Here is a 236,860-nt window from a genome sequence, read left to right as displayed (position 1 = left end):
CGGGGCTAGGAAGCCACCACTGAAAAGCGGGGTTCAGGACCACTTGGGTGCCCGGTAATAAATGAGAAAGAAAGTGGAGCCAAATGGGAGAATTCATGCATGGTTCAGCGCTGCCTGTCCCAGTGATGTGTAATCTCAAATCTTCTACTACCACGTTTAGGAACATAAAGAGAAAGGTGAAATGAGTTGTAATAGTAGATTTTATTTTACCCAGCATATAAAAAATATTATCATTTTACATGTAATTAATAAAATTATTAATGGAATGTTTTACTTTTTTGTTGTTGTTGGATTAAGTCTTTGAAATCTGGTGTGTATTTTACATTTGCAGTATATTTCAATCTGGGAGCTGAACTGAAATCGGAAATACTTGTTCTGTGTTTAGATTTCATCAAATGTATACATAAAATGTATGGTTAAAAAGCAGATTCTCATACTCAAACTGTGCCAATCATACTAAGTTTTCAAATAACCTAAAGGAATAATCAGTTTTCAAATTTAAATTTATGTTAAAGTTAAACGAAGTTAAACATTTCATTCTTCAGTAGCATAAGCTACATTTCTAGCACTCAGTAGCCTCATAGGTAGTGGCTGCCACCATATTGGATAGTACAGGTCCAAAGGCTAAGAAATGTCCTGCCTACTTATGAAGGTTCTCACCCCTCTCTCCTTTGTTAAGCAATTACTGAGTTGGTCTTGAGGGACATATTGCAGAGGTCAAACTAACCCATACCACTCCTCAATAAATCTGAATTCCTAGGTCTTCACATCTAACTGCCCTGGATCCCAAGGCTCCACAGGGATGCTCGGCAGCCCGCTGCCCAGACTTGTGGGCCAGGCATGGAAGGAGGAGAGCAGATGGCTGAGGAAGTAGGTAAGCCCATAAGAATGATCTCCCAGGGCATGTGGGTGGCTCAGTCCATTGAGTATCAGACTCTTGGTTTCCACTCAGGTCATGATGTCACCATTCTTTGGGCTCCATGCTGACAGCACAGAGCCTGCTTGGGATTCTCTCTCTCCCTCTCTCTATGCCCTTACCCCATTCACACTCTCTCTCAAAATAAACAAATAAACTTAAAAAAAAAAGAAAAAGAAGGGTTTCTTTCCCTAGATCCAAGCTTATCTCCAGGCATTGTTTCCAAAAACCTCAACAATACAGGTGAGTGTAAACACACATGCAATAGTTCCTGGAGCATGCAAACTCATATCCACAGGTTCTATAAATGCACTAGGAGGGCAGAATATGAGCTCATGATCTCAGCTACTGTCTGCCAGGCATTTAAACGGGGCCATATTTTAGAGGCAATTTCCTATCAGGAAAACCTAATGCACCATTTTAAATGACTGATAAAGGATCATTTTTAGGAAAGGTAAAATTTGATTTTCAAATAAATGTAAGATGAGCACATGACAAAGATTTTAATTCACTAATTGATGAAAGAAACAGTAAGTTGTTACAACCACTTTAAAGGAGAATTTAAAGTGCACAAGGCAATCAGGAAGATGTAAAACTGGTTGATACCCACAGAGTGGTAGTCTACTGCATCTTCTGGACACACATAGTGCACTTCTGTTTCTGTGGACTAGAGTCATTGTCTTTACTATCAGTTTTCTGCAGCTTACAGAGTTAACCTTGGAAGGGTGTACCAAACAACTAGTCATCTTGTGTGTGTGTGTGTGTGTGTGTGTGTGTGTGTGTGTGTGTGTGTGATTTAACACTGCACTGAAACTAAAGAGATGACAGACTACTGTAGAAATATGGGTACTTAAAGGTTTCCTTTAAAGCTTAAGACTTTGTAAACATCGTTACTTCATTGTTTTCTGGTGTTTAAAGTTTCTGGGGGAAAAAGAGTAGGCCAGCATGATTTTTGTTTTCCCTTTTGTGGGTGACTTAGTTTATGTTGGAGTGTCATTAGTCATAACACTTCCAGAAATAAAACATTCTTTTTTTTTAATATTTTTATTTATTTTTGAGACAGAGAGAGCAGAGCATGAGCAGGGGAGGGGCAGAGAGAGAGGGAGTCACAGAATTTGAAGCAGGCTCCAGGCTCTGATCTGTCAGCACAGAGCCCAACATGGGGCTCAAACTCACGGACTGTGAGATCATGACCTGAGCTGAAGTCAGACGCTTAACCAACTGAGCCACCCAGGCACCCCCAGAAATAAAACATTCTTAACGGCACATACATTTTAAACCTAGTGAATCTCTGTAGTGCATGTCCTAATGCATTTTAGCAGTTTAAACGCTGAAATTTACAACAACCACCAAAAAAATCAAAGCTGGATCACTCCCACATAGCCAGTGGGAATGTAAAATGGTGCAGCTTCTCTGGAAAACAGTTTGGTGATTTCTTTAAAACCTAAATATGCAACTACCATTTAACCTGGCAATTGCACTCCTGGGTACTTATCCCAGAGAGATGAAAACTTATATTCACAAAAAAACCTGTATACAATTGTTGAAGCCAGAGTCAAAATTCTGTGTGCTGTGTGATTCAATTTATGTGACATTCTGGAAAAGGCAGAATTATAGAAACAGAAAACAGATCAGTGGTTGCCAGGGGCTGGGGTTGGGGGAGCAGAAGGGAATTATTGGAGAGTTTCATGGGATTGATCATTACTGAGTGTTTCTGTCAAAATTCATAGAACATACACTAAAGAGAGTGAAAATTTACTGTATGTAAGTTATATCTTAGTAAACATGACTTTAAAAAAATAAAATCAATAGTTCTTACATTATTGTCCCCACCATTTCAATTAAAAGCATGAACTACTTTAAACCCTATCAAGTCTTACAGTTTTGGGGGGGCTTCTAGGACATGCTGTTATTGATTTCTGTTTCAATTTTATTTTTAACATGCAGGAAAAACACTGTTTCTCCCCACATTAAAGATGACTCATAGACCTTTTTATTTATTATTTTACATTGTGTAATTCCTTTTACTGCTTAGTTAGAAAAAAAAAAACTACAAGCTTTTACCACATTTTATCACAAAACATTTTCCTGCTCATTGAAACAAAACACCATGTGCTCTTCTGTAAACAGTGCTGACCCAGGTTCACATCCACCATGGCAGAATTCCACATTTAAACAAGCAAATAGCTTGGTGTTTCATCTGTTGTTGTTCCGTTTCTTTTCCTTCAGATCATGTGAAAAGGACAAAAGCACAGTACATATATATATTTTGACAAATCCTAGGCAATGTGCTTGACAATAAAGGAACTTGGGTGGGTGGTTGCCTTCAGATAACAAATTTATTTTTTATAAAATAATAACTGAGCAGGGTAGATGCATTGACTCTGACCATCAGTGTAATTATGTTCGGTTTTGCTAAGCAAGTTTTACGGGTGCGCTCACCGTTCATACTAAGAGGTGACTGCAGGGTTCCATTTAAGCAAGGGACACTGCATACATCTACTCCTTACCAATACCTCACTAAAAGAATTAAAAAATTTTTTTTCAAGATATACATCCATAAGAACAAAGAGAATGAAGGAAGAGACAATAGCCAGCGAGAACTGGCAACAAAATTATGGATGCTAATAAACTAATTTAGCAGATAGAATAAAGCCAAAAGGTCAGTGACTGCAGGAGGAAAGGCCAAGAGGCAAGGCAATTAATTCATGGGGCAGAATCTGGGGAAGCTTGGGGAAATAGACAAGTCAGGTATGAGAAAGGGAGAAGATGAGACCCTTTCTCCCTGGAGAGGCACAAGAAGTTGTGTGCCTGAGTTCAGAACACAAGCATGAAGGGTGAGGGTAAGACATCCTACTGACAGTGAGGATTATTTGAAAGCTGGCATCCTGAATAATGACCCCCTGCAAACCTTTTGCCTGCTTTTCCCCCCAAATGCTGGGAGCTAAATTGACCCCAGTCGGACATTAGGGAATTTTTTTTGTGGGGAAGCTGCCTGACCCAGGAGAAAAGTCCCAAAGATATTCACGTTTTCTCAGTCCTCTGACAAAAGGGACAGACTGCCACATAGGTACTCTAGGCCACCAATTCACAAACTCTCCTCCATATACATGATTTCCAACAAGCTTTGTGGTGCTTTATATTTAATTATGAATAGCTAAAAATCACTGAGCATTTGAAGAGAGACTCTAACCCAAAAGACAGAGATCAAAACAATCAAACGAAAATAGAACTGGATGAACAGAAAAACGCTAAACCAGATCATCTTATAATGAGGTATGAAGATACTGCATCCACAGAAAGAAAGAACAAATTGTTATAAAAATTACATCCCGAGACAAAAAAAATTCTGGGAAATTGCAAATATGTTATTATAAATAAAAAATCAATAATTGAAGCAATGCCCCAAGTGTAAGAAATATAGACAAAGAGACAGTAAGGATCAAAGGTAAAGAAAAAGAGAGAGAGAGAGAGAGAGGCAGCTCAATCTAATAGGTCCAATATCCAAATAATAGGAATTCAAGAAAGTGAAAAAGAAAATGGGGAGGAAGAAATGGTCATTTTAAAAATATAAGAAATGTCTTCAGAATTTAAAAATATGAATTTCCAGAGTGAAAGAGACCATGGAGTCTCTTCCAATTGATTAAAAATAATCCACAGCAAGGTACATCACTGACAATTCCAAACAGTATGGATAAAGATACAATTCTAAAAGTTTCTAAAAAGATCTGGAAAATGTAAGGAAGGTGTATTAGTTCACTTTCGCTAATTAGCAAACCACTCAAACTTAGTGACTTAAAAATAATTTGTGGGTTGGTTGGGTAATTGTTCAGGTCTGAACTGGATGCATAGCCTTAGACTGCCTCACTCACATGTCTGAGACTTCCTGGAATGGTGATCTCTTGTCTTCCAGAAAACAAGTCTGTATTTGTTCACAAGGGTGATGAGAGGACTCTCAGCAGCAAAACAGGGCTAGCCCAATGCACTTTTCAAACATTTACTTGCCTCGTGTTTTTGACCAAGGTAGGTCATATGGCTGGGCCCTTGGTCAAAGTGGAAAGAGATTATCCAATGTTATAGATAAAGTGAAATACGATTCTTTGGGGGCCATTATATCAACTATGTAAGATACACACAAGGTATACGTTGATAGAAGCAAGGATTAGAAATCAAATGGTATCAGACTTCTCAACGGCATCTCTGAAAGCCAGAAGTCAAATGAAGGAAAATGATTTCTAACCTGCAAAATTCTAAGAGACCATTTCTAACATAGAATCCTCTATCCAGCCAAACTATCAAGCACCAGTAAGGATAGAAAAGTCAGAAGAATATGTAAGGCCTCAAATATTTCACCTTTAATTCTTCCTAATGGTGTGCTTCAAGAAGACAAAGAGGTAAGTGAAGAAACTAAGCAAAAAAAGGTGGCGGGCACACAGGCTATAGGAAATAGGATATTTAACTCTGTAGAATGGTAAGGAGAATTCCCAGGATGACATTTCACCTCAAATATTTCACCTTCAATTCTTCTGATCCTTTCCCTTGGCAATCGGCTGGCAAGGCCAAGGGAGCCCACTCTCTTCCATTTTGAACAATTCACTCCTTGGTCACCAAAAACACTTAAATATATCTTCCACATTTTTCAAAATTGATGAGTAAAATGGCCCTCTGATGAATGCATCCTCAGGGAAGAAAATGTCTTTAAAAGAATGTTGTCTGTCCTTTCAGATAATAAAAAAGCTCATGAACTTCCTACATCATGTGCAGTGTGACTAATTAATTCTCCAGACTACATGATGATGTCTGCGTGCACGCACACACACACACACACACACACACACACACAAACACACACGTCTGTGAGCAGCTGGCCCAGACAGAAAGAAACCTTTCCAGTTTTTGTTCACTCTCACACAGTAAGAGGTAAAAGAAGACAACACCCAACAAAACGAGCAAAACCCACCTCATTTCCAGGCTTTCCCCACACCCTTCAGGTCTCCTCTCTTTCCTACAGAAGCAAGAACATAACATAAAACCTTGAGGTAAATCCTTATTTCCCGATACCTGTATTTTAAACCTTCTGTGATAATGCAGGTGGTTTTAAGTGAGGTTATCCACCCCCCTTTTTTTAAGTAAGGCTCGAAGCCATTTTCTTCTCCTTTCTCCAGTCTTATAACAGCAGCACACCTACATTTGTGTAACTGTATTGGCTGCACAAATGCCGTTACCCCACGTATGTCTGAAACTGATACTTCTCAATCAAAGTGCAACAGATAATCTGCAGATTCTGCCAAAACGTAGTCTCTGATTCAGCAGGTCTGGGAGGGGCTCAAGATTCACACCAAGGAGATGTAACTCTTGGCCCGGGGACTGTATTTTGCAGCCGAATGTCCAACTATCTGTGTAATGAGATTTTGCAGTTTGCCAGGTATCATGCTGGTAAAAAACCAACCTTTCCAATGTCCTAGCAAGTTCACATATATATTTACTTTTGATTGGTTAAAGAGTCTTTGTGACTTTATTGCTCTTGGCAGGTTTTCATCTTTCTGTTCAGGGTAGATGCATGTCTACTGACCGCAAAGGTGAAAGCAAGTGAGGAAGATAAAATTAACTCAGAGTGCAATCTGATAAATGAGTCCATTTTCTGATAATCTGTAGAACTGGCAAGACATGAGAATTGTGGCCAGCAGAGATAAAGAAGATCACATCAAACACCTTTTTCTTTTGAGTAAAGCATCATGCTTTTCAGCGCAATCCTGTTAAATAATTATGCATGCTTCTATAAATATCTATATCTAAATACACAAGGGAATATAATAAACACAATAAAAAGTGGAAAAGCTGTTGAAACAATTGCTGACCAGAGTCACACTTCTACTTAAGTAATAATTTCTTTCTGGGAAGGTTTACAGCAGACTCCATGGTTGCAGAGATGGTTCCTCTCAGGATCTCACTCAGACCATGACTGGGGAGCAGACAAAACTTGTCCTTGCAACCTCCCTTCCTCCCCTCTCCCTTCTTGGCAAAAGTCCCCACTGGCTATGGGCCCTGTCGATACTCTTGGCCTGTAGGGAACACTGAGAAAATACTGCCAATTCATACACAGACACACACACACACACACAGACACACACGGCCACCACCACCACGCTCATCAGCAAAGACAAAGTTACAGGATGGCATTCACTCTAGTTTTAATCCTCCCACACTGGGCATCCCACCCCAGTATATTTTGCTTAAACCTTCAATACCTGTTACTGCCTTTCTTCTATTTCATAAGAAACTTGCCAGTGGGTAATAACAGAAGCAGATAAGTATGAATAAACAGTAGTGGAAAAATTTCGAAGAAGTTGCTTATCTAATGATAATAGCAACTAATATTTAATATGCTCGTGGGGTGCTGGACACGGTTCTGACTTTGCGCGGATAAATTCCTGCAGGCCCAGTGGCACTCTTGTGAGCCAAAATGCTGTTATGACCTCGGCCAGTGAGAAGTATGTGTTTGACAGTGTGTATATGTGTTTTTTAATGGATGTAAGTGGTGGATGCTTTTTAAATTTTATATATACATATAGTCATTTTTAGCTTTCTAAATTATTCTCAGTTAATATGCTAGGACTGCACTGTCCAACAGGGTAGCCACTAGCCACGTGTAGCTTTTGAACATTTGTGAAATGAACTGTGAACTGTGGAATGAGTGCAAAAGACACACAAGATTTTGAAGACAGTGTAAAAATAAAATGCATCTTTAATATTGAAGTTAATTGTTAATTGTTGAGGTATGATACTTGGGATATCATGAGCTAAAATATATCACAAATCTGTTACTTAAATAAATTAGGAGTATGGTCATATATTACTATTAATTTTACCTATTTCTTTTTCCTTTTTTTATGTGGCTACTAGAAAATTTAACATTACCTATGTGGTTTGCTTCATATTTCTATAGGATGACGCCATACTAGAAGTACCCTGTTCCATGGTCTTCTGCCGGCTGAAGAAGATCGAGAACCTGCACTTGGTTAGGTGTTAGTGGCTGTAGACAAGGTCTTCATTCTCCTGGGTGTGTTTGTATCTTCAGACCTGTGTCTTGACCTAAACTGGTGTTTATCAGGCCCAACTTCACAGTACAGTCACCTTGGAAGTTTTAGTGAGAATGGCTGTCTGGACCCCATCTGCAGAGACTCATGGTCTGGGAAGCCAGGGCATTAAGAGTTTTAAAGGCCTGCAGGTGATTTGAAGAAGCAGCCAAAGCTGGGAACCTGATCCAAATAGGACCAGTGGACCCTGAGTCCCGGTGACAGATGGGGTGGGAGGACAGCGTTTGCACTGGGGCCTCGTTCACACTCTGAGTCTCTGGTAGGAAGTAGGGAAGAAGCTGAGGAAAGGACATGCCCAGTCAGAGCCCGCCTGTTGGCAAAGAGCCTTGTAAATGGCCCTCATTGAAACCTACTGGAGAGAAGCCCCGCCTTCCAGAGCCGTGGTGGGGGCAGTGGGAGGAAAGAATAGGAACAGAGCTAAATGAGAGGAATTGCCTTCACTTGTGGGAGGTGAAGCTTCCCAGGGAGCTGATTACAGAGGTATAGGCCCTCCTCATCTCCATTGTACACCCCTGAGGAAAACCGTAGCCCTGAGCAGAGTCTGGCTCAGGCTCGACCACCCTGGGCTGTGGGCTCTGGACTCCTTCCCCTCCAGACTGGCGAGAGAGAGAGGGGGGCTGTGTTTGGTCAAGGGAAATTCTCAGATTCATTTCTGTAATGCAATTATAAAGGTCTGTTATGTGGAGTGTCTCAGAATTCGGGCATATTCCACTGTGGAAGAGTTTCTTACAATCCAGACAAGAAGCTGCCCCCATTCCCTGCTCAACTGCCTCACTTCTATCAAACCTGATTTTCCTGCTGGGTTAGGGGTTTGAGGGCAGACCTCGGGTACTGCTCCATTAAATCTCTAACAGATCTTTCTGAATCATTTTAAAACTTCCCGTGTCCATCTTCCTGGAAAAGCCAGTGTTTGTGTGGGAAAAGTTTGGGCCATCAGCCACCCATCCTTTGAGACAAATAGATCTTTTTCAAATAAATCCTGTTATCTGACACAACTACCAGATATTGGCCTCCTCCCTCCCAACACCTCTTCCGTTTTTCTTTCTTGTCTGCTTATGAATCTACAATGTTATATAAATTTTTCACATCTCCAACTTGATTTGGGTTAAATAACCAATAACACTTTTGGTTTGAAATTCACCATCGCAAACATGGTCTGAAAAATGATTTTTGGGAGTTTACTATCAGATATGGCCAGGTGATTAAAATAACCGTGGCCCATGTACTGTGCCATCTCTCTCTGACTTTTGAGGGGTAACCAGGCAGTGCTGTTAACAACCAGGATGCTCTCATTTCTAGTCTCTTTAAGAAGATGAAGGTAAGAGATGCCCAATGGAGGCAAAGCCACATTTATGAATGAACGCATTCATGGTTAGGGTTCCTGCCTTTTGTTTTCTTATACATCTAAAGTTGTAACTTCCACATGATACTGAACCACTTTATTAAGCTTCTATTTCTATTCTGTGTCCCTGAGGGGGGAATATTTGGCAGTGCCTACAACATTAAAAAAAAAAAAAAGAAATCTTTTCCTCTGGCCGGCATTCAACTTTTATAACATAATTTTAGATTTGGAAATACATTATTTTCTCCCTCCACCCATCATGTATATTTTTACTCTCCCCTTATTCCTTCCAAACTTCGCCAAAATCTGTTTCCTGGCAATTTGAGAAGTGAGAATGTCTGCGTGGGGGGAAAAAAGTCAAGACACATGTTATGTTGTAATTTTAGCAGGGAAACATTGCCCAATGACAAAACCAGGGGCTGTCTTGTGATGTTTTCTTCTGCTCACACGGAACTTTTCCTGTTTTGATCTCTCTCTCATCTCACTGAAGGCTGCCTCCCATTCAGACGTTAGGGCTTGCTTTAAATCACTGTGTACTGACTTCTAAGGACAAGGAAGATGACCTGAATTTGGAGGGTGAGGAGGAGGGCTATATGGATTGAACTGGCCCCATGTTTAGTTCATTGTGAATATAAAAAGCAGGCAGCTCATCTAGCTGTAGTTCTGATCCTTAAGTATCCATCTAACTGATGGGTTAGAAAGTTCATTCGGTCAACAAGGACTGGTCAAGGACTTGCTATCTGCCAGGCACAGCTCCAAGCACCAGGAATATGGACGCAAAAAAGAGTGCCCCCCCTGTTGGTTTTGAAAGAGTGTTCAACTTTTGGACAGGGCACTTCAGAGGTCACAGTAGAATGGTGGGAGGTGTCTTCAGGGCCCTTCTGATTAACAGTGATTTTTCTCTATGTTCAACAAAGTCGTGTTCTGTCCTAGATAACACTGGAAATCCTTTCAGATCAGAACACTATCTTTTCCTTCTACTCCTGGATTTTTGCCTCTTATGTGTGTATGGTCTTCTGAAAAAATGCAAACTTTGCCATTTCCTCTCCATGGATTATCTAACCACAAACACTGGTGTGCATTTCAGATTTGCATAACGTGGTGTGGTGCATAATTGTACTCTGCTCCTTGAAGAAAAAAAGGACAACTCGATATTTCAAAACTCTTCACACATGATTATCATACAGTATTACAATGTATTATGTGCAAAATTCCATTTAAAAAATCATTTACAAAAGGAAGTACAACACAGTATGTGATGAGGGTTCTAGATGGACAGCAAAAGCTAAAAAAAGGTACAAGGTACAAAGCCAACCAAATTAGATGACTACGCATCTCTACACAGTACAATCACATGTTCTGGTAACTACCTGTGTCACATGGATACAAGACCCTCATACTTTGTGCACCCCCAAAAAAGGTTTCATAAAACATGAAGTTAACTTCACCATACATTCTTATAACACAGAAGGGCTTTTTGGTGGCATTGCAAACTCTTTTCCAAACAGCATCTTATTTAACTCAACGAAAGTCACATTACACATACATGGTTTCTGCCCGCAAATAATTTGATGCTCTTAGTTTTGATTTATGTGGAAAGGGGGTAGTATTATCCTTATTTTTTTTCTCCTCATGGGGGTTTCCAAAATTATTTCCAAAAGCAAATAACATTGGATATATTTTTGCCTAATGTCACTGTGTATTTACAGTATTTTCAGCGTAAGTGGATCCTTCCATTCCCTTTTACCACTTCCTTCAAGGAGTCTGAACCAGCAGACTACATTCCTTAGTCCTTTGTCAGAGTCTGTTTTTCTCTCTCGACCTCTCTCTACATTCATTTCTCTCCTGATCCTCAGCATCACTTGGTTAAAACACAAAAGAGCACAATACCACTAAGCATGAACAAGGTAACAACAGTACATCAGATTTCCAAGGCATTCTGTGGCCAGTGTCAATAATGCATCACTTTAAGAACTCTAGCAGTCTTTCCCCACAAAAGTTGCCGAAACATCCAGTTATAGAAGAGAGACATTTTAAAAGTGAGATACTCTCAAATCCAGCAAGAGATTTCTTTTTGAAAATATTAAACGTTAAAATCACATGCATAATTATAGAATATTTTAAAGTTACAAAAATATTTTAAAAACCAATCCTGACAGTTTACCTGCAACTGCTATAAAAATTTCTATGAAATATATAAAAACACAAAGGCTCTTTGAAAGAAAGAAACAAAGGGAGAGAGAGAGAAAGGGAGAAAGAGAGAACAAAAGAGAGAAAAGGAAAGGATGGAGCCATCCACAGAACAGAGAAGCACCTGACGCACTGCATCGGACAGTCTTGTCAAATACCTGCTGTCGAATTCAAGAGAAGAGCTTATACCCTAAATGTTTATTCAGGACATATACGTACATGTGAGCCAACCTAGAACCTGGCTGGGGGTAGGTAGCAAACAAACAGTCTCAGGACACCTAAACTATCAAATGAAATTCTCCCATCTCTGAAGGAGAATCCTACCGTTTCATGAACCTCAGCTACCTTGCTTGGGCAATGTGGCTGAAGATGCCCTTGCCCAAGTCAGCCTGTGGATGGCTTAGTCACTGAACCGAGGGGTCCCCAAGGAGGTGACTGCTTTTCAAGCACAAGCACGTGGAAGCCAGAAGGCAAGGTTCCTAAACCCCCCTTTGGATGCACCACTGGGAAGTCTCACGTCTTCTATGAGGTGGTAAGATCTTCTTCCCCATTCTGGAAAATGACACCATAAGGATCATTCTTGATGCGCTTGTAGACAAAGTGGAAGATGTGGGGTTGTGGCCGGCTGTGCAGCTCAGCCTTGATTTTTTGAGGGTAAGTGTCCTCTGCCAGCTGCTGCCATGTTTCGTCAACAAAGAGGAAGAGGCTGTACTCCTCAGGGTCCCCCACCTTAAACTTCTCGGCACAGAGCTGGCACACATCCTCGGTGGTAACGTAAGGTCTCACGAGGAGGGTCTTTCCCGTGCAGCCACTGTTGACCTCCTGGAATGCAACTCGGAGGTAATTCTGCAGGTGGGAAAGAGAGATGATGGAGACAAATCAGAAGAGGAAACGAGACAGAGCAATAAGCAAGCACAGTAATACTAAGGAGAGGTCTAACCTGTGAGCCGTTCCAGGCACTGGCCCATCAGGATGGTGCTGTCAGGACCTGAGGCCTCAAGTGTGAGGAGAGAGGCTGATCTGAATTTGGACAGTGGAGAGAACAACTATATGGACCGATGCACCACAAGTATAAGAAGCAGGAGGTCCAGTCAGCCCTGCTCTGATCTTTCAGTGTCCCTCATGAAGCCTGGTTAAGGAATCCCCGCTGGGTTTATTCTCAGCTTAAAGAGTACACCAAACAGCAGAAGAGGCTGCACCAGGAGTTGGCAGGAAGAGACATTTAAAATTTGTAGACACAAGAGCAGGTACTGTACTCACTTTGGACTACTTAAAAAAATTTTTTTAAGAATTTTTTTTAAGTTTATTTAATTTTTAGAGAGAGAGAGGGAGAGAGAGAGAGAGAGAGAGAGAGAGAGAGAGAGAGAGAGAGAGAGCGCATGAGCAGGACAGGGGCAGAGAGAGAGGAGACAGAGAATCCCAAGCAGGCTCCTCCGCACTTGCACTGTCAGTGCAGAGCCTGATGCAGGCCTTGAGCTCACGAACCTCGAAATCATGAGCCCAAATCAAGAGTCAAACGCTTAACCGACTGAGCCACCCAGGTGTCCCTGGACTACTTTTAATGAAGCCTAAGCAAAGGCAAGAATGTTACAAGGGACCACAAGATACTGCTGATGTTTAACCATTTTGCACGTCCCCAAGTGACAGTTAATTTCATGTGGTTCAACCTGATCCAAGGTTCCCAGTGGCTCTGAGAACAATGTGGAAAGGGTCAGCAGGAGGAGAATGTTCATTCTGCCACAAGGCCTTGAGGATGGCGCTGGTTAAGTGCAGGGTGCGGCTTCAGGGAAATAGAAGGGCACGCTTGCAGGCTTGGGTCTGCGAATGGCGCCAGGCACATGCCATCATGAAGTACAGTAATCCTGTGACCTCACACAAAGCCCAGACAGGCTGTAGAGACTCCCGTGCTCATATCAGGCTCTTTGGGATCTTTCTTCAATTTTCCACTTCAGCAGGAATGAGGTTACCAGATAAAACAGAGCATGCCCAGATGGAAAACAAATGTTTCCCTTTTCTAAATCTGGCACCCCTGCTCAGGAGCAAAGGGAAGTGGGCTCTCGGCCCAGGGCCCCACATGGCTACCTTGAGGGCTTACTGGGCTGATGGAAGGAAAGGCCCTTGGGAAGGACAGGAGCTCTGCATATGGAAGATAAGTCTTGAATGTGAATACCTGAGACAACACACATGTTCCATTTTACCAACCCTCTCCTCTCCCATCCTACTGCCAACACTTGGCTCACACTCTTGGTATGCATTAACCCATGACTCCTGAAGAGAACATTTTTTTTGAAGTTTATTTATTTTTGAGAGACACAGAGACTGTGCAAGTGGGGGAGGGGCAGAGAGAGAGGAGAGAAAGAGAATCCCAAGCAGGCCCTGCAGTCAGCACAGAGACTGATGTGGGGCTCGAATTCACAACCCCAGGATCATGACCTGAGCTGAAACCAAGAGTTGGAGGCTTAACTGACTGAGGACCCATGTGCCCCTGATGAGAACTATGTAAGGAAGTCTACACCATGCCCACTGGACCAGTGAAGAAACTGAAGCACAGAAACGCTAAGTAACTTGCCTAAGGCCACACAGCTTGTGAGTGGGAGAGCCAGTGTTCTAGCACCTTCACCACTGTGGTGTGCCATCTCTCCAATGTGAGGAGACCATTGTGTGTGTTTGTGACCCCTGATTTAGGAGTACCAAGTGGAGCTTTGCTTCTGAGCTTTTACTTTTACCACCAAGCCAACCACTGACAATTCCTCTCTTGGATTGTATTCTAAGAAGGTGTGCTTCTCCAAGATAAGAGAGGCCAGTGGGGAAGGGCTCTGCAGAATCTGGGGATCTCCGGGTTAGAAGCTTCAGATGGAGGGAGGAGCTGGTGGCAGGCGGGGAGATGGAAACATGAGCTTTTCTCATTTCCTCTGTTCTCCTCTTCAGAGGCTGTAGGACTGACCTTTGGAATCCTCTCAGCACCCAGCCAATATCACAGTATCCAAGAGCCTGCGTATGCTAAATCACTTAACACTAGATAGTTCTTCAACAACCCAAAAGAGTCGGGGAAGGGGACATAGTAGGCATTCTTGTTTTTTTTAGATTTGTGCACTTGGGAACCTATTTCTGAGAATATTGCTATCTTGAAGAAAAACTTGCTGATCTTGCCTTTCCACAATGGGCTGACTTTGAACCAGACATACCTCCAAGTATTTTCAGAGCATAGAAAAGACAAAAAGGCAGGAAAGGTGAATCTGGACACAGAGACTAATATACCCTGCTTGGAAATTCACCATGTGACACACAGAAACAAAACACAGGTTTTAGAATTCGGTTTGAAACTTTGAAAATACTACTCAGGGGCGCCTGGGTGGCTCAGTCGGTTGAGCGTCCAACTTCAGCTCGGGTCATGATCTCACAGTCTGTGAGTTCGAGCCCCGTGTCGGGCTCTGTGCTGACAGCTCAGAGACTGGGGCCTGTTTCAGATTCTGTGTCTCCCTCTCTCTCTGACCCTCCCCGTTCATGCTCTGTCTCTCTCTGTCTCAAAAATAAAATAAAACGTTAAAAAAAAAATTAAAAAAAAAAAAAAAGAAAATACTACTCAAAGACGGTTGCAAACTTATTCATGTCATGGACTGTGAGCAAATCAAGAGGTGTTGTATTGGGTAAAGATGTCTACAGCCTTAAGCTGCCTTTCCTCCCTGAGAAACTAGCAATTTGGGAACCCCACACTTCTGGACACCTGCTCATGGCCACAGAAAACTCTGGATGGGGATCTGGGCAGGATTGGATTCAGATGCTGACTCTGAAACTCTGGCCCCGACCGGCTGCCAATGAGGCTGTGGTGTCTTCTGTTTTCAGGTGGTGGGGAGAGAAAAAGAAAGGAGAGTGGAGAAGACATCACTGCACCTCTCCCTCTTCTCAGGGACACCAGGTCAACCGTAGTGCCTAACACTGCTACTCCCAGTAGGCCAGTCTCCAGATGAAATACAGTACCCACTGCCTGTGCCAAGAGGCACAGGTCCTGTCTGCTCAGGTGCTCCACATCCATGCTGAATATTCTTGGAGAATTCTCCACTTTACCTGACTTTGTTTTCTAAAGGGCAGCAAAGCTTGGGCCAAACCCATATATAATTATTATATATATATATATACACATATATATATATAATTGTATATATATATAACAATTATATATTATATATGTATATTTTTTAATTCAAAGAAACCAAACCCATATATAATTATTATATATATATATACACACACATATATATATAATTGTATATATATATAACAATTATATATTATATATGTATATTTTTTTAATTCAAAGAAAACAGAGAAGCGAAACAACAAGGTCAGACGGTGGTTTAAAATATCCCTTTTCCACTGGATGACCTGACAAAGGGGGGAACCTCAGGCACCCCAAGCTGTGTGGGCAGTGTGAGCCAGCGCTGCCTCCCTGGAGGGCAAAGCAGCACGTGGCCCCAAGTTGCCACGGCCAGCCACATACCTGAAAGTCATCCACCGAGGGGACGGACCGGTTGGCGGTTCTCCGTTTGTGCCACTGCCTCAGGGTGTCCCTGGTCTCTGAGCTGAGCAGTCTTGCGGCTTGTTCTTCTTGGAAATTCTTGATCAGAGAAAGTGCCCCATAGGCGCTTGTCAAGTAATAACCTCCTGGAAAGGGGCAGAAAGAATGAGTTCTCCAGGGGTTTATACTCTAGTGATAACAAGTGGGGACAATGGAATCAGAGGTCATGCTTCCTATTTTCTCCATAGGCATTTCCTTGTGGGACCAGAAGCTCGCGTCCAAGAACGTGTCCTTCCCACCTTTCTCCTACCATTTATGCATTCATCCTATGGATGCACTGAGTGACCCCGGCCTGTGCCGGCGCTAGGGGGCGCCGTCGGGCCAGGCTGACAGCGCCCCGGTTTCATTGATGGAATTTCCATTCTAATGGGTGAAACGTATAAAATCTCTAAATTATTTCAGTGCAATTGTGAAACTGCTTTGCTGGGAAAGGTCAGGGCACTGAGTCCTGATGGAGTCAGGGAGACATATGAGGGTTAGTGGGGTCGACCACTCCCAGCCAGAATCATTTACTTCACGACTAGGGGTCCACACATCTCTTGGGAATACTTACTTTTAGGCTTTTCTTTTAGGAATTAGTATTCTCTAAATTTTGAGTAAACTACACACTTTGAAAGAAGTGCACAGTCTACACGTATGTTCACGATAACACGGATTCTTCACAGTAACTTTTTCTTTCCTCATTCCCCTTTTTACTTTTACTCGGGGACTAATGTAACACGACACTTAGGAAGAAATAACTCACAAGGAAAAGCAAGTGATGTCTCTTTAATGGTGCATTTACGAACGATTTCTTACATTTGAGGATTGTTAAAAGACTTGCAACACCGTGAGATGCCTAGAAGTGGGTTCATAGCTTTGTCCTAAACTAGGATTAGGTGCTTTTGGTGGAACTTGTAAGCTCCTTGCTAGCAGACCACTAGTGGGTGCCCCATATGTGTATAAAAATTCCGTAATTAGGGATGGGTAATAAGGAGGGCACTTGTGATGAGCACTGGGTGATGCATATCAGTGATGAATCAATAAATCCCATACTTGAAGCTAATATCACACTGTATGTTAACTAACTGGAATTTAAATTAAAATTCCCTAGCTGGGCATAGCATTAAAAAAAATTTTTTTTTAACGTTTATTCATTATTGAGGGAGAGAGAGAGACAGAGCATGAGCAGGGGAAGGGCAGAGAGAGGGGGAGACACAGAATCTGAAGCAGGCTCCAGGCTCTGAGCTGTCAGCACAGAGCCCCACGCAGGGCTCGAATTCACAAACCGTGAGATCATGACCTGAGCCGAAGTTGGATGCCCAACCAACTGAACCACCCAGGTGCCCCTGGGCACAGCATATTTTAACTTGAGAGATAGTCTTGTCAAAATACCTATTGAATTTCTACTGTGAGCCCAAGGAAGTATATAGCAGGGGCTAGATTTGTAAGAAATGATATCTGAGTCCCTGCTTTATAGAAGTTTATGAATTTATTAAAGAAAACAGGTATTGGCAGGTTTATTCATGCAGGACTAGAAGTTAGTTGTGGTCAAATGAGTTTTGTTCATGGTCCAAAGTCAGGGTGTCTGAAGAACTCTAATGCAAGACTCTGAAGAACTCTCTCTCTCTGGTCAACAAGTGACAACATTCGAAATGGCAGCTGGTCCACCATCTGAGAAAGGAGCACAGTCCCCTGAAAACTGCATTGGACATGTAACTTACAAAGAAACACACCTTTGTGGTTTTCAGGTCACTGACCGAGATATGGGGAGTTATGTTTCACTGTAGCATCCATCATCTAGCCCCCTCTGGGTAATACAGGTCCTATGCACACAACAGGATTTTTGCTTAGGGCCCCACCACCTGAGTTTAAACTCCCTATGGAATCTCCCACATGTTGGTACAGAGTTCTGAGTAGCTGATTTTTACTAAACATTTTCCCCATGAACAAATCAGCACATGGCTGTGTGTGAAACTCAGTGGTACAGAATTCAAATGCCGCACAGAGGATTTCAACAGCAATCAGCAGGGACTTAAGCATTCGAGAAAGGCTGTGTGGAGGTGTCAGTACTGGAGCTGGGACTTGGAGGCACAGTTTTAGGCAAATTTGGGAGGGCGGGGTTTTCCTTTGGATGTCATATTTTAGACTCCACAGCTCTGAAATGTTTAGGGCACTGAGGAGAAAAGTCAAAATGCTAGAAGCACCAAGTTGACCACACTTTGAAACATGTGGATGCAATTAGAGAACGGGTTACATTTCAGCAAAACTATAACTTTGCCACAAGAGCTGTGCACTCAAGAGGGATTCTATGACGCCTTTTCTGTAAATGAAACTACCTGCTTAAACAGCAGAAAAGAGTTGTGGGATGCTGCCCCCAAAACCAAAGAGGGCTTTGGGCAGGCCACAGAGGGCTGGATTGGTAAGGTATGTCTTCTCCTCAGTCTGCAAAGCTTCAGCTCCCTGATGTGTAGGCCTGGTCTGTATCCACAGCCAACCCGACTGGGCCAGCCTGCTTTCCCAAGGAAAGAAGCCAACAAGCCCGAGACAGCTAACCAGAGGCAGGCTCTAGTTTAAGTACAAGCTCACCAGTTGCCCTATACTTTATCTGGATCCTTGGCTTTCTCTGACATATGATTCCTGGAGGTGAGGATAGCCACCTGCCCATCTGTCACCAACACGGTGCCCAGGGCAGTGCCTTGCTCTGGGGAAACACTGGGAAAGGTGGCAGGAAGTGGCTGTCTCAATCCCCAGGCCACACGATGTAAGCATATGTTTGTCCTAAGTATACATTGTCAGCAACAGAATGGTAATTTTCTGAGAGGGACTGACATGCCCTTTCCCTAAAAGCCCCAAGAGTCTGACATAGTCATTTCTAGAATTAAGCAGGATTAGAGCTCAAAACAACTAAAACTAGAAGAAAGCTCGGATATCTATGAAATTATAATGATAATGCAGAGAAGAAAAGAAAGCAGGGCATGGAGACTAATGTGTGCTCCTGTTGGTCCTCGGACAAAACCACACACTTTCCCCTCTCCCGTTAAATCCAAGGGCAGAGCAAATGAAGAAAGTTTCAGGCGGGATCTTGGTGGCTCATCATGGGATGTCTGGTTGCAGGGTAGTGAATACTAGTGGGGGGGGGCAGGGTAAATGAGGGAGAGGTTGAAAGGGATGAAAGGAGGGGCGCCTGGGTGGCTCAGTCGGTTAGGCGTCCGACTTCGGCTCAGGTCACGATCTCGCGGTCCGTGAGTTCGAGCCTGGCGTCGGGCTCTGTGCTGACAGCTCAGAGCCTGGAGCCTGTTTCAGATTCTGTGTCTCCCTCTCTCTCTGACCCTCCCCCGTTCATGCTCTGTCTCTCTTTGTCTCAAAAATAAATAAACGTTAAAAAAAAAAATTGAAAGGGATGAAAGGGGCTCATTCATACCTCTCTGGGTGCAGGGACAGGATGAAAAGATATCCATCACTAATCCTGAGTCAGCACTATCCCTCGAGGGGTGGGAAAGTGTACCCCAAGGTATGAGGCACACCTTGGCTTTCTTTTCAGGGAGGACAGACGCTCTGCAAATGCCAGTATGGCACATTCCCTGCAGAATCCTATCAGCACGTGGACCTTCCTACTGAAGGCCAGACTAAAACTCAGTGGAGAAAAGACTTAAAAAAATTCAGTGCAACAATTCACTACTCAGGGTCTATCTGGACTCTCACCGGGACACATGGAAATGGATTAATGGGATTCACAATGCACAGGCCCTGATTTATTCTCTTTTAAAAAAACAAACTCACATAAGAGTCCCAGTTATTTCTGCCCTTCAAGGCTAGGCACCACAATGACAAACATCCCAATTATTTCCAGGATAAAATACCTAACTGATGTGTAAGGAGAAGGAATTTCTGCGAAGACATGTTGGGGTCAGGCAGTCGCAAGAAAGAGACTGAACTGACAAGGTAAGTTGAAAGCAAACTGCCCAGTTTTACTCCACTGCATTTTATGGTAACAGCGTGCCAATATAATTTGTTATAGAGAAAATAAAATCAATGCTGTTTTCATCTTGAGAACAAAATTTTTTAAAAAGATGAAAAACAAAAGGCCAGCCTTCATCCGTCTTACTGATAGAACAGCAGGATATTTTTCTGGTGGTGAAAATATTCCCTGACAAAAGTTTATACCTTCCTTCTTCCTCAAGGAAACCACTTCTTTTTAAAAATGGCATCTTTTCCTATTGAATGATATTTTTTTTAATTGCAATTAACCAATCTCGGCAAAGTATAATTATGGCCGGGTTACATTTTTAGTGGTTTTCTGACTTTTCCATATTTTCTACAATGAATATGCATTACTTTTCTAATCAGGAAAAAGTTAGCACATTCTTTTAAATCAACAAAGAAATTAAAACTATACTTAACCCTTAAGAATGCAAAAAAGCTCTCACATGACTGCCAAGTGTGTATGGGGTTTTATCTTGGGGTGATAAAAAAACGTTTGGGGCTAAATAGTGGTGGTAGATGGCACAAGACTGTGAAGGTACTAAATGCTGATGAACCATTCACAAAACTGCTAATCTGTGGCACCTGGGTGGCTCAGTCGGTTAAGAATCCAACTTTGGCTCAGGTCATGATCTCGAGGTTCGTGGGTTCAAGCCCCAAGGCAGGCACTGTGTTGACACCTTGGAGCCTGGAGCCCGGATCCTGCTTGGGACTCTGTGTCTCCTTCTCTCTCTGCCCCTCCCCTGCTCTCTCTCTCTCTCTCTCTCTCTCTCTCACTCAAAAAAAAAAAAAAATTAAAAAATTTTAAAACAGCTAATCTAATGTTATGTGAATTTCACCTCAAGAAAAACATGAAAACAAAACTGAAAAAAGACACCCCATTTCCTCCCACATCTTCAAGCAATTGTTACCTTCTCCATGTAACAGTGATGGGTCTAAGAGCTCCATCATGTACTCAATTTCAGTGTCCAGTTCCAACATGTCACACTGAGCTATGACGTAGGTCAGGACTGGCAAAAAGTCATCAGCTCCATACATCCTCCCTGGAATCAGAAGAAAGGGGAAGATGGGAATATTTTTACCAACACTTCTTTCTTTCATATCCTACGCAGACTGCTTTTTTTAGATAGCCAAGAGTCATCTGGGGAAAAGTGCTATTCATAAACAGAGGTGGGTGTTTCTGGAATCCTGTGCAGCCTGTGACCCTCCTGGCTGCTCATGTTAGAGACCAATCCTAACACACAATTTCAGAATGAAATATCTATGAGTCAAGGAACACAAGAAAGATTTCCTCCATGCTTTCACGATATGCATCAGGTTATACAATAGAACAGAGTACCTGTAAACAGTTTAACTTTCAGCAAGTAATGTTATAAAACATTTACTAAGTATCTACTCTGTTTAATCCTTTGTGAATTCTACTGTGTTCCCTGTTATTTTCTGTGCAAATCAATCATCAACATAATGACAGGACCAAACTCGGACCAGGAACAAGCTTTGCTCTGCATTCAACATGAGCACACAGTTAATTTATTTAAATGTAAAAATTCAGTATATGTCGAATAGATACATATGATTAATATATAGCAAAAAAAAAATGCAGTCCTTATTGCTACTTTTCATTACAAAAGTGAGTCTCAACTCAGGGTGATTGTGCCGACACCACCCAGGGGGACTTGGCATTGTCTGGAGACATTCTTCATTGTCATGAATAGAGGGTGGGGTGCAAATGACATCCGGGATGCTGAAGAACTCCATACAGGAAGCAGCCCCCACAACAGAGAATTATCCATTTTAAATGTCATTAGTGCTAAGGTTGAGACACTGTGCTTTGGAAGAACATAATCCTGTGAAGACACTATTTTTGAACTTACATAAGTGATTGTCTGAACTACAGAAAATATACTTCCTGTATGTGAACTATGTTTGCAAATTTCAGAGGTCATGTTCATATGCTATCATGACCAGCTCAGGGGCTCACATTTTAATGCCTCTGCCCAATAATGTGCAAAGCACACACACATTCCTATCTACCCAAGCAGTGGTTAATACATCCTGTGTGTTCTCTCTGCTGCTTCTCCATGAAGCAATTTTACTTAGAGGAAAAGTTGATAATCATCCATGGAATTACAACAAGCTCACTGAAGCCCTGGAACTATGCAGGGTCCAGTCACTAGCCATGAATATGGCTACTTCTGCATCTCGAAGAAGTAAACTGACGAAATCTGAGGGCTTACTTTCGAACTATGTAATTCTTTTGTGAATTCAATTACATTATGTCAACTTGTAGCAAAGAAGGAAGAACCAATGAAACAGCTGTAATGAAACCACATGGTTACTGAATACTCTATGTTTGACACATGCTGGATGTAGATCATGGACACAAACCCTCATTGGCCTAAATGTAGTAATGATAAATAATTGCTAATATTTCCATCATGCTTGGGGCTACATGTGCATTGCCTCATCTAACCCCCATCTTATGAAGGACAGGGTCATATTCAGTGACAGGTATAGAAACTGCATCTTAGAAGTAGATTAAGGTAGCCAAAGCCCATAGTTAATTAACTCATTCACAGGGTGAGGACGTGAATTCAGTCACCAGAGACTGAATCTGCATCCACTGCCTTGAACTAAACCTTTAACAAATTGGTATCATACAAGAATCTTGTCTCCTCAACCGCTTACTTTTCTTGGTGTTACCAATCTATTGCAAGTGATCAATTTGCCAGATACCAGCCTAATACTGTGGGCTGTTTGGTGAAATCAAGAGGTTGAAAGAAAGAGAAATTGGGAATCAGAAAGCCTGATGTGTCACTGGCCACATCGTCAGCCACGTCACTGGCCGTGGTGGGGAGTACAAGAAGCCTGGACTTTGGGTAGCCTCACCTGAGTTGTTCTCCATGACAGTGTAAATAAGCTTGCAGACCCTCAACAGCAGCATGACTTTCTTTTCCGGCGAATACATCTTCTGCATAGTCATGAATTTGACTTTGATTTTCTCCACATCCACAAAATCAGGGGTTGGGGCGAACACCCCCAGCTCCTGTGGGTTCCTCTGCCGCACAAGCTGCAGATTCTCCTTGAGCTGTTTCCACGAGCCGTCGGCCATATGGAAGTCCCTCAGCATGGCCTCCACGTGCCCCTTCAGGGGCTTTAAGATGCACTTGTGCATGGCTTTTTCCAGCACCACATCTGCCAAAGAAAGTGCAGCTACTGTAACCATTGTCTGAAGGAAGAAGAAATGCAAGGTCTGCTTTCTCGGAATGGACACCTGGAACTCTGCATTGGTTATAGGGCAGACAAGTTATAACTTCATACCTGCCCACCAACAAAGCTTAGCAGTGCTACTGCCCCCCACACTCCAACGTGTTTTCTGTAAAGCCAGGGAAAACGAATCTTCCCTAATAAAGTCTTACAGTTCCTTTTGCAGGCAGTCAATACAACAAAACATATTTGTTTTAACCACTTTTACACTCCTCCTCCATGAGCACAGGTGGATATTCAAGAAGACATTCTTTTGACCCAGTCCTCCACTGATAATCCAGTTGACAGGTTAGTAAATACGTTATTTTAAAGGACAGATTTGCTAATAGGGAAGCTTCAAGGGGCGCTTGAGTGGCTCAGTTGGTTGAGCGTCTGACTCTTGATTTTGGCTCAGGTCATGATCCCAGGATCGTGGGATCGAGCCCCACATCAGGCTCCATGCTGAACATGGAACCTGCTTAAGATTCTCTCTCGTTCCCTCTGCCCCTCTCCCCCACTTGCTCTCTCTCGCAAATAAAAATAAAATAAAATAAAAATACAATACAATACAATACAATACAATACAATAAAAGGAAAGATTCAAGATTTCTCAAAATATTTCCTGAGGAAATAAATTCACCTAAATACATGTGTAATCTTAGATTGAATTCTGGACCAAAAATTCTTTAAATTATTTTCAGTGTTTATCTTTATCTTTGAGACAGAGAGAGACAGAGCATGAGCGGGGGAGAGGCAGGGAGACACAGAATCAGAAGTAGGCTCCAGGCTCTGAGCTGTCAGCACAGAGCCCGACTCGGGGCTCTAACTCGTCAGCTGCAAGATCATGACCCAAGCCAAAGTCAGACGCTCAGCCAACTGAGCCACCCAGGCACCCCTGGACCAAAAATTCTTTGTCTGCTATAAAGAGCATTGGTGGGACACCAGATGAGATCTGAATAAAATCTGCAGGTTAGGTAATACTGTGAACACTCAATCTGTGTTAATTTTACTGTATTTTTGTAACAAGATGTCTCTGCTTTTAGGAGATATGCACTGAGCATTCAGGGGTAAAGGGACACCATGTCTGCAACTAACTCTGAAATGGTTCAGCGGGGGAAGGGAGGGTGTATGTGTGTGCCTGCATGTGCGTGTAAGCAAAGAGAAAGGAGAGCAAACATGTGACAAGGCGCTAACGTGCAGGGTATTAAAGGGTAGACATGATTTCTTTGCATTATTTTTGCAACTTTTCTGTATGTCTGACATGATTTCAAAATAAAAATTTTAAAAACGCTGAAATGTGTTTCTGGTCAGAGTTTGGAAATACCATTAGGTGTGGAAGGCGTTATTTTCCCCCTCTTTGAATGGTTGCCCAATGAAGTCGCTTTCTTGGCTGACAGTAAAATGACCATAAATCTGGAGATCCAGCCTAAAGATGATTTATACAGTAATAATCTCTCTGCTTTTGCAACATCAGTTTTCCAATCTCAAATGTTTGTACATTCTCATCAAAGCCACCTGGGTAGCCAGACTTCATTTATGAGACTTTAAGGTGATTCCATTTTGGAAGCCCAATTTCCTTATGAAATTGGAAACCATTATCTCTCTGGCGTTGGGGATTCCTGACACTGGATCAAATCACACTGCATCCAAATTATCACCTATTATTAGAAATCTAGGCCGGATGCACAAACACCAAAAACAATTTTCCCATACAGAATTAGAGCTCATGATAAAGTTAATGAGCTGCTTCCCGAGCCCAAGTTTGTTGTTGTTGTTGTTCTTCCAAGTCCATATCCTATCCAGGAGATCTTTGTTTATTTTATTTTATTTTTAAAGTTTATTTATTTTGAGAGAGAGAGAGAGAGAGACAGCACAAGCAGGGGAGGGACAGAGAGAGGGAGAGAGAATCTCAAACAGGCTCCGCACTGTCAGTGCACAGCCTGATGTGGGGCTCAAACTCACAAACTGTGAGATCATGACCTGAGCTCAGATCAAGAGTCGGATGCTTAACCAACTGCACCACCCAGGCGCCCCAGGAGATCTTTGTTTAAATGTAGAGCTTTATATATCTATAGGAATCAAGATTGAAACAAAAGAGTTTATAAAGTAAGAAGAAAAACAGAACGTTTTTACTTGACATCTGGCATTGAAACAAATTACTTGGTCTTCATTGGTTATTCTGTGTTAATAAACTTGTGTGACCTAATAGCATCTTTGACTTTACCCTAAATGACCATTACGTTGAAAAGCCGATAATAGCAATTCACACCAAGCATTCAGTTGGGCTAGGCTCTAAGTGCTTTATTTTATTAGCTCATCTAATTCTTACAACAACTCTCTTATTTTTGCATAATACTAATGTTATTTTACAAATGAGGAAGCAGAGATTTGGAGATGTCTAATGGCTTGCTTGAGGCTGCACAACTGTTTTCAACAATCACATTGCTTTCCAAAGTAAATGGCCTCTTAATTCTAAAGTTCAAGGTGCTTTATAAACATTCACCAGTTTAATCCTCTCTGTCTAAAGGTTACACAAGCTCCATTCATGGTTATAGGTGACCACCACTTTGTTAGAATGAGGTCACCAACGGGGGCAGAAGTCCTGCCAATCATTAATTGGGACGGTACATGAATATGGATAGAGGTATGATTCATAACAGCCTCAAACTGGAGACCATCCAAAGGCCCATCCCAACGGAATGGAGACCAGGATATATTCATACAGTGGAATCCAGAAAATGGAATTCAGAAGATTTCACTCCATGAAAAAGAGCACACTGCAGCTCCAGACACAACTGGATGAATCTCATAGATACGATGCTGTGTGAAAGAAGCCAGGCATAAAACAGTATCTCCTTTGGCATTTCTCTTATACAAAGTTAAAAAGCAGGCACAATGCATCTATGATGACAGAAGTCAGGATGGCAATTACTCCTAGGAATAAATGAAGCTGTGGGGGGACCCTCTAGGGGAATGGAAATGTTCTGTTTCTGGATCTGGGTGGAGACTACATGTATGAGCTCATACGTAAAAATCTGTTGAGCTGAGCATGTAAAATTTACACATTTTATGAACGTAAGTTACAGTAACCATGTTTAAGTCAAGCCAATGGAAAACAACTGGAGACCAGCCTGAGATTTTCACCTTGAACCCCAAGGGCAACTTCTAACTTCAGGGTGAGCCTGGTCATCTCTGAGGCAGAGCATTAACATGAATCATCTACACAAGATTCTGTGCTGTTCCTGGGGGACAACAGCAGAAATACCATTACCAGTGAGCTGAGAGGGACCCTTATGCAACTCATCTTTGCCACCAAGGAAAGACACTGGTCTTTGTGCCACAGACTCCCATCCTTAGGAATAAATGGTGCTGCAGAAATCTTTTGTTAGGAGGCTTGAAACCTGGGATTCATTGCCAAGTGCCCATTCTCTTAAAATCCAAAATGAAAAGATAAAAAAAAAAAAAGACCAATGTTAGTTTTTTTTTAAGCACATTTTTTAGCGGCCATAGTTTAGAAATCAGACTGGTCTCTTTGCATTCTTTTCCAGGAATTTACTCCTAACTCCCACCATCCTGAAATCCTTAACAAGCATAAAGAATAGAAAAAATAAAGTCCAAATGAGACTTGGAACCCACTGGCGTCCAACGGGGAACAGGTTCTGTTCACAGAACAAGAGGGAAAAATGATTTGGGGAAACAAAAGGAACAGAAAATCTTATAGAATATGGTTAGCTCAAAAATAAAAAAAAATTAAAAAAGGAAAAACAGATTGGTAACATCTCTCATAAATTACTACTATCTGTTGTTTTCTACTGTCTGTGGTTAAGATCCAAGAAAACAAAATCTCTTAAACCATAAGAACAAATGATACTATTCTAGATACCTCATATGCACCGTCTTTTCAAATGTTCAAACAAACCTCATGGAGGCAGGACTATTATTTGTTCATTTTATACATCAGGAAACAAACCCAAAGAGCTCAATCCCACATAGCTAGCAAGAAAGGGAGCCAAGAGTTGAACCCAAGGGATCTGGTTATGTCAATTGCATGTATCCACAAGCGAAGAAACGAGCATATAAACAACAATACTAGAGAACTGTTTGAGCTACAATGTTTTGAATATTCAAAACCAATTGTTAGGTGAATGATCAAAACTGGAAGCAAATTTTTGGAAAATATTTATAGACAGATCCTTTCAATTGTTCCCAAAGCTCAGGCACAAGCGGGAAATGGTAAAGAGAATGGCAGGGGCTTAGATACTCCTTGCCTTAGGGTGAGCTGATGCAGTCATTTATAGGAAGCATTCAATGTGTTAGCCTCTAGTGCTATGAAGCGATCACTCCTTATTACGAATGGAAGACAGAAGCCCTGTCTCTGTTGCTTCACTCTGACCAACAGCACAGATTCCAGAGAAGGCCAGAGATCAGACAGGGAACCATCACAAGACTGGCTCATGCATCAGCTTGGTTTGAGTACTTTCTGCTTACCCACTGCTGCCTAAGGGGAAGTGAGAGTCTGGGAGGTTAAGGTAAAGTCCAGAGAAGGCACATGTCTTAGAAAGAACACTAGGAACATGAAGCCTGGCAGCCAGCCCGGCTCTATCTTTCTAAGCAACTTTGACCAAATTGGTTCACCTCTCTGCCATTGACTCGAACTTCTGAATTGCCATCCAAATCACTGCCCATGGGAGGCAAGACGGAACTAGCACCCTGAGTCATGGCCAAAACAAAACAAAATAATAACTGACATTCTCCGGGGGATTCTAACAGTACCCAGAATCTAAACAAAATAGGTTGCAACCTATAGTTAGTTGACAAAGATAGAAGATGAGGTCACATGGCCTCTTGGTTTACTTGGTTTCTAGGATTCTGATTATTTATTTCTTTAAAAGGAAAGTGACAGAAAGAGAAGCTAATGTTTGAAATCTCAAATTGTGAAGTTACACATACATAATTGCCAAAGTGTGCCGAGTTTCCTCTGTGCTGTTCTTATTCCCAGGGGGCTCTATGTGTGTCCCTGTTGTAATGTTAACCCCCATCCCAGCCCCAAGAATCAGGAGCCAGTGACACCCTCATCGTGCAGATGCACAGGTGGCTTAGAAGTCAAATGACTCTCCCAGAGTCGTGGGGATGAAATGCAAGCCTGTCGCTGTTGCCAACAAGCCAGGTGGCACAACGGGCCTCCCTCCATCCAGAACGGCAAGACGAGTTTGATATTTTCTTTATGTGCTAACATATCTTCCTTTGACTGTTTAATTGGATTAAAGATTAGAGCTGACATTGACCGGGTGCTGGAGTGTTCCAAGCACTGTTACGTACTTCCTATGGATTTAAACAACTGTTTGGCTGAAATGAGTATAGAATCCGTATTTGTTTTAGCTTGGGTTCTCCCAGAAGCCAACCTTGAGACAAGGACTCAAGTATGAGTGGTTCATCTGGGACGTGAGCCCAGGAAGCACTGGCAGCAGACAAGGGGAATGAGATGGGAGAGGAGGCAGCCAACATTATGTGCTTTATTAGTAATTGTAATCCAGTTATTACTGGGGGCAGCTGGAGCTCCACCAGCTCAACCCTGCTGGAAGTCCAAGGCATGGTGTAGAGCAAGCCTCAGGGCTGTCCCACCAGAGGGGAGGCAGCTGGGGTGTTTATACACCTGTTCCTATCAGGCTCCTGGACAGCAGAGAGGGCATTAATTTCCCAGTCTTTCCAACTGCCCTGGACAAGGGCTCTGGTGGCATGAGAAAGTGTCAGGCAAAATGTCACAGGCACCAGGAGTTGGAAATCAAACAGGTAAGTGAGTGTCAGTGGGGCAGGCAGAGTGATGTCTGGTTCGTGTTACATATGAAGAAACAGAGGCACAGAGATGTTAAGACATATGATCAAGTATGCACAGCTCAGCAGCAGCAGAGCTGGGACTTCAAACCCAATAGTCCAGCCTGAGCATGTGCTCTGAAACACCACATGCCTTCTGCCTTTCAGCTGAGAAATTTATCCATCCTGTCTTAGCAGAGCTGGGATGTGATGCCCCATAGCCACAAGAGAACTTTGCTAATCCTCTGTACAAACTACTCATAAAAAGCAGACCACCTGGTGTTCAAGTGTCTCTTGGGTTACATGTGAAGTCCAAATGAGCCATTTCTACTTTGTGACCTTGAGAGAAGAAGGTGACCTTTCAGGGCCTCAGCTTCCTCATCTGCAAAATGGGATCACTCACAGCCTCCCAGTGGGATTGTTGTGAGGATAAAGTGAGATCCCACTCGGTGAGGTGTCACCTGTCACCTCATAAATGGGCAAGAATCATTGGCTCCCTCTTTCCTTTTGAATGTGGCCTTGGAATAGGGACACCAGGTTTAGCGATTCATGCCCATTTGGGTTTGTTTTCTTCTGTGTTAACTGTGGTTTACTTGGTTTGAAATGAGAACCAAAAGTGCTTTGATAAATTAATTGAGAAGCTGCCTGGTTTCCTGTACATCTTTCTCTCTCTTGTGCCTTCTTACTTTTCCTCACACCCTCCCACCCATAGGTACAAAGGCAGAAGATCTGAAGCCCCTGGGTTTTCCTGCCCCGAATTTGCTGGTGTTTTGTCACAGCCCCACTGTGTCCCCACCTAACAGCTCAAACTCACAGATAAGCTGAACATCTTGGGCAGTGGTATGTCTTTCGGAGCAAGAGGAAGTGAGAGGTGGAGAGCCCCCACAGCCCCATTTCAGATGAGGAATCATGAGGGATGAAGGGTGGATTCGGTTCATTGCTGACAGGTTCTGGTCTACTAATTGTGAAGGCCTGTGTCACACTGCTGTCCCTACTCTGTGTCTGTCTATCCAGGTCTCTGACATCCTAGCTTGTCACACTGGCCTACAGGTGTTTATGGACAGGTCTGATTCGATTGGTTGGTACTTGGGCTCCAGAGATCGTTAAAGAGTTTGACTCTTACCCTGCTTGGGATGAGTTTTCTAAAATGCTTTTCACCACCTTAAAGACTCAGGCAGCTTCCGTGGGAGCGCCCCTGCTTTGCCCTCTCTTCTTCGTTCCATGTTCTCACTGAAGACAACAGTATTGCAGCCCTCTGTGCCTCTGTGCCTCTCCACATGCTGTTCCCTGTGGCCGGTGGGCTCCTCACCTTTCCCAACATGGATGGATTCCTGTGCAGCCTTGCCTGTCCACCTCCTCCCCACACCCTGGGTCCTTGGAGTTCTCTGTTGCCTCTACTGTGGCATAGAGCAAACTAGACCTCTCTCCTATGAACACCAGACCTGACGGTTGGTTGTCAGGTGAGCCAGCTGCAGTCCCTAGCTAGAGGCTCACAGGTAGCAGGTACTCCAAAAGTGACTTCTGAATTGAATTGAATTCACTGAATTGAATTGAATTCACCCTTCCTTTGGGTGGTTACATGAAAATTATGCTTCTTTTCTCCTTAGCCCTGCAGAATATAGGAAGCGTGACTCTGGCAGTGAAGCCATCCCCCAGGTGTGGGGCAGCCAGCCCCATCCCTGCAGGGGTCTCCTCTTGCCCTGCAGGGGTGTTCTCTAATCTGGGTTTGCTTTACATATGTGAGCAATGCATGCTTCAGCCCATAAACAATAAATAATAAAGGATGTTTTATCATTTACAGGAAGGTCCCCCCAGCCCAGCAGAGACGGCACCAAAATAAAGATGGCAAGCTGTGGGGTGGTGATTCACTTAGGTTTTTGTTCATTTTTAAAAAAAATTTTTTTTCTTTATTTATTCTTGAGAGAGAGACAGGGTGTGAGCAGGGGAGGAGCATAGAGAGGAGACACAGAATCCGAAGCAGGCTCCAGGCTCTGAGCTGTCAGCACAGAGACGGATGTGGGGCTCAAACTCACGAACCACGAGATCATGACCTGAGCCGAAGTTGGACGCTCAACCGACTGAGCCACCCAGGTGCCCCAGGTGTTTGTTCATTTTGATAGGCTTCAAGGAAAGGCATTATGCAAAAATATAGGTAATGGTTTATGCATAGAATGTGTCCGACTGATTTCGGTACCTTCTAGTAAAGGGCCAGCAAAAACAAAAGCAGTGGAGAAGAGCCCAATCTTCCTTACTAAAAAATTCTAAATAATTGATGCAGCTCCTCTGGCCTTGGGGAGGTAGAGCTGAATTCTAACCTCATCCCTTGGGTGTGGACAGTGCTTAGTGTCCTGCTCCTGCAGAATAGAGTAGGGAGGGAAGGGAAGGGCTGGCATTTAATTTTACAGAGCAGAACTTGATCTAGGGTAAGTTTTGTGGAGAGCAGGCACCCCCTGGTAGGGTGACTTCACCACTGTGGTCTTCTTCTCTCCTCATAAAATGGCCCCAAAAGGCAGTGTAGCCACCCTGGGTGGTGTGAAAAGCTCTCCAGATGAGTTGGTTCACTCCCACTTGTATCCCCGCTTGACCTTGCTAAGCTTTTGTTTCCTCATCTCTAAAAATGAGGTTAATAAATGGGACCCCAAGGCATTAAGGGGATTTAAGGGGATTCTCTGCATAAAAGTGCTCCATAAACCCTCAAGAACCACACACCGGCGAGGGATTAGGGGGACTTTCACTTGCTTCTATTAAAAACATAGTATGCATTTAACACATACTCTTGGCCTTGACAAAAGGAGGCAGGCTATGAGTTCTGGTTTCTAAAAAGAAGCCCCAGGGCTTGGACGGTAAGTAAGAGTCTCCAAAGTGGACACTGTCCTCTGAGAGGTAAGGCGGAGCGTGCTACTGTACTGGCCTGTTCCCTGTAGACAGACTGGGTAAGCGAGGCTAGCCTGGGGGTGGGTCCCCGTATGGTGAGGGCTCAGTCTACATAGTAAGACAGCCAATCAGGACATCCTGTTGGTGGGAGTGGAGTAGTGGAAGACATGTCCAAGCTTCAAAGATTCTGATGCCTCCATTTCAATCAATGTAGCCTCTCAAGTGTCCCCTTGTTCATGCACTCAATTACTGTAAGATTCTTTTGCCTGGTGATGTTTCCTGCCTGGGAAGTACTGATCTCTCTCTGGAAGATTCTCAGGACATAGTCAGAAAACACTCCAGCACAGACATCTCCATGAACCTTATTTTGTGATGCCATCTCAGTTCCCATGTTGCTAACGGTGGGAATTACTGAGCTATCAGTACCCCTGCACAGAGTATTATGGAGTTGGAGACTCCTGACACAGATCCTTAACTCCAGAGTTGTGACCCTTCTTTTAGTTGATATAATTAACCCAATTTTCAATGCCCTAAGTAAAAATGTACAACAAAATATGCCCCATGGAAAAAAAAAGGTACTTCCTGCTGGGGTCTTACATTTAAACTAATTTTCAAAAACTAATACATTCTTTTTACATGTTGCAAGAGGTCAATCTTTCTCCTTTCTCTCTACCCTTTGCTAACTGTGTAAGGACATTCACTCCATGCAGGAGATATGGTCACATGTTCTAGATCAGAAGTCAGACTTGAGGTTCTAATCAACTTGGCATCAATATGCCACTCTGGTGGCTCTTCAACTGAAAAAGAGGGGCACCTGGGTGGCTCCGTCAGTTGAGCATCTGGTTCTTGATTTTGACTCAGGTCATGATCCCAGGGTCGTGGGATTGAGCATCGCGTCTGGCTCCATGATAAGGGGGAGCCTGCTTAGGATTCTCTCTCTCTTCCTTTGCCCCTCTCCCTCACTTGTGCTTTCCCTCTCTAAAATAAAAGCATAAGAATTAAAATTAAAAAATTAAAAAGAGCAGATAATAACTCAAGGGCTTGAACCAAACTGTGAATTAAAAATTAAAAAAACAAGAGGCACCTGGGTGGCTCAGTTGGTTAAGCATCCAACTCTTGGTTTCAGCTCAGGTCATAACCTCATGGTTCATGAGTTCAAGTCTCACATCAGGCTCTGCACTGACAGTGTGGAGCCTGCTTGGGATTCTCTCTCTCTCTCTCTCTCTCTCTCTCTCTCTCTCTGCCCCTCCCCATTCACTATCTCTGTCTCTCTCAAAATAAATAATTAAACAAAATAAAAATTAAAAAACAAATCACACTAGATATTGAAGCTTGAGACAGATTCATGAAGCAAAGTAGTTGTAATTGTTTAACTCCTAGAGAGTTACTTCAAACCCCCTTTCTTATTCTGCTATGCTCACTTTTCAGTATTGTTTCTCTATTTAAAAAAAATCACATGAATATAAATTGAATTTAAAGATACTTTTTCTTCAAACAATTAAAATTCTCTTTAGAGAAAATACATGTTTTACTATATAGCAATTAAATAAAGCATAACCATTATTGTCCTGTTTTTTTTTGTTTGTTTGTTTGTTTTGTTTTTTGTTATTGACTTAGGAATACAAACACCTGGGGTGTTTTTGTTGTTGACAGTTGGTGGTGGGTTGTTTGAATGAAATAACAAATTTGGGATTACTGAGATTTTTGGAGTTGGACACACTTTGTTTTTCTTGACACAAAACTTGAAAACAGAGGGCTTTCCCAAGATTAACGTCAAATCAGATATAAAAGTTCTTCTACTTGAATAAAATCAAAATGCTAACCACAAAAATGCACCAAGTTCTGCAGAGTGGAGACTTCACGATCAGAAATTCTGAACTAATCTCTCCCATTGGTTGAAAACGACTGAAGCAAGAGTGGTACCATGTGGGAGCTCACCAATGAGGAACACATGTTGGAGTAATGAGTAATGTCATACCCTATCTACACTTGACACACCAGTAATGAATATATCTCACTGTCAATGAAGTTACTGATCCCAGGGCTTTCTAGTAAGACCTGAAACTATGTGCACTTTTTGTTAAAGCATCTGTTTGTCCTTTCATGTACTGCTTTGTGGGGGTGGGGGAGTGAGGGTGAGTGGAGAGCTATCCAGAAGGGAAACCATATGTGGCCCTGGAATGAACAGAGACCTGACTTCCCTGGGAGCCCACCACGTCTCCCCCTCATTGGCTTCGTTCTCCAACCAGGAGAGCGAAGCTGATGTCAATCAACCAATATTTATCAAAGAACCTCTAAAAGTCAGGGCTTTTGGGTGAGAGTACTTTAAAGAGTAGTCTAAACAGGATGCAACTTTTCCATAATAGGACACAAGCATTTAGAGTGGCAGGTTGTGTGTGTGTGTGTGTGTGTTTTGAGACTGACTTATTTATCATTTTATCCTTATCTAGAAAGTGCTGACTTAAAGGGTTGGGACAAGAATATATGGATAAAGTGGCACTGGGTGAGAGCTACTTAGTGTCTTCCTTGGCTTTTCTCTAGGCAACTGAAGAACCACTCTCTGAAGAAGAGAGATTAGCAACATCTCCATATACTACGTGCATACATGCATGCATTCGTATGGCCATTTTTCACATATGAACGACAGCTCTAATTCTACATGGGTTAAGCCAGTGAAATGCCTCCTCCAGCTTCCTTGATTCTGGGATGGTCATTCTGTAAATGCAGGTTTTAAATGTAAATTCTCACCTCCTAGTTCAGAGCTATCATCTTCAGAAGTTGTGGGAAAGGAGGACAGGACAAGACTGGCATTCTTGAAAAGCCTTAGGAGTGTTAGTAGACACCTGTTCAGAACAATCTTGAGGCTTGGTATTCCAGAGATGGCATTCAGAGTGAATCCATTTGGAGTGAATACATTAAAAGTGAATTACTTCCCTCCAGAAAGTGAGATATGGTGGGAATAAGCAAACAATGGAGGAAAGATCTGGGTTGAATCTAAGCTACCCTACTTACCAGCAGTCACTACAAGTCACTTTTTACATCATGGCCTCTGCTCTTGAATTTGCAAAACATGAACAATATCTACATAAATGTACCAACCTTGATTTGGTTACAAGGCTCAAAGGAGTGATTATATTAACAAGTCTATAGTAAACCAATGAGCACTTCCTTTATGACTATGTAAAACAGACAATTAGATAAGTCCACTTTTTTGTCAGAGTCCTAAACTAGTAACTTACACATTTAAAGGGATCAGTTTTCTGATCCTTAGGGTCACCTCTTTCTCTGCATTTGAACTAGTGTTGAGTTTCTCAGGTTAACCTCTGCTCTGGTTTACCTTTCTCTTAATTTTAAAAGCCCAACAACACATTTATTGTACTTTCAAAACTGAATGATGCTTTCATTGGGGAAGCAACATGTGATGAAGTTCCTGCTTTAATGCAAAAGTTTAAAAAACCAAAACAAACAAGCCAATAAAAAAGTGGGGCAATGCTTAGTTGGCCACACCCACACCTCCATACAAAATTTTAGTCTGAGCTGCCTCAACAAAGGGCTAGCCTACTCTTCCAAATGCTGCACCTGCTGGTTACTAGCTGGTGTGGCCCCTGGGACAAAGGGCTCCACCTGGCAAAGTCCTGCATTCTCCACTCCACAGGGGATGCTGGTGCCTGTTTCACTAGGGCGAGGTCAGGACACGCTTACATCACTTGGACAGAATCCTGGCTCCTATTAGAGCCTCCATAGATGTCAACATCCCTTCTTGTCATGACTTTAGATTTTAAATTAAAAGCTGCATCTGTCCAGAGCAGCAAAGTGTATGTTTGTTTTTGGAGAAAATGAACGCTTGTGCTCTGGGAGCAAATATCATATCCGAACTTCACTTCAAAAGAAGCCACTGGGGACCAGTACTTTGGTTGGTGCTTACAATCTCAGCGGGGAAGGAAAGAGAGGAAGGGAAGGAAGGGATGGCCCTTGTTCCCTGGGGAGCCTTGTCTCTGTGGGCTGGTTGGCGCTGGGGCCACATAACTCAGGGCTGACATCAGCGCCTGCCTGGCTCCCCCCACCGGACACCCCCAGAGGAAGCTTCTCATGAAGGTTCAGAGTCCCTGTTAATATTGCATCTGAACTGGTCTCCCCTGAGAGGTGGGCTCTGGTGGGATGGGACAGGATGGCCTGGGTGGCTATTCTGCCTTCCCCTAGAAACCTTTTTCAGTTCCAAGCACACCACAAGGGCACATTCCTTCCAGACTCTCTCCTCAGCAACACCCAGCTCTAACCCCGCCCCATCAACCAGGCTCAAACCCCGAGAAAACAAACAAGGCTTTGATTCCTTTGTGAGAAAATCAAAGAGCTGCTGAAACTCACTTAAAGGAGAAAGAGACAGAGACAGAGACAGAGACAGAGACAGAGACAGAGTCCACTCTCTACCACATACTGTTTACTACTTTCAACAAACAGACCCAATCAGAAAGAAGAAATCTGGGTTTAGCTTTATGAACTGCCTGGAAATAATTTGGTAGCTCTTTCAGCTGTGGCTGCCCAGTGAACAAGCCACACTGAAATTAGCCCTTTAGAAAGAATCTTCTGAAATTAATAAAGAAAAAAAAAATCCTTGCAACACTCTTACCCTGGAAAAAAGATGCCTTGCCAAATTCAAATTTTTCTTGGCCAAAGTAACTATTAACAATTCAGCCCTTCGATGAGGTTATAAAGAAAATATTTCCCCTTGACTTCGGAGAAAACACCTTTCATGTGACCTCCAAATATGTTACTTATTTGAAAGGTACACAAACTTGTCTTTTTTTTTTTTTTTTTAAGTTACTCCCAAACCATGCCACTTAAGGAATTCGCTGGCATCAGAAGCCAGCAAGGCGGTTACCCTTTTGGGAGAAGGGTGACAGGGTGGTGGTCCCAGGGGGGCTTCTGGTTGTGGGTTCTGTCGTGCTTACTGAGCTCTCACTTGTCACAAGGTGTGTTCACTGTGGACACTCCTCCAGCTGCACACCCATGATGTCTGCACTCTTCTGAACATACACTGTACCTCAATGAAAAGTGTACTACCCAAACAAAGCAGAAGAAAACACTCTGTCAGAAGACAGCACACATACCTTTCCAGGCATGCACTGCCTGCAGAGATGCCCTTTCAGGAAACACTCAGCACACACAGCACAAGACCAGGTGGGCAATTGGACCCTCGGAAGGCAAATTCTACCCCTGAGCAGAACCGCTCTGAGGTTCCCATCAGGGGCTCCTTGAAAACTAGCAGGCAGGTAGCAGGAGTCAGGTATAAGGTGAGGTCTGCTTTGAGAAGCTCAGGTCCCATTCAAATGGGTGGACGGGGTGGAGTGTGTTGTTTTGAACTCCAGAGAAAACTTCATCCAAGATCACTGCCATCGGATACAGTGTCCTGTGAGGTTACAGTAGTTTTTATGTTTAAAAAGAAAAAAAAAAAGGCAAAGTGGGGACTTACCGATTTGGTCTTCGGGGATCAGCGACTCGATGGGGGGGTCCAGCTCTGAGCTCTGAGACAGATAGTTCTTCACCTGGGTCATGAACTGCCGGATGGTCTGCAGCATGTCCGTGCTGGACACGTGGCACTCCTTGTTCTCCTGCAGAAAGCTCACGTAGTCCTGCACCAGGCAGCCGAAATAGGTGCACTTGTCCCGGGACAGCTCGGCGATCCTCCTGACCATGCGCTTCTCGGGGGTCATGAAGGAGCTGAACACCCCGCTCATCTTGCGCAGCTGGGACTTGACGAGCTTGGGCAGCACGAAGGAGCTGTTCCTCTTCTTTTTGGACTTGACAGGGGGGGCCATGGTCTCCTGGTCGCTCTCCTCTTCGCAGTCCTCCAGGCTGCTGTTGGTGTCCGCCTCATAGCCAAACAGGGGCATGCTGCGGTCGAACTCCAGCGAGTCGGAGGAGGAAGTGGAAATGCTCATGTCGCTCAGCCTCTGTCTGCCTCCATGCCACGGGGGCCGTGATTCAGGGCCGGCGGCCCTTGTGCAATCCTCCGGAGGCTCCGCAGGCGGGGCCCCACCTGGCCCGCCAGCTGTGCCCGGCCCCGGCTCCTCCGGCTCCCGCTCCTGGCCAGGACGAGGCCGGCCGCCGGTCAAGGTCTTTGCGCTGCCTTCTGCCTCGAGAAAAGAAGCCTGCTTCTTCAGCCGGGGTGGAGGGATGGGGGTTGGTTTCGTTCCAAGCAGAGCTACGTTCCCATGTTTGTTATGGTTGACTGTTTCTGGCATGCTCGCCTGGGTTTCAGTCCTGGACAGCTGAGGGCTTGTGTGGAGACTATTAATAGCGGGTGGCGGGGGCCTGGGTGGGGGGGACCGAGGCCTCTCGGTGCCATTCGCGTTGGGAGTCCTTGTGCAGGGCCGTTTCAGGCCTCCACTGAGGTCCTGGCTGTGCACTTTCAAGAAAAGAGGATTAATAAAACACAGGGCTCCGTTGGTCTGGCTGCACTCCAGCTCTGAAGGCGTCCTGGTTTTTATAGAATGCACTCCATTTATAAGGCAGAGCTGACGAGAGGCAGGACAAACACCGTCTGAGGAGAGAGGCCTATGGGGAGGTGGAGGGTTTGGGGGTTTGTTGTCAGCTGGAGAGCTCCAAAAATCTGAAAGTCATTATCAGTGAACACAAGAATGTAAATACAGTACTCTTGGGCCATTCCTTCACAAATTAAAAAAAGCACACTTGCATGACAACACACGTCTTTCAAGGGGGAGGTGCCACACTTGAGTGTTTTTTTTCTTTTTCTTTTTTGCTTGGACTGTATTCCCTTTACTGGAAAGGGTGGAAATGCTGCCAGGCCCAGCTGTGGGCTCACAGGAAGGCTCAAGGGGCTTTTCACCTTCAAAGCCCTTGAGAAATGGCTTGGCCAACATACAAAGCCAGCCCAGCCTTTGCACAGGTAAGGAAAGAAAGAATTGGAATTGTTACAGTGTAAGCCTGGAAAGGACCACGGAGCTCCCGGACACGCTTAACAAAAACTGAGTCTCCTCGCAAAGCAAGCCACCCTTCCCAATCTACTTCTCCTGGAGGTGCCCTCCATGGAGGACCTGGCAGTTCCCCTTTAATGGGCAGGACCAGCAGCTGGGCCTGGGGGATGTTACACAATCTGCTTAGGGTTTTACACGTTCAGCATTAAAACCCCAAACAGAGGAAAAATACACTCATGGAACCCATCAGCAGAAAAAAAAAGGACAGCAGGCCAATGCAAATGCTAAGTGCAAGTTCAACCGTTTATCTTAGCGGTTAGCTGCCCGTACTCTGCAAATCCTAGCCCTTCTCACCGTGGCTTACACACCCAACACTCTTTGGCACAGCGCACATGGCTTACTGCAGCTGTCTGTATGGCCCATGTCACCTACACACGGGGCTCAGTTTTCCGCATGAATCCAGGGAGGCAGTGGTGGTGATAAATGTTATCTACTGCTAATTTCCATTTGGAACAGGTTTATTCTCTCTCTATAGCTCTGCCTTGTGGTGTTTGCCTAAAATGTATTCTTTTTTCCCTATGGGCCCAGAATGGCTGATCATGGCGGACAGCGAGGAGGCTGACGTTGGGAGCCTTTGCCCTGCCCTCTCTGTTATAAACATGCTTGATATTGTGGCCCAGTCACCTGCCCTTCCTCTCCTCTTTGCTCTGTGTCATCCAGCGCAAGAGCCAACGGTCACCTGTGGCTAGTGAGCCAACGTGACAGAGGACTTCAATTTTAAATCACGTCAGTCCATTTAAGTTTAAAAACAGACATGCAATTCAATCACTGGAAAACTGTTCAATCGTTTTGGAACTTGGGTATGTGAATGCAGTTTCTCAACTATAAATTTAATCAGCTCTAAATACAGATTGTGTGTTTCTGATGAAAATTTAATGCCCCAAAAGATATAAGGATAACACAGGCTGGATTCAAACATTTAGTATGAAAAAAAGGAATGTAAAATATCTCATTAATACTTGTAAAGTATATTGATTCTATGTTGAAGTGACATTTCATATATATTACATTAACTAAAATAAATTATAAAAATTAATTTTCACCTGTGTCTTTTTCATTGTCTTTAACAGAGCTACTAGAAATTTTTAAATTACTCATTGGCTCACCTTATATGCACTTCTATTGCCCAGTTTGGGTCTTGGTGGAATGGTTTCCACCACCTTTGGGTCCTTCTTAGGCTTCTACTGACACCACTGGTAGACTTTATAAGGCATAGTACACTTAGCTTCCACATGGACTATAAACCTGGGTAGTGGGGAAGGGCAGCTATGGACACTATTAACCTTTGGCCCCTCAGTGTGGAGCCTGGCCTGCCACATAGCAGATCCTCCAGAAACATTTGTTGGAAGAACAAATAAATGAGGCACAGAGTTTTACAAAGTGCTGTCTCTTCCCAAAATGAATAATGTATACATTGGCCGTTACGAATTGAGTATATATTAATTGGACATCATTTGCTTCTATGGTCAGTGGCCATGGAACAAGGTGTTCTTAAATTTGTCTGTGCAGGAAGCTGACCAGGATACTTCAGTCCTTCAGGCCTGCCACAAAGTATACTCTGCACACTGACCACAGCACCAGGAGTTAAGTGGGTGGAGGTCACCAGCGAAAACTGACACCTGGTACAGGTCTTCAAGAGGCTTACAGTCTAGCTGGTTATATTAACTGAAATTCGGGAAAAGTTTTAAACCCTCTCCAAAAGGTGTGTGAAACACCATTGCAAGAGATGGTGTAACTTTTCAGAAGGGACACATCAGACAGGCCTCAGACACATGTAGCAATTCTTTCAAAAGAATCTAAGTTTGAGAAGGGAATCTGAATCTCCCTCCAGGCTCCTCATAGGCTCCAGGAGTCCCAGGAGTTGCATTTCGGAATCTCAAATTTCCATTCAAATATTATGGCCTGGTTGTCAATCTTTTGGAAGACTGAAGCCCTAAAATCTTAAGAGAATTTCCCCTTCCAATCTAGGGGGGAAACTTTTTTTTTTTTTTTTTTTTTTTTGGCAAAAGTTAAACCCACACAAATTCCTCATGGCAATGGGATGAGGAAGTGAAACTGGGTGAACTGTACATCCTGATCCATCATCAACCACTGTCCAGAAGCACGGTATTGTGTTCAGGGGCATTGGCAAAGGGGCAGGAGGGGGAAGCAAGTGTCCAGCTGGCCAGGGCAAGGATGCATGGCAGGATAAGGGACATGGCCCAGAACACCAGGACCAAAATTGAACAAGAGAGGAAGTGAGACAGATGTTAGTCTAGATGTCTGCACGGTCAAATTCCTCAAAGCACAGACGTGCCGTCAATGCCCGTGTGTTTCTCCGGAACAAAACTCATGCACGTGAGATGTACTGTGCTATTTCCTTTTCTGTCAAGCACAGCCTTTCCCCAGCAAGATGCCACAGAAAGGAAAGACATGGCCCATTTGAGAAGTTTATGTTCCATTAGGACTGGGACACTTAGGGTAGCTGAAACTCATTGATGGGAGCTGCTGGGGAGGTGTGGGGGTTACCCAGATAAACTGAGCGCTCCCCTCTGAGAGTCAGTAAAATGTCTGACTTAGAAAAAAGAATCTCAGCAGGTGTGATTCAGGGCCAAGTTTTGCCATGGAGATAGGGATTATTTTTCAACAATGTATCATCAGCCAGCCTAATACTGACTGTGTTTCATAGATTCATTCCAAGAGAGACCTGGGCAGGGGGACCCACTTACTTAGTCCCAGTTGGGCTAGTTCTTCAAGTTGAGCCTCCGTCTTGGCTGTTGAAATGGCGTAAGGCAACTTCAAGGTGAACGGCAAAACGTCCCTGGTTTTTCAAAAAGAGAGTATTTGTAATTACATGTCTGCTTTCTATCTCCAGCATTTCCATCCTAGAGATGTTTTGGCTTAGACTGAAACGTCCTAAGTAGACGCTACATCATACCTCATACCTAACCAGAACTTGTCTTTACTGGTGACAGGACTGCAAGATGACTATTCTTTCCTGTAGTAACAGTCAGGACAGGCTGAGAGATAAGGCTGCCTGGTTTCAGTATCTGTAGCGAGGACCAAATTTCCTTCCTGGGTGGCTGAAATGTATCTAGTGTTAATATCAGAATCACTACACTGGTGGATCTTACATACATACATGTAAAACATTATACACTAACTTGTTACATGTTCTGAATACTGGGCCCCAATTCATTGGGCAGGAATGTGTCATCCTAAACCATGATTTATTATTCCAAGTCCTTACACAGGGCAGGTTTTCAACCACCATTGGTTGGTTTTACTTTGACATCTTCTAGCTAGAGTCCATGCAACCTGCTTTCTGTGCTGAAGACAAAACTTCCTCTTGTGTTTTAAGGTAGTGCTTCCCTATCTGTAACATGCACACGTGAATCCCTCGGAGTCTCGTTTGACTGCATACTCTGATTCAGGAGGTCTGGGTGAGGCCAGAAGTTCGGCATTTCCACCATGCTCCCAGGCAATGTTGCTGCTGCTGCCCCTGCACCAAGCGTTGAGTAGGGAAGCAAATCTAAAGGACTTCATGGAACAACCCTGCCCTCAAGCAGCACGGCACCGTGTGTAGACCACGCATTCAACATCACAGACTAACAGGCCCAACAGGAAGGAGCTGAAAGAACTTTCCAGGCCCTGGGAGAGGGTCTGGCATGCGTGAAGAATAGCAAGGAGGCCATGATGCCTAGGGTGGAGTAAGTGAGGGACAAAACCTGGAGCTTCTGCCTGTATTTTGTCTACTCAAGATGCTGTGAAAATCTCCATTGAAGAGAATAACTATCCCAAACAACAAGTTGTTTACCGTAAGATTAGGCAACTTTCTAACTGAATCAGATTAAATCTGGATGACTTGAGAATTTTGGAAACCCCTGAAGCTGTTGACAATGAATAACAAATTAGTAAGGTCAATGAAAAGAGCAAAATATGAATAGAATGTGATTCTTGGCATGGGCTGTAATATACTGCTCACATAAATACTAGTAATTGGCAGTCAGGAGGCTGCTCTTTCCCGAGGTGTCAAGGATGGGTCACCCCCTGCTTCCAAGGACCCTACCGTCTGCCTCCAAATGTTGCGAGTACCTTCTTCTACTTGTTCACTTGCATCTGTCGTGGATGAAGCAGGCAGAGCCTCAGGGGATGGCAGTGTTTGTTATAGCTGCTGCCTGACCCCGGAGAGGTGATGACTCAGATTATAATCTTAAATGAAGATTAATGGGAAGCAGAACTTTGTAATGTCAAAGCAGCATATAAATATATGTTTCTACGGCTATACAAACTTATTAAAATCTTCTTTCTTGAGACAATTTGGGGAAAGACACATATGACGAAACCAACCTATGTTTACCTTAAGCATTTCACCTTACCCAATCCAGTACCTGGAGCCTAAACATCACATGGCTGGTTTTGGTTTTTCTTAATGGCATCTATGACAGGAAACCACACCTGTCATTGCCTAATGGGTAGTCTTAGACTTTGATCTCCTGGAAAATTAGAGCCCTCTTCCACTGCACCAGCTAAGGGTATAACATAGCATCTCACCACCATCCCCCCTCCCCACAGGGTCACTTCCCTCTCATTAAGGAAAGGAACCCTAATTCTAAAACTTGTATAACAGAGAAAATAAAGCCATCTTAGGTATAAATGTTTCACCCAAGAGTTTTAGTACACACGTAATCTACTTTTGACCCTTGCTCTATATGTTGTATTTCTAAATGGCAGGAGACTAACTTTATTGAGCACCTCCAGTGCACCAAGCACTGTAACTCATGTGGGACCCACACAGGCCATTGGAAGAAGCTCTGATATCCCCCATTCCATGGATCAGGAGCACAGGAGAGCACAGAGGGGGAGGTCCCTGCACCCACTCACAGAGCTAATGTGGAATTAAGCAACCCGGGTGCACTGGATCCCAAAGTCTGTGGAGCTGTGCCATACAGTGGCAAAATATGGGCTCTAGCATCAAGGCAGGCCTGGGTTCAAATCCAATATTTGCTACATATTTATTGAATGACTGATTGTAGACAAGTATCTCACTCTCTGAGCCATGGTGTCTTCATGATCCTAATTTCAGGGTTGCCATGAGGATTAGAAATAATGTATATATGGTCCCTAGCACAGATATAGAAAGCCCCTGAAATTATAATCGTACTTAATAAGTAATAATTAATAATTATTATTTCCTCTAGCTCTTTGCTACTCAAAATGCAGTTGTAGGACCAGCAGCATTGGTCTCACCACCTAGAGACAGTTGGAAACACAGACCATCAGGTGCTGCCCCAGACCCCCCAAATCAGAGTCTGCATTCTAATAAGATTCCAGGTGATTCCAGTGTGCATGAAAGTTTACAAGGAAGTGCTCTCCACGACACTGATTATGACAAACTGACAGGGAGCTACTAGACATTGGTGACCAAGGTTTGCTCTCATTTATATCCGCAGCTCTAGTCTTCAGTGTGTCCCTCTGATGTGGCAAACCACATGCTGATTGATTCACGAATTCTCTAGTCTAGTGCACCTGTGCAGATGCATTCTGGGTGAATACCAGGGCTGACAATCCAACCACTTTCTCTACATGAATATACTCATGTACTAATAACCAACTAGAACATTTCAAAAACATTTGGTTAAGACTGGGTCAAATCAATTACTGATTACTAAGAACATTGACTTGGGTAAACCGAGTAACATAGAACATTAAAAGAGAAACAGAAACACCAAGAACCTTTGCATTTTGAGGGAAAAAAATAGAGAAATGAATCTCAGGTCACCCTGATCATAAAATGTCAATGTTGGGATTTTTCCATAAGCACCTTATATCGGTATCATGCTTTGTAGATTAAAGAAGGTTTTCATGTGCTTTATCTCCTTCAACCATCAAATGGCCCTGGACAGCAGGTATTCCAGCCTATTATGAACACTGAGAAGAGAGATGGTATCTTTTGTGTGCCGATGCCAAATACTGTTTTATAGGTGTAATGATCTTTCATGACAGGAAAATCAACAAGCTAACTATGAAGAGTAAGCATTGGCCAACTTCACCTCTGACTAACATGTTAGTGTTGAAATTCACTTTCGGGAACTAGATGGCCTCAAACCAGTTCAGGTGTGGGTCCCTGGGGAAGGTGGGGACATCTGCACCGTCCTCTTCTTTTCTTTGGGCAAAAGATCTCCATCCTTGCACAGGCCAAGGGCTGTTGGTGGTGTCCCCTCATAGAGCTGTGTCCAATTCTAGATGAAATCCCCTGGTTTCTTCCTCCTGGCAATCAACCCCTGAAAGTGCTTCCCCACCTCAGGCCATTAATTACGTGGTGTTGCCAACCTGGTGACTTCTAGGGGTCAATAGCTCAGTGCCATCCCCCGCGAGGGTCTAGTCCAACAGATACAATAAATGTCTCACGTGAGAAATAACTTTACCCTTAAATTAACATAAAGGAAATGAACCCCAAATAAGCCTCTCAGTCTCAAAGTGTGATGGCTCTAAGACATGATCTTTGGAAACAACCTAGTCATGCATGCCTGTCTGTGCTCTATTGGCTGCAACAGACATACAGAGAAGGCATAGAGGCCAACTGAGCTCCACTGCCTACATGGGGGCAGTGTCAATCTCTGCAGATGAAGAGTATGGATTCTTAATCACCAAAAGAATACTCAATTTGAGGACACCTGGTTGGCTCAGTCAGTTAAGTGTCGGACTCTTGATTTCAGCTCAGGTCATGATCTCACAGTTCGTAAGTGTCCATGCTGACAGCAAAGAGCCTGCTTAGGATTCTCTCTCTCCCCCTCTCTCTGCCCCTCCCCCATTCATGTGTGCATGCATATACCCTCTCTCAAAATTAAATAAATAACCATTAAAAAGAAAAGAATAGTCAGTTTGAAAAACTATTATGGCTAGGAAGAAAAAAGAGAGAAAGACTTCAACAACTCACACACTCCCCACACTTATCAACATGGTGATTTTTGGCTTCATTACTTGTAGTCTAACACAGTTGCTTTAGTTATGAAAAGGACATGAGCACCAAGTGGGCCTGTAGGACAGTGATGCAAGGTTTATGAGCTGGTTTAAGGAGCCCGTATTTCTAGAATGAACTACATCCCTTGAGGGTTTTCAGAAACGGTATCAGGGACATTTATTTATTTTTATTTTTTTCAGAGAGAGAGAGAGAGAGAAGAGGGCACGAGTGGAGACAGACAGAGAGAATCCCATGAGGGGCAGAGTCAGGGCGGGGGGAGGGAGAGAAAGACAGAGAGAAGCAGGGTTCACCTGATGCAGGGCTCGTGCTCACTCGATGCAGGATTGGAACTCATGAACTGTGAGCTCATGACCTGAGCCAAAGATGTTTAACTGACTGAACCACCCAGGCACCACACATTATCAGGGACCAGGTTTGCACCATGGGTCCCTTTCTGTGTGTGCATGTTTGCATGTATGTACATGTATGTGTATGTGTGTTTGTTTCCCCTGCTTGCTGGGTCGAGGTGAAACGAACCATAGGGACAGTTTGAAGACACAGACATATTAATTTGGAGGGACTGGCGTAGTTATTTTGATCAGTAACTAATCCTTCCAGGGACATCTAGTCAGCGGCAAGCCTCCCAGACCCCTCCACCCTGCTTTAATCCAGAAACCCCAGGGCTGTTTATATTTCACACACCAAGCAGGCACTTGAACTCCTAAGAGGAAAGGAGGCCTTACCTGCTGATGCAGTAGAAAGCAATGAGCCGGAATAAATCTGCAAAACTGATTCCTGAGCCTTCCAGGGAAAAGGCTGGAAAAGAGAGAGTTTGGAAACCAGCTGAGTGTCCTGGAGCACTGTTCTGGGAAAGGAAAGGCCCTCTGGTGTTATCTGCTGCGTGCATAGGACCATCTCTGAGCTCTCAAACCAACTACCGTGTGGCTTATCAGATCCAGCTGTGAGGAGGATGTGTGTCAGCCAGAAACAGGCCAGTAGAGTCCACGGCCTAGAAGTTCAGCCCCTGACTCACTGGGAGCACGTGCTCCAGTGCTTGGTAAACAGACTGGCGCAGGCTCAAAGTGTACAACTATCTTTTTTCTTTTTTAAATTCAAACACAAAGTTGGTCAGCGGGCAGGGGGCAGTGAGGCTGGAGGGAGAGGCCATTGGCACACAACAGAGCTTGGTAAACACCCAAGCCCCCACCACCCTTGACCTTCCTAGGTTGGCCCTCCTGGGACACACTCCTCTTTGCCAAAACAGGCCATCTCTGGTTAAGACACAAGGCAGCTTGGAGGAAAACAGAAGGTTCCAGTAAATTAGTTTTTAAATTCAATGTGAAAGTTTCAAAAACTCACTTACTTAGAACGCCCCCACCCACTACCACTGTCACCACCAAGGGCACAAGCCTCCTAGGGAAGATGTTCTGGCAAGATGGTGTACCATATTGCACATCTTCCAAATGTCAGGGCAGTGAGTGGATAACTTCAAATACTTGTGTATTTGCCAACCACTCCTCATGCCAGGCTGGCTGAAATGCCATTCAGACAGTCTTTCAGAAATATTCCAAACATCCTCAGCTTTGTGAAGATTTCCTCATTTCCTCAATCAGATGAGTTTTTCTCCCAATTGCCACACTTCATGTCCTCATTTATGTTGCTTGCTATTTGCTTATGTTGTATTATTTTGATTGTTTAGTATTTCTACAGCACCCCCAAAATATACCTATGCCTCTACACACATACCATGACATAGACAGAAACAAAAAAATACACACATGTGCACTACAATTTAGCAAGTTAAGTAGGAAGAAACCAATTTGGGGTAGGTTAACTTCTCTGAGCCTTGGTTTTCTCCTCTGTACAGTGGACAATAATAGTACTTTCCCTGTCTCCCCAAAGGGTAGGAGTGGAAAGGGAAATTTAAAAAAATGGAGTAATTCATGTGAAAGCAGTCTATACAAATATGAGCTGGTATTTGTTATTAAACCATATTGTCCAGATGTTATGACAAAATATCTATGTTTTCAGAGCAAGTCCTTCCTTTCTCAATCTACCTCCATTCATAGAGAAGCAAGGCCCTGGCCAGAAAGGGGCCATCATGGTGAGACCAAGACCTGTGGTAATTAGTTACAGTCAGGTTAATGCTTTGCTCCGACTAGCTCTTTCAACCACTTTAAGTCCCCCAGATAGGAATAGGGAATTGATCCGAGTCTTGACACAGTAGAGAAGAAAAATCTTCAGCCAGGAGGAATCTAAGATGAACACCCAGAAAGCGGGAAAGTACAAACATTAACTGTACTTACTGTAGGGAAGCAAAGAAGGGGCTTCCAGGCTAACTTATCATGTTTCACTTTGGATATTAGACGGGATTTAAAAACCAGTTAGATCTGGGGCGCCTGAGTGGCTCAGTTGGTTAAGCGTTTGACCCCTGGTTTCTGCTCAGGTCATGATTTCACGGTTCATGAGTTTGAGCCCTGTATTGGGATGTGTGCTGACAGTGCAGAGCCTACTTGGAATTCTCTCTCTCTCTGCCCCTATCTCGCTTGCACACACACCTTCTCTCTCTCTCAAAATAAATAAACTTAAAAAAAATTTAAAGGGCCCCTGGGTGGCTCAGTTGGTTAAGTGTCCAACTTTGGCTCAGGTCATGATCTCCTGGTTTGTGGGTTTGAACCCCGCGTCAGGCTCTGTGCTGACAGCTTAGAGCCTGGAGCCTGCTTCAGATTCTGTGTCTCCCTCTCTTTCTGCCCCTCCCCTGCTCACGCTTTGTCTCTCTCTCAAAAAAAAATTAATAATCATTAAAAAAGATTTTTTTAAATTAAAAAAAACCAGATCTATCACTTGTTGGCAAGCTGACTTTCAAAAGCCACCTCAGCATGGCATATCTTTACTTAATATTTAATCGTCTTTAAAATGGAGGGCTTGAAATCTATCTTGTGATTACCTCCTAATGCAAATAAACTGGTATGAACTATGCACAGGTCACTGACTGTGGAAATCTTTCGTGGCATCAGTGCCCTTGTGAAGCCTAGAGGAAAGACATTACCAGGCCCAGGTTTACAGAAGAACCTGAGGTTGACCACAAAGAGGCTGACAGGTTTCACTTCTGCTAGAAATGTGTCCTCTAGACTTCCATTAAGGCCATTTGGCTCAGTGAGACTATGAACTCCAGGCTGAGTATAATCCCTTATTTGCCCTTAAAATGACCTCAGTACCTTTGGTTTTTCAAATGCAGAGACTGAGGCTTGCTTAGGTGTAAATCAAGAAGCAAGCAAAAATCCTAGTCTCAGTCTTAACGTTTATTTATTTTTGAGAGAGAGACAGAAAATGAGTGGGAGAGGGACAGAGAGAGAGACACACACACAGAATCTGATGCAGGCTTCAGAGCCTGAGCTGACAGCACAGATCCCGAAGCAGGGCTTGAACCCATGAGCCGTGAGATCATGACCTGAGCCGAAGTCAGGAGACTTAACCAACTGAGCCACCCAGGCACCACCACCCCATCACCCCCAAACCAGTTTCAGTCTAACTATTGAGAGAGTCAACAGGCTTCCAAACTTATTTCTCCTGGCCTTCACTCCTCAACTTGCTAACCTGTGATTTCAATGAAACCTTCCCCTTTGGAGCACAGATTCACTATGGATCCTTCCTTGGAAGTTGGCAATACATCAGCATTGTGTGTTCCCTTTTATATTTAAAATGTGTCCAGGGGCACCTGGGTGGCTCAGTTGGTTAAGTGTCTGACTTCAGCTCAGGTCATGATCTCACAGTTTATGGGTTCAAGCCCTGTGTCAGGCTCTGTGCCGACAGTGTGAAGCCTGCTTGGAATTCTCTCTTTCTCCCTCTGTCTCTCTGCCACTACCCACCCCCTCCCGACTTGTGCTTTCTCTCTTTCTCAGGATTAAATAAATAAATAAATAAATAAATAAATAAATAAATAAATAACTAAAGTGAAACGTGTCTTCCCAAGACTTCACATTTTCAATGATTGCAGAATAGCAAAAAGAAAACCAATTCTATTGAACACCACTCTCCCTTCAAAACTTCTGCCAGTTGATTTTTTCGGAGGGCTGGATTCTGCCTCTGATTAGCTGCATTTCATAGACGACTGAACAGTGATCATCTGGAGGGAACACATCCACTCAAGGATTATTCACAAGATGTGCAGACACGTGCTGTAGCATGAGAACCCATAAAAAGGCCGAATCGCTGCAGCCTGTCCTACAGGTTAATCATCAGCAAACCTAGGAATCAAATCCATGCTCTACTTAACTGGAAGGGGGCCAAGAAAGACAACCTGCCATATGCCAACCAGTAGGCTGCATAATTTGTACATAGGTTGTTTAATTAAACTGTTAATAGCTCTCTGATGTTATGATCACCCCAATATACTGATAAGAAAACCAAGGCTCCTAAGGTAGGCTACCTGCCCAGTCATCGAGTGAGTAAGTAACAGCACCAGGATGCAGACTCATGTCTGTCTGTCTCAAAGGGTAATCTCCTTCCACTTCCACTTGTTGGGGAGACCTGAGGCCCTCCCATCAACCAGGACTTAGCCATCAGGTGACTACTCACTGTATGTGCTTTCCTTTATGGCAAATTCCTTGAGTGGGGCTCCAAATTCACAGGGCAGGCGAAGTGAGAGGACTTTCTTCTGCATTTTGGTAGATTTACGAACCAGGAAGATCTAGCAGAGGGAAAAGAAATTCAAGCTTAGGAAATATCTGGAAGGTCAGAACCTGGACATATGATTTCCTGCACACCTAATGTCCATGACTAGAATGCCCTTCATAATGAACATGTCCTGCAAGATTCAACCCGGAACGCTCTACTGACAACAAAAGGGACTATCAAAGAGCATGCCCTGGATGACTTCCTTTGATAACTGGCTTCAAAAGAATCCTACTTTCCCTTTGACAGAACCTTCTCCATGAGGCTATGAGCCCCCTTGGTCTACAGAAGCATTTTCAGTTTGGTGATTGTTTTATAGCACATGTTAAGTGTTCTCTAGCCCGTGTCTTATTTGGGCATCATGGTTGATGACACCCAGATTCTAAACACAGGTAACATGACTAAACCACAGGTGGTGAACTGGGAGTTCACTGACTAATTTGGCTCGTGGGTGTGTTCGTGATAGAAAATTAAATTTGTTTCTAAGAGTGAAAAAGCAGTTTTGGTTGTTTTTCACATTAAAACCAGAATTTCTAGCTTCTCTTGGAAAACAGGATGATATGGCAAGGCCAGGTATGGTGACAATTGCTGGAGATTAAAACGGCTGCCCCATTAGGGAGCAGGAAGGTGTGCTCGAGCGTCACTACAGCCAACACTGGAGCTGCAGGCCTGTTTACTCCTGACTCACCCCATTTTGTGACAGTCTCGCTCCTGGTTCTAATACTGCCTTCGGATGCATGCTTTATTTTATTTATTTATTTTTAATATAATTTATTGTCAAATTGGCTAACATACAATGTGTACAGTGTGCTCTTGGTTTTGGTGGTAGATTCCCGTGATTCATCACTTACATACAACACCCAGTGCTCATCCCAACAAGTGTCCTCCTCAATGCCCATCATCCATTTCCACCCCCCCATCAACCCTCAGTTTGTTCTCTGTATTCAAGAGTCTTTTATGGTTTGCCTCCCTCCCTTTCTGTAACTATTTTTTCCCCTTTCCTCCCCCCCCATGGTTTTCTGTTAAGTTTCTCAAGTTCCATATATGAGTGAAAACATGATATCTGTCTTTCTCTGACTTATTTCACTTAGCATAATACCCACCAGTTCCATCCACGTTGCTGCAAATGGCATGATTTCGTTCTTTCTGATTGCCAAGTAGTATTCTATTGTGTATATAAGCCACATCTTCTTTATCCATTCATCAGTTGATGGACATTTAGGCTCTTTCCATAATTTGGCCATTGTTGAAACTACTGCTATAAACATTGGGGTACAAGTGCCCCTGTACATCAGCACTGCTCTATCCCTTGCGTAAATTCCTAGCAGTGCTATTGCTAGGTCATAGGGTGGATCTATTTTTGATTTTTTGAAGCACCTCCACACTGTTTTCCAGAGTGGCTGCACCAGTTAGCATTCCCACCAAAAGTTTCAGATGCGTGCTTTAAACCAGCCCAAATCCCAGTGCTGATCTTGGGCCACCATCTTGGCTTCCAACACTGCAGAGGCAAGTACGCCATGTACTTCTATGCACTGCACAACTCCAGGGGGCACTGATTACCTAGGCTACAAATCAAATAGTGCTCCCTGGAGCATGCAGTGGGGCAGCCGGCTGAGTTCTGGTTCCCTTCTGTAGTACACGGTACTTCTCCAAGGATTCTATCCTGTCTTATTTCTTTAGCCACTTCTTCCTCTGCATTTGGACACCATGGTCTCTGTTCCCTATTATTATTATTATTATTATTATTATTATTATTATTTAACCTTATCTTCGCTTCCTTCTGTATATCTAGTCAATAGCTCCTAAGAAACTTTATCTGGGTGGGGGGTGGGGGGTGGGGGTTGAGAGGGTGGCTATGGGGATTGGGTGTCTTTTAAGGAGGGAGTTGGGAAGACCTTTGAGTTCTCTCTGGTCCCCCAGCACCCATGGGGAGGCAGTCATAGAATAGAATACATGTAATAGTCACTTCTGGGAGTCAATGTTTCTGGGACACCCTAAAACTGAAACAGATATTTCCTAAACATTAGGGGGATTAAAAAAAGCCCAAAGCATGGCTGGGAGGGCGCTGATCATTGGTGGAATCGAAGTATTATTCTCTTGTGCAGCTGGGAATCTCCTTGAGCCTTGGGGTTCAGGGAGAGTACAACCTTATTTCCTGAATGTCTGCAGCTTTAGAGCAGGGGTTGGTAAAGTTGGCCTGTAGATCCAATCTATCCTGCCATCTGTTTTTGTAGATAAAGTTTTATTGAAACAAAATCCCAGTCATTCATTTATATGCTGTCGATGGGCGTGTCTGCACTACAAGGCAGGGGTTGCGAGAGATTGTGAGAGGTTGTGACAGACAGTATGGCCCACAAAGCCAAAAATATTTATACTCTGGCCCTTTACAGAAACTTTGCTAATTTCTATCATAGGAATAAGGGTGGCAGCACCCCAAGGACCCATGCCTCCATGGACAGACTTTCAAATGTCCTTTCCTCTCACACCTGCTTTTCCTTCTCTTCAGCATTCTTGCTCCTGGTGCACTGTGGCCTCTCCTAATCTGTGTTTCTCCTGTCCTCAGCCTGTCATCAGCCTGCCCCATCTCATCAGGCAGGTCCTGTCCAGGGATCAAGTAGGTGGACAGATAGAACATCCTGCCTGACTTGTTCCCCACAAAGTCTCAGCAGGAATGGACGTGCCCAACACTGGGAGGGAAGCTGGGCAGAGTAGGGAATTGTTGCCTAACAACAGGGCAACCTCCCTCTCCAGAATTTCTGTGCAGAAATGCAGGAGCAGACAACTCAACCTCCAAAAGAGGGGGCCCCACAGACGTAGGTCTGATCATACAGACCCAGATTACAGGCAACAACCTGGTGTGCTGGCCAAGGAATTTTCCACAAAGATGATCAACTATTGCGCCTAGTCACCCTGAGCATGTTCCAACAGTCCCGTCTGTTTCTGTCTGTTGAAACAAAGACTCACTTAGAGGTCAAAAAATGGTAACAGACAGGCTCTTGCTGATAGGAAACTCAAAAGTTTGTTTTTGTGCTCAATTGCTACAATATTGTCAACCAGCTACCATGGAGTTTCTTTTTCTTGCTTCTCCATATATTTCTTAGTTTCTATCTCTTGTCATGAGTTGTTCCAAGTCTTACTTTATCTGTGACTTATTGTATTTACCCTTTTTTGGGAAGTAGACATTGTACACAGGTGACCTCCAATATAATCTCTGTGATGGTGGAAACATCCTATATTCTGCACCATCCTATATGGTAGCCTCCAGCCATCTGTGGCTAGTGAGCACTTAAAATGTGGCTAGTGCAACTGAGCAACTGAGTTTTTAAATTTAATTTTATTTTATTAATGTAAAGTTAAACAGCCACATGGGGCAAGTGGCAACCACATTGAACAGCACCAGATACACCAATCACCAAGTGACATTTTGGGGGGAACCACTATAGAGTCATGGAGTGGTCTTGATTAAGAGATTGGTATTGGGTAGGAAGTAGCAGAAGAAACATAATTGTACAGTGAGCCCCATGAGAAGCCACCGAGGAAGCCCAAAGAGAAAGAGAATTACACATCAGTAGCCAGAGTAGGCAAGTCTACGGACACAGAACTTTTGAACTTTGTGTCCCAAGTTGGATGGCTAGGTCCTGGCAGGGTTCCCAGGCTCAGAATGAAAACAGCAGGGGCAACTGAAGACCCTATAACCAGGCTCATTCTCAGTGTTGAGGCCCAAGAAGTCAGCCCAGATGCCCTGTTATCCTGCTGAGTCCTAGACCTCCCTGGGTAACTGAGCTGATGAAGACAGAAAGACAAACCATGAAGGGGCTCTTTTCCTTGGAGCTGCCTCCATACTTTCTACAATCTCCTTGCATTGCAACCCAGGTATGCACCAGACACCATGCTCCATAAAGCCTGGGAAAGAACTTTCTGGAACTCCAAGTCTTTCTCTTTAAGAAAGCAGCAGCCCTCCTTGTCTCAAACTGTTTCCTTGAGATTCTGAGTCTTACCCCTGGAGGTTGGGACCGAAGGACTTCGGCTGCCCCCTCCTCACTCAGACTCAGCTGCAGCCATATTGGGTGGGTGTGGAGAAGCCGGTCCAAAATGCTGAGTCTGTTGGAGAGGCTGTCATAGCCAGAGTCCCAGGGACAAGTCTTCACATCCTTTTCTTCAGAATAGCCATCGTCCTTGTGTCTTACCATGCTAGGAGAAAGAGAATTGGCAGGTGTCAAATGGCTGCTGCCCTGTCTCTCTGCCAAGGAGACCATTGTGCAGTCTCTAGGCTACGCCTGTCACAGCACATACCCCATCTTTTCATCTCCACCTCATGTGTCTTCCTTCCAGCCTGAAAGCTTTCTGAGGGCAGATGCCATATTAGTTTTCACTCCGTATCTACAGTATTAAACAGAATACTCAACAGATCCAACAGACCTTCTATTTCTAACACAGTTTTCAAAAGCTTCTAAACATCCTGAATGCTGTTGGGTCTGTCTTCTGGCATAAACCATTTCACAATTCGAGCACAGAACCCTCAATGCTAAATTTCATATGGTAGCATGAGGTCCTAAAGCCCCAAAAGATTTATCATAAGCACAAGCATGACATGCTCTAAAAGCACAGACAAAAATGGGGTGCCTGGGCAGCTCAGTTGATTAAGCATCCAACTTTGGTTCAGATCATGATCTCATGGTTTGTGAGTTTGAGTCCCTCATTGGGCTCTGTGCTGACACCTTGGAACCTGGAGCCTGCTTTGAATTCTGTGTCTCCCTCTCTCTCTGCCCCTCCCCTGTTTGTGCGCTCTCTCTCTCTCTCTCTCAAAAATAAATAAACATTAAAAAAATTTAAAAGCAAAGATAAAACATTCACACTCACTCATGCACACTCATTTTCCACCCGAATGAATTGGATTTCATTTCTTTTCACACATCTAGGCATTTTTATTACTAATATTATTTGTAATAAAACTTCACAGTTGACGAATGCTGTGCTATTCATAAAATTATTCATACTAACATTATTCATAATTGCCATAAAGTGGAAACGGACCAAATTTCCATCAACTAATGAATGGAGAAATAAAATGTGGTATATCCATACAATGGAACTTTATTCAGCCATAATATTCATTCTTTTTTATGAATGGAGTACTGATCCGCGCTCCAAAATGGAATGAACTGTGAAGACTTCATGCTAAGTGAAAGAAGCTAGACACAAATACGGTACGATTCCATTTATACAAAATATCTAGACTAGACAAAAATAGAGAAACGGAAAGATTATTGTTGCCTGGGATTGGGGGCAGGGATGGGATGGGTAGTGATTGCTAATAGGTATGGAGTTTCTTTTTGAAGTAAAGAAAATGTTCTGGACCAAGATGTATGGATGGCTGTACAACTTTGTGAATATGCTGAAAACCACTGAATTATACACTTTAAAGTATGATATGTGAATGAAATCTCAATAAAAAGATGTCATATTGATTTCCATAGTTGCCTTGAGCCCCAACACTAATCCTGTGACTGAGTGTTTAATCCCCATGTTATGAATGAGAAAACAGAGGCCCATCCAAGAAAGTATTGGGCTGTCCAGAGTTATAAACTGCCATGAAATGGCAGAGCCAGAAATTCAAGAGGTCTGGTGTTCCTCCAACTTTGCAGGTAACAAGTAAGATCATGAACACAGGAGAGCTTTATCTATGTGGTTTCTACTGTCTACCATCCCTTTATAAAAATTCTCTCATTGCCTGTAAAACAGCCCCAAAAGGCAGGTACCAGGGATCCAGTGTTTTTAAATAAAGGGGACAGGGAAGCCCAGACAGCTTGAGTAAGTTGTACAAGGCAAGGATATGCCTCTGAGAGTGAGAAGGTAGAAATTCCAATCCAAGGGTGCTTGGCTCTGGGCTCTCTTTCCCTCTATCACGCCCTGCCTCTCAATGAGCTGGTCATCAACACCAGTCTAGGAGTGGCCAGTGGAAAATATCAGAGCTGATCACTCACATTTGAAGGGCCAAATTCAGGTTGGGGTTCAAATGGTCTTCAAACATCTAAACCCCAAGAAACCTAAATGTGTGGCCTGAATGAAGTCTTCAACATTGCGAATGATGGAGATAAAGCCACATTGTAGGCAAGAGTGAAAAAAAGTTTTAAAAACTGTGCTTTTTTGGGCATACCACTCCTAAGAGGCAGGATTGAATATAGAAGAAGCCAACCTAAGGCAATCATTTTGGGGTGAGCAGGCTCAGTAACATACCCACAAGGACAGCGTGTGGGCTGGCCAGAGACTGCCATCCTAATGTCTTCTCTGCACATTCTTGACTTTGTACAGATCTAAAGAATATCATACTTCCATTCAAGATTTACATTTTGTTTCCCCAGAAAGTTTTCCTATACCTTTGCTACAACTTTCCAGATGGGAGAGTATGGGCCAAAAAAGAGCAATTTCCCATTCTGCAAATGCCATTTCAGGGCCTCCAGGTATTTTGAAGTGAATCTTTGCAGCTATAAGAACACCCTCTTCAAAATGAAGCTGGTGTTAAAATTCCTTTCACATGAGGTAAATGAGGCCACTTTAGAGCAGAGATTCTCAACGCTGGCTGACTATTAAAATCGCCTGGGGAGCTTCAACATGTTTTGATGGCCAGACTGCACCCCAGATCAAATAAATCAGACCTTTTGGGGTGGGACCCAGGAATCATAATTTAAAAAATTTCCCCAGGCAAACCCAACTTGCAGGCAAGTTTACAACCACAGCATTGGATTGGCACTGGAGCCTAAGAGAGAAATCTCCTAGGGTTTGTAAAGCTACAGATTCCTGGTTCCAGCCCCAGAGGGTCTGATTCTGTAGCTTGGGGGCTGGAGCTCTGCATTTCTAACAAGTTCCAGGAGACACTGATGCTGCAGTCTGAGGAACACTTGCTTGAGACCTAAGAGCAAAATGTGCACTTGAACCCAGATCCAATTAGGTGGGGTGGGTTTTTGGGGGAGGGGGGACTGGGGTTTGGAGGAGGGTGGTAACATGCCACTGAAAGAATTCTCCAAACCCAAATAAACCCTACATCCCTGCCATCTTGGGTTGGCAATATTTTACCAAGAGCAAATTTCTACAGTCTCTAGCACGGCAATCCTAATGCTCACATGTGCTGTGAGTAAATATGTTGGTGCTTCTATCTTCCTTAGAAGGGCACATCCTGTGATACCTCAGCTGTTCAATAAGCTAAAGAGTCTTTGTTTTGCAACCAACCTCAGCCTAAAAATCTAGGGCCCAGTCAGGAAGACAGTGAATAAGATTCATGGGGCTTCATAAAGGAGCAACCATTAATTAGATCTTGTCTTTGCCTATGACTAAGCTAACACTTTTCTTTAACAGCCTTTTGAGATTTATAGTATATTATTATAAAACAGGTTGAAAGAGGGGCACCTGGGTGGCTCAGTTGGTTAAGTGTCCAACTCCTGATTTCCTCTTACGGTTCATGGGTTCAAGCCCCACGTTGGGTTCTACATTGACAGCACAGAGCCTGCTTGGAATGTTCTCTCTGCCCCTCCCCTGCTCTCTTTCTCTCTCAAAATAAAAATAAACTTAAAAAAATAAGAGAGATTAAAAGAAAGAAAGAAAAAAAGACATTAGTTTTTATCAGAGACAACATTTAGGGAAGAACTAATGTGGGAAATGTTGAATCTGCACTGCACGCTGTTGGTGTCCTGCCCAGTCCCCCTTTACAAGACCAGGTACCCATGTCCCTGCTGCCATGAGCACTGGCTGCCGAAAGCTCACAGCTTTCTCCCTTCTTCTGGGCATACCCAGAAAGTCACTTCCTCCTCAGGGAGAGACGCTCTGCTAATGACATGCTGATGCAGGTCATAGAGGAATGGCCTTCTTGCCTGTAGGCGGGACAACTCTGGGGTTGCTATTCATGTTGCAGAACTCCCTGTGGGATCAGGCTGAGGCTAGACTCCAGCTACCCCTATATCTTTGCCTGGTTTCCCGCTCGTCCCAGACTGCACCCCTCACTCCTTCACAGGCTGCTCCTGAAACCCTGTCTCAATAAATCACAACACAAGAATCTGCATCTCAGGCTCTGCTTTTAGGGAATTCAGTCTGAAACAGAAACTGAAGATATGAATAGAAACTACTGATTCCTAAAACAGATGTCTGCCTGCATGTATCAGGGGTGGGGGTAGGGGTAAGGGGTGGGTGGGGAGGTGGCAAAGAATGAGCGGTTTATAAAAGATAAACCAGTATGATATAATCCAGGAGATTCTCATATGGCATGGTCACGATGGGATGGCCAGCAAACAAGACCCATCTCCTCTTTTGAGCTTTGTCTTTCTAATCTGCAAGTGGTAAATAACCTCTCCATCACAGTATAGGTGTAAAACTGATGCTAACATCAGTAAGTGAAAGATTATTAGGGGACAGAACATTCACAGTCCTAAAATATCACCCCACAGATTACTTATCATGAAGAGGAAAGGTACTCTGACAATAGAGAAATCTGGGAGACACTATCTTTAAAAAAATTTTTTTTTAACTTTTATTTATTTTTTGAGACACACAGAGAGACAGAGCATGAGCTGGGGAGGGGCAGAGAGAGAGGGAGTCACAGAATCTGATGCAGGCTCCAGGCTCTGAGTTGTTAGCACAGAGCCTGATGCGGGGCTCAAATTTACGGACCACAAGATCATGACCTGAGCCGAAATTGGACGCTTAACCGACTGAGTCACCCAGGCACCCCTGGGAGACACCATCTTAATCAAGTGATCAGCATGAACACCTCCAACAATGAGACACCTGACATCATGTGCCTCAGATGTGATACTCTGAGAAGGTACAGTACCCCCTGGGTCATCTCCCTGCCCCCAAATGTGTTCAGAATCTACACAAGAGAAAACTATCAGACAAATCCAAAGTCAGGGACTTTCTTCAAAACCACTGGCCTAAACTCCTCAAAATATCAATGTCACAAAAAAAATTTTTTTAAAGACTGTGGGATTATTATAAATAAAAGGAGAATAAAGGGACATGATAACTATTGAGTACACAGAATTGATCACATATGGCATCAATAAAAAACAGCTATAAAGAACAACTGGAGATATTTGAATAAGGGTATATAACAGATAATATTGTATTAATGTCTAATTTCCTGACTGTGGTAATTTTATTTATGTAGGAAAATGTTCTTGCTCTTAAGAGATGCAAACTGCAGAATTTAGGGTCAAAGCATGAAAATTTTGGAAAGTAAGTGTCAAATGGTCAGCACCCCATTCCCCTCCAAAAAAGGGGGGGGATATAGAAATAAGGAAATTGTGGCAAAATTTCAATAATTGGTGCATTCAGGTGAACAATACTATTCTTGCCTATAATGTTTGAAATTTCTCAAAATAATAGATTAGGGAAAATATCTACCATCTCCCTGGGATTTTGAGTATAAAATTCATGTATTCAACTCTTACTACTATTTCCAAGCATCTAGGCTTGCTTTCACGGGGAGAGAGATCTCAGGTATGGATTCAGTGAGACCCACAGCCACGTGTGAAAATACTGGGCAAACCCCAGAATGCCCCACAAACGTAAGGTGCCTCTGGCGGCAGAGAACAAACTCTGGGAAACTCCTATACTATATCTGCCCTCAATCCAACTGACTGGGACCTCATGGTTCTGAAGCAGCCCAGTGGATATTACACCCACTTGGGAGACAGGACTCTCCAGCACTAGCTACATTGTGGTCACACCCAATTTAAAGCTCTTCTGAGTGTGGGATGAGAGTGCCTTTCTACTTGGCTGTATTCCCTTCATTCCCAGGGCCAAGTGTTAGTAACCTAGACAGGAGCAAGAATAAATGACTCCAGAAAGCACACTCTAATGTAGGACAGGCAGAAAGACACTACGTGTAGTTTTATTAAGTTGCACAGATCTCAGATTCACCTAAGGGAAACCAATAATTTGCAGCAGAATTTCCAAATGATGTCCTTTCCTGTCTCAATCCAGAACTCCAGAGGGTGGCATAACCTATCAATGCAGCTTCTAATGACCAGGCTCCCAACCATCACATAGGAGGTGTGTTTACTTTGACTTTACAGTCCAGTCTCTTTTCAAGTAAATGACATAGAGAACAAAGCAATATATAAAGTACATAAGATTTTGATGTAGGTTGTCTCTGTGGAAAAAAATACTGGTGCAGTAGATATAGTTAACAACCTTCTATACATAAGAATCCTAATTCAGCTGTTGAATAGCAAAAATGAAGCCTAAAGGGACTAGGTACAAGGCATAATGTCAAGTTATTACTATCAACAAGGTGGTACATTCCATTTGACTAGAGGGTCTCAGCACAGATGCAGTGTCCTCCTGGATGGCTCTGTCCTCAGGATATGGGGACAAAACAAATATACACAAAAACCAAAAAGCTGGGGTGCCTGGGTGGCTCAGTTGTTTAAGCATCCGACTTCAGCTCAGGTCATGATCTTACAGTTTGTGAGTTCGAGCCCCGCATCAGGCTCTATGCTGACAGCTCAGAGCCTGGAGCCTGCTTCGGATTCTGTGTCTCATTCTCTCTCTGCCCCTCCCCAACTTGTGCTCTGTCTCTCAAAGATAAATAAAAATGTAAAAAAAAAAAAAAGAAAAGCCAAACCCCCTCTGTGTGCGTTGAAAACACACCTTCATTAAGCTAAACAATTATATTTTTGAAATGGACAATTTACATCAACATCTGTTGTAAGCTATCCTTGATTATTTTTTAAAGACAAAAGCTGTTACAATTAAATACTTAAAAATGTGCTATGAATTTTTCTTTCTAAAGCAGACTGGTAGATCATAATTCAACTAAAAAGGGGATGGCTTTAGTGAATTAACAACTTCTAAAAACATCTCATAGAATCAATGGCAAGTCCTCTAGAATTAAGTAAAGCAGGCAGTGACTCTAATCGAGCAAGGCTGTCATACACCACTTCTTATGGTTCTCTCTGGCTCCCTTCTGCATTTTTGCATGTGTGAGAATGCATGCCTCTGCACAAACACTGTCCCATCTGCCATGGAATTTGGTACGGGTGAGATCTACCTGCGTGGAAAAGCCACTTTTATATTTTATCTAGGTACTCTGTTTTGCTTCCACTTACAGAATTAATGGGCCCTCTAAACTGGGACATCTGGAGGCATTAGATGACCAAGTCAGCAGGAGAGGTTGAAGGAAGGACTATCAGGACCTTCTAGAATACAGCTTGGCCTTTGGCTTTTGCCTGCTTCTTCTCTACTCCCCAATTCCTGGACCCAGATTCCACCCCTGGTCTCCTATATCAGGCTTTACAAAGGTATGGAAGGTGATTCTCTCTTGGCAGAGGACTCACTGCTTGCTTCCATGCCAATCCTGGTCATGCACTTAGAGCTAAGTAACCCACAAGGGCCACCTCAGGTTTGGATCTGAAGTGGTGAGTGGCAGGCTCCATCCAGGTCTTACCTGGATTTCCAGCAAAGTGCTCCCTGATAACTCAAACTTTAGGAAGACTCAATGCTCTTTCTGAAGCCTGAGCTTTGGTGGACCTTCCCAGCTTTTAAGAAAACTAATAGTTTTTCCTTGTTTACATGATGTCTAATAAACAGTCATAGAATGAATCATGACAAGTCGATGGAGTTAATTATAATAACAGGATGCTGATCCCATCAATAAAACACAAGAAAATGAAAATAAACAGCAAAAGCAGAGCCTTGGCTTCCAAAGATGCTTTTGTCCAGGACTTAATTATGGCTTAAGAGTCATACTGCCTGTTTCCCTAACAAAGAGCTGTAGTCCTGCTACAAAGCAAAGAACTCAAAAACAAAACAAAACCATACTTGATGGGATAGTGTAGATTAATTCTGATACTTTATAAATTCTCTATGGCTTATTAAAATTGACAACATTTCCCAAAGAATGTTGGGTATACCAAGGCAGTCCATGGAGGCATAATTTTGAATGCCCAGTTCTTATTTTAATAGCTACATCTATTTAGTGTAGTTCCCAATTATGGCAGAGATATTAAGTTTACTTTTTTTCCCCCAATTCTTCTTATTGTGGTAAAATATACACAGCATAAAATTCACCATCTTAACCATTTTTAAATGTACAGTTCAATGGTGTTATGTAAATCCATATTGTACAACCATCACTACCATCCATCTCCAGAACTCTTTTCCTCTTGCAAAACTGAAATCTATCCCTAGTATAAAGTAACTCCCCTGACCCTGGGAAACCACCATTCTACTTTCTGTCTCTATGATTTTGGCTCCTCTAAGTACCTTACATAAGTGGAGTCATACACTATTTGTCTTTTCATGACTGACTTACTAAGTTTACTTTTTAATATATATGTAAAAGATCAGTAAATTTAAAGAAAAAGTGTTAGATAAATCAAGAATAGGCAAGATGGTGCAAGAATAAGAGAAAAAAAAATGTGGCCGCAGCAGGTGGGATTTGGGCTGAGACAATATGGACTAAAACATAAGGATATTTCCCCCATATTAATGTTTATACACCTTGCTCTTGGACTCAAGGGAAAATATGATCCCCAAAAAAGCATCTATTTGCCATTACTAGCTCTCTCCTTGCCTGGGATCAAGCTACTCTGGAGTGCCCATTGGACACTGGCTCCAACCCCCATGTCAAAACCAAGGTCACATCCTGTCCCTACCCCTACATCCTGCAGCTGCAAGTAATCTTTCAGCACACTCAATTCCTTAGCCCACTGTGTATGCATCTCTGGGGCACTTAGCCCATTTGACTCTGCATTATACTTATTTCTCTTACTAGCCTAGCTCTACCCCAGGCAGGCATTGACCTCATGCCTGCTGTATGCATGATGGGGGACTGGGTAGGAGGTCATCTGCAAACAACATGTCTAATCCTTGTGAGTGAGGAAGAGGAAAAGCTCAGTGGGCAACAAGAAACATCATAGACACTGGGGTCTCTCCATTAGCTTCTTTCTGGGTCCTCCGTGTGTAACCTCTGATCCAGGCCTTTCCTCAGCCAGGCCCAACAATAGAATCTGGCTGCTCAGCTCCAGTTTAGGAGACAAAAGGTTCTTGTCTCTGTGTTTATCGGGAAATGGGTGGCAAAAATCACCACAGCTACCAAGATCCCTCTGGCCTTTGGCCATCTTAAGGCCTGGGTAAGAAAAGGAAGCAGCCCAAATTCTTCCAGAACAACAAATCCAAAGTGTTAGCAGCTCCTTCCTCACTGCTCATGAATTTCCTTCATTGGACAGCCCCTCCAACCTCCCACCAGCTGGCAAGGGGTGGGCTTTGGATATAAAAGCCAACACTGAGTTTTAGCTGACACCCACTGATGCAGGGCATTAGTGATACATGCTCCATTCAAGGTTCTCAAATACAGAAAGCCTTATTCCAACATGGGGAATGAGATTTAATTCCAACAAAAGAGGTTGACATGTACTAGCTGTTTGAGCACAGCTCAACAGATGGTCCCTGGCAGGTCCTCGTGGCTGGAATGTTCTCCATCGACCATTAGGGCCTAGTCCCAACCTGGACTCTGGTGCTTGCCATCCTCCACTTACAGATAGGAAAAAGAAAGGATGAAAAGCTTCTGCTCTTGACATTTCTGTATTGGCCTTTCCGTGTGTATGCTGTCTCTCAAGGGTCCTCCCTTCCTCATTCTGCCCATGTGAAGACTTCAGCCTTAACAAAGCCTCTTCACATGATGTTGCTTCAATGGGCCTCAATGGCAAGAAATGTGCAACCTGGGGCATGGCACTGCCCAAAGGCTCAGGCTTCTAGCTACATGAGGCCAATGCAGGAATCATCTGAAGAATCAAGGACCATGGGGGCACCTGGGTGGCTCAGGTGGTAGAGCATCTGACTCTTGGTTATGGCTTAGATCATGATTTCATGCTCGTGAGATCAAGCCCCACACTCTGAGTGTGGAGCCTGCTTGGGATTCTCTCTCTCCCTCTCTCTCTCTCTGCTCCTCCCCCTGCTTGTGCTCTCTCTCTCTCTCTCTCTTTCTCTCTCTCTCAAAATAAATAAATAAACATTAAAAAAAAAAGAGTTAAGGACCAGACTGAAGTCAGAGTCCTGCATCTACATGGTCTTTCTCTTGGAGCATTAGATCCTTGTGTATATATCAAAAGGGAAGCAAATACACCCCAAAAGCCACACCGTGGCCAACATGCCAAGCTTGGTGGGAACTGAATCAAGGGCTTCCTTAATCTTTGGTGAAGAGAAGTGAGGAGTCTGTCATCAATGGTTTCTGAAAATATATTAGTAGAAGAGGCCTCTTATGTGGAGAGACAGAAAAAACAATTGCTTGTACTAAAAAGATCCATCTGATAAAACTTGTTGGCACAGGAACCAATTTCTGTTATACACACAGATACACACACACATATATATATACACACACATACATGTACACACACACACATATATACACACACAACCCACATAGAGCAAGTGAAAAATTCCCAGAAAAATCTATTTCAAAAATACCTAGTAGTTGATGTCCAATGATATCTTACTTTCAATCATTTGAAATCTAAAACATTTCTTTAGAGTCTGTGAAGCTGAATTAAACCCCTCCTCTGTAATATTTAAATCTGGAGAGAAAGGGAGGTTCAAATTGATTCTGGTTCCACACAGGGCCCTGGCTAATCTCTCAGTTGATAGAAAAATTGCCAGGGGAGCTGAGGAAATTTTACCCACCATTCAAGATGGTAAAAGTATGGGGGAGGCCTGGAGGAAGGGATATCCCTGTAAGGATCACTGTGTGTTTACCTGAGTCCAAGGGGTATTAGAGACTGTCTAGCTTAGCTCCCCACTTGAGGGAAAACACTAGAAACTGATAGAACTGGGTCCAGCTCTCTGAATCATGCCATCTCCCTAAGCATACAAGTTGATATTTTAATACCTCGAGGCCTCTTTTTGTCCCCTAAAACTCCAAAAGGAAAAAGGCTAATATATTTTGGGTTCTGGGTTTTGTTCCCTCACACGAAGAAGGGCTGCTGCTCTCTGAGCGAGGGGGCCTGAGCTTCCTCAAAAGGATTTCTAAAAGCACATCCACAGAGGATTTTTGTGAAAAACTTCCAGGGCCTTTCGGTGATTTTTCCACTCTATCTACTGAGGACTAGGAGGAAAGAATGAACAAGGCAGAAACAGGAACAAAAACACACATCTGCCTCCGGGGAGGAGGAGGGATTGCCATTTTCATAGAGGAGAAAGATCTGGTGACTTCTGTGGCCTACGAACTTCCTGTCATTGAGTCTCCAACTAGAGATGAAAAGGGCAGATATGGAGACAATACTGGCAGGGGCCTTTATTGAGTCCTGTAAAACTAAGAAACAGAAACAAAGAAACTGTTGTCCTGGCTGCTCTTGGAGTTGAAAACAGGAGAAGGAGCCAGGCAGGCTCTAAGTCTTGGCCCACTGACCTTTGACCCTGAGCAGTAGCATGCACGAGTCTTCACAGAAAGGCAAGCATTTCATGGATTTGCTGTTCTTAGTGTTTAAGTGCTTTTGGTTACACTAGTGCTATTTCATGGACTAAATCACAACTGCATTGTGACCAATAAGATATTTTGTGGTCGAATCAACTATTACCAATGTAATAGTGAGGCAAGGTCTGTAAAGGGTAAAGCATATCTAACTCTAGAGTATGCCGTTGATAAAATTATGTGCCCAAGGGTACCATGGATTGGGAAGCCAGCCACTAAATTGGAAGGCACTGTCCCTCAACAAAAATGGAATCAATATCTAGGACACACTGTGCATTTTCAGGATGATCAGAAACCCCTTGTAAGTCTGTGAAAATCATGCATGATCTGCCATTTAAATGCACAGAAAAACATTGGAGGGATACATACCAAGGAAAAGAAATACACTAGTTAACAAACAATCAAAACCAGTTCTATCTCTAGGAGTGGGTTCATGGTAATATTTTTATATTTTGCATTGTGTTTTTTTCCACAACGTACATCAAAAAAATAACTCTTACATGTTTTTTTTAAAAAAACCTTCCTCAATATAATAGATATCACCAGTCTAAACAGACTAAACAGCTGTTTGGGGAATTTTTGATCTGGAGGCTTAGCTAATTTTTTAAGGTTAATGTGGGAGCTCATCTTTCCTAAAACCACATCCTATCTGGAGTTACCTGCTTCCTCCTTCAGGTCCTGGAACATCTAGTATACTCCACTATTATATTCTCATTCCATTATATGATACTCGTTTATAATTTGTGCTCCTTGCAGGCTCTACTGTCCAGGTATTTCAAATAACTAAATTATTTCAACAATAAATTTCAAGAAATTGTCTTGAAGTTGGATTTAAGTGTTGCTACACCGATAACAGTACAAGTAAAGAGTTGGTCAATCCTCATAGAATTCCTTGAAACCATATTCCAAAGACCTGGAAGTGGCTTCAAATCAAGAAACAGTTTAAGGGATTAGCAGAGGAAATGAATCAAGCTAGTCATAGCAGAATGTCTTCAATGGGCATGATAGGAAAATGTCTTACTGCAAAAACTATTATCACTATGTGATCTCCTCTAACTATGAACAAAGCCATGACCCCAAAGCACTCCACCTGGCCTGCCTCCACTGAAGGAAAGAGTAGCTATGTCTATGGTATCACTTGGGAGTTTCAGATGAAAGGATTCTTGACTTTCAGAATGCAATCTAAACTCAAGTCAAAGAGCTTCTCTTTCCTATCTCCCATCAGATATTCTTAATGCTTATTTATTTTTAAGAGAGAGACTGAGCTCAAGTGGGGGAGGGGCAGAGAGAGAGGGACACACCAAATCCGAAGCAGGCTCCAGGCTCTGAGCTGTCAACACAGAGTCCAACATAGGGCTTGAACTCACAAACCATGAGATCATGACCTGAGCCAAAGTTAGATGCTCAACTGACTGAGCCACCTAGGCACCCCTGCCATCAGATATTCTTTAAGAATGTGAAAGGTAGGGGCACCTGGGTAGATCAGTCAGGTAAGCATCTGACTGATGCTTGATTTCTGGTCAGGTCAGTTCATGAGATGGAGACACATGTCAGGCTCCATACTGACAGTGCAGAACCTGCTTGGGATTCTCTCTCCCTCTCTCTTTGACCCTCCCCGGCTTGTGCACATGTGTACATGCATACTCTCTCTCTCAAAAAAAAAAAAAAAAACCATTAAAAAAGAAAAGAATGTGAAAGGTAGGCACTGAAATATCCAAGAGTTAGTGGAAATGTGTGTTTACAATCCTTAGAAATAGATAATGTGTGAGAAGAAACTATAAACTTTTAAAAAATATTTATGTATGTAAGTATGTATGTTTGTAATCTCTACACCCAACATGGGGCTCAAACTCATGACCTCAAGATCAAGATTCACGCGTTCTTCAGACCAAGCCAGCCAGGCAACCCAAAGAATTTGATAACACCAAACACTCTTTTCATGGTACCTAAGATACTGTAAGATATACCCAATATTCTGTAGCCAAAGATTATTGTGAGCTCCCCATGTTCTGCTGAACCAGACAGGAGCTCACGGGAAAGGAGGAAAACCAACCTTTGTGACACATGTGTTCTAGAAGAGTGGCCTGTTCTCAGAGGCTGTGGAACCTAAAGATGAGCCCCCAACCCTGAACTAATGGCCTATGGTACAAGGAGCATTCTAATATGGCAAAGGAGGAAACATGTAGGTACTGAACAAAGTAAAGCATAAAGCAAAAGAATCCAAGACACAGGGAGAAATTCATTGGCAGTTTTTTCTGCTACAGGTTTATGATCTAAGATTATATGCAAAAATATAAATAATAAAAGGTGCGTACATATTTACACTTTTCTCATAATTTCTGGATTGTCTTCTGTTTTTATCTCCTTCCTCCAAATAATCCTTTCCATAGATATCATCCAATGAACTCACTGTGGGCTCAGAATGCCCCATGACTTTACCCTTGAGCTTAAACCTGTAAGAATTATAAAATGATGCCCTGCTAAAACTAAGGAGTTCCCATTCCTGACTCCCACAGAATTAACATCAGTACTTGAGTCACGGCACACAGGTATCCTTACCTGTCTTCATCCATCATGTTTCCAGAAGCTCTAAAGCCACACACCCATCCAAATGGCTAAAATAAAAAAGCACTCAATACCAAGTGTAGACCAGGAGAATAGAGAATTCAGAAATCTCATATACTGTTGGTGGAAGTGTGAATGAATAGGAGGACTGGAAAATTTGGGGGCACCACTTACTGGTTTTGAATTATTTAACCATCCTACAACCCAACAATTCCACTCCTATAATCCTAACTGAGGCATGTCCCCAAAAAATATGCACAAGAATGTATAGCAGCATTATTCAAAATAGCCCCAAACTGGAAACAACTCAAATATCCATCAACAGTAGAATTGATAAGCCAATTGTGTTGGGTTCGTGCAATGGAATACTATACAAAATGTCGAACAAAAGAAGTCAGGGTTAAAAGAGCATATGCTGTATGATTCCAGTTATATGAATTTCAAAAACAGGCAAAGCTAATCTATGGCAACAGAAGTCAAGAGAGTAGTTATCCTCAGGGTGCACAGCACTTCGGGGGTGCTGAGAATGTTCTGTTTCTTGATCTGGGTGCTCCTATGTAGTATGTTTACCACTGAAAATTCATCAGCTGTGTTCTTATTTCTTTTTCTTAATCATGTTTTATTTCAGCGGAAAGGTTTTTTGATAAAGCAGCACTGAGCGAAAATAGGTTGCTCCGGATGGCCACAGAGCAGCTAGCTATGGTCACTGTTGTCAGGGGAGTTAATGCAGTGAAACATTGGGCATGTCTTCCCCACCCTGTAAGCCACCGAGCTTCTCTTCTGACCTCGTGTTCTAACATTGGTCAAGTGGAAAAAGTGAAGGGTTGTACCAGGGACTGGCAGTCTGAACTTCTTTTGGTTTTGGTATCAATGCCACTGCATAGCGCTGGGAAGCTCAGAACTTCCTGGGGCACTTAGCCCCTTCCAGAAGAAGTCAGTGGAGGTGACCAACTGCTACACTACAATATTGGGCAGAGCTGGCCAAGGAATTTTTGAGTTCTGTGTGTTTGGTTCTGGGGTGGGGTGGGGTTGGGGGTAGAGTTTCAAGACCCAGTGATCCCCAGTGATCCATTTAGTCTGGAGTGTACCTGCAAGGTGACAATAGGAGTGAGGGAGGGAAAGGAGAGGAAGAGAGAAAACAAAGGCAACAACTGCCTTCATTGACCTGGTCCAGCCAGAACCCTCGGTATCCTGCAAAGCCAGCCTGAGCCTCATCTCATAAAGTTGCTTTGTTTGATCCCTTTATTCTACTTGAAGACAAAGGAAACTTTAGAGACTTATCTTAGCCTAAAGGTGATGGGTCCAGATGGCAATGAGGGTGGAGCACTGGCCTACATCAGGCCTGATGTACTTGCCCCCAACTGAAAATGGACTATGAACTCATAGGGAAGGGAGAGGAAAGTACAAGGCCTTCATTTCCCCACACTCTGGTCTCTGGGCAATGAAGTGGAGAAAAAGAGGAAATAAGAAATAGCATTTAGAGAGTGCAGGAACAAGAAATCCTTGATCTCTTTCCTGGCTTCCTAGCTTCTTTTTTGGTAAAAAGCTAGCAGAGGGCACAGAGTTGATTTAATCAGATGCTCCTCTACTGGCAGACATTTACAACAGCCCATAACCCAGATATGATGGAGGAAGCATGGCTGGCACATAGTGGGAAGGTGCCCTGGTCCCTCTTCTTTGCTAGGGAGCCAGCTTAAGGCTCATCACACATTTTCAACTTCATATTTTTTTATGTACCAGCTGGGGTCCGCTAACTGCTTTACAGGGTAATGTCTTGTTTCTGCAAGAGGCTTCTGATACTTTAATACCTATAGAATATCCAAAAGCCTGGCATTTTTCATTAATTCATTCAAATGTTTACTGAGTGTATGCTACATGCCAGACACTATTCTAGGGCACTGAAAAAAAAAAACAATGAACACAGACCAAACCTCTGTTCTCAATGAGCTTCCCTCCTCATACTGGGAGGCACAATTTAAGCAAGTGGACATATATGTCAAGTCTGTACAAGTACTATGAAAAAAAAATAAAGTCAGCTAAGGTGACAGAAGAAATGAGGGTCCAAAGGTGAATGCTTCCTGGAGGAAGGGCATTCCAGGCAGAGGGAATAGTAAGTGCAAAGGCCAAGAGGTAGGAACCTTCTAGGCAAGGAGCTGGTGGGTCTGGAGCAGAGGGATGAAGAGGGCAGAGGTCGTAAGAGAAGACGGTGAGGGGATGTGAGGAGTCAGAGCCTGGAGCATCTCAAAAGACATGGCGATGATTTTGGTTTTAAATGAAAAATACTGGGGGCACCTGGGTGGCTCAGTCGGTTAAGCATCAGACTCTTGGTTTTGGCTTAGGCCGTGATCTCATGGTTTGTGACTTCGAGTCCCACATTGGGCTCTGCACTGAGCAGAGCCTGCTTGGGATTCTCTCTCTCTCATCCCTCTCTCTCTGCCCCTCCTGCATGCTCTTTTTCTCTTTCAAAAATAAATAAATAAACTTTAAATGAAAAATACTGAAGGGCTTTGAACAGAAGTGACATGACTTGGATCTAGATTGACAAAAGTCAGATCCTTCTCTATGCTGCTTAGAAAACAGCCCAGGGAAGGCAGGACAGGTAAAAGCCGAGGCACCGGGAAGGTGTGTCCTGCAGTGGTGCTAAGAACAAGTAGTCCGATTGGGATTCTTACAGGTAGGGCTGCCAGGGTTTGGAGAAGGATGGGAGCACAGAGATAAGAGACGGACAGGCATGAGGGATGGCTGTGAGGCCCAAGCACCTGCAGGCATGGTCACTGGGATGGGGGAGACCAGGGAGGAAGCAGATTTATGAAAGGAAACCAAGGGCTCAGTGTTGGTCTTTGTGAGTCTGAGATGCCAGAAGTTGGGCTGAATGGACAGTCGGATGCAAATATCTGGATTTAAAAGAAGACCAATCTAGGGATCTAGGCTGGGAATCATCAGTATATGCAGGGCATCAAAGCTACAAAACTGAATGGGATTAACTATGAAATTACACTAGAGATCTCTTTTTAATAAATAAACAACATATTGTGTTCACCTGCTGCCGACATGGTACAAAGTCCTTTTACAGCTATTAACTCACTAAATCTTTCCAGCCACCCTGAAGTCAATCTCTATTATTATCCTCATTTCACTGATGTGCACACCAAGGCACAGTGACTTTTTTTAAAAAAATATTTTTAATGTTTATTCTTGTGAGAGAGAGAGAGAGAGACAGAGAGAGACAGAGCATGAACAGGGGAGGGGCAGAGAGAGAGGGAGATACAGAATCCAAAGCAGGCTCCAGGCTCTGAGCTGTCAGCAGAGCCCAATGTAGGGCTTGAACTCATGAACCATGAGATCGTGACCTGAGCTGAAGTCAGACACTTAACTGACTGAGCCACCCAGGTGCTCCAAGGTGCAGAGATTTTTAAGCATCTTGCTCAAGGTTAGTGGGAAAGAGAAGGGTGTGGGGAGGAGAAGAGAGGCTGAAGGCTTGAGCTCTGGGTGCTCTGGAGTTAGGAGGTGAGGGAGATGAGGAGAAACCAGCTAGGCGATCAGAAGCAGCAGCAGGCTAGATGAGAGGAAACGAGGGAGTATGGTGTCCCCAAAGCCAAGCTAAGCAAGTGTCCCTGGAAGGGAAGATAGATCAACCATGTCAGATGATGCTGATAGGTCAGGAGGTGAGAACATACCACTGGATAGGAAAATGACATCTTTACTTTCACTAACCTGGTTTTGAAATTAACCTCCTCCCATTTCGAATGCAGGCAACAAATGCCAGTGGTTCCCACAGTAGCTGAGACTCTGTCACCAACAGAAACCCCGAAACATTTTCATTGCTGGTACCTAAGTACTATTTCTGCTTATCTTGGCTTCTAGATGAAAATAGTTCCTAGACCTTGCTATTTATTTTTATTTATTTTTTTAATGTTTAGTTATTTTTAAGAGAGAGAGAGAGAGAGACATAAAACAAGCAGGGGAGCGGCAGAGAGAGAGGGAGACACAGAATCTGAAGCAGGCTCCAGGCTCTGAGCTGTCAGCATAGAGGTCGACATGGGGCTCGAACCCATGAGCCGTGAGATCATGATCTGAGCTGAAGTCAGATGCTTAACTGACTGAGCCACCCAGGTGCCCGATGGACCTTGTTATTTAATGTGTTAATAAAGAAGTACCTGTGTTATGAAAGCATGCATTTTAAGAATTCTGATCATTCTACTGCGATAGAATTGTTTTCCCTATGTCATCCTACATATTTTATTTTATTTTGTGCATTTAAAATATGATTCTGAGAAGGGGACCCATGACACACAAAAAAGTTAAAGATTTCAAGCTCACTTCAATATTAACCACAAAGGAGCAACCAAAAGCCAACACAAGTAGAGGAACAGCATTCCTCACCTAGCGCACCAGCTTGGCACTTAACCCGCCATCCAACAAACTAAGAGACCATAGACACTTCATGGTGATTGTGGCTGGGGTAGATGAGGCTATTATCACAGCTCACACTCACCGAGGATGCCACAGAGGAAGGTGACTTCAGTACATCTGTGTAGCCACTGGGATGTGCCCAGTCAAGGCCCCTGCGGTGGGGGGTGATGCTTCTTCTCTCTACAGGGTTTTCACTTGAGGTAAGGTCCTCTTTGCCCTACCTCTCTGATATCTGACCACCTTAACATCATCGGGCAAAATAGAGGAACTAACAGCAAAGTCAACACTCCACACTTCTACAAAATCTGGGAAAGACCCCAGCGCAGAAGCCACAGCCTCATTAGTCTGGCTTTTTTCCAGATCACACAGGTCACACGTTAGTAGAATGAGGGCCATACTGGAGCTTTACCTCGTAGGGTAGTTAAGAGATTCAATGAGCCGGCAGCTGTGACGCACTTACAACAGTGGCTGGCACATGGTAAACACCGTAGGCATTGTTCACCAAAGACAATCTTGCCTTTTCTCTTTCTTTCTCACTACAAAAAGCACCAATAATAAAATGCCTCTGAAATTTCACAAATTCAGTGTTAACCAACACAGCATTCAAGAGTAAGTGACATTAATTTGTAAAACATAGCTTTTGTGGAATGCTTACAGTCATTCTCAAACTTGAAAAGAAAAACATAGAGATGTTAAAGAGTAAATGGCAGCCCAGCTCTCCCACCCCGATACCTACTGCAGTCAGACATCAAGATTCTGATGGCACCTGACATACTATCATGTCTTCTAGCTAACCTAACATCCCTGTGCCTTACACATGGAGGGCTGGTTTCTGCCGTTGGTGTCTGTCATCTGCAGAGTTTGGGACTATCTTGCAGTACTGCGTTTCCTGGATGTAGGACAAGTCAGCTCCTCAACCTCTCTTCTTTGCCTTTCTGTCACCAACCTGGACTTCCAAGTTAATTTTTGCTCAATAATGCAAAGGGTAAAGAGAAATCCCTGGCTAAAGTTCCACAGAGTTTGGCACTATTCTGACTGTGAGGTGGAGAGTTTAATTAAAAGTCACTGTGCATTTGTTTAGTTTATGGGGGAAAAAATTAGCCACCAAGGTCAAGGATAATCATGGAATGCCAGGGTGCTGCGCAAGTAGCTTGGGCAAGTAGCTGTGGTCTACTCCCCACATTTTGTAGAGAAGGAAAGGAAATGGAGGGCATGTAGCATTTCCACAGCTATGAGGCAATACAGTTCCTCCAGAGACACAGGAGAGTTAAAGCACCCCCTTCCAGCTGCAAAGTGCCTCTTTGCAAATTGCCTGCTCTCCCTGCAGTCTATGGCAGGGAACAAGTTGGGCTGGTTTGAAACTTGCCTGGGCAACCAGCACCACCTGGTTCGCCTGCTGTTGCAGGATTCCTGCCTGTCTCATGACTTGTAAGTAAAGCCTACCCCGGGGAATCTCACCCCTACACTACACCAGGCTGCCTCAACCCATTTCCTGGGAAAGAGGGGAAACCTAATAGTCTGGGCTCCAAGGCACCAAGTGTCTGTGTCATTTTGTAGTGACTATATTCTGTTACCTTTGCTAGCAATGAATGACAGCATCCAAGAGCTAAGATGAGGTTTTAGTGACCTCCTCCAACCTGCCACTGCAACCCTGGCCTCTGTACTCCTATTCTCCTGATAAAGACCACTCCCTTACAAATTACTCAGATCAGGTGCGATACGTGCACAACACATCACGATTAACCAGCATAGCAAAATGCCCCCCCTTTCCTTAATCATTTACAACCACATCCGCACTACAGTACACTGGGTCACATTTTAGGTTAATAGCTATGACAAGTGCTAGGGTTTTTTTTCTGACCTGAGAACGCAAAACGAGTCCATCCTCTTTAGGGCTCCCCTTTAAACCTTCTGGAGACTGACACCGGCTACACTGAATTCTATTTTGCACGCGGAGGATCCTGCTGCGTTATTGTTTCCATCACTGTGAGTAGGTGGATAGGGCAGCTAGAACTTTAGGTTTCCGGGTTCTGGTGCCAGCAGGCATTGAGAGGTTGTAAAGTTCAAGTGCCTTCGAAGTGATTAAAATAAACACACAAGTGGTTCCTAGGCCACTCCCACCTCCTACAGGGAGCTTCATCTGGAGAGGCCACCACACTCCCAGTTCCCAAACTTCTGACGAGCCGAGATGGCAGTCCTCCTAGCCGCTAGGGTTCGCTTAGCCCCCATCTGATGCCCGGCACCTGATCGTCTTGGTCACCTGTGGGCTTCGCTGGGTTCCAGGCCATTTTCCAGGCTGACATCTGTCTGCACCATCTCCTGTTTCAGTTCTCCGATCTCCGAGGCGATTGTGTCAATGAGCTATTCAAAGACAAAAATAGTGTGACGTCAACAGTGGAAGAGGCGTGCCCAGAGCCAGAGGAGCCTCTGCCACTTCAATAGCACAGAGACCACCTTTTTTTTTTTTTTTTTTTTAAATCCTGGCTGTGTGAATTTCCTCTAGCCAGAGGAAAAAAATAAAGAGGGTGGGAGCAGATTTTTCTAAAATAAAAAAAAGAGGAAGAACTTAGGTTTCGGTACAGCCCTAAGAAAAAGGATATGACACCCAGTTTGGTTTCTCAACATGAATACAAAAAGGAATAAACAAATCCTGTAAAACCAGGCTTCCACATTCATTTTGTCAAAATCAAAACTCAAGAGGAATTCCCTGCATTAAAATTTATAGAATCATGGTTCTGATTACAGAAATAAGCATATTTAAAGGACCTGTATAGTTTGTAATCAATTTCCAGACCTTAAGTTTACTACTCATCCTATTCTTTGCTTTTTATTTATTCTTTTTAATAAAGTAGACTGGGAAAAAGGAAGAGAGAGAGCTGCATGGAGTGTGCAGCGGGGGACTGGAGAGGGAAAAGTACCTTCTTCTTGCAGAAGGCTTATGCGGGCTTAGATCCTCTACCCATACACCTGGGAAGAGGCTCCAGCTGAAACTGAAGGCTGGTCTAAACTCTTGAGGCCACCTAATCAGTTATCTAACAGAATCCTTCCTGGTGCTAACTAGGCATTATATGTGTAGAGCAGCTGTTCTCACTTATTTTTAAAAATATATAGTTGTTTTTATATAAACATTATTTATGTCATAACATAATAGATTTATCCTTGTTTTGAAATAAGTGTTTTAGGGGCGCCTGGGTGGCTCGGTCGGTTAAGCGTCTGACTTCGGCTCAGGTCATGATCTCACGGTCCGTGAGTTTGAGCCCCGCGTCGGGCTCTGTGCTGACGGCTCAGAGCCTGGAGCCTGTTTCCGATTCTGTGTCTCCCTCTCTCTCTGCCCCTCCCTGTTCATGCTCTGTCTCTCTCTGTCTCAAAAATAAATAAACGTTAAAAAAATTAAAAAAAAAAAAGAAATAAGTATTTTAAAAATGTCTCCATTTTAACTCCTAATACAGCAAGTATCTGTACATATAATCCACATGAACACTAGTTCTTTGGGGTTCTCCATAATTTTTAATAGTATACAGGGAACTAAGGACTAAAAAGTTTGACAATTGCTGTTATAGCCAAAGACAGGTATTGTCTTGCCTCAAGCAGTTGTTATCCCACCCAGACTCTGGGAGAAACTTCTTTTGAGTTTATAGGCTGTTCTAAAATGTTGACCTCATCTGTTCATTCATTAATTCAACAAACTTTTATGGGCACCCACTTCATGCCAGGTTATACAAGCACAGAATAAGGTTGGCAGTTCTGATGGAGATGATACTCTGGTGGAGCACAGACCACAGCCCTGAGCACTGAGAAGTTCCAGGATGAAAATGGAACAGGGTGATGCCATAGGGGGCAGCTAAGTGGCCACTACTCTAGCTAGGGTGGGATGGTGAGGGTAGATCTTGAGGAAGTGATGGAGACCTGAATGAGATGGGAACCATGAAAAGATCATGGGAAGACCCCTCCATACAAAGAAAGTCCCAGAGGCTTGTGGCATGTGGGAAGGCATGTGGCAGAGAGGCAGGCAGGGACCAGGTCTACTGGCATTCTAGATCATGTATCCATAAATTTGAGATTTCTACACTAAGAACCATCAAAGGGCTTTAGGATGGAAAGACATTTTCTTTGTTTTATGTTCTAAAAAGATCACTTTGGCTGCTGGCTAAAGATGGTTTGTAAGGACAAGAGGAGAAGCAGCAAGACCAGTTTTGAGGCAACTACAGTGATCCAGGCAAGAGTGGTCCAGCTGGCTTACAGCAAGGTGCTAGCAGTGGAATTAGAAACAAGGTGGGTGGGGGGGAACAATTTAATACAGCAATTGAGAGAAGTTGACAGACTCAATGTAGGAGGGGTAAGAAGAGAAGAATCAAGGACAACTCCTATGTTTTTGGCTTGAAGAATCAGACAGATGGCAGTGCCCTTGACTGACATGGGGACGGGTTAGGTTTGAGGAAAAAATCGAGTTGGATATTGGGTAGGTTAAGCCTTAGTTGATTTTCTTATTGGCCATCAACAAATTTGTAAGTGGCTTTTGACTGTCAGTATGGAGAGATCTACACATTTGGAAGTCATTGGCATATGTGTTAGCATTCTAAAGCCCTGTGACAGGGAAAGATTACCTGAGGGGAAAGTGGAGATAGAGAAGGGGTCCCTGCAAATAGGGACACTCTGTACACTCCCAGTATCTGGTCAGAAGAAGGGAGCCAGCCAGGTCCTCCATGCTTGATCCATCCCTATTGTGTGTTCTGGGATGCAAGCGGTAGGTGAACATTCTAGAAGCACTGGGGACTTGGGAGAGAAAATGACTAGGAGATAGATCCCTTTTACACATATCCCAGTGGCAAAAATTTAAAAGTCTGACAATCCCGGGGCACCTGGGTGGCTCAGTCAGTTAAGTTTCTGAATTCAGCTCAGGTCATGATCTCATGGTTCGTGGGTTCAAGCCCCACATTGGGCTCTGTGCTGACAGCTCAGAGCTTGGAGCCCACTTCAGATTCTGCCTCTCTCTCTGTCTCTCTGTCTCTGTCTCTGTCTCTCTCTCTCTCTCTCTCTCTCTCTCTGCCCTTCCCCCACTCACACTCTTTCTCTCAAAAATAAGTAAACATTAAAATAAATAAATACAAGTCTGATAATCCCAAATATTTGAGAATGTGGGAAAACAGTAATTCCCCAAATGCTGTTAGAGGAGTGGGATTTGTAGAGCCACTTTGAATAGCAATTTGGGAATGTCTGGTAGAGTCAAAGACACCCAGATTCCTAGGTATGTGCTCTAGAGAAATTCATGCCCATGGGTGCAAGGAGACCTTTATAAAAATATTTGCTGCATCATTATTTGTAAGAATACCAAATTACAAGGACTTAAATGTCCATTAATAAGAGAATGGGTAGAATGAGGTATAGAATACTACATAGCAGTTAACGTTAATGAACCAGAGTTATCAGTATTAACGCATATACAAACACAAATGCTCAAATTTTTTTCATAAAAGCAAGAAAAAAAAGTTGAAAAGGGTTATATCCAGTATAAAAAGTTTAAAATCATTCAAAACTGTACTATACTATAGTGTTTATAAATACACACATAGATAGACTACTCCAATGTGTAATATGGGGGTTATAATCTTAATCCAGGATAGTGGTCACCTTTGGAAGAGAAATGGATGGAGATGTTCACAGGTCAGGGTTTCAACCATCTGTGAGATTTTCTTTCTTTCCTTCCCCCCCACCCCACCCAGAGAGAGTAAGCGGGGGAAGGGGGCAGAGGGAGAGAGGGAATCTTAATCAGGCTCCATGCTCAGCTTGGAACCAGATGTAGGGCTGGATCCCACAACCCTGGGATCATGACCTGAGCCAAAATCAAGAGGCAGATGCTCAACCCATGAGCCACCCAGCTGCCCCGAGATTTTATTTCTTAAAATGAAATGGCAAAATGGTAAGATTGACAGAGCTGAATGCTATGTGTTTAGCAGGATGTGTGATTTTCAGTATGTTTATTCATAATCAAAATTATTAGGAAAATAAAAAGGGTGGATGTGTATGAAAATGGAGGGAGATGGAAGATCAGAGAAGGTGGGAGTGAGTGGGGTGATGAAGGCAGTCTGAGTGTCTGTCCTGAAGCTCCTCAATCTGGGCTGGGTCAGTGTCCCATTCTGGGCCATGGCTATGGTCCTGGACAAGAGAGTCACACACAGGAGGGTCACCCACAGTCTCAGGCAAACCTAGGAGACAGAATTCCCATCCCTAGCAAAGAGGCAGGTCACTAGGCACAACCACTGTCTCCACCCTCAGTCACCTTCACAGCCACCATATTAATTTGAACGTAAAAATAGCCTTCCCCAGGAGAAGCCCTTGATCTTCTCCGACCAGATTGTTCCTCCTGATACTGGTCTTGCTGACACCTTTGGTAGCATCTCCAGACCTCCACATGCCACACTTGTTTCCTTCTCTGTCCCTGACCAAACACAAAGAACGTAGAATTTGTGGTTCTCACTTAGTAGCACTCAGATTTATCTGTAATGCAGAAGTGCAGTGACCCTAAGACACAAAGGTGGACAAGGACATAGGGTGCACTTGGCTGGGTGGCTATGGTACCCTTCCCAGCTGCATGAGGGTTTTCTCAGCCTCCACCTCTCCCCTCACCCTCGTTTCTGCCCTAGCTCATGCATCTGATGTCACAGGGGGTTGTACCTGACAAAGGGACCAGAGTTTAGCATTCCAGAGTCAAGCCTGACTCATTGAATGATCTATTTTTACACCCACCACGCCCCTCCCCCAGCCAAAGTCATCCCCATTCATCTGCTCCTCCCTGAGGTCTGTCCTGGTGTCAACGATTGGATTTGAGAGCTTCCCCACATTGTTCCCAGATACGTGTGTGTGTGTGTGTGTGTGTGTGTGTGTGTGTTTAATTCCTGTAGATGTTTGATCTTATCTCATCTCTTCCCAATTTAATTCTTTGAGGACAAACACAGATAACCTGCCACCCACTAAAGGGGGGCAGTTTTCAGCTAACCTTTCCCAGCTTACAGACAATAGCAGTTTCACCACATCCCTGTAACTGTCCAGAATTCCTACAAGACGGGGAAGGGGCTGCTTAAGCATCTGCCAAGCCAGCACTGCTCTTCACAACCCTATTTGTCTGCCCAGGATGTGTGTGGATACCCGGGAAGGTGGCCACAGAGCCAAGTGGCTACTATTCAGTGCAGTCAGAGAGGAAGACAGGACACTAGGTTCCAGGGCACGAAGCTAGGGAGACAGTGGTTCTACCAAAAATACAGCATCTGTCTCATTTCTAGAAAGCTTCAAGTTGTGAGGAAGGACCCAAACCCAAGAGACAGACACCAAAAAGCACTGGGCATCACAGAGTCTAACCTGATAAAGCCAGGGCATTGCCTGTGTTTGTTATCTACCGCAGGGAAAAAGAAAGGGTGGTGTGCCTACCTTCCCATACAGGGAGAGAGGGGGCTGCTGTAAAAGACAGAAGAGAGGAAGTCAAGCCAGGGCTTCTGTCTCTGGGTTCCTCCCTCATTCTACTCAGAACCCAAGGTACTCATATCTTCACACATGAGCATTCATGCATAACAAAGCACGGAAAGCCTAAACTGTTCACCTGGGTGATTTTCATGCTAACTGGCATTCAGGCCAAGGAGAAGAATTCAGGAAGGTCCAGGTTCTTTCCCTGTGAGATCATACCCAGGGCTCTGCCGGGACTAGGCTGGGCCTGTAGCACCCCAGTTTAGAGCAGGAGCCTACACTAATTTGTACCATTCTGTAATCACTCTGGTAATCTCTCCGCAGGCAGGGACCTCATTTGAGAAGGCACACTTCAAGCAGCAGCTCTGTCCAGTTTCAAGGATGTCTAGTTGTGACAACTACCTGGTAATCTGGCAGCATGGACCAGTGGTAAGTGCACCAGCTTTGGGCTCAGAAAGACCTGCCTTCAAATCCCATACTGCCCCCCTGTTGGCTATGTCCTGAACCTGTCTGAGCACACAGTTGGATCCCTGATGCTAAAGGCTTGTGCTACTGAGGGGAAACTCTCTTGGAGGGTTAAAAACAGACAATGAGATTAAAACACTGCAACAAGTATCTAAATGCTTCCCATTTCTCGTCCTATTTAAATTCTCTCTTTTTATTAACTGTGAGCATTACCATGAAGCAGAGTGATACTAAAAAACACTTCAAATAGGCATATACACCTCCTGGCCTGGAAAGAGGCCATTTCATTACCAGAGGCAGACCTGGATCTACAAAAGAACAGTGTTTGTGGAGTCCAATCTTCCTTTGACGGCTGCCCAGAAGTCTCTAATCTCAAGATCTGCCCACTAGACGCCTATTTTCCCCGACTGGGGACAGAAGTCTTGATGCCATCCTTGCTCACACATGGGAGGCTGGGGGTGGGGGGAGGGAAAAGGGAGGGACTCCAAATCTTGTGTTCTTTCTTTTAGGGTTAGATAAAAGGAGAAAAAACATCTGTTGAAGGCCAAGCGGAATTAAAAGGAGAAAGTGTTTATAAAGCAAGTTCTGATACAGCGCTCTTCAAATGGCAAGTAGAACTCAGGAATGTTATCGTGGTTTGAAAAGGGATGTGTTACTGATATGGTGAAGACTTGAAACCTAGGGTGTGGGAAAAGTCAAGTGTTTAGCTCTCAGCTATGGAATTTCTATTCGCCCAGTGCATCAACTTGGCCTTGGGGTGTGATGGGCCTTTACAGTCCTATCAGCCCTGTGGGATGAGACCTACCTCCAGGTCATGAAAAACCACATGACCCAAATAATCTTTCTCCTGTCTGTTTCTGCCAAGCTGGGGGAGCCTCATGGTCTGGTGGGTACATCCCATGTTGGGGCTCTTTTAGAGTAGTCTGGGGGTACCTGAGTGGCTCAGCCGGTTGAGCGTCAGACTTCGGCTCAGGTCATGATCTCACAGTTCACGAGTTCAAGCCCTGCATCGGGCTCTGTGTTGACAGCTCAGAGCCTGAAGTCTGCTTCGGATTCTGTGTCTCCATCTCTCTCTGCCCTGTCCCTGCTCATGCTCTCTCTCTCTCAAAAGTAAATAAACATTAAAGAAAAAATTAAAAAATAAGAAATAAATAAAGTAGTCTGGAAATGGGTTCCTTATCAGCTTTCAGATGATCTTTGCCCCCAGGATCTGTCACTGTGGAAACAAACAAAATAATGAAGGGTTCTTCCTTCCATTTGCAGAGGAGTATCTAGAAAATGATGATGGAGCATCTCAAAACCCTGTCCTTTGTTTGTTTGTTTGTTTGTTTGTTTTTGTTTTCTAAACTTTATGTGTTATATCTCTCAAGGGTGTTTGCATTTATATTTTTGAAATTTAATTATAATTGCAGACATAATACATAAATAGATTCTCATTGAACAAATTATTGTAGTTAAATCTAATCTTCCCTGACCTTTAATCCTTCATCCATAATCCTTTTCACCTACCCAAAGGTAACCACTTTTATCAGTTTCTTGTGTACCATCCTTGAATGGTGTCATTCTGTGCTTTTTCTATCAAATGGAATTATACCGATGTATTGTCCTATAATTCCCTTATTTCCCACAATGAAATGTAAGATTTATCCACATTGATACATGAAGCCCTAGTTCATTCGTTTTAAGTGGCAATGGTTTTCCACCCTAGGGATATACCACATGGAGATAATACATAGGATACACCCTGTAGCCATTCTATTTTGACAGACACTTGGGTCATTTCCAGTGTTTTGTGGCATAAACAGTACTCTGTTAAACATCCTTGCGTACTGTGTGAAACCGCACAGAAAATGCTGGGCTCCATTCATATACGAAGTTCTGAGATGGTGCTACATTGCTCTTCAGGTGGCTGTGCCCAGCTGTACTCCCTCTGCCATCTTTGAAAGTCTCCCCCTCACTTGTCATTGTTTCATTTTATCAAACTTTTAAACTTTGGCCAATCTGATGAATAGAAGTGACTTTTAATTGTCTCAATGTGCTTTGCTCGGGTTATATGTTTGTTGTCCATTTGTATTTCTTCCTTTGAGGAATTGCCTGTTCATTTATCTGTTGCCTATCTTGGGATTTCTTGGTTTTTCTTATTAAATTGTATGAGTTGTGAATATGCATCTCTTGTCTCAAATATTTAAAAGATTTTCTCTCATGCTTTTTTTTGTCTTTTAATTTCCCTAAGCTTTTAATGTTGAAAGTTTTCATTATAGCTCTTGTTTATTGACCCTTGTCTAGGAAGACATTCCTTATCTTGAGGTTATAAACAGTTTCCTCTATTTTCTGCTGAGACTTACACATAGTGTTGCCAATTTCCATATAATGTACTTTTTTATTAGTAGTCCTTTCATTCATTCACACAAAATTTTATGTGTGGTATGAAATCAGGACAAGGAGGGGAGGGATAACTCTAATATGGCCGAAGCTAGGTTCCCCAAACCCCTATACCCTACACTCTGGGATGGCTATATCTGCCCCAAGGCTATATCTGCCTGCCTTCTGCAGGCCAAGGAATGTACCAGAGGGCTGCCAGTTAAAAATATGCCCAAAGGCTGGGGGTGGCCTATGAGGCAGGAGGTAGAACTCTGCCCTTGATTTTTTTTTTTATTCCAAATGGGGAGCAAATGAACTCAACAGCATTTTTGCAATGGCCCATCTTAGCCCTGCTGATTCAAAACATCCTCTAACAATAGCCAGAACCTTACCGTTTACTAAAATACAACATTTACTGTATTTTTATTCCATTTTCTATTTTGGAGTGGAAAGAAAAAAAAAATCTCCACACCACACACATAGAGAAAAAGGTAATAAGCAACCTGCCCCTGTACCCTCTTTTGAGTAAAGTGAAATGAATGGTTTGATGTGTGAATAACTTTCTGTCTTTACCTCAAAGTGGAAAAGAATGGTGTCAAAAATAGAAATAATAGGTCCCAAAAAGAATCACTTGTGCAAACCCCCATGTTGGCAAACTAGGACTTAATGCCTAACCTAATTGCAGTTCCAGCCTCTCCCAGGAGTGGCATTTTCAACCAGTCTGCAATTTCCTAATCAACACTAGTAATATAAACTGCAGGACAGACCTGGGCCCTTCCCCCAGAGGAAGGTGACCCAGTCTAACACAAATCTTTCTTTCATTTATGACTTCTTGTCCTCGCTCCCTTCTGCCTATGCAGGTCTTCCATTTTGTAACTGCTCCTTGGAGCTCCATTTTACTTGCTGGACAAGACGCTGCCCCATTCATGAATCGCTGGCCAAGTAGACCTTCAAGTTTACTGAGCTGAATTGTGCTTCCTAAATAGCAGTATTTAGAGGAAACCAACACAAGTGAACAGATCTAATATTTAAGAGCAGAATTTGGCTAAATGACCAACTTGGAATTCCTTTGGCTATGCAGCTTCAACAGTGCGTCCTTGAGTAAATGATGTGATTCCTAAATTTCCTCATCTGTGGACTGAAGATACGCTAAGGCCTGCTTCTTGGAGCTGCGTAAGGTTCCACTTTAAGTGAATGCAGGCAAAGCCTACAGCAGATGTACACTTTTAGTATTTGCTGGTGGGGAGCGTGCCCACCAATTTACATCACCTATCCATAACAAAAAAGTCAGAGGTCTGGTTCAGAGGGTGCTAGAAGTGTGGGGTGGGATTAAGATAGCAGGATACGTTGGCTAATTATATCTGTTGGGGGACATGGGTCTTTGTAACAATGCACCTGAGAGAGACTTCCACATGCTATGTCCCTATAGGGACTTGAATTCCATGGGGCTTCTTGGGGCCCAGAAGGCATGAGTGTCCTTAAAGTGGATAGAAACATTTGAAATCAGGAGATTCCCAGAAAACCCAGGACCTGGTGTCCTCTGTGTGCATCAGTACTTTTTGGGTACACCTCAAGATGCTGATGGACCAGGACTTCATAGCGCTTAGCCTCTTGGACCTTTCTCAGATCTGAAAACCCCTGCAAACATCAGGCAGCACAGTGGCCTCCCCTGAGACCAGTCCTTCCACCAGACGGGGCCTCTAATGCTTCCCAAAGTGGCCAGGAGAAGAGAACCTGGCCATACACAGCCATCCCCAACGTCCTTGTCAAAGCACAGCTTTCAAGTAGCTAGAACCAGCTTTGTCTGGTGCACCAAGACCCAGAAGCACTCTCAGGGTCTATTCCTGGCCAATGCCAGATGGGTACTGAGGTATAAATGCCCCAGCTCCCTTTTCTCTGGTAAAGACAACTCAGAAGCAAGATCTACACTGTCCCCGAGTTCCCTTTGAGATGGAGCCAAAGTTTCTTCAAGGGACTTTGCTTGAAACTGGACTCTTGTCTGACCTCCTTCCCTGTCCCACTATGAGTTTCTCTTGAGAGCACTTCCTGAAAAGCCACTTCCATAAAAGTCTTTAGCTCTGGACCTGTTTCTGGAGAACATAAGACAGCCCCCAACCTTCACTCTTGGCTCCCCTCTTTCACCATTTGAGGTTGATGGTCCTGCCTGTGGGTTATTCCTGGAGCCAGAGGCTCTCTCAAATGCCCAGACCTGGATATAAATTCCACAGGGTAGAAACTATGTTTTTTTACTCACTACCATATCTTCAGAGCTCAGGCTGTCCCTGGCACACATGAATTGTTGAATGAACAAGTGCTCTTCCTCCTCTGCCTTCCTCTTGGTAACTTCCCTGTTCATTTTCCTCCTAGATCAGGGCTAAATCAGGACATGGAGGAGGTGGAGCTCCAACCAGTCCATGCTCAGCTGGACATGGTGGGGAAGTGACTGACACAGTGGTAGCCACTAAAAGGCACTGCTCGAGATTTGTCAACTATTTACCACCAACAACCATTCATGTGGTTGCACATCCAGAATGCATGGTTAGGTTGTCATGGAGCAGAAGCCATTGGCTTTAAGACATGATCCCTTCAATGACTAAGTTGCAAACTACTTCTACTAAAAAGTAACAGAGGTCCAAGTAGGCTCTACCTTGCCAGAAAATCAACAGCAAGTATGTGCAGGCTGTGAGGGCGTGGGGGGACCAGGATGGCTAGGGGCTACCAGTTCCGTGCAACTTCTAGAAAGCAAGCCCAGAGTTTTTTGGGTTTTGTTTTTCACTATATTTGAAATGATTCTACAAACACTGATATAACTTCAAATTTAGTGTATCCTTGGTGTACAGAAAGTTTTTCAGATATACACGGTGTCTGTAGTTCAATATGTGAAATGTGGAAACAACTTGTGGGGCTGCACCTTAAAACAGTCATTCTGCTGAGGTCCCAATTTACTTGGTCAGTTGTCTGAGGCCAGTATTGTGCTCAATTCTTCAATGACCTCAGAAGTCACACATTACTACTTGTGGCTTTGTGTTTTAAGGTTAAGTAACAAGCTAAATGGTAGAAGGGCCACAAAGAACAGAGTTTCTCTTTCCAAGAGTTGGCACTGATATCTTCTGCAGCCCTGGTTAGTTTCAGCATTTGTGCTTTAAATTTGATATTGCATTTGTTTCTTTATATTTTTAAGAAATGTTTATAAAGTATGTATTAAGTATCAGGCTCTGGGTCTGCAATAGGGAAGAAAAACACAAACACAGTGAGCTCCATCAGATTTTTGATACTATAATTATAAGGCACACTCTTATTTTATATGCCACCAAAAAAAAAGAGCTACCAATTAAAATTATAACACACCACTGACTATAGGATACAAATGATTTCAGACATGATAAATTTTTGAAATCAGTAAATCTTGGAATTGAAATGCACTGATCTACATCTTCATGGAGCTCAAGTTGGAGAGGTTGCATGGATCAAGAAGCCTGAGGTTTTTGGTGGCTTGTTTTGCTGTCTGGTCAGTGGCAAATCTGCTGCGTGAGGACTAGCATCCTGGAGTTTGTAAAACAGGGAGTGGTGAGATGACCAGCAGGCTTGGTGTTGGGCTTCACCTGGCACCCTCACTAGGTGTGATGGCTCTCATGGAAAGCATTCTACCTTGACCATGACTGGAAGCCTGGCAAGAACAGATTCCTGCACCCTGAGCAGGTACTTTGGCCCCAGGTCCCTGGGAAACATGAAACCTGAAGCCCACTGCCATAGGAAATATGCACTAAGACCTGAGTATGGTGCCCTTCTGGCCTTCAAGCATTCAGAGGAATGCTAAGGCCAATGGAGCTTTGGTAGATTCACCACTGAGATCAACCTTATCCATCCATCGATCAGTTCAACCACAAGTGGTTTATTCCTACAGTTAACAAAACTATGCAAAGCTTGATGCAAAAAAAAGTTGCCTTTCAAATCATAGTTGAACACTGTATACCAAGCCTACCTAAGGGTTGTCTGGAATGTCATTTCATTTTGTTTGACTCTTGTCCTTTGATTAAAGCCCAGAGTGTATAAAGTCAGATGCAGAACATGTAGAAAACTGGTAAATGGCAAATGATACTTGTTTGGCAGAAAAGATTAGAAAAAAAAAAAAGTTTTAATTTTTTTGCCCTGGACATCTTCATCCACTTTTGTATTAGGTTTAACCATATGAAATTGCAATTGTTTGAAGGTCAAAACATTATTGAATATTAGCAGTATCAAGCTTATATCTAACCTTTCAAAGTTAGACACACAAAGCTGGCTAACAGTGGGTGTTATCACTGGTTCAACATGGGATTCTTTTGTCCAGTGACTATTAGCCAGTCTCTGACATCCAGAATTGGTTTTAACATCCTGTTGCTTTTCTCTTTAATAAGTGAAATCAATCTTTGACACACACTCACTAAGTACTTATATGAGAACTGTACAGTGGTTTTCGTTTTTGAAAATTATCTCTGAGGTTTAGGGCCATCCATCCTAAGATACTTGCCGACTGTGGGTCCTAGGACTCGTGCATGTATACGTATGTGGGTGTGTTGGGCAGGGGGTCCTTAACCTCTTTGGACTTCAGTTTTCTCAAGCATTAAATAGATCAATGGATTTCTAATGCCTCTTCTGGCTCCAACTCTTGTTGATTCCTAGCTGTCCTTCTGTGCCTTTCAGAATGCAGTGGCATGAATGTTGTTGTCACATTCACTTCCCTTTTACCAGTTCCACCTTCCTACTTAGCTTTACTGGGCTTTCTACAAGCACTGGAGGAGAAAGAATGACTCACCCTTTCTGGAAGCCAAGCTGAATGTATACCATCAATTTATATATGAAAACTATTGAATTCAGCACTTCTAATTCTAGGAACTGCCCCAAAGAAATAATTAGATATATATCAAAGAATGTTCTTGGCTGCATCGTTTATGATAGTGAACAAGAACTAAATGTCTAACAACAGTGGACTGGTTAAAATATGGTACAGCAATATACTGGACTACTACACAGCCACGAAAATAGTGATTCTGTTACTCTTAAAACACAGAAAACAAACTGATGGTTGTCAGAGGGGAGGTGGGTGGGGAGATGGGTGGCACAGGGGAAGAGGGTTAAGAGGTACAAACTTCCAGTTGTAAAATAAAGAGGTCTGGAAGATAAAAGCACAGCATAGGAAATACAGTCAATAATATTTAATAATGTGATATATGAAAAGATGGTAACTACACTTATTGTGGTAGGCACTGAGTACTGTATAGAATTGTCAAATCACTATGCTGTACACCTGAAATAACATAACATTGTTTGTCAACTATATCTCAATAATAAATTTTAAAACAGTAATCCTGTTATATATCAATTGATATGTGCAACGTACATCAATATATCAATACAGTGATAAATTAGTGAAAGAAAAGATGCAAAATGGCATGTATTCTCTGAGCCCATTTGTGCAATATATTTATCTGTGGATTTATGTACTATAAAGGAAAAACAGCAAAATTCTGGATGCCTTTGCATGTAGATACTCACAGGGCCCATTTCCAGATGGAGCATTTAGTGGTGGTAAAATATAGGTAATATTCTCTTCCTTCTTTGCATTTTGAAATTTTTCTGCAATAAGCATATTTTTTTCCATGGGAAATATAGCTATCTTAATTTTGGGAAAAATAGAAGGGAAAGAGTAATTTGAAGGGTGGAATTCACATAGAGCCTGGAGTTAACAGCACAGCAATTAGACAAGTGTTTTCTTTAACTGTTTTTAATGTTTATTATTATTTTTTTTTTGAGAGAGAGACAGAATGAGAGCAGGAAGAGGCAGAGAGAGGCAGATAAAGAATCTGAAGCAGGCTCCAGGCTCCAAGCTGTCAGCACAGAGCCTGATGTGGGGCTCGAATCCAAGAACCATGAGATCATGAACTGAGCCGAAGTGGGATGCTTAACCAACTGAGCCACACAGGTGCCCCATGTTTTATTGAGAGCACATGGACTCTGTGGTATACTACTCTGCCAATAGGTGCTGATATTTGCTAAACCTAAGTGCCCATGATATATCACCTGGCTGGTGCAAGTCTTGATAAAACAAAGGAAATAAGATGGCCTGACATTTGCCATGGTGGAGCTGTGGAATGAGGTTCCTCACTCCCTGAAGTCAGGACCTTGCCAAGTACAAGTGGCACCTCACCTATACAGTGCACCTTTTTTTTGACAGATCTACTCAGCTACATGCCAGGCATTGACCTCAATATGGAACAGAAGGCATTCCTCATTCCAAACCATCAGTTATATATAGGGAAGTGTTCTCTCTTTTCTTCTAGTTATAAAAAATGAAGTAAGCTCTGAGCTGTAATTTTCCTATGCACCACTGCTTCTACTGAACCCACTCCAGATGCCTACTGAGTTCAAAGGCACAAGCTGGGAGATGTGTTCAAATTAGCATTTCCCCAAATGTTTTTTGCCCAACAACAGCAATGTAAGATGTGAGCAGGTGGGATTTCCAAACAGGGTTACTGTCCCAGTAACACTGGAAACAGTTGATGACACTGGAATAAACATTCAATCAAACAAAGTCATCGTGTGCTCCTCAGAACCTTTAAGATGCTGGTGTGCGGGGTCGGTCCCCAGGATGATAACAGGGTGCACAGGATTCCACTACTGCCCTACGACTCTTCGCTGATGACCATTTCAGCCAAGCGGCATTCTGGAGAAACTCAAAGAAATGCTGACCTAAGGGGACACTGACATGGCCTCTGGGGACAACAACTGCTGCATGTAGAATCTCTGTCTTAATTAAAACAAAAACAAAACCAAGAAAAACCCACCAGATATGAACAGAGTATAGATTCAAAGGAAACAAACTGAAGAGGAAGCATGAATCTACAACTTGCAACATGAAAGCAAGAATTTTGAAACAGACCATTAAAATCTTATTTTCTGTAAGTTGAGTATGATAATGTCTTCTGAGCACATATATTTAGTTTAGGGAAGGAAGAAGGCAGAGGGATTATGAAAAGGGAATTTGGATTTTAAGAAAATGTGAACGTCGGTCATTTCAGTCTTGTGAAGACGATTAGTAACTCTGAGGGGATGAATCACTGAGGCTTTGAAACTTGTTAAAATGCAAAGGGTTTGCTCCTGATCAGGAACTGAATCTCTGATGCACGAGTCTTCAGAGGCATCCTGACCTCATGATTTCATATAGGATATGCGTAATATGTGTAGCAGGTGTGGGTAGTGCCTTGCCCCTAACCCATGGAGGCCACCGCACCCGTAGGCTGTAATGGCTTTCTACTGAAAGCACCTAGAAGTCTCCCCCCAAGGCTTGTGGATGCTCAGAAGAGCTCAGAGCAGGATGAGACCTGGTGCATAAATACCCCAGCTTCCTCCCCATTGGAGGGACAACATGGACACTCACTACTCAGTCTCCCAGGACCAAGAGGCTGCCTTCCCTACTTTGTCTCACTCCCCTACTCTCATACCTGAGCCCCCTGTGATCACCTATCAAACAGACTTCTGGCATTCACATCCTGTCTCTGAATCTGCTACTGGGGAACCGAACCAATGTTTTTCTTTTTTGCTATAAATTCAGAGCAAGACCTCACAGGCTATCTCCTCCAGCTCAAGCATTTAGGTGCCTTCAATACCCCTTACAGCCTTTGCTCCTCCCTAGTGTTCCCAGGTAATGGGTATATGGGGGAATCTTAGAGTATTCTCGAAACTCTGCTTTGGTTTAGGTCATGTGACCAGAATTGGGCACACTGTTCCAGTGCTAGCCTGGCCTCATTTCCTCTACACACACACACACACACACACACACACACACACACACACACACACTGTGATAAAGACGCTTACAACTCTGGGGTGCCTGGGTGGCTCTGTCAATTAAGTGTCTGACTTTGGCTCAGGTCACGATCTCTCCATCCCTGAGTTTAAGCCCCGCATCGGGCTCTGTCCTGACAGCTCAGAGAGCCTGGAGCCTGTTTCAGATTCTGTGTCTCCCTCTTGCTCTCTGCCCCTCCCCTGCTCATGCTCTGGCTCTCTCTCTCAAAAATAATAAACATTAAAAAAATATTTTTTTTTAAAAAAAGATGCTTTCAACTCTTATTATCATTAAGAATAAAACTAACAGAATAATATCCACCAGACTAATGTTTCTCAAACTGGAATGTGCCCACGCACCACCCGGGGAGCTTGTTAAAACGCAGGTTCTGACTCCTAGGTCTGGGGTAGGGCCTGAGATTCTGCATTTCTAACAAATTCCTAGGCTGATTGACAGCCCACACGTGGAGCAAGGTTCTAGTGGCCTGTAAGAGCCCAGAGGACAGGATCAATGCTTTTGATGTCAGTATATTCAGTATCTTACCCAACTGGCCACATAGTGGATGCCTAATATATATTGTTGAAGTAAACTCTTGCAATTGTTTTATTAATAATTCAGTTCACTAATTAAAAATTAAAAATTCAGCTGCCCAGCAGACAAGAAAACAACAACTGTTTAGTGCAAATTCGCAAAGAAAAATCTTTCTCGTGGTGGGAAATTACATGCTGGGACACCAGTGATGTCAATGCACAGTATGGGTAGGTAGGTAAGTAAACTTGGAATGAGAGTCACTGTCAACTCATTTATTGGAGACCTGTTCCTATTAGGGTGCTGAGCTAAATGGAAACCAAAAGAGGTGTAAGACATTGTCCCTGGCCTAGAAAAGGCTTACAATGTGATTGGAAAGGTAAGACAGGGATAAGTAACAAGGAACACATGTCTGGTGAGTGCTCACAGACAGAAGTAATACCGACAACTCGTATTTGCTCAACATAACTCACCTGACTCTCAGTAAAGCCATTTGGATCACTAAATAGGTAGCACTGTTGTCTATGGCTAGACTTCTGTTTGGGTCCAGTTAATGAGTATGTGGGGAAGACTTCTGGAGTTGAGTCTGGAATTTCAGAATCTGCTTTTAATGTTCAGCTTAATTTAATCATCAAGACACAATGTGTGGATGCCGGGGGCCACAGGCATCCAAAGGGTGAGGAAGGAAGAGCCAAAGAGAGAGCCCTGTGGGTCCTTTGATCAATGCCACTGCCAGCCCACACACCTGCCCCATGGCTGTGGCTGGCTGCACATCCATGCACTGGGTTCACATGCTGAGAATTATCTATTCTGATAACCAAGGGACTGATGTTTTTGACATCATATATAAACCACCAATTAGAATGAGTATCAAGTAGGTTGACTTTGTGAGAATTCATCAAGCTGGATACTGATGAGAGCACCTTCTGTATTGATGTTACACTTTAATAAAAAGTTAAACATAAAATAATAAAATGAATAAAATGGTGCCATTTGAAGATTCAACAATCATGACCTCTGAAATGCAGAAGTGAGCCTGGGTTGGATCTAGAATGAGGGGAGAAGAAATTACAAAAGGTCATAACTTGGGGTGATTACCAAACATTGAAGATGGACTGTGGGCTACAGCAGTGTCATAGCCAATGTTCAATTTCTTGACTTTTGTCATTTACTGTGACTATGTAGGAGGATATCCTTGCTTCTAGGAAATACACACAGAAAGGTCTAACTGGGTCTGATTTCTCCACTACATTCTCAAATATATAAGAAAATATATGCAATTGCATATAAAGAGGCAAAATTTATATATTTATGGAATAGTTACAGATTTATACAATTGCTTGTGTATGTGTGTGCGCAGAAAGAAAGAGAGCCATCAGGCAAATGGGGCAAAGTATAAACAGCTAAGGAATCTGGAAACGGGGCAATGGGTATAGACAATTATTCTTGCAACTTCTATGGAAATTTAAAATTATATAGTACATATATATACATGAAAGTCTATTATACATACATACATGAGAGTATGTAATATGAAGAACCTCTCGTGCTACTATTCTTGCAACTCTTCTGTAAAGTATATCAATAACCTCCCTCCTCTACCCCCAGCCCCAAGGGGGAAAAAGTTAAAACGATGCACACAAGAATGAAAACCCAGCTGCCAGGAACCACTTCCCTAATTTCTGTCAGCACATCTCCAAAGCTCACTATCACATTTTTACTGTTGGGAAATCTCTTTGGAAAGCTCAGTAAGCGATGTTCCTTGTCCTCAAACTCTGTATTGATGTGCCCTTGGAACACAAGCCAAAGGAAGCGCTGGCTGAGGCAGTTGGCACCTCTTCCCCCCAAAGGCTGCTGGGCTGTGACACCTGGCTGAGCCATGGCCGCTGCACCTGCTGGCCGCACCCAGCAGAGCCCCCAGCACAGCCAGCACTCAGTGTCCCACCATGGGCTGTAGTAGGCCCGCTGAGCTTACTGATGAGGCCTGGAACCACATAAGCCTGGTTGGAAGACCAGACTGTATTTCCTCATTTGTAAAAGGGGTAGGGGTAACTTGGTGGGAGGATGGTGGGGAAATAGCATAAAGAAGGTGCCGTGGGCATTAGAGCTCCAACCACAATCAGCCCACACCAGCAGTGCATGGGGCTGCCGCACATGTGCTTCGGTACCCACACCTGGCAGCACACACGTACACAAAAATGCTCATCTTTGATGGGCCCACCCAGCACTTGGCTGTCACATTTCCAGAAAGAAAACAATCTATTTTTATTTATTTTTTAAAATATTTTCTTTATTTTTTGAGAAAGAGAGCATGAGCAGGGGAGGGGCAGAGAAAGAGGGGGAGACAGAGGATCCGAAGAGGGCTCTTTGCTGACAGGCTGACAGCGGCGAGCCCCATGTGGGGTTTGAACTCATGAACCAGGAGATCATGACCTGAGCCAAAGTCAGACGTTCAGCGAACTGAGCCACGCAGGTGCCCCGGAAAGGAAACAATTTAAATTTTGTCAGAGTTAACTTATGTGTCACTTGGGAAAAATAAAAAATTATTTTTAATTATGTATAAATGGTGGTGGATCAAAACTTTTCAGTATTTAGGAAACTCTAAGTGCATTTAATATGGTCTTGGGGGTCAGGCAGGAAAGGACTGTGGGGTGAGTGGAAGGGCTAGAGGAGACAGTGAAGGGGGCCCAGAGGAGATTACTGAATGGGCTGCTCTGGTGACAGGTGTATTTGTTTTATGTCCTTTGGCAGATTCCTAACAAAAACGTGACAGCAAGCATGATGTTCCCTGTGTGTATTTTTTTCTGTCTCCCAGGCCCTAAGTCCAGCTCCTTCAAATACACTTGACCCTTGAACAACACAAGGGTGGGTGCACTGACCCCCCTGAACAATTGAAAATCCAAGTATAACTTTGGACTCCCCCAAAACTTAAACTAATTGCCTATTGTTGATCAGAAGCCTTAACATAAACAGTCAATTAACACATATTTTTATTATATACTATATTCTTACAATACAGTAAGCTAGAGAAAAGAAATGTTATTATGAAAATCATAAGGAAGAGCAAATACATTTACAGCACTATACTATATTTTTAGAAAAACATCCACATGTAAGTGGACCCATACAGTTCAAAACTGTGTTATTCAAGGGTCAACTGTAGTAGGTACTCACAAATGACTACAAATCTCTCCAAATGGAAGATGTGGTATAAATATACAATGGAGTATTACTCAACCATTAAAAAGAATAAAATCTTGCCATTTACAAAAACATAAATTGAGCTAGAATGTATTATACTAAATGAAATAAGTCAGTCAAAGAAAGACAAATACCATATGATTTCACTCATATGTCAAATTTAAGAAACAAAATAGATGAACACATGAAAGGGGAGGAAAAAAAGAGAAAAGGAAACAAACTATAAGATGCTCTTTTTTTTTAAGTTTATTCACTTACTTTGAGAGACAGCATGTGAGGGAGGGAGGGGCAGAGAGAGAGAGGGAGAGAGAGCTCACAGCATGGAGCCTGACTTGGGGCTCAATCTCACCAACCATGAGATCACAACCTGAGCTGAAGTCAAGAGTCTAACACTTAACTGACTGAGCCACCCAGGCGCCCCACCATAAGAGACTCTTAGAGAGCAAAGTGAGGGTTGATGGGGGGAAGTGAGTGAGGAATGGGCTAGATGGGTGATGGGTATTAAGGAGGGCACTTGTTATGATGAGCATTGGGTGTGGTATGCAAGCGATGAATCACTGAATTCTACTCCTGAAAACAAATACTGCACTGTATGTTAACTAACTAGAATTTAAATAAAAATTTGAGAAGAAAAAAAAAAATACACTTTGTTAGCTTTAGCCAATGATAGCTATCACATAACCAGTGGCCTTCTTTGCAGCAAGTAGGTTCCCTCATATCATTTAATCCTCACATTGTCCTGGTGCAACAGGCAGGGACTTTTAGTGACCCCATTTTGCAGATGAAGAAACTGAAGCTCTGAGAGTTTTTTCCATGTCAAGTAGTCGGTAATGGTTGCAGGGAGGGATTGGCAGCTGGGATTCTCAGACTTACAAACCCATGACCTTTCCACAGTATTTCCCTCACTTTTTTTTTTAAGTTTTTATTTTAATCACTGGGTGCTCATCATAGTAAGTGCATTCCTATTTCACCCATCCCCCCCACCTTCCCTCTGTTTTTTTCTCTATAGTTAAGACTCCATTTCTTTTTGTCCTTCCTTCTGTCCTTCCTTCCGCCCCTCCTTCCTTCCTTCAAAAAAAATTTTTTTACATTTATTTATTTTTGAGAAACAGAGTGAGACAAAGTGTGAGCGGGGGAGGGGCAGAGAGAGAAGGAGACACAGAATCTGAAGCAGACTCCAGGATGTGAGCAAGTGGTCAGCATGAAGCCCAATGAAGGGCTTGAACCCACGAACTGTGAGATCATGACCTGAGCCGAAGTCGGACGCTCAACTGACTGAGCCACCCAGGTGCCCCCCTCTTTCCATTAATGTAAGCTCTACACCCAACGTGGGGCTTGAACTGATGACCCTGAGATCAAGAGTGGCATGCTCTGCTGACTGAGTCAGCCATGTGCCTCAAGAGTCTGTTTCTTGGTTTGTCTCTCTCTCTTTTTCCCCATTTGTTTATTTGTTTTGTTTCTTAAATTCCATATATGAGTGAAACCATATGGTTGTCTTTCTCTGACTTACATCTCTTAGCATAATATACTGTAGATCCACCCATGTTTCTGCAAATGGCAAGATTTTATTCTTTTTGTGGCTGAATAATATTCCATTGTATATACATATAACACACCTTCTTTATCCATTCATCAATCAATGGACACTTGGGCTGCTCCCATATCTTGACTATTATAAGTAATGCTGCTATAAATACCCAGGAGTGCAATTGCTGGATCATAAGGCAGTTCTATTTTTAAATTTTTAATGAACTTCCATACTGTTTTCCACAGTGGCTGCACCAGTTTGCATTCCCATCAAGAGTGCAAGAGGGTTCCTTTTTCTCCACATTCTCACCAGCACCCTTTGTTTCTTGTGTTTTTGATTTTAGCCTCTCTAAAACGCATGAGGTGACATCTCATTGTAGTTTTGATTTGCATTTAGGGGCACATATCTTTGATGTACTAAAGGTAAAATTGGGCTTTATTACATCTGAAAAGGTTGACATGTGCATCCCTGGAAAGCCTCTGCTGGCTGTACCCAGGATGAACTTAGCAGCTTCCTCTCAGATCCTGGGGTTCTCCTAAAACCCGCCCCCCTCCTCTGAGAATTCAGCATTCCTGTATCTCTGTATCCTCTCTGACTCCTGGGCACTTCCTTCTCTCTGCAGATAAGTGGAGTCTGAGGCTGCTTAGTGTCCAGTTGAAGGCTTGACTGGTATGAGCTTTTCCTGGTGAGGGCACAGGAAAACTCCTTGCTGCCTCATTGAGAGCTGCAAAGAAGCTCTGATGGTCATATCCAATGTCAGATATCAGCAGTCCCTGGTGGCCTCTGGACACACTCAGTTATGTTTTGTCCAGCTTGCTTTACCTTGGCTTGTCCTATCTTTATGGTTAAAATAGTTCCAACACTTAAACATAAAGTGTATTTCGAGCAAAAATCAGGAGATTTACAAAAAAACCCAAGGTTTTTAGCTTCTTGGAAATTAGAAAAACTGTGTCATCCTGGTGATGTTGCCTTCTCCCATATAAGGAGAGCCTAGGTGATTCAGTCAGTTGAGTGTCCACTCTTTCTTGATTTCAGCTCAGGTCATGATCTCACAGTTAGTGAGTTTGAGCCCCGCATGGGCTCTGTGTGGACAGCACAGAGTCTTCCTGGAATTCTCTCTCTTTCTCTCTCTCTCTCAAAATAAATTTAAAAAAAATTAAATGGGACATCTGCTCCTCAGTTCATGACAGTCTCCACCATTCCCTATTGCTTCCCAGCAATTTGCTTCCCAAATATTGTTGCCATTTATCAACTTCTGCCTGGGTTGGCTTTCCTAGTCTACATGATCCACCTGGCCCCTGTAGGCCTCTGAGGTTGAGACCTTTGCTGTATTCATTCTAGCTGTTTCTGATGACCTATATGAGGCAGATAGTGTGATTCAGGAAAGAGAATGGGCTCTGCCCTCAGAGACCCAGCTCTTATTGGCAGTGGCGTATGTTTGTTCATTTGTAAAGCAAGTAGAGACATGGCTACCCACCCTTAAGATTGCCTTTGAAGATGCAGTGACAAAATGCAATTATTTTCCAAGTCAGCAATCACCAAACTTTTTCTATAGAGAGCCAGAAAGTAAATATTTTATGATTTGCAGGCAACTCTCTCTATAGCAACTCAGCTTCCCTGTTGTGGACGGAAAGAGCCATAGACAATACATAGATGGATAGGCATGGCTGTGTCCCAATTACAAAAACGGTGCCCGACAGGTCATGGTTTGTGGACTTTGTTCTAAGTGATTGTCTCCTTCTCTCTGCTGGTCTTCTCCAGCCCCCACCACAGATTTCAGGTACAGGGGTTATTTCCAAAAACATGGGGCAGGCCTAACAACAAATAGATAATAAGAGTTTGCAATCTTCCTTCCTCTCTCAGCTTCTAAGTGGGGAGTCAGCTCTATCCCAGTGTTCACTGTGTGGTTTTGAACTAAGGGACGGAGAAGGAAAACATAAAGCTCAGGACTCCTGACAGACCAAACACTGTGCAGGATAAAGATGAAAAGGTGGGGGTGAGGCACAGAAACCTGAAGGGGACCATGAGACTCACTGAGGAGTTTTGAGAGAGTGATGTGGGGAGAGAGCTCCTGGACATATGGACAAGTGCAGGGAAGGGCTAACAGGCTGGCCGCAAGTGGACTGGGTGGGAGGAGGCTCTGGGTCCTTTGAGGGAACCCAGGCAGGATCCGAGCTGCACTTAAGTTTTCTTGGTTGATGGAATGTAGACAGGGAGTTAAGACCAAGTGAGCTTTCTGAGGGTTGCATGTATGTTGGATCATGGTGCTCCCTTCTTCAAAACCCTTCATGGGGTCCAACAGCACTAAGAATGGAATGCCAACTCCTCACCCAGCCAGCACTCCAGTCCTCCCCGATCATCCACACAGGCAGCCCTGCCCCTCCTCCGCATCCTTCAAGCTCAGATTTCTCTAAGTATTATCTTGTTTCCCCCATCACCACACACATAGTGCCCAGGACTGGCCCTGCCACTGTAGGTGCTGGAACAATACAGGTTGAATAAATGAACAATACATGTATAATACACACACATATGCATTACATGTTTTTTTTTCATGCAGTCAGCATGTTTACTGAACACATACTATTAAACACCAGGCACTGAACTTAGTCCCACATGATACCAGTTCAGGACAGCAGCAGGTGCTAAACACACACCACACACACACAAACACACACACACACACACACACACACACACACACACACACACACACTTTTCTTGCTTTTATTTCCTTTAGTTCTGGAAGGCATGCCCCAGGGATAGTTAGGAAGACCTCAGAAATGGGTTATTTCCTAATTTACATTGCACACCAGGATTTCTCAGCCTCCACATGATGGCAATTTGGGATCAGATCATTCTTTGTTGTGGCAGCAGCCTGTGCATTGTAGGAAGCCAGCCAGTCACACCTCCAGGCACATGGTGTAACAACCAAAAATATTTCCAGAGAACCAGTGGCCTAGACTGAACTGGCTGTCCTGGACCAGAACCCCAAGTGACCTGCATCTTTGAGACATTAGCATTTCGAGAGACTCTGAAACAAGCCCAGAATCTGGAAGTAGAATGTGAAAGTAAGCAATGCTCCTGGCTGGTTCCCAAGTGAGCATCAATAAGGTACACAGAATGTCAACAAATGGATTCAACAAGGCCACTGGCCACCAGGTCTGGAACAAGGCAGAACGCAGGGTGCCCAAACCACAAAAATGACTAAACGGCCCCCTCTTCCGACACTGAGTGTCAGCTGCTTTACCACAGCTACCCTGGGCTCTCTTTCTTCCTCCTGCCTTCTAGATAAAAATTATTTAGCTACTCGGTCCCCGAATTGCCCTAGCTTCCTGAAAACACTCAAATTCTCCTCAGGGTGGCCAGATAAAACACAGAGTGTCCAGTTAAATTTCAATTTTAGATAAACAATGAATAATTTTTAGCATAAGTATGTCCCCAATATTGCATCGAATGCATTATATATTTATGCTATATCTGAAATTCACATTCAGCTGCATGTCCTGTATTTTTCTTCCCTAAATCTGCAACCCTTCTTTAGAATTAGCCAGCACAAGCCCAAATCCTATAATAAGCCCCTCCCAAGTACCTCTTACTGAGACATCCTCCAACCCCCCCCTCACCCCACCTGCCCCATGCTCCTTCTGGTGTGTTCTCTCTGGCTTCAGCAAGTTAGTAAACCCAATTCTGATGAAGTATGTATTCGGGGTGGTCTTTGAGAAGAGCAAGGCCCACTTTCAGAGGCAGAAAATCTGAGTGGTGGCTATTTGAAAGGGACAGCTATGGGTGTGGAACAGGGAAAGTCGGGTGAGCCTCACATCTCCATGAATAAGCGTCAAACACAGGGACAATGGCATGGAAAATAGGGGAAGGAGGGGAACCTGTTTCTCATTTCAGAGGTGGCCAAGGCACAGACTCAGAATTTTAAAGCCCCAAGGGTGATAGGTCCCATCTCTATGAAATTCCTTCTAAGTTAAAGCACAATCACCATGGAACCACTACAGAATCCACAAACTGTGTGACCCTGGGCAAGTTTCATAACCTCTTTTACAGTTTTCTCCTCTGTAAAATGGGCATAATGATAACATGAGGATTAAATAAGTAAACGGGTTTAAAGTGCTTAGAACAATGCCTGGAATACTGTTTCTGAAATTAAACATAAAATTTAAAAAGTCATTGAGTAAGCAGAAAGGTTGGGTTGTGCCTATGGAGTGGCACCAAAACAGTAGTTTTCACCAAAATGCTGGGCATTTAGTAAAGGACATGTTGCTTCTGCTTGTTCTTCTGTTCCTCTGGTAAATGGCAGTGCATACCAACAGTAGAGTCTGAATTCATTTCTCCCAAGCTTTTGCTGAGGAGGGGAGGGGCCCACATCTCTGATCCTTAGCACAGAGAAAGTTCCAGCACCTGAGGGTAAGTGGCAACATCAGGTGTTGCAACAACCAGGGCTCAGTGGGGCCATTTTGCTTCTGTCCATTACAAAGCTCTGAGCAGCTGAGTCATCCTGCCTCCGAGGGTCTCCACTAGTGTGTCTGTGTGCAGCCGCTCTTGAGAGAGAAAATGAAACGTGGAGGTGTCTTGAGGAAGCAACAGAAAACAAAATAGAACATCGTTTCAGACAGGGGCAATCACACCCACACCTGTAAAGCGGGTAATGACTGAAAGAATCAAAATACTACCTCTGAACAGACTGATGCTCACAACCCAGCTGGGAAGGTGATAGAATCCATTTTCCAGACAAGAACATGAAATCAGCTCTAGAACGCAGGCATTTCCATGCTTTTTGTACCATCCTGTCTATTCATTCAAATAGAGTATGGCAGTTCCCAAACATGAATCCCCTGGCGGTCTTATTAAAACACAGATGGCTGGACACCCCTGTGTGTGAATCATGAGGTCTAGGGTGGAATCCAACAATCTACATTTCTAAGAAGTTTCCAGGTGAGGCCAATGTTGGAAGCTGACACCATACCTCAAGAACTAGTAGTCGAGACTGCCTTGCTAACAAACTCTGGGCCATGCCAATGCTGCCGGTCCAGGGACCACATTTAGAGTATCAACTGCTCCCTAACCTAATACACATGCTATTAAAATAAAAACCACAGGTCCGAAATGGAGTCATTTATGTTAAGGGCCCACATCAGTAAAACCAAGACTTAACACCTAAGTTCAGTTTCAGCGACCTGTACCCCCACCCCTGGTGGAATGTAACCTTCAACTAGTCAACATGGAATTTTTCCTGGTCGGCACTAAGAAATTCACTGATGGATCCCCTGTGTTCCCCTTGGGAGGGCAACCTTGCCTGAAAAAATGGATTCTTTGCTAATAATTTCCCTTTTCCCTCCCTCTACCTTTCAAAACCTTTCCTTTGCTGCAGCTCTACAGGACCCCTTTCTATTTGCTACATGGGATGCTGCCCAATTCATGAATCATTCAATACAGCCAATTTGGTCTTTTAGATTACTCAGTTGAATTTTTATTGCTTAACAGATTTGGTGGCAGATACAGGATCCGAAGGGAATGCCCTGTGGACAATGATAAACATGGTGTGGTAGCCTTGATCTTTCAGTTCATGGTGTCTCTCATGACTTCTGAAGAAGACCATGAGTAAGTTCCTCCTCTCTTTTTGTGTGGAGCTCCTGGTCCAGTACAAGGCAGATCAGTTTGAACTGGTGAAAGCTTCTGCCCAGAGCCAAGCCCCTAGCTTTTCAGACCGCCATTCCCAGGTTTTAGAGTGGAAAGCCCCAGCCCTTTCCACTTTGGGAACTGGTGGTGGTTACCAACAGGGCTTGAAATGGGTCTAATTTAAAAACCGAACTGGGTCCAGGATCTGACTGGTTCTGATCTGAGCTGGACTGGGTCCAGCAGAAGGCATGAGGTCAATAAAATTTGCTCACATGAGATCCTTTAAAATCCAAAGAGTTACGTGTCCCACCTTCCAGCACACCTGCTGACTTTATATCTAAGAACTATAGCCCTGGAAGCTATAAATATCTATAAAAATGGTAAAATCTTACTAAGCTTGTTCTGTGTCCTAATGAACTTGGATTGGTAACTGTCAGGTTGGGAACCCCAAAATAAGACTGGACAGAAGTGTGAGTTGCACCCCCATTTGAGGTTAGATTTAGCTGGACAGAAATGTGAATTAAATCCCATTTGTGGCTAGGGTCCTACCAAACTGCTGCCAGCCCTCAGGGGAATTACAACCTAGAATTACAGTGGCCATAATGGGAAACATTCCAATTAGACTAGATCACTTAAGAAGTGCACTTAAAGCAAAACCTTCAAAATTCCAAAACTAGCTTCACTGAGTTGTTGCAAAATGCTGATAAAAAATTAAAAAGACACAAAAATTACCTAACACAAAAAGACTATAAGACTAGCTTAATTCTTACTACTTCCCTATATCCTCCTTTATTTGAGTACTCATTCTAGCTATCCTCTGTCTGAATTGCCTTTACGGGATCATAAACAAAAGTCCACCAAGGTAATGACCTTATAGATACCCCATATCTACCTTTGAAGGAAGGCCCTCTGTGAGCCCCTCCCAGAATTGATATGACTCAGATTTACTGAGAAACGGCTACATTTTCCCCGTAAATAGCTAAGAGAAACCAAAACCAAAACCAAAACCACAACAATAAAACATTCCAACATAGGTGGATAGGTATCACAGTCCTTAATGTCCAAGCTACAACCCAGTTCTCTGAGAAATTAAAAGCAACTGTCCTTCTCTTACAAATCTTTACAAAACTAGAAATGTAGCTTTAGGTAATTCAAGGTTCACCTATTCCTTTTACCAATTCCAAAACCTCTCCCTTTTTTTTTTAATCTCAAAATGTTTGTAAATTATTGGCCTTAGGAAACCAAGGTTCTTCTTGGAGGAACCTGCATCTTCCCTCTGACTTTGAGATGAAAATATTAAAAGCATAACCCTCAGTGAAGTAATTCTTATCAGAGGTGAAACAAAATGGGGAAAGGTCATTTAAAATTTAGATGAATGAAAAATCCTATATCTTGTCCATGAATATTAGCAAAAAAACAAAAAACAAAAAATAGCCACCTGAGCAGGTAACCTTAGCTTATTCCATTGACCAGAAGACAGTTTGGATCCAACTTTCCTTTTTACACTAGTGAGTTTTTAATACCATACCTGTTTCATGTCTAAACACTTTAAAACAATCACTATAAAGTCTCCCTTTATATGTTTAGGTGTGTCTATTGCAGATGTGTGACATTTTTTTACCCCTTAATGGCATTGTTAAAATTAATTTGTAAATGACTCTATTTAATTGACTTAAACACAAACGCTTATAAATAAAGCATTTCTAAATCTCAAAAATACAATAGAAACTAATACAAATGTTTTTCAAGTTCATGTGATCTAGGATGATTTTTGGTAAATAAAAGCTAGTTTAATTTTGTTAATTAATAAAGACATGTCTTAGAGTTATCGACGTTGAATATAAGGCTTTTATCTCACCTTAGGTTTCCTAAGTTCGTGTTATCCCGTTACAAAATTTGCCAGCAAAAAATAACTTGAAATAATGTTTCATGAAACATTTGTCTAATGTTTCATGAAAGGTTTTGTGGGTAATCTAAACACAATTGTTAAGAATAAGTAAATTGGATAGATGTAAATAAGATGAAGTTTTTAGGTAAGCTTTTAAAATAGTTTCCCCAAATCTTTCTGGTAACCTGGAATCTTAGTTTTGCTATGTTAAGTGATGAGTTAAGTTAAATTCATTCAATATCTACATCATTTCCAAGTAAGATAAAATAATGAAACACTAAATACCAAACAGAAGTTTATCTACTTTTGGCTTCCTTAATAGAGAGAAACTAAAAGATAAATTTGGATTCATTAGTAAACATGTTTCATGCTTTTTTTAAAAAAAAAAAATGTACTATAAAAAGCACATATTTTGGGGCACCTCAGTGGCTCAGTTGGTTAAACATCCAACTTCAGCTCAGGTCACGGTCTCACAGTCTGTGAGTTCAAGCCCTGCATTGGGCTCTGTGCTGATAGCTCAGAACCTGGAGCCTGCTTCAGATTCTGTGTCCCCTCTATCTCTGCCCCTCCCCTGCTCATGCTCTGTCTCTCTCTGTCTCAAAAATAAATTTAAAAAAAATTTAAAAAAGCACATATTTCTAAAAATCATAAAAAGTATGCATTAATTTGCCAATTTATAGAATGCTAGTTTAAAATACAGTTCACAACCATTTACTTCTTAGTTCAGGCTCCTATCCTAATTGATAGATTCCGTTAAAGCTACTAAAAATAAAGGAAACATGTCTATATGCAAGAAAAGTAGGAGGTTTGCTGTCAGTAAAAGAAAGTACAAGGAAAAAACAATCTGATTGAAAATGGGCAGACATTTCTCCAAAGACAGACAGATGGCCAACAGATACATGAAAAGATGCTCAAAATCACTCATCATCAGGAAAATGCAAATCAAAACCACAATGAGATATCACCTCACACCTATCAGAATGGCTAAAATCAAAAAGACTAGAAATAACAAGTGTTGGCAAGGATGTGGCGAAAAAGGAACCCTTTAGTTCACTGTTGGTGGGAATGTGAATTGGTGCAACCACTGTGGAAAAAAGTATGGAGGTTCCCCCCCCCAAAAAATAGAAATGCCAGATGATGCAGTAATTCCACCATTGGGTATTTACCTGCCCCCCCCAAGAAAAAATCCTCTACTAATTTAAGAAAGATAATATTCACCTTTACGTTTATTGCAGCATTATTTACAATAACCAAGATATAGAAGTAACCCAAGTGTCCATCCACAAATGTGTGTGTGTGTGTATGTGTATATATATGTGTGTGTATGTGCATATATATATGTATATGTAATGGACTATTACTCAGCCATAAAAAAGAATGAGAGCTTACTATTTGCAGCAATGTGGATGGACCTAAAGGGGTATTATGCTAAGTGAAATAAGTCAGGCAGAGAAATACAAATGTTGTATGATTTCACTTATGTGTGAAATCTAAAACAAACAAACAAACAAACAAACAAACAAATAGCAGAAACAGGCCCAGCAGAAACAGCAGAGGACAAACTGATAGCTGCCAGAAAGGAGCAGGACTGGAAAAAAAAAAAAAGAAGAAGATGATGAATAAGGAGAGGAAGGAGGAGGAGGGGGGAGGAGGTATGAGGAATGGAAATACATTTTTGTTGAGGGAAAAAAAAGTAATTTTGTCCTAAAGTGAGGCTTGTTACTTACATAGGGAAAACTTAGGACAACATCTGAATACAGAAAAAAATGTTATAGGAGTTTTGTGGAAAGGGGCGCCTGGGTGGCTCAGTCGGTTAAACATCTGACTTCGGCTCAGGTCATGATCTCATGGTTTGTGGATTCGAGCCCTGCGTCGGGCTCTGTGCTGACAGGTCAGAGCCTGGAACCTGCTTCGGACTCTGTGTCTTCCTCTCTCTGCTTCTCCCCATCTAGTGCTCTGTCTCTCAAAAATAAATAAAAATTTAAAAAATACTTAAAAAAGTTTTGTGGAAAAGGAATCTTTGAAAAGGAATTTTTAAATGTGATCAAGCTGGCTAAGATGAAAATATATCTAACAATGAGCTTTAATACCAAAAGTACTCTGGTACAAAATTAGAATTTGGTCTTTCTCTCTGTTAAAGGGACACAGTTTTCTTAGATTGTTGCTCTGCTTTTAATAAGGAATTGTAAACAAAGGTTTTCTTTACCTTTAACATAATTTGCTAGAAAAACAAAGATTCCGTTGTGTCTTTATCAGGTCTTTGATTACTTTGAAAAAAAAAAAACCTGAGTCTTTTCAATATTAAAAAAAGTTAAGGCTTTTTATGACTATTTAACTCTCTGTATTTGCCTGTGAAGTCTTTGCCATTTTGGTTAAATGGATAACTATGTATTGTTTCATGGCGACCTATGATCCTATTTGGCCAAGTGTCCAAACCTTTTAATATGTTTGACAAACTTCTCTAAAGTCAAATTCTAAATGAAGTCTTCTTGACCTTGAATTCACTTTGAAAATTTCCAGAGAGCAACTAGAATATTTCAAAGGATTTGTTCTCTCTCCTTACAAAAAGAGATGTTAAGCTAATTAGGTTTATTTCATGTGTTAAAATACAAGGGAAGCATTGTCAAATAAGTAGTGATAAACCTTCTTAGGTCACATTGTGTGGGTAAATGTTATTAATATGAATGTTCCAAAACTCTGATATGTCCTCATATGATATCACTTGTCATTCATTATTTCAAGATGTGGTATGTCACAGAAGTAATCAAATTTCCTTGTCAATTCCATTATAATGAATTCTCATCAAATATTTAATAATGGGCATGTTTAAGTTTTTGTCATTTACAGTTATTGCTATAGTCAGAGGCTTTTACAAAATTCCTGCAAATGTGTTTCATCTTCAGAGAAATTCCATGGAAAGGAATCTGACTTATACCCTAGAATACAAGATAACTTTCAGATCATACAACTAAACTGGGTAAGAATTTCCAGAATGCGTGGAAATAATTCAAGCAGAACAAGAAATAAACTGAGGATGCTGATTATGTTTTTATGATTTCTTGTTTAAAATATCACTGGTTTTCTATTGTGTTGCTCTTCCAGATTTTAGGAAATCCCTTTCTCTTTTCTCTCAAGTTATTAACAATTTCTTGAGATATACTTTTGTGAAGAAAGATGAAACATGTACTTTCTCCCTACCTGATGCCTCCAGAATTCAAAAACTCGAGTGTTTTTTTTTGTGACAAAATAATTATTTATGTAAGTTCAATGAGAACCTGTTCTTATAAAAGGACACAGTTGGAAATATTGGCTATATTACCAAGGCTCTGACTGGATTGTCACATTTGAGACAGATGTAAAAATCTTCCTGGTAACATATTTACAAGGTTCCAGCAAAGCAGTCTTTAAAAAAACTTTCTCAATCACTATTCTCTGCTACACTTATATAAATAATCAGGCAAAGTTGAATGCAACAAGTTAGTTTTACTATTAAAAATGCGGGTAATTGCAGAGAAAATAAATTATGTTTACACTGTTATCTATATTAGATTCCAAGCTTGTTAATTTTCTTGAGGCTCTGTTATAGACCTATAATTTGGACTGGATCCTGATTTCTTCTAGTTTACTCGAAAATCCGGTTACAACTCTCCAAACTAATGTCTCCAATTTACTCCCACTCTTCTGATTTGGAATCAGTAAAAACAGAGACTGCCCTTGAATCTCCTTGGAAGGAACTAAACCAGGCCCCCCTTACTACTCAGATGGCAGCCAAACTTCAGGAACTTAAACCTTGGATATGCATCTTATAGCTAAAGAAGCCTCCACCCGACATCTGGTCCTGCACAGATGATGCAAATCTCCAATTCAAACTGACAAGGAAGAGAAGAAGCTGGCATTGAGGTAGACTCTTCCTCCCAAGACCTCAGAGCAAGACCTCATATTTTAACTAAACATAAAACCCTTTGTTCTTCACTTCCTTCCCTTTACTCTGACACTGGCTTGGGAAGATAATGTCAGCATCTGTATCTCCCAGGACATTGCTAATGGGGTTGTGCTTTGCCTTTCAGACTGGCTGGATTTGTCATCAAAAACTCCCATCTGTTCATTAATGGTGCCATCTGAAGGGGAATGGTTTGTGCTTATAGGGTTTGTCTTTGTGATGGTTCTCATTCTCCTTGGGCCTCCTGACACATAGCTCTAAAACCCTTGGAATTTCCTAAATGATGGAAGTGATAGGAGCATATTTTGTTATTCACTGCAAGACCCCTTGGTTCATACCTGGGTTTATAGTAATGAGATGACTGGTGGCAGGTAGCCCCTGGATAGCTTTAGAATGGGGGCTCATAGCCAGGGTAACCAACCCTGTGATTACAGAGCTGGAAGTTTCAGCCCCACCCCTGACCCCACCACTGGGGAAGAAAGTGGGGCTGGGGATGGAGCTAATCACTAATGGCCTACGATTCAGTCAACTGTGCCTGCATAATGAGTCTCCATAAAAACTCTGAATGCAGGGGTTTGAAGAGCTTCTGATTGGTGAAGCCAAGAGAGGCACATCCCAAACTCTATGGGGACAAAAGCTCCTGTGCTCAAGACCCTTCCAGAACCTCCTCTATGTATCTCTTCATCTAGTTATTCATCTGTATCCTTTATAAGACACTGGTAATAGTAAGTGACTCGTTTCCCTGAGTTCTGGGAGCCATTCTAGGGAATTACTGTACCTAAAGAGGGGTTGTGGGAGCCACTGATTTATAGTCAGGTTGGACAGAAGTGGGGATAATCTGGGAACTCACTGCTTGCCATTGGTATCTGAAGTGGGAGCAGTCTTCTGGGAATGAGCCCTTAACCTGTGATGTCTAGGCTAATTCTGTTTATTTAGTGTCAGACTTGAATGCCCAGCTAGTGTCCACAGAGAATTGGGGAATAAATTGGTTCGTGTGGGAAAAGCTCACACATTTTGTGTCAGTGTGCTGTGAATGGAGACACTTTTCTTTTGGTGGTAAAAGATGTGTCCTAAATAAAGGGCCCATGTAGAACCACTCAGCCTCCAGGTTCAGGGCAATGGTGTTTGGAGACTATCCAAAATATATGATTATCTGTATCTCAACCTATTACTTCCTGACATCCTCTCCACTCTGGGTGACTGGTGCCCATGCTGCCTGGCCCACCCACAGTGGGTCCCTGAGGTCCATCCTTCCCCTCAGGAATCCCGATTTGCCTTATTCTATCCCCTTCTCCTCAATGCACATGAACTCAAATTTCTTCTCTAGGCTGATCTCAGCTAGTGGTTCATAAAGCCCTACTTTATACTAAGTTGTGAATGACTAATGTTATCACCTGACATTCTGCCAGTTAAGTGCTACTTATTAACTCAAAATGAGTCTCCACGTGGAATTACAGGAAGGAAGGAAGGAGAGATATTTTTGGCAAGCCATTCTCCTTTTTATAAGAGAAGACAAAGCAGAAAGAAGACTCTGTATCCCAAACTAGCTCCTCCCTTGACACCTGTAACATCTGGGATAGTGGGCTCTTGGTGCCCTGTCAGCTAAACATGAGAAGCTGCTCTTCATGGTGGGAGGAGGAGTTTGTACAACTTATGATCCCTACAGACCTTGGTGACCATGCGCTGATCCAAGGCACTGTCAAGGCCTGGAGAAACTTGCTGCCTCTTTGCCTAAGTTTCCCTCAGTCCATTCATGGATGATCCTCTGCATCTCAGGGTTCAGTCAGAACTCACAGGCTCTGTCATTGCTGGATGTGAGGTCCCCAAGAGAAATAGCAGCTGGGGCCTCTGCATCCTTTGCACACCCCCCGAGCCTCCTGGGGGGTCAAGAGTGTTAGGAGACTGAACTTTCCACATGCCTGATCTTTCTTCCAGCTAACTAAGTAGGAGTTCAAACTGATAGACCCCAGATCAGAGCCTGCCCTCAGAAGCATTTTCTTTCATCCTCACTGTACTTTTAAAGGTTCTTGGGACACCTGGCTGGCTCAGTCATAGAGCATGTGACTCTTGATCTCAGGGTTGTGAGTTTGAGCCCCATGTTGAGTGTAGAGATTACTTTAAAAACATAAAATCTTTAAAATTTGAAACAAATTGGGTTTCTCTTACATAAAAATCTAGATTTCTGGCCTCTCTTGAAAAACATCAGAGGACCCAGATTCATTCTCTTGTAACAGCATCTGGCTGGAACTGAGTTAGCAGCATCCCCCTCCTGGTAGGGTCTGGTGCCCTCCCGCCAGTTGTGTTCCCACCAAAACTACCTGCCCAACACCAGACAGGCCCACTTATTCATTTCACTCCCATCATTCTGTCTGGCCCTGTAGGTTTTTGACTTTGTAACTAAACTATTTGCCTATGTCTTTGTCTCTAAGATGGCTGGTAAACTCTAGACATCCTTGTAGTCACACCTTTGAGTAATGCCCCCTTGAGTTAGGGCTGGACTACCTGACTGGCTTCTAACAAACAGAAAACGGCAGAAGTAATGGGGCATCACTCTCAAGATCAGGTTATAAACAGACTCTAGCTTTTGTCTCTCTTGTTTTCTCCTATATGGCTTACCTTGGGGGGAAGCCATCTGCCTTGTCCTGAGGCCAGCCCTGTGGAGAGGGATAGACACCTGCCAAGTGAGTTTGAAGTAGGCTCTCCGTTTGAGCCACCTGATAAGAATACAGCCCAGCCAACAACTCGGCAGTGATCTCATAGTGACCCAGCACCAGAGGCACTCCATTAAACAAGCCTAGGTTTCTGACCTCCAGAAACAGTGAGGTACAGACACTTGTTTTAAGTCACTAAGGTGTGGGGGCAATTAGTTATATAGCAATAGATAATAGAGCTTCAAATTTGTTGTGAAAATAGGTTTTGCTTACCATGTAAAGATGTTTGAAAGAAAATCTATCCTGGGAAATTAGGCTCCACATACATTGGCACCTCAGTCCGTAAAACTTACACGCAAGGATTTTATCAGCCTCTGGTATTTGACTTTAGGTATCAGAGCAATATCCAAAATATCATTGTGAGGCTTTTCCATTATGAAAAAGAGTCCAGAAATTAATGCTATTAATATATCTTTGATTCCCCAGTGAACAGGAAGTTTCTCCTCTAAGGAGAAATCACCTCTAAATCAAAGTCAGAACAAGCTTTCCCATGGTTCTATGACCTCACTGAAGAAATGCACTCTTTAAAGGCATAATCCCTGGTTGGAGAAAGATGGGGACGAGAAAAGGGGAGGGTCATAGAAGAGGCAGGGAATAAGCCATTTCAGTGTTAATAAAGAACACTATTTAAAACTTGAAAATAAGGCCAAAAGGTGGGTGGGACATGTCTTTTTTGACATGTTTAATGCTATGAATTTTCCTCTGACCTCTGCTTTAAATATATGACATGGATTCTAACAGGTAGTGTTTTAATTACTTTTTAGAAATTATGTAATTCCATTTTGCCATAGTGTTCTGATTATTTTTTTAGAAATTCTGTAATTCTATTTTGCATTTCCCCTTTTGCCCAAGAGTTGTTTATTAGAAGGTTTTAAAGTTTCCAGGTAGAAGAGCCCTTTTGTTTTTGAGCACTGTGCTTGAGCATTATTTAACAAAATCACCTAAAGATTATTTAATTACCTAAGGGGATGTACCTATGTTTGACTTTGCTATGTGGAACTAATGAACAGCTTGGGTACTGGATGGTTACATGTCAGCCTGGAGATTTCTGTTCAAAAAAAAAAAAAGATTATCCCAAAGATTAGAGTTTTATTGCCTGTAGGACTTTAACCAGTTTTGATTTTTAACTTGGTAAACTTATTACAGAAGGACTTTTTAACAGGTATACACCACAGATATGACCCTTGTCAAAGTGTTCTTTGAACCAGATTTATGCTGGTTTCCTGGTTTCATGCATGGGGTGAATAAAGCTTTGACAGATGTTCATTCCATATTGTATGAGAGTTATGTTTTAACTTTCTGACAATTATATGTTGACATAATAGTCCTTTAATACTCCTTCAAATCTACATCTCCCTCCTTGGTATCCCACTGATAATGAAAACTCAGAGTTATACGTAATCCTGGAGAAATACGTGGTTGAGGGGAACCAAGGAAATCTATTTTACTTCTGATTTTGTTTTTTTATTATTTTTTTTAAATTTTTTTCAACGTTTATTTATTTTTGGGACAGAGAGAGACAGAGCATGAACGGGGGAGGGGCAGAGAGAGAGGGAGACACAGAATCGGAAACAGGCTCCAGGCTCCGAGCCATCAGCCCAGAGCCCGACGCGGGGCTCGAACTCACGGACCGCGAGATCGTGACCTGGCTGAAGTCGGACGCTTAACCGACTGCGCCACCCAGGCGCCCCCTGATTTTGTTTTTTTAAAAAAAAGTTCCTTAAAGCAAGTGAGAATGTGTTGCAGCCCAAAATGTAATATTTAATATCAGAAATGAATGGCCAGGGACAACTGGGTGGCTCAGTTGAGCGTCCAGCTTCAGCTCAGGTCATGATCTCATGATCTCATGGTTCATGAGCCCTGCATTGGGCTCACTGTCAGCACAGAGCCTGCTACTAATCTTCTGTCCCCCACCTCTGCCCCTCCCCCACTCACATGTCTGTGTGCTCTCTCTCTCTCTCAAAAAAATAAACATTTAAAAAAATCTTAAAAAAAAAAGAAGAAGAAAGAAATGAATGGCCAAAATGTGCTAGAAAAGCTATCCAATAAAACCATGAAATCCATCGCTTTTTGAAAACACAACTGGGAACTGCTGTCTAATAATTATAATGGCATTCCTAGAAAGTCATGCCCTGGGGGACTGATATGTGTCCTGGAGGGATCTGGAGCAGATGGTGAGAGACAAGCATGTGCATCCAAAAAAGCCAACCTCTCTTCCAAAGAGACATCACTGTCCTCATGACCTCTCTAGATGGAGTTTCCTGGGAAATCCCACTGGAAGAAGGGGAAAGGGATCAGAGTGGACCCCTTGGGTGGGCTATATAGGGTAGGGTGCCTCAGGAAAAAGTCAGGTCCAGTTCCCATCAGTCCTATAGACGAACCAGTCCTGGCACTTCAGTTTACCCTGGACCTCAGTTTACCCATCTGTAACAGGAGGTGGTTTAGACAACATAAAATGTAGCCCTCCAACTGTCCAAAACGGCAGCCACCAGCCACATGTGGCAACCGAGCACTTGAAATGTGGCTAGTCTGAATTGAGATGTGCTCAGTGTAAAGTACAAACCAGATTTCAAAGTCATGGTACAAAAAAAAAAGTATATAGAATATCTGATTCATACTTTCATATCGATTACACATTTACATGACAATATTTTAGATATACTAAGTTAAACAAAACATATTATTAAAATCAATTTCACTTTTTTTTTAAATGTGGCTACTAGAACATTTAAAATGACCCCTGTAGCTGACTTCATATTTCCAAGGGACAGCACCTCTCTAAGCCCTCTCCAGGTTTAAGCGTCTGGGAAGAATTTATTTATGGAAAACAAAAGATACACCAAATACTGATGTCAGCTATGCTTTGCAACATTATTATGAATAATTATCAATATGTCATCTGCTCTGACCAAATCTCTAATCTCTATTTTGTTCTCACTGCAGGGTGCTTAGTCCTTTCTTGAGTATAGACTGGTACATGGTGCCTCCCTGGCTGTCTGGCATGTGAGGTGATGTCCATTCACTGTCCAGGGGGCATGCTAAAAGATTAAGGGTGTGGCGCTCATACCTTTGGCTTTTAAGTGTCCACAGAGCCACGTAAGGATTTGTCCAATGAAATTACTGACTAAAATGTGATTTTGGTTCCATTCATTACTTTTCAAGCCCCTGCCATCTCTGTCCACGGTCACACAACAGTGAATTGCTGTACTGAACTGTGCCTGAAAGAAATGACTCTCCACACCAGGAATAGTCTGGAAGTTTGAATGCTGGGAATCACCCAAGGTGTGCGATTGCACCACTTCTGGATGATTGAAAATCTGCCTGCAGACAGAATTTTTGAAAACAGAATAACATTTCAAATGCTGAGGAAAGACTGATAGTTAAGGGAAGGCAGTCAGGGTGAAGTGAATCATCACCTCTGGGTTATCTATTTTGTACAGTCACATTTTAGCAATCAGGTTTCTTCAAAACTAGTCACACTCTATTCTTTATGGTGCCAGAGAGCTCTCTTCTATGGCTTCTCTGAAAGGTCTGAAACATGATGCACCTGTTATCCAAACCATTCAAAATGACCAAAAAAGGATTTCTCAAACTTAGCCTCTGCTGCTGAACTGTGCCCTCAAACTTCCCAGCTGGTTTGTGAGCCCAGGCTCAGAGCGTGTCCCCGCAGAAGGGAGCGGTTGGGAAACACAGGAGGGCAGGATCCCTGGAGTCCAAACGTATTTTTTTCCTGGTCAGTTAAGACCAACTGTTCTCCTGTCCTGGGAGCAAAGGAGGCTGGGAAGCAGTCACTGAGAAACAGAGAACTCTACCAACTTGTACATGGCACAGGGCAGGCTCACCCAGGCACTCCTGGAAGAAATTGGACTGTTAAGTGGGCAATACACACTGGTCCTCTTCTGGAATTGTTCTCTGCCATAAGAGGCTGCCCCCTCGGGGGCAAGGAAACAGCAACAAAAGGACAGAGGAAATCACTCATAGCAGAGCTAAAGTTATGTATGAATTGAAGTTTACTTCCTGGTACCATGCTGGAGCCATAGCTAGGCCATCTACCACAATTTTATCTTCAGACAAAAATAAAGGTAGATATCAGCTCAGACCATGTGAGTTCCTTTGTCAATGGATACAGTGTGTCTATGTCAGCCTGGAAGGGTAGTTAGGAGCCTGGTGGGGAGAGGTGGAAGGTGAGGGGGAAGAGGAGGGATGGGCCAAGCCTGGAATCTGGGCACCTGCAGGTTTGGACCACAGCAGCAGACCCAAGAGGGCACAGTGGTAGGACCAGTGGAGGAAGAAGCAGGGAAAGGAGAGCCAGAAGACCTCAACTGTCAAGGTAAAGAATACAGACCAGTCCTGGGCCCAGCATAAAGCCAGAGTCTGCAAGCAGGCAAAGTGGATGATGGGATGGTTTGGAAATAAACACGCCTGGTGGTAGTGCAGACACATTAAAGGCATCATCTGTAGTGCCCAGAAATGAAAGAATGAGAACAGAAATGGGAAAGTGTCTGTAGAGGAAGGAGGATGGTGGGGAGTTTGGTGACTTGAGAGGAATCTTCCAGAACTGGGCCTCTGGATGGGGAAGGGGTGTGGGTGGCTTGGAGGAAGCTTTGCTATTCAGGAAAGGAGGGATCAAAGCTAACTTTGAGTTTGTCTGCTAGTGCAGAACCACCTAGAGCTTTTCTAGCCTAGATGATGTCTTTCTTACACAAGCTCTTTCACACAATACATCCTGAAATGTATAGTAACAGGTGTTCACTTCTATATTGACGTGCAGATAACTCTGGTTGCTTTGTCCAGGGCATCACCTGCTTCCCCGTATATGTTTTAATGGACGCCTTGTAGACCAGGAAGACGCATTTCTGAAAAAATTCACGATGGTGCTTCACGATGGGAAGGACTGTGGAAAATGTGTTTGTCCAGGATAGGATTTCTGTGGCCAGGCTTCCAGGATGTGATTCCACATGAATAATAACCATGGGGCACTGTCAACCACCCCAGAATGCTCAGACAATCTTCAGTAGCCAATCAAATATTCACAATACTAAACACACTACAAGTCATAAAAGAAAATAATGTTTCATGTGAGAAGTAAATGGGGCTCTGAGAATATATACCCCAATGTGGTGTTCCTGAAAAATCTTTCCTGAAGAAGTGGACTTTGAGACCCGAGGTTGACTCCATATACCTAGGGAGGTGGGGGGAGGGCTAAATTTTGGAATGACTCTTACTGCCATGCTGTGCTTCCCAAACATCAGTGATGCCCTATAACCAGACAGGACAATTTCATGAAGTGTAAGAATACTTGGTTACATTCTTGGCTCACAGATGAATTCCATACACATTTCTCAGCTATTAGGGCTCACGTGATTTTGTGTAAAGTGTAGATAATTGAAAGACAATCACCAGGCCTCTTTTTCATCATTATCTTCCCTTATTCAATTTGTATTTTCAAAATCAGAATTGCTAACCAACTGGTAAGCTTCGGTTTGTGGTTTTCTATCTATCCTGGGTCATGGAAATGACTCAGATAAGTTGCAAGACACAAAGGTGCCTTAACCCACCTGACCTGTGTCCAAAGGGCAGTTGACTTCATCCTTGCGGATAACTACATGCCTAAATTGTGAAATCATTAATAATAACTAACAATCATATTTATTTACTTAATATTATAATAACTAATACTACTCCATCATTAATTATGGAATAGTCATTATAAAGAATAATATTATCTATGAAGAAGAGAAAAGAAAGAAAAGAAGTATAAAATGTACCATTACCTTGGAGTATGTAACTTAAACAATTTAAGCTCTGGGGAAGAAAAGAAGAAGAAAAAAAAGAAAGACGATACCAAGTTAAACAGTGCAGACCTCTTGGTCAACATTTTCTTCCAGGACATGTGACGCAGGAGAGATGAGCAAGACTTGTCTTCATTGGGGTCAGGCAGGCCTCTCACTTCTTGCCTGATTGATTCTTTCATAGGACATAGCCCAGAAATACAAGTTAACTGCTTTACCTGCTGTCCAACTGAAAAAAAAATTTTTTTTCTCCCCAGGACTTCAGGACACACTGGCTACCATGAAATCAACAGGTGGTATTGAGTCCAATATGGACCCTCCCTCAGGAATTTTCAAAGGCAATTTTGACCATACTTGATTTTCTTCTTTTGCTTTGACTATAAAGTCTAACTGCTATGTAAGATTCCACCCCCCTCCCCACCCCATATTTCCTGAGCATAAGGTGGTAATTACAGACTAACCAATAGTTAGGCTGATGTAGGCAGCGCCTTGTGTTAAGGAGGGGGGTGGGTTTGTCCCCTCTACCAGGATGAAGTAAGTATCTCCACATAACACAGGATCCAGGAACTGGAGATGAGTCAGGAGCCTGGTGGATTAGTGCCTGGTCTATAAGAGACTTGAAAAGTCCCTCATCTGCCTCAAGTGGGTGGATGTTGTACAGCTTTATTCCAAGTTGAGTAAACGAATGAAGAACAGAGCTGGCTACATCCACATCACATAACTATGAGGACGGAGAATCGAGACCATCTGTGTCAACATAACTATTTCTTCCAGGATATTCGTACCCAGGATGTTAAGGCTTTAAACCAACAAATCACTTTGCTAGTTGCTGCAGGAAATTCCTACAAGACAATTTGTCCTGGCAAACAGTTTGCTCACCTGGGAAAAGCTTGCTCATCAAACAATAATTAACTTGCCAAGATTCTATTCAAGACCATTGTCTTGCTGAATCCACCAATCCGGAACTATTATGCCACATACTCTGCTGAAATCCGATCAATTCTCTGCCTTGGAAAATACAGCTTAAGGGACCCAAGCCCAGACCTCTGAACCCTATGAAGATGTCTCCCGTCCTCCCACTTGCACACCAGTGGGACTGTGTCCTGATGATGTCCTTCCTTACTGTGGTTGGCTTGTTGAATTTAGCTTTGCTGTATCAACAAGGCTCTTCTGATAGATTTTTATGGAGTCCAAAATTGACATAGTAAATCGGTTTAGTCTTTTGCAAATGGGAAGCATATACATGCAAGTTAATACACACTTGCAACCCATCAAGATGGGAGAATTAGTAAACATTGTCCGTTTTCCTCGGTAATTAGGAGGCTCCTGTGTTATTCCTCCTTTGAGGAAAAAGATAGGATGTCTGAACACTTTCCTATGACAGATTTCAAATGCACATTTTACCTCCGTTTTTCTACTCCTTTACATGATCTTGTTTTTTATACAAAGCAAAAGCCATAAGGAAATGAATTCCCAAGTGCAAATTTGAAATGACCACCAAGTCTTAATTTACAACATACACACAGAGTATATAAAATACCCATTTAGAATCTCATTAAACTAGCAAAGTAATTTCAACCCATTAACATCTATATGCATATGGAGAGTGGCACAGTTTTAATCATGCCTTGGTTCTCTCTTGCCTGATCATAAGAGGCCTCTAAGTATTTGATAAAATACACCAGCAAATAACAATCAGTCTAGGGTGAGACCCAGGAATCTGTTTGTTGTTGTTGTTGTTGTTGTTGTTGTTCTTTAAAGAGGACCTACGTGATTCATACAGTCAAGTAAAGTGCAAAACACACTTGCCTACAGCATCGGTTGACTGGAATGCAAAATCCAGCTTCTATCATAAAATCATCCAGTTGAAAAAGGAACAGATAAAGATTGCCTCAACTGTTTTATACAGGGTTGCATCTCGCAGGCCCTAGATCCCGGGCCTGTCTGGAATCACTAGGTCACAAAAACTCCAACCTACTGTAAACCCAGTAACAGCTCGCAGCTGGGTTCAGGCAAACTTCCCCCCCCCACCCCACCCCTCCAGAGCTGGCTCAGAACAGGCTTCACTCTGCAGCTCCTCAAGCAGCCCAGCAAAGTGAGAAAGCCTGCCCATTAGAAATCCCAATCAAGGCTTCCTTTTACCTTAAAGAAACTTCCTCGCTTGTCCAGACCGCGGGCACCCATGGTCCAAGCTGACATCTCCCCCAGTGATGCTCTATTGCACGCCCGGGACTCCTGAAGGTAGAGATATTTTTAATGGTTAGTCCAGCCTGTAGGAAATTCCTTTCTAAGCCACAGAACACTCACAACAACAGTCCTGCCAAGATCTTTTTCCGTCAACAACACAGTGCCATTTATTTCCCACCAAAGCCCTTCCATCCCCTTTCAGGCTGATTTCCTGCTCCAGACAGCTCAGTTCCTAGTCTGTGCCCCACCTCACTGCCCCACCTCCTGTTTCTCCAGCTGACGCAGAAGGTCTCTGGGACTGCGGAAAGTATAATGATTGCTTTGTATGTTTGCTTGACCTCATGCTCGAGTCCTAAAGGGACCGATATTAGATGTCACCGTAATCTGCTCTGAAGCTTATGGACTTAATGTGGCTGAACACAGAGGGACAGCAGAAGAATGAGGCCCTGCATGTCCCAGGAAATCCTGCCGGAATGAGATGAGGTCATCATCAGCTCTGCTAGCCCTCTCCCCCAGGCAAGGTCAACACAAGGGCACTGGGAATAAATCCCTTTATTTTCTCCTTAGAAATCAAAGATTGAGATGAAATCCTACGTCCCTGTTTACAGAGATAAGTTTGTATAAGAAACAACACGGAAACAGCTCCATGATAACCCAAGGGGAGGGGGGCAGTGCACTTTGGAATGCAGAGAAAAATTTAAAGGCATGATATGATTCTGAATCATAACTGTGGTCATTTCAGCTTGGAATTTCCCTCACTTGAGCATCAAAACTCGATAATCTTCCCTCTTGGCTACAAAGCCTTCAGTGTCCACTCCTAAGTAAAACACACGCACACCCAGGCAGCTGGCCTTACCCCAGCCAGCGTGCAGTGCAGACCTGGAGAGGGGGGCATCCCTAAACCTTCCTTACCCAGGGAGGCTGGGCCAGGAGCAAGTATAAAACTGTTCTCCTGCTCACAATCTCTTCTGTTTGCCATAACACGCTCAAGACGAAGCTCGTCCTGACCATCACCAACATGGTATAAGGACAATAAAGTGAAAACAGGTCACGCCACATTAAGGAATATTAAAGGGGGTTGAGCTGCAGGGGTGGGGTCGGGAGGCACCAAAGCCAAAGCCACAGTAGCTGCTGCCAATTTGCAAAAGCAATTTCATTATTGCTGGGGGGGGGGGGGGGGGGATGGGCAGAGAGCCAATAGCACCAAAGGGACATTTCAACAAGTGGAAAAGCATAATTACTTAGCAGAGAGCTACATGTGCATTAGCAAAGAATACTTTTTGGCAAGAGGCTCATTTTGGCCTCAAGATTTGCCCCTATGTTCACATTCATAGGGGACTCTGTTGATCTGTAGAATCTCATCTATAGGAAGACAGTAACGCAGTGCTACCCATCCCTCCTTCGGGAACCCTCGCCAATTTATTCCTCCCTCCATGGCTCCCTCTCTGTAAAGGTTCAGAGGTGCCTTCCCTGTGTTGCTTTCCACTTGCTGGGATGGAGGCGAGCATTCCAAAACCTCCTGAGAAGACGGGAGCTCTCCTTTGCAATTCTGCTGACTCTGGATCTTCAGGTTGTCAGGCTCAGCAGCTGAACGGAACCCCAGCTCCAAGGCCTTTGAAGTTCATCACTTACTAGCAAAGTCCACAGATTGGAGTGACTCCAGAATGAAAACACAGGGCTGTGTTCGGAACTAAGAGGAGACAGGGAGCCACACCGTAACCTGAGGGAGCACATGATTAACTGTTTCCATGCAGAAGCACACACATAAAGAAAGAACACTTCCTGAAACCAAGCCTAATGTGCAATTCTTTTCCTTTCAGACGTTTTCTAGGCGAGGGATTTGACATCATGCAGCAGTTAAGGAGCTGCTGGCAAGAGCCAAGACTTCATTCCTCATGCAGATCGAAGTCTCTTTGTTCTGTTCCTAAGATTTCCATAGACAAACCCCTTCTGATGAGCCACGACAGGCAGGGCATTTCGCCTATAGCCAGGGAGCAGTCTGGATTCCAGAAGTTTACTAGTTTAATTAGCTGCCTGAAAATTGCATGCATGCACTTCAACTTCAAGTGGTCCTCAGGGAACCATCCAGTGTAGATTCCGTGCGTGCCAGGCAGGCAGACCTATCACATTTCTTCAGGAAAATGCAGGTTGCCTCTCTCCTTCTTCAAAAGGCTGTTCCAGGAGGAAGATGACAGCAGGTGATAAGAGCAGGCTGCCAAGCACGACCACGGGTCCTTCCAGTTGAATGAAATCCAAGCGGACAGCAGCACATCATAGATTATTCTCATTAAAAAAAAAAAACACCTATATATATATATATATATATATATATATATATATATATATATAGTTCTTAAGATCCCCCCCAAAAGTTCTGGTTTAAGTTCCTTACCATTGTAACAAGTTTCCTTCCCAAACCATAACCTCTAAGACTTTAACTCAATAAGGACAGATTGTAATACAATTTAAAATGGATAACTTCTTTCCATTCATGGCTCCTCACCCCTCCCTACCCCAAGGGGTTACACTAGCAGTTCCGTCCTAAAACCATTCCAGTAACATGCTGGACTGAAACAAAAAAGGTGCAGTAGTTTGAGAGGTTGTAAAATTCCTCCACATTTATACATTGAGAGCTTGCTCCTTTCCTGATTTCCCTGAAGGTAAAGCGGATTCTTGAAAAATGAGCCCATCGCAACCAGTGGATCTTTCCAGATGCTAGCTAAAAGCTAGAAAAAAATAAATTAAAAAAAAAAAAAGATAGTGGGGGGTGGGGAGGGGTGGGGGAAAAGCCCTAGTGGGACATTTGGGAGCTGCCAAGGCTTTTCAATAACACCACTAGAGGAATGTAAACGAAGCCGGCTGCTCCAGTCAGTTAAGGGACAAAGGCAGGAAGTGAGTATTCCTCTCTCACACAAACACCAGGCTCTGCCACTGGAGAGTAAACCTAGCCATGGCTTCTCAGGTGGCCCCAAGAGCCACTGCTGAGGTGAAGGTCTGTTCTGAATTTTCAGCGTAAAGGACTCACTGAGTGGTCAGTCCAGGCTCCAGGCTCACTGTCCAGCTCGTTCAACTGAGAGCCACTGAGGACAGGCACTGAGGCACCACCGCCCGGACCCTGGCTGAAGACTGGCTGCAGGGAGAGAGACACCGAGTGCCCAGCTTCCAGGCCAGTGATCAGTGGGGCTTGGTTGAGCCACTGGCACTCTCGCAGCTTTTGCTCTACTTGGCCACAGGCCAGATCTTGGCAAGATGGAGGGTCCGACCGAGATGGAGGCTCCTTCCTCCCCTTCCCGCCTACCCTGTCCCCTCTCCATTTATTTAGTCAAACTACCCTTCCTATTTGTTTGCTTCAGGTCACAAGTGCAGACCCACAAGAGAAGCAGAGGGACACTTACACGGGCACCCACTACTCACAAGTCCAATTTACAAGAGACTTCGCTTATTCAAGGCATGGTTTCTCAACACCGAGCTGCTACGACAGTTAGCCACAAAAGCCTTCTAATCACTACCTCTCTTCCTCTCCTTTCTGGCAGCTGAATGAGACAAGGCGAAGTGGACTTCAGCTCTTAGTAAACAAGATCTCGTTATTATAATTATTTTACAGCCAAACTGACTGAAGAAGGAGAAAATGACTCACCCCTGGGGACCTGTCAGGTCAAGGCCAATCCTGAGAAATGCACGTCACCTTTTTGCTGGTTCTTTAAGTGGCTCCAATGACGGCAGGTCTGTCTTTTGAATGCTTTTCCTCTTTACTAAGAGGTAAAAGCCAGTGGGGCGGCTCTGTGTCTGGATCCAGGGAAAGTCTCTGAATATTTCCATAATTATCTTTGTATTACCAGGGATTTTACAAGCTGGACAGAAAAACTCGATTCCAGGCTCTGGCTTGACAATTCAAATTACATGAATTTTTAAAATTTTTTTCTTTAAGCATTTTGTATCACTGTCCAGCACTGATTTTCCCTCAGTTGATAGTGAACCTTTTTTTTTCTCTTAAGTTTTAAGATTATGCAATTTTTTCATTGAAAAGAGAAACTAGTTCGTTGGAAGAAATGAGAAGCAAAGAACTGTATTCCCAGCCCTCTTACTAATAAGTGTAGTTTTAAATAGAATTGGAAACAACATTCAGTACCTCAATTTTCCCAGGAGTAATTTCCCAGGACCATCAAATAATTTTTTTTTTTTTTTAATCAAGGAGCATTTCTGCCACTCCTAGGACTGGCCCAACAATGGGGTTAATTGCACTGGAGGTCCACCCCTTGCATCCTTGGAAAACTGGTGCCTCCCAGAGACTCTCGCCATATCCATGCTGCATTAGCTCTGCTGGTGTGAGAGATAAGCCTAGGAATCCCCCGGGCTTACACCAATGGGTTAACAAAGCATAAAGAAATACAAAGCCATAAAATGCTCACACCCAAGTTTGGGTAAACCAGACTGGCACCCCAAGAATAGGGGGGTGCAAAGACACGCCAAGAATAGGGAGGTGCAAAGGCACTCCAAAATAGAGAGGGGGTGCAGAGCCCCCAGAATAGAGAGAGAGAGGCAAAGGCCTAAAATAGGAACAGGCGCAAAGGTGCCCAATACATAGGTATATGAAATACACAAGATTAGATATTCAGGGGGAAGCGCCCCCAATTTAGTACCGTAGCAGAAAAGCTGCTTTCACGGGAGGATAGGGCCAGGTTAGGTAAACTGGTGAATTGGACTATGGATGGCTGCGTTGCAGGCAAAACAGCCCAGAGCGGAGATGGTTAAAAAAAGAAAAGGTGCCTTGTCAACCCTCAGGTTATTTCCCCTGTCTGTCTGGTCCCTAGGCTAGCTAAGATAAACAGAGGTGCTGCCTCATGTCCACTGTAAACAACTCTCCTCCCGACTGCCTGGCGCCCAGATTTCCTTTTGTATTAACCCAAACCCCTAACCCCGAATATCCTCAAGACCCCCTTTCCCTCCCATCCACAAGTTAATGTTCACAAATTCATTGTCCCTTTGTGCACGTCCATCGCCATGTTTGTAAGCCTTCTGATCCTAATAAAAATGGGGCAAGGACCCTTATTTGGGGCTCTTGTCTTTTCCCGGACATTAGCCATCTCTCGCTTTCAATCCTGCATCCCGCTCTTTTGCTAGACAAGAGAGAACGTTAGACCCAGAGTCTACGACATGCTGGTGCCCCCATGGCAAAGGTGTGAACACTTCCACCAAGGGCAATGCACGCCACCTTGGGCAACAGGTGGGAAGCTCAGCTGTCAAGAAACTCCTCCTTTACTTGGATGGGAAACTGTCTCTGTCACCTCCCACCCATCACCCTCATTTTACTCCTTGGGCCATTCAAGGATTAGCTTCCTGCTTCTCCAGCTTGCATTTCCCTACAGACATCCCTATTTTTTCCCTAGGTAACCACTTCTCTTAAGCATGGCTCAGTCCTCAAGGCTGGTGCACTCTGCCCACCTGGAAACATGGCTGTGAAGGGAGAGAGGGTGGCTACCTCCCAGGCCAGTCTCTTTTGACATTTCAAAAGTATGTGTCTTGGGGCACCTGGGTGGCTCAGCCAGTTAAGCAACCAACTTCAGCTCAGGTCATGATCTCAAGGTTCATGGGTTCAAGCCCCACATCTGGCTCTGTGTTGACAGTTCAGCGCCTGGAGCCTGCTTCAGATTCTATGTCTCCCTCTCCCCTCTCCCCTTGTGCTCTCTCTCTCTCTCTCAAAAATAAACTTGAAAAAAAATTTTTTTAAAAAAAGTATGTGTCTTCTCAGCCTCCTTACTTGAAAAGCTCCACATGTTAAGTGGTAACACCCTGCAGTGATTTCACACCTACAATGAGGAAGCCTTGTAAGCCGCATTAGCTCCTAAGCCAAAGGAGGCCATGGACAGGGAGCCACACACTCCAGGTCTTCCTCAGGGTTTACCTGTCAACCTGTGAGCACCTGAGCTTAGACCTTTCTTTTCTAAGCCTCTCTGGCCATGATGCTAAAAAGTATATGATGGTGAATTTTGTGTAGGTGGTTAATTTTAATTTAATAACCTGACAGCTCTTGAATTGAGTCAACACTGCAGATACAATAGATTAAGTGATACACTTTTTAAAAAATTTTGAATTAACTCTTTCCAGAGATGCTGAGTCAAGAATCTATGGCCATGTCGTTTATTAAAGGTGCCTTTAAGAAACACTGGTTGGGGAGGGGAAGTGATATGGGGAAGAAGGGCAGCCAATACAAAGTGCATGACCAACTACTGGGCAACTGGACTTCAACTCTTCTGGGGAGCTCTGGAAGTCAGTATAGACCATGCCCCAGAGTAGTTCCAACAGAAGCACAAGGGAGCTGAGGAAATGTCCAACTTCCCGCAGGAAGCCTTAATTCACCAGCATTTCCATCATGCCACTAGTGTGTGTAGAATGGGCTCCAGTGGCCAAAGAGAGCCTTAGGCAAAGTTGGCAGTGGAAAATCAGGCCAGCATCCATGGAAATGTTAAGTACCCAAGGGATTTGGGAAGGGCTTGACAGTGGCTGCTACAACTGGCAACTTTTTAAAAATCAGGACATTTTGCATAAAATGTAGATATGTAGCTTCTCTGGTCACACTGAGCTATCATTCCAGCATAACCCAAACTGGTTGACTCTGAGTGTTCTCTTTAGATGAGATATAAGCTCTTCCAGTTCACCAGTGCCCATGGATCTGCTCACGTCATTCAGATACCCTGCTTGAGCCACCCACACCCCTTGTAGAATACCTGCCCTGCCCACGTTGTGCCTGATATGCAACGTGAGTGATTCTGCCCATGTCATCCCCTCAGCTGATTGGACCAGCAAAGTTAAAATTGACCGTTCTAAGACGAAGTAGAATCCTCTACTTCAAGATTTTGAGCTGAGAGTCACAAGGTAGGTGCTCATGCCTGAGAGCTGGTTTTGGAGCCATATGGGAAACTTGATAGAAATAATGAAAATAATTTATGGGAAACATACATCCTGAGTGAGCAGATACGAGGGGCTACTGGTCCACGGTGGGCCAGGAGGGGTGAATGCACATGTGTAAAGGAGCATCTTGAGTCTTGGCCTCAGACCGCTGGCCTTATAGCTTCCACCAGGCCAAGGTCCAACTCATCTTGTATCCTGACAATAAATATTCCTTTTTTTTTTTTTTTAGTAGTAGTTCGGGTGGATTTATGTTCCTTTCCATCAAATATGTTTTGACCAGAATGCTTCAGAAAGACAATCATGAGTTCTCAGAAGCAAGTATAGTTTTAAAATATTTTTTAGCATCTTACCAAATGTTTAATTCAAAGATCTTAGAATAAAGCACACACCGATAAAGACAAACTCCTGTCAAACCACAGCAGAACTTAATGATGTCACATATGATGGGGATTGATTTTTTTTAATGTTTATTTTTTTTATTTTTTGAGAGAGAGAGAGAGAGAGAGAGACAGAGCACGAGCGGGGCAGGGGCAGAGAGAGAGGGAGGCACAGAATCCAGAGCAGGCTCCAGGCTCTGAGCTGTCAGCACAGAGCCTGACGTGGGGTTCAAACCCACGAACCACGAGATCATGACCTGAGCCAAAGTCGGACACTTAACCAACGGAGCTACCCAGGTGCCCCAATGGGGATTTTTTTTGATGAATATAGGAGAGGGACACCTTTGGCCATCTAAAGGAAGATGCTTCAATTTCAGGGTGAAAAGGACAAACAAAAGGTACATTTCTACTTCTTTTATCAACACTGCAAAGTTGCATGGAAGCTTTGCTGGGTGTTTACCTCTATTTTTTTTTAATTTATGTTCCTCAGTTGAATAAAATGGAATGGATGCAGCTTTCTGCTCATGAGACAGAGTTGTAGATTGTTGTAAAGATGTTTTTACCCTGTTATTTTAATCCAGACTTTGTGTCTTCAAGGCAGTTTTAACTCAATGTTTAACACACACAAATATTTCCATTGGAATTATACCAATATTGATCATTTTCATGGAGAAAATATTTTCTGGAGCATACTTCATTAAACCATCTCAAGTCCTTGGTTAGTTTCTTACACAGTGCAGTTAAACTGTTTTCAAACTTTCTTTAGTTCTTTTTAATTTTGTACCTTTCTCTTTCCGGATATAAGAATTTAAAGCTAGTAAATATTATATGTTTTGTTCCAAAGATTTATCATCTTAGTTTTTATGCCTGGATCTATGACCCATCTCAAATTAATTTTTGTGTATGGCTTGAGGTAAGGTGTTGGGAGTCTTTATTTCTCCATACAAATACACATTTAATTTTTATTTTAAAGAAAATAGTTTTTAGAGATGAATTCTGCTCTTTGTAAACTTTACATCAAAGATGTGATTGAGCAAACAGAATTTTGTCTTCATGAAACACTACTGTGTAACATTCCTGCCCTGTAAGGTGGTCGTAATTGTTTTCATTATTTCTATCAAGTACTAAATTTTCTGTGTTAAATTTTGACTATACATTCTGCAAGATTATTCGATGAGTCTGCACATTTTTAGACAATAAAGTTTTCTTCTGCCAGTGCAATTTTTCTCAGACCAAGGTTTTTTCTTTCCACTATCAAAAATTCCAAACAAATGCAATTCACCAGTCAGGTTTGGATCAATCACAAATGATGTTCAGTGAGGCTTCACCTATTTCATTATGAATTGGTTACAATACTGATATTTTGTATTTCTTAGATAATCAGTGAGAAAAGTGGAAGCAATAATCCTCAGGGTCTCATAGAATACTCTGTTGCTCAGCAACCGACTACTGTCATTCCAAACTCAATGTTCTTTATTCTTCTAATATGTTTTGTTTTGTTCACTAGCAGCTTCTGTGGTTAGGGGACCAAAGAGAAGAACATACACACTGTCTAAATGGTTACATAATGTCCTCTTTAAGAAAGTAGTCTCGGGGGCACCTGGGTGGCTCAGTTGGTTAAGCTTCCGACTTCAGCTCAGGTCATGATCTCGCGGTTTGTGAGTTCGAAGCCTGCGTCAGGCTCTGTGCTGACAGCTCAGACCTGGAGCCTGCTTCGGATTCTGTGTCTCCCTTTCTCTCTGTCCCTCCCCAGCTCACACTCTGTCTCTCTCTCTCTCTCAAAAATAAATAAACATCATGAAAAGATGCTCAACGTCACTCCTCATCAGGGAAATACAAATCAAAACCACACTGAGATACCACCTTATGCCGGTCAGAGAAACTAAAATGAACAAATCAGAAGACTGTAGATGCTGGAGAGGATGTGGAGAAATGGGAACCCTCTCGCACTGTTGGTGGAAATGCAAACTGGTGTAGCTGCTCTGGAAAACAGTGTGGAGGTTCCTCAAAAAATTAAAACTAGATCTACCCTATGACCCAGCAATAACACTGCCAGGAATTTACGCAAGGGATACAGCAGTGCTGATGCACAGGGGCACTTGTACCCCAATGTTTATAGCAGCACTCTCAACAATAGCCAAATTATGGAAAGAGCCTAAATGTCCATCAACTGATGAATGGATAAAGAAATTGTGGTTTATATACACAATGGAATACTACTTGGCAGTGAGAAAGAATGAAATCTGGCCTTTTGTAGCAACGTGGATGGAACTGGAGAGTGTTATGCTAAGTGAAATAAGTCATACAGAGAAAGACAGATACCATATGTTTTCACTCTTATGTGGATCCTGAGAAACTTAACAGAAGACCATGGGGGAGGAGAAGGGAAAAAAAAAAGTTAGAGAGGGAGAGAGCCAAACTATAAGAGATTCTTAAAAACTGAGAACAAACTGAGGGTTGATGGGGGTGGGGGAGAGGAGAAAGTGGGTGATGGGCATTGAGGAGGGCACCTTTTGGGAAGACCACTGGGTGTGGTATGGAAACGAATTTGACAATAAATTATATTTAATATAAAAAAATTTTTAAAAGAAAGTAAGTCTCATGTTGTGTTCTTGTCACAATAAAATGAAATAGTCCTAGATTAAAACGTCATGACAACCACCTCTGAAGCACAAAAAGCAGGACACCATCCCTACAGAGATTAAACTAGCCCCTAGGGAATAATTGCCTAGAATTTCATGTACTAATTTGCTTCTTTTCCCTTCATTTTGATCCTGTATGTGTTGACATCTTTCCAAACTTTCCACTTCACCATTAGGATATCTACCTTCCCTTTAAACAGGGATGTGCTAGAAAATGCTTAACAACTGGCTTTCTGGGGAATAAAAGCCCCAAATTTTAGCAGTTGCCTATTTTATGGGATAAATACTCTCATCATGAATAATTTCAGGCTACCAACAGGACATCAACAAATTTGCAAAACTGATGAAAATCTAACTATCAGCTCTACTGAGTGAGGGTAGGGGTGACTCCAGTTCATGACTCATTTAATCTACCCATTCGAAACCCCAATGTCTATGAAGAGGTTGCTTTGATTTGATTCTTTTTACACCGAGGTAATACAAGATAGCAAAGTAAGAAACTAGATCTTTAGACTGAAAGCAATGCTTTAGACATGAAACCACATTATTTGTTCCTAGTAAGACCTGAAATATGTTTGACTATCATCTCAACCAAGTTGAGTGATCCCATCAGGAAAACCTGAAGGAAGCCATATGTTCAGTCTATTATTTGAGACTCCGTAGGTTCTATTTCTTTACAGGTTGAAGAGGAGGAGAAGAAAAGATCTTCCTTTTGCCCATCAGACATTGGGGATCCCATCTGCCTTATTCAGAGGAGTAGCTCCAATACTCAACACAGTGCCTGGCACATCTGTGCTCAATAAGTGTCTCTGGGATAAGTAAGTGCATGAGATTTTACAGAGAAGTCATCAAGGCTGAAAGGAAGGGCTTTTAAGGAATGGCTTCATCAAAAGTGTAAGATAATAGGAAGAACTATAACTTCGAGAATGACAAAATAAGATATAAACTTCAAGAATGACAAGAACTGTAACTTTGAGAATGACAAGAAAGCTTGCTGTCAATCCACATAACATGCTGGAAAAAAACACTCTTTATACCACTTTGTAACACAAGGACGTTTAATCCACATGTTCTTTCTGTTGTTGGATTTCTCCTATAGGGTCTATGATCTGGAGGCCTTTCCTCTCTATCATATAGAGACTCACTTTGTTCTCTGCAATTACCTAGCCAATCATGTTTCTTGGCTCTTTCATTTTTGCACAAATCAGAATTCTAGAGGTCTCCAGGTGTGTGTCCACACCATTGTATCTTCATTGGAGACCACAAAACAAACAAAAAATCCACCAGAACAGATGCAAAACTCCCAATGAAATATAACTGGCTGAGCAAATGGACTTCTCTGTGTTTGTGCATGTACCTACATCCATGTGTTATGGGCATTAGAGTCTGAAAATTCCCATCCTTGCTTTTAAGTGCATTGGAGAACAGTTGAGCCTCCTCTGGAGAATATTATTCTTCTATGCTTGCAGATTCCATGTGGGATGGTCAGCAGAAGCACAACATCCAATATCAAAATAAAAAAAAATACCACAACACCTCTATACATTGTGAATGCCCAATTACCATGTATGAATACCATCTTACAGCCAGTATCCAGAAATTATCAAGGATAATGCATAAAGAAACAGCTGCTCTCCAAAATAGTTAATATTTTATGTGTCTACAAAAGAGTTGTGGAAACTCACATAAGCTCTCATAGTAAGGCTGTCAATGATATCTGTTGCCATCACCAATGAGGTGGTTTGTGTCCAAAACAGTGCCTTTGCAGTTCAGGCATGTTTTAGTCTCTCTTGGTTGACCAACGACATTCATGTCTTTTGCTGGGGGAGACAAGTACATATGACTGGGGCATTTTACAAATCCAATCTCATATTACTACCAAACTACCAAGTAGTTTCCGTTAGGCTCTGCAGGCTCCCTTTGAAACACAGGGTTTTCCTCACTATGGTCTACCCAAATCCTATCCTCTTGTGCAGGTGTCTTACCCATGCTTATGGCAGCCATGGTTATTATGGGGGCCAAGAGGGGAAGGGAAGCAATTGGATTGCCCCTTTTCCATTGGGAGTATTTGAGGGTAGCACAAACACACATCTGAGGGAGACTGCTTTGGGTCATAATAATGATGATCTTGGAGTCAGACTTCTAGAAAAAGAAGATCAAAGGATGCAGGGTCAAATAAGCCTGTGGATCCACCTTAGCGGATAGTGGAGGCACTGAGCCATTGACCTTGTCTGGACTCTCATGGCTCCCAAGGGGATGCTAGGTAGGCATGAATACTTTCAGGGCCTGGGGCAAGAAGACAAATGGAGGCTGACATTATTTATGTCTGAATTTTTTTTAATTATAAATCAAGATTACAAACTGTGTTCTATTCTCTTACCAAGACAAACTGTGTTCTATTCTCTTTCCAAGGACTTGGAAGGTCAGGTTTCCATTTAAAATTTTCACTCTTGGGCCACCTGCATGGCTCAGTCAGTTAAGCATCCGACTTCAGCTCAGGTCTTGATCTCATGGTCTGTAGGCTCGAGCCCCGCATCAGACCCTGTGCAGATAGCTCAGAGCCTGGAACCTGCTTAGGATTCTGTGTCTCCTTCTCTCTCTGCCTCTCCCCTGCTCTTTCTCTGTCTCTCTTTCATTCTCTTTCTCTCTCTTTTTAAAGTGTTTATTTATTTTGAGAGAGAGAGAGTATGTGCATGCACAAGTGGAGGAGGGGTAGAGAGAGAGGGAGAGAGGAATCCCCTCTCACTCTGTCAAAAATAAATAAACATTTAAAAAATGTCTAAATATTCAGACTCTTCAGTGTTCTGCGCTGAACGGGGCACATGGGGCATCCAGAACCTACCCCATGGCTTGTCACTCTTCTCTTCTCTCTTGACAGCTCTGTGGACACCCCAGCCTTCCTGTCCAATGTCACCTCGGATTCCGTCCACAAAACTTCCAGCCTGTGTGGGCTATGCCACCAGGCCTGGGGCATGCGGGCAGGGATTCCAGAGTGCTGTGCATCTGGAACAATAAGGGAAGAGAAATGCAGGGTCCAGAATGGCATAACCCCTGCCTCCATGGACCTCTTCTTCCATGGGGAATGATGAGGCTGAGTGGGATGAAGTACATAGCCCAGGGCAGTGGCCTCTCTTGCCTAGGTCTTAGGGCAGGTTGGATCATCTTAGGGCCCATGAGAGAATAGACAAAGGTTCCACTACTGGTTTGGTTTTCTCCCATCCTCACCTGGACTTGGTTTGCAGAAGTGTAAGGTTCAGTCCCAAGTGGCCCTAGTTATACCCTGGTGGTACTGGGGAAGAGAGACAGGCTTGGATCCAACAGCCCTAAGACGTCCTAATTCCTCTCGAGCTCTTAATTCCAGTTCAAGAGGCCATGCTGTCTCCTTAAAAGCATTCTGGCTATTGTACTCCTTCCTCCACCTTCTCTCCTCCTTTGGCTCACTACAGCCCCTCACTCTGGGTCTGCCATCTTGGACTCCTCCTCCAATCCTATCTCAATCCTAAACCAGCTGCCTTTCCCCTGCCAGCATCATCATCTTAGAGGTCAAAACACACTGAGTAAGCACTGAAAAACACTTCAGCCCTGTGTGTGAGATCAAGCCCCCAAATGCATGCTTGTTTTAGGTTTGAGGATATATTATGACCTTCTCCAATCAGCTTCTACTGACCTCAAGTTACTGCAGATAATAGGAAACTGCATAACATGCCTTAGAATCACCCCAAAGCTGATTATCTTGGCAAAACAAGGTCTCCATCTTTTGGGTATCTGTAATAGGTCTCCAGCAAAAAAGGAGACTAGAGGTTAATGCTTTTATCTCCCCGAAGACCTTACCCTCTTGCTTATTACCCTTGAAGACTAAAAAGTATTTTTGTAAAAGTCAGGAAAGATAGTTTATATCTGCTTCAATGCTGGGCCAAACCATCCTTCTCATAGTCTCCATTGGCCTAACCCAAATGGTAGGGTCTGGATATAACAGAGCTAATGCCCCATGATCATGGAGATAGTGACCCAGTTGGCATATGGCACTTTGATTTTCAAAGGGCTTTTACTTGTATATCCCTAGTTTCTTTGCCTGTTAGAGCATCTTATGTTACATGGCATTTTTTTTGAAGTATTTATTTATTTATTATTTATTTTTGAAGGAGAGAGAGAGCAGGGGAGGGACAGAGAGAGAATCCCAAGCAGGCTCCACACTGTCAGTATAGAGCCAGATACAGGGCTCGAACTCACATACCATGAGACCATGACCTGAGCAGAAAAGAAGAGTCAGATGCTTAAGTGACTGAGCTACCCAGGCACCCCAAATGGCACTTCTATGTACAAATGTGAGGCTCCCCTACAGCTGGAAGTTTCTATTTTTTTAATGTTTATTTATTTTTGAGAGAGAAAGCTAGAGAGCAAGCAGGGGATGGGCAGAGAAAAAGGGAGACAGAATCCCAAGTAGGCTCCGTGCTGCCAGCACAGAACCTAATGTGGGGTTTGAACTCAAAAACCATGACATCATGACCTGAGCTGAAACCAAGAGAAGGATGCTTAAATGACTGAGCCACCCAGGTACCCCACTTCTATTTTTTTTAAGTTTATTTATTTTGAGAGAGAAAGGGAAAGAGAGGGTGAGGAGCAGAGAGAGAGAGAGAGAGAGAGAGAGAGAGAGAGAGAGAGAGAGAGAATCCCAAGCAAACACCGCACCGGGTCTCGAATCCACGAATCGTGAGATCATGACCTGAGCCAAAACCAAAGCTTTCTCCAGGAACCAAAGGCTTTGTTTTCTCATTTAGGGCTTGAGTGTTTCCTTTTCTTTCCTGCTCCCTGTTTCTGATTAATTTCTATCCCCTTTATTAGTTCAGGGAGGTGTACAAAGAGAGTAGACAGAAGTCAAATCATTCAGTTGGCAGACTTGTGCATGATTTCTGGATTGCAGCTATGCATTTCATATGGTTCCAATTTAGAAACAAAACAAAGCAAAACAAAACCCAATCTTGAGTCTTCTTCCTGCTTTCCTACCTGTTTTTCTGAATTCCGAAATACTTGTCTACAAAAAAGTAAAGACAGAATCACTCATTCTTGGTTTCTTCCTCTGAAATGCAGCTCTGAATATTGAATGCTGACTTTCCACTTAACATTCCTTTCCTCTGAAGTCCCGCTCCCCTCTGCTAATGAGGGCACCAGGCTTGAAAACTTGCTTGACTCGGCCCATCAATCACTGCACAGTTTTGCAGAGTCTTCTGGCCGAAACGGCTGTCATCTCCCTTCCCATTCTCCACAACCACTCAGACCTTGGGCGGCGGCAGCCTTAATGGTTTCAGCAGCTCCCTAATGTCTGTGCGCCCCCGCTGTCTGCGTCTGCTCCAATTCACGCGGCCCAAACATGCCACACCAAAGGGACCGTCCTTTCCCAGCTTCCTGCTTCCCTGCTTGCAGCACAGTTTTTAGAATTGAATATCCATATTCCTGGTTAGGTATTCAGGGTCCCTTTTTGATCTGTTTCCAATCCAATTTTCCAATCTCAGCAGTGACGTGTGTAGGTTGGCACTGCCCCCTCCAGAGCACAGATCTCAGAGATCCCACCCGAGTGGAGACAGAGAACATTCCTGACTAGCTTCGGCCTACCCTGGGTGAGTATTTTTCCAGGCATTCTGTCACTGCCCGCCACACTGCCCAACCTAGACCAGCGAGCTGAAAGTGGCCTAAATTGGCAATCCCAGGTAGGTAAGATTCTGAAGCCACATCATGCACGGTGCACCGATACTCACCAGCAATAGTGACTTGCCTCACTTTGACCCTGCTCCCTTATCTGTCAGGTGGGAGAACTCCGAGGTGCCCTCTCTACACTGTTTCCCAGGACTATCTCATGAGATTGGGCTTCAGGTGCTCCAGTGGGGGCTGGCTTATCAGTTAGTGGCTGCCTTTTCTTCTCACTTCCAAACCTGCCAACAGCATCCCCCTTACCTCCCAAAAAACTATTTGCACTTGAAGCCTTATCTCAGGGTCTGGGTACACACACCTAGTGTGGACAGCAGGATAATCATGGACAATCATGGATGGATGCAAACATGAACACACACACACACACACACACACCACGCAGACAAAAAAGATGCACACATTTGCTAAATAACACACTTTAAGGACTGCTTTCCCTCCCCTCTCTCCTGTCCCTACTTTCTACTGGCATTCCCTGAGATCATCTCCCAGTAAATGGTATGGAATTTCTATTTCTGAGCCTGGTTCACTGCTTGTCTAAAGAATCCTGCTCAACTAGTACTGAATTTATAATTAATGGGAACATTTTTGTCAATATAAAATCCAGGAAAAAATGCATAAACATATTTTGAATAAATGTTGTGTGTCCCTGTAAACAACCACTATCCTTTGTGAACATAACTAACATTATCCAGTTAAGAGTAATGAAAAAAAGGGGCGCCTCGGTGGCTCATTTGGTTAAGTGACCAACTTTTCAGCTCAGGTCATGAGCTCACAGTTCATGAGATTGAGCCTGCAATGGGCTCCGTGCTGATAGCATGGAGCCTGCTTGGGATTCTCTCTCTCTCTGCCCTTCTCCTGCTCATTCATTCTCATTCTCTTCTCATTCTCTCTCTCTCTTTCTCTCTCTCTCTCTCTCAAAATAAATAAATAGAACTTTAAAAATAGTAAAAAAAATGAAAGGCTTATTTTTAAATTGTTGGAAATTTCCAACAATTGAAAGACTTGTTACAGAGGGTGTGATTTTTATCGACACAAAAATCTTTCTTTCTTTTTTTTTTCCAAAATACATTCAAAGACTAAGAAGTGTCACCAAATTATTTATCTTCTCAAGATCCCCATGCACTTTGGTCTGGCTCTGCTACCACCTGACCACAATTAAAGCTTTTAAGAAACTTCTATTTTTCTCATCCTAATCCCTTGCTTGTTTCCCCGTGGTCACCAGCAATTAACCCAGCAATATAAATGGGCTCTTGAATCAGTGAGGAGCTTTCATGTTATAAGTAACAGAAAATCCAATTCAAATTGATTTAAAAATAAACAGTAATGTCTCCTTACAGATTGCTCATTAACTGCGTAAGAAATGATAGTAACTGTACAGTGGAGAAACTACATAAGACCTTGACCGGATGATCAAAGTTCAGATCCCCAGTGCAGGTAGACAGATGCTACATTCGTCCTGACCTGATGCCCCAGGGATACAATGTCAGTTATAGCGTATTCCAACAGAAGGTGTGGAACCTGAATCCAGTCATAAGGAAACATCACACACTCCCCACCAACTGAGGGACACTACATAAAAAACCCAGATTCTGCACAAATATCAATGTCATGCAAGACAAAGAAAGGCTGAAAAGTGTTCCAGGTTAAAAAGACCTGAACCTCTAAAAAAACACATGATCTTTGATTGGAGAAAGAAACAAGCTATATATAGAGGCCATTATTGGGAACATTTAAAAATTAGTATCTTAGCCTGGGTGGCTCAGTCAGCTAAGTGTCCAACTTCGGCTCTGGTCATGATCTCATGGTTTGTGGATTTGAGTCCTGTGTTGGGCTCCATGCTAAGTGTAGAGCCTGCTTGGGATTCTCTCTCTCCCCCTCTCTCTCTGCCTCTCCCCACTCACACTTTCTCTTTATCTTTCTCTCTCTCTCTCTCAAATAAGTAAAAAATTAGTATCTGTAATTTCGATCAATGACTAAGCCTCAGTCTTGGCTGATAGGACTGTGGGAATGAAGAGAACACCCCTGTTCTTAAAAACGGCATACAGAAGTAGTAAGTGGTAAAGGTGTGTGATGTATACAACCTGATCTCAGGTACTGATACAGCCAAAGGGGAGAAAAGGTACAAATTGGTGAATCTGCATGAATGGTAAACATGAGTCTTCTGAACTCTCCTTGCAACTTTTAGGAAGTTTGGCCCATTTCAAAATAAAAACTTAAAAATCACTAGGCAGTACAAGTGATTAAGGGAGGTACTGAAGTCCCGCTTCATGAGGCACAGGCCAGTCCCGTGGCCCCATGATTTTGACAAGGCCCTGTTTCCCTGGCTTTCTTCTGCTTCCGGGTTCTAGCTTCCTGGGGTCAGTGCTGTCCACACTCAGTGTGCCCCGTGGTGGAAAGACAGCAGCAGCTCCTGTCTTCACAGCCCCACACCCACATATCCAGAGATAGGTCAAGCTCCCTCGGAAGAGTGAATGAGGGTCTTCTTTCCCAGAAATGCTTCCCTCAAGTTTGAGAAGCCTTCTTGCTCTGATGCACAAAATCTAATCGGGATGAGACACCAACCCTGACATTTACGACGTGAAGTCCAAGCTCTTTGATGTAACATATACTACACAGTCTTCCCCAACCTGACTCAAACTTTTATTCCCATTTCTGGCCCCTCCCACAAGCCGACTCTCATCTGCCACACCTTTGTATGTCTGTAACAGTCTCTCTGTTTAAAACACTCTCTACCACTCAAGACTCAGCCCAAAGATCACCTCCTCTTGTGCCACCTTCTCTGGCCCCCACCATTAAGCCTTCCCTTCTCTGGGTGCCACAGGGAACAGGCTCCCATGACATTCTAATTCCATGTTTCTATTTGTCACCCAGAGGGCCCTGCATGTTCCCTAACATTTAGAGTGTGCCCAGTATATCTATAAAACACAGACAAGCACATAACAACTGCCCTGCTAACACCATGCTTCCTTGGCCTACTGAAAATCTAAGGAAAATCTATCTGTGATAGAACTTAAAATGGCACTAGACACTAAAAAGAAGTCACTAAAATAAAATGTTATTCAATAAAATACATCTTAATTAGAATATTTTACTCTGTGAAAGAAAATTACCCTGTTATTCAAGCCACATGGAACCACTGAGAAACTCATAATTTAGCCAGTACGTGGAAAGTGCATATGTTCTAATTTCCTGTTTTTCTGTGAGAGGCCACTGTTCCAGCCTGGGTCAGGCAATGCATGGTTTGTGGCCTGGCACTTCAGCAGCCCTGGCTCAGAGAAAAGACTGGATTTATCTTGCACGGGTAAGTGGGGAAAACTCAGAAAACCCACAGTGCACAAATATTACATCACCAAACAGGGGAACAACCACACTCAGCAACCATCCTGGAGGCCAAGCTTGGTGTAGGTTCCTGTCGCAGAACTTAGTTCAGCTCTTTGAGCACCAGGGTGCCTCACGCCAGACATGCAGACACTTCAGGCTGCTGATGCTGCCCTTTCCTGGGGCCACAAAAATGCTTTGCAGCTTAGAAAACAGGCTGGCTCACCCAGCTGGCTGACATTTTCAGAGCAAACTCTGGAGCTATGGTCCAGGAAGTTCTCAATAAGCCCCCCTGGATTCATCCCTCATTTTTAGTCAAATCATGGCTCTGAAAAATCTCCCACTGCAGAGAAACCTGGATGACACCGACATAACCAGCCAGCAGAGTTACCTGCCACGTGTGCCTCCTGATATCAGGCACTGGGGAGGACACATTACTTCTGTAGCATTCCCACCAAAAGCACATAACCTGAATCCATCTGTGAGGAACATCAGACATGCCAGACTGAGGGTCACTCTACAAAAACAATAGGCCTGAACTCTTCAAAAATGTCAAGGTCTTGAAAGACAAAGAAAGGCAGAGGATCCATTTCAGATTGAAAGACTCAAAAAAGAAATGACAGCTAAATGCAACGCACAATCCTGGACTGGATGCTGAGTCCAAAAAATCAAAAGTAAACTTGCTACAAATGGCATTCTTGAGATGACTGGGGAAACTGGAATATGGACTGTAGATTAAAGTATTATTAAATGTCCTGAATTTGACAACTGTACTGTGGTGACATAAGAATATGTCCTTGTTTTAAGAAGTAAACACTGAAGTATTGAGGTACCTGCGTGGCTCAGTTGGTTAAGTGTCCAATTCTTGATCTCAGGTCAGGTCTTGATCTCACGGTCATGAGTTCAAGCCCCACACTGGGCTCCATGCTGGGCATGAAGCCTACTGAAAAACAAACAAAAAACACTGAAGCACTAAGAGACATGATCCATGCAACTTCTTCTCAAACCATTTAGAAAAAGGTGTGTGTGCGTGTGTGTGTGTGTGTGTGTGTAGGGGAGAGAGAGAATGATAAAGCAAATGTGATAATATGTTAACAATTTACTAATCTGTATAAATGAATGGCATACTTGATTCTTTGAACTATTTGTAACATTTTTTTAAGTTTATTTATTTTGAGAGACACAGAGACAATGTGAGCGGGGAGGGGCAGAGAAAGAGGGAGACAGAGAATGCCAACAGGCTCTGCATGGAGCCTGATGTGGGGCTCAAACCCACAAAACCGTGACCTGATCTGAATCATGACCTGAGCTGAAACCAAGAGTCAGATGCTTAACCGACTGAGCCACCCAGGTGCCCCTGCAACATTTATTAAGTATGAAATTGCTTCAAATTTTAAAAACAGATTCCATTGTCTCATTATACAAAATAAAATAAAACAAGATTCTCAGCGACAGTTTAATGTTTTTGCACATTAAAACTCCCCATGAAACATTGGGAAATGTGTAATTACACAGAGAAGGCAAGAGAAAGCTTTATTCCATCACTTGTACAAAATAAGTTTAGTCTGGCAGCAAGTTTGACATTAGCGTTTTTTAGAGGTTTGAAATTTGATATAAAATGTATTTGTGGGTGTTGTTAATCTGTTATGCAGTATTTAAGATCTACAACAAAGTTTAAAGATAGTATGGCACACCTCTGTACTCACAACCCCTTTAAATTCCTCACCCACCATAGCCTCTTTTCTATCTCAGGAGTCACAAAAATTCTACACTCAGTGTTAATCAGTCCCACATACCTCTCTATATGTTTGCTACATGTGTATTCTTTCATTGTATTTTTTAAAATGTAACTTTGAAAAAGAAATGTATTTATTTATTTTTTAGAGAGGGAGAGAAAGCATGTGTGAGCAGAAGGGAAGGGCAGAGGGAAAAAAGAGAGAGAATCTTAAGCAGGCTCCATGCTCAGCGGAGTGCAGCTCAGTGCAGAGCCTGGGGTTCCATCCCATGACTCTGGGATCATGACCTCAGCTGAAACCAAGAGCTGAATGCTCAACCGAGCCACCCAAATGGCCCTGGAAAAGAAAATTGAATTAAAGTTTGTGTAACCTGTGAAGCACCCTGAAGGAATATCAGGGCTCCAGGGATTATAGTTTCAGCTGATCTTTCAAGCCCTTCAGAGATACTTAGTGACCACAATTCTACATTCTTAGCACGTAACTTGAACATCATGACCACAATCCATAAAAGGTAGCAGCACACACTCAATGATGTTCTGGAACTAGAGAATACTGGCTCACAATAATGACTATATGCTTCTTCTCAACTCCACCTTCAATGACATTGCATCGGTAGATGGAAATTCATGATAGCTGGAGCATTTACACCACGGAAATAAGCAGATGTTTAGGCATATAAAGGTGTTGTAAACACAGCAAACTGTTGAATGCACCTAGCTCCCAGGTGCCTTTGATGTAAAAGGGACAAGTTAATTCAAGTTCTTCAGGTAGCCTTTCAGATACTCGAAAGGAAAGTAGAACTAAAGCTTGTTAAGATTTAATAGACCATACAGAGTGGTATAGTAAACGTCAAGGTGAATCTAGATGATAATTTTTAAAAAACTCCCCAAATACTCAGATAGAATCATGCAAATATAATTCAGAAATTACATTTTCCCAGCAGAGAACAACTCCAAAGATTATGGCTTGATTATCCTGTACAGTGGTGACTAGTTTTGTACCTAAATTAGGTGAGCGTATTTCAGCAGTCTTGCTTTGAATTGATCATAAATCCATATTCGTCTCCTGTAGCCTACTTTGAACTAGCCTGACCATCCTTCTGATGCCTTCCTAATGAATGAAAATAAATCTTTAAGCCAGGCTCATTATACGCCTGCAGGAGAGCTATATTTTTAAAACCCTTTAATAATAATACTTTGGCAAAAGAAACGTGGGTGGGAATGAAGGAATTTGGTCCTTTTTTCTTCTTGCCAAATTCAGTGCTGTCAGCCAAGAGGAGAAGCTTTGGAGAAGTCAGAAGGAAAGATTCAAAGCACACCATGTTGGGTGAACCGGTCGTCTTGTTCCTGAGAGCCAAGCCTCATGGTTCTCAAAATGTAACCAAGTCTGGTTGTAATAAGAACCAGGAAAATCTTAACCACAAGCAGATGAATGTTTTGCCAAAAAGCCTGGTGCCTCCCTGGGCAAACCGAACTAAACAACTTTATTCAAGTTCAACTGCTAAATCCCCATTCCAGAAAAGAGGACATGAACCCAGCACACTAAACAGTGCCACCCAGGATGGTCCAAAGCCAGGGTAATGTCAATAGTAACTTTTTTGCCTATTATAAACCAGCGGGGTTCTTGCTCCTCTCCCAGGAGGTTTTTTCCACATTTTTTTCTTAATGACCCCCTGCATTCAATTTTAATATTATAAATATACAGTATATTTATGTATAGGTCACAGACATCTGTAATTTGAACAGGAAGATTAAGATTTGTTGTCATTCCCCAGCACCTGACCCCAAAGCAATTTTTGCTTCCTTGGGGCCATGAGAGCCCCCAATAAGAATGCGTATTATAAACTGACCATCATTAACTGGGCTCTCACGGGCTCATGATGGCCACACAGGGCCTCTCTTTGAAGCGTGAAGAAGACTGCTTTCCCACCCAGGGGCATCTTTGCTTTCTACCGGTTAAAAAAAACTTAACTAATGGCAGAAATGACAGTTCTGAGCATTTGCTAGATGCTAGGCACTAAATCAAGCAACAAAAATTTGCTGCTCACAGTTCTGGAGGCTGGAAGTGCTAGATCAGGCTGCCAGCTAGGTTGGGAAAGGGACCTCTCCTGGTTGCAGACTTCCTGTTGTATCCTCACATAGACAACAAGGTTAGGGAGCTCTGTGGGGTTTCTTTTATAAGAGCACTAATCCCAATTGCGAGGGCTCCACTCTCATGACCTAAGCAATTCCTGAAGGCCCCATCTCCTAATACCATCACCTTAAGCAACAGGATTTCAACATACGATTTTTGAGGGGACACATCCATACCATAGCACACTGTCATAGCTTGGGTTCCCCCAGAAACAAATCCTGAGACAGGGATTCCAGAGCAGGTAATTTCTGGGAGAGATGATGCCAGGAAATGCTGGTAGGTGAATGGGGAGTGACACACAGAAGGACAGGATAGATTTCAAGCCAATTTCACTGGAGTTTAATTTCATAGGGAAACTCTTGCAAACAGCATCAAACACAAACCTTAGAGTAATCCCATCTGAAAGGTGAGGGAGCTGGGGTATTTATACACCAATACTCATCAGTCATTGATTGAGGGCTGCTCCTGCTCTCTTTTGTCAGAGATGCAAGTGCTGGGAGCCAGAAGTAAGGCTGGTAAGAACTGAACAGATAAGGCCCAAGGTACCAAACTGGGCACCACATATACAGATTCATATAATTGTCACAGCATCCAGGAGAGGTTGCCATTCGAATCAGCCTGAAATGGGGTACAAAAATGTAAAATAATGTTCTCCAAGTCAACAAGGAGTAAGTGGTAGAGATAACAGAGGACTCCAAAGGCTACATGCCTAAACCATGCTATATTTTGTACTACATCCAGGCTGCTCTTCTTGGTTTTTCCTATTCAAACAGATTCAGCAAATTGGTAAGACTCATATGAGATACAGCTCCTCCTATATGAATCCACAAGTTAGCAAGAAATGGAAGGATTTAGGGAAAAGATAATGAGTTGGATTTTGGAATTGTTGAGTTTGAGTTGCCAGGACATTCAGGAGGAAAGATCAGGATAGTATAGTATAGTAGAAGTATAGTATAGGCAGGTACATCAATGGATCTGGCTTTTAAGAATGGGTAGGAACATGCTAGAGAAACAAGTGTGGGAGTTGTCAGCACACCCATGTGTTATGGACTGAATTTTGTCCCTCAGAATTCATATATTAAAGCCCTAACCCCCAAACCTCAGAATGTGACTGTATTTAAGAGATAGTGCCTTTAAAGAGGCTTAAACTAAGGCTGTTAGGTTGGGCCCTAATCCATCTGGTCTGATAAGAAGGTCCCTTGGGGCGCCAGGGTGGCTCAGTCAGTTGAACATCTGACTTCGGCTCAGGTCATGATCTCACAGTTTGTGAGTTCGAGCCCCATGTCAGGCTCTGTGCTGACAGCTCAGAGCCTGGAGCCTGCTACAGATTCTGTGTCTCCCTCTCTCTCTGCCCCTTCCCTGCTCATACTCTGTCTCTCTCTGTCTCTCAAAAATGAATAAACGTTAAAAAAAAATTAAAAAAAAAAAAGAAGGTCCTTATAGGAAGAAGAGATTAGAGCATACAGGGAGAGACAGCAGGGATGCACGCACACAGAGGAAAGACTAAGTGAAGAGGGAGCAAGAGGACGGCCATCTGCAAACCCGGGAGAGAGGCTTCAGAAGAATCCAATCTTGCCAGAATCCTGAACTTGGACTTTCAGCTTCCAGAACTGTGAGAAGATAAATTTATGTTGTTTAAACCACCCAGTCTGTGGTGTCATGTTATTGTAGGCCTAGCAGATTTATACAACATGGTAACTGTTGTCATGGAATAGGGGGGGTCTAACTGGGAGCCAAAGGAAGGTTTTGTTTCAAAATATTGTGACTGTTCAATTGGGCCAGTGCTGCAAAGTGGGCAAGAAAGACAAGGACGGAAAGCTATTCCCTGGGTGGAGCATAGGGAAGAAATAGGAGGAAAATGGGAAAATTTGCATTTTATACATTTTTATACAACCCTATTTGATCCTCTTATTGATCTCAGGATGCAGGTAATGTCTTGCCTAGTGTCCTACAGTTAATAGGCCATAGAGCCAGTATTAGAACCAGATATGTTTGAGTCCCAAGAGTCCTCTTTTTCTACTATACCGTGCGTACCTACTCTGTTCTTCAGAGTGCACGGCCGAGGGCATCTCTGCAGCCTCATCCAGCTCACCTTCTTGGATGTTGAGTGGCTACTCCCATCTTGTTCCTGCCAATTACGGTCATTTAGGAAATTCAGCTCCATTTCTGTTGTCCCAACATTTCAAGGATAAAACACTTGGAATAGCCTGGCAGGGAGGTACATTCGCAGTATACAGCTATTGTCCCTTCCCAGGAAAACCACACAGACCCATGGCCTCCAGAGCTCATCTCCTGAGCCGTCAGGTCTCAGCTCAGCTGCTGCTACATGATCCCAATCCTACTTTGTTTGGGACATAGGTTTCTGTCTCTCACAGAGTTTACAGCTGCCCACCTTCCTTCTGCATGTCCTATGCTTCCTGCTAACTCCCACTTGGCACCGGTCCCCTCTGCCTGGGCAGTGCTGTCCAGGACCTGCCAGGGTCTCATTATGACAAGCAAACCCAAACATTTACCCAGGACTGTAGGAAAACAGATGAGATCACGGAATCATTGACATTGATCTTTTTTAGGAAAACTTATAAAAAATGGGGGGAGAGTGGGAGGATTTTGGATGGATAAATGTTATTCTAAGTGGAGGTTTTACTCCCTGAATATGGCCAAAAAAGGATTATTAAGATAATGGGTTTTGAGCACTTAGAAGAAAAATGATGGCCACCAGACATTAACATGATGTCCCTAAAACAGAAATTTGTCAACTTTTCAATGTTTCTGGACAATAAATTAGAAGCTGTGAATATCAAAGAGTTTAATTTTAGGAAGGAGTCTGACAAGATTCTCCAAATACTCTTAGAGATACAATGTGGGCTGGAAGGCAATATAATTAATTATCTGCTCACCCAACCACAAAGTCTCTAGAATTCCTCTTTCCTTGGACCAAAAACCTAACTGTGTTGGGCCTCTTTCTGCTTCAATCTATTCTGCACATCTGCTGATTTCACCTTCCTAACTTAACTTCTGGCACATTTAGGGCTTCACCCAGATTTAGCCTGGACTGATTTCTATTCTCCCTATTCAAGAAAATACATTGACTCTGGCATGCAGCTGAACTGGCCTGAGAAACAGGTTATCAGACCAGGGGACTAAGGGATAGGCAAAGATTTCTTTAAATAGGACATAAAAAGCAAGAACCATCTCAACAATGACAACAAGAACATTTTAAAAGGATATACCATGCAAAAAAGACAAATCAGACTTCATTAACATTAAAAACTATTCAAGAAAACACATCATTAACAAGTGAATGGACAAGTCATAGAATGGGATAAGATATTCTAAATACATACATCCAACAAAGAACCTATGGTCAGAATATATATTTTTTAAGCCTGAAAAACAATAAGAAAAAGACAAAAGAAATGTTTAAAAGGAGCAAAAGACATGAATGAGCTCTTCACTGAAGAGAATATACACGTCTAAAGCATATGAAAAGGTGTTCAATATTGCTGTTCATCAGGAAAATGTCAACTAAAACCATAATGAGATATATCTACATAACTAGTTGAACAGATAAAATTTCAAAGACTGTCCACATCAGGTGTTGGCAAGGATGTGGGGCAACTGGAACTCTCACACACTGCCAGTGGGAGTATAATTTGGTCCAGCTACTTCTGCAAACTGGAATATTTACTAATATCTATGCCTACCCTGTCACAAGGAATGCTACTTCACGATAAATGAGTGCATGTGTCTACAAAAAGACATAAGTACAAGAATATTCATGACAATTTAGTTCCACAATAGCTCAAACTAGAAACAACTTAAATATCCATTAACAGGAAAATGGATTAAAAAATTGTGCACATTCATAGAATGGGTAAGTACCCAGGAATTAAAAGGAACAATATTGATATTGATATATATCATAACATGAGTGAATTGCAAAAACACGTTGAGCAAAAGGAGCCAGTCAAAAAAGTATATGTATTTTATGGCATAGATCAGCCAAAGTGAATTGATGATGTCAGAATAATGGCTATTCTCATTTGGGAGTGTTATTGACAAAGAAACTACCTGGGGTGATACAGATGCTTTCTGCCTTGATCTGAGTGTTAGTTATAGTGGTGGTCTGCTACAGAGCTCTGTCTGCATAAAGTCTATGGAGCTGTACATTTAAGATTTTATGTTTGCTGTATGAAAATTATATGTTAACATTTTTTTTTAAATGAGGGTGGATAGAAACTAAAATACCCCACTGTACATAAATGCTTTAAAAAGCCAAAGAGTGGTTTCTCTTCCTGTTTCTTCATTACTAGCCACCCTGCAAATCTAGAGTTACTCCATTCATAATTCTAGTTCCATTTTTGATGACCAGTCGATAGAATGCTCTAGTGGAAAAATACTAAATTTGACAGCATCTAATTCACCAATGATAGTAAAAGCACCATTATTTTACATACCATCTAGTAGGACAAGCATTGCCAATTAGGGGCACCTGGGTGGCACAGTCAGTTGAGCATCTGACTCTTGATCTCAGCTCGGGTCATGATCTCAGCTCAGGTCATGATCTCATAGTTTGTGAGTTTGAGCCCCACATCATGCTTTATGCTGATGGCTTGGCTCGGAGCCTGCTTGGGATTCTGTGTCTCCTTCTCTCTGCCTCTCCCCCAAATTCTCCCTCCCCCTCTCCATCTCTCTCTTTCAAAATAAGTAAACTTAAAAAAAAAAAGGCACGTCACCTGGGTAGCTCATGTGGCTGAGCGTCCCACTTCGGCTCAGGTCATGATCTCACAGCTCATGAGCTCAAGCCCCACATGGAGGCTCTCTGCTGACAGCCCAGAGTATTCTTTGGTTCTTGTCTCCCTCTGTCTTTGCCCCTCCTCAGCTCCTGCTTTTTCTCTGTCTCAAAAATAAATAAAACATCAAAAAAAAAAAAAAAAAAGAACTGCTTGTAACTGGACATACAGCACATGAGGCACATGTTGGATGATAAAACGTAGGTGGCAATTCCACTGATTTCAGGGTTCCCAGACCTCCTTTTGTAGCCTAAGCTGTTCTTTGCAGCTCCACTTATTTACGGGACTGCCACAAACAGAAAGTAAGGTGACCACCAAGGCCAACTGGTTTCTGAGAACTCTAGATCACATCTCCCTGGAAGTGATTTATAATGTCAGCTTATGTCCCCTGTCTAGCATCCAGCCAGAGTCCACACCAATAGAGAGGGGGACACACACTATTTCTCTTCACAAATGATCACTCTGAGGAGAGACGACAACTTCCACCAAGCCACACCTGATGCACTGAGACAGTGAGCAAACCCACCCCCTCATCTCCCAGGGTCCTCACTGTATCACTCTTTGGGTGAAAAAGAGGGATGTGCAGGTGGGAAAGAAGTTGATCATACAGTATTAACCAAATATTAATGGCCTTTGTCCTCAAAGCACATTTTTGTAGAGCTTCTGGGCTGAAAACTCATCAGGCACGAGGCTATGAACACAGCATGGACTTTTTCAGAGTACTCTGAAATTTACTTTAAAGAGAACAGTCAGCTTGTATAAAACCAAAAATAAAGGTAGGAGAAAGTTCAGGAGGAAAGAACTTGCTTCTTTCCAATAAATCACAAGGAAAAAAGAGGGAAATTTTCGATCTTTAAAACTGTATTTTCTAGCTTCGTATATTAAGCTGCACATTTTCTAGAGGCTGCTGTTTTTGAGCCATTAAGAGACTTGTATTTTAATATAAAACACAAACCCTTGCTTTTTTCTGTGCTGTGCCATTATCTGACTCTTGGCAGACTTAAAATTCTTCCTTTTAAAACTATTTCCTTTTGGAGGTCAGCTGAAGGCCCAGTTCAAGCACCACATTGATAAAACTGAACACAGGACCACTCTTAAAAGCCAGCCATTATGGGTCCCAGTAGAAAAACACTCCGTGGTGCCAGGCTTCTGAGACTTCATGCCTCAAACGTGGCTTTGTGTCAACGCAGCTGTATCCACAGGCGAAAACTTAAAAGATTTATTTAAAAATGTTTCCACTTCTGGAAGCTCTCTCTCTGTGACTTCGATGAAGCAAGGAGCAAAGCGCTAGGGGTAGAAAGACATTGTCTCAGCTACTGAACCTGTATGGAGCTCCTGTGCCCAGGCCTCAGCCCCCATCTTTTCGGCTCTCTCCTTAGATCTGAGCAGGCATGCACAAGAGCCTTGATCATTGGTCAGCATCGAGGTCCAGAAGGAAAAGTCATACTTTGCTGACTGCCTATATTTAAATGACAAAATATTAAACCCATTTATTCATTCTGCAGACAGGATGAGCTCATAGGGAAACAGAAGTTTTTGGTTTTTTGTTGTTTTTTTTTTTTAATTGGCGAAATCTGGTGGCTTAAGCATATGCAGCCCTAAAAGCTTAAGCTTTTGCAATCCAGTGAATTCTGTTCCCTTATGCCTCCCCAAATGGCCAGGGGCTTGACTATTGTCCCTATACAATTCTCCCAAAGGTAGCGACCGTGGTACAGAAGGAATGTTACAGTAAGACAGGAGTTACAGATGCTTGGGGGAAAAGCCAATTGTGTGGGACAACTTAATGGTTGACTACCAGTGGAAAACAGGAAAAATAGCATCGCTCTTAAAGTGGGAACAGGACTGTCACTGATTGACAAGAGCAGATACACATCTCTGGCTTTTTTAAAGTCAGATTTTTATTGAAGCATTATATGTACATATGGAAGAATAAACACATGACACAGAAACAGCTTGATGAACTTTCAAGAAGTTAGCATACCCATTCAACCAGCACCCAGATATGGTTTGAAGTGGGGTTCAGAGCTGATGGCCAAGAAAGAATTCTTGGGACAATCTGGTGCAAAAAGGTGATTTTATTAAAACACGGGCATAGGGGCTATGGGCAGAAAGAGCTATACTGGGGTTGTGAAGAGTGACTGATAATATACCTTCAGGTTGGGAGGGAGTTAGGGACAGCATAAGTCTCTAAGGCATTTTGGAAACAAGGTTTCCAAGACCTTGAAGGGCTGCTTTTAGGAAAAGGTCATTTATTACTGTTTAGTAAAAACTTAGTCACAAGACACTTCAGATGTATATCCGGGGGCCATAAGCTTGGAGTATGAATGCCAACATACATCTTGGAGGAGTAGAGATAAAGGAAGTTTCCAAAGGAATTTTTATATGTTAAAGAAGACTTACAGGATCCTGGAGGTCAGGATAATGTGAAACTAAGATTGCCTTTTGCCCTTAGCAAAATGTCATCATCCAGGTAGCTGAGTTCCTAGAGGAATGTCACTCTGCCTGTCTCAAGGACTTATCAATGGGCTGTAAGTTGTAAGGAAATTTAATTTTTTTCTCTGCCTTTGTTTCCCACATCAAGACCAACAAGCAGAATGCCACTAGACCCTCAGAAGCAACCCCATCTCCTCCTTCCCACTGGTTTTTATCTTCTCATCAAACAGGAGTCAGCAAATCTATACAACTGCCTCTGCCTATTTTGGTAAATTACAATTTATTGCAACACAGCCACATGTATTCACGTACACACTGTGGTTGCTTCTGCACTAGAATGGCAGAGGGGCGGTTACAAGAAAGACCTTATGGCCTGACGAACCTAAAATATTTACTACCTGGGCCTTTGCAGAAAAGGTTTGCAGACCCCTGTTCTAGGGTACCACTACCCACTAGAATACAATGAGGGTCACCGATGTCATTTACAAGATTCTAGCAGCCAGAATAAAAAATAAAAATAGAGAAGTAAAATTAATTTTAATATTCTATTTGCCTAATATATCTAGAATATTATCATGTTAACATGTAACCAATATAAAGAATGAGATATGTTCTCTTTTGTTCATACTGCTTCCAAATACAGTGTGTATTTTACACTTACAACACATCTCAATTTGTGCAAGCCACACTCCAGGTGCTCAACAGTCCCATGTAGCCAAGGGTTACAGTGTGGGACAGCACAGTTCTAGAACACCCTCAGGCTCTCCAAAGCTGGAGCTCCAGCAACTTTACCCCTGGCTGATCCTGCCGCTAGCCTGGGTTCCTCTCCCTCAAATGCAAAGGTATTTTTCTACATCAGCTTCCCTGATTCTTTAACATGTGAAATGAAAAATTGCATTCAGAAATCATGCAACTGTTGCTTGTAACTTATCCCTAGGACAGAAAGCACAGAACAAATTACCTAAACTCACAGCTTCACGAGATAGAGCAGAATAAGTTGGAAGGACTCTCTGGACTTTTGTGAGGGGGGGGAAAGTGATACTAACAAACAAGCTAAAAAACAAATGGCAAACAACACTTTAGATGAAGGAGGAAAGAAAAAAAAGAGGAATTGATGAGAATTGCCTTCAGAATATCTTGGGCAACTCAGCAATGTCATTATTCTAGTTAGCAAGAAAAGAAGGTTGGCTGCAGGGCCAAATACTAATTCTGGTCTGCCCAGTGATACAAAAACAAAGAAACAAAAGAAAAACGGAATCGTTGCCAATATCGACAAATCCGAATTTCTGGTAACTTCTGAAAAATTACAAGGGCTGGGAACACAGGTCCTACACCCCCCAAGTGACAAACAGTCAGCTGGATGGAACAGTAGACATCCCCTCCCCCACAGAAGGGGATGGATGTTCCCAGTTGGCCAGTCTCTGCCATTCCCAGTTGTCATACACCAGTTGTATACCTGTTTACATGCCTACCTGGGTTTGGAGCCTGTGCCGCCTGCAGTAGACATAACGTTAAGTCACCAAGATAACCGCGGAATTGTGACAGGCTAATGTTGAATGTCATAATTACACACCATTGGCAATAGAAAAAGAATTTAGCAGAAGTAAAACCGATTACGTTTCAGCTTGTGTTCTAGTGTTTTCAGTTCACCATTGACAGGCTTTGATCCTTTAGTGTATATCTGGTAGAATAGTTGACCCCAGATTCAGAGGCAAGCAATGTTTTTTATCCTTTAAATATCTGGGATGATGAAGTGTTTAATGGGTAGCTCCCAAGAGCACAGGACTGCAATTACAAGCTGTTTCCAGTCTTACCAGCCAAACTGGAAAAATACTCCATCGACATCACTTCTGGAGTTATTCTCTCTTAAATTATTGTGGCTTTGGAACCTGACATACTTGAGGATTTAACTCTGATTGACAATCAGGAAACTAAGTTTATTCTTTCAGCATCCCCATTTAAGCTATCTGTACCCTGAATCTTGTTAATTTACCTGAACCATGTCGTGCGGAAAATTATAAATGAGCCATGACACTCCATTGCAATGTTTTATGGCCCTAAAAAATGTATTCTTTATAAAGTCAACACCTTGGGGCACCTGGGTGGCTCAGGCGGTTGAGCATCTGACTTCGGCTCAGATCATGATCTCACAGTATGTGGGCTTGAGCCCTGCATCAGGCTCTGTGCTGACAGCTCGGAGCCTGCTTCAGATTCCGTGTCTTCCTCTCTCTGCCCCTCCCCCACTCACGCTCTGCTCTCTCTCAAAAATAAACATTAAAAAAATTTTTATGAAATCAACACCTTGTGTTTGAAAACATTTTGAAAACTGAAAGTGATTTTGTCAGAATAACTTTCTACTTCTAAGAAGACTAGTTCTTCTCAAAAGAAACTCAAAGAAAGTGATTCTCTTCTTTAATATTGCTTACCATTTCATTTTTTAACATGCCGGTGGGGTGTGGTAGTATGAGATTCTTGGATCAGTTGTAAGAGAAGCTGTCTTTGACTAGCTGGACAGCATAGAAGCTCTATTAATCGAGAAGCTGTGTTGGGTTCACTGTATAATCTAGGAAGGAGTTGCTTCCTTCCTCTGAACCTCAGTTTCCCTATATTTAAGCTATGATGAGTAGGCTGGCTTGGTGAATTCCAACCTTTTCAGTTGCAGCTCATCTCTTTTTTCAAGTGAAATTCTATGTGGAAGTTCACCAGATATGGGCAAAGCTGTCTTGGCTGAAGGGAGTGAGTGTGAGGCGCTCAGCTGGAATACCCCCTTGGTCCACTCACAAGGCAGCCCTGACTAGTCTGAACACAACTGGCCAAGTGACACACTCAATCCTTTTCCAGGTGGCAGAGTATCTGAAGCAATCATTAAACTCACCCTAGGGTATCCTGGAATGCCTTCCAGAACGATACAGACCGTGCTCACTCTCCTCACAAAAATGCTCCATATACCTCTGATGGGAGCCTCCACAGCCTTCGACTATGCTTTGTGCCACTCTCCCCAACTGCTTTCTGCTTTTTTGAACCTTGCTCAGTCAAGAGCCTTCTCCAGCCCTGCCTCCCTCCAGAAAGCTTTCCCAAACACTGTGCCATCCGATCCTATGTCTCCCTGGTACCCTTCTCCATTGCCAGCACTTACATCACAAGGACCTTATTAGCAAATCGACAAACACTCCTGACAGAACCCTCCCTCGGTGGAGGGACAGAGGAGCTCCTGACAAACACCAGCTGAGTTCCATGGCCTCCTGTCATTCTGAGACCCTCGCTTTCCATGTGAGGCGCAGGGTGTCCCCAAGATTTTCCAGTGTGGGAGGCTCCCAAATGTTCTGATCTTTCAATAGGTCATCTTCATCACACGATAAGCCACTTCACAATGAGGACAACTCGATCGTCTTCCAAAATAAATATGAACACTTACTGGTAGAGAAAAAGAAACTTCACCTTTATGGTTCAAATAATCATTTCATTTTTATTCCAGATGTCAGCAAAACCTATGGGCCAGCATCTGTGCCCCCAGATCCAGGTGAAGGGACGGAGTCAATTCATTTCAACAGAACTGAAAGAACAAAAGTCAACTCATGTTCAAGGCGGCAATGCCAAAAAACCTATTAAAGTCCTTTTGAAAAAGTCCTTGCCTGGTATGCATGAAAGCTTCAATATGGCCCATATGACCAAATGCCCCCAAAGAACAAAACTCTTAGGGAATGGGTGGAGCCAGAGAAGAAGAAAGTGGTACAAAAGTCCCATGTTTGAGATGATGGGAACTCTTTGGAATCTGACTTATGTGTCAACTCTCAACAACAAAAATACCGTAACCACATTTTAAGACTTTAAATCTGTAGGTTTCTAGAAAAAAAAAGGCATCTGCTGATGGGTTACTTTGGACCAAGCACGGTAAGGCGCCCAAGGGGACCTTGAGAAACCTGCATGGAAGGGGCTGTCTGTTGGGCCCAGGGAATGCAATTGTATGGGTCTGAGGCTTGACCACCTGCTAGCCATCCCAGATGGAGACTCTCTCCCAGCAATTCAGGGTGTGACCAGATATGGAAAAACATCTCCTTAATTTTCATAAATATTTTTGGGTTGGACTAAGGAGCACGGCAACTTAGCCTTGAAAGGAACCTATGAATGGGCTGCGTCAACAATTTTAAAACATTCCTGGAAACTGTAGGGAAGGGAAGGATGGAAAGGGAATGATGATGTGTCTTTGTATATTAACAACCTAACAAATCAGGAGTACTTATTTGCTTCATTTTGTGTCTTCCCAGACATTGCCTGCTCCCTGTTACATAGGGGAAACCCAGGCACCTTATGAAGGATGGAGAAACAACCAACTCAAAACTCATGCTCAGGTAAGCACTGCCAAGCCTGATTGCTCTCTTACAGGGGCACGGCACTAGAGGAAGAGCCATGGGGACAAAAGCCATGAGATCTGGACTCAGTCAGTTCTACTGGTAACATATCGTGTGACTTTGGACCAGGCATGTTCTCTGAGTTTCAGTGCCTTCATTTATGAAATTTGAGGTCTTGAAATTGATGGTCTTGAAATATTATATTAGCTTGTAGTATTTTTCCCCTCCCTTGATTATAGAAATAATACACATTCATTGTAACAACACGATTCATTCAGAGGATGAATGGCAAAGGGAAGTCCCATCACACCAGGAGAAGTGGGAGGCATGGGAGGGATGGGTGTCTGAAGCATGAAATGAAAGGCCTAGGAGAGAAGTCAGGTGTGAGGGTTGAACTAGATCCTCCAGCAGCTGACTGGAAGGATGAGACAGAATAGTGTCTCTTCAAACAATTCCTTATGGCACAGCAGACTCTGAGAAGGTCGACCGGAGGAAGAGCATTAGGCCAAGAGCCAGGAGACATGTCCTACTCCATCGCTGAACTGGTTTTGTGACTTTGAGCAGGTGACTGAACCTCCCTGAGTTTCCATTTCTTCATCTGTAACAGGTAAACAAAGCAGGGTTGGGACAGTAAAAGCGATCATGAAAGCTGTAGGCAAGCTCGAAAGCATGTATAAGGGCCATTATTGTCAATGTCATGAGAAAGGAGGTCCCTCCCCATCCTTGCCTTTATTGTATTTCCTTCATAAGTATTAGGGCAGTTATATACTGACAAAAGGGACTCTGCACATAGCAGCTTTCCTCACCTGTTATCTTGTTCCTCCCTTGAAAATCACATGGTGGTAAGGCATAGGTTAAAGCAGACAAGGGCATAAGAACAAATGTCAGGTACATCATGAGGTGATGGGTGTACGCACGTGCACTCAATCAGAATTGGGTCCATCCCACTGGGAAAACAATCTCATCCAACAGTTCCTGCTGGAATTCTGCTCTTAATAAACAGGTTTGTGCCACTCATGTTTAGATCAAAACTGATGGCAGAGGCCTCACAGGCCCACCAAGTTGACCAGCTTGTGTCGTCAGGTCACTGAGTGGAGTTACAGGACAAAAGAAGAAGGCTTGGGTGAGATCCCCAGGGACCTAGTTTATGGAGTGGGTGGGGTGACACCCCCAGCATCAGCCTTGAACCCAGAGCCATACCCCACCTTGGAAAAACGGATGCTGGAATGTGGGTGTGCCAAAACATGCTGGGCTATACAATCCCCCAGGCCACAAACAGTGTCAAACCTGTCTGCAATGGACTTATCCAGGCCATCACTCTACATTTTTCCATGTTTGGGAGTGTGATTTCCCCTAGTCATAAGGGGAAAGAGACTTAATGGAAACAGCCAGCTCCAGGCCCCCAGATGATGCCCAGTGGGGAAGGGAGTGGCTACAACCACAGTCCTCCCCAAAGTCCTGTGACAATTTCCCTGCTCTTCACAACATCCACTGCCCCAAAGACCCCCATTCCCTCTTCATATTCTCCCAGCACCAAATTGCCCATTAAATGCATTCCTTCCCCCAGCACTTATTTATTCATTTAATATTTTTTTCAAAACAGAAATCCCTTTAATCTAATACACAATCATTGCAGGAAAAATTTTTTTCCAAACAGATACACATAGTAACATTCTCCATCCTGTTTCCACCCATAATTCTGCTTTTCCTGCCCCCTCACTATTTATAGTTTGGAATATATCTTTCCAAAATTATTTTTTCCCTGAATTTGGGGGATTGATGTGACACATATGCACAGGTCTTAAGTGAACAGCTCTCTATAAATTTGTAAACATGTTTACGCCTGCACACCAAGATTTAAAAACTCCCTGCCTCCCAGAAGCCTCTATCTTGTCTTTTCCCAGTTACACCACCAAAGAGAACCACTATCCTGACTTCTATCCTCATATTTAGTTTTACCTGTTTGAATTGCATTTAATGCAACCATATGGTATGTACTCTTTGGGTGCCCAACTTTTCTTTTCTTTTCCTTTCCTTCTCCTTCTTTCTTTCCTCCTCTTTCTTTCTCCCTCTTCATTTTTTTTCTTTCTTAAATATACTTAAAGAGGTAGACATTATCCTTTCTATTAATTTATCCCTCTTTGCAGGATCCTTAATATATAAAATTCTCTCTCTCTCTTTCTCTCTTTCCCTCCCTCCCTGCCTCATATTTTCCCCCTAGTAGACTTGCAAGCTCTTCCATGACTCAGGGATCCTCAGGTATCTAATGTTTAAGAGCAGCCCCAGACTCTTGTCGCTACTAGGGAACATGCCCTTTCTCTGTGAAAGGTGAAGAAGTGAAAAGTAGCAAGCTCTGCTACCTCCTATCTTGTCTGTTGACCTGGATATATGATCTCATCAGAAGCCATGCAGGTCAGAAGGCAGGGGGATAACATATTCAAAGTTCCAAAAGAAAAGCTCTGTCATCCAAGAATTCTATATCCAATAACACTGTCCTTCAAGAATTAAGGAAAAGTCAAAATACTTCCAGATAGATGAAAACTGAGAGAACTTTTGCTACCAGAACTGCCCTACAAAAACTACTAAGGGGAGTCCTCTGGCTGAAATGAAAGGACACTAGATGGCCACTTGAATCCACATGAAGAAGTAATGAGCACCAGGAGAAGTAACTACATGGAAAAATGTAAAGAGCCATACAAATGTCTTTTTGTTTGAAATAGCTTTTTTCTCCTATCTGATTTAGAAGACAATTGCATAAAACACTAGTTGTAAAACTGTGTCAATGGGTTTACAGCATAAGGATGTAATATGTCTGACAATATTAACACAGAGAAAACAGAGCTATATAGAAGCAGTTTTTACATATTACTAAAATTAAGTTGGCATTAATCCAAACTAGACTATTATAAATTAATATGTTCATTGTAATTCCCAGGACAAACATTAAGAATATAACTAAAAAAGAGAACCAAGAAGGGAGTTAAACTGGTACACTAGAAAATATCTGTTTAGGGGGTGCCTGGGTGGCTCAATCAGTTAAGCGTCTGAATTCAGCACAGGTCATAATCTCACGGTTTGTGAGTTCAAGCCCCACATCGGGCTCTGTGCTGACAGCTCAGTGCCTAGAGCCTGCTTCAGATTCTGTGTCTCCCTCTCTCTCTCTGCCTTCCCTTGCTTGTGCTCTCCTTCTATCAAAAAATAAATAAATAATGAGCACTGGGTGTTGTATGGAAACCAATTTGACAAAAAATTTCATATAAAAAATAATAAAATAAATACATAAACATTAAAAAAGTTAGAAAATATCTATTTAACACAAACAAAGGAAGTAATGGAGGAAGAGAGAAACAAAAAGGCATAAGACATGTAGAAAACAAATAGCAAAATGACAGATGTAAATCCGACCTTACCAGTAATTACTTTAAATGTAAATGGACTAACTCCAATAAAATAGAGTGGCAGAAGAAATTCACAAATCCAAGTACAGTTGACCCTTGAACAGCACAGCTTTGGACTGTGTTGATCCATTTACACACAGATTTTTTAAAAAATAAATACAGTACAGTTCTGTAAATGTATTTTCCCTTCCTTATGATTTTCTTAATAACATTTTCTTTTCTCTAGCTTACTTTATTGTAAGAATGCAGTATCTAATACACATACAAAATATGTGTTAATTGACTATTTATGTTATCATTAAGGTCAACAGTAGTCTATTAGCAGTTAAGTTTTTGGAGAGTCAAAAGTTACAAGCAGATTATTAACTAGATGAGGGGTCAGCCCCCAACCCTCATTTTGTTTAAAGATCAATATATATGTTCTCTGTAATGACTAATTTTGTATGAAACTTGAGTGGGCAAATAAGTGCTCAGATAGCTGGCAAAGTATTATTTCTGGATGTGTCTGTGTATACCTCCAGAAGAGATTAGTATTGGAAACAGAAGACTGAATAAAGAAGATCACCTTCACCAATGTGGGTGGGCATCATCCAATCCACTGAGGGCTTTAATAGAACAAAAAAGTGAAGGAAGAACAAATATGCTCTTCCGGTTTAAATCAAGACATTCATCATCTTCTGCACTTAGACACTGGTACTTCTGATTCTTGGGCCTCCAGACTCAGACTTGGATTTAAACTGTTACCCCTACTCCTAGCGCCCCAGTTCTAAGGCCTTTGGACTTGGATTTACATCATTGGCTCCCCTGGTTTTCAGGCCTTCAGACTGAGACTAAATTGCACCACCAGTTTTTCTGGTTTTCTACCTTGTATAGAGAAGACTACGAGACTTCTAAGCTTCTAAAATCACATGAGCCAATTCCTAAAATAATATGTGTCTATGTCTGTCTGTCTGTCTATCTATCTATCTATATATCTATCTATCCCTTATTATTTCTGTTTCTCTCTGGAGAGCCCTGACTAATATGCTCTCTATAAGACATACCCTTTAGATCAAAAGACACAAATAGCTTGAAAGTAAAAAAATGGAAAAAAATTGTACTATGCAAGCAGTGCCCAAAAGAAAGCTGGAGGAGCTATACTGATATCAGACAAAGTGGAATTTAAGACAAAAATTACTGCTAGAAGCAAAGAAAATTTTATAAAGATAATATGGTCAATCCATCAAGAAGACATACGATATGCACCAAACAACAGAGCCCCAAAATACAAGTAGCAAAAAAACAGTTGCAGATTTCAATACCTACTTTTAATAAGTAGAAGAATTGGAAGATAAAAAAATAGAAGACTTGAACAACACTATGAACCAAGCAGACCTAACAGATAGCTATAGAACACTCCATCCAACAATAGCAGAATACACATTCTTCTTAAGTGCACAGTGAACATTCTCCAAGACAGATGATATCCTAGGCCATAAAAGAAGTCTCAACAAATTCAAAATTATTAAAATCGTACAAATATCTGTCCATAATAGATAAGTTAGAAATCAATTGCAGAAAGAGAATTGGGAAATTCCTATATATTAAATTGACAATTTAATTAAACAGTTAAACAATACACTCAACTAACCAATGGATCAAAGAAGACATCATAAAGCAAATTAGAAAATACTTTGAGATGAATGAAAAAAACCCACAACATAATAAAACTTGTGAGATGCAGCTAAGGCAGTGCTTAGCAAGACATTTATAGCTATAAAATGGCTATATTAAAATAGATAAAAGATTTCAAATCTTAAACATAATACTTCACCTTAAGCATTTTTCTTTGAAGAGAGAGTGAGAGCACACATAACTGGGGATGTGGCAGAGGGAGAGGGAGAAAGACAACCTTAAGCAGGCTCCATGCCAAGCACAGAGCCAGATGCAGGGCTTGATCTCCTGACCATGAGATCATGAGCGGAGCTGAAAGTCGGATGCCTAATGAAAAGAGCCACATGGGCACCCCAAGAATTTTTTTAATAGCAAACTAAACCCAAAACAAGTGGAAGGAAAGAAAGAAAGATTAGAATGGAAACAAATGAATTAGAGAATAGAAAAATTGAGAACAATCAACAAAAACAAAAGTTGTTTAAGAAGATAAGTAAAATTGACAAATCTTTAGTTAGACTAAACTAGGAAAAAGAAAGAAGTCTCAAATTACTAACATCAGGAATGAAAGAGGAGACTTCACCATTTACTTTACAGAAATAAAAAGAATTACAAGAGAATACTATGAACATTTACCAACAAATTAGATAACGTAGATGGAAGGACAAATTCCCAGGAAGATACAAACTACTGAAACTGACTCAAGAAGAAATAGAAAATCTGAATAGACCTATAACAAAAAGACACTGAATTAGTAAAAACAAACAACAACCCAAAACTACACACAATATAAAGCCTAGGACTTGATGACTTCGCTGATGAATTCTACTAACTTTTTAAAGAAGAATTAACACCAATCCTTCACAAACTTTTCCAAAAATAGAGGAGGAACACTCTCTAACTCATTCTAGGAGGTTGCATTATGTGATACCAATACCAGATAAAGTTATCACAAGAAAACTACAGGTCAATATCCTTTATGAATATAGCTGTAAAAATCCTCAACAAAGTAATAGCAACTATAAAACCATTTTATATTTAAAATTTTATATTTAAATATAGCAACACATAAAAGGGTTTAAATACCATGACCAAGGGGCATTCATCTCCAAAATGCAAGGTTAGTTCAACATACAAAAATCAATCAATGTACAAGTGTTGACAAGGATGTGGGAGAAAAGGGAACCCTTGTGCATTGTTGATGGCAATGTAAATTGATGCAGTCACTATGGAAAAAACTATGGATGTTCTTCAAAAAAGTGAAAAACAGAACTACCACATTATCCAGCAATCCAACTTATGGGTATATATCCAAAGGAAATGAAAACAGGATATTAAAGAGATATCTGTACTCATTGCAGAATTATTCACAATAGCCAACATAGAAACAACCTAAGTTCCATCAGTGGATGAATGGATAAAGAAGATTTTGTATGCTTATGAAAAGAAATATTAGTCATGGAAAACAGGAAATTCTGCCACTTGCAACAGCACAGACAGACCTTGAGGACATTACACTAAGTGAGATGAATGAGAAAAGGACAAATACTACATGATATCACTTATATGTGATTTCTTTAAAAAAAAAAAAAAAAGGCCAAAGTCATAGAAACAGAGAGTACAAAAGTGGTTGCCAGAGACTGGGGATTGGAGAAATTAGGGGGAAATTTGGTAAGAGAGTATAAACTTTCAGCTATAAGATGAGTAAGATCTGAGGATCTAATATATAACACGATGACTGTGGTTGATAACACTGTATTGATAGCTGAAATTTGCTAAGAGACAGAACTTAAATGTTCTCACCTCAAAAAAGAAAAATAGATAAAATTAAGGTGATGGATGTGTTAATTAAATAGGAGGAATCCTTTCAGAATGTATACATATATCCAATCACATATGTATACTTTAAATATCTTACAGTTCTACTTATCAAATATATGACAAAAATATATGATCATCTCAAGAGATGTAGAAAAAGCAACCAACAAAATTTAATCCATGATAAAAATACTCAACAAACTCGGAATAAAAGGGGATTTCCTCAACCTCATTAAGAGCATCCATAAAAAATCCACAGCTAACAGCATACTTAATAGTGGAAGACTAAAAGTTTTCCCCTTAAGACCAAAAACAAGACAAGGATGTCTGTTCTTGCAACTTCTATCCAACATTGTAGAGGAGGTTCTAGCAAGGACAATTAGGCAATAAAAGGAAATAAAAAGCATGCAGACTGGAAAGAAAGATGTAAAACTATATTCACAGAGAACATCTTGTATATAAAAAAATCCTAAGGAATCTATAAAACAGATCAGAACCAATAAAGAAGTTTAGCAAGGTTGCAGGATAGAGTATCAATATACAGAAAGTAACTGTATTTCTATATATTAACAATTGAAATGAAGAAAACAAATCCATTTAGAATAGCATCAAAGAGAATAAACTACTTAGGAATAAACTGAACAAAAGTAGTGTAAGATTCATATGGTGAAAACTGCATAACATCCTTGAAGTAAATTTAGGAAGATGGAAACAAAAGGAAAGACAGTCCATGTTCATGGGTTGTAAGACGGTAAGATGGCCCCTACACTCTAAATTGATCTACATATTCAACACAATCCCTTTCAAAACGCTTTTTGTAGAAATCACCAAAATGCAAGGGATGCAGAATAGCCAAAACAATCTTGAAAAAGAACAAATTTGGAGGACTCAACTTTGAATTTGAAACTTCCTGGTTTAAAAAATTACTGCAAAGCTACAATACAAAGTACATCTCTGATTACAGACATGTATCCAGAATTTATTTAAAAGTTTGCACAACTCTAACAATAAAAGGACAAATAAACCAATTTAAAAATGGGGAAAGGATCTGAATAAACCTTTCTCCAAAGAAGATATACAAATAGTTAATAGGCACATGAAAAGATGTTCAGTATCATTAGTCATTAGGGAAATCAAAATCCATGCCACAATGAAATACTACTTCACACCCACCAGGATGGCCACAATAAAAATGAGGTATGATAAGTGTTGCTGAGGATCTGGAGAAACTGGAACCCTCACACATTTCTGGTGGGATTGTAAAATGGTGCAAATGTTAACCAGTTTGGTAATTCCTCAAAAAATTATGCATAAAGTTCCCCTATTGATCCATCAATTCCACTCTGAGGTATATACCCAAGAGAACTGAAAACACATGGCCACACAGAAGCTGGCACAGGAATGTTGATACCAACATTATTCATAATAGCCAAAAAGAGGAAATAATCTGAATATCCATCAGTCGATGAGCGGATAAATAAAATGGGGTACAGCATCCTCCCCTCCCCCCCCCATCCTTGGTTAACTTTCTGCGGTTTCAACTAACTTAAGTCTACCATGGTCTAGAAGCAGATGATCCTCCTTGTGACTTATCATCAGGTCAACAGCAGCTTAATGCTATGACACAATGCCTATGTCATTCGCCTCATTCAGCTCATCACGAAGGCATATTATCATCTCACATCATCACAAGAAGAGTGAGTACAGTACTATAAGATATTTTAAGAGAGAGACCACATTCACATCACTTTTATTACAGTACATTTCTAGAACTGTTCAATTTTATTATTGATTATTGTCACTAATCTCTTACTGTGCCTAGTTTATAAATTAAACTTTACCATAGGTATGTATGTATAGAGAAAACGTAGTACATATAAAGTTCAGAACTATCCACAGTTTTAGGCACCCACTGGGAGTCTTGGAATGTATCGCACATAGATAAGAGAGGACTACTGTATATTCATACAACGAAATATTATTTAGCTATAAAGAAGAATGGAGCAATAATATATGCTACAACATAGATGAACCTTCAAAAAACATTACGCAAAAGAGGACAGATACCAAAAGCCACATATTATATGATTCCATTTATATAAAGTGTCCAGAATAGGTGAATCCACAGGGGAAAATAGTAGATTAATGGTTTCCAGTGGCTGGGAGAAAAGAGGAATAGGAAGTGACTGCTATGGTTATGGGGGTTCTTTCTGGGGTGATGGAAATGTTCTGTGATTAGACAGTGGTAATGTTGCAAAACTTTGTGTATATACTGAAAACCACTAAATTGTATGCTTTCAAAAGGTGAATTTTATGACATGAGGATCATATCTCAATTTTTTGAAAGGAAAAAAAAGTTATGGTCTTATTAAGGTCACTGGATTTGATTGAGGAAATGACTTACCCTTGACTGAGTAAATTAGGTAAGTAATCATAGCATCTATTCCCCCAGGGAATCCCTCTATTCTTCAAGACATAGAGCAAAGGCAGCTCCCTGTAGTATGATAAGACTAAGACTGACCATGCAGAATCTGTTATTTTAAAAATAAGTTAGAAGGTAGCTAGCAAAAGTTACTTCATATTAAAAGAAGAACAAAATAGCCTCCCAATGAGAGAAGGTGTGATTTTCTTCTTTTTTTTTTAATGTTTATTTATTTTTGAGAGAGAGACTGACAGACCATGAGGAGGGGGGGAGGGGCAGAGAAAGAGGAAGACACAGAATCTGAAGCAGGTAGGCTCCAGGCTTTGAGCTGTCAGCACAGAGCCTGACACAAGGCTCGAATTCAAGAACCATGAGATCATGACCTGAGCCAAAGTTGGACGCTTAACCAACTGAGCCACCCAGGCGCCTCGTTGTGTGATTTTATTTTCAAAAATCTCTGAAGGTTTTTTGGCAAAACAAAGCCAAACCAAAACTTGATTTTTTGTAAAGCTATTGTTTCAGTCTGCTGAATAAAGCCTTTCTTTTTCTTCCCCCAGTCCAACTCGATATACATTTCAGATATTACAGAATTAAATATATAAATAATTAAACCAGATGAAAATATAGGTATATATCTCTCTCATCTCTGAATAGGAAAGATCGCTGTCAGCATACACTCCCTTCCATGCAAAAAAAAAAAAAGAATCGAAAGGAAAAGGTTGATAAATTTAATTACACTGAAAAATTAAGTATTCGTACATCAACGCACATATAAACACAATTAAAAGGCAAAGTAAATGGATGGTTTAACATTTGCTAGGAGTTTGACAAAATACAATTAATTTATAATTAATTCAGATAAATCAATAAAAAATTCTAAAATCCCAACAGTGAAATCTGCAGAAGTTATGAACAGGAACACACACACACACACACACACACACACCTGCCACAGGATAGAAAAGATATGTGGTTAATTTGAAGCTGTTGAAATTTCCTACTAATAAAAATGCAAATTGAACTGACAGTGAAAAGCTGTTTCTCACTTATGAAATTAACAAAGGTTAGGGAAGAGATAATGCTAAAATTTGTTGATATCTCAGTGCCTCTATTTTCCCCTGAGGCATTTTAATTTTCTTTGAACAGTTCCTCATGGTTTTTGAGTTAAATTCATTCTCAAGCATTTCCTTTTTTGCTGCTGTTACATGTAAAGGCTTTGGACTCAGCAACCCCAGCTGGTTAAAACTCCAGCTCTGTAATTTACCGTTTGTGCACATGTGTTTGTGTGCATGTTTGTGTGTATGTGTGTGCACACGTAGGGTTTATGTTCAGTATTACTTAACTTCTCTAAGGCTCAGTTTCCACATCTGTAAAATGGGGACAAATAAAGCTTTAAGAAAAATATCTGCATATGACAAGCAATAAATGGTAATAATAATGGTGGGGCGGCCATGATGCCCAATATCTTTCCATTCCTCTAAAATGAATATCTATTGTTTGCATCTCAGGTAGACAGCAAGACCCTGAAGCAGAGTTCCAGTGAGAAGGACCCATACTTTTAGTGGGTATGTGATGTGGGTGGAGATATTAGCACCTACCATAAGGATGTGTGGATTAAATTGGCTGAAGTATGCAATGTACCATGCCTGCACTAATAACATGCAGGAGTTGTCATTATTATTATTATTATTACTATTATTAATTATAAACCCTAGAGACTGCCTGCCCAACTCAGAATATTCAAGACCTGCCCTAGAGTATCCTCTTCTTAGAAATAAATTACCAGAGACACAGGTCAGCATTCCACCTCAGCTGTGTGACCCTGTGCAAGTTACTTCCTTGTGTCTCAGTTTCTGCACCTGCAAAATGGAGATGATAATAGTACTGCTCATAGGACAGTATTGTGTTAGTCCAGGGCCTTTGAGATGTAGACACCAAGACAGGAGCAATTGTGTGAAGATTTTATTAGGGGATATGCCCGTGGGGGAGATGGGAAGGGAGTCTGGGGAGGCTGGGAGAGGCAAGGGGAAGGGTGGAGCATCCTTGACCACCGTGCAGTCTGAGGAGGCCGCCAGAGAATCATGGAGGGAGCGACAGCTGTCATAGGAGTTATGTGTCTCTTAGGAATGGGCCGGTCTTAATATCCCCGTGGGGCATGGTCCCTAGCTGGGAAATTCAGGGATGGATTACAAAGTACAGCAGTTGGCTCTTTGACCAATCACGCCCCCTTTAGTTGGAACTCTGCCACACAAGTATAAGGATGAAATGTATCAAAACATATGAAGCCCCTGGAACATGGCCAGGCACAAAGTGAGCACAATGTAAGTGGCTGCTATTATTATTGTTATTAATTGCTTGAAACATAACCAATTAAAACCAATTAGAACCATTAGAACCAATAAGTACATTTTAAAAGTCTATGTTAAGAATAATGTGATATAAACTATTATTATTTAACATTTTGTATGTATTTGTTTTAGCTACTGTAACAAAATTGCAGAATAAACCTTTTATATTCCTTTATCTTTCCTGGGACATCTACTGTATACACATTCTCATAGTACATGCTCAATAAATGTCTGTTGAATAAATGATGGATTCAGTTATCAGGGAAATTACACTGATAGGATCTTCAATAGTAGATAGGCTTATCCTTACTTTGGAAATAAATTCACAAAAGGTTGCCAGTCTACCCTTCCTAGGAAAACCATACCAAGTTGTTTTTCCAATACTCTATAATAAAAATTTCAAACAGAGCAAAATAGATTTTTTTTCAGTGAATACCCACAGACACACCACCTAGATTCTACCATTAACATTTTACAATGCTTGTTTTATCACCTATTTGTCCATCTATCCATCTCTCTACTCAGTCATCCATCCATCTGATTTTGGGTGCATTACAAAGAAAACTACAGACACCTATTCTTTTCCCTAAATATTTTATCATGTGTATCATTAACTAGAGCTCAAAAATTTTCCAGGTTATTTTTTCTTTTAATGTAAAATTTACACTGAGTTTTTGAATGAGTGTAACCAGTTCTGAGCACCAGGACGTCACCTGGTTGAGAGCAGTTGGCAGCTGCATATTTCTCTGGGGAATTGAATGCCCTTGGTGGGTGGAGCATTTGCTTGGCACATGGCACGTTATGTGCTTCTTGCAGATGCTAACTATTGTACATTAGGGTCCCCAGGAAACAGACTCAGAGACACATTGTGCAGGTTTATTAAGGAGCACCCATGAGATAGACGCCTGTGGAATGGAAGTGGAGGAAGCAGGAGAGGCAGAGGGAGAAGTGGAGTTGAGGGACAGATGCAGCCAGCCCCACAGGGAGCTAGAATACCGGTCAGAGTTGTCCTGAGTTGGGCTGAGGTAGCTGGGTTTTGTATTCTCCCTGCCATCAGTCACCGGATGTGGGTCCCTCCAAGAATGACAATGACCTTGGACCAGGCAGGCAGCCCTCTGCAGCTGAAGCACCAAAGGGCCGACATTTAAGGCTGCCTTAAGGCTGCCTTCAGAGACACATCATACGGCAACTGCACATGCTTTATTCCACAGGAATAGGAAATTCCATCCAAACCATGTTTAGGGTCCTGGAGACTGAATTAGTGGCCTGAATAGGTTGTGATAAACATTTGTTTGTATGTTACAGCCAATGGGAAACAATATTGCAAAGGGCTGTGATTGATGACTGATTGTTATATTATGAGGGTATTCCTCATGTGACACAGGAGAGCTCTGTATCTTGGGTAGCAGAGGGTCCTCACCAAACTGCGCAAGAATGACACGTGAGAGAGGGCGCCTGGTTGGCTCAGTTGGTTAAGCGTCCAACTCTTCATTTTGGCTCAGGTCATGATCTCACAGTCTGTGAGATAGAACCCCGGGTCAGGCTCTGCGCTGACAGTACAGAGCCTGCTTGGGAATCTCTCTCTTCCTTCCTCCTTCTTTCTGAGGCTCTCCCACAAAATAAATATATAAACTTAACAAAACAAAACAAAACAAAACAAAACAAAACAAAAAAAAAGAATGACGAGTTAGAAAGGGTCCAGGAAAGGATTCCAGGGTTTTGCCATATAAGGATGAAAGGACTTGTGACCTGGCATAAAAGTTAAGGAACTAACTTGCGTTCCGAAAACCTGGTAAAATAAAATGTGAGGCTAACTAAAGACACCAGTGGTCACAGACCTTATACACAGTCATCAGGATTGGCCTTGGCTGAAAAACCAAATGATTTCATCAAAATGATATTTTTAAATGAAAAATTCATCTCCTATGGTCTGAATATTTGTGTCCCCCTAAACTCATATATTGAAAACCTAATGCCCAAGGTGATGGTATTAGCAGGTGGGAGGTGATTAGATCATTAGAGTGGAGCCCTCATAAATGGGTTTAGTGTCCTTATAAAAGAGGCTTCACAGAACTCCCTCGTGCTTCCCACCATGTAAGGATACAACAGAAGTCGGCCACCCAGAAGAGGGCCTTACCCTACTACGCTGGCACCCGATCTCAGACTTTCAGCCTCCAGAACCGTGAGAAATGAATTTCCATTATTTATAATAACTGTGGTATTACATTACAGCAGTTTGAACAGACATCATTTTGTATGCTCTCCCTTAAAACAAAAGCAAAAACAAAAACAAAAAAACTAGTGCCTTCTCAAAGTGGACACTTGTCATTTGGGTATGCCCCAAATCTTTTGACCATATTCCCCACACTTTGATAATGTCTTACAGGATAATTCCCTCTTTTTGTAACATAGAATGTGAAGATAAAGCAAAATCTTCATTTCCTGGCCTCCTTGCGGCTGGGACGCAGTCACGTGACTTAGCTTCTGCCAAGCAGAAGGGCTTTTCTGGGAACTGAGTGAGGCAGGGACAGAGGCGGGGCCAGTGGCTGTGGCAGAGCTAGTGTGGCTCTGAGACAGCTGGGGAGGGAATCTCCCAATTCACCAGCTGACTGACACTTGGCAGGCTGACTCTGTTGTGTCACTCTGCAAGTCACTTGGGAAGCTCAGCCTAGAGCCCTTTTCTTGAACCCTTTTATGATTCTGAGAACTCTGTTCCTCAATATCCCTTCCTTCATAAGCCAGTTACAGGCGATTCAGTTGAACAATCCATTCCTATCACCCACAACAGCGCTAATTGGAACTTTCTAAGCCACAGCACACTTTCATCAAATACAATATTCTGTAGAAGCCCGGTAGACAAAGTAGACTATGAATGGAGTTGTGCTAAAATAAGTTGTGCTAATATAAGTTGGTCTTCTTGCTCCTCCCAATTCTAGATCTCTAGGGTTACAGTGAACTCAACTATAGGAGAAAGTACAAACTCCTTAGCAAGGTTATTCCAGAGGGTCCTTCATGCACTGGAACCAACATATTTTCTTCTGTTTCATCTCTCATGATTGATGCCTTCTGTTCTACAGTCCTACCTGATTGTTCCCCATTTTCTCCATAACCCATCATCTACTTGTTCCTCTTTTGAGCATGTCTGTCGTGACTGCCAGGAAAACATCCATGTGCTCTTTAAGACCCAGATCAACCATAACCTCCACGAACCTCTCACCAACGCTTCTTTTCATCCAGCAATTGGTCATTTCACTAGTCCTTACCATTCACCGGCCTACCATTTTCTGATGTAAGTAAGTATTCTCCAGTGATGACCCCAGGTGACGAGTGATTTTTGCTGCAGCACAAATCTGAATCACTAATACACCAAGGCTGGCAAATTGCCCTGGCTTTTCCCTTCTTTCCACCCATCAGGGCTTTACATTGGCCAAACCTGGTAGGAAGCCAGTTAACAAAGGGGGCCTGAGAAAGCGTAGCTGGGCCAGTCCAGGTACAATAGAGGGCAGAGTCAGGGAGAAGCAAAACTGGATCTAGAGGGAGAGGAGGAAATGGTCGGCTCAACAGAACCTCACAGGATCATGAGTGGGCCTCATTAGAACATAACAAATGAAAGACATACTTTGTCACATTTTGCTCATAAGAAGTGGATTTTGTTCATTCGTTTTGGAGAGTCAGTAAGCTAGCAAACCTATGCAGCCATGCATGAGTTTTCATGTTGGGAAATAATGGAGATGAATAAAAAAAAAAAAAAAAGAAGTGCTTCTGTAATGGCGGGATACCACAGCCCCTGGCAAACACAGGAAATGAGGGATTCATTTCTGTCACAGAATCAGGAAGAAAGATGGAAGACCGAACTGATGGGAAATTCAACTGTGCACCCACATTCTCACAGTATCGTTGTGATAGAAATTGCATATGACACACCCCTGACCTACCACGCTGGCAGACTCAACCCTAAGAAGATTGAGCAAGCAGTGAGAGGCGGTACTGTTCTCATCTTACTTCCAATCAAAAGGAGGAATTGGTTGGAGAAGGGGCAGTGATGAGCACCAAGAGCAAGAATTCTCACATCGTCCTTACATTCGCATCTGTTTGGAGTGAGACACCTAGTCTGGCCAGGAATTTTGTAGTTATGAGCAGAGAGTTTTAAAATGTTTACAGGTGAGTTGGGGTTTATAAAAAATGTCTTCCTTCTCATCAAGCAGGGTGAGACGTCCTTGGCAATGGGGTTCTGACACCACAAACACAACTACACAGCTAGAAGGAGAAGAAACACAACAAGCTGATATGTTGGCAGACAGCTCTATAGTGAGCTCACAGCCAGAAAGGACAAAATATGGGTACAGGTCCCAGAGGCCTGGTTGAGTCCCACACTGAGGTGGATCTATGTGAATACTGTCTAGAAGCCTTAAAACCCAGGAAGGGATGTCTTTCAAATAAAACACAGCTAAATAAAACCATAAAGGAACTTTTAAAAGGTATTTTTGGAACAAGGTAAGGTTGACTGGCAGCAGAATAAAAGAGGAGCAAATGTACTCAAATCCTTGTCCACTGGAGTATTTAATACCCATAATATGAACAAATAAAGAAAGAAGTAAGACTGTAAGCCTGGGGAGAGGAAGCCAGCATTAATATGCAGGACTGAATCCTCAAGGATCTGGATATTCCATAGGCATTTCCATTTCCCAATATGGTAGGATCACATGCCAGGCTACCGTTAAAAATAAAACACACGTGAGATTATTTGTGGTCATCTTCAAGCATTCATAGGAAATTGAAGAGGGGCTGGGTCAAGGCTGGTGAATAATTTTGACCCCTGGCTTCAAAAAACAGAGAAGGCAGTGGACTCTTCCAGCTATGCAGCTGTGGGCTGGAGGGCCACCTTACTCATGACTATAGTTGGGATTATTGGCAAAATGGTTTGGCAAAAAGTGTTCATCCCCAGGGGTCAGCTTGGGTTTTCAAAGGCAAGCTGTGTCAGCTTAACCACACTTGTTATGTTTTTGGCAGGGCTATTAGACTAGGAAATTAGTAAGAACCTGTTACCAATGGGGCTGAATTTCATAAAAGGAGCCAACAAATAATGACACCTTTTGAGTAAGATAGAAATTGTGCATAAGAGGAGGACAGTATGATAGTTAAATGCCCACACACATTGAGCCCTACTTGATGGATTGCAACAAGTGGAGCAGGCCCCAAGTCTCTCTCCAGGCCTTTCCTGTTCCGGATGTTTATTAGTAAGTTGAACTAGGATAAGGGTTGAGTGAAGGTGAAGTTGACAAATGGGTTAAAGTACAGAGAAATGTCAAATCTTCTAAGTAGTGTTTCCTGAACATCAGTCATTCATGTACTGCCCTCACGGTTCCCATTACCATGTACCACATGGGCTTAAGGACTTTCTTTAAGTTGACTCATTTTTAACTTAAATTTATATTAAAAGAATCCACGTATTTGATGTGCTAATTATATTTTACAGTATAAATTAAGTTCATAAGAATTAAAAGAAACAATGAAATAAAAGTTTAGAAAATGCTCATTTGAGTACCATCTAAGAATCTTCTGGGTTACCTCTAGCAGCATTTGTAACATGCTTTGGAAAAATAGGACCTGATGACACATTTGGGATACAAAATACAATTCAAGTGGCTGAGATAGTAGGCTCACAAAATGAAATTTGGCAGAAATAAATGTGAAATCCTGTGAGTAGGAGTACAAAACACATTGCTACAGCATGTACCAGGGGAAGGTATGGTCTACCAAGAACACATGGGTAAGGGTCTCTGGATCAAAGTTGAATGTGAGTGCCACGATGGATGTTGACATTGCCTGAATCACTGATGCCTATCCTATGTGGGCCCATTGAAAGCAGTTTCTCCGCTGAGGGAAGCCCTGCTATGAGTCCTCAGCTCTCAGCGAGAACATGGCAGTTCAGTTCATAGGGCTCAGTTTTGGTGAGCACCAACACTGGTACTCTGCCATGCTGGACTACAGTGAGAAGGGAAGCCAGGAAGTGAGAGAAGAACAGAAACCTGCCCACAAAAGGATTAGCTGAATGGCCTGGTAAGGTTCAGAGTAAAGAAAATAGGAAGGGGAGCTGTCTTCATAAAACTAGGCTCAACCTGCTGGGCTCAGCCTTTGACACACCTATGATCAGAGTTGCCTACAACTGAGAAGGATGTCCTGGAAAGCACAGAGCCCCTGTTTGCTGGGTAGAGCCAGGCATAGGCTGCTCAAGCATTTGGAGGGGTGGGTGAGGAAGGCTTAGTCCTAGATCAGACTCTCCAGATGCAGAGCCTGAAATGGGGATTCAGCTGCACACAGCTTATTGGGAGTGTCTTGTCAGGGAGTGAGGAAAACAGAGACAGCAAGTCTGTGTGAACACAGGTAAAGTCTAGCCCTAGTCTGACTCCACGGGGAGCTGTGGTAGCATGAACTAAACCATACTTATCCCACTTGAGGCATAGGGCCTCCCTTTTACATCTGTGTATCAGTCAATGGCTTGGGCTGCCCTACTGGGTATATCTTCCCGGGTAAGGAGGTTCCTCTCAGCCGAGAGCAGGTCTCTGGAGAAGGAGGCTACTGAGATGTAATTTGACTTCAACACACATGGCCTCCTGGAGAGGGGTGTACTAGCCTGGTGATCCTTGGTGGATAGCTTCTAGCCAGTGGTTTAAGAGGTTGGCCTTTGAGTGTTCCTTCCTATCGGGAAATGATTGATGACACCTGAGCTCTTGTACCTTATGTCTTGAGGTTGTCGTTTAAAAACTGCTCAAGACCATTTTTCTTCTTGGCTCCTATTGTGTCTCTGACAGCCAGAACTTGCAAACAACAACAACAACAACAACAACAACAACAATAAAACTCTTCCTGAAATTCTAAGAAGCTCCTACAACCATTACAAAGTCCAAGTCATGCAGGGGTAGATCCAAGTTTCACGGGGCATGAAGTTTATTCTATTTTGGAAGCCCCCTTTATATGAAAGAATACAAAATTACTAATGCAAAATGCCTGCAGGCCCCTGGAAGGGCTCTGGGCACCGGGAGGGCCTTGAAGAACACTTGAGTGTAACTAGATATACCATAAATCTATGTCTGCCTGTATTAATTTTTGCCATATACATGTAATACTGTACTGTTATTTACTTTAAAAAATCAATTCATTTAAAGACAAATCTAACTCATCCCAAGTCATAATCATGGTGATATCATAATTGGATGTGGTAGTTAATATATTTTAAATAATTTTATAATGAATCCCTATGTTCAAAAAAGATTATTTATTTTTGGTCAGTCTAAAATCAAGTTACATTCGATCAAGGGCAGACGTTCCCCACCACCCCCACCTTGATAACTGGTGGTAGGAAAGAGTCCTGAAAGCTTCCTTCTCTGCCTTAGACCTCTTCCAGGAAGGGAAGTGTCATCTGGAAGGAGGCCTAGTTCAGGGTCCCAAAGTAGGATCTTACTCAGGCCCAGCTTTTAAGGGACTTTAATAACTCTGCTAATGCTTAGACTAGTCTCCGGGTGGTTGTAGCAGGGAACAAAGAAGATGTTATTACCATTCTCTTACTTGTGTTCAGAGAAGGGCAAACAGCTACTAAATGGTGAAATTGAACTTAACTCAGCCTTCAGATTTCAGAGCATAAATATTTTCACTACCTTCTGCTTTCTTACCATGTTCATTATCAGTTAGCTTTGATTTTAAGGTAAGAAATTTCTTGGCAACATCTTCTTGCTATGGCTCTGTAACTGCTAAAACAGGGATTCACTAAGAGGCATACTTTGAGCAGTTGGTCCCCCTATCCCTTAGTTTCCTCAACTGTAAAATGAGTATTCAATGTAAAAATCTATGGAAAAGCACTTCTTAGCACAATGCCTGGAATATAGTAAGTCTTTAATGTATGCTAGCTTTCTAATGATTATTATGAACCACTAGAAATTATTTAAAAGATTTTTCTTAAGTTTGGTTGACTAAGTTGCTAGGCCAAGATAAGACGTATTTATGAAAACAGCCACCTCCTTTTACAGGACACATTGTGAAGAAATAATATGTTAAATGCATGCAAAGCACTTTTCAATTATTAAATTGAATTATTTACTTGTTGTCAAGGTTATATAACCATATTAATGTATATATTAGCATGAGCAATAAAGAGTGGCCATAAATAATTAAAAATTCATTATGCTCATCCAAATAGATGTATACAGTGCTTTAGCATTTGGGATTTATAATTGTGTGTATGTCTCTCTCTTTCTCTCTCTCATTAGTGTAATTCAGCAAGCACCTATTGTGCCTGGGAGAATAAGCATCATTAGCTGAGCCATTACTAGTGCTCTAAGTTAATGTAACTCTTTTTTTTAAGTCTTTATTTAAATTCCAGTTAGTTAACATACAGTGTAATATTAGTTTCAGCTGTACAATACAGGGATTCAGCAATTCCATACATCACCCTGTGCTCATCACAGTAAATTAATATAATTTTAACACCTGACAGAATACAGGTACTTAGTGAGGATCAGGATAGGAGTAAGGATAGGACTTGAACAATAGAGTTTGAAAGATGAAATTAGGATATCAGTTTAGAATCTATTGGAGGCTTTTAGAGTTCCTTACTTCATACAGATATGGGCTCTTCCATTTATTCCACTGGTCCAGCCCCTAAAAATTCTTCCCATTCTTTGGATTCATGATAGGAAATTATCTAAAAGCTCTGATAAAATGCAAGAAGGAAAAATGAGTGCTGCCACTTCTACTGATCAGGTCTAGGCAGTTCTCATCCTCTTTGTCAGTCCTGGAGAACTGGCCAGTCTGTCCCACACCTGTCCTGCAGCATTTCTAGCCTGCAAAGCTTCCAGGAAGCTCAGACCTCTGGGCCACATAGGTATAAAATACACTTAGGTCCACCTTAAAGGATGGAACACAGACAAGAATGGACTTTGTGGGCCTGAAGGTTCTGGAGACCATGTTCCTGGGTAGTGCAGAAACATCCTCCAAAAACATGTGGGAGAAGGATGAGCCAGCTCTAATCCTGATTTTCATCTTTCCAGGTCTCACTTTCCCAACCTAGGCACTGAGAATGGGTGTATGTTGGCCCACAAGTCATTCAACCATTCTATTTAACCAGCATGAGTGGGCATCTACAATGTACCAGGCAGATAGCAGATGTATTAAAATGCTGCCCTCTGCATCAAGACACTCACAAGACCACTGCTAAAATTGAGATTTGTGACCCATGCAATAGGAACATTTGGTAAGAAGTGTAGGTTCTTCCGAGGGAGACCAGAAGAACTTTACGAGGAAGGCAATCTGAGCTGAGCCTGGAAGGAGAAGTAGGCAGTGGAACGGGTTCCAGGCAGAGAGAAAAACACGAGAAATGCCATATATAAGTGAGAGGTGATGTGCTTTGGAGAAACTGCAAATCCAGTACTGCTATTTCTAGAGAGGGAGTATCCTGGGGAAAAGGAAGTATCCTGGGTAAGGGAAATTGAGGTTGGACAGAACAGATTATCTTGTAGGCCATGCAAACAAATTTAGGTTTGACTCTATGGGTCATGTTGAGGTACCACTGAATATTTCTTAATAGGAGAGTGACAATGTGGTGGGCCAATCAGGTGGGGGGTGGGGCTAGTACATATGTGAGACAAATATAAAGGGTGGAAGATATATACATGTGAGATCTATTTAAAGGGTACAGGATTTGATACATGTAATGAGGTAGGAAGAGGAAAAAGTATCTGAGACAACATTCAGATTTCAGCTATGGGAAACTTGGGTAGAGGTGGTAAAATTTACCAAAATACAGCATCTAGAAAAATAGCAGGTGTAGTAGGAGAAACAAAACAGCTCACCTTTGGACGATCTGAGTTTGAGAAGTGGGTCCCCAAAGCTGAGATGACCAAGAGAGAGTTAGAGATACGAGTTTGGAGCTCAGACACACAGTCAGGAAGTAGAGACACTGTAGTGAGTGTGCAGCATGGCCAATGGATGAAATGGATGAAATCTGAGGTATAAAGCCAGAAGATTCCTCTAGACGAGCACTGCCCATAACGCCTGCAGCAACATTCTGGGACCAGCTCACACCGTGTCCAATTAGTCCCCGAAATTAAGTTCTATGAAATGTGTAAAATGTGAAATAAATAAAAGGCTAGAGAGAATACACATTATTTGACTCACATGGAAACAAATTCTTCCTCATCGTAAGAGCCAGAAGGGACAAGACAATTAAAACTAAACACTGCAGCAGGAATGGAAACAGAAACAAAAAGGGTTTATGAATATCATTTTATCAGAGCTGCCCTGGATTGCTTGGTTGTTGGTGGAGGGGACCTGTCAGGTCCCCACTACCTCCAACTGCAGAATAGTGATCCATGGGGATCACCACTGAAACCACTCAATTTCTTTCTAGCTCTAGGCTCATCAAAGGCACCTTTTGAAAAAGTAGTGTATTTTCCTTGGCCTTCACATTCCAAAACAGCAGGGAGTATTCCAGGTTCCCCACCAGGCACCAGCTCCCAGGGTGGAGCAGTATCCGGGCACCGTGGTTTACAGGAAACCACGCTCTGAATCCAATTAGGAGAAACAACCTATGGCCTGGGCCTCCCCTTGTGGCTGACTGAGTTTTTGTGCCTGTGAAAGATCAGGCTAGCTAGTTTATCCATGACATTAGCAACAAATAGGCTCTCCGGACCAACAAATATGGCTCTCTGGACTTGTCGTAAGTCGCAACATCTCAGAGTGCTGTTAGTATGAGGGGGAAGTGAAGAAAGAGATCACTGTGTGGATGGCACATGGCAGACTTCCTCTCTCCCTGACATCACAGACACTGATGATCAGGTGTGGTGATATATCCCAATGGGGTACCTCAGAACCCTTTCCAACGCAGCACCCCAAGCCTTCAGGTAGAGGTTACTCCAAACTGATTCTGTCAGTGAAAAAAGTGAGGATTTTCAAAGGCTAAGTAACCTCTCCAAGGTCTTGCAGCTGGCCAGTGTCAGAGCTGGTGTTGAACATGGCTCTCCTTGACTGTCTCAACAGCATGTCAACACTCACCTTCTAATTCCAAGTTGGAAGGTCACTATGTTCTGTATTCTCCCAGAGCTTCCAGATGGTCAACATGACAGGGAAGAGTGGAATATCCAAACAAGAACTCTGTTGTCTCAGTGAGATAAAACTGGCAATACTTTTTTATAGCAAAGGTCAAGGAGTTATAGTTCTCTGTGTTCATCTAATATTTGGTCAGGATTTTTGTTTGTGTGACCCAGTTCTGATTACAGGTCAACCATGTCTAACCCTTATGTGGGTGCACTGTTTTCTGCTGTATGTCCACTTCTACTTCTCCATGCTAACAGACTTATAAGAAGCCTAAGTCCTAGCAAGGCAAAAGTAGTTTCCCAGTGCTACCCAGGGCTCAGCCCAGAAATTGACTTTCTGACACCTTGCTCAGCCTATCTACCTGGTTAACCATTTGTCCCTGCTCTTCAACTGGTCTAGTTCCTTAAACTTGAAGAGGCTACTCTGATTAAAAAAAGTTAAAGAGTTCTTCTGACTGCATAGATAGCAAGCTAAGCACCCTAAGGTTAGGTGGTATTCAGATGGAGGTAAGATCACAACTGTATTTTACGGATAGGTGATTACAAGCTGTCAATCAGCAATGCTAAATGCAAGTTGAAACCTAAAGACCATAATTGATATGATTAAGGTAGGACTTTAGAAATGTCTTTGTAAGTCTGACCTATGAAGAAAAATCTTTTGGCTTGAAACTTTCTGCCATTAGACCCAAGTGGGTTAGACAAGAATATATTTGAGATAAATGAATCGGTTCCAACTTTTTCAAAACTGCATCAATATATTAAGATTCAACCCATCCACAAACACTATATGTGTGCCACAGTGCAAGGGGCTGTGACCAACTCTTAATGGCTGTTTCCTGAGACAGAAGTGTGCCTGATAATTTTCTGAACCTAATGAGGCATCTGTCTTTTGTAATATCCAACTTGCTTGTATATTACATTGTAAAAATGAAACCACAGACCCGCAAACTGACGCCCTATTACTTCCCCAAAGGAAGATGCTACAGAAACTTTAATCTTCCTCCATATGACACAGTTGTTGGAGTAGATGCTGACCACGGGCACGCAAGGTGCCTTGCTCGATGGTGACTAATCAATTTCCCAGAGGACTCTGTGGGGTAGTGAGCTCCGGAGGAAATAGATGGCAATGAATCACAGTGCTCAGGAGTGGAAAATGTAATGTGATTCCCATTAACTAAAAGAAAAGGTTGAGGGAGAAAAAAACAACTAAAAATTAAAACCACACACACACTCACACATCAGCAAATACCACGCTGAGCATGTCAGTATAACTTCTGCTTTTTCAAAGTCCAAAGAAGGCAGAAGAGGGCACATTTTCAAAACAAAGCCCAATACATCTACTTGGGGAAAAACGGAACTAGTATAGTGCATAAAGTACTTACATGAAAATAAATGGATTATTTTTAGTGAAGTTGGTATTTGTTATAAGAAAAAAGGAGCCAGTATATTATTTTTTATTCCATCACAAATAGTCCTTTAGACACCTTCTTTATTTTTTGTTGAATACTATAAAACTCTAAAATGTGAACTTTCGCTTAGAGCATACTTTATCTCTGTCTATGCATCTATCTAAGCATTCTCTGGAGTAGCATCATTCAATTTTTCAGTAATGAGTTACCTAGGAATACAAAATAAGGGAGTAGAAGTTGGGCTCCTTAAGAATCCAATCAATAAGGAAGTAAAAAAATAAACAAACAAAAAACAAGCCTTGAAGCTGTTGAAATCAATCACTTTGAAACAATGGAAATTATTAGAAACAATGAGTAGGGCCATAGAGCTTTGATTTAACATACAAGCCAATGACTAATCCATGCGGGCACAAATTTTGAGTTTCTTTGTCGGTGCTTAACTGGATAAGAATGTATCTGAATTGGTTAGTTACAAGAAAACATGACCAAGTTTACAAAACATAAAATGGAGATCATATTTGGATAAGATTTGGTTTATTCCAGCACCAGAGATGGCCAAATAGATTTTGAAATCAGTATGAGCCAGAAACTGAACAACTTGACAGTATGAGGCAGGAAGATTTGGGGTAAGGGTCTTGAGTGGGGGTGTTGTGTGACCCCACTAGTTATTTGTTATGATCTAAGTGGTGGTATTACGAAATAAAATGTCACCTCTTTCGGAAAGTGGCACCAATCAGTGAAAAGGAGCACCGAGGTGGGAGAAGGGCAGAGGGCAGGAAGGATCACCCCTCACATACCATACACACAGGCATCTGTTCTGGGAAGCTGGGCCTCCAGGAAATAGCCCGGGTCATGCCTTCAAATGCGTTATCGTTGTCTGAATTTTCCAAGTTTGGGAGTTTTCTTGGGCCAAGCTAACTAAGTGGCTAAAATCTCCACTTTATGTTTTGTTGTGTGAACTCCTAGAAACACCTTTGTGCTCCCATTTGCCAGTAAAAACAAAACAAAACAAGGTCAGAAACAGCATTTTGGGCTCAGATGTTTTGGTCCCTGCATCTTTCATTTAATGCTATCATTGTTTACTTTGATCTAACTAGTAGCAAAATTTACAATTTACCAAGACTCGAAGGGATTATTAATCATTTCAAATTACCAATCAGGAAAGCATTTTATAAACACTCCTGGTTTTTTGTAATTTGTTTATCTTGTATTTCCAAATATCAAAATTCCTAACATATTAAGAAACCACGCCCCCAGATAATAAAGACTATGTTTTATTTTCCAGTTGATTTTTTTCAATATTTTTGGTTAAAAACTAGGATACAACCAAGTGATCCGATTAACCAAGTAAACATTCAAATCTACTATTTTACTGTAAATTTAGAATAACCTTTTTATTACAAAAGCAATACAAGTTTGTTATAGGAAAATTTGAAAATAAATTCTAAAATGAATAAATAAATAGATTTAAACAATTAGACCTATTAATCCTCTGTAGTCCATCCTTCCAGAATTTTCATGACTCCATCCGTCTCTACCTCCTCACTGTATTTTGTTTCATTTTGTAATGTTTAGTATAACCTGGAATATGTTGTGTATTTACTTGCTTATATATTGTCTAATTCTCCCAGGAGTGTGAGAATCTCAGAGCGGAGGACTTTGTCACACTGGTTCACTACCAACACCCACTGGCCTCACAAAGTGTCTGATGCATTGTAGGATTTCCTAAAGATTCGATGAATGAATGAAAGAATGAATAATTGGTACGCATTAAATATTTGAAAACCTGAAAGCCATTAAGTCAAGGAGATGGCATGCGGACTGCAGCATCTCTGTTCCATCTCATTGTTCTTTATACTCCATCTGCTATTAGGTAACTAGCCTATTCATTTCTGCTTGAACTTTGTAAATTTAGCTACAGGCATATATTTAGTTCACTTTCGTTATATGAGAAAATGTAGAAGAAGTAGCAGATTTGGCAGGAAGTGAAAGAGAGGCAACTCCACAGACCCGCTGGCTGTGCACAGTGTCAACGCGGAGAAGATGTGAATGGGGGCGCCACTGGGGAACACGCTGGCGCCCTGAAGCAAGTGCCTGTGCCCATGGGCGAACCAGCTCGGCTCACTCCTCTGCTCCCCAGGTCTGAATCTATCTACATTGGCAGTAGGACACACAGCAAGTGCCTGACCTTACCATATGCGGAGGGAAAAGGCTGAGGAAGATGACCTCTGCAGGGACTGAAAAAAGAAAGATTATAACGAGCCCTTTCAGGTTTTGCTTTATCCAACATCTGGACATTTTTTAAATCACCAATTTCCCATTCACAGAGAAGGTAGTTGAGGAAGTATATTTTGATTTAATAAAGATCCACTGTGTCCTAGGGGCGCCTGGGTGGCTCAGTCAGTTAAGCGTCGGACTTGGCCTGAGGTCATGATCTAGGGGTCGGTGAGTTCGAGCCCCGCGTCGGGCTGACAGCTCAGAGCCTGAAGCCTGTTTCAGATTCTGTGTCTCCCTCTCTCTGACCCTCCCCCGTTCATGCTCTGTCTCTCTCTGTCTCAAAAAAAATAAACATTTAAACAAATTTTCAAAAATAAAAAATAAAAAAAATAAAGATCCACTGTGTCCTTACCAGACAATGACACTTCTTGGCAAAAGATCAAAAATCTGATCTCGCCCTTCCTTTTATTTCTTTTACTGAGGATGTAACACCACGAGACAATTCCTGAGTGTACCATTCTGACGGGGCATGGGGACAATGATGGGGGGCAGGGATTTTTTTTTTTAACTTTCTCTTTGGAAATAATTTTGACCTTACAGCAAAAAATTACAACAGTCCAGAACCCTTCTTAATCAATAAGAAAACAAAGAAAAATGAGAAAAGATTTGAATAGACATTTCCCCAGAGAAGATATACGAATGGCAAATAAAGTATGGCAAATAAAGTTTCATTAGGAAACGATAAAACACCATTACACTTCTATCAGAATGACTAACCTCGGGGAACTTGGGTGGCTCAGTTGCTTAAGCATCTAACTTCGGCTCAGATCATGATCTCACAGTTTGTGAGTCCCAGCCCCACACTGGGCTCTCTGCTGTCAGCACAGAACCTGCTTCAGATCCTCTGTCCTTCTGTCTGCCCCTCCCCCAGACTCTCTCTCTCTCATTCTCAAAAATAAATAAATATTACAATTTTTAATTAAAAAAAAAGAATGACTAACCTCAGAAAGATGGACAATACCAGTTGTTGGTAAGGATATAGAAAAACTGGATCCCTCATACATTGTGGGAATGCAATAAAATGATACACTCTCTTTGGAAAACAGTTTGGCAGTTTCTTAAAAAACTAAACATATTCTTACCATATAACCCAGAAATTTCACTGGTTAAGTACCTACCCAAGAGAAATTAAAATATATGTCCACATAAAGACTGCATGTGGATGTTCATTACTGCATTATTCGCAATAATAAAACAAAAAACAAACCAAATTTCTATCAACTGTAGAATGGATAAACAAAAAGGTGATATATCCATACAATGAAATTCTATTCCACAGTAAAAAAGGGAACAAACTATTGACATATGCTATGATGTAAATAATTTTAATAACATACGCTAAGTGAAAGTAGTCAGACACAAAGTCCAAATATTATATGGTTCCATTTACATGAAATTTCTAGAAAATTGTATGTATTTACCCAAACACTCATATTTGTAGACTTAAAATGGGTAAATTTTATGACATGTAAATTATAAACCAATGTTTTCATGAAAGCATATTCTAGGGGCACCTGGGTGGCTTAGTCGGTTAAGCATCCAACTCTTGATTTTGGTTCAGGTCATGATCTTGCAGTTGTGGGAACTGATCCCCATGTTGGGCTCCGTGCTGAGCATGGAGTCTGCTTCGGATTCTCTCTCTCTCCCTCTGCCCCTCTCCCCCACTCTAGCTTTCTCTCTCTGTCAAATTAAAAAACAAAAAAAGGTAGCATATTCTACACATATTGTTCTGCACTGTGCTTTTTTTCTAGCCAAAACTATAACTTGAATAGAGTTTCATGTCAGCACATTAACTTTCCCTCTTTTGGTAATGGTTGTATAGTGTTTCATTGTATGTCTGTGCCAAATGTAAATAAATTAAATAACCATCCAAATGAATGCTCACCATTCAGTCTAAAGGCCTTAACGGTATTTAGCCTCTCTGTGCTCAGTTTCAAAAGCTACAGATTCCTTCCTTCCATTCCCCCAAATCTCTGGAGTGCCCTATAGCAGATGCTAATAGCGCCTCACCATGTCCCCTCAGCACCTACCACTTCCACAGCTGTCTAGGGTTTTCACAGCAAGTACCAGTGGCACTCTTTCTGAAGACTGACAGCAGCAGGCTTGACTCACCCATGAGTGGACCAGAAGACCAGTGAGTCACTGGCCCTTGAAATGTTTCTCACCAGTGATGGATGGGAATTGGTGAATAAAATACCCCAGCAACCTCACTCCTTTGTGAAGCAACTCTGAGTTGAGGTCGAATACTCTCCCAGAGCTCGCCTGCAGGATGGAGCCCCACTTGCCCACAGTGGTAATCTGCCCATTAACACAACCGCTTTCCCTTCCCTGTCTCAATTACCCACCCCCACCATCCTTCCCACCAAGAAGTGACACTTAGTAATTGGCTCACACATCCGGCACTTTCTGCTCCACCCTTGTGCATTTATAAAAACAGAAACAAACCACTAAGTTCACAGGCATTTTGATTTAGTATTAATGAAGCATATGATTTCATGGGCTAATTAGAATGCTCTATTGGGACAAAGAAGGTGCCATCGTCAAGACGTCAGCATCAAGGTCTGTGCTCACTTGATTGCTCGGCTGCTACATGGACACAGTAAAAATAACTTATGAGCATTTGCAAAGACGTTTAATCGTTCAAGGCTTAGGGTTTTTTTTCAGCAGACCTCCTTTACAGGGCCAAGAACACAACAGTCAAGCCACCCTGAGCATATGCTTTACGACTTACAACTCACAAAAAGCATAAAACGGCAAGTCTTTTCCATGCTAACTTGGAAAAAGTCCTGCAAATTTATGGCTGCAAATTCCAACCAACATAAAAGCTCTGCCTCCTCTCCTTCCAGCCAAGCTGCAGTCGTGCCAGATGAGAGAGCCAAGGCACTGAGAAAAGCAGAGAAATGAGATTTTTACAGGATTCAATCCTTCTCCTGAAATGCAGGAAAATACACCCATCAATATAATTGACAATTTATTCATTCCACTTGCTGCTCTTATCTCCTTCTGACAAGCTTGAGCAACTGGCAGGGGCAGATGCCATTTAGGCAGCTGCCCAGGTGGTAACAAGTTGTCATGGTGGGACGGCAGAGCTCAACAGCTCCAGACACTTTGTGAGTCCACACTGAGACTTCATCGTAGGAGATAAGGCAACAATCTCCAGCTGAGGTCTGAGACAGCAAAGAGGTTTCTGGAACCTGAGGGTGTGCGGCTTTAAAGAACCATTTCATCTCCCATTAATTAGAAATTAGAATATTGTTAAAGATTTGGGACTTTGCCCAAAGTGATAACGAAAACTGGCATTGTTAAAACTTTTAAATTTCACATTGTATTTGCACAGTTTAGCAGCTGACAGAGGAAACACAGTAGAGTGCCTTACTGATTCTAAGCCACGGCCAGTAGCAGAAGCTTCTCCAGTAAAAGCAGAATATACCTCTCTGCCTCTGACCTTGGGTTTGGCTGTGTGACTTGCTTTAGTCAATAAGGTAATATAGAAAGGTCTATTAAGAGGCCTCTTGGGTTTCCACCTGCACCCCTATGCTTCTGTCACGGTCACACACAGAGTTTCCATTGAGTACCAGCTGCCCACAAGCCTGACATAGAATATGCTCAGGTGCACCAGACCTGAGCCCAGACCTCAGCCAAGAGAGGCCAAGCCCAGCTGGACCTATGCCAGAAGCAGAGCCACCCAGCTGAGCTCAACCCAGATCAGCCAAACCCCAGCCAACTTTCAGTTGTATGAGCTAAATAAATGCTTATTATGAATTTTCCACTGAGGTTGGGGGCGGTATGCTGCACTGTGACTGGGACAGCTAATACGGAGAACACAGGGGAAGTACAGGAAGCCAAGGGGAGTAATGCACAATAGCTTTTCCTGGTTTCCTTCCCTGGATAAATGGGTGGCAACACACAGGATAGAGTGATGAAGTTCACAACTACTTTAAAAAGATCCCCATGATTTCTCCAAGAATACCCCAGCTTCCATGTCCTTTGGTGGGATGATTCGAAGATCTATCCTACACTGTCTCCCACAGATCCCCAGCGGGATTGAGCCCCAGTTTCTCAGTGTCACCCACTCATGGTCCATCTTGATGGCCTTACCCCTTCTCAATTCCACCCCTCTCCTTCCCTGTCTGAGCATCAATGCCCATATAAATATTTGCACATGATTCTTTTTTATATATAATTTTTTAAATGTTTATTTATTGTTTTTTCAACGTTTATTTATTTTTGGGACAGAGAGAGACAGAGCATGAACAGGCGAGGGGCAGAGAGAGAGGGAGACACAGAATCGGAAACAGGCTCCAGGCTCTGAGCCATCAGCCCAGAGCCCGACGCGGGGCTCGAACTCACAGACCGTGAGATCGTGACCTGGCTGAAGTCGGACGCTTAACCGACTGCGCCACCCAGGCGCCCCTTAAATGTTTATTTTTGAGAGAGAAAGAGAGACAGTGTGAGCAGGGGAGGGGGGGGGGAGAGAATCTGAATCAGGCTCCAGGCTCCCAGATGGCAGTACAGAGCCTGATGCGGGGTTTGAACTCACGAACCATGAGATCATGACCTGAGCCATGCTTAATGGACTGAGCCACCCAGGTGCCCCAGCACATGAATTCTTGACTCAAGCTAAGACACGGCACATTTTTACAAATAAAAACTAACATTCATCGAGCACTTGAATGTCCCAGAGACCATGATACACAGATGACTTCACTGCTTTCAGTTTTCTCCTCTGTAAAGTGGGGACAAAAACAGTGCCTCTCTACCTCTCAGGACTGTGTGAGGAAAGAATGTGTTACGTGCCTAGAACAGGACATGACTCACAGCAAGCCATAAAGAAATGTTACTATTTCAAGCAAGACTCACTTATCTTTATTACTACCGGGCTTCTAAGCTGCATCTGCATGTTGGAAAGAACTGGGAGGACTGAGGAAAATACCTAGGAAAAAAGAATGACAAGAAGAGATAAATTCTTCACAAACCACTTTAAATTTCTCAGCCAGTTGATGGCAGCATGAGCCTTTAAACGGTGAGCAGGGAGAGCAACAGAAAGAATGAAGCATTCTCCACTGATTATATGTAATTAGTGAGACTCTGTCACGTGGAGGAGAAACCCAAGAATCAGAGAAGATACAAGAGTCCAGGGGAAGACACCAGTCAGGTTGTGCTCTCGGTGTGCATGGCTAAGGCATGGGAGGCATTTCCAGAGGAACTGTTTAGGATGGGCCCAGTAGTAGACTGAGGATTTTGGTCTGGTGAGCAGAGACCTAGATTTGTTCTAGACCCTTCCAAAGCACCCTCTAGGTGCCATGAAATAGGGCACTCAAGCCCAGCCCCTAGGGCCTCAGGACTCAGCTGGGGGGGGGGGGGGTGGGGAGGGGGGGTGGAAGGAGATGGATCACCCAGGTAGGATTGAAAATGACCCACTCCTGCTTACCCAGGGGAAGGCGGGGGTCATCCCAAAGATAGCTGCTTACTTGCTCCTTGACAAATTCTCCTCTGGTGATGCCATCCCACCAGCCTTGCCCTTCTGTAGCATGCTCCTCAGACCTGGATCCAAATGAAGGCCAGGCCAAGGGAAGAGAAGGGAGTAAGCCCCATGTTCTCTGATCACACCTGCATGGGGGCCACCATTTCTGTCAAACCTTCAGGCCACATTGGCATCACAGGATTCAGCCAAGTGTGCTGGAGAAGCCATTGCACAGCCCGGATTTGAACCCAGCCTTTGCCACTGCTCAACTGTGATTAAGGGCAAGCTACTTGACCTCTTAGCACTCAGTATCCCAATCTGTAAAGCAAGGATAATAATGAGCCCACCCTTATAGGGCTATTATGATGATGAAATATGACAATAAATGTTGTGGTAGTTTCAAGGGGCCAAGTGTTCATAAGCTGAAGCCTTCCTGAAATCCCATGGGAACAAAGCGATTAGGTGGACAGATCATTTGACCCTTCTTCTTCCTCTGAGGAGCCCTGCTGGCTCCCCCAAGTTAGATGTGAGAGTCACACCTTCATCACCTGCCACCCCCAGCTGGCAATGGGGGAGAAGAGAACAGCAAAAAAAAAAAAAAAGAAAGTCTTTACTACCAACTATTCTCCCTGTGCTCTACTATGTCCGTCCCATCTCAATCCCCCTTTTACAGAGTTAGGCAGGAGGGGAACGGACAGAATGGCCCATGGCTCTTCTATTCTCTCCCCATCTTGGCTTCTTCTCGCGGTCCTCTCTTCTCAGCCTAGTTCCATTTTTCTCGTAAATTATCAAACATACACGTGGGTTCCTTTCTACCATTCTCTATCGTAATGCTGTTAATACCCGCAGTACAATATTAGCATTTCACGTGGTATCGTGGGTTGCAAAGACAGCCACAGTTCTCCACCCTTCCTATAGGCCTGCTCTTTGCAAGACAGCTTTGCAGTTCCTCCCACCAATGGCTACAGTCTAGTTCTCTCTTCTTGAACCTGGATTGGCCTGTGACCTGCTTTGGCCAAAAGAATCTGGCAGATGCACACTGTGTCATTTCAAGCCCCAGACTCAAGAAGCCACGCGTGCTCACTCTCTCGGAGCCCTAACCTGTGGGAGGATGAGAGACATGCAGAGCAGAGGGGAGCCATCCCAGGGGAGGCCACCATCACCAACCTGGCAGCTGACTGAAGATGCTCATGTCAGCCCAGCTGAGCCAGCCAGACCAGCAGAACCCCACCTCAGCTGTCAACCTGCAGAGTCCCAAACTAAAAAAAAAAAAGCTACTATTTTAAGCTACTACATCTTGGGGCTGTTTGTTAAAAATTTTTAATGTTTATTTAGTTTTAAGAGAGAGCACATCATCTGGGAAGGAGCAGAGAGAGAGAGAAGAGGATCTGAAGCAGGCTCTGCACTGTCAGCACAGAGCCTGATGTGGGGCTCGAACCCATGAACCATAAGATCATGACCTGAGCTGAAACCAGGAGTCAGATGCTTAACCGACTGAGCCACCCAGGCGCCCCTCGGGGTGGTTTTTTCAGGCAGCAAAAGTTAACTGATGGATTAGGCAATAAAAAATACAATTAAAGAATTAAACTTGTCTAACATTTTACATGCATTTATTTATCCTTCATCATAATAAAAAAAACCCTCCTATTTTGGTCCTGCTGCCGCCTCCATTATTATTGGAGCTCTGCACCTACTAAGCGTAGGGTAAAATGGTGCACATTCTGGACACTGTAGAGATAAGATTTATTCATAGTTGTCAAGCAGCTGCAGTGGTATGTGTATGACTAGATATAAGGTGAAAGACACAAGTGCCACCATTCCAATGGGCTTCCTCACAAAATGGTGGCTGGTCTCAAAGCAAGCGTTCCTAGAGAATGAGTGAGCCAGGTGCAAGCCACGTCATCTTTGATGATCTGGCTTTGAAGTCACTCAGTGTCACTCCCACCACCCTCTCTCTGTCACTGAGTTCCATCCAGACTCCAGGAGAAGGAAAGTAGACTTCTGTGCCTGAGGGAGCATGGCAAGGTTCTAAGCAATATTGTTGTGGCCATTTGGGGGAAATACGATCTGCCAGTGACATATGCTGACATCTCTCTGATGCTAACTCTCTGTCATATGGAAACCTAAGATACTATGAAAAAAAAATAGATGAAAGCAGGGATAGGAAGGGATAGGAAGAGAGGTTGTGGGAAATGTATGAGAAAGGAAGAGAGAGAGCAGAGTAAGGCTTTTATGCTGGGATGGAGCTCCACCATCGCGATGTACTCTCAGTGAGTAACCAGCTTCTTTGTGCTCCCTGGTGGCCCATTTCTAAAATGACAACAACTGTACCTGGCTCATGGTGGTATTGTGAGAATTAAAAGGATTAATCCATTAAAGTGCTTAGAGCCTTGCCTGGCATGTATTTTGTGCTCCATAAAGTGAGTGGCTACAGTTTATGCTCTCAACCACCTTGGTGTTGGTTTGGCCCTGTGGCCAATGCATCATACACCGAATCCCTAAGATACCTGGAAACAGGTAAGCAGCTGCCCCTGTCAGAGAAGTCACACCCATACCAGCATATCAGAGCTAGAGCACACAACCTCTCCAACTGCATTGTAGAACCTCGGAAGCCAGAAAAATCCCTGGGGTGCCATGCACTGGGTTTTATAATCTCGATATTACATACCCTTCACATCAGCATGCCTCTGTCTTCCTCTTCAGTTCAACCCCAGCCTCCCCAACATCCCGAAGGGCTTGCACATTTTATCTCTTCCAGTAGAAGTTCAGAAGTCCGGATCTCTTATCTCCATCTACAACACACAGAACTGGCCATTTAGAGGGTTGGAAGCATTAAAAAAATACCATGAAAAACTGCACAGAGGATTTGCCTCACTGGTTCTGGAAGGATGCACTCATAGCTGGGAGCCCAGAAAATGGCTTTTCCTTCCTTTTCTGACACTCAGTCTTACTCCTGGGCCTAAAGAAGGACTTTCTGGGGCACCTGGGTGGCTCAGTCAGTGAAGCATAGACTCTCGATTTCAGCTCAGGTCATGATCTCATGGTTTATAGAATCTGTGTCAGGATCTGTGCTGAAAGTGCAGAGCCTGCTTGGGATTCTCTCTCTCCCTCTATTTCTGCCCCTCTCCTGCTCACATTCTCTCTCTCCCCGGTCTCTAAATAAACATAAAAAAAAGGACTTTACCAGAATGTTCTTTAAATCCCTATGCCAATGCTAGAACTCCAAAATACTCTCACTTTAAAAAATGGAGCTAATTACCAACCAAGCTGTCTTCTCTTTCAGTTAAGTGTCATTTTGTTTTCTATTATCCCTTGCATCATATCAGCTTATACAGAGTCATGCAATCTTCCAGTCTGAGACTTTGAAGATGGGTCCAGCCTGAATATGAAATTCCAAATTATCTCCATATCTCATTTTTTGTATCAATGCCTTAATCTTTCCAAAATCACCCAAGCACACAAATGTAGTCAAACTGCTCACAAACAAACAGAAACAAAACACAAATATTAGATCAAAGCTCAAGTCCCTTTGACCATCACCACTAACAACTGGAGCCCACATCCTCAACAGGGGTAGACACTGTTATAGTTTGGGATTAAATCTTTCCAGATCACTTCTGTGCATTCAAAGATTTAATCTCTCTCTCTCTCTCTCTCTCTCTATCTCTCTCTCTCTCTCTCCCACACACATACGTACACATATATATTTCTTTTCTAAATAAATGTTCATTGTGTGTCATCCTACATCCACTTATTTCATGCTCCAGATGTCCTATAAAACCCCCTACATCAGTATAAGAAGACTCTTTCTCTCTCTTTTTGTTTTTTACACTTTGATAATATTTCATAGTTTCAGCTTCTCCATCAGGCTGTGTAACTGGACAGACTCCCTTGTCAGCATGTCCTCCAGGACACTCCTGTGCAGATGCCACATGCATGTCTTCGTTCTCTGGATGTGAGTTAGGCTCTAGCCCGGAACAGCCTCCCTGGCCCTCTTCTCACACTTGAGAAGTTTCAGCTCTCAGGCCTCAGGGCAACACATTTGATCTTGAATCCCAGCTGTGTTTCTCAGGCAATTCACTTAACTTGGGTTCCTTCTATGTAAAGTGGGGTGACTGGAATAGCACCTACTTCAAAGGATGTGCTTGTAAAGTAATCCATGGAAAGCACTGGCCCATTGCAGGTTACTTAGTGAATGCTCAATAAATGTTTGCTGCTACCATTACCAATATCAATGGTCATCATCATGTTTTTTGGGTAACAATTTAAATCTCACTTTCTTTTTTAATTCAGGTTTTCCCCTGACTCTTATTTCACACTTAGATAAGATTATTGATAAATAGTCCCAATAAGTTTTAAGGGCCATTCACATCACATCACAATGTCTCCTAATCTTTGCTAATAGATACACAAGAAATAGGGAGTTAATTTACTGGCCCACTGTACTCACAGTGAGCCACACAGTCATACACAGCAAAGGAAGCCAGTGAGTTAAAAAAGGTTATCCTTATAAGGGACAGAAATTCAAGTGCTTCCTCCATTATATTATTTATATTATAATATTAAGTATGTAAACATAAAATAACTAGGTATAAATACCTGATTATCATGATCCTACATAGTTATAAAACCCATATACAATTATAAGTCATGTAAGAACAAGAATGTAAACCAATACAATTAAAAGTAACAAGATTAATTTAATGTTAATGTGATGATGTCGTTTTGCTAAAACTCACTCTTTCTAACATGAATACAGCAGACATTCATCTTCTGCTAACATAAGACTAACATAAGAGAATAAATCAACTTGCCTTAAAATTTTAAAAGAAAAATTGTAATAAGAGACAAAGAAGGATACTATAGAATCATAAAAGGAACAATCCAACAAGAAGATATAGCAATTGTAAACATACACCCAACACGGAAGCTCTCAAATATAGAAAACAGTTAATAACAAACTAACAAAATAACAAAGGAAGTGATTAATAGTAATACAATAATAGTAAGGGACTTTAACACCCCACTTACATCAATGGATAGATCATCCAAACAGAAAATCAACAAGGAAACAGTGGCTTTGAATGACACATTGGACCAAATGGATTTAACAGATATATTCAGAACATTCAATCCTACAACAGTAGTATATACACATTTTTTTCAAGTAGGCATGGAACATTCTCCGGGATAAATCATATATTAAGCCACAAAATAAGTCTTAAAAAATTTAAAAAGATCAAAGTCATACTATGCATCTTTTCTGACCACAATGCTATGAAACTAGAAATTTCATATGAAACTATGAGAGAAAAAAATCAAAAAAGAGCACAAATACATGGAGTTTAAATTGCAGGCTACTAACCAATGAATGAATGGGTCAACCAAGAAATCAAAGAAGACACAAAAATATTCATGGAGACAAATGAAAACAAAATAATCCAAAATCTTTGGGGTTCAGCAAGAGCTGTTTGAACAGGGAAATTTACAGCAATACAGGTCTACCTCAAGAAGCAAGAGAAGTCAACCCAACCTTAAACCTAAAGGAGCTAGAAAAACAACAAACAAAACCTAAAACCAGCAGAAGGAAGGAAATAATAAAGATTAGAGCAGAGATACATGAAACAGAAACAAACAAACAAACAAAATCAATGAAACCAGAAGCTGGCTCTTTGAAAAGATCAGCAAAATTGAAACAAAATTGAAAAACCTTTAGCCTCATTTATAAAAACAGAGAGACAGAGAGAGAGAGAGAGAGAGAGAGAGAGAGGATTCAAATAAATAAGGACTCAAATAAATAAAATTAGAAATGAAAAAGAGAAAGAACAAACAACACTACAGAAATGCAAAGGATTATAAGAGAATATTATAAAAAATTATATGCCAACAAATTGGACAACCTGGAAGAAATGGATAAATTCCTAGAAACATATAACCTCCCAAAAGTGAATCAGGAAGAAATATAAAATTTTAACAGACTGATTACCAGCAATGATGTTAAATCAGTAATCAAGAAACTCACAACAAATCAAAGTCCAGGACCAGATGGTTACAAAAGGGAACCCAACATTTAAAGAAGAGTTAATACCTATCCTTCTCAAACTATTCCAAAAAATAGAAAAGAAAGGAAAACTTCCACATTTATTCTATGAGGCCAGCATTACCCTGATATCAAAACCAGATGAAGACACCACTAAAAAAGAAAACTACAAGTCAATATCCCTGATGAACATAGATGCAAAAATTCTCAATAAAATACTAGCAAACTGAATCCAACACTATGTTAAAAAAAATCATTCACCACAATCAAGTGGGATTTATTTTCAGTTGCAAAGATGGTTCAGTATTTGTAAATCAATCAAGGTGATACATTGCATCATTAAGAGAAAAAATAAAAGCCATTTGATCATTTCAATAGGTGCAGAGAAAGCATTTGACAAAGTATAACATCTATTCATGATAAAGACCCTCAACACTCAACAAAGTAGGTTTAGAGGTAACACACCTCAACATAATAAAGGTCATTTATGAGAAACCCACAGCTAACATCATAGTTGATGGTGAAAAACTGAGAGCTTTTCCCCAATAGTCAGGAACAAGATGTCCACTCCCACCGCTGTTATTCAACATAGTATTGAAAGTCCTAGCCACAGCAATCAGACGACAAGAAGGAATAAAAGGCATCCAAATTGGTAAGGAAGAAGTAAAGTTTTCACTATTTTCAGATGACATGACACTATATATAGAAAAGTCTGAAGACTCCACCAAAAAACTACTAGAACTGATAAATGAATTCAGTAAGGTTGCAGGGTACAAAATCAATGTATAGAAATCCGTCACATTTCTATACACTAATAATGAAGCAACAGAAAGAGAAATTAAGAAAACAACCCCATTTACAATTACATCAAAAATAATAAAATACCTAGGACTAAACTTAATCAAGGAGGTACTTAATCAAGACTTGTACTCTGAAAACTATAAAAAAATGATGTAAGAAATTGAAGATGACACAAAGAAATAGAAAAATATTCCATGCTGATGGACTGGAAGAACAAATATTGTTAAAATGTCCATACTACCCAAAACAATCTATAGATTTAATGCAATCTGTATCAAAATACCCACAACATTTTTTCACAGAACTGGAAAAAACAATCCTGAAATTTGTATGGAACCACAAAAGACACAAAATAGCCAAAGCAATCTTGAAAAAGAAAAATAAAGCTGGAGGTATCACAATTCCAGATTTCAAGCTATACTATAAAGCTGTAGTAATCAAAACAGTATGGTACTGGAGTGAAACCAGACACATAGATCCATGGAATAGGATAGAAATCCCAGAAATAAACCCATATATATATGGTCACTTAATCTCTGATAGAGGCAAGAATACGCAAAGGGAAAAAGTCACTTCAACAAATGGTGTTAGGAAAACTTGACAACTACATGCAAAAGAATGAAACTGGACCACTTTCTTACACTATACACAAAAATAAATTCAAAATGTATTAAAGACTTAAGTGTGAGACTTGAAACCATAAGTATCTTAGAAGAGAGCACACGCAGCAACTTCTCTGACATAGGCCATAGCAACTTTTTTTCTAGATAGGTCTCTTGAAGCCAGGGAAATAAAAGCAAACATAAATATTTGGGACTACATCAAAATAAAAAGCTTCTGCACAATAAAGGAAACAATTAAGAAAACTAAAAATGAAATGGGAGAAGATATTTGCAAATGACATATCTGATAAAGGGTTAGTACCCAAAATATATAAAGAACTTATAAAACTCAACAACCAAAAAGCAAAGAATCCATTAAAAAATGGGCAGAAGACATGAACAGATATATTTCCAAAGAAGACATAGAGATGACCAACAGACACGTGAAAAAATGTCAACATCACTGATCATCAGGGAAATGCAAATCAAAACTACAATGAGGTATTATCTCACACCTGTCAGAATGGCTAAAATAAAAAACACAAAAGATGAGGACTGAGTAATGTATAGAATTGTTGCATCACTCTACTGTACACCTGAAAATAATACAACACTGTATGTGAGCTATACTGGAATTAAAATAAAATAAAAAATAAAAAGAGGGGTGCCTGGTTGGCTCAGTGGGTAGAACATGTGACTCTTGATCTCAGAGTCATGAGTTCAAGTCCCACACTGGGAATTGAACTTACTTCACCAAGAAATAAATAAAAAGTTAAAAAAGAAATTACCTTTAAATGCAGTTTGCTGTGTGGAGAGGCTCGCAGTAGTGAGAAGCGACCCATAAACAGACCACCTGGGGAAACAGCAGACTCTGGGGGCCCATATCATGCTGACTCCAGGCTGTTCACTCACAGAGTGGAATGGTAGGTGGAATGCTCACACAATTCAAATTTTTCCAGTCTCTTTTCCACTCTCTACATTCTCCCTCCACATTTCTGTGTTCTGAACTACTGTGAAGCTTTCCTTTTTTTTTTTTTTTTTTTAACCCCACTAGACCGCCCTTGTCCTTCACTTGGGGCAGACGTTATCCACGTTGTAAGACCTCTCTGCTCCTTCACCGTACTCTGCCACAATTCCAATTTGTAGGACAACTTGGTCCCAAGGCAAATCAAATAAATGCAAACCCAAAGGCAGGCATTGGAATTATTTGACAGAACTTGGCTAGAAGGCTTGGCTCTTCCAAGGCTCTTGTCCCCAGCTACACATCTAAGAAGTCTCAAACATGCTTTGGTCACACCCCAAATCAATGACAGAATACCTGAGGATTGGACCTATGCAGCCCTATTTTCAAAGTTCACTGGGAAATTCCAATGGGCAGTGAAGGTTAAGGACCAGTGATCTAGCAGTTAATGGCTTTCAAACTCTTTTGACTTCTGTCCATAGTAATAAATACATTTCACATCATGACTTATACCATACACATACATACAAAACAGAAGCAAACATTTTATGAAACAATACTTAGCTCTTACATTCTGATGTTTTCTATTCCACTCACTTGTATTTAAAACTTGTATTAAAACAAGGCTGGATGTGCCCCAACTTCCGACTTCACAATCCCTTAGATGATGCCTTAGATTATCCAGAATAGTTAACTAGTAAACGCTGTCCTCAGGATAAAGATAATATTTCAGAATTTCCCAAAGAGGATGTGTGAAGCCCTAAGAATAAGTCCATATTTACAGATGCCCATTTTGAAAGTTATGTTTCAAATTATAATTTTGGATTTTATAATCCAAATCTTTCATTTGACAAAACAGGAAAGGTCACACTCATATGTACATTCCCTCCAGTATGCACATATGCCTGTGTATTCAACTATTTGAAAAATCTTAAAACAGTTGCATTGTGGACCCCCAAATTTACAGTTCTTTGGGCTCAATTATTATATTGCTTCAATGTGTGTAGCTCAGGGCTGCTGGTCTTAATTCTTCCTTTGCTCATGCACCACGGTGCATCACACAATATGGAGCCTGAAGTAGTATTTGCATTAATACTGTTGTTCTAGCATTCTGGCATCTATTTCTAATTTTGATTTAACAAAATAATACACAGGGAGGCTGATAAACATATCTGGCCATCTGGAGAAGGGGATATGTCGTCACTACCGTATCTTAATAGTTACCGTGCTTCTTACATCAGACTAGAGTTTTAGGTGGCTGGTGCTCTTACTACATGGGCAGAATAGAATTAAATGTTGCTGCCAATATTCACTTTTCACTAATGTTGCTGCAGCAGCAGCCCTAAGTGCTTAAGATGTTTTTTGAGCCCCTGAGGGGAAAAAAACCCACCAGGCAAAATGCTATTAGCCAGCTTCCGAAGGGGTTTTGAACTTAGAAAAATACAATTAACTTACCAAGCCCAAATAAATCTTGGAAGTATAAATATTAAACTGAATGAACAGTGGACTTATATGACATGTTATAAAATCTTACATACAGAAACGTAAAACACCAGCTACATAAAGATCATTTTTATATAAGAAAAATGTAACTGCACATTAAAAAGAGCAGCAGGCTGACTCAGGCTTCCCATCAGTCGGAGCGAAGCAGCTGGAAGGATCTGGGAAGCTGTCCCAGCATTGCTGTGTTGGTTTTACAGAGTATGCACATAAGAGGCATTTCCTCAGCAAAGGGTATCTGTTTTCACTTGGTTATTGAACTTCAACATGGTGGTGTTCCTAAGACAAATGCAAATTCATTTCAAACTTGCATTGGTTGCCTAGCAAACCAGACTTTCTCGAGGGAATACTAAAGTGTTTCTCACCTTGACAACTTGAAATCATCTTAAATTTTTTTTAATCTCATTTCTCTGTGGAGAAAAGCTAAATTTGTGAGGAAGTGTCTTGATCACAACTATTTGTTAATTAAACAAATATAGATGAAGCATCTGTTAGGTGTGATTGCACTGTGGGAAATACTCATTGCAAGCTCTAAAGCCCTTATAAAATATTTAAAAACTGAAACCCTCAAGGTAAACCCAGATTGAAGAAAACAGGCTGCCAATCAATGTTACCAAAGTTAGTTAAGTGTTAAAAGAAAACATTGTTCCATAATCCTAATGAATTGGGAAATGTGGAGTTACACAAAGTAAAACAGGTTTCTTTGTTACAAGATTTCTAGAGCCTCTATGTGAATATGATCTGGAAGGGTTATGTTCCAGTATCTCCCAACATTCTTTAACATAAGTCAATATCTCAGGATTAGGCCAGCTGTGAAAGATGGTGACCTGGAGCATGTTTTCTCTCTCTTTTCCATTTCCTTTAAAGTAACTGTGTCAGAGAAAGGCACTGTCATCTATTTCTTTAGGGGGAAGGACAGAAAGAAAGAGCTCAAAGAAAACTGTGCTGCTATTATCAGAATAAGACCCTGTATGGCTGGGATGTCTAATACAGCTGCCAATAGCCCTACATAACTACTGATGGCTTGAAATGTGGGGAGTCTGAATTGAGTTGTGCTGTAAGTAGAAAATATACACCAGGTTTTGAAGATTTAGTTTAAAAAATGTAAATCACTTCATTAAAAAATCTTTACATTGCTCACATGCTGAAATGGACATATTGAATTTATTACAATATTAAAATTAATTTTACCTCATTTTTAAGAGCATTTTAAAACAAAACTACTAGAAAACTTAAAATGACATATGTGGTTCACTACTGAACAGCATTTCCTTATGGAATAGCCCTCAAAGCCTTACAGGTCACCACACCACATGGATATCCCCTTCCCCATGGCTGGTGTGCAATACACACACACACACACACACACACAGTGGCTGCTCAGCCCAAACTCCTTACCCTCTACTGCCACCTCTTGGCTATAATCCTGCCCATCTTTTAAATCCATCTCGAACTATAGCAGGCAACTGTTGACATTTATTAAGAATTGGTTACATGCAAGGCATCGTGTTAAGTACATTTCATGCGACTTTCTTAAGCCATTATATCTGCTTTCTGAAATGGACAGCATTCGATTCTCATTTTATAGCTCGTGCTCATTGTGTGCACCATCAGCTTGTCCATGGCAAAGCCCAGATTCATCTTTGCTTCATCAATCACCACTGCCCCACCTGGTGGTCCTTGCCTTCATGCCCTAAGTCCGCTCTGAGTTCCTGAACATATGTATCCCTCACTCCCTGGAATCCTTACTGCCCTTAGCTAATGCATCTTAATTTATATACCTTTTTCAGTGCATGGATTACTGCATTGTATTATAACTATTATTAATGTGTGTGATCCACATGATTCTCACTGAAGACCAAAAAGAATTTTGCTCATTTAAATCTTCATTGCAAATAACACTTTGAAACCTGTCAATATTTGATTAATGTACAGCATATTATGTATTTAAACACATCGTACACTCCTCTCACGCCGTTTACAAATGTAAATCTTGCTGTTGACATAAGAACTGGGTATATGGATGTGGATGGCCATTACTGACAGGTGGAATTTAAAAGCAAAACAAGAGACAAGCTGGAAGTCTGGTCTCCCCTCTGGTGGGGTAAACCTCTGAAGACCTTCCCAGGGCAGTTCCTCTACAAACAGTAGTTGCTCTCTCTTTCAGCTCATACTGTCAAGCTGACCCTGTCCTCTGCTCTGGTCTCGTTCTAAAAGAGATCCTCCCTCCACCTACCCCCACCATAGAACAGTGCCTGAGAAAAAAACTGATAGGGGTGGGAGAGAAGGAATTACTATAGTAATTAGGGGTAATTCCAAAACTTCAACATTTCTAGTAAGTTTAGAAGACTTCTCATTCCTTCCCCATTTGTTGTCTGAAAAGGGCACAATAAAAGCAGACTAAAGACCCCTAATTGTACTGATAAGTCATTCCAAATGCTGGTATTTGCATGAAAATAGTAACATTTCCCAACAAAACATCTCCTGGTAACAGTTCTAGGAACATCAATATTCAAAGAAATATTTTTTTGGTAATAGAAAAATATAGTACCTATGAAAAACAAGGATTCAATTTGATTTATTTTTCATTCTCCTCACAAAGATTTTTGTGTTATGGAGAAAATTTAGGTTACCTCACGTCACTTCAAAATGGACATACTGGTTAATTTTCCTTAACCAATAATCTGGATTTTTCCCTCAGAAGCCAGGTTGCCGGGTCCTTATGAAGTTTTCCTCACTTCAGTGTACTCACATCCAAGTGTGAGGCATACCTTCTCTCCAGTTTGACCATTTTTTTCCCTGCAATGTTTTCTTTCAAAGGACAAGCTATGGAATTTATTGACCTTCAACAATCTAAACCTTAGCACGGGATCTCCAAATTAAATTCTTTGACCTTTGTTTAAATACATTTGATTAGGAACTCCTGGGTGGCTCAGTCAGTTAAGACTTCAGCTCAGGTCATTCTCTCACATTTTGTGAGTTCGAGCCCCACTTTGGGCTCTGTGCTGACAGCTCTGAGCCTGGAGCCTGCTTCAGATTCTGTGTCTCCCTCTCTCTCTCTGTGCCCCTCCCCCACCCCCATTCACACTCTGTCTCTGTCTCTCTCTCAACAAAAAAACATTAAAAAAATTTAAATACATTTGATTAGACAAACCATAAGAGACTCTTAAATACAGAGAACTGAGGGTTGATGGAGGGAGGTGGGTGGGCTAAATGGGTGATGGGCATTAAGGGGACACTTGTTGGGATGAGCACACTTGTTGGGATGTGTCATATATAAGAGATGAATCCCTGGGTTCTAATCCTGAAACCAATACTACACTGTACAGTAACTAACTTGGATTTAAATTAAAAAAAATAACAATATTGATGAACATAAAGTAGTACTAATATGAAAAATACATTTGATTAAATGAAATAAGATCCACAAGATTATTTTGAATAATTTTCTCATCAGTATGTTCACTATTTTGAAAACCCCTTATTTTCAGAAATGACTAGTATTTCTAGGAACATATATCTACCTGTAGTGATTTTTCAACCACTTTCTATTTCTATTCTGCCAATTAAAGAAAGGGGTAAGTAATTCATGTGTTTATTCAATTTTACAAACATTTGCTGGATTTGTTCCAGGTCTAAGATGGACACTGTAGGGACACAAACAGGGTCCTGTTTTTAGATGTAAGCATCTGAAGGGGAGGCAAAGATGGGTGCAGGTTCAACTAGGGGAGCACGAGACAAGGCATTTAGTTTAGACAGAACCACCTGGCTAAAAGCAGATGTGCCAAGGCAGAGGCATGAGAATACTGGCTGGCCTTGAGGGAGAAAGGCATGAACTCAGGGGAGGGCTGCCATTGTATGATGGGAGCCACTGAAATCTGTCTGGGGGAGGGGTGCTGGAGGTGGAAGGATAACTTAGGGAAGTTAATGAAGAGCTGAGCTAGGGAACTATAACCTTGCTCAGAAAGAAGATGTCAGACACAAGAGCTCTTACACCAGATACAAGGAGGAAGCATCCATTATGGACACCAAGAGAATATGGAAGTCAGGAGAAGGGGCTGGTGCAGGCAGGTGGATGATTTTTTTATGTTTGGATAAGTTGAGTCTAAATGGAGAAGTCCAACGCTAGTTGAAAAGTGAATAGGGCTAAATGCATAATCTCCATCAGGACAAACAGTCCCCTCCCCAACCCACATATGCAAATACAGAATATAAGGAAGTGGTATGACAGCTGCCCTTGTGATTGATAAAGCCAAGGTCAAATTGCCTATGTGGGAAGGAAGCAACCTGACTTGCTGGGCTTATTAAGATAGAGGAATTGCTGCTGTGAGTGGGTGTATGATTATTTCATTTTTGGATGAGATGAGTCTGAGGTTCTGGGGAAGATCCCGATTAAGAAATCCAACAGGCAGTTATAGCACTAACACAGATAAATGGATAACTCTATGTCCAGAAAAGAGTATCCACAATGAAGGAGGTAATGGTCTCTAGAAGCCAGGTCACGCTGAAGTCTTCTATTTAATTCGGGGTACCACACTTTGGTGACAAAATTGGGGCCTCTCCAGAAGGGGAGAGAAATGAAATGTGTGGCCATGGCTTGGGGGAAAAGCTTGAAGGAGCTTTGAATGTGTGACATGAAGAAAAGGAAAAGCAGGAAAGACTTCTTCAGTCATGTGAAAGAGGAATCAGATGTGACCAGCAACAGCAAAGAGGTAGATCTAGGAACCAAAGGACAGATACTAGGGGAAAGCACATTCTAAGTCAAGGTAAGGACTCCCTGGCCAGCACTTTGGGATGGGGTGGTTTCCTCATCCTTAAGGAAACTAAAGCTTAGACTATACAACAGCTCCAGAGGATGCTAGTAAGGGGGCTGAACAATATGGTGGAGAGCTCAATAACGGATGTCCCCATCAGTCCTATGACCCCATAGGAAGAGGCAGATTGGAGCAACAGATGCATGGGTAAGGGTCACTTACAGAGAGCAGACAGGTGAAGCTACAAGTAGGATGCCCAAGACACAGATTGCAGCAAGAGAAAATAAGTGAACTGGGAAAGAATCTGGTACAGAATGAGAGAAAAGAAGCTAGTGCGGACAGAAACATCATAAAAGAGTAGGAAGAAATTCAAAGACTGTCACATAACAAAAGACAAGGAAGAGGAAACATTATTGAGGCATAGCTTATATATAGTAAAGTGCACTACTGTTAAGGTTGATTATTTTTCACACCATTCCAGAAGGTTCTCTCAAGCCTTCCCTATTCAATAAGCCCAAAGAATAATCACTGTTTTGACTTGTAGCATAGATTAGATTAGCCTGTTTTTGAACTTTATATAAACAGAAGCATGCAATATGTACTCTTTGATTTCTTTAAGTCAACATTATATCCATGAGATTCATCCATGATGTTATGTGTGAGTAGCTCATCCTTTCCCATCATTATGCAGACAATGGAAATTTCCAGCTTTTGGCTATTATGAATAAAGCTGTTATAAACAGTCTTGTACATGTGGACATAAGCACTCATTTCTGTTGGGTAATCTGCACAGTGTAATCTCTGTGTCATAGGACATATATATATTTTGCTTTAATCAATACAGCCAAACATTTTTTTCCAAAATCTTGTGCCAATATAAATTTTCTCCAGCAATGTAAGAGAGATACAATTTCTCTACATCTTCATTAACACTTTGTATGCTGTCAGTCATTTTCATTTTAGCCATCTTGGTGGGGTGTATCACGATATACTATTGTGCTATTAATTTTAATTTCTCTGGTGAGAACAGCTTTTGCTAGAGATGAGGCCATCTATGGTTGAACATCATATTATCATGTATTTGGTAACCATGGTAATACCCTCCTTTATAAAGTGTCTGCTCAAGTCTCTTGTCCATTCTTAAAGTGGATTGCCTGATATATACACACTTCTGAATGTGAGTCCTTGGTTGGATGCATATGCAAAAGATATTGCAAATATCTTTTCAAAGTTTGTGGCTTGCTTTTTTAATTCTTTTAAGAGCATCTTTGGATCAATGAAATTCTTAATTTTTATTCAGTAAAATTTATCTAGCTTTTTCATTTATTACCAGTTCTGTTTTTAAAACTTTTTGCATACTACAAGATCCCAAAGATATTCTTTTTTTCTTCTGGAATATTAATAGTTTTAGTTTTAACATTTAAGTCTATGGTTCATCTTGAAATAATTTTTGTGTATGACACGGGGATCAAGTTTATTTTTTTTTTCCTTACAAATATACAACTGACCTAGTATCAGCTATGGAAAAGACTCTCCTCTCTTCCTCTTAATTGTAGGGTAGCCTTCCGTGTAAGTCAAGTGAGTGCATATCTATAGGTCTGTCTCTGGATTCTCATTCCTTATCCATTGATCTATTATTAGACTATCCTTTTTTCAATGCTAAAATATCAATTATTTAGCTTTAGAGCAAGTCTTAAAACTAGTATGAAACTTCCAGATTTGTTGTGATTCTTAAATATTGCCTTGGATATTATAATTAGTTTTCATTCCCATTTAAATTTTGTAATCAACTTGTCAACTTATACAGGACAAAACACTGGGACTCTAATTGGAATTTCAAAGAATCTATAAGTCGTTTAAGGGACAACTGACATCTTTAAAATATTGAGCATCCCAATCCATGAACAGGGTGCATGCTTCTATTTTTTAAGATCTTAATTAATTTCTCCCAATGTTTGGTACTTTTTGGTGTGGCATTCTTGCACACCTGCTGTTAATTTTTTCCTAGGTATTTTTTATGGTATTTTTATATGGTAAACCATATATATTTTTTAACTTTTCTAATTGTTACTAGAATATTAATCTCTGAATGAGACACTTTTAATTGTTATTTTCTAATTTTAATAATTTTCATTTCTTTTTCCTTGCCTTAATGTCTGGTAAAATAGCCAGGACAATGTGGAATAAATGATAGAATGACACGTGATATAAGATGGGAGTGACTATGGGTAGGGCATCCTTGTCTTGTTCCTTAAGCCAGAGTGAAAGCATCAGGATTCTACCATTAAATGTGGCTGGTACATAACATATATCAGACTAAGGCAGTTGCCTTTTAATCCTAGTTTGTTTTCAGTATTTTAAATTTAGATGTTAAATTCTACAAAGGAATCTTGATAACTTATTTGGACATTTCAGGAAGGGAGCATAGTACTCTGTTGACTGAAGAACTGTCCCCTCTCTATTTGGGAAAGACAATCACCTTGGACAGCCACTAACTACACATCTGAGTCAGACACTTTAATCTCTGGATGGTTCTTAGTTCCTGTGTTTTATCCTCCCTTTTACTAGATCTAGGTCTCTGGATCTTGAGCTTAAAATCCTGACAGCACTGAATAATCTCTACATGCTTGACATCGTATTAAGCCATTCCCAGGTATTATCACTCAATCTTGTGACAACTTTTGTAACAACAGATGAGGCAATGAGAGCATAGTGAAATGGATTTACTGATCCATGGTCACGCTCCCATTATGCAAGGGAGCCAGCAACCAAGGCAGGCAGTCTGACTCCATTACATAGCCACTATGCCATTAGGAATCAAATCTTCTTGCCCAACTCTTTGTTTGAGGTCACTTCTCTTAATTACGGCCTAGACCATTGGACACATTTCTTCACTATATAGCCAACAGGGAAGCTACTGAACTTCATGGACTTCCTCAGAAGGCCTTGAAAATAGCAGCCATGTTCTTAATTTCTGCGTTTTTAAAGCTTTATCCCATTTAAGAACAAAGTAAACAGTTTTCCATCATTCTGTCCCATCACTTACTTTTGCCAAAAGCAATAGGTAAAGCTCTGCAACTACGAAAGAAAATTACCCGAAAATAACTCAACTCTTTCCCAGTGGAAACGTTAGTTTATACGCTCAATCTAGAGAGGTACATAATTCTTCTCAAAAGAGACACGTTCTGTTCTATCAACTGTTTCTTTAAAAATTATCCAAAACAAAACTACTGCAAAAGGTATTAGGCATACAAAGAATCCTTATTCCTTATATATTGAGGCTTCATTAATTCTAGTTATTTAACTACATCATAATAAATCACCACAAGACATAGTGACTTAAAACAATAATCATTTTATTATCTTTTTGGTTTCTGAGGGTCTGGAATTCAGGGAGGGTTTGGCTGGGTAGTTCTGGCTGAGAGTCCTGAATGTGGTTGCAGCCAGATGTTAGCTGGAGCTGGAACAAAGAGCCTGGGGGGGGGGGGGAGGGGAGGGGGAGGAGGAGGAGGATGCACAGCTGGCACATTTGGAGACTGGCAGGGGATCTTTCTCTAACTTCCTATAGTTCCAGACTATTCAGTCTCTTCTCATGGACTACTTTGGGCTTCCTCACAGCGTGGTGGCCTTGGACAGGTATAACTGCTTATATGGCAGCTCAGGGCTCCAACAAGAATGTTCCAGAAAGCAAAGTTGAAACTCTGTTACCTCTTCCAAATTATCCTCAGAAGTAAGGTAGTATTTTTTTCTGCCACATTCTATTGTTACAAGTGAGACACAAATGTATCCAGAGACATAGGGAAGGGATTAGATTTCTCTCTTGATGGGGAGCTAACACATGAGTTTGGGCAATGATGTAGCCATCTTTGGAAAAATACAATCTGTCCCACAGTCCCAAGTTAGCCATGTACTGCAAATGTCACATATCAGGGAACCCATGCCATTCTCATATTTCAGATATGTAAACCAAGGGAAAGCATTTCTAAGCCACTTCTGGTTACACAGAAGAGGGGAAGAAACTATCATATCTGTTTAAACATGCAACTTTAAAGATAAACATAATATATAGAAATTACTTTGTGAAGTATAAAATATGGCTTATTTTATTGTGGTCATTCATTGCAACGTGCAAATATCTCTGAAAAGCCTGTTATCTCTGAAAATCTGACATTTTGTCAACGCAGAAGAAGCTCTCCTTGGAATGTTTTATCTACTTAACAAGTACCACTTGACTTGCTCTGGGAAAGTATTTGGGTATTTCCTAGAGTTATATTTAATGGAGAACTTGAAAAGTTAAAACTCTCAACAAGACTGGCCTCACAAAATGTTTCCCATTGCAAAAGAGTACAGTTATGGGCAAGGAATACTTGCTTTGGCCTGGAGCTCAGGAAAAGAAAGAACCATGGATGGAAAAGGCAACTTGCAAAAGATGCCAGGTTATCAGCCAGTCTGCTGTCCAATTAGCATCTGCAAATTGAAATTCTTCACCTCCTCTCCCAAGTTCAGCCAACTCCCATGCCATATCTTCCAGGGTTTTGTCCATTTTAGTTCTGATTTTTGGAATTCTTGGTTTGGGGTGTATATATATACACCTATATACATGTAAATATATATTCGTATATGTATTGCATATGTATGTATGTATGTGAAAATGCTTAATCTTAGTATAATTAATGTTGGAAAACTATTGTTTTTTCTTCTGCTTTGGGGCAGGGTGTGTGTGTGTGTGTGTGTGTGTGTGTGTGTGTGTGTGTGTGTTTGGGGGGTGGGGGTAAGAACATTCATCCCCTGGAATGTTTTGATTCTCAAACGGTTTTCTTCTGACCGCAGCTTTGCTTGCAAGTTGTCTGCTGCTTTCCGCTCCTCCTACAATATTTTCTTTTCTGGACCAGCAATGAGTTGATGCAGACAAGGGACTGGGCTTGCGGTGGCTAACTAGGTTTCTTGATTCAAACACACCCTCTGCTGTTGACTTAGTGAAGTGCACTCTCCTTGGTGAATAGTGCTGCTTTTCAGAGAGGGGACAAGAGGGTCTCCTTTGATTTTGTGATTCTTTTATCTCTGCAGGTTCTTAATTTTACCCCTTTCGCTTTTCTTTCTCCACATCTCCCAGTGTCCAAGGGGTAAGTGCCTTTCCAAGGTCCCTCCTTCTGTCCTGAAGCCTCATCATTCCCAAGACTATCACTGCAGGTCCTACAGGCATTCAAGTATTTCCAGTTGGGATGGGGCTTGACTTTCTAGGGGTGATGTTGCCTGGGCTGTGTCACCACAGGCTCTCCCATCTCCTGTCCTCTTCCCCACTTGTTCTCTGCTGTCTGCCCAGCACTCCTGACACGGGTGGGCTCCAGAGCAGCTTCGCTGGACCTGGGTGTTTGTTGCTCCTTACAGGGAACTTGAAGTTTGTAGAATGATGTCTCCCAGTAATATTGAATGCATGTGCTTCTTTTTGCTTTTATTTGCACTGTTTATTGATTTGAGTGATTTGGGGAAGAAGTTATTCGAAGTGATTTGGATCTAGGCAATCACCATTATTCCACTGCAACTCAGAGCTCTATTTTTTTCTAATTTTTTAATGTTCATTTATTTTTGAGAGAGAAAGAGAGAGAGAGAGTGCACACGCACAAGTGGGGGAGGGGTAGAGAGAGGGGAAGACACAGAATCTGAAGCAAGCTTCAGGCTCTGAGCTGTCAGCACAGAGCCTGATGCGGGGCTCGAACTTATGAACTGTGAGACCATGACCTGAGCCGAAGTCAACGCTCAACCGACTGAACCACCCAGGCGCCCCTATGTTTACATGATAATACCATTTACTGCATTAAATATATCCACTTTACCCAAACCTGATTACTCTTCACCATACAGGAATGTCTCAGCACAATGCTATATATAACTTTGTAAATAAGGAACTCTGTAATAACTAACAAGCAAGCAAAAAATTAACACACACAAAACTGATTGTTTAAAATACTTTCTGATGACCTAATGCATACCCAAAGCTAATTCTTATTCTTATATATCATCAGCCATCACTAAAACAGCCAAACCCGCCCCAACTATATTGGCAAAGGGTAGAGCTCTTGACAGCACCTGCCATCCAGAATGAAACTGTAGGTAGTATAAGTCACTAGAAAAGCTGTACTTGTGTTTTAAGTTGCCTTGAGACTTTCCCATTTGTGATGCAGGTAATTCGCTGAGTTCTAGCAGAGTTTTTCTGGCTCCAGGTGCCAGCTTTAATCAGATCCATCTGGCTTTTCACTGCAGGCCCCTGTGGTAGACAGTAGAGGCCACCTGTGCCTGCTCTGGCTGAAGATTGCTCTGGCTATGGGAGCAGGCTCTTCCTAGGAGCAGAGCAAGCCTGAAGTGCTGGGAATTAATCCTCCCATGCCCCAACAGCCCTCATCTATGACTTCTGAGAGCTAGCTAAGAAGATTCAGCCGCCTCCACCCCACCTAATGGGCAGGACAACTGAGTCAGAGTTCATGCTCTGGCAAGGTTACGTTCTTATCCACAGGGCTGATTTGATTGATAATGCACCCTGGATCAGCTGCCTCCCTCCCAACTCACCTCCCTACTCCCCTACCAGTGCTTCCCAGGGCCACCCCCCAAACAAACTACTTACATTTGAATCTTTGCTCAGGGCCTGCTTCTAGGGGAACCCAGACTGAGACGGCCCCCTAGCTTGGTTGTCTTCTCCAGGCTCTCAGAGCCTCCACATAAGACTGTTCAGAGCCAGGAAGACAGCCCCAGACCAGGTCTCTGATCCAAACAGAGTAAGGAGGAGAAGGGTCTTGGGTGTAAGAGTCCAGGGATGCACAGAAGAAGGTCCTAGTGGGAGTGAGCAGGGCACAGCCTGGAGTACTCCTCGTCCGCAGGACCATGGGGCCGAGGCCAATTATTTAAAGGGACAGTGGCCATGGCCAATTATTTAAAGGGACAGTGGTGAGGTGGCCCCTCTGCATTCCATGGCCAAACCTGTGTACATAATAACGTCTATGTAAATATTTGTGGATGAATGAACGAGTTGGAATTCAGTTTGAGGAAACCACACTATTGTAAACCCTGTTAAACAGGAAGGAAGTGGGAAGGTTTAACTCTTACTCTGCTATAACTCTGCTATAACTTGTTGTTTCATGATGTGATAAAGAAATAAGACCACCACAATTGTGGGGGATAAGTTTAGGAATTCCCCAGGCTTACACCAATGGGTTAACAAGGCATAAAGAAATACAAAGCCATAACATGCTCACACCTGAGTTTGGGTAAACCAGACTGGCATCCCAAGAATAGGGTGGTGCAAAGGCACCCCAAGAATAGGAAGGCACAACGGTGCCAGGAATAGGGAGGTGCAAAGGCACCCCAAAATAGGGGGTGCAGAGCCCCCAAAATAGAGAGGGAGAGGCAAAGGTCTAAAATAGGAATAGGTGCAAAGGTGCCCAATACATAGGTATATGAAATACACAAGATTAGATATTCAGGGGGAAGCACCCCCAATTTAGTACTGTAGCAGAAAAGCTGCTTTCACAGGAGGATAGGGCCAGGTTAGGTAAACTGGTGAACTGGACTATGGACTATACAGGCAAAGCAGCCCAGAGCAGAGGTGGTTAGCAAAAGAAAGGGTGCCTTGTCAACCCTCAGGTTATTCCTCCTGTCTGTCTCATCCCCTAGGCTAGCTAAGACAAACAGAGGTGCTGCCTCATGTCTGCTGTAAACAACGTTCTTCCTGACTGCCCAGTGCCCAGATTTCGTTTTGTGTTAACCAAAACATTTAACCCTGAATATCCTCAAGACCCCCTTTCCCTCCCATCCACAAGTTAATGTTCACAGATTCATCGTCCCTTTGTGCACGTCCATCGCCATGTTTGTAAGCTTTCTGATCCTAATAAAAATGGGGCAAGGACCCTTATTCGGGGCTCTTGTCTTTTTGCGGACATTAGCCATCTCTTGCTTTCAATCCTGCATCCCGCTGTTTTGCTAGACAAGAGAGAACTTTAGACCCAGAGTCAACAGGATGAGTTGAATTCTGTAAAATCCCATCCCCCTTTTGCTACCATGGGAGTTCTAGACTACTGAACACTGAAGCACTGCAGCCTCTTTGCTGTGATTTTTTTAAATTTATTATTGAGAGAGAGAGAGACCAAGAGAGTGACTAGGGGAGAGGCAGAGAGAAGGAGAGACAGAATCCCAAGCAGGCTCCATGATGTCAGCACAGAACTCAATGCAGGGCTCAATCCCATGAACTGTGAGATCATGACCTGAGCAGAGATAAAGAGTTGGACACTTAAACAACTGAGCCACCCAGGCGACCTTTAGCTGTGAATTCATGGTGAGGTTGCACACAGAAGTAGTGGTCATACGTGGAGGGGTGGGAATGATTTAAGGTTATCTTCTCATCCCCTCACCTTGTCACAAAGCTAGGGGGGCATTCCAGGCTTCCCTCCTGTGACAGCCCTGGAAGCTTCCATCCCAGCAGCCATGCATGTGGCAAGTCTTATGAAATACTTGTTGAGTGGCCATGAAGGAAATGCACCTCTGCACCAGCTGGGGCCCACCTTAATGATTAAGACAAGAGTGGCCAACCTGGGTCATATTTTAGAAGAAGCCAGGCAAAGCTCATCCCTTCTACAAACCAGGGAAGTATTTAGGATGCAGGAGAAAAATATAAATATTTACAGTGGGAACATCGCTTTTTTGAATTCTTGGAGAGATCAGTTAACCAAATCAACAGCTATTTTTAAACTCCATTATTTTATAATAACCACCATTTTAAAATACACATTTCATGCCTGGCATTGGATTAGGTGCTGGGCCCATGGCAAGGAACAGGCAGGCTCCATCTGGACCCTTCCTCAAGATGTTTAGTGAGAAAGATGAGCCAATCTGGTGTGATGGGGTATTTTATGAATAATTCTCCTGTAGATATCTATTTTGTCTTATGTGGGCCTATGGGTTCTGGTCACATGCAGAGGCCAGATAAAGAATGGCTAACCATTTAAGCATTAAAACCTCAAGAATCAAACAAGTTTTTTACAGGGCTTGCTTTTTTATTTTATTTTATTTTATTTTATTTTATTTATTTATTTATTTATTTATTTATTTATTTATTTATTTATTTATCTATCTTTTTTTTGAGAAAGAGGGAGAGAGAGAATCCCAAGAAGGCTCCACACCCAGTTTGGAGCCCAATGTAGGACTCGATCCCATGACCTTGAGACCATGACCCTTGAGCTGAAGAGAGAACGCTTAACTGACTGAACCTCCCAGGTACCCTAGGGCTTTATTTAAAATGTGTTCTATCGGGGCATCTGGGTGGCTCAGTCAGTTAAGCGTCTGACTGTTGGTTTCGGCTCAGGTCACGATCTCACGGTTCATGAGTTCAAGCCCCATGTTTGGTTCTGCACTAGTGGTGCAGAGCCTGCTTGGGATTCTCTCTCTCCCTCTCTCTCTCACTCAAAATAAATAAGCTTGAAAAAATGTGTTCTATCGCCCTACCTTAGAAACCAGCCTATCAGGAGAAACATAACCTGTCTTTGATGATCTGGGTCAGCAATAACCTTTAGTGAATATGTTTTAACTATAAGTAGCATTCTAAGTGTGAGCACAGAGTTAAGGAAGATTGGCTGTAGATGAGTACCTAGAAAAAACAAAACAAAACAAAAGAGCACATCATCTTCTTCTGTAGTCATCTGCCTCTGCTAAAAGCACAGTGAAGGGTATGCAGATAGATGTAAGATGACCAGGGTGTTGCAACCTTACTGCTGTTTAAACAGATCCCAAGTGTACCTGGGTGGTTGAGTCAGTTAAGCATCCAACTTCGGGTCAGGTCATGATCTCGTGGTTCATGAGTTCAAGTCCCACATCAGGCTCTGTGCTGTCAGCTCAGAGCCTGGAGCCTGCTTCAGATCCTGTGTCTCCCTCTGTCTCTGCCCCTCCCCCATTGGTGCTCTGTCTTTCAAAAACGAATAAATGTTAATTAAAAAAAAAAAAAAACAGATCCCCAAAGCCAGGATGCCACTTTTCCTAACCTCCAGAAAGTCACCTAATCAAAATCATGATCAATGTTCTCTCTTGGCAATGATATAATAAGCAATTTCTACATCACTACTTACAATATAGCAGTCCCTGTGGTAGAGGTCACCAAGCCTCCCTATGTGCCTTTTATTTTGGAGGTTCTTGCATTTGGGAAGCACCCATGTAACTGGGTTCTGTCCAGCTACATATGGGTGGAAAGCAATGTATTCCACCCTCCAACATGTCATTTAAAACCACCCCCTGCCATCCCCGGCCCCCTCTCCCCTTTTGCAATGACCCTGTAAACTGTGCCTTCCAGATGACATGCTACAAGGTGGGAACAGGCTGGTTCCCTGCATCACCACCTGGAGGAGAACCACCAGACCCACACTGGCTAGACATTTATTTTTGTGGTAAGGTCCTGAACGTTGGAGGTTTATTGGCTCATCTCTCATAAGAAATGCAACCATCTAACCAAGTTGCAGCCACTCTTCCCTCTCTATCAGGAGCAAATGTAAAATAAAATGAACAAAGGCCCTGCCCTATTCAGGACCCCTATTATCATCCTTATTGCATGGGCAGGTCATGAGAACATGCCAACCAAAGTGAAGTCTGAAGTGCATAACTCTCTCGATACTCTCCTTTGTGGCGGGGGCTGTTCTTATCCCCACTTCACATGCAAAGAAACTGAGGCTCCGAGAAGTTAGTTAATTAATTTGCCTAGAGATCCCCAGCTGTTAACTGGAGGTACCACAACTCTAGAACACATGCTTAGTCACCACACCAAACTGTCTTTCCCACTGGCCTTTGGTTTCAGCACCTGCCACCCCCTGGAGCACTGCAAACCTCACCTAACAGCACATTGATTCGTGGTGGCCTCGTGGTGACAGCTCTCATTCACACTGGGTCTGCTCTGCTGTAAGAGAGAGCACATGCAGAGCTCTGAGCACGGCAGGACATGTGACATCCCAGCAGAGAATGAAGCAGCATCTCCCCTTGTGAGAGTATTTTCAGGGAGGCAATGCTTCTTCAAAGCCACGAATTGATGACCATTATGGGAAGCAGTCTCCGCCAGAGCCCTAGGTTAGGCCTGCGTCTGGGCTTTTTAATGCTTTCTTTTTAACAGAATTCTAGGCATAGGTAGCTTCAAAGTGATGTAGCCACCCTGCGTGATGAATGACATTTCTCAAGAAACATCTTTCCTATTAACAATTCATACTCTGAATCACATTATACTCGGGCCCAGAGAATCAATCAATGAGCTTTGGTGTTTTGTCCTTTTGTTTTTGTATGTTTCTAAATTGTTCAAATTGTATACAAGTGGCTATTACCTTTATAATCAGAAACAAAAGGTGTTATCTACTAATGATACAATTACTAATACAGAAGCCATAACATTGCCTCTTTAGGACAAACACCCTGGCTTCCACAGTGGGCTGGTTTTGTTATGCTTTAGCAGACTTCAGATTTGGTGCATTCTTTCCCTAGAGGCACCAATAAAAAACTAAATCAATCGCATTCACTTGAGTTCTGTCCAAAATTCACTTTTGAGAGTGTGGTGTCGCTGGATTATCTCGCCAGTGAAGACTTTATTTTAGAAAATCTCTAAATGTTTGGGTATGTAAAAATACTCATATTTCTCATGTTTGGGTCTGAGAACACTTCTCTGAGGCTCCCTGCTTGGCTACAGTTCTGACAAGTGTGGCCCACAATGAATGGTTTTCATCCTGGGAGGAAACATGGGTCCTGGAATTTGGGATTACATTCCTTACTCAAATCCTGGCTTCCAAGTCTTTTAATCCTGGGATCCTGAGCAAGTTAATTATACCAGTCTGAGGTTCAGTTCTACTGACCCATGAACTGTGGGCCAGGCTGTACTCAGAAACAAATCTGAAAAAACAAACTGGGAGTTTCCTTGAACACTGCTCTTCAGCATCTGATTTTGCGGACTGTTTTCTTTTTTCAAATCTATCACAATCCTTCACAGTATAATAAGAAAAGCCCTTAAATGCATGCCTGGTAATACTCTGTGTGTGGTAACACTCAATAAAGATTAACTCTTGTTACTATTATTATTACTATCACTATTATTGTTATTTCTATCTGCGCTTTGGATGCCTGACACACAGGATGCGGCATTTGTTGAGTAGGGCTGAGTGAATTTCCGTGAGAATTAAGCCAGAAATAAGACTCTCCCATCCTTGCTATAATGTCCTCCTGGGCAAGACACTGTTTCTCTAGACCTGGAATTGCAAAAAAAAAAAAAAAAAAAGTCAGCAGTTCTCCTTTTACAGCTTGGCTGTGATCCAAGTGGAGGGATCCTCCAAAATATTCCCATTAGCACCCTCACCTGATCAGCTGCATGGCATGGTTTTCTCTTTTAAGTTACTTATAATTTTCTTTTGGCTGTTTCTACCTTCTGACTTTGTAATTTTCCCCCAATCCAAGATCCAGATTCTCCACTGCTGATCTTTGGCTGTGAAGAGAGGAGAAGGGAAACCCCTAGGGCCACAGAAAAGTCAGGAGGCCTGAGACACAATCCCAGACACGAACAGGCAATGCCTGTGGCTTCTCTGAGCCTCAGTTTCCCTTATATCTCAAGGGGTTCTCTGAGGTCCCAGCTCTCTGAATAGATGCCCTTCCTCTAAATGTCCACAGCACACACACTGCATTGCTTGGTGTGGCCCAAGCACTGGCCTCCAGGCTGGGTATTTCCTGGGTCTCTGGTCTCCCTGCCAAGCATCTGCCACGTTTGGGATTTGTCCTGGAAAGTCCCTGATGAGCTTTACAATCTGCTGCTCCTGTATGCAATCCTGGTTCTGGCACCACTTACTAATTTTGCAACTTTGGATAAGTTCACTTAACTTTTCAGAGCCTTAGTTTACCTATCTACAAAATGGAGACCATGGGACTTAATTCACAAAACTGTACAGGGACCCCAAATGGAATAAAATGGATGAAGTTCTCAACACAGTGGGAACTTACATTTTCATGTTATTCTAATCAGAAAAGCTCTATTCAACTTAATTAGACAGTTTTAAAAAGCATATCACTCTTGGGCATAAAAAGAAACACATAAACAGAAACACATAGAAAGAAACATATAAGCCAAGTTAATTGTTTAATGTCTTTAAAAAAACTTCCTCACATTCAGAATCCAACCCTTCTGGAGCATTCTCATACTGGGAGTGGTTTATGGCCAGGTTTTATTCATATGAAATCATCCTCTGTGACATCAAGAGGAAAAAGAGCATAAATGAAGGGGGTTTTTCTTAACTTAAATTTTTACTTGCTTAATTTGAAAAAATTAGAAAATCATCAGTTTAAAAGTAGAGCAGCTAACACACTGGGGGCAACAAATGTCTAAAAATAACTCAGTCATAAAAGTACAAGTATACTATACAGTATCACGTATCTCAGAACAATAAATAAAAACACAAAATGTATTTCCTTCTACATCAGACTGATTTCTCCTCAGAAAGAAAACAAAAGGCAACTAATGATCTGAGGTTAAAGTCAAACATACTGTTATTCACCTCAGCAACATCTAAATAAATGACCCACACAGCACAGTGTCAGCACATAGGTAACAGCCCCAAAATGTTATGTGTGCTAGTTACAAGATCTTGGATACATACTTTTAACTTTTCTAGGACTCCCCTTCTGGAAAGGTAGGTGGTAGGATTCAATGAGGTGTAGGATGTTTCTGCTATCTAAAGCTCTTTGTCTATATAGACGCTCATGCAACTTTAATTCACCATCTTGTTTGGTCACTGAATGCTGTCCCTTTTTTATAGCACCTGGCACTGAAGCACATTCATGTAGACATTTTGTAAATTTATAAACGCCCAGAGGTAATACCCTTTGCATTTCTGAAATTAATCTCTTCTATATCAGGAGACTTTATATTTCTTCCCCAATAAATGAAAATATATTCAGGTAGATCCCATATCAGAGACATGATTTTTTTTTCTATTGTAAATATAGCTTCTGTAGCATTATTTGCCTTTCTGAGAATTTCATTAGATTCAGAGGAAAATCACACCTTGTAGAACTGGATTGTAGCACATGTTGATTGTAATTGTAGGTCTCAAGTCTCCCAACATCCAATTAAGGTTTTGTTTCTAAAAGAGTGAGATTTTACTTTAAAAAAAAGCAAAATAAAAGCCCAAGGATGTCACAAAATAGACTGTACTCCACCTGAACTCACACGGAATGAAAACTGCACCAAAGAAATGAAAGATTTTACATGACCAGGGAAATCCTCCTTATGGTAAAGAAGGTCAGTTCTCAGTCAGAAACTAATAAAGTTAGAGAAGAATATTGGTGAATGTTTCTGCTGTGAGTGAAGACAGCTCCAGTTTACTTGAGGATTTGGTTTTAAACAGTCATTTCCTGGAACCTCTAGGCTATGTGGGGTCAGATCGAATCAACAATTTATAAAAGCCTTGGGACTTCCTGATTTCAAAACTTACTACAAAGCTACAGTAATCAAAACAGTGTCATACATTTGTCTGTCCTTTATAGACCCTCAAATAGAATAAAAAGCCCAGCAATGAACCCATGCATAAACAGTGAAATGATTTTCAACAAGTGTGCCAAGACTATTCAATGGGCAAAGGATAGTCTTTTCAACAAATGGTGTTAGGAAAACTGGATATCACATGCAAAAGAATGAGGTTGGTGCTTACCTTACACCACATAACAAAAATTAACTCCAAGTGGATCAAAGACCTAAGCATAAGAGCTAGAATCACAAAACTCTTCAAAGAAAATACAAGTTGGATCTGGCAGTGAGTTCTTGGATATAACACCAAAAGCACAGGCAACAAAAGAAAAAAAAATAATAAATTGGACTACATTAAAATTAAAAACATCTGTGCCTCAAAGGACACAAGCCATAGAGTGAAAAGGCAACCCAGAGAATGGAGAAAATATTTGCAAATCATATATCTGATAAAGGATTAATATCCAAAATACAGAGAGAATGCCTATAGCCCAACAACAAAAACAAACAACTGGATTTAAAAATGGGCAAAGAACTTGAATAAATATTTCTCCAAAGAAGATACACAAATGGCCAACACACAGATGAAAAGATGCTCAACATCACTAATCACTAAGGAAATTCAAATCAAAACCACAATGAGACACCATGTCACATCCATTAGGATGACTCCTATTAAAAAACCAAAGTGGCGTGTTAGGGTGGCTCAGTCAGCTATGTGTCTGACTTCAGGTCAGGTCATGATCTCATGGTTCATGGGATCGAGCCCCACATCAGGCTCTGTACTGACAGCATGGAGCCTGCTTGGAATTCTCTCTCACCCTCTTTCTCTGCCCCTCCTCTGCTCACTCTCTCCTCAAAATAAAATAAGTAAATAAAAACCAAAATAACGAGTGTTAGTGAGGACATGGAGAAAACTGAAACCCTTGTAAACTGTTGGTAGAAATGTAAAATTATGCAAGCTGCTGTGGAAAATGGCATGGCAGTCCTCCAAAAGATTAAAAACAGAATCACCATATGACCCAATAATTCCACTTCTGGGTATGCTCTCCAAAGAAGTGAAAACCACATCTCAAAAAGGTATTTGAATACTTAGGGTCACAGCAACATCATTTACAACAGCTGAAAGGTGAAAGCACCCCAAGTGCCCATTGACGGATGAATGGATAAATAAAATGTGGCAGACACAGATATAGATATAGATATAGATATAGATATAGATATAGATATAGATATAGATATAGACATAGACATACAGATATATTGGAATATTATACAGCCTTAAAAAGGATGGACATTTTAACACCCACTACAATATGGCTGAATCCTAAGGACATTATGCTAAGTGAAATAAGCCAGTCACAATGAGACAAATACTCTATGATTCCACTTAGATGAGGAACTTAGAGTAATCTAATTCATAGAGACAGAAAGTGGGATGGTGGTTTCAAGGAGCTGGGAGAGGAGGTGGAGAATTAAGTTTAAGGAGTACAGAGTTTCAGTTTTAGAAGGTGAAGAGAGTTCTATGGATGGATGGTGGTGATGGTTGTAAAGCAATTTGAATGTTCTTCTTTTTTTTTTAAAGATCCTTTTTTTTTTTTTTAAGTAATGTCTACATCCAACGTGGGGCTTGAATTCACAACCCTGAGATCAAGAGTCGCATGCTCCACAGACTAAGTCAGCCAGGTGCCCCAGCAGTATGAATGTTAATGCCACTGAACCATACACTCAAAAGTGGTTAAGATGGTAAATTTTGTTATATTTTACCACTATTAAAAATAATAAAAAAAGAAAAAAAAACTTTAACCAATCTTTTATTTGAAATTCTTTGTTAATAAAAGATGAGAATATGGTAGTCCACTAGCAATAGGACTTTACAAATAGGGGCATCTGGGAGGCTCAGTCAGTTGAGCCTCTGACTCTTGATTTTGGCTCAGGTCATGATCCCAGGGTAATGGGACCGAGCCCTGCATCAGGCTCTGCACTGAGCATGGAGCCTGCTTAAGATTCTCTTCCTCTCTCCCTCTACCAGTCTCCCCCACTCCTGCACGTGCATGCGTGCCCTCTCTCTAAAATAAAATTTACAAATAAAAGATTGCAGGGGGACATTCCCTTCCTGACCTTCCCCTAACACCTCTGTCTTCTTCCCACACCCCTTTTCCTATGTCACCAATTAACTGCAAAGAAATTACTGGTAGAATTTAGGATGCAGAAAGGAAGAGACTTGAGAATGCCTGGTAAAGTCTGTAATGAAATATAAACATCACAGAAATACTTACTACTTAGTATTTCTATTTTAGAGGGAAACTGTAAAGCCAGATTTCCCAAGTATTTCTCTACAGCTGGGGCAGGAGCAGAGCTGGAGGCTTGGAGAACATGCGGAGGATGGGCTCCTGTGCACAGAGCTCCACACTCACCCAAACAATGGTGGATCACGTGATACAGTCACTGTATCTGATAGATGGCTGACTTGTCTAACAAAGTGCCACAAACTGAGTGGCTTGGAACAACAGAAATCAATTGCCTCATAGTTCCGGAGGCCAGAAGTGGAAAGCTAGATGTCTGTAGGGCCAAGCTCCCTCTGAAGGCGCCAGGGAAGGAACTGTTCCTTCTTTGCCTTTCCCAGCTTCTGGTGGCCACGGGCACTGTTTGGCCTGCAGACCTAGGATTCCAGTCTATGATCCTCACAGGGCCTTCCCCCCATCTGTTTTCAGGTCACCTTCCCTACCTGCATGTCTCTGTCCAGATTCCCCCCCCCCCTTTTTAATGTTTATTTATTTTTCAGAGACAGAGAGAGACAGAGCATGAGCAGGGGAGAGGCAGAGAGAGGAGACACAGAATCTGAAACAGGCTCTAGGCTTTGAGCTGTCAGCACAGAGCCTAATGTGGGACTCGAACCCATGAACCATGAGATCATGACCTGAGCTGAAGTCAGATGCTTAACCGACCAAGCCACCCAGGTGCCCCCAGATTACCCCTTTTTATAAGAACAGCAGTCATCGGATGAGAGACCCCCCCTCATGACTTCATCCTCTTGACTGAATCTGCACAGACCCCATTTCCAAATATGGGCACATCTGCAGTACTGGGGATTAGGACTCCCATAGGTCTTTTTGGTGGGGTGGGAGGGGGGCATCATTCAACCCGTAACAGGGTGTAAAGAGACTGATCACGTATCCGGGAATTGTGACCAAGGCACACAATCAGAATGGGCATGTTCAGCAGTAAATCGTTAAGTGCACGGCCAGAGTGCCTGACAGGAATGTCCTGTCTCCTGCTCTGTTGTGCCAGGGCATGGAGCCCTGAGCACCCTCTCAGAAGTGGGTGAATGCCAAGCATGCTCGCTGACGGCTTAAAGACATGGGCAGGCAGAGTGGGTGGTTCCTGACCATTGATTTGGAGAAGCTCTGTCCATTCAGCCTCTTCAGCTGGTTTCAGTGACCTCCTGTTGGCCCTGGGAGGTGCTGGGGCCTCTGGAGGGGTGGGTGCTAAGTGAACCACAGCTTTGCCCCCTGCTGGCCTGGGGTGTGCTAGAGGCCAGAGGACAGTATTTGGGAGATGAGTAATAGAACCTCAAAATTCCTAATGTTACCATGATTGTGATCACAGTCACTGTGAAAAATAACGTCATGGAGTGGGTAAAAATAAAATGATTTTCTGGAGGCATTTTTAATTCCTTCACATGCCACAGAGGCAGAAGACAAGGTGGGAATCACAACTCTTCTTGACTGAATATTCCTCTCCCATCTTCTGCAATCCGTGGCTCTAGATGCCTCACTTCTTCTCTAGTTGCAAAAATACTGCTTTTATCACTTGCTGCTCCAAGAAAACTACAATGTGCCCAGCCCACATTCCTATCTGACTTCCTTTGGAAACAGAAGTCAGGGCTGGTTCCGCAGAGCGCCGTGTGGTGCCCTATGGCCCTGTCCTCTCAAGGGACCCCCAGGCTCCCCTTCCTGCTTCGGTGAACTGTGCTGGGTGCTGGGCTCAGGAAGGGAGAACTGACACTGGAGTTGGCTTAGATGCATTATGGAACCTGAGTTCAGGAACTCAAGCTTTGTCTTTACCAATTCTCTGTGAAAAAACAGAGGGAACCTGTGAAGGTCTCCAAACCCTGCCTGCGTGTGAGAGGAGTTATTCCACAGACAGAACCTAGGGTTAGAACGAAGGAACCCCCAAGGTCATGGAGACTGGTGCTTGCTGTTCAGCAGAAAGCAAGGGCATGACTGTGAGTTTTACATAAAGCTAAATTTCTTCCTTTTTAATTATATTCATTATTATAGAAGATATTTTATTAGTTTATTTTTACCCACCCCGTGACATTATTTTTTACAGTCACTATGATCATAATCACCGTATCATTAGGAATTTTGTGTGCATTTGCTCACAATTCCTATGTGACCCTTTTATCTAAAAGGGGAAATCTAGACAGAGACATGTGGGTGGGGAAAGCGACCTGAAGACATGTAGGGGGAGGGCCCTGTGAGGATCAGAGACTGGAATCCTAGGTCTACAGGCCAAGCAATGCCCGAGGCCACCAGTAGCTAGGAGAGGCAAGGAAGGAACAGTTTCTTCCCTGGTGCCTTCAGAGGGAGCTTGGCCCTGCAGACACCTAGCTTTCCACTTCTGGCCTCCAGAACTATGAGGCAATTAATTTCTGTTGTTCCAAGCCACTCAGTTTGTGGCACTTTGTTAGGGCAGCCCTAGGAAACTAATACACCTTCATATTTCTGCATGGGGATACCTAGAAAGATATCATAGGGTAGCTGCTAAGAGCTTAGATGCTGGTATTTGATAGACCTGGTTTGAACTGTGGCTCTTCTACTTCATGCTTTGTGACCACAGATTAGTTACTTAACCTGTCTGTGCCTCAGTTTCTACAATATGAAGAAAAGAGGAAAAATTAGAATATTTCATGGATACCAGGGTATGATGCATGAGGTGATCACCTCACAGGCTTGTTAAGATTCTGATAGGAGGTCAGCAAGTGTCAACTGAGCACAGGGCTGCCACATGGGGGGCACTTGGTACCCTCAGCTGATGTGATTATTAACGGGGACATTGGATCCCCTGTCAGTGGAAGCTTATGACTCATGCAACATGAGCTCTGCATGGCTCCAGGGCTGGCTCTAAGGTGCATGACCCATGTAGCCACACGGGCCCTGCATTCACAAGAGCTCCACCCTTAGTTTAATGCTCTGCTGACACCACCTTGAAATTATTAATAATTTTTTTTGAGAGAGAGATAAAGAGAGAGAGAGAGAGAGAGAGAGCACGTGCATGTGAGCAGGGAAGGGGCAGAGAGAGACAGGGAGAGGGAGAGAGAATCCCAAGCAGGCTCCACACCACCAGCACAGAGCCTGATGCAGGGCTCGATCCCATGAACAGAACAGAGAGATCATGACTTGAGCTGAAACCAAGAGTCAGATGCTCAACCGACTGAGTCACCCTAGCACCCCATTATTAATTTTTAAACAAGGGGCTCCCATTTTCATTTGCACTGAGCCCACAAATTATGTAGCTGGTCCTGACTTGCTCCACCAGCCATGCACATGGGCTGAAAAATCTATCTGTCACCAGAATTTGCAAGAGCAATTTCTCTTCAGAATTTAAGGGACTCTCAGGAGTCTAGCTTCTTTACTAGCTTCAGAGCATTACTGTCCCCCAGTGCCATCCGTCAGACGTGGGTTGCATTTAAATTTTCAAATTTGTCTCAGACTTAATTTGAATACAACAGGTACTTAAAAAAAAAAAAAAAAAAAAAAAAAAAAAGCTCCCTTGAAGAATTTTTCCCGGGGTTTGGAGAAAAGGATAAAGAGGAAGGACTTTCATAGCCCATTTCCATCCCGATTCTTCGGCGTGCACCCTGGGGCCTTGCATTGTGTACCTGAGTATGAAACGTGTCCCACTGGCACTTGTGAAGGCTCCCTCAGAACAAGGCACACTTTTATTTTTAGCCCAAAGGGAAATTTTGGCCTCTTTAGCCACGCTGCCCCAGCCTTCAGGCATCTCTCTCCTTAAATGTTGCATTCAACAAATATTTATTAATAAGTATTTATATGCCAGCACTACTCCAGGTATTGGGGAGGCAACATGGAACAAAACAGACAAAATCTGAATTTCCTCATTTATATCAGGCAAAAATAAAAGCTTGATGAACAATAAGGCAGGGAATGTAGATGCAGTGGGTCAGGAGGGTGGGACTGAGGTTTGTTATTTTATAGGGGGTGGTCATGACCAGCTTCTCTCAGGACATTTCGGGGGAGACCAGAGGAAAGGAAGGGAGGGTCATGTGGGTATGTGGAAGGAGCTTTCCAAGCCAAGGAAGAGCCAGTGTGGAGGCACAGGAGGGTTTAGGCCTATTTACTAAAGCAAGGATACTGGTGTGGCTGGACCGGTGAGAGGCAGACAGGTGAGTGTGGTAAGGAGAGCCCCTGGCTCAGGGGGACTGGCAGGTTGTGAAGAAAACTGTGGATTTTACTCTGAATGAGATGGAAATTGGAGGGAAAGGAAATGTCCTGATGGCTGTGAACTTGCTAACAAAACATGGACAGGAGGCAAGAACAAAGCAAGAGATCAGTTAGGTGGACACTGCAAGACTCCAGGTGGGAGATGACAGGGACCTGGAGGTGGCAGGAGTGGGATGGTGAGAGGTGGTCAGATAGGCATCTATTTTGAAGGCAGGACTGACAGCACTGCCGATGGTCTGGATGTGGGGTGTTGGCGGGGGGTTGAGGCAGTCCAAGGTGCTGAGCATGAACACCTGGAAGAATAGTGCCATTTCCTGATGGGGACACAATGGAGAGCAGGACAAGGAGCCTGTCTGAGACATGTTCAGTTTGTGATTGCTATGAGACCACCAAGTAGAGATATCAAGAAGGCCACTGGATATGCAGCAGAGGCTGCCATTCGGGGAGACCTTCTGCACACAGCAGGTACTTAAAGCAGTGGGACTGGATGAGGTCACCTAGCACAGGTATCAGTAGGGAAGAGAAGAGGCCCAGGGACAGAGTCAGGCACTCTGATGTTTAGGGATCGAGGAAATGAGAAAAGGCTAGCAAAGGAGGCCAAGAAGGAGACCCCAATGAAATAGGAGAAGCAAGAGAAGATGTGGTCTTCATAGTCAAGTATTTGTAAGAAGGAAGGACAGGTACCTGTGTCAAATGCTGCTGGAAAATCGAAGGAGATGGGGAAGAAAAATTGATCATTGGATCTGCCAACATGGAGGTCATGGGGGACCTTGACAAGATCAGTTCAGTGGGCAATGTCTTGACAGAGTGAATGTAGGAAAGAATGCAAGGCCCTATTGTAGGGCCAAGTTGTGGAGGCAGGAGCTGGTAGTGGATGTGGGATGAAGGTAGGTTCTCCAAAGATGGGCAGAATGCTTGTGCCTGGATGGAAATCACCCAAGACAGGGGAAGGGGGAGACTTGGTGATCCAGGACAGAGAGGGGGTGATTGCTGTGTCACAGATTCTAAGTCTAAAGTTCTCTTTTGGCCAGCAAAAGAGCGGATTCAGGATTGAAAGCAAGAGATGGTTAATGTCCAGGAAAAGACAAGAGCCCCGAGTAAGGGTCCTTGCCCCATATTTATTCAGATCAGAAGGCTTACAAATGTGATGGGCATGTACAAAGAGACAAAGAAACTAGGAACATTAACTTGGGGTCATGAAGGAAAAGGGGGATTTTGAAGATATAAAACAAAATCCTGGTGCCAGGCAGATGGGTAAATGCTTGTCAATGGCAGACAGGAGGCGCCATGCCTGTTTATCTTTGCTAGCCTAGGGGATAAGACAGAGAGGGAATAACCTCAGGGTTAATAAGGCACCTTTTCTTTTGTTAACCATCTCCACTCTGGGCAGTCCATAGTCCAATTCACCAGTTTACCTAGCCTGGCCCTATCCTTCTGTGAAAACAGCTTTTCTGCTGTAGTACTAAATTGGGGGTGCTTCCCCCCTGAATATCTAATCTTGTTTATTTCACATACCTATGTATTGGGCACCTTTGCGCCTGTTCCTACTTTAGGCCTTTGCCTCTCCCTCTCTATTCTGGGGGTTCTGTACGCCCTCTCTATTTTGGGGTGCCTTTGCACCTCCCTATTCCTGGCACCTTTGTGCCTCCTTATTCTTGGGGTGCCAATCTGGTTTACCCAAACTTGGGTGTAAGCATTTTATGACTTTGCATTTCTTTATGCCTTGTTAACCCATTGGTGTAAGCCTGGGGAATTCCTAAGCTTATCCCCCACCCTGCTGGAGTAATGTCCTTGAGAATGTGAGAGAAGTTGAAATCTACTGTACAAGCAGGGGGTGGACCCCCTAGAGGAGCACAAGTGTTTTATGCTTTGTGGCAGAGGTGGGGTAGCGCATGTGGGCACAGGTACAGGTCTGGTGGCAGTTTTAAGCTGGGAGTGATGGAAGTTCTGATTAATTCTAGTTTCTCAGTGAAATAAGAAGTAAAATCATCAACTGAGAGTGAGGAGGGTGTGGGAGGTTTGAGAAGGGAGGAATCCGAGTGAAATAATAATCCAAGACATATTTTTTTCAAAACCTATTAATAGGTTGTGAAATTGATTTTGAAGGTTGCCCTTGGCACATTTTAAGTAAATGAAACAGGACAGGATCAGAGAAAAAGGGAAACATCACAGTGTTAGTTCCCCAATCTTTATTTCATTCCTGTATATATGGATGTGATTTTTTTTTACTTTTAAGTTTGTCAAAGACTGATCAGAGCAAGAGAATGGACGAGTTAATAAAAATGGAGCACCCAAATCCACATCCACCTGCCTGGTGCAGGCACAGACTAGGGAAGGTGTGGCTCAGGGTTGAGTTTAGTCATGGGAGTCACTTGAGAGAGGCAGGCAAGACAGTTATGCAAAGGAAGGGTTCTACTCCCAAACCATGGGATCCCCACTGGAAAGGAGGCAGATGTAGACATGAGGCAGAGGGACAGTGACCAGGGTGCATGGTTGGTGAATTGTAGAGCATGATAGTGGCTGAGCCAAAGCAACTCTACAAGAAAAACAAGATTTCCTAATTCCTCCTCAAGACTGAGGGCAAGGCAAATTGTGTTCCTTCACCAATGTTCATTTGCAGAGGTTTTCTGTTGAATGGCTTATCATAAAATGCTTTATCAGTCAGAGAGCACTCTCCTTGTGTCTGTGTTGGGCTTTGGTATGGTGTGTAAAAAATCTGAGGTCAAATGGTATCATATTTTGGTCACTTTTCCCAGCATTCACCAAAAGGAAATTTCTCTCAAAGGCAGTTTTGTTGAATTAAATAATACTTCACCATCCCATTGTAAGGTACTTTCAGTTCAATCAACCTTCAACAACTATTCTGCTATGTTCATCAGTTATTATTTCTATTTCTAGAATGATATTTATTTTAGAAAAGCATCATAATTCTTAAGAGCTATGAAGTCTTATGTGTTTTGGTTATGTTTTCTTTTCTTTCTCTCTTTCTCTCTCCTTTCTTTCTTTCTTTCTTTCTTTCTTTCTCTCTTTCTTTCGAGAGAGGCAGAGGGAAAGGGAGAGACAGAATCCCAAGCAGGCTCCACACCCAGAACACAGCCTAATTCAGGGCTTGATCTCACAGCCATGAGATCATAACCTAAGCCAAAACCAAGAGTCAGATGCTCAACCGACTGAGCCACTCAGGCACTCCTGAAGTCTTGGTTCTTACACCAGACCCCTTTCCTCTCTGGAAGAATTGAATATAGCTTTCCCTAAAAGCCTTTCACACCTTCACTATATAGTCTTTCATGGGATGTGTTAAGAATCCCTCCATACTGGGGCACCTGGGTGGCTCAGTCTGTTGAGTGTCCAACTTCGGCTCAGGTCATGATCTCGCGGTTTGTGAGTTCGAGTCCCGCGTCGGGCTCTGTGCAGACAGCTCAGAGCCTGGAGCCTGCTTCAGATTCTGTGTCTCCTCCTCTCTCTGCCCCTCCCATGCTCATGCTCTGTCTCTCTGTCTCTCAATAATAAACAAATGTTAAGAAAAAAAAACTTAAAAAAAAAAAAAAAGAATCCCTCCATACTAAAGACGAACTAAAAGCCACAAGTTTAAATGGATTCATGGTAAAAGAGCCACTACAATGTTACACTTTTGTGCCATTCATTTTCTTTCCTTCTTATAGCTGGTCATATTTTTCCTCTTGCAATTACAATTTTAATGGTTTCTTGATGCTTACACTAAATGAAAAATATCTTAGAGAAACTAAAAGAGGGACACCTGGGTGGCTCAGTCAGTTAAGATCTCTTGCCCCAGTTGGGCTCTGCACTGGGTATGGAGCCTGCTTGGGATTTTCTCTGTTCATCTCTCCCTACCTTCTCCACTCAAGCTCTCTCTCTCTCTCAAACTAAATAAATACACTTAAAAAAAAATAAAAAACCAAAAGAGATTGATTTCTACCTCATACCAGTCATCCAAATCAGACTTTGTCAAGGTATCTCTCTTGAGATCCTGAAACACAATGCTTAAAATCTCATCAAATTCCACATGGTCCTGCCTGTTATTCTGATTTCTCTGTCTCAACCATTATTCCAGGTGTTGTATGCTCAGAAGAGCAGATGCATAGAGTTCTTACTGGTGGGACATCACTGGTGGGATCCACATGTTAGATTGCAACCCCCTGGTAACAGCTTACTCCCTCCGTGAGGCTGCCTGTGATTGGCTAGTTTGAAACAAATCACATATCCCACCATCTTGTGCTTCCATTGGGGGGGCCCTGCACCCACCAGAAACAGGAGGAGGGGATGTTGGTGGTTATGGGGCAGAAATGATGGAGGCAAGAGGTGCATATGCTCTCAGATGCTTATATGTATTTATAGAGGAAGAATTTGACAAATGACTGGCCTGGACAGTCAGGGGTATAGACTGCCATTACGTGACATGATTAAGAAATTCTCCTTCAGATGTTCAAATGTTCTCTTGTCTCCTCGACCCATGGTTCTCGGTGTCCTCCATTCTACACCTCATCAGTCTTCAAGGAACCAAGAGCCAATGATCGATTATAGAAACAAAGAGCTAACTATGTCCAAGAAGGACATTTACACAGTTACAAGCATCCTGTGATTACCATGAATGCTTCCAATAAGGTCTGAAGGCATAAATGTCTGCGGTAAAACTGTGGGAAATAACACTGCTGGGAAACATCTGGGATGGTCTTTGGGGGGCCAGGGTGACTGCTCACAGGCATGAAGGCATAACCCTCCTGGCAGAGGGTTAGTGAGGAACTCTTGATCCTCATCCATCACAAGAAATGAAGGGGGGCTAATTCTTCCTGACCGTCTACCCTGCCGGCTTCTGTGAGGCTGAGAACAAGCATTCCCCAGACCCAGGCAGATGCTGCCAGTGGTCTGCCCATCTCCCCTCAGACTCCTCTACCATTTTCCTGGCCTAGGCCAGCACCTGTCTCTGTGGGAGGAGGGCTTCAGGCTGACAGGACCTGCTGTGCCTGCACACAGAGACAGCAGAAGTGCTGGGGGCGGCCCTTGGCCAAAAGCGGACCCACGCAGGGGGAGAACTACTCCAGTCGGCTGGCCTCTGTTCTAGCCACTCTGGTGGACCCTAGCCAGTCTCCAGAACTTTCCTGTGAAGACCTCCCCTTATTTCCTGGTAGACAAAGGAGGATGAGATTCTCCTTAAATCAGAAATAAGGCACAATCCTCCACAGAGCCTGAGCATGGCTTTGTGACAGGACTGTGCTGCTAGGGCAGTGGATGATAGGTTTCCCTCCCAGACTCTCCCCATCTCTCCAGTCTGATCTTTAGGACATGACACTGTCCTCCACAGGTCCCATACACTGATTCTCATTCTTTGCACCTGACATTCCTCTATCTGAAACCCAATGATTACTAGTCGTCCACCAAATAATCCACCTTTCAGAGCTAATCCCTTCCACTGTGAATCTTCTTCTGATGCCTGGGACAAGATAAAGTGCCCCTTCTATATGCAACCAATGGCACGCTTGAATAGAAAGAGGTCACTGTGCCCTGTCCTCACCCCTGCTCTTTGATATGACCCCACCCCTAGTTGGTACCAGAGTCCTGTGAAAATTCAGTATAAGAGAAGGGGCTGGCTCAAGCCAACATTACAATGTAGACTATCTATATCCTTTACAATACATTATGGCCTAAGGTCACCCTGTACACTGTTTAGGGAAAGACATTAGCTAAAAAATTAGGCATAATTGGGGTATGAGACAGGCCCACGGGAAAACTATGTGTAATGCCAAGTATGTGTTAAGTATGTGTCAGGACAGGAATGCAGAGAGAATGGGTAGGAGGCCCCAAGGACAGATGGCCAGGAAAAGGGAGGGACAGGTTGCTGTGGAATATGACTGCCACTTCATACATCAGACCTCACCCTACCAAGGGGTAGAAGCTTTGAGAAAAGAACCCTACATGGATATCTTCATCAACCTGGGTGGGGGGGCCTTCCTGTCTGCTCATCTCGTTGGCCCCTCCCTCTCCTCCTCCCTCCCTCCTTTTCTGAGAAGCCACTAAACTGTTGGGGGTGGAGTCTCCTTCCTTCAGGGTGTTGATCCAGAGAAGCCTCTGAAATACACCCCCACCACCCCTGTTTGATTAATAAAGAGAAGGCCTAATAAAAAAGAAAACATCTTCTTTAAAAAGACAGGGCCTCTGTCTTAGTTCCCATTCAGATCCCTAAACTGCCAGGGGGAAAAACTGCATGGGAAAATAATAAAGCACTTTAATTAGGAGTTTTTGGGTTCAAATTCAGCACAAGTCTGTCTCCGGAATCAAGCACTGACCACACTGCCCTGTCCTCAGCAGCATCTGTAAGCACACCCTGCTAAGCTGGGGGGCCCGAAGGACCAGCAATTACACAGACACACCTGCATCTGCACCAGTCAGATCTCAGATCTCAGATCTCAAAGGAACTCTGAAGTCCCTGAAGTCAGCCAGGATTCCACACCTCTCAGCAGCACAGAAACCAGACACCAGAGTGGCCTGAATATGCATAACCAAGGCCTGCGGGTTGCATTCAATTTGTAATTTACTAGAGGAAGATCAAAAATTTTCATCAAGTCTTAATGTATCAGTGTCCCGGCTTAATGCAATTCCAGACAAACCCCACAGAATGAAATTTGACTGGAAGAATTAATAGCATAACCAAAAGAATGTGGAAAAATAAAAGAAAGATGAAAGTATGGCAGATGGAGTAGGACTTTCCTGCCAAACAGTACAGATTACAGAGCTGGGGAGAGGTTGATCCATTCACCAAACAATGCTCAGTAAACTAAGAGTTAAGCGGATTCTCTTTAAATCTGTAAAATGGACACCATCAAAGTTAGAAGGAAACATAAATGGTTAGTTGTTTGAGGATGCAGAAGGGCTTCCCAGGCACAAGAACCGTTAAGGAAATCCAAAGGAAAAGTACAAGCATTTGACTTTACAAAACGCTGAAGTGTTTGTAGGACAAAAAAAAAAAAGTCATGAACCCTCAGCACTTAGACAAGAAAAGTCTGGATAGTGAGATGAGGGGTATTGTTTGGATGCCACCTCACTCTGGCGCCATGTGTCCAAGTGACAAACCCCGTGCCTTCCAAGACACAGCTGCTGGTTTCAGCCCTGCCTGCCGGTGTGGGATCTTGGCTCATTTCTGGGGACTCAAAAGTTCCTGTGCAACCTGACCCATGAAGGTGCCTTTTGCTTACCACAAAGGAGAGATATCTGTCTTGATTCATTTTTTAAAATATTTATTTATTTTTGAGAGACAGAGCATGAGCAGAGGAGGAGCAGAGAGAGAGGGAAACACAGAATCCGAAGCAGGCTCCCTCCCGGCTCTGAGTTGTCAGCACAGAGCCTGACAAGGGGCTTGAACTCATGGACCATGAGATCATGACCTGAGTTGAAGTCAGAAGCTTAAACGACTGAGCCACTCAGGTGCCCCTGTCTTGATTCATTTTTAAGAAGTATTTTTGTAATCCAAGCACAGTTAAATGCAGTTGGACATTAGCTATTTGAGAAAAAAAATAAAAACACCTCTGGTGATTTCATAATAAAGAAAAAAATGTCTTATAAAGCAAATAAAGTTTATTTAGCTTCCTATTTAAACTAGTTAAGTGTTTTGATTTTTGTATTTAGTATTCCTGACCTAGAACATGCTATCATATATGTGAAAACCAAAGTGTTTGTTTATTTCATTTACTATGTTATCCTACTCAATTAAAATAGTTAATTCATTAAAAATTGTAAAATACAGGGGCCCTGAGTGGCTCAGTCAGTTAAGCATCCAACTTCGGCTCAGGTCATGATCTCGAGGTTCATGGGATCGAGCCCCATGTCGGGCTCTGTCCTGACAACTCAGAGCCTGGAGCCTGTTTCGGATTCTGTGTCTCCCTCTCCCTCTGCTCACACCCTGCTAGTGCTCTCTCAAAAATAAATAAACATTGAAAAAAGAATATTAAAAATACTTAATGACATGGAATAGCCTGGCCCCTGACCAATCACAACAGACGCTGGCCACAAACTAGCAGGTTGAAAACTCTGGACTACCGGCTCATCAGTTCTTCCTCTTCCTTCCCTGTGTCTGGCTTCACAATCTCCATCTCTGCTCCTGGATGTGGGCTTCCTGGTTCTGCTTTGACCCCTTCCTGCTTGGCCTGTGGTCTCTCCCTGTGTAAAACAGCTTCCCTGTTTTCAGTCCCCAGCGTGCCCCAATGACACCTTGTCTGCAGCTGCTTATTGAAAATTTCTATCTTGGTAACATCCAGAACTTTTGTAGGGGCCAAGGGCAGCCCACCCTAAGATGGGCCAAGATGCCATCTTCATGGCATGAAGATTATTTTGACTTCAAAGCAATCAAACCCAGCAGATTCGAGGAAAAGCTCTTTACCTCTCCCTCAACTGCCTGTCCGTACCAGGAAGAGAGCTACTACCAGAGATGTCTCTGTACCTAAGAAACTTATCTGCATAATAGGGCAACCTCAGACCCCTAACCCTCTCCTTATCCTCATGTTGCCTGACTGTCCTTGGAATCCCACGTCCGTGTGGATTCCCCGTATGTCATTAAATTTGATTTTTTCCTGTTAATCTGGCTCACAAGAATCCCATTTATTCGATTCAAGTCCTTAGAAGGACCTTGAAGGGCAGAGGAAGTTCTTCCTCTGCAACACTTTTAAGTTCAAAATATTAAAAATTAAAAAAAAAATCACACTATTTCCCTCCCACTTTCTTCCTTGGCGGCAAATGCAGGAGTGAATACACACACACACACACACACACACACACACACACACACGCACACACCCGATAGGTCCATTTTTCTCAAAACACTAGTTTCCTTGACTTCTGTGATACGGTCCTATTCCATTCAAATCCCAGAGACTACTTCCTTTCCATGCTTTGGAAAAATCTCCGAAAAAAATCTGGAGATAAATTCCCTCAGCACTGGAGACCCAGAAATGCGAGTAGGCAGAAGTTACTGTCTGCTTGTGGCCACGCCCCCTCTGATGTCAGTATCACCTTTCCCAAGGCTCCTCCACTAGCCAGCCAGAGTCCTCTCAATCTCTGAAATTCAAACTCTGGCTTCCCCCATTGATCTCCTGTCTTAAATGCAAAAGAGGCTGAACAGCCAGGGTTACCCATCTGTGAAAAAAGCGCAGAATAGTTGGATGCTGGCAAACTCTTTCATAAAAACACCAGATTTCAAACAATGGATGCCTGTGAAGTGGCCCCTGCCATCAGCAGCCCTTTGTTCCAGATCCAGTAGCTACCTTTTCAGGAGTAAATGTAGCCCTTGACCCACTACAGAATCCACACTGTCAGCTCCCAGGGAGACAAGTGAAACCTCCGGGGTGCACCTTCTCACTCAGTGGAGGTGATCAAACAAGATGTGCGCCAGCCCAAGAACCCCTACCTTGCCATACCACATACACAGCTGCATGGGAGGCACACTCAGGGAAGGCTGGTTGACATCTGCATGAAGACATGCTCCCTAGAGCCTGTTTGCATTGTTTACTCGACTCCTTTGGTTCCCTCAAATCTGACTAAGCCCTGGAGAATGACTCCTGTTAGTCTGGCCCACAACAGCTGCAAACAAACAATTTACAAGGGGGGATTACTGTGCCTTTTTAATGTCCAGAATTTATATTTTTTGCTGTCCTAAGCACTAATGGTCCTTGGAAACTGCCCAGATGTCAGAGGTGAACTAAAAAAACATTTGGGTGAACTAAACAATCCCCAAAGCGGACTCCTTAGAACACTGGATCCTAAAGATGCTTCATGAGAGTGTTCTGTGGCCAAATGAAGTTGGCAAACAGTCCATATTATGGCATCACCCTAAAGAGACCCAGCGCACACTATAATAATAAAGACACTAAAAAGTCCTGCAGAGGAAACCCTGTTTAACATTAGCATTTGTCCTAATGCGTTCTACCACTATAACTCTTTAGTAATTTTTTCTTTAGTAAAGTTGCACCCTAAAACACAGCTTGGTTAAATTCTGCTGCAAACAGACACAGGGTGTACCTCTGAGCACAGACACCTCTAGCAACTCAGCTGTGGTTCAGGGAGATGTGTATTGAGCCTGGAGCCCTGGTCCCAGCTTTGGTGCTTTGACCTCTCCAGGCCTCTGTTTCTCACTTACCAAGTGGAATTAACAGTACTTTGGTGAAAAACACTGAGGTATTATCTGTAAAAGCATTTTGCAAAGTGCTATAAAAATAATGATTATCTGCTAAGGATATACATCTATCTACTAAGGATATACCAAGGGATACTTTTGTTCATTCTTTTCTATGTCTTGTCCCTGGTGTTGGAGGTGAGGCAGGAAGAGCTATGATCTGGCTTTTCATTTTGTTCACAGACAGTGGGCAAGTGGGGTCCACACCTGTGGTGGCCCTGACGTCTCATCAGGGAAAGGAGGAGGGAGGTCAGGGGAACCTTCCCAGCTGAAACCACCAGAACTGTGAAAGACCATTAGGAGGGCTGGACATACATTGGGGGAGGGGGGGGGGAGTGAGACATAATACCAAGATGACATAGCCTGGGGAGTATGTGAAGAATGGGTCCCATTAAGGCTGGCCTCCCAGGGCTGCATGCCCCTGCACGTAGAAATCAGTTCTCAGTCTCCTCTATGCAGAGGAAGCAGATTCAGTCCAGTAAAGAGGTTGATTCTGGAGAACCGAACTCCTCTCTTTTTTTTTTTTTTAATTTTTTTTTAACGTTTATTTATTTTTGAGACAGAGAGAGACAGAGCATGAACGGGGGAGGGTCAGAGAGAGGGAGACACGAACTCACGGACCGTGAGATAATGACCTGAGCTGAAGTCAGCCGCTTAACCGACTGAGCCACCCAGGCGCCCCCCCCCCCCCCCCCCGAACTCCTCTTTGGAGTAGGTAGTGGCCCTTGACTTTGGTGAAGGGGAGGAAAGGCCTCAAGTGAGGACAGAAGGGCTGCTGGGAAGCTCTAGTGAACAAGCACATCCCAGAGCCCCAGAGGGAGTCAAGCTCCTCCCATCCACCCCTGCAAGGGCAGCAGGTGTGGGTCATTTTAGGTCTCCTTCTCTACCTAGCTAACTTTCTCTACCTGCAGAAAGTGGCCAGACAAAAGAGGTCCTGGTTGCTTTGCTCTCATGTCCTCAGTCTCCAACTACTGAGAGCAGAGTCTGTAAACCTCATAACTCCTGTCAACCACTAGCCTTCTCTAGACCCAGATGCAAGGACCCCTCACTGTCCCAGGCCCCACCTGACCCCTGACGCCCTCTATAGAACAACCCCAGTACCCCAGCACTGGGAATGCAAGGGTTCTCTAGAGACACACTGGAAGCTGAGGCCAAAAGGAAAATGCACACTTCTCTATACACCTATCAAAATATCCCCCCATATTTGAGCTGGGTAAAAAGTTAATAAAAGCTCCACCGCAAAAAAAAAAAAAAAAAAAAGGACTATATATAAAGCCAGCATTGCCTAATCTGTTGCAGGCCACTGTCAACCCTCATAAACCTCCAGGTGGGGACCGGACAAACTGAGGGTGACTGGAAACCACTGTTCCCATTGCACAATAATGCAGGGGCCTAACAAAAGCTGTCTTTATGTTAAATGTTGGTATTTTGTTCATCGTTGATTTTTTACATTAAACTTTATTTTTTAAAACACTGCCTTAAAATATCTTAATTACGGAGTGCTGCCAGTGTTTATTTTTGCTCACTATTCACAAAGTCCTGTCGGTGGGAGAGTGCTCTGAGATTTCCTTATTGATGACAGCACGTTCCTAAGAACCCCCAATGTGCCCGAAACCCTCAGGCCTGCAACAAAGTGCGGCTCTACTGTATGCAGCCTCCTCTGCTCAATTAGGAAAACCCAAAGGATTCGAGATCTTCGAGAAGAAAGGCGCCTCTTAGGGCCCAGGGGACCGGGTCTTGCCCTGTATTTCTTGGCAACAAATCACAGGCTTTAAAGCAGAATTCTGCAAACGCTGCCGTCCCCCGACCATGCAGGGGCGCCCGATGCCGGGTGGGCGGACGCTGCTCGGGTGGAAGCCCAGGCCAAGGGTGGAGGCCGAGCCCAGAAGGGGGCGGAGAGGCCTGAGGGTGGGAAAGTGGCCCCGTCCCTTCCCGGCAGGAACCCCGGGCTCCTCCTCCTCCCGCAGCGCAGCCATCAATCAGCGCGACAGCCCAGCGCACCGGGGCCAGACTCACGGACCCTCCCACGGGGTCTTGTGCCCCCGGAGGAGGAAGCCTCGGAAGGGAGCGTCTGCCCGTGCACGGAATGCGCGTACAGACTGGAGCTGCGCTGGGCACCCGGGCTGTGCGACCCCCAGTCCCGCCCGCGCTCCCAGGCACCAGGCGCACTTGACACCCCGTAGGCGGCCCGGAAGGTAGAACTCAACAAAGGTGCCCCCCCCGCCCCCTCCTTCCGCGAGCACTCACACACACGGCACCTGGAGCCACCGCGCCCGCACCCTCCGGCTGTCCCTCACCCCACCCCCGCAGAGGTCGGCTAAGGATACACCAAGACACCAACCGGACCTGCAGTCGCCTCAGGGCCCCGGAAGGTCACCCTACGCGGGTCCCGGCGTCCCACTCCCTAGCACCTCCTCCCCCACCCGTTCCCACAACCCCTCGAGGACACTCGCTCGCTCTCTCTACCCCCAGGTCCCCTGCGGAGGGGAAGACAGTGCGAGCAGCAGCACCCAGGGCCTCGAACCCCGCACAGCTCCCGCCGGCACCCCGGAGCCTCCCCGGGTGCTGGGTGCGGACACCGGGGGTGGGGTCTCCGCGGCCACCTCCCCTTACCTCGCGCAGGCCCTCCCCGCAGGTCTCGGAGGCGGGGGCGAGCGGTGGCCCGCGGACTAGCGCGGGGCTGGGTTTCCCCACTGGGGCGGAGCGGGAGGTGGAGGAGGAAGAGGAGTAGGGGAGCGGAGGGGAGGGGCAGGCTTTGTGTCTGCCTCCGGCCCTCCCACGGCTCCGGCGCTAGCCATCCCCCTCCCCCAGTCACCCTCCGGCGCCCGAGGAACGGACGGGGCGGGGGTGAGATGAGGGGGCGAGGACGGCGCCTGCGCGACCCCGGGTCCGGCCGCCCCCTCCCCTCGTGCAGCGCACCCTCCGCCCCTCGGGACTTGCAGTCTAGGCGCCTGCGGGTGACCTGGAACCCTAGCTGCAGCCAGGCGAGCCGAGACCGAGAAAGTTGATCTAACCCGGAGCAAACTTGGTTGGATCAGCTCCCGACGCGCCTCGGCGCCCCCGCCCTGCTCCTCTGCACTCCCCGGGGAGGACCGGAGTTCTGTTCTCGGATATTCTTCTCTGTCTCCTTTCTTGCGCTCACTGCTGAGCAGTTCAACCGCGCGCACACCTCTCCCCCAAGCCAGCCCCGCCAGCCCCGCCAGCCGGCTGCAGACCCCGGGATCAGCCGCGCGTGCTGGGAAGCCCCTGTCGGGGAGGCACGCGTGGGCTCTGGCCCTTTGTCCTGTGCCCGGACGCGCTGCGGGGGCCCGGGTGTTTCGTTGCATCCCCGCTGGGAAGCGGGCGACCGGGGGCAGTTCCTACGTGTGCAGAGCTGCCCAGCCCCGCCCCGGCCCCAGGGAGCCAGAGTCGCGGGGAGGCGGGATGTGGTTTAGCTCAGCTCTAAGCCACCCTCGTAACGCCTGGGGATAGCGAAGAGGGCTGACGGGGAGCTGGGAGCGGCCCTGCCAGAAATCTGCAGTCGTCTTTTCTTGCGAGTCAGGCCCGTCCCTGGTGAGCGGCTGTGCTTTTCCACTTGCCTGCCAAGGAGAGCACCTTTGTGGGGAAATTGCTAACAGTGTTAGAGTTACCGAAGTAGGTGGTGTCGCAAAAGGAGCCTCAGGCACCTGTTTGGGACAGAAGCAGGAAAAGGAAACAAAGTCCTTATTTTTATTCAAGGTCTGCTTCAGACAAGTAGCCAAAGAGGAGAATAGCATTGGTGTTCGTTCTTGCGATTCCTGCTTTCTAAAGATTTGTTTCATAATCAGCTCAGCTCCCAGGAAATCATTACCCACTGCACTTCTCTTAATGTTCTAAGTCACCCATTCAATAAATTATTGAGCACCTGATATGCACCAGGCATTGAGCTAATAATGTTAGCTCAGTGTTCCCAGGGGAACAAAACAGATCTCCCTGCCCTGTTGGAGCTGACATTCTGGGAAGCAGGAGCGGGAGAAAGGGTAAATTGTGAACATCAGTAAGTCACTTACCTGGAATGTTAGAAGAAGTCAGCAATAGGGGAAAAAAGAAAAAGGAAAATAAGGAGGCCAAGGAGTGCTGGTGTCTGGTGTGGAGGGTAGAATTGAATAGTGGGGTGGTCAGAGTAGGCCTGGTTGGGAAGGTGGGATTTGAGCAAGGACCTGGAGGAGGTGCATTAAGGTCAAAGGCTCTGACGTGGTAGGTGGACACCCATGAGGGTCTGAGCAGGCCGTGACAGGATCTGATCTATATTGTTGGAAGACTTAGTTTGATGCTGTATGGAGAGCCAGCTGTGCGCACAAAGTTAATTGCAAGTTAGGAGCTATTGACATACTCTAGGCTGGAGAGAAAGGTTACACAGAGCAGAGTTACAGAGTGCACACATAGAGAAGTACTTGGACTCTTATTTATTTTGAAGGTAGAACTGTCAGAAATTCCTAAGAGGTTGAATATGTTGGCAAAAGGAAGAGGTGGGCCAAGGCGCACCTGGCTTCGTATCTCTCCCTCTTCAGTCCCTTCTGCCCCCAAAGGATTCAATTTTATATACAAAGCTCCCCAAGTAAATATTCTCCCCCTGTCTCTGTTTCACTCAACCTCTTGAAAAGTTTCTTCATCTCCTGTACATTACCCCATGGATGGCCCTACAGGCCCAATCTGTTTTAAAACTTGGAGCTCATTTGGTTCTGTCCTCCCTCAGGAAAACCTCTTTTACTGTAGAGATGGATTTGGAGATTATTCACTCAAAACTATCTACTGAGTAGCTACTATGTGAAGTTCTATTGTAGGCGGTGGGGCTAGAGCAGTAAACTGAACACACAAACTGCTGTGCTCTCATGGAACTCACATTCTAATGGGGAGACAGAGACAATAAACCAGACAAGGTTGATGATACCTGTCATGGTGAAAAATTAACTCAAAAAGAGAAAGAGGGTGGTGGGGAGGCTACAATTTAAAACAGGTGGTCAGGGGCACCTGAGTGGCTCAGTTGGTTAAGCATCCTAGTCTTGATCTCTGCTCAGGTCATGATCTCACGGTTCGTGGGATCGAGCCCCAGGTCTGGCTCTGCACTGACAGTGCGGAGCCTGCTTGGGATACTCTGTCTCCGTCTCTCTCTGCCTCCCCTTCCTCTCTCTCTCTCTCAAAATAAATAAATAAACATTAAAAAAAAGAAAATTTAAAAAAATAAAAGAGGTGGTCAGAGAAAACTCCAAGAAAAAAAAATTAAGACAAAAACTTTGGACCCTCTCATGGACTTCTCTCACATTTGGCAGGTTTGATTTCCTACCCCAGGGTCCTTGGAGTCTGAAGTGACCACTCCAGTCAGCTGCAGAGATCACAAGTGCTCTGGGGCATTTTGGTCAGTGGAGGACCAGCTAGCCAAAAAAATGTCACTTGTAATGAAGTTATTTTCCCTCTAAAGTAAACCAAGCAGCATTGGTTCTGCAAGCATTGCCCGGAGCTGGCAACTCAGCAATTTCTGTTCTCTGTGGCAGAAGTAGAGGTGTCTTATGCACATAAAATGACTTGAAAAGAGTGAGTGTGTGGTTTTTTTTTTTTTTTTTTTTTTTGGTCTGGGTCTGAGCTGTAGAATAACCATCATAATAATTATGACAATTCTTTATTCATTAGTATGCATTGGAACTGGGTGACATTACTTCAGTGCATGCCAATAGCCACCCTGGGAGTCAAGTAGAGACCATCCCTAGATAGTTAACTAATTCCTAGTGTTAGGAATTACATAGTAGTTAGATGGTAGTTAGAACTTCCCATCTCCGTCTCCAAAGATGCAGTGCATGTAGAGGGAGGTGGGTCCTCACAGAACAGGGCATTTGGCAGGAGTACATATTTTATTTATATTCTTACTTATATGTTTGTTTACTTAAATCTGAAAGAAAGTCAGTGATTATCCCTGGAGTGTGGGATTATTGGGACTTTAACTTTTCAAGTTGTAGGTCTGTAAACTGAATGTTTAAAATGGTATATTACTTTGTTAATCAAAATAGCATTAATATTATATATAAAATTATATACACAGTACAAGTGTAAAGGCAAACATACATAGAATTACCTAATATTTTATTTTTTCCTTTGACCTTATTATTTAGACCAATTAAAAATTTCCAAGTGTTGAGGTTTGTTTTTGTTCTTTAAATTTTTGTTATTAATTTCCAGATTTA

At 42.7% G+C, this 236,860-nt stretch overlaps 1 protein-coding gene across 14 annotated transcripts; it reads right to left on the bottom strand.

Annotated features, from left to right (window-relative positions):
- Positions 1 to 10,531: 10,531 nt before the first annotated feature.
- On the bottom strand, positions 10,532 to 233,626 carry RIN2 (Ras and Rab interactor 2). 14 transcript variants are annotated; one of them, XM_053200295.1, is made up of 15 exons: positions 233,280 to 233,626; positions 187,515 to 187,638; positions 146,135 to 146,294; positions 138,363 to 138,469; positions 118,533 to 118,625; positions 75,329 to 75,429; positions 54,626 to 54,818; positions 50,532 to 50,643; positions 46,697 to 46,769; positions 41,719 to 41,810; positions 37,486 to 38,625; positions 22,974 to 23,279; positions 20,996 to 21,127; positions 16,044 to 16,207; positions 10,532 to 12,391 (listed from the first exon to the last, which is right to left on the bottom strand). In XM_053200295.1, exons 5-15 carry the CDS (start codon positions 118,587 to 118,589, stop codon positions 12,068 to 12,070), a joined length of 2,694 nt encoding a protein of 897 aa, XP_053056270.1. In that variant the 5' UTR covers positions 118,590 to 118,625; positions 138,363 to 138,469; positions 146,135 to 146,294; positions 187,515 to 187,638; positions 233,280 to 233,626; the 3' UTR covers positions 10,532 to 12,067. The 14 variants fall into 14 exon arrangements, with proteins under 14 accessions (XP_053056270.1, XP_053056269.1, XP_053056271.1 ...); XM_053200294.1 differs by lacking the exon at positions 146,135 to 146,294 and having other exon boundaries at positions 138,363 to 138,472; XM_053200296.1 differs by lacking the exon at positions 146,135 to 146,294.
- Between the last annotated feature and the right edge of the window lie 3,234 nt (positions 233,627 to 236,860).

Source organism: Acinonyx jubatus, chromosome A3 (assembly GCF_027475565.1).
Source record: "Acinonyx jubatus isolate Ajub_Pintada_27869175 chromosome A3, VMU_Ajub_asm_v1.0, whole genome shotgun sequence".
NCBI classification, from domain to species: domain Eukaryota; kingdom Metazoa; phylum Chordata; class Mammalia; order Carnivora; family Felidae; genus Acinonyx; species Acinonyx jubatus.
Note: the sequence above shows the minus strand (reverse complement) of the source record. Positions and strands in the feature narration are given on the sequence as shown.

What these genes read in the sequence shown, in the direction of transcription:
- RIN2 (XM_053200301.1), bottom strand. Translation starts at nt 84,277, where the DNA reads ATGAATGGGGCAGCGTCTTGTCCAGCAAGTAAAATGGAGCTCCAAGGA. An exon ending in GAACCCAGCGAAGCCCACAG is followed by an intron (nt 54,819 to 75,328) that starts GTGACCAAGACG and finishes TCTTTCTCCTAG; the next exon opens with CATGGTAAGACACAAGGACG. An exon ending in GATCCCCGAAGACCAAATCG is followed by an intron (nt 23,280 to 37,485) that starts GTAAGTCCCCAC and finishes TTTCTTTGGCAG; the next exon opens with ATGTGGTGCTGGAAAAAGCC.